The 232228-nt window shown below is 41.6% G+C and overlaps 19 protein-coding genes and 1 long non-coding RNA gene across 44 annotated transcripts; 9 read left to right on the top strand and 11 right to left on the bottom strand.

The window, feature by feature from the left end:
* Window positions 1–233: 233 nt before the first annotated feature.
* Window positions 234–44260, top strand: LOC6582203. Its single transcript, XM_002007871.4, has 5 exons — window positions 234–467; window positions 33330–34148; window positions 34219–34359; window positions 38533–38598; window positions 39178–44260. The coding sequence occupies exons 1-5, from the start codon at window positions 404–406 to the stop codon at window positions 43599–43601; spliced, it is 5514 nt and encodes a 1837-aa protein (XP_002007907.2). The 5' UTR covers window positions 234–403; the 3' UTR covers window positions 43602–44260.
* LOC116804408 lies at window positions 19068–20030 on the top strand. The gene is made up of 2 exons (XR_004364406.2): window positions 19068–19816; window positions 19877–20030. It is a non-coding gene; the product is annotated as an uncharacterized LOC116804408 (long non-coding RNA).
* LOC6582204 (dynein light chain Tctex-type 5) lies at window positions 30866–31680 on the bottom strand. The gene has a single exon (XM_002007872.4). It carries the CDS (start codon window positions 31522–31524, stop codon window positions 30985–30987), a length of 540 nt encoding a protein of 179 aa, XP_002007908.1. The 5' UTR covers window positions 31525–31680; the 3' UTR covers window positions 30866–30984.
* Window positions 44261–46912: 2652 nt separating the features above from the next.
* Window positions 46913–50360, bottom strand: LOC6582202 (nardilysin). Its single transcript, XM_002007870.4, has one exon. It carries the CDS (start codon window positions 50245–50247, stop codon window positions 46999–47001), a length of 3249 nt encoding a protein of 1082 aa, XP_002007906.2. The 5' UTR covers window positions 50248–50360; the 3' UTR covers window positions 46913–46998.
* A 4522-nt stretch (window positions 50361–54882) lies between these two features.
* LOC6582200 (regulating synaptic membrane exocytosis protein 2) lies at window positions 54883–108726 on the top strand. 5 transcript variants are annotated; one of them, XM_015162330.3, is made up of 17 exons: window positions 54883–55396; window positions 68228–68359; window positions 77136–77725; window positions 81287–81422; window positions 83388–83728; window positions 86197–86445; window positions 86507–86754; window positions 86813–87073; window positions 87147–87388; window positions 92827–92951; window positions 93276–93495; window positions 93724–93788; window positions 100521–100702; window positions 100838–101565; window positions 106273–107120; window positions 107388–107549; window positions 108082–108726. In XM_015162330.3, exons 3-17 carry the CDS (start codon window positions 77690–77692, stop codon window positions 108271–108273), a joined length of 4035 nt encoding a protein of 1344 aa, XP_015017816.2. In that variant the 5' UTR covers window positions 54883–55396; window positions 68228–68359; window positions 77136–77689; the 3' UTR covers window positions 108274–108726. The 5 variants fall into 5 exon arrangements, with proteins under 5 accessions (XP_015017816.2, XP_015017815.1, XP_015017817.1 ...); XM_015162329.3 differs by having other exon boundaries at window positions 86504–86754; XM_015162331.3 differs by lacking the exon at window positions 68228–68359 and having other exon boundaries at window positions 86504–86754.
* On the bottom strand, window positions 103568–105921 carry LOC6582198 (synaptic vesicle glycoprotein 2B). Of its 4 annotated transcripts, none has more exons than XM_015162333.3 (9): window positions 105780–105921; window positions 105385–105709; window positions 105203–105333; window positions 104859–105129; window positions 104683–104784; window positions 104455–104581; window positions 104122–104396; window positions 103929–104056; window positions 103568–103867 (listed from the first exon to the last, which is right to left on the bottom strand). In XM_015162333.3, exons 1-9 carry the CDS (start codon window positions 105817–105819, stop codon window positions 103803–103805), a joined length of 1464 nt encoding a protein of 487 aa, XP_015017819.2. In that variant the 5' UTR covers window positions 105820–105921; the 3' UTR covers window positions 103568–103802. The 4 variants fall into 4 exon arrangements, 3 of the variants coding, with proteins under 3 accessions (XP_015017819.2, XP_002007902.3, XP_015017818.2); XM_002007866.4 differs by having other exon boundaries at window positions 104859–105156; window positions 105212–105333; XM_015162332.3 differs by lacking the exons at window positions 105385–105709; window positions 105780–105921 and having other exon boundaries at window positions 104859–105089; window positions 105203–105293.
* A 1980-nt stretch (window positions 108727–110706) lies between the features above and the next one.
* LOC6582196 (putative transporter svop-1) lies at window positions 110707–112774 on the bottom strand. 2 transcript variants are annotated; one of them, XM_002007864.4, is made up of 7 exons: window positions 112606–112774; window positions 112231–112555; window positions 112046–112167; window positions 111579–111975; window positions 111124–111516; window positions 110934–111061; window positions 110707–110868 (listed from the first exon to the last, which is right to left on the bottom strand). In XM_002007864.4, the coding sequence occupies exons 1-7, from the start codon at window positions 112643–112645 to the stop codon at window positions 110831–110833; spliced, it is 1443 nt and encodes a 480-aa protein (XP_002007900.2). In that variant the 5' UTR covers window positions 112646–112774; the 3' UTR covers window positions 110707–110830. The 2 variants fall into 2 exon arrangements, with proteins under 2 accessions (XP_002007900.2, XP_043865365.1); XM_044009430.1 differs by having other exon boundaries at window positions 112231–112480.
* Window positions 112775–114616: 1842 nt separating this feature from the next.
* LOC6582195 (formin-binding protein 1-like) lies at window positions 114617–147273 on the bottom strand. 10 transcript variants are annotated; one of them, XM_002007863.4, is made up of 11 exons: window positions 147067–147273; window positions 121647–121762; window positions 119849–119899; window positions 118640–118784; window positions 118099–118568; window positions 117836–118031; window positions 116869–116904; window positions 115934–116283; window positions 115722–115859; window positions 115096–115262; window positions 114617–115027 (listed from the first exon to the last, which is right to left on the bottom strand). In XM_002007863.4, the coding sequence occupies exons 1-11, from the start codon at window positions 147088–147090 to the stop codon at window positions 114864–114866; spliced, it is 1857 nt and encodes a 618-aa protein (XP_002007899.2). In that variant the 5' UTR covers window positions 147091–147273; the 3' UTR covers window positions 114617–114863. The 10 variants fall into 10 exon arrangements, with proteins under 10 accessions (XP_002007899.2, XP_043865356.1, XP_043865359.1 ...); XM_044009421.1 differs by having other exon boundaries at window positions 115096–115259; window positions 147067–147169; XM_044009424.1 differs by having other exon boundaries at window positions 115782–115859; window positions 147067–147169.
* A 1202-nt stretch (window positions 147274–148475) lies between these two features.
* LOC6582194 (activated CDC42 kinase 1) lies at window positions 148476–155007 on the bottom strand. Of its 4 annotated transcripts, none has more exons than XM_015162316.3 (4): window positions 154613–155007; window positions 154004–154176; window positions 151110–152250; window positions 148476–151046 (listed from the first exon to the last, which is right to left on the bottom strand). In XM_015162316.3, exons 3-4 carry the CDS (start codon window positions 152237–152239, stop codon window positions 148898–148900), a joined length of 3279 nt encoding a protein of 1092 aa, XP_015017802.1. In that variant the 5' UTR covers window positions 152240–152250; window positions 154004–154176; window positions 154613–155007; the 3' UTR covers window positions 148476–148897. The 4 variants fall into 4 exon arrangements, with proteins under 4 accessions (XP_015017802.1, XP_032587826.1, XP_043865355.1 ...); XM_032731935.2 differs by having other exon boundaries at window positions 154004–154172; XM_044009420.1 differs by having other exon boundaries at window positions 154004–155007.
* A 116-nt stretch (window positions 155008–155123) lies between these two features.
* LOC6582193 (uncharacterized protein F23B12.7) lies at window positions 155124–159132 on the top strand. Its single transcript, XM_002007861.4, has 5 exons — window positions 155124–156010; window positions 156072–156186; window positions 156245–157804; window positions 157873–158718; window positions 158787–159132. The coding sequence occupies exons 1-5, from the start codon at window positions 155228–155230 to the stop codon at window positions 159026–159028; spliced, it is 3546 nt and encodes a 1181-aa protein (XP_002007897.2). The 5' UTR covers window positions 155124–155227; the 3' UTR covers window positions 159029–159132.
* A 1352-nt stretch (window positions 159133–160484) lies between these two features.
* LOC6582192 (chromosomal serine/threonine-protein kinase JIL-1) lies at window positions 160485–170853 on the bottom strand. Of its 2 annotated transcripts, none has more exons than XM_015162314.3 (8): window positions 170045–170853; window positions 168588–169584; window positions 165822–165890; window positions 165611–165744; window positions 164037–164121; window positions 163164–163975; window positions 162656–163110; window positions 160485–162589 (listed from the first exon to the last, which is right to left on the bottom strand). In XM_015162314.3, the coding sequence occupies exons 2-8, from the start codon at window positions 169519–169521 to the stop codon at window positions 161299–161301; spliced, it is 3780 nt and encodes a 1259-aa protein (XP_015017800.1). In that variant the 5' UTR covers window positions 169522–169584; window positions 170045–170853; the 3' UTR covers window positions 160485–161298. The 2 variants fall into 2 exon arrangements, with proteins under 2 accessions (XP_015017800.1, XP_002007896.1); XM_002007860.4 differs by having other exon boundaries at window positions 168588–169568.
* Window positions 170854–171266: 413 nt separating this feature from the next.
* LOC122757602 (iodotyrosine deiodinase 1) lies at window positions 171267–171956 on the bottom strand. The gene has a single exon (XM_044010253.1). The coding sequence runs from the start codon at window positions 171954–171956 to the stop codon at window positions 171267–171269; it is 690 nt and encodes a 229-aa protein (XP_043866188.1).
* LOC6582191 lies at window positions 171875–174038 on the bottom strand. Its single transcript, XM_044009418.1, has 2 exons — window positions 172028–174038; window positions 171875–171967 (listed from the first exon to the last, which is right to left on the bottom strand). The coding sequence occupies exon 1, from the start codon at window positions 173844–173846 to the stop codon at window positions 172290–172292; it is 1557 nt and encodes a 518-aa protein (XP_043865353.1). The 5' UTR covers window positions 173847–174038; the 3' UTR covers window positions 171875–171967; window positions 172028–172289.
* A 750-nt stretch (window positions 174039–174788) lies between these two features.
* LOC6582190 (cell death specification protein 2) lies at window positions 174789–175419 on the bottom strand. Its single transcript, XM_002007858.4, has 2 exons — window positions 175309–175419; window positions 174789–175197 (listed from the first exon to the last, which is right to left on the bottom strand). Exons 1-2 carry the CDS (start codon window positions 175417–175419, stop codon window positions 174943–174945), a joined length of 366 nt encoding a protein of 121 aa, XP_002007894.1. The 3' UTR covers window positions 174789–174942.
* LOC116804298 lies at window positions 174830–175883 on the top strand. Its single transcript, XM_032730908.2, has 2 exons — window positions 174830–174878; window positions 175401–175883. The coding sequence occupies exons 1-2, from the start codon at window positions 174830–174832 to the stop codon at window positions 175448–175450; spliced, it is 99 nt and encodes a 32-aa protein (XP_032586799.1). The 3' UTR covers window positions 175451–175883.
* Window positions 175884–176003: 120 nt separating this feature from the next.
* Window positions 176004–178221, top strand: LOC6582189 (nedd8-activating enzyme E1 regulatory subunit). 3 transcript variants are annotated; one of them, XM_002007857.4, is made up of 6 exons: window positions 176005–176113; window positions 176168–176332; window positions 176386–177031; window positions 177090–177423; window positions 177724–177972; window positions 178036–178221. In XM_002007857.4, exons 1-6 carry the CDS (start codon window positions 176043–176045, stop codon window positions 178146–178148), a joined length of 1578 nt encoding a protein of 525 aa, XP_002007893.1. In that variant the 5' UTR covers window positions 176005–176042; the 3' UTR covers window positions 178149–178221. The 3 variants fall into 3 exon arrangements, with proteins under 3 accessions (XP_043865352.1, XP_002007893.1, XP_043865351.1); XM_044009417.1 differs by lacking the exon at window positions 178036–178221 and having other exon boundaries at window positions 176004–176113; window positions 177701–177890; XM_044009416.1 differs by lacking the exon at window positions 176005–176113 and having other exon boundaries at window positions 176208–176332; window positions 176397–177031.
* Window positions 178222–178226: 5 nt separating this feature from the next.
* Window positions 178227–187827, bottom strand: LOC6582188 (mucin-19). Its single transcript, XM_002007856.4, has 8 exons — window positions 187526–187827; window positions 184752–185588; window positions 181532–182282; window positions 180437–180551; window positions 179559–179784; window positions 179318–179495; window positions 179120–179256; window positions 178227–179060 (listed from the first exon to the last, which is right to left on the bottom strand). Exons 2-8 carry the CDS (start codon window positions 185242–185244, stop codon window positions 178930–178932), a joined length of 2031 nt encoding a protein of 676 aa, XP_002007892.4. The 5' UTR covers window positions 185245–185588; window positions 187526–187827; the 3' UTR covers window positions 178227–178929.
* An 814-nt stretch (window positions 187828–188641) lies between these two features.
* On the top strand, window positions 188642–194992 carry LOC6582187. Of its 2 annotated transcripts, none has more exons than XM_032731198.2 (7): window positions 188642–188710; window positions 188980–189123; window positions 190712–191286; window positions 191349–191529; window positions 191736–192392; window positions 192639–192842; window positions 192938–194992. In XM_032731198.2, the coding sequence occupies exons 3-7, from the start codon at window positions 190791–190793 to the stop codon at window positions 193650–193652; spliced, it is 2253 nt and encodes a 750-aa protein (XP_032587089.1). In that variant the 5' UTR covers window positions 188642–188710; window positions 188980–189123; window positions 190712–190790; the 3' UTR covers window positions 193653–194992. The 2 variants fall into 2 exon arrangements, with proteins under 2 accessions (XP_032587089.1, XP_043865705.1); XM_044009770.1 differs by having other exon boundaries at window positions 188644–188710; window positions 192024–192392.
* Window positions 194993–195093: 101 nt separating this feature from the next.
* LOC6582186 (MICOS complex subunit MIC13 homolog QIL1) lies at window positions 195094–196132 on the top strand. The gene is made up of 2 exons (XM_002007854.4): window positions 195094–195380; window positions 195465–196132. Exons 1-2 carry the CDS (start codon window positions 195370–195372, stop codon window positions 195829–195831), a joined length of 378 nt encoding a protein of 125 aa, XP_002007890.1. The 5' UTR covers window positions 195094–195369; the 3' UTR covers window positions 195832–196132.
* A 5466-nt stretch (window positions 196133–201598) lies between these two features.
* Window positions 201599–206487, top strand: LOC6582185 (pH-sensitive chloride channel 2). The gene is made up of 7 exons (XM_002007853.4): window positions 201599–202425; window positions 204476–204603; window positions 204671–205078; window positions 205150–205308; window positions 205370–205525; window positions 205588–205967; window positions 206027–206487. Exons 1-7 carry the CDS (start codon window positions 202358–202360, stop codon window positions 206273–206275), a joined length of 1548 nt encoding a protein of 515 aa, XP_002007889.1. The 5' UTR covers window positions 201599–202357; the 3' UTR covers window positions 206276–206487.
* The last annotated feature ends 25741 nt before the right edge of the window (window positions 206488–232228 follow it).

The raw sequence follows: 232228 nt of genomic DNA, 5'->3' as shown, positions 1-232228 counted from the left end.
AATTCAAAATTGAGAATTTGCAACTGGCGTTTGCTGTGATCCGGCAGGTGGTTTCTAGATTACGTCTTCCCGCGCCGCCCCCTCCTTCTCCGAAAAGAAACTCCGAGCAAAGCCGTTGCAGGCGCGTGTCGCGTGTGCATCTCCCTCTCTCTCTCTCTCGCTCGCATCGCTCTCGGGCTGTGTGTGTGTTAGTGTGCCCTGTAAGTGCGTCCGTGCGAGTGTTGTGTGTTTATATATCAAATGTTGTGCCAGCTGACATTGTGTTGTTGGTGAGAGGTCGTCGAGTCCAACACACACACACACACATACACAGATACCGCGACGTGGACCGCTGCAAGCGCCTTAAAGTTGGCCAGAGTTGCAAATTGGAGCGCTGCGTGGACCGGCAACGGGACCGGGGACCATGCCGATCATTGCCAATGCCACCAACGATGAGCCACCAGCAAAATGTTGCAAATATTGTGAGGGTATGCCTAGAATTTATATCTAGTCTAGTCTTAATATAAGATATACCAGTTATATATGTACATGCATATGCCTCATATGCAGTTTGCCACAGGTCGCTGAGTTCACTTACCCAAGCCCAAATGCTTTCCGCTTCGGTAATTAACTGAGAAGCCGAATGCAAACACTAGACGAAGGCTTTTCGATTTGATTGCACGTTCGCTTCAATTGATAGATTTATGCGTAATTTGCTCGCTCTCCTTGCCACATGCTCTCTCTGTTTGTTACTCGCTATATAGCTAACTCATGCTAGTCCTAGTGCTCTCTTTCCCTCACTTAGTCGGCACTTGATTGTCTTGACTGGCATTAACTTTGTGGCCCCAAGTCTTGACTCTTAGTTTTGTTTGTTTTAATTTTCAAATTTTCAGTTCTTGTTGGATAAGGAACGGCCGCAATTGTTACATTGAGTGTGTGTGTGTGTGTGTGTCTGGGGTGGACGGAGGCACTTTGTTTTTCCTGCGCTGTTGCCACTAAAAAGCCGCTGACGTGTCTACTTAAAATTTTCAAATACATGACAGCCACGCAGCGCCACGCTAACCGGCCTTTGGGCCTAATAATTAGCCGTAAAATGAAAAAGAAAAAGTTTTCCTATTTTTTAAATTTATTTTTTATTTTTTTTTTATAAAAAATTCATACATTTTCTTCAGTTTTTAACATAAAAATAAAATGTTTTCCCATAGCCGGAAATGTCAAAACAATATGAGCAAAATTAATACTAATTTACCTTTGAGTCTAGGAATATAGTAAAAAAAAAAAACAAGCCAGAGAAATTGGCGCTGTGACTCAAGCATTTATCATTTAACTAAAATATAGCTAGATTAGCTTAATTTGCTCTTTAGCTCTTAGCTTTAGCTTCTTTCAATTGTTTGCATTAATTAGAAAAGTGTTGCCACAAATGAGGCAGGTTCTTACCTCTTGCTGCCTCTGCTACTCCCATTGCCTCTGCCTCTGCTTCTGCCTCTGCCTCAGCCTCTGTCTCGCTAGGGCTTCTGGTTGCCTCTGTGAGTCGCTCAATGTTGATGCTTTGGCTGCTTGGCCGCCCACCTAATAACAGCTGCCGCCCGGTTACGCCCACCCACTGTGCTCGCCCTCTGCCAGCTAACGAGCTGTCAGAAATGATTGCAACAATGTAAATTTTGTCGGCTAATGCATTTCATTAGCAATTTTCATATATAATATTTTTATCAAAGTGCAGCATAAATTGCAACTAAAAATATTTAATTATTAAAAATATATACATATATTATTAATGCTAGAGGACGAGCAATAGGCAGAGCCAAGGGCTAATCTTTATAAAAATTGAGTGCTTTTAGCTTAGGGAAGCAATTCAGTTAAGTTCTGAAAATGCTCTTTGCATATGTATATTAGAGTACTTAGCATTGTATGTAGTATATAGTGGGCATGTTCTTCAAGAGATTGCTCTTAGCATAGAGAATGAATTTAAAGCTAACTTTAATATGGCGTAGAGAATATGCAAGTCGTTAATCTATAGCAGAGAATTTGTGTATTAGAATAAGCTTCATTCAACACATACACATAGAGAAGAGCTTCTTCAAGAGCTATAATATTTGCATGAAATATGTTTCCCTTCTACAGATCCCTTTCGGTAGCAAGCTCTATAAAAGCAATCATCTATCAATACCAATCCAGGCTGATTTCTCTCTCTTATAGATATAAGTACGTGCAAAAGGCATGTCTCCTTCATAAGAGTTATCGCGCTTCTCAAAATTCTTATAAATAAAGGATGTCTATCACATATTCACTATATTATCTCGCTCATATATAAATATAAAAACTCTCTCCACTTCTAGCCCTATATAAGCATTTATCTATCAAAGCTAATCTATAGTAAGAATTGATGGGCAATAAGATCAATGTCTATAGCGCGCATAGAGCGTCCATAATCATTAAATGCCCTCTCTTTCTTCGCTCTTCTCGTCTTTGTTTTACTACTTTATGTATCTCATATCCAGCAAATTACTTTTACCTTTATCTAATTTTCTCACACTCTACTTTATTCGCTCTCATTCAAAAACTTTGGTAATTTGTTCATTCACAGTGCCCAAAATGTGAAATCAAGCGCATTTAAAAATAAATAAATTATTGTAATACCCAGAATTAATCAATTTAAAAAGGCGAGCAAAAAATAACAAGACGCACAACAACAACAACAACAACAACAACTACATGCTTTGAGGATCAACAGACATTAGGCCATATAAATGGCTTGTTTACAACAATGAGCAGTGTTTACAAATAGTCGGATAACCCACAAGAAAAACTCATTTAGTGTCGACCAGGCCAATATATAGATAGATGGATAGGATTGCTATCAAGCCTTGACACTCTTTCATATTTGCTGTTGTTGTTGTTGTTGTTGCTGTGATTTCTATAGAATTTGTTATAGTTTATATGGCTTAGCTATAACAATTTGATTAGCTTGGCGCTGCTACTGCTGCTGCTGTTGCTCTGTGTGGGCGTGGCATTTAACTGCAGTTTTGTGTCTCTTTTACATATGTATATGTGTGTGTATTTATATGTATGTTAAGCGGAAAATTTTCATTTCATTGCCTTCTTTTTTTATGGCTTATTTTCCTCATCTGTTTTTTTTTTGTTTTTGTTTTTATTTACATGCAAAGCGCGCGCAGTCTGCACTCAAAATTAGCTGCCGTGCGACAATCGACAGCAACAACAACAATAAAATCAAATTTAATGAAAGCCAAATGAGAAATATAAGCAAAAAAAAAGGGCCGCAGTCGCTGCGCGTTGTTTTTGTGGCATTTGCTGCCTTTTTTATGGCCATTTTCAATGTAATTTTTACAGTTGAGTGGGACATAAGGTGTTGGTTGTTGTTTTTTATTCGAGTGTGTGTGCGTGTGTGTGTGTATGTGTAAGGGTGCACGCGTGTGTGTTTGTTTGTGCTCTTAAACACTTTAGGTAAGTGTCGCTGGTGCTGCTATTTTTAGGATTGCCCCCAAACGCTCGCAACGCTCCCTGTCCAGCCGCACGTCGCTTGGCAGCTCGACAATTTTGATATGAGTGAAATGGGATAAAATGTTTTGTTGTTGTTTACGTTGTTGTTGTCTTTGTCGTTGTCGTTGTCGTTGTCGTTTTTGTTGTTACTGTTGTTCTTTTGCTTTACAGAATATACTGGAATTTGGTACATTAAGCAGTTAAGCAGTTTCGTTAATTCATATTATGCCTTAGGAGGCTTACAGAGTTTTGATACTCACTCTGAGACTTGAAGGTTTCCTTTTTATGTACCAGGCTTTGTATGCAGAATCTAATCAAAATTTTGGAATTTGCTGAATTAAATGGCTAACAATTTCTGATTTTTATCGTGTAACTACCTTGGATTGAGCTCTTATTTTTTTCAAGTGGAAAATATTACAATCTTAACTCCAATTTTCAAACTGTTCTAAGCATATAAATGTATTGAATAAGACTTCAAAATATTTATATTGTTTATTTATAGTTAATAGTTTTCTTTCTCTGTTCTGCATTAAAATTAATTTACAAATTAAATAGTTTCATTAATTTCAATTTTAAAATTTCGTTTAAATCCAAAAATATATCAATTATGTGTAACTCAAAGCAATTTTTGTTGCATTCAAATCGATTTGGAATTTTATTTATGTATTCATTAATATTATGAGGTAAATTAGTTTAAATTATCAATGTTTATAAAGCTGACATCAAAATGTGTTTACCTATGTTTATTAAGATTCAGTTACTTAGCTTATGCTCAAAAATATTTATATTCCGCTTAATAATTATAATTAACTATAAGATATGTATCTGATTTAAATGTCCTTAGTCAAGCTACTAGATTCTGAGCAGTTTCCTTTTTGTGTGGCAATTGCCAAAGTCAAATTCTTCATCTCTTAAATTTGTGGGCAAACCTAAACTTGAAAGCGATGCAAATCAATCGATGATCAGTCAACAAAACATATTTGAAATTGCTGCTGGACGCGCTTCAAAGTGGCAAATAAATTTGCACTTGCATCATCAACAGCAGCAGCAGCAGCAGCAGTAGCGGCAGTAGAAGTAGTAGTAACAACAACAAAAAGAACAACGACAACAACAGTTTGATATCCATGGCAGCCAGGCCGTCGTGTTCAATTGTTTTTTGCCTAGCTGCGCGCCAAAGTGTGAAAAACATGCCGCAAAATTGCCGAAAAAGCCACACGCTCACACACACACTCACACACGCACGCACATATATGTGGCGGTTGCTGCTGCTGCTGCTGCTGTTTCTGTTTTGTATTTTGCCCATTTTTGTAGTCAAATTTCGTTGCTGCCGCTGTCTGAATCAGCCGTCGCGCTGACGTCTTTCGCCGTGCGGCACAACGTGGCGTATGAATAATTTTGTTGTTTTCGGTTTTGCGCAATGTTTACACACACTCACAGGCACACACTCACAGGCACACACTCACACACGCACACATACTCACCCATGTGTGTATTGGCATCGCACGGCGCGCCAAAGTCAAAATTCATGTAAAACAATGTATACACTATGGGCATGGCCTTTTGGGACGGTCGGAGTAGTAGCTGGCCAGAGCAGGGGCTTGCTTTACGCTTGTTACGAGCGTTTTGCCATTGTCGGAGCTTGTGCATTACTTTTGCATATTGCAGACATATGTTCGACAGCGAGCAACAGGCTGCGCTTTTTTCGTTTAATTTTTCTTTACTTTTTCCAGATACCGCCACAATTATTATTGTGTTGTGTGTGTGTGTGTGTGTGTGTGTGGGGGGGGGTGTGTTGGTGTGGGTGGGTATAGCGTTCACATTTTGATTAGTGTTGAATACGGCCGCACGGAATTCGCCGGAAAAATGAAATGAAAGCTCACGCATTTGTGCAAATAAACAAATGGTATTAAAAAAAAATTTCAACAATGCTGTGAAATAGTGGAAGTTTAGCTGCTGCATTCCAGTTTTATTGGGATTAAACAGAGATTCGGACAGATAGAGAGAGTGTGAGGGAGAGAGAGAGGGAGCGAGCGAGTCAAGTGTTTAAAGTGTTCTTCGAGCTATCTCCAGGTGTGTTATTATTTGTTGCCCTCTCGCAACAATTGTTTTTATTTCTTTTGTTTTTATGTATTTTTAAATTCTTTTCATTTCGCTTTCTGTATCGTTGCTGCTGCTTATTGAAAAATATTTTTCTTGGCAATTACTGTTGAACTTCTCAGCCACGTTGCCGTGCAACATGTGTGTGCCCGCCCCCGCCCTCGCCCCCGCCCTCTTGCCACTCACCCTTAGCATTCAGACAGCAATCATATTCACTCTAAGGTCGTTCTCCATGTTGTTGTACATTGCTTTATATATTTAATAAGCTTTTACTGTTTTCTGCTCTCTTCCATTGCATTTGGCTGTAGCGACGTTTTATTGAAATGGAATGCCATGAATTTCTTTCTTGCTGCTCCTGCTGCTGCTGCTGCTGCTGTAGTATTTTCCTCTTTTTCCTTTCGCATATTATTGTGTAAAATGCAACAATTTGTATTCATGGCATCGCATGGGCTTCGCTCTCTGAGACATGGATGATGTAGCATGAATGTTGTTGTTTTTTTTTTTGCCCGACTCGCAGCCAAGCGGCCCACTGCCACTCCTGGGTGGCATGACCTTGATTTTGAACTCATTCAATGAGTATTGCAGCATTCAAATTGAGGCCAATGGCTGTATTTTCGTGAGTTCTGCAGGTGTGGCATTACTTGGGCCCAGGCCGACTGGGCTGGTTGGCTACGCAATATAATTTAATTGATGGTGGTTTAAGGGGCTTGCAGAAAAGCCAGCCCTGATGAATGGCTATTGTTTTTGTGGTTGCTGTTACTCTTAAAGGGCAAATGTAATATAATTGCTCCAATTGAATGTGAGTCGTTGACTTCAAATGGCTTGTTGAATGCTCTTTCTGTTCTCATACTAATTTCTAGCTTCTCTGCTCATTTTCTCACTTTGGCAGAACTTGTTTTTATCAGCTTCGTTTATTACGCATAGCTTATGCTTCATCACATTGGTCGCTCTTTGCATAAAGATCTCACTCATGCCGCAGTCATTCAAGCAGCCCACATCAGATTCACACCCACATCTGCTGTACAGTGAAGACTCCGGCGCACGCCTCATTAGAACACCTTTCAGTTTGCTATGTAATTTTCGCAGCATTTTTAATGGCGTGCGGGGACATTTTGGCACTCGAGTGACCGTGTGTCAGTCCACCTAGGCACAGTCTCCTGCCTCTTGCCTCTCGCCCCTTGGCTCTTGCCATGCTCTCGCATTGCGTCGCACGCAAAACTATTTAGAGAAGTGTCGAGAAATGTCTGCATTGGCGTCGCCGTTGCACAGTTTGCAACAATTTCTTTTTTCCTTTTTTTTTTTTTTTCGGTTTTGTTGTCGTTGTCGTTGTCGTCGTGCGTTTCGCCACAGCTGTAGCTGCAGTCACACGCCACACACTTGCCACGCCCCACATTGCGCTGCGACGTTATGCGGGCGGTCGTTGATAAATTACAAAACATTGCGCCGGCTATTTTAAATGTGGCATAAAATTTGCATTTTATATTCGTTTTATATTTTGATATTTCTGTGATATTTAGATATTTTGAACGCGGCAACATTCGCTGGCTAGCAACGCTGTCATCGAATCGAGGTTGAGTCGAAAAGTCTTTTCGACTAAAAAACAGCCTAATCTACCCAAACGTGGGCGTCCCGCTGCAGAACTGTGTCACATTGCTCATTAGCTCGATTGCATGAAGCATTTCTTTATTCTAAGCAGCAAAAACAACAAATATATAATACAAACAAACAAACAACAATAACAACAAAAATAACAAAAAGCAGTCAGAAAACAATTGCCAAAAAGCTTAAGAAAATTTGTCATTTCGCATTGCGTTTGTTTGTTTAGCTAGCGTCCTTTTTTTTTTTTTTTTTTGCTTTTGGTTTTGTCTGTTTTCTGATTTATTTCACTTTGACAAATGCACAAAAATTTGACCATGGCACGTCAAGAAGTGGTCATTGTATTTTTAATGCCATTTCGATATAGATAAATTGCCAACAGGCGCATCGCAGCAGCCCCCAAATAGCAAACAGCAGCAGCAGCAGCAGGAGCAACAACAACAAAGCCCAACTTGGCTAAAAATTAATGATTCCAGAGCAGAACTCGTGATATGACTGTCCAATTAGGAGACAATAGCAAATCTCACGTAATGCCAAAATATGATTTTGGCTTATGAGTGCGATCGATACCAAGATTTATGTGGATTTCATGTGCGGCAAGTAATTAGAATTCGTATTGGAAGAGCTTAAGTAAATGCCGCAATTGATGTGAGAAATATATCATAGTTAAATCAATTTGGCTTTAGGTGTGTTAGCCTGGCTTATAGGGCTTCTCCCATAAATGAAACAAGCTGATTGCATTACTTACTTGAATTACAATTAAGTTGAAGTGCATTTCAGATGCTTTTGAGAACTTATTTTCCTAGAAAACTTTATAATTTTGTCGAGCAGAGTATTTCGCAGTCAGTGCTACAGGCAAGTTGGCAATTAAAAGCAGCCTGATAACATTATTTCCAGTGAAGGCAGCAGAACAGCTGTCTACAGTTTCTAACTACAGTTTCTGGTCGCTGCCTTGGCTGCTCCGGCTGCTCCGGCAGCTCTGGCTGCCTTGGCTGCGTATACTTATTAATAACTAGAAAATTGTCAGGCACTTGATGTGGGTCAAACGTGACAACTAGGCAGCCGGCGCTGCACTCGTGTGTCTAAAAATAAAGCAGTTTCAGTTGAAGTTGAAACAGGTGCATGTCCCACAGCACTGTGGCAGCCGGAGAGGAGAGGTCGGCACGAGCTGCACGAGCTGTGGCAATAAAGTTGGCAGTTTTTCTGTTGTTTGTTGTTGATTTGCGTACATGTTTTGGCTGGCATTAACTTTCAAGTGGAATCTGTGGTAGCAATTTCCGAACTGGACTGAAGAACACTTGCCGCACTTGAAGTCTGAACTCGCCAACTTTTCCCATTGCAGTTGGTGATAGCTGCTTGCACTTTTTAGCATATGTCAGGTCACAAAATTGCATTTCTTTCCACATACACACACACACACACACACACGAGCTGGCTAAAGGACGCTCGAGTCAGGGTGAATGTGAAGGTACGTGGTATCAACTTTTCAATTTCTCCCACACAGAAATCCTATTTTACACACGCACACTGGCTGCCTGGCTGCCTGGCTGCCTGGCTGGGTGGATGACTCTCTGGCCCTTAGCTTGCCATACACATGCCAGTTACCCAGTTACGTGGCTCGACAATGCAATCAACATAAATACAAATCCCCAAACTATTTTAATGTTTGCTCAAACCAACGAGCAAACAAACAGCGCTGTTGTTGTCTTAATGGAAAAGCTGCAAAAATATGTGTTGGTGTGCAACAAAACAAAAAAAAAAAGCGCAAACCACCAGCATAAAAAGTCATTTTGGCTGCTGGCCAAAGGGCTAAACGGGCGTATGCGCAATTCTGTCATTCGTGTGCTCTGTGGCGCCATCTACAGCTCGAGCCCTTAAGCCCTCACATTGTGCGGCGAGCGCTGAGCTGCCGAGCTGCCTGTGGGACCTGTTAACTGGGCTTACACGCGCTTGAAGCCAAGCAGAGCTTGACGAGGGCGCATATCAAATCCGTGCAGTCAGTTTTTAGTTTTAAAACCCTGAAAAACAAAAATTGGTATATTAAAACTATTTATTGACAAAATTGTAACAAATCGCCAGATATATTACTTGTTAAATGAGTCAGGTTATCTATGAATAGGGCATTATAAAACGTGCTTATATTTTGTAAGCCTTAAGTATTCCAGTGGCTGGCTGCTTTTATGACTTATGCCTGGGAATTTATTTGTTGTGTTAATAAGCCACTGTATTTGAATGATTCAAGTGGCGGCTACGTGCCTAAATGCTTGTTGCATTATTATTATTGCTAATTTTCAATTTCAGTGTAATCGCTTTTTCCAATTAATATATTATTCTATTATTAAGAGTATTTTATATAGGTTTTTCTGTATATTTTTATTGGGAGAGGATTCTGTTTGGTTTATTGTGCAACTCAAAGAACTTTGAATAGCTTCTTCTGGTTGCCTGATTGAGCCATTGTTGTGACAACTGTCTCCACAAGCTGGCCAAAAAGCAAAGTTTAGCCAAAGGTAAACACACAAACAAACCTCGTTTGCCCTCAGCCACCCACTCATCAAGCCAAGAACTTGGACAAACACACGCGATAAGTTGATCACCAAAGTGGAACGCCCCCCAAAAATCTTGGACAGCCTATGCGCCATTGTTGTTGCTGTTGTTGTTGTTGTTGCTATCATTTGTTGATTTTGTCCGGGGCTGCAAGTATTTGGGCAAATCTCTTAGAAAATAAATATGCTGTGGCAGAATTGTTGCTGTTGTTGTTGGCAGGCGGAGAGGCGGGCAGGCGGCTAATTGAAAATCGTTTCCTGACAATCTACTTTATGCGAAAGCGTTGAACTTTGTGCTCGTTATTAACAGCCAGTCGCTCGGACACTTCCAAATGCCCCGCCCCCCGCTGGCCATATGCAGACACTTTGGTTCATTGACATTTTGGCAATTTGCTGCCATTAGCAGGCGTCGGCGGCTTGCCGTTTGTGTCCTCATTTCAAAGCAAACAAATAAATATGGAAATTATGGCACGCAGCATAATGAAAATGTAACTCAGCAGCAATAGCCGACCGTCCGTCCTCCTCCTCCTCCCCCTCGGTTCCACTGCCCCTGTTGAGGCGAGGCGCCACAGCAAATTTGGTTCATCATTTTTGTTTTGTATATAGAATTTTTAGCGACTTTGCATACATTTCGGTTACATTTGGGCCAAGCAACAGCTACAACAACAGCAACAGCAACAACAACGGGACTACAGCAGCCCAATTAAAACAATTTGTGGAAATTGAGATTCATATAATGCCCATTTGCGATCAATTTCGATTTTTGCCACCTTGTGGCTAATTGATGGCCCCAGGCCCCAGGCCTCAGGCCCCATTTGAGCCATGCTCACTTGGCCCTGTTATGTGGAAATCTTGTTGATTTTGCATAAATTGTTTGCTTCATTCGGTATTGCTCACAATTTGTTTAGATCATTTCAACGTGCGCAGCGCTACTTATTTTGTTTCGCTGTCTGTTTTGGTGTTTGACTTTTTTATTGGTTTTCAGTTGCGCATTTTCCATTTTCCATTTCCCATTTGTCTGATTTTCTCATTGTTTACGAACTCTCATTGTTAAATTAAACATTTCGTGATACATTTAGTCACGCACCAAATGCTCAACTACTTTAATCGCTTACAATTGATTTGAACACTTTCCAAGAGAAGCCAATTCATAAATTTCTTTGGGGGATTTATTTTTAAACCAATTACCGTCACGTCTTGGCCGCTATAGTTTTTATATCAACTTTATTTTATTATTCAAATTTGTTATGAATGTATGAGTGTGTGTGTGTGTGTGCGGTGCCATTATAATGTGTGTATTTGCTTGTCAGGCGTTTAGAATTTATGTTATGCTTTTTCACATAGATTCTTTTGGTTTGTCTGCTTCGCTTTTCATTATTATTTCATTTCAGTTTCGTTTTGTTGTTGCTGTTGTCGCCGCTGCCGGTATTCCTATTAAAAAAAAAGTCTTTTTTGGTTTAGGCAACGAATGTCGCCCAGTAGCAATTCCCATACCCATTGCCACAGCTCGGTGCTGCTCCCAGCCAATCCCAGGCAGTCCCAGTCGCAGCCGCAGGCCAGCATGGCGCAACAGATTTCTGTTGCCTCCATCACGCATTTGACTTTCAAATGAAGGACAAATATTGAATGGCCGAGCCAAGCAACAAACAAGCAACAGCAACAGCAGCAACACCAACAGGCAGCAAAGCTGTCGACGCACAGTGGGGCCTCTGCCGGCAGAGCGTGGCAAAAATCAAAAAAGGTACTTTAAGCGATTTTAAAAAAGTTGATGTCATATGAAAATAAATCGATCTACTGGTTTGTAGCCGAAAGATTTTTGAAAATCGGTCAATTTTTAGGGTAGTTATAGCCCTTCAAAATTTGGGAAAGTCGCAAAGTTGTGAAAAGCAGCGAGTTTTTGTGAAAAATATCCCACTTGTCAATTGAATTGTAGGAAAAATCTTGCACCAATTTTTGCAGTGTTGGTTGCGATTTAAAGAATGGATTATTACTAATAGAATACAAAAAAAATTATGTTAATACGCCTTTTCATTGCGGAGCTGGTTTAAATTTACTAAACCTCTAAATTTGACCATTTTTTTTACCTAAAGTAGTCTATATCTTTTGAGTTCCGCCGAGTTCCGAGCATCGATTTATACACACGTGATGCTGAATATGTCCTCTTTAATATAAATAAAACTTTTGCTGCCCCTAGATGCCCCCCTGAGTTTCTATAGCAAAAAACTAACCCAAAGTCGGCATAAAACCGCACAAAATGTACTAAAACAGGTCAAATTTGCATGCAGATGACTACTTTACAGAAAATTAAAAAAAAAAATTTTTTTTTTTAATTTTTTTTGTTATATTTTTTTATTTGTTTTCTTATATTTATTGCATATAATTTAAATAAAATCAATTTCAACAAAAAAAATTGTAGTTTTTCATACAAAAACATACATTTTAGGACAAAAATCACATTTTTCAGGTTTGAGGTAAAACTGTGAAGCACCCTATTAACGCATCACCCTGTATTTTGGCCTATTTATAGCTTAAAGAATTCTCTGTCGAATGCTTTTTAAATTTGAAATATCTTGCTTGGTTCAAAAGTTATGATTTTTGCAACGCAAAATAAGCAAAGGCCCCACTGTGCGACGTGGCAATTGCTAGCAGGCAGCGCTAGCATTATGTTGAGGGCGGACCATAAAAGTTTTGCAGTCGATTTTGGTTTTAGCTATGGAGATGTGTGCCATATAGTATGCGTATGCGTATGCGTATGAGTATGTGTGTGTCTGTCTCTCCGTTTGCTCTTGTCCGTTTGTCTCACGTTTTATTTCGCCTTTTGCTTTCGTTGAAGGCTTTGAATATAAATTATGTGCGTAATTTGATTTTAAACTGTCGCTTATTGCCAGCTTTTTATTTTCAATTCCCTACGGGCAGATGATTAGGAAATTAGTCATAGAATAAGCTAACAACAGTCCATAAACATTATTATGCAGCTTGCTTGTGCAATAAAACATAAACTTTTGAGTATTTGGCTTTCCAAAAATTTGTTTAAGAACTTCTCAGCTCGAATTTTCATAACTTTGCCAATATCGAAACCATTTTAATCGGCTCTATTGTATTTGTGAGCAGTTCAATGTATTAATTTGGCATTTAAATTGAATTTATGCTAATTACAATCAACAAATATTTCTCGAGAATTAGCTAGGAATTATTGAATTCCTGCCGCATGCTGTCTGCTTCCTGCTGCAGTTATACAAATTAATGCTTATTGTACAAAGCTAAAGCTATTTGGAACAGGTTTTCAAGTGACTTTTAATTGTGGAAAAGTTTTTGTATTTGCAAACTTTTAATTTCGTTCGTCTGTTTTTTATGGGTTTTTTGTTTGAAGGTTTTATGGATCCAAACAAATAGAATTGTTTAAGTTGCTTCATTTAGTTTTTTTTTATTTACGCTGCACACACACACACGCACACAGACGGAGAGACTCAGACAAAGATCAAGAACTGCTGCTGGCCCGGTCGCATCGGCCAGCATTATAAATAGATGGAGAGGCAACGTCGCCACTTGAGCCAGCTCGGGGCAGCAGCAAATTTTATCGACACGAGCCAACTGTCAGTCCCAAAAAAAGAGAAAGAGTGCGAGTGAAAGAGAGAGTCAGAGAGAGGTGGATGAAGGGGAGGTAATCGCAGAGGCAGTCAAACATCTTGCGTAGAATCCGCATGCAAATCCGCTGGCTCTAAGCATTGTGTCAGCCATGTTGAGCCCAGCGGCAATGTTTTTTAGCCCAAATAAGCGCAAAAATACGCATGCCACGCACTTGTATCCTATAGATACGCCAGGGCAGCAGCAACAACAACAACAACGGCAGCAATGGCAGCCGCATCAGCAGCTAGCAATGCAAATAACTTGGCACACAGTCGCAATATCGGACGAGCCGACTGAGGGACGGCCATAGGACGCTGTGGCCATGCATGAGCAAAGATTCTAATGCAATTTCACTTGTGCCTTGGCTGAAAGATAAGTTGAGTTGGGACAGGCAGAGCGAGAGGGAGAGGGAGTTGCGGGACTGTCGGGCTAGCCGAGTGTATGTTCTAGTCGACTTGGAGCTGCTATCTGTGCAGTTTTTGGTCTTGTTTATTTAGGACTCGACTGTATTCGGCTTCTGTTTTTGGACTGTATAAAAAATGCATAGCATTTTGTGGCTTTCCCTGTACCCTGTACGCTGCACAGGCAAGCTAAGGGGTATGCCCAAGGCAGATAGTTGATTTCCCTAGCAAATTGTCTTAGTTATAGTATCTGTTAGTCGAGCATACCCGACTGCACAGCATTCTTGCCTGTTATTATGTATTTTTGTGACTTTCTTTCTTGCTTTCTTAGTTTTACGAACTGCTCAGCTCGTCTGTGAGTTTTATTTGGTTGCCGTAATTAATTTGCTAGCCACAAAATGTGGCAAGCCAAACCAAACAAAACAAAGCGAAATCCTTCCCTTTTTGGCTGCATTGTTTAACTCGTTGTGGCTGCTTGTTTTGTTTATTTGTTGTACGCTGGTCAGCCGCTTCGATCTCCTTCTCGACGTTGTTACTGGCTGGTGGCTGTGGTGCTGCTCTGCTGCTCTGATCTAGACGTGATGCACATCAAACGACAAGGCGCATTTTTTGCGTACTTGAAAGCACTTTCGAAAATAGCGCCGTATTTAGGTTTTAGGTCGTTCTACCAAACGCATTCAATGCGCATCACTTTGACGTTTGCCAAGCTCTAGAAAGTCGCTGCAAAATGCTGCAGACAAACGGACGGACAGGTAGGCAGGCAGGCAGACAGACGGACAATCAGTCAGTCAGTTGGTCTCTTGTTCTTGCTGTTGTTGTTGTTGTTGTTGTTGTGTTGCACATTTGCACAGTAGCCACAAATAACGGCAAGACGCAGTGTCATCAGAACTATTTCATATCTGTCTCAGAAATACGCGCCGCTCTGCGGTGACAATCGTCATTGCGCCATCAGGCGCCATAAACGAAACCCAAAACGCGAACACGTTTATGTTGGAGCAACGACCACTAAAAGGCCCGCCCAGTCGGGCCGAACTATTTGTATTAGTCTGAGTGACGAACAAATGCAAACAAAGCACACGCAAGCTCGTAAAAACAAAATGGCGTTACAGCAAACTAAACGGTAAAAGAGCGTTAGTGCTGACACCTGACAACTTGGCTGACTGACTGCATGATATATGGCCAACAGGATAATCAACTGTTAGCTTGCAGAGACTTATAATCTGGAGTTAATTTAATTGCTTGCAATCCTCATATAGTTTCATCAATAAAATCCAAGCCAGACTGATGCTTTCATTTAATTTGCTTGGCCTTTTAGCTTTAAAAATCAATATGGCTTTAGTGGCATTAAAAAGAAAAACTTTCTCTGTGACTTATAGTAGTCCAAATACGTAAGGCAGCATTAAACTTTAATTGAGTTGAAATCTTTTATCAGCTCTCCGCACGCTCTTAATAGGCTTAAGATTACTTGAGGTACCTTTAAGCTTTAAAGAACTTTGCCAGCTTTTTAGCTAGTTGCTAGCTTGAAACCCGCTAGAGCAGTCAGCACTGTTTACAGCATAGAAATCATTGTGTTTGATATTTCTGCACAACGTCAGCGCAATCGAACACACCTGAGAAATCAATCAATCGATTTGTTCAACTGTAACAGACAACAAGCATAGGCATGGGCAGGGGCAGGGGCAGGGGTAGGGCAGAGGCGGCTGCAAGGGAAGAGAGCAGAAGGCAATGGCAATGTGTTTTACAAGCAGAGCCGCAACATGTTGTCAACAAATTTGAGCGCTTGATAAAAACGCTGACTAGCTGACTGCGCTAAATAACCGCTGGCAGTTTATACACATTTTATTTGGTTCGGCTTAAAAGCTAACGGTGTTTTGGGATGGGGCAGTGCGAGGGGGCAGAGCTGACAATTGCGCGGCGACTGCAGCACATGTAAATAACTTCAAAAAGCACAAAGAAGAAACAAAACAATGAAAATGAAAATATAAATAAAGCCGCCAAGCCTGCGGCTAAAAGTATTTCAATGTCTGAGTGTGTGTGTGTGTATCTGTGTGTGTGTGTTGAACTCGTGAATACATTGAAAAATTTAGCTCTGACTTTGTGTTCAGATTTAAGCAGAGTTGAAAGGTAGTCAAGAATGTAAAATAGGGTGCGAATGGCGCAGTTTCTTGAGTTGAGAGCAGGGGAAAACGGGAAACTGAAGACTAAACTCAAAATGCCAGCAATGGCCGAGCATAGCTGGAAAATCTTGTCAAATGCCTTTGACAGTTGCCCTCAAACGCCACGCACAAATGCAGCCGTGTTCTCTCTCCCATTTGATTTACGTCCGGCTAAAATGAAGCGTGGAAAATTTTCACGCACACAGGCAGCTACAGGGCGCATACCACGTAAATATTTGGAGCACAGGGTCGAGTCGAATGGTGGGGGGAGGAGGGGGGGAGGGACGCGTCGTTGAGTAGCAGCTGACAACTGTTGCCCATTTCCGTTTGGCCTTGTGCAATGGTCTGTGCCACCACGTCAAAGTTGAAAAGGCATCAGTTGAGGCGCCCGCTCGACTGTGGGCGCTGAGCTAGCTGCCGCTCCAGTTCTAGTTCCAGTTCCAGTTCCAGTTTCGAGCTTCTTTACGCTGCCATTCATATTCGAAATCAGCTTAAATACTTACTTACAATGCGTGAACAAGTTCTGGCAACAACTTTTGCCTGCCGCTGCCAACGAGCGAAGTCAACAAGCCGAAGCTGTCCCAATGCTCTCTCGTCGTCTATTTTTGGACAAGATTTGTAGTGTTCCATTTTCACGGCACACCCACTGCCCCATGGTCCGCCCTCTTTCCAAGAAGAAAACTTTTTTACCTTTGACGCCGCCTTAAGGTAGCGCTACATAATTAGAGATACACATAGAAAAAGTTGTGCATATATACAGATAAACGTATATATATATATATATGTATGTATATTCTGGGAGATTTTTACAGCAGCTTTGCGTGGGCGCCTGTGTGCTCCAATTTGTTGTCAGCAATATCTTTGGCATTTTAATACTCTTGGCTAGCAAAGTTTCCAAAAAGGGCTTACCACTAAAAATGCAGCAGACGCTTGTTGTTTTTGCACAAAATTCAGTGGAAAATTGATTGCAAAATTGTTGCTATTTATAATTGATGTCGAAAATATTCCACATGAATTGAATGCTAATAAATTTCAAATAAAATAGACAGTCTCTTCAAAGATGTACTCAGTGATTAATGGACATGCAGCTAACAAAGACAAAGGCAGAGCAAGAAGCAGAAAAAAGCGAAAAGCGAAATACGAAAAGCCAGAGCAATTGGACAAATGTCGCACACACATCCATCATAATCTATGGATCTAGTGAGTCAGTTTAGCCTGGCAGTGACAATTCTGACAACTTTATGGCGCAGTGCGAGCATTTTGTGCAGATTTACAGGTTTTTAATTAATTTCATTCAATTCGAATGTATCAAATGCCTCGCCGCGGAGCCGCAAACTGACAGACTGTCGCCATATTTTCCATTTGCATTTGCCACTTTCCTCCAGTCTGGCATTGGCTCGACTCGACGTGGGCCGCTTGACGTTGGCTATATATCCCATATGAATTGATTTGCCTCTCTTTTCGTATATAGACATATATTTTATATATATAATTATGCTCTTAATTTGCCTCATGTGTTAAATGGCGCTGCACTTTGGCTGCCGCCCGTCGCAGAACTGTCAAAGTTTCTAGCGTCATTTGCCATTTTTTCGGATATTTTTTTTTGGTCTTCTTTTGAATTTGTTGTATTTTGTTTATTTATTGCATTTTTGTGCTGCAGACATATATTGTTGTTCTTGTTATTGTTGTTCTCTGTGCATGTTTCGCATTTTGAGCGCCGCGTCGCATCTTAATTGAGTATTTTATGTGTTGTTTATAATTTATGTAGCTATAATGGCTGCTAAAGCGAACTTTTCTATCAGCTTAATGGAAAATTAACCGATTTAATATTTGCTAACAGCAGTCTGCAAAAGTGTGGCCGAGCATTAAATCGACAATATATATTTATAATAATTTAAAATAAATATTTAAATATGTTATTTGCCATATTATTAAAGAACTGCTTAGGCTGAGCATTTAGTTCACTGACCTCCATGAATTACTTAATCTATTATTAAATTCTATTTATCATGTCTTGTGTATATAAAAGAAGAAAAATAAACACAAAACATTTGTACATTGTGAAGAGAATTATTATTTTTTTTTAAATTAATAATTTGTTGTTTTATAGCTTGTGAGACACACTTGAAATGTCGCATTTGTTATTGTTCTCATTGTTTTTTTTTATTTATTTTTTTTATACTGTTTTATAGTTTTCTTTGAGTCTATTGTCAAAACATCAATTATAATACAGCTAAATACGTATAAATAGACAGACGGCAGATGTTATTTTTTTTTCTTTAAGTGCTTAAGATTTATTAATCATTATTAGCAGAAATGTTTTGCTGTGTATTAAGTATTTAGTTTCGTATTTTTATCTAGTTCACTTATGTGCACAGTGGAACGACACTTGCCGGCCGGTATTTGGCAAAAAATGTTGCGAGAAATTAGTTTATGAGGCCAGGCAAACTTTCCCGTGGGCGTCAAGAGACGAATCCCATTGAAACACTCACATTCAAGGTTAATCTATATGTATATATAAAGCATAGAGTAAAGAGCAAAGAATTCTCTAGATCTACAGATAAAAAGAAATGTTTATTATATGAATTGGTTCTTTCTTTTTTTTCCACCTGTAGGCCACAAATAACAATAGGAATTCGGTGCGTCTAAGCCAAAGTCTGACAATAAGTAAATTATAAAGCATAATATATAGGATGCATGTTTAAGACTTAAGACTATATACTATGTATATACTTATATGTGTATATTTTATGACCCTCATTTTTTCGAAAAAAAAAAAAAACCGAAGAAATCCACAGTCAACTTGGCAAGAAAAATAGCATAAAAATTGCCTGAAAATATTTCTAAATATTTGTATATAGCGCAAGTTAAATAATCAGACAGATTATGCATACGTTATAAAAATAACAAAAGCCAAAGCAGCGAAAAACGTTTTTCAAACCGACTCAAGCGAATAAAGAAAAGCGACAGCTACAACAACAACAACAGCAACCATAGTGTCGACAAAATGGTCAAAAATAAAAGCTGCAAAAAGCGTTGGGAAATATTTTAACGCCATCAATGCACTCTCTACCTCGCCCTGTCTCCCTCTCCCTACCGCTCTCACACACTTGCACTCGCTTTGCCTTTGTTCCTATGTAAATGATAAACACCTGTAGCCTGAGTATACGAGCCCAAACCACTATTAATTCGAACAGCATGTTTTTTTTGCAGTGCGCAATGTTTAACACACTATATTGTCAATACTACTAAAGATAACACATACCAATTCATTTCGTCTTAAAGAGAATTTTATTCTCTTCATGATGAAAAAAAAAATAATGCTCTCTTTCCAACAACAACAAAAATATGAGTAATTTACTAAAACGGTATACTTAAGAGATAAGAAAAAATTGACCACTATTAATTCGAACGCTGCGTAAGCTTACCTTAATCTCAAGAAGAGCAAAACAAAAGCAACTAATGTAACGGAATCACTATCTAGTTATGATCTGCAAATAATGTCACAATACAGCATGCAAAAAAATTTTAGAATTGCTGCAGGTCAGTGAAAGTTTAGCAACGATGGTGCGTTGTAAACCAATTTGTAAAGAAATCAGAGTATTGATTAGGGATTATTTTAAATCTGGAAAGACACTTACGGAGATAAGCAAGCAATTAAATTTGCCTAAGTCGTCTGTGCATGGGGTGATAAAAATTTTCAAAAAAAATGGGAATATTGAAAATAACATTGCGAATAGAGGCCGAACATCAGCAATAACACCGCGCGACAAAAGACAACTGGCCAAAATTGTTAAGGCTGATCGTCGCCAATCTTTAAGAAATTTTGGCTTCTGAATGGTCGTAGACAATTGGCAAAACTGTCCACCGAGAGTGGACTCGACTGCAATTAAAAAGTATTGGATATGGTTTTTATAAAGTATGTTTTGTTATTAGCGGTGCATCGTACCCAATAACTTACTCGTAATCTTACTCGTAGGCCAAGGAAAAACCCTTGCTTACGCTTCGTCACAAAAAGAAGCGTTTGCAATGGGCTCGGGAAAGGATGTCTTGGACTCAAAGGCAATGGGATACCATCATATTCAGCGATGAAGCTAAATTTGATGTTAGTGTCGGCGATACGAGAAAACGCGTCATCCGTAAAAAGTCAGAAACATATCATAAAGACTGCCTGAAAAGAACAACAAAGTTTCCTGCGAGCAGTATGGTATGGGGATGTATGTCTGCCAAGGGATTAGGAAGACTTCATTTCATTGAAGGGACACTCAATGCTGAAAAATATATTAATATTTTACAAGATAGTTTGTTGCCATCAATACCAAAACTATCAGATTGCGGTGAATTCACTTTTCAGCAGGACGGAGCATCATCGCACACAGCTAAGGGAACCAAAAATTGGCTGCAATATAATCAAATGGAGGTTTTAGATTGGCCAGCAAATAGTCCAGATCTAAGCCCAATTGAAAATATTTGGTGGCTAATGAAAAACCAGCTTCGAAATGAGCCACAACGGAATATTGCTGACTTGAAAATCAAGTTGCAAGAGATGTGGGACTCAATTTCTCAAGAGCATTGCAAAACTTTGTTAAAATCAATGCCAAAACGAGTTAAATGTGTAATTCAGGCCAAGGGCGACGTTACACAATTCTAATATTAATTAAATTATTGTTTTGAGTATGATAGTAAATCACATTACGCAGCGTTCGAATTAATAGTGGTCAATTTTTTCTTATCTCTTAAGTATACCGTTTTAGTAAATTACTCATATTTTTGTTGTTGTTGGAAAGAGAGCATTATTTTTTTTTTCATCATGAAGAGAATAAAATTCTCTTTAAGACGAAATGAATTGGTATGTGTTATCTTTAGTAGTATTGACAATATAGTGTGTTAAACATTGCGCACTGCAAAAAAAACATGCTGTTCGAATTAATAGTGGTTTGGGCTCGTACAATACGTAAGAATCGCAGCTTGCCGCCGTTTTCCAATCGTATCCATCGTTTCACAGCATACGCAAATGCAAATACAAATACCTGCGACACCCACATGCAACAAATTTGTGTGCGGCAACATTGTTGCATTTTCGAATCAAATGTAGCGTCAGCTGGCGCTTTTCGCTTGTTGGCCGGCGCGCTCAACTGTTACGCTGTGCGCGCCGTAATGGCTAAAACGACGCCATTTTGTTTTGTATTTTGTATTATGGTAATAATCAGCATTTCTATTACAGAGAACAGACTGTGGCACTTGCTTTGTTTCCTTGTTGACAAACAATTATTGTTTTATTTAAATTAGAATACGTATACTTAATATTATCGTAATCCTGACTCATTTATGGGTTTAACTTTGCTGACTAAAATCCCATCTAGTTTATATTGCATTCAGCATATAATTGTCATGGAAAACATGCGCTTTAGCTCTTCACCTGGGCCCCCTCCACCCCCGCGTCTGTGTTGCGGCCGAAATTGGCAAATGTTTGGCTGCATTCGCGGGGCCACTTAATTACTAGGAACCCCTGTCGCTAGTGAGATGAAATAGGTATTCGAATATAAGAAATATCTATATAGATATATATATATATAGAGAGAGAGAAAGAGATAGAGAGATTTTATATATATTCTATATTTTGGTTCAAGATGACACACAATTTGATGGCAGGCGCATCAGCAGGCATTTTGCTCCACTTGAGACTAATTGTTTGTCGTGCCACGCCCACAGCGGGAAGCCAGAGACTGTCAAATGCTGTGTGCTAATGAAAGCGAAATACAACATAGGTAGAGACTAAATTCATATTCAAATTCCAATTCTAAATCGAATCCAAATACTGTGCGTCTGCCGTGTGTTTCTGATTGGGCAGGACATTAGCTTTATAGCGGTGCTTGGCAACTGTCGTTAAGATATCAACGCGTAGATAAATCATTCAAATGCTATTTTATTATTATTATTCGCATTATTCATATTTTCGCTTTTCTTTGCTTGTTTCTCTTTCTTTCTTTCGCTCACAGATGATTTCGCCGTGAGTTGTGGGCGTTACATACGCCCCGTTGTACGGGTTGGCTCATGTTGTGTGCAATTAATAAATTTAATTAAGATATAACGTGCACTGCCCGCAATCGTCGCGCTTTCAAGTGTGAAAATTATGAAAATCTTTACGTTTTTGCACTAAGCGAAATTTAGCATGCAAATTTCAGGCAGCGGAATTAGCGCACAGAAATGATGTTCGCCCATCACAGAATACAGAAGCATAAATCAGTGGGGGCTTTTGTTGGCGTTCGGTTAGTTTTTAATTAAATCTGGCGTGGAATGCAGATGCGCTGCATTTAAGTCTGACTAACCCACAACTGGCCAGCCCCGCCCAGTGGAGCCCAACCTGCTCAAATTGTGTGTTGGGGCCAAATCAATTGGCGCCCGATTCAAGGTCGACGCCGCCTAACGAATCCTGAAACTCAACGAAATTGCTTGTTAAACCAATATAAATAATTTAAAATCGAATCTAACGTAATTCCATTTGTAGAAAATTCACGTCGGCCGTGAGCCGCATAAATTCAATCCAAATGACCCACACAGCACATAAGCAATGCTATCAGAGGGGGCCGCCAGTGCTGCCAGAGAGCTGAGTCTGGTGGTTGGGTGGTTTTGCATTGCTCTGCTGTTGGCTGCCAAGAAACAGGCAACCACAACTGCAGTTTTGTTGTACTTCGTTTGCTGTGTTTGCTTTGCTCATAAACTTTATGTGTGTGCGTGTGAGTGTGGGTGTGTCTGTGTGTGTGTGTGTGGTGGTGACGTGCGGTTGTGGCATAGACTGCGGCTGCTTTTGGCTTGCACGCAATTGAGGGGCGTGTGAGCAAAGCGGGCGGGTCAGCAAAATTACGCTTGACAAATGCTTGTTGCATAGCACAAGGAACAAAAAAAAAGAGATGAAAAAAATAGAAAACACATTCCAAAGCCAGCTGTGCACACACACCAACAACAACAACAACTACGGCAATTGCTTACCTGGCTGCTATCAAAGGACTTGTTTTCAATTGAACTGCAGGATCATTTAGAAGCTCCACAGCAAATAATATTAACAATGCCATTGTGCAAATAGTTGTTGCTGTCCAGGCCCTTGAGGACGTGTGTCCACAAGGAATAACAAATATGGAAGATATACGAGCATATGACATAAACAGAGTCTTGCTGAGAGAGTGTGCCAAATCTAGTTTAATAATAAATATTTAAAAAAATTTTAAAAATGTGTTTTAAGGGAATAGTAATTGTAGTAGAATGCAGTAAATTAATGTCTATTATGCTATATTGTTATAAAGAATTTAGATAGCAAGCTATTCCATATCGTTAAAAGTCTTCTCTCTCTCTCTCTCTCTCTTCACTCGCTTTTTCATCGCCTATAATTTCATATAGCTGAGCTATAAATTATAGCTTAAAATATTTTAATCCTATAATTTGTATAGAATATATACTTTTACAACGTTTCTTCTTCATGCTTATCTTTTACACTATACAACAAGCACAAGTGTAATATATTTTTTTTATGGTTCTAATTTTCAATTTGCAATTTTGAGTCATCGCAAAATTATTGCGAAACTATGCGCGGCGAAAAAGTTTTCGTTGGCTATTCTTGTTGTTATTATTGTGATTGTTATTGCCATTGTTGTTGTTGTTGTTGTTGTTGTAGTAGTTGTAGTTGTAGCTGTAGCTGGTGCTGCTGCCATTTGGCATGCGCTCTGAGTGCCCAATAATATTTGCAATTATTTATTTCAATTTGCGAGCGTCGTGCACAACGCCGGCATCGCAGTCGACGGCTCAGTTATTGCCAAACCATCAAAATATGCGCCATGAATAATATGCACTATCCTAACCGCACCTCCTGCTGTGAGCGTGTGTGCTCTGTGTATGTGTGTGTGTTGTGTGTGTATTGCCCATGAATCGATGCTTAAAACGTGCGAAAAACTTTTATGTTCTCAAGATTTTTGCAACTTTGAACTTTTGAGAGCTGCAATATGCCCTCGCCTGATGTGGACGAGGATAGGGGCGTAAGGAGATGATGCAGCGCGCGACATGACGACATCACACACATTAGTATCACTCGCAACACACACGCAGCACAACATTTGGCTGGCAATTAGTTGAATTTCGTTTGGTCTTTGGGCCGGCTGCGCCTTTGTAATGTTTATGAATGAAATTTGCGTTTCAATTGGTGTCCAATAAATTGCAATCACCCTCGGGCGCACCTTAATTAATTTGTAGATCACAAAATTATGATTAGCGACAAGCGTGCAGCTGCTTTCGCTGCCTCAGCCATAGCCAGCTGTCAGCCTTGAGAGTCCGTTGACCAACATGGCGCAGCACAACACGGCGTATACGCAATGTGGGCGCCTAATTAGTGTATATAGCATACACACATACGATGTTCAGTTATTATTTATGCTGCACGCCATATATATATGACTGATTTCTAACCATACATTTCTCCTTCTCTCTCTCTCCCTCTCTCTTTGCAGGTGAGTTACGCATTCATGTTCTTCCCGTGTTATTGATGCTTTTTGTGTATGGCAAACAAATGGCTAGCATTGAAGCCTACAAATGTGGCCAGTAAGTGTAAGTGTATGTGTCTGTAGAGATGTAAACATATGTGCGTGGCGAACAGAAGCACGAAGGCAGACGAGAGCTCAACAAGCTGACGCACAAATACCCTAACTTCTATGGCTCTAGCTGAGAAGTATATGAATTGAAAAGTGATACGGAAATACTTTTAGATACATTTAAAACATATATATTATTTATTTATATTTTTTTAAATTTATTTAGCCTATATTAAGTAGCTATTATACCCTGTATTTAGGGTATGCTAGGCCATAATTTCAATAGCACAGCAAACTTGACCGTTGCTGTCAAAATGTGCAAAGGAATATGTTGCCTGTTGCTGTTGTCGTTGTTGTTGTTGTTGCACAAATTGCAAACGAAATGTTGGCCAGACCAAAAAATAGATTTGTTGTTGTTGGCGTCTGGAAAGGCGCGTCAAACGTCGACGTCATTAGGCACACAAATTATTTGCTGCTAATGCTCAGCTCTTGGCTATTTGTAGTAGTATTTGTTGTTGTTGTTGCTGCATTTGCTGTTGCCGTTGTTGCTGCTGTTGTGTTTGATTGTTTTACAAACGCGCGCTATACAATCAAAACGCTGGCGCTCACACGCAGCGAGCGAAGGAGATAGACAGAGAGAGAGAGAGAGTGTGGGGTGATAGTTAGGTGTAAGAGGTAGAAAGAGGGAGTGGGAGAGTGTGGGAGTGGGAGTGACGCAGCGATCAACATACACCTCGACTGCTGTTTGCTAAATGAATTATTCAGTTATTTGCGTGTGAGTGAGTGCGTGTGTGAATGCGTATATGTGTGTCAGTGTGTGCAGGTGTGTGTGTGTGTGCATGGCAGTCTTTTCTTTTTCAATGTTTCATGCATAATTAAGCATTTTTGCAATTAGATGTATGTGTGCATGTGTGTGTGCGTGTGTGTGTCTGTGTGCGTGTGGGCAATTTTTAACCCCTGCCCCGAAAGGCAAACAAAATATAAACCCCAAACTCAAGTAACTTAATTTGATTTATTTGTTGGTTCTTCAAAATTAAATAATTACAGGTGAACTTTCAAACAAAGTTCAGTTAGCTGAAGGTAAAAATTGTTTACTAACAAATATTAAGCATTAAGTTAGCTAGGCTGAAGCTGCTGCCAATTCTTAATATTTAGTTGATGGATCAATCTTTATATCTCGTCCATTTATTGCGAATTATGCATTAGGATGACGTTGTTAAAACATTGTCTAATTAGAATTTAAACAGCTTTTTCAAACAAAACTCGTGCGAGCAACTTTGTGCATTAAGTAAATATTTATACGCACTCGGAGAGTTTATGGCCAGCTCTTATAATCTGCATATTTCTTTAATCAGGTGATGCCAACCGTCCGCCCACAACATTTCTTGATCAATGTTGCTGTTGTTGTTGTTGTTGGTTTCTTTTAGAAACTTTGAATGCTGCGCTCTGTTGCCGACGTGTGTGTGTGTGTGTGTGTGTGATAACACATAAACAAAATATTTAGCCCTGAATTGTTTGCCAAAAAATGTTCATGCTTCTTCTAGTCAGTGTGTGCTATTGTTGTTGTTGTTGTTGTTGCTGCTGTTGCTGTTATTGTTGCTTATTATGCTTTTTTATTGTTTAGCCGGCAAGAGCAACAACAATGCCAAATTAAATGTACAAAAACTAAACACAAGACGCTGCCTGCCCGGCTGGCTAGTCGCACAACGTCTGCTCTCTAGCATTTCCACTGTTTTCTTCATTTTTTTCTCGTTTTCTTTCGTTTTACGTTTTTCCTTTTTGCTTTTCTTTTCGCACAATAACTAAATGTGTAGAGCGGCAACAACAACAACAACAACAACAACTATAGTACTCATGTAGAAAAACTTGCGAAATATTTTCCACTTGGCACGCAACATGGCCGTTGCCATAGCAGAGGCAAGAAGAGGATCACAGAGCCAACAAGTTGAATTTTACACTTTTGATTTTTATTTGCTCTAGTCTTTGCTGTTGTTGTTGTTGTTGCTGTTGTTGTTTTACCCCCCAATTTATTTTTAATTTGTGCTTCTCGCCTGATCTGATAAAAACTAAATGCAGAACATATTCCGGCCAAGTGTTTATTGTTCTCTACTTGGATCCGCCCACTTGAGACACTTACACTTTGGAGCGAATAGCTTGTTAGAGCTTGCTTGCTGGTAAAGGGCGTCCAATTTTTGTTTGTTGGTCTGGGCCTGGTCACGCCCACACAGCATCCGGTCGATGCCAGCCCACAAAATGAATGTAGTATGCTGTGCGTGCGTGTGTGTGTGTGTTTTTGATTTGGTGCAGTTGCCAAAAGCAACCAACGTGTGCACTTGATTAAAAATAGTTTTGCCAAAATGCTCGTGCGGGTGGCTAGCAACAACAACGGAGACGACGGGATGACATCGTCATAGAGTGTGTTTGTTCTGCTCTATCATTGAAAATTCAATTTCAATTATTGGGCATGTATGGGTGTGCGTGTGTATGTGTGTGTGTGTGTGTGTGTTTACATAGCACTTAAATGTCAAATTTTGTCTATGCTTCTCATTTTCTTGACTCTTTATTTTTGTTGCAAATTAAATTTTTATTGAGCGTATCGTTTGGGCATAATTAATTTTAATTGAGGACACACACACACACACTTACACACACATGTCCTATTTATAAGCTGTTCGTGAGCCGGAACAGCAGTCGCCAGGCCATGAAACGGGCAGACAATTAACACAATGTCGCAATCCATAAGCCCTCTAGCCGCTGATCCGTAGCAACAGGCATCAGCAGGCGCTTTAGCACATTCCATGAAAAGCAAAGCAAATCAAATCAAATCAAATTTTGATTTGTTATTGGCAAAGCCAAAACTAATTGATAAATTTTTGATTTGTTTATGTATTTGCAAATGTTGTTTACAGACTGTCAAACAAATTTTCAGAACATAAAGGTATAAACTATATATCCGAGATATACACATATACACATATATACATACATATGTATGTCTCAATGTGCAGCTCGTTACGAGGAAGTCGAACAAAACATTTTCGCCTGAGCAAAGTTCAGTGCAGAAGCTTGCCAAAAAAGAATAACAAAGTAAAAACTGACAGAATATTTATTTACTAGTTGCTAGCGTAGTGAATGATAAATATGAGCTTAATTGATGGCATATTAAATTGTTTCAATATTTTCGTTCGATTTGCAAAGACTTTTGGTGCATTAAAGCAACAGTTTGTCTTGCATAAATAAACTTGAAGCGAACTTCGCCAGTGCTAATGCCACTGAAAACTTATCAGACAAGTGCTACGCAGACACACATATACACATACACGCACACTCACACATACACTCACGTGGTATACACAAAGAGCACACACAATACGCATTGTGCCCGAAGTGCTACAATAAGGCATCACATCCTGGACAGGCACTGGACTGGCAGCTGGCGTCATTACAGGCCCCCGCTTTGTATGCAAAACATGCTGCCAGACAGAGTAAGAGAGAGAGAGAGAGAGAGAGAGATAGATATAGAGGGAGAGTGAGCGAGCAAAAGTGAGCCAGTGCGGCTTCCTCAGTGAGTGTGTGAGTCCAAATGACTTTTGTTGTACTGCAATTGTTTGGTCAGGTAGCACGAAGCGACTGGCCAGCCGCAGGCGTTGACTGTTGCCCACAACTCATTTGCATGCAGTAAACGCAGCTGAAACAGCTTTAATTCAATTTCGGCTGCAACAGTGTGCAGTAGTGTGTGTGTGTGTGTGCAGTGCTCGCTTATTAACCGGCTATTGTGTTGTGGCATTTGTCAATTCTACAATTCGCAGATTCTTCAATACTCGGCGTACTGTTTGCTCAGCCGTGTGCCATCAATCAGTGCGAATATGTCAACAGCATAAAATGTTGTTTAAATTAAAAGAGAGCCACAGAGAGCTAGAGATAGTGAGAGTGAGAGAGAGAGAGAATGGAAAAGAGAAGCGCTCATAATGCCAGTTAAGTCGACTATCGATAGTCGACGCCCACCTCAAACATCTCCAGCACCTCGAGCAGCTCGAGCACCTTCAGTCAGTCACTCAGTCAGTTGGTCAGTTAAACACGTCATACCGTCAGCAGCTCTGGTTCCACAAACGTGTTGCTGTCTGACGCTCGATTCGACACTCGATTCGATTTAACTTAGTTTGCCGGTGCGCGCTCTCCACGTTGGACAACAAAACATATTCGCGCTCCGCGTTCCGTCGCGACTTGCCAATCAAAACTGATAAAACGCTGCGCCATGATTCACTTCGCAAAAGTCTTAACTTAATCGCTCACTTAAGAACCGAAATACAAAATAACAAAAAAATAAGAGTGTATTGATAAGATAAGCTGAGCTGCAGCGCTACAAAGAGAGTGCGAAAAAGCTCGAAAAGTAAACAAAAACAAGTAAATAATAATAATAATAAATAAATAACGAAATTTTGTGCATATGAATTATAGATATTCAAGTAAGAGCTGAAGTAAGTTTAACAAGATATAGCAAACAGATATAGATATATATGTATAATTTATTTGTATTTATTTGCTGTGACTCACAGTTCTCTGATAAGCTCTGCTCAAAATCAGAAAAACATTTTTCAATGCTGTTTTTTTTTTTTTTTTTTTTAGAGTTTATTTAGTTTGTTTATTTATTTATTTTTCGATTTTCTATTGCGCGTGTCCATAACTAACACGTTTTTTCAAATTGTTAGATTTTGCTGCTGCTCTTAATATTTTATAAAATATATGTATATATATATATTTTCTGCTGCCCGCGCTCCCTCCTTTTGGCGTATATCGCTGACACTTGTCATGTTGCGATAACATGCGAAATTTCTGAACGCACCAATAAGGCAATAACAACTCGCTGCATATTAAAACTATAAAAATTGAACAGCAAAAAATAGATTGTTATTAAATATCTATATACATTTTATAGTATTAAAGACAACTCGTTGCCGTTGTAGTTAAACAAGTTTCCAGCGCTATGACCAAAAATTAAACAAATATTGTAGGGAGAGCGAGAGAGACAGAGAGAGGGAGAGAGAAACAGTTGTTGTTGCTGTTGAACTGTGCGCTTCTTAGCTCTGTACTTTTTTTATTGTCTAATATTTATATATGTATATTTTAGTTGTTGTTTGTTTTTTCTTTTTCTTAAATGAGTTCTGTCTATGACGTCTGCATATTGTTTACAAATATACGTTTCAATATTGTAGTACATATTGTAGCTACAGATACAAACACAGCGACACATGGCGTTTAGCTGCTGCTGTTGTTGTCTTTGATATATTTGATTTTTGCTCTGTCGAATTCTATTCACGAGCTGTGGCGCTTGCATAATCCTCGCTTGTCGAACCTGTCAGCAATGTTGCCGCTGCTGCTGCTGCTGCCGTTGCTGTTGCTGCATCTGCATCTGCTATTGGCATTCAAATGAATATGTAAACGTCGCGTAAATTGTTTTACAATAAAAAATACAAATATAAGCAACAAACAAACACAGCCAAAGAGATAAAAATCAAATCAACAATTCGCCACGTCACGTTGCTATAAAGGTCAGCGTTTAGCACGTTTTGCATTTTTTAATCAATTTTGTTTCTGTTTCGCTTTTTATTTGTTGTTGGTGTCTTGAAATTTAATGTGCCATAAAGTTGGCCTAGCTGTTAAAGCTGCCACAGCTTGATTTATGCGCGCCACTAGCGGCGGGGTGGGGGCAGTGGCAACGTGCAGATAAACTGCAAATAAAACTTAATGTTTATGCAACCGACAAATTGCCAGGTTAAATGCGAGTCTCGTACGACAAGCATCGATTATGTCGAATTGTAACATTAACAGCATCCTGTTTCCTGTTGCCGAGAGGAAGTGCCAGCCGCAGACACAGAAAGAGACAAGGCACACACACACACACACTGAAACAACTAAACTGAAGTGTTGCCCCCAGCATAGCATACTTTGCGGGCGCGCCTTGGCTTCTTGTATAGCTGCTGGCATACACCAGAGCATACATAATTGATGTTTACAGCGCAGCAGCAGCAACAGCATAGGCAAGCACTACCACACATACTCACTCACTCACTCACACACACACACAGAGAGAGAGCAACAGAATGAGCGACGCTAACAGCTGCCACAATTTCCGCCGCAACTTCCGTTGCGTTTTGAATGATTAGTTTTGTGCATGGACAGTCGAAAGCTGCTGGCTGGCTGGCTGGCTAGCTGGCCAAAAGGACTGTTGCTTTTGGCCATAAAATTTACGACCTAACTGCCAATGGGCTAGCACTTTGGCCTGGCTTATGTGCGATAATAGTGCACCCAAATAAAATGGCAGCAAAGGTACGCAATTTATGAGCCATGTCGAACGTGGTTCAGTCTGCCCTAAATCAACACTAATAGACAACTTATGCTGACTAGTTGAGGCTGCAAGCCCTAATCTATAATTGAATGTGTGTGTGTGTGTTTCTGTTGTACTTTACAAAATATAAATTATGCAAGCGTCCTTTCGATTTCAATAATCCTTCTAGTCAAAGTATATATAGAACACAGTGCAGACAGCAAAATAATTGGGCGTTTCAATGGTATAGTTGACATAGCCATCCTTTTCGGCATCCCAGAGGAAGTTGGCCATCGAGTAGAGGCCCTGCATTAGATACTCGCCAACGGTGATCAGCACTATATAGCGATATCGATCGAAATTGAGTAGCTTGATGCGCGCCTTAATGTCCTCGGCTACCTGGGCGGCCATGTGCAGGGAGTACTTCGGATGGAATGTGTAGTCATCGGCATAGTTCTTATTCATTTCGGACTTAACAACAATCTCGAGGCGTTCCTGCTTCATTGGATTTTTCGGCTCCAGGCGGTAGGTGGGCGCATAGCGTGGGGCGGGCTTCGCTGCCGCTATTAATGCCGCACCCACCGATGGGCGGCCCTTTTCTTCATCTTTAGCCTTCTTTTCTTTGGGCTTTGGTTTCTCCTTGACTGCCTGTTCGGGTCCGGCTGCCTCCTTGCTGGCTGCTTCGGGTACGTTCTCCTTGCTGCCGCGCTCCGGTGATTCGGCCATGATCAAGCTGAATGAATCCCAACGATTTTATTTTTGAGGTGTGAAATAAAGTTATGTATAGATTTCTGGATTTATTCAAATTGACGTAAAGTTAACAGCACAGGAACTGACTTCTCTTTTCTAACATTTCTATACGAACTCGAACTTGAATACAAACTGACAACAATTATATAAATGTGAATTTCAATATGAATTGTATTGACATAAACGTTGCGCATACGCCTCATTGGCATAGCATATTGATGGACAAGGTGTTGTCAGGTATTGTTGGTGTCTCGTTCGCGTCTGTTGAATGCGACTTGGAGCGATTTGAGACCAAAACAAACCACTTGCAGTTTGGCTAGTGTCTGGCTGGCTGCACAAAAATAGAATTGGCAATGGCTTTGTGTTGGCTGCGTGTGGACAACATGTCGCGCCAATGAGCGAGCGAGCATCAAAGCTATGTTGCAGCAGCAGCAGCACGGGCAGCAGCAGCGGCAGCGGCAGCATCACTCGCATCTGGGCTGAGGCAGGACCACGCAGAGGGGCTGGGGCAGCTGATGGCGACGTTGATGCCTGCCAAGCGGAAACAGGCGTCGCGTGGTGCAGCGCTTGCGGCAAGTGTCTATTGTAGATTCTTGTATTCTATTGTTCTATTGTTGTTCGTATGCGTGCTCGTATGCGTGTTCGTGTTGTTGTTTGTTGGCCCGTCTTTGTTTTGCTCTGTTGCAGCTGCTTGCCGTGGCGCCCCACATTAATTAACAATAAATGTGGCAAGCGAATTATACAGAAATTTGGAATTAACTGCGCAACAAACAAGCTCGAGCAGCAGCTGCCGGCTGTCTAAATATAGCTCCATTCAATAGCAGAAGAGCAGAGTAAATAAAAACCTTTCACTATTAATAGAACTAACTGAAACGAGCAATTGCCAAAAATAACAGAAGCAAAGAAGAGGAGCTCAGCCAAAATGGTACGTTTGACAAGTGCATGTCAGTCCAATGCACAGCCCGTTGGCAAAGGGTAGATGAAAAAGGTATTTTTTCATCTGTTTGCGACGTTTCTATTTGCGGACAGAGCTAAAAATGTTGACAAACTGTTGCATAACTTGGGGCGCGTCTGGGAATGTCGCGCCCGCCTGATGCAATAACGGTCAGTGCCAAAAATTTCAGCGCACTTACAGCTATTACAATTACTTGACACACAGACGCACACACGCACACCCAAGCAGTTTATTAAATATGTTACGTTGAAGAACAAGTATTGACAAGTGCGTAAATAAACACAAGGCAAAGAAAGCATTAACAGAAGCTAAACGAGAAGAGAAATTGCAAAGAAAAGCAGAGAGAGAAAATAAAATAAAAAAAAATTGACAAGAAAATGAAAAAAAAAAAAAGGAACAACCAAGTACGCGCGTTGCTAAGTTTTCACTGCGAGGGGGCGGTGCTGGGTGCAGGGGTGGCTGGGCGTATTCGGCACTAAGTAGGTTACTTGGCAGCGCTTAGCACAAATAACTAGCACACGGGCAGCTGCGTCATTGGCTTTGCCGCCAAAGGGTGAACATTAAAATAAATAAGTGCGCAACAGTGCGGCTAAATAAATAAATAAATATATTTTAAATATATAACTAGATTTATCTGTCTGTATGGGATCCAAGTGAATTGACTTGTTCAATAGTTGCGTGGGTCAGTTGATAAATAACATTAAGATAGCTACAATTTAAAGTAACAATAATAATGCCAAGCTCGAAATTGAATATTAAGTATACGCAGCGTATGTTATGTAAACAAATAAATTAATATCTCTATCTTGTTCGTGTTTTTTTGCAGAGTCTACGCACAGCGTGGACGGCGGCCCTGCATCGTGGCGTTTAACGCTCGATCAGGATCTAATTGATACGCTCAAAGGCAACTTTCCCAGTTGGTTTCAAAGCCCATCAGGCGCCACAGCAGCAGTAGCAGCAGCAGCAGCCGCAGGAACAGCAAACAAGCCACAAATACCACAGAATCAACAGCAGCAGCAGAAGCTGGTGGCCAACAGCAACATACCCATAAGCATCGATACCAAATCAGCCAACGGCAGCAACAATACACTCCAACAGCAGCAGCAGCAGCAGCAGTCGCAGCAGCAACAGCAATCGACTATACTAAGCAGCTGTTCATCATCAGCCTCGCCCGCCTCATCCATAAGCTCAAACTGTTCCAAGAAATCCAACAGCAGCTGCAGCAGCATCAGTAGCGTGAGCAGCTGCAGCAGCAGCAGTTCCAACTGCAGCTCCAAGTCGGTTAGCGCAGCGACGGCTCAACGTTTGCTCAACAAGTCGACGTCGACGTCGCCCAATAAGAGCCTAACACGCACACTCAAGGCCACACAAAAGACGCACAATAGTAGCCCCAAGGTTGGCCAACTGGTCAAGTCCGCCTCGCTGCATAGTCTGAGCAGCGGCAGCGGCAGCAGCGCCAGTGGCAGTGGCAGCGGCGGCTCATCGCTGCTGGCCACCATCTCGTCATCACCGCTGGCCACCGTCGAGCTCATCTCGAGCGGCACCTGCAACGGCCTGCTGGCCACACGGCTCAGCGGCAAAGCCTTGGAGCATACCTTTCAGGATATAATATTCCTGCACGACGCCTACGACGATATGTCGGAAGGTATATATAAATATAAACCTATGATCTGATTAATTAGTATGGCTAACAATTGTTTATTCACTCACCACAGGTGAACAGCGTCTGGAGGCGACGTTTCTGGGCAGCAGCGATGATGGCAACAATTCCGATTGCTATGATGCACGACAATCACCGCCAAAGGCCATTGTCGACTCTAGTCCGTTACAGCCGGCCATGGATAAGAATAAAGAATGTGAGTAAAGCACTAGAGACACTAGAGACTAAAGCCGAACCCCCCACCTAACTTTACGCCCTTCAAAATTCAACTTAGTCTCTCTTTAGTCTTGGCCCTTAGATAGCTTGTTTCACTCTCGTTTCGTGTTTACATATTTGGTGCAAACGCCCACGTTTTGGCCAACTTGCGGCTGTTTGACATTTGTCAGCTTGTTTTGTTTTATTATAAATATTTCGCTGTGGCTTTTCTTAGTCATACATTGGCGACGCTGTCGACGCTGACCAACAGAGGCTGCCTCATCACTAACAGCCGCAGCAGCAGGAGCAGCATCATCTCTTGCTCATTATCGACTTGGAGGCGAAAGTCTTAATGAAGCTGTCAGTGCGCCGCAGGCACTTAAGGCGTGCACATGCTGTGCCACGCCCATCAGCCAATGCGCCCACTGCAACAGAACAGAAAGACTCATTCATGGCCCGAACCAGGCATACAGAAAATTGTCAACAGTTTTCCACATTTCTTTTTTCTTTTTTTTTTGCCTTTTGCTTTTATTTGGCCTACATATTTGCTTGGCATTTTGAGTGAAGAGAAATAATCTTATTCGTTTTGAATGGCCTGAATATGTGTATATGTATGTGTAAATCTATATTTGAGTGTATATCTCTCCCTCTCTGTGTGTGTAAGAGTCTCGCATAGCCGCTAATAGTTTTGACAGCTCTTGTCGCCTGCGCTTGGCTGGCATTTTGACATTTTTGTCGGTGTTTAGTGGCTGCCAAAATGGCAGCCCCAACCCCTAGTGAAAAGTTCACAACACCCTGACCCTGACAAAAGGCGCCAATTATTTGCATGCATTTCGCAATGCAATGTGCTTAGCACAATCTCGCTCTCTCTCTCTCTCCCTCTCTCTCTTGCTGTTTGCTTTTTATTTAGCTTTTTGGCAATATTAATAGTCATATAAACTGCCAAAACCAATGGCCAGCCCAAATTTCCGGCAGGCAGGCACACACACACACTCGCACACATACCCAAAAACCGTTATCTAACAAATAAACATGAACTGCATATTAGCGTTGAGCAAAAAAAAAATGCCAAACAGCAATGGCTGCTGCTGCTGCTGTTGCCCCACTGTAAACATTTTGCAATTTGCAACTAAAATTTATTATAAACAGATGGCGGCCAGGCGCAGGCGGCGAAGGCGCTGCAAAAATGTTTTGACAAATAAACACGCTGCACGCGACTTTCAAGCGCTTGGCCCAAGGGGGTGGGAAGCGGAAGCGGGAGCGGGAGCGGGGCGAGGCTGTGGACGAGATGAGGGCGCGAGGTAGCCATGTTAAGCGAGTGGCAGTGGCTGTAAATTCTGTAAATGCTGCAGGCAAACGCCAAGGCGGAAATAACAGTCGCCGCAACGGCAACGGCATGTAAAATGCCACAGCACAGTGGTTCAAGGTGCTGCGGCAAATATTTGTGCATATGAGCTGTTTATGAAATTTGGCAAGCGAAACATGATTTCCGTAACTAAATAGAAGAATACTCAGATTTAAATAAATTCTAGTAATAGTATATTCGCATATTCGGGTCTGCGGTTACGATAGGAAGGCGCCCTCGTCAAGCTTAATAGCTATTAAATAATATATATATTTTGTTTATATTTAGACAACGTATTTCGTATAGTCGGCCCACTGTGCTGGCTGTGCTGTTAACGTTTTGGTTTACTTGGCCGCCGCCTGCTCATTGATTTGGCCCACGCTGATGGCGTCTTGGCTAAGGCACTGCCGCTGATCACGTAATCGATTTTATAATACCAAATACATGTATTTATCGTACATATATATACATATATATTGTATATATGTTGTGCCCATATATATTTATGTATGTGCGGTCAGCCAGCTGTTGCCGCACTCATCGCGCTCTCGGGGAAATTTTTTGCTTTGTTTACCTGACCTTCGTCCGTGGAACTGGGCCTCCATGCAGAAGGGCAAGCCAAATCACCCACCCACCCCCACAACAACAGCAACAACAGCATCAATAATAACAAGAAGAAGAAGAAGCAGCAGCAACAGCAATAGCAACAACAATATTAAGAACGATTTGGCTACGTCTACACTTTTATTGCTAACGCATAAAAACTTTTATGTGTTTAATTTGGAATTTTGTTATTGTTTTTATCAATCGCGTGTGTAGGTGTAAAATCGACACGTAAACAGAGCAGCCGCAGCTGAGGCAGCGGCAGAGCAGCGCTCATTTAGAAATTGAGATGATGCTGAAAAAGAAGAAGAAGTAGGAGATGAAACGGCCATAACAAGAGGAAGATGAAAAACCCAAGAATAAATTGCTAGCGTAATTAATTTGGCAGACGGCGCAATCGTTGGCTTCGTCACCAAAATTGAATTTAGCCGTGTAACACGGCTCAAATATTTGCCACAATGAAAACAACAACAAAAAAATAACAGCAGCAGGAAGAAAGCAACGCAGTGCGAGCGAGATAGCAAGTGATTGCTTTCTCGCCATCTTTTTTTTTTTTTTTTTTTTTTGTACACTTCAATCATAAAAATCGGGCGACCGTTTGGCCAACAGCTGCCAGCGCCCTCCCGCGAGACAATTACGCGCCTTGGCAGCTCCTCGGTTTCGCAGCTCGCCAATATATGTTTGTTCTTCTTCTTCTTCTTCGTCTTGTGTTTTTTTCATTCTTTTAATTTTTATGATGATTTTCCAAGAGCCTAAATTACTATAATAACGTCATCGTCAGCATCTCACTTTGATGTCGTTGGCGTCGTCACTTATGCGACTTTGTTGTGGCGTCAAGTGTTGCCCCGGCTGGCTGCCGTGTTGCCCCGGCTGGCTGCCGTCTGCCCTCCGCCTCAGCCAGCAGCGACATCTTTTCATGTTTGCAAATAAATACGTGCATATGTCTAACCGCGTTAACCCGATGCCCCAAAAATCTGTAGTAAATGAAATAAAGTCTGCAGTGCATTTGGCATTTTATGCGGTTGGCCTTGACTGCAAGGCTGTAACCACAGCAGCAGGGGCGGCAATCACCAAACCACCCCAGCCAGCAGGCCACACGCAGTCCGGTGCCCCGCTGTAGCCATAAGATTTGTGTTTTCATTTCATTTGTGGTTTTTGGCTTTGTGCAGGCTCCAGTCCACAGACTTAATGTGAATGAATTCGTTTTAATTACAAGACTTTTGTGCATTTTTCCCGCTAATGTCAACATCGCAATTGATGTCAACAATTCGCATGCTCCGCATGCGTATTCCGAATGTATTTGAAAGTCATTTTCAATTCTGTTTACTCACCATATATTGAAATATTCGGTGGCTGGCGCTGTAAGCTAGGGTATCTGCCGTTTAGCATGAACTCAATCAAATCAATTTCAATGGATTTGTCCTTGTGTCTGTCGTCTTTTCTCTTTTGGGTGGCCCCCCCGTTGCGTGGCCATTGTGTGGCTGTGCTGTTATCGCAGCACAGATTTTGGCGACTGACTTTGTGTCAACTTAATTGACATCAATCTGTCATTTAGTAGCAGTTGCCACATAATCATATTATTACGCATACGCCCCATGGCGCCCGGTCTGAGCATGTGGGCTGGCAGCGTCGCTCTCGACGCCCGGCTTAAATATTTAATTTTTGAGACGCCAACTTTACACTCTCCTTGGTGTTAAGCAGAACAACAACAACAACAGCAAAAAAGGAAAAGTTTACACAACAACAAAAGCAGCAGCAACAAAGGCAAACCGCACATAAAGATATTAAAACTTTTCCTTCTCGTTTTTCTGGTATTTTTTCTTCGTTAGCTTTGCAGTAATAATTTGTTGTTGTTGCTGTCTTTTTTTTTATGCCTCGTTGTTTTCCACTTGCAGCTGCTTTTTTCTCTCTTCTCGGTTTCCGTGTGCTGCTGGGCTCGACATTTATTGCTTTGGGTTGTCAAGAAATACGAAAACCCGCTGAAAACTTTGGCGTTCGCATTTTGGCCAGCTGTTTAGAGCATTTTTTATGGGCTATGTTTTTGTTTTGATCTGTGCAGGCGGAATGCCGCCTCCCTCAGTTTTTGACTAGCCAAACTCTCTAATTTATGGGCATTGAAATTTTGTGGTGTTTGATTTGTAGCCGCAACTTGTTGAACTGTCATTGCCTTCGCTGTGTGCTAATGTATAATGATTGTATTATTTTATGATTTCTCTCTACTTGCAGCGCTCAAAGTGAAGCTGATGGTGCGACGGCCGCACTCGCAACTTGTCGAACAGGGCATTATACCATGTAAGTGCACCACGCTGCGTCTACTTGTCGCACGAATAAGAAAAATCTGACTTTGGCCTAGCCAAATCGATAAATAGTATTGAAGAGACGCCACAGAGAGTACACATTAGAGCCACTTATGTGCTTCAGCGCCGCAGCCTGCCAGATGTAAAAGCCCGGCAAAAGGATATGCAAATGTGTGCGCATATTCAATGGGCTCCTTATCAAATTTATGCGCGACGCCACAGAAACTTGAGCGAACGCAAACGGAAGAAAGTCGAAAAGAATCAACAAAATACGCGAATTTACAAACCAATTCAATGCGCCAAGCGCAGCGCTGAGCAGCGGAAAGTGAATTTGAATTTGAATTTAAATGACAAATTTTCGACATAGCCAACAAAATAAATAAGTAAAATAAAAGAGAAAAATAAATGAAATAATAATAATCTTAAGCTGCCTCCCAGGCGTCGCTTCAATAAACAATTTCAACTTTATTCTAGAGAGTTTTTGCTGAAACTAGAGCAAAATTTTGGATTTTTTAGTATTTTAACTGAAATCTCTCTTTCCCTCTCTCTCTCTCTATCTCATTTCCTCTCGCAGCGCTCAAAACCTCGCCCGCCATCCACGAACAATGCAAGCAACTGGAGCGCGCCAAGACCAGCGATTTGCTGAAGGCCAAAATTCAACAGCGGCCAAATCGCGAAGATCTCGAGAGACTGCATATACTGGAGGAGGACGAGTGCCACATCGATCCGAGTCTGGCTGAGAAGCAGCGCATGCTGAAGAAGGCCCGCCTGGCGGATCAGCTCAACTCGCAGATACAGCATCGGCCGGGTCCCTTGGAGCTCATCAAGAAGAACATACTGCATACCGAGAAGCCCATCGAGAAGATTGTCAAGGAGGGCTTGGTGCCGTTCAAGGCAACCAGTGAGGGTCTGCTGACGCGTCCACAGCATCCGCACAGCTATGTCACCTTCGAGGAGGACTCGCAGAGCTCCGAGAGCGACACGCGGCAAACGCCGCCGCGGCTCGACGAGCTTATGCCGGCGGCCACGGCGGCTAGCAGCAGTGGTGCAGTGGTGCCCGCCGAGCCGCTCACATCGGCGCCCAAGGATATGCTACAGGCTGCAGCCGCCTCAGCGGGCATTGTGACTGTGGCGCTGACCACGCCCACTTCGACGCCCAGCAGCAACGCCAGCCAGTTGGTGCTCAGCGTAATGCCCTCCATCCAGTTGCTCAATACGACAGATTGTCACATGGGCGGTGCGGGTACTGGTGGCGGCACCCATATCGTTAGTGCACCGCCGCCACCACCACCGCCCATGCCTGTTGGCGGTGCCATCAAGGTGAAGCAGGAGACGGCCAATCTGTTCGAGGAGCTGTGCCAGAGCGTGGTCGGGCCAACAGCCAGTCCGGCCAGCAGTCACATGCTGCCCATGCTCGCTTCACCCTGCTCCTTGGGCTCCAGCACGTCCACGCTGAGTCCGCTATCTTCCATTGCATCGCCGCCGCCACCGCCGACGCGACTGCAGCCGCAGCCGATGTTCATGAAGTCGTATGCGCCCGGCAAGGAGAAGAATCGCAAGAAGTCCAAGTCGAAGCCGGTGTCCAAGGCGCGCACCATCAAATTCCACGAGTATAAGGGACCACCCAGCGCCGCCGGCCAGGCCCAGGATCAAGAGCAGTCGGATCAGACGACTTCCTATCAGCTGCTCTTGGAGCAGCAGAACTATTTGCTCAAGTTTCTGGAGAGCCTCAATAAGAACCAATCCATACTGCCCGCAGCCAGCGCCGCCACAGCCACCGCCAACAGCTCCGTCAGCACCACAGCCAACAGCATCACAGTGACCACCAAGACAGTGCCTGCGCTGGCCACATCCATCACAACAGCTGCCGCACCGGCGCCCCTGACGTTGCCCAACACAATTTCCATCACCAGCACCACGGGCAATGCGCCGCTGAAATTCGGGGATGCTTCGATGCTAACGGCTCCGTCATCAGCTGCCCCAACGCCCGCACCACCAACTCTGTCGCTGATCGCCACACAGCAGCCAACGGCAGCAGCTGCGGCAGCAACGGTTGCCCCGGCCACCATGCAGCAGCAGCAGCAACATCCGCCGCCGTTGCCTTCGCCTGCGCTCTCCGTGAGCTCCTCCATACCGCCCAGTCCGGCCAATAGCTGTGCGGAGTCCAGCAGCTCCATCACAGACCTGACGCGCCTGGAGAAAATGAAGGTCTCCGACCTGAAGCAGCATCTGAAGCGACGCAATTTGCCCGTCTCGGGGCCCAAGCCGCAGCTGATTGAGCGCTTAAAGCCCTACCTGCCCCTGGAGCCCATCGAGTGCTGCACGCCAGCCAGCGCGCCAGCAGCTGCCACAGAGGTCATCACCATTAGCGATGCGATGGATACCAGCAATTGTGGTGTTGGCGACGTGCAGGCGCCGCCAGTGGCAATGCTGGTGGCCGAGTCGCCCGCCAGCGCCATGGAGCACGAACACATGGATGTCGTGCAGCAGCTGGACAGTAATCACGCGATGACGCTGCAAACGATTCTGCCACCCCAGCCCCAAACGGCCACCATCATTCAGAACGACGAGCTGCTACGTCGGCAGCAGCGCAAAATCGACGAGTTGCAGCGGCAGCTGCAGCGCTCCCAGCAGGAGCTGCAGCAAATACGGCGCATGCACCAGCATCAAACGGTCACCGCGCAGGTTGTGAACGCGCTGCCCTCGCAGCAGATTACGCTGATAGCCACCACGGGCAGTGGGCCGCAGCAGACGCTGACGGTGCTGCCGAAGCTGGAGAAGACGATACCGGCTAAGGTGACAGTGAAGCCGGCAGCAACGGTAACGCCACCTAGCAAGCTGAACGGGGTGCACGGCAGCAACAGCAGCGGTCAAGCCAAGAAACCCGCCAACATCAGCGGCATTCAGGCCAACAGCAATGGGCAGCAGCAGCAGCAGCAACCGGCGCCCATTAGTCAGAAAATGGTGGTCAAGCAGCAGCTGGAGGCGAAGATACAAAAGCAAAAGGCGGCCGCTGCTGCAGCAGCACTACAGCAACAGCAACAGCAACAACAACAGCAGCAGCAGCAGCAACAACAGCAGCAGCAGCAACAGATGCGTTTGCTTACGCCAAAGACACAAACTGTACTCATTCCATCCAACAACAATAACAACACCACAAATAGCGCATCCAAGCTGCCAGCCACGCCCACAAAGCAGTCGAACGCCGTTGCTGCTGCGTCTGCTGCCGCCAACACATCCACAATAATGCTCGCGAAGCCAGTTACGACAGCAACAGCTGCCGCAGCGCATCCCAACAACTTGGGTCTCGTTTGGAACGAAGGCAATCAGACCATATTCCTGCTGGGGCTCAACGATCAGCAGATGACGGCGCACACGCTGGGCAATATAAGTCTCACAGCGACAACAACAACAACAGCTGCACCGCAGCAACAACCAGCAGCAGGAGCAGCAGCAACAGCATCACCTGCCACAAAGAAGCTGCTCAATGGCCATCAGCGCACAAATTCGTTGCCCAGCATTGTGTTTCCCATTGATTCGAAGCAAATCATTTCGCCACAGCAGCTGCAACAACTACAACTGCAACAGCAGCAGCAGCAACAGCAACAGCAACATTTTCAGCCTGGCCAACAGCAGCTCATACAGCTGGACATAAAGCCAACCACAGCGCCGCCACCACAGTACGAGGAGGCTACAAAGCAACTGGCGGCCAGCAAAGCAGCCGCTGCCATGGGCAACAGCATGCCGCTAATGAAGATCAAAGAGGAGCCGGCTGCATCGCCTGCGCCTCCACCGGCAACAGCAACAGCAACAGCAGCAGCAGCAGCAACTGCAGCAATTGGCAAATGCCAAATGCAGCGCAAGCCATCGGGCATCAAATCTGAACAGGTCAGCGATGTGCTGGACATACTAATCAAGCAAGGTGAGCTGCCAGAGAGCGCCGCGCTGGAGCCCATAACGCCGCTGACGCCGTTGCCCGAGCTGGCCATGTTCAACGGCGTGACGCCGAGGACTGCGGCTGGCGGCGCCAGCATTGTGCCGCTGGTGCCCAAATTGGAGGCGCCACCCACGCCACAATCGCTGCCCAGCCTGGACATGGCCATGGACACCAACGACAATCACATCAGCTATGCGTCCAACAATCAGCAGGCGAACAACACTCATGGTTACATTGAAAACATTGATATGGCCTCGCCGCTGCAGCCCGATGCCTCGGCCATCGATGCGGAGAGCGTGGCCAAGACCCTGGACATATTCCTGGAGCAGCATCATGCCACGCCGCCGCCCAGCACGCCGCCCAAGTGCAACAGCAACAGCGGCAGTGGCTGCGCCAGCGAGAAGCCCAATAGTCCGGACGCCAAGCTCAATCACTTTGATGAGTACGAGCTGCTGGAGCTGATGTCGCAGCAGCTGGAAATGGACATTGGGGACGACTCGAACAACTATTGTGCCGGCAAGAGCGGCGGCGGCGGCAACAATATGCGACGCGATCTCAATCCCAGTCTGCAGCCTAGCATCAACGAGCTGCTCGATGCCAGCAGTCCGGACAGCGTGCTCTTGAATAACAATCACGGCGGCGATGTGGACTTCGATGCGGACAGCTTTGTGGCACAGCTCAGTCAGCATGTGGCCGCCAGTGCCGGCAGCAACAGCAACAGCCACAGCCACACCAACAGCAACAGCAACAACAATAGCAACACTTCGGCGGCCGTGGAGTGCGGCGGCCCCACAAATGGCCACTACAGCAGCACCCCGATGGACGTGTGCGACGACTTCGAGAACACACTGAACTCCATAATGCAGGCGGTGACCCAGCCCCAGGCAGCTGGCCACGTCGACTACGCTGCGGCGGCAACGGGCATGGCCAACGGCATGGGCAATGCCATGGACAGCGGTGGTGGTGCAGTGGATGCATTCAATGCCAGCGGCGACATTTTTGACTTGTTCAACATTGACGACTACAAAATGAGCTGGGCGGCGGGTGATTTTACCGTATAATAAAAGGCACACACACACATACACACTCACACACATACAACACATATAAAAATGGGCCCATAATTTGGACAATCCGGTTGCTTTGCCCATCAAAACGATCCTTATGCAATACACGCTATCAATACACGTGTGGCTCACTGTTCTCAACACAATTCCTGCAAATTCGTTTCGAAAAATACGCTAAAGTGAAAAACAACTCTAAAAAGAAATCCTATTTATTTTCTAAATGCATTTAAAACATTTGAAATTGCAAAACTTTACTATTTCCAATATATAAAAGAAAATGAAAATGAAAACAAAAACGAAAAAAAAAAAAAACACATACACAACTAAAGCCAAAATTGCCGGGAGAGTTAGTCCAAAAAACACTCCACTATATTTCTGAACCCTTTCCTATAAGCAGCAGCAACAAAAAAAAAAAAAAAAAAACTAAACTATATAATAAAGCAGCCAAAATGTGTTTGAAAACACATGAAACAAACTAAAAATATTTATACATAAAAAAAAAAACATAAGAAAAAATGTTGTAAAGCTCGATAAAAAAAAAATGTACATGTTTCTAATTAAGGTCATTCCAATTTGAAAATATCGCGAGTGAAATCTAACTAAAAGTCTACCAGAGAGAAAGAGAGTACGAGAGAGCGAGCGAGAGAAGTGAGTTAAGAGAGCATGAATGAGATGATTTACGGATGATTATGATAGTAATGATGATTGATGATTGACATTGTTCAGCAATGAGATTTGATTCAGTATAGCAGGTGAAACGCAAAAAAAAATATGCGACAAATATTTGTCATTGCTAAAGAAAAAAAAAAAACAAAACGGAAAACAATTAAAACACATTCAAGAATTTTGTTTTAAGTTCTATTTAAAATGAAATTAAACAAAAATATAATTATAAAAGAATCATAGAAACTAATTTAATTACATCAAATTAAAATTATTGTAAACAATTTGAAAAGTATTTCCTACAAGGAAAGAAAAAGCCTTTAAAGTAGTCGAAAAAAAAAATTAAACTAAATTAAATTAAATCAATTAAAATAATTCATTTAATGCCAATTATTTAAGCGCAATGAGCTAATTATTTTTCATGGAAAGAGCAAATTCCGTTACTTAAAATAAATTTTAATAAAAATTTCTTTAAAGCGGCACGTACTTTAAACCAGATTCTAACTTGTTAACTGAAAACTTAAATAAATGGAAAATCTAAATTTGTAACGTTTTACGAATAAGCAATTTTAGTTAAATACATTTTGTTTAAGTGTAAGTGAAAATTGAGAGCATGCTTAGCATTCGGACATATTTATAGTGTTTTACACACTCGCAAATAGAAATAAAGAACGCAAATGCAAATCAAATTGAAATTTGAATAAAACTGAACAATTGACATATTTCAACAATTGACAAAGAGGAAAACTAAACTAAAAATGCAAAATATAAAATATCAAAAAACAAAATACAACAATAATAATATTAAACTTAATATATACGCCTATACATACATACACATATAAATATATATATTTTTATATAAGTAAATTACTTGATATACTTTATTTAATTGTAGCCCTAAGTCCAGCGGCGATAAGCAAAATCAACATCAGCATCAGCAACGATTCAATTAACACTCGTTTACATTTGCAATAATCCATTTAGATATTCATGAAATTGCAACTGATTGACAGTGCGTCGATAATTCAATTTCGTGCTTAACATAAAAACACATTATCATCAATGCGCTTGAAAAAATGTTTCCATTATTATCAATTCATTAATTAATTTAATTTAAAACCACAAAAAGTAAAAAAAAAAAAAAAAAAAAAAAGAGTTTGCTAAAAGTTTACTTATTGTTAGGCGCCTGACAGGCGCACAGAATTTAATTATTATCAATAACTAAATTTATTGTTTTTTAATGCTTAATTCAATTACATAATATATATAAATTTATATACATATATATAAATATATCTACTTTAATGTTGGCTTAAACATTTTATGTGTTGCGTTTAAAATTTAATTTAAATACAATACAAAAACAAATCAATAAAATGCAGTGCATCAATTCTATGACTTCATAAAAGCTGTGTCTGTTCTTTTTTTTTTTTTCAACGGCAAGAAAAGAAACACAGAACTTATATTATTAAATATAACAAGTGATATACATATACTTATATATATATATACATACATACATATAACTGTGCAAGAAATTATTGCGTAAATAAAAACTTTATTCATTTTTCCAAAGTGCATTTCGTGAACTCAATGCGTTGTAAGCTTCCAGCTAACAGCTTCCAGGTGCTGTCGAGTAAGTTAAGAGCAGTCCGAACTAAGTTCTAAAGTTGCGCACCATTAAAGTCAACAGTGCGTGTAGAACATTAAAATCTGAATCAATGGCAGAATAATGCGCTCTCATAATGACTTGATGGCAAAGCCAGCCGCAAGCAGCGGCAATAATAATAATAATGGCTACAAAACAAGGCTTATCATTAGCCCAGACCGGAGCGGCCATTGCCTGATTGGTGGGCGGCACATTTTGGGTTGGGCGTAACTGGCAAACTGGCAAACTGGCAAGCCGACTAACTGGCATTCACAGATGTTGTATTTAGTTTATTTTCGGATGCGAAGCGAAATAAGCTAACAATATGACGCAAAATTGCAGCAGCAGAGCATCAACAATGGCGAACAATTTGGGCGGCTGCCAAGCAGCTCAAAGCCAACATAGAGCAAGACAGATGTATAAATACATAAATACATATATACATACAACTATATGTACAAATACATATATAGTATACACTTGAGTGCGGAGAGTGCCAGAGCACAATGTGCTTTTATAATGAGCCTCAGTGCTTAGCAACCCCAGGAGCAGTCGAATCCTTTTAAGCCAACGGCAATCAACTCTTGCAAGCGGGATTGAAGCATTTCAATTGCCGTGTTTGAAATTCAACTCGAAACTAATTAGTTGGCAACTTTAAAGCAGACTGAATGTCTGAGCATTTTAATTAATCTACCAAAAATTCTACTTGTATTCTTCTTTTATCAATGCTGCCAAATGCACAAAAGTTAGCTTTATATAATTTATATTTTATTATGAAAGCATTGACACGCCCCATAATTATTAACGCCGAGCTGTCGAGCATTGCTGTTGTTGTTGTTGAGACACAACAGCTGCCACAATATGTGCCAGCAACAGTTGCCACAGCAATGTGTCATGCCACAGCCAGAGGTGGCAGACCAAATAAATTTATGCAGCCGACTTTAATTGGCAATGGAAAGTACAAATTGGATCTCCCATTTAAAATGTTTCATTTTCATCTGTCCGTTTGTTTTATTAGCTACCTTCACCAGAACTAACAGTTACACAGGGACATTACATTTATAAATTTCCGTTACACTACAATTTGTCGTACTTTGGATTACTACTTACGAATGGATATACGTGCAAGTCTCTTTTAAAAGCACTTATATCCGTTATGTGGGCAGGATTATCGCAGTCGCCAATGAACTCCAGGCGAATACGATCGCCGATCTGTTCGAAGAGCAGCTGCTCCTCGGATATGTTTCTCTGTACCTCATCGAGCAGCATAGCCAGCGAGCCGGGCCTTCGTCCCAGGCCGGTATTCGAAACCTGTCTGGCTGCAACAGCATCGGCTATGGACTGAGTCGTCGACACCCTGGACACGGAGGATGCACCAATCACTTGTACAGAGAGCTTACGCAAATCGTACTTGTCATAGTTCACTAGAAAGTCGAGCACATCTTTCTTTGTCAGGCCATTTAAGGTTTGTATTTGCATGTCGGTGCGATTAAAGAAATAGTCCATGCTGACTATTTCGCTCCAGTTGCGCATGACCTCATCGTCCAGGCTATAATCAGCCAGCTTTTTGCCATTGATCAACGTTGTGCGAACCTCTTCGAACTCCTCGTCTGTCAGCTGATCGATCAGGCGAGGCATGCCTGCACGGAACGCCTCCAGGCGCTCCTCCACATGCTCAGCCTTGTGCTTGTTCTCTTGGGTGTTGATGTTCAGTATATAGGCCAGAATACCATAGCCAATGCGCTGGTACATGCCCAGGCTGTAGCCGAGCTGTTCCTTTGTGCGCAGTTGATTGAAGAAGGGCTCCTCGACGACCAGATCAACCAGATCCATCAGGCACTCCATTCGCAGGCTGCAGGGTCCAATTTGATAATAGTTACTAACGATCGTATTGGGATCGTCCTCGTTTAGAGTCTTCACGCGTAAAAAGTGCTGGCCTAGCGGCAACTGCACCAGTCGATTGTGCTGCTCCCCCAGATTCTCGATCTTTTCGCTTCGGAAGTTGGTGTGCACCTTCTTCATGATATCGCGCGCCTGCTGTTCGGTGAAGTTGCCTTGAATCAGGCCCTGCACGTACATTTTCTTGTAAAAGGTATCCTTGAAATTCTGCACGTGATCCACGCTGATGTTCTCCAGCGCGTGGTATTTTTGCATCAGGTTGAAGCGCATGTGCTCCAAGACTGTGAGGCGCAGATCTAGATTCAGCGAACGCCCCGTTATCAGGGCATTGAAAATCTGTCGCTTCTTCAGCTCCTTGAAGGACACCACTTGAGCGGGATCTATGGTCAGATTTTGCATGACATTCATTATGATCTCCAGCAGCAACGGCAGTTTCTGGTTGTAGCCACTGACCCGCAGCACCAGGCCCTTATCTGCCGTGTCCAGGCCATAGGTCAGGCCAGCGACCAGCGCCGGATACAACTGCTCGGCGATGCAGAACTCCACCAGGTAGGTGTACAGCACGCCCGACATGTAGTCCTGCGGGCTCCTACGCATCAGGGGTGTTATGAGGTACAGGTTTATAAAACCGTCGGGAAGTAAAAACGTATCATCCTGTCGAAACCAAAGTTCACACAGAGCGTCCTTGATGAGCGCCTTAGGTCGTCGGGGCACGCGCGGTTTGCCTGCCTGTATCCATTGGATCGTAAAATCAGTTGTTATAAACTTATTCTGTTCGGGTATTTTCAGTTCCGGATGCGGCTTAGGATTTGTCCACATTTGCTGCCATTTGGCGGGCATATCGATGGTCGTGAAATGGGTTCCGAACCAGGGCTCCATCTGGTCGTACGCCAGATTCTCGTACGGTATATGCGATGAGATCATAATGTTGAATCGAAACTCACTTAGATGCTGCTTTACCACTCCTATTGCCTGCTCATCGTATTCGAAAAATAGCTGCGTGCCGGTGAGCACATCTTTGGCTGGCAGAAATCTCAGCGCCTCCACTATACCCTGCACGTTGTCCATGGAGGGTATTTCGATTTGAAACCGGAAGTTTGTGTCCGAGATTTGCTTGATCTCGGAATAGCTGGTGGCTAACGTGTTGCAGTCGTTAAGCAGACGAATCCAGGCAAAGGTGGCAGCCATCACGTCATCCAGATGCTCGAATCCTTCGTCCGTCAAATAGATGGACACCGTGAACAGTGAATAAATCGAGTTCGTGTCGAAGCTTCCCCCACCGACGCCCGCTATGACGCTCATGCACCAGAGCCGGCGTCGCAGATAGGCACACAGACTGCCGACACCTTCGTAGCCCAGCAGCTGGGAGAGGAACGTGTCCGGCTTGCATCTGTAGTATTGTCGCATGGGGGGCAGCACCCAGGTGATATCCACCTTGCAGACATCCTCCACAGGCTGCACTAGCAGCACTTCCTTGAAAAACTTCTCCCGGAAAGCATTCCTGTAATTGAATTTGGAGAGATTCAGTGGCGGCTCTTCGCTCTGTGGTATGCCAGCACAATGCCGCACAAGGAGTGCCTCCAGATCCTCCAGTGACATCTGTGCCTGCAGGCACACGGTCATACGATTGGCGCCGTAATGCCTGCGTCGAAATTCATGAAGTGTCCGATGCAAATGGTCATCGTCGACGTTCTCCTGTAGCGACTTGAGGTTGCCCCAGCTGAAGGTGCCATGTGGATATCCGTCGGTGGCCATGGCCGCCAGAATCTGATCGCGCCGCACCTCGTCAATCATGTGGGTCTGCTCGAACTCCGACTGGAGTGCGGACCGCTCGCGTGCCATGGAATCGATGGACATGAGGGGCTCCTTCATCAGATGCATAAACATGTCCAAAGTCTTGTCCAAATGCTGATCCTCAACTTCAAAGTAATAGCACGTATCCTCATTCTCAGTGTGGGCATTGGTGAAGCCCCCACTCTTCGTCACAAACGAATCAAAGGCATTTTCGATCGGATACTTCTCCGATCCCATGAATATCATGTGCTCCAAGAAATGCGCCAATCCCTGGTACTGGCGTGGCTCGTAGAACGAGCCAGCGCTCATCAGCACCGCACAGGCAGCCAGTTTGCCCTGGTACTGCTCCAGCGATGAGTCGGAGCTGCCAGCTCTCGAGGCTCTCGAGTGGGCCATGGACGCCTGCGAAGCAGAAGCACTCATTTCGCCCGGACCGGGATCCGAAATGAGCATGGCACGCACACCATTCGATAGATTGACGGCACGATAGAGTTTGCGATCGCCCTCGGACTTGTCAGGAATATCCATAATAGAAACGTTTAGAGTTGCCACCTTGCGAGTTTTCCACTTTTGCCACTGTCTTAGTAAACGTCTAATGTCAAATCGATTCTTCAATGACATTCTTAGGCACATAGCACCCCTGTTAGGTATATGAATTTACCTTTGGCAGCCCACAAAGATGCAAACTGCCACATAGCCTAATAAATTATGAGCCACTTGACAGCAATTTCCATGCGAATTACTTTGACTTAATTATGATGTCAAATAAAGCATTAGAAGCTAGCATCTCAGCTTCTCAGCTTTCCAGCCTCCCAGCTCACCCAAATCCCCATCGAACGATCTGGCTCAATAGCCACAGGCTCAAGACGACGCCAAGGCCAGCCGCTTTTTGGCGTGAAAATTCAATTAACTTTGCTGTAAACACACAAAAAGTAAAGCAACAAAAAAAGAGAAACAGAAGCTGCCACAAACAGAGCGCGATTTTGGCTGTGTTGCTCAGCCGTTGCCAAACTATTTGCATTGAATAATTTGCGAGCGGCTCGAGTTGTCGCCAGTCTTAAGCGAGGTCTTGGTCTAAGGCCTCGGCTAAGGACACTTGTCCTGTCTCCCAAATTGTACTAATTAAGCTCTGTCTGCCTGGCGGCAGCTAAAATGCCAAATTAAAATTGTAATGAAGCGCTGTTTGTTTCTGCTTTGTCTATTACAAACAACACCTAGGCGACTGGGCTGGCAGGAGTGGTGAAGTGGGAGGTGCGAGGTGTGAGGGTGGGTATTACGCCATTTAGTTAACAAAGCACTTGAACATATTTCTGGCTGGAGCTTGCATCAAAAGGATTTAATTGGCACTTAACTGAATTAGCAGTTTCTCAAGCTGAATCCAGCTTAAACAAATTTATTCCATTTATCAAATTGATTTCCATTTCGTGTTATCTGCTAAAGCATTGACTAGCTGCAACATGTTTAGCACTGCATCTAGTATACTATATAAAATATTTGGTAGAGTATCCCCTGTTTATCCCCGCTGTATACTTGTCCCTTAATTTTTCCTTTTTGGGAATCATAGCCGCCTTTAGCTTCATTAGCACATCTTCTGTTTTGGCATATATTTAATGTAATTGTTGGTCTGCTATCAAGGAAGGCCAACGAGGCTGTGGGCAAGCCCTGGGCAGCTGCTCTTTTGGTTGAGTCTGCATTAATTGAATGTCATGGCAAATGCGAAACCAGCTTAAGCCTTCAGCTGGCCCAGGCAAATGGCTCTGGCAATTGGCAGCCTTTTTGACCATTTTATGCGCTGCACTCGACGACGGCTTCAATTGCATTTGCCTTGGCTGACAGTTTAATAGAATTTTAATCCAATTTGATTACAGGCAATTAGCAATGAATACCGAATGCCAATGCAATCGAAATTTAGATCAATTTCTCTGAGGAAAAAACGTATATATCGAGAGAGAAAGAGAGAGAGAGAGAGATGTATTTGCTGGGTAAATAAGCGTGCCAACTGAAGCCCTGGAAATGGAGAAGGTTGCGGATAGAAAGAGCGGTGACACTGGCAAAGGGATGAAGTGCAATTGAAATAAACGCTGCCCCATCATAAATAGGGCGAGTGGCTCACTCACTCAGCTTCCCACTAAGTCAATAAGCAGTTGAGCAGATATTTATGGCATCCATTAGATTTAAGCGCCTCTGGAGTTTTGTCAATACGGAATTGCGAACCACAATTTGTCAACATATCACGATTTATTGCAATCATATTCTCCATTAACTTAAATCAATAAAGAAGTAAATATTTTAGATAATATATTTGTGGTAGCAATTGAATACACGATGCTCAATCTCTCTATTTGTGAGCAAATCAGTTGCAGGCAGATCGATTGCAAATTCTCAATTTATTGCTGCATACTTTGGGGCGTGACTATTGAAAGTGTCGCATTGCGCTGAAATGACCGATTTGCTCGTTGCCTTTATGACTTTTCAAACTGACCAGATATTCACACAAACAAGCACACACACACATGCACACACAGTTGTTTGTATATGTATGTGTATACACACACATAGGTAAATATTTGTGTACTTTGTTGCGCTCGGTTTGATTTTGTTTGTTCTAAGCTGCGAGTAGTAAAAACTTTTGCCACAGGACTCTCACGCGTGCTTCTGTATGTGGGCAAGAGAAAAACAGGGGCAAAGGCAGAGCGAGAGGGAGAGCGAGAGGGAGAGCGAGTGAGGCAGAGGTAGAGAGCGAGAAAACGGGTGGCGTGTGTGTGTTGAATACTAAAAATATTTCGTGGTTAAACAAAAACATTTGCATGAAAATGTTTTACTTTTACTTTGAGTTTTTGGTTGGTTCGCCGTGAGGGGATCTGGTGGGCGTGGCAGCAGCTGGATTACTGTTTGTATGTTGGTTATGGTTTTTGCTGGAACTGCTTGCATTGCTAATTGAAGCAGAAGTTGGCTTGAAACAACGCTCAACTCAAGTGGACTAATATTTCATTAGGCCTGGCCCTGAAAAGTAGGCAATGGTTTTTTGTTAACAACAAACTTCTGGCTGTCATTGGGGCAGGGAGCTATCGCTCGCCACAAACAGTGAGCGGCACAAACTTAATCTGAAAAAATCAATCTGCAATAAAAATGAAATTAAGAAAGGCCTCGCCAAAATGGCAGACAGGCCCAGACATGGCCAAAGAAGCGAGCAAAGGAGATACATAAATGCGCCGAATGTACGAGAATGGCGGAAATGGTGAATGTGGAGAAGTGGCGTCTCGGAATATGGTTGAATGGACGCAGCGACCCTCAGGTATGCGCCTGGATTACGCGGCATTCGGTGCGAGTGGCGGGCATAAAGGCGCGAGCACTGCCGTAGCGGAGGCATCCAAAGGATATTCATAAATAAATATCTACAGGCATACAAATTGATAAGCTGACAGCCAGCGCTACAAAGCTTTGGGTCTTCACTGGGTCGGCGAGTACGGGCGAGGGTGCGGGTCCGGCTCCGGCTGTGGCTCTGGATCCGGCTCAGGCGTCTCGCTGTCTGTCACGACCCAAAGGCAATCCCAACAACAACAACAACAACAATGGCTCAGCATCTTAATCGACACACGCTGCGTACCTTTTGCCATGTCCTTCAAACGGGAGCAGAGACAAACACACCCTCGCTGGCTACCTGTAAACATTGCGAACGCTATGTGAATTCGCTTTTGCAGCTTTCTAATGGCCGCTCGTCCTTCAACAGGCGCTGCTCCTTTCACACGCAACATTTCTTTTCTTTCTTCTTCGTTTTTTTTTATACATTGGCACATTTTTCTGCTGCCTCCTCACTTTTTCCTTTTTTTTCCTTCTTTTTGTTTTTGTTGCTGCTTTCGTCCTTTCTTTGCGCCCATTCAATTTTATTGTGCGCTCTCAAATTGTTTTGGTATTGAGGCTTTAAGCACGCGACTGTTTGTAGGCCCAACTGCTAGCCTACGAGCCCCTCTGGCGCCCCGTCCACCCGCTGCGGCCCAGCCGGCCGAGCCAACCAGCCAACCAACCAACCAGTCAGCCAGTCAACTGGCTTTCCCCTCCATTTCGTCGCTGTTGTTGTTGCCATTGTGTTTGCCTTGTGTGCGATGTTTCTTGTGCTTGTCGATGTTTTTGCAGGCTTCCAGCATATCCTGTTGCTTGCAAAAACGCAACCAGTTGAACATTTCCAGTCTCGCTCTCCGGGCTTCGGCTCTGCTCGGCCCTCGTCTCAGTCTCTCTCGCTCTCGTTCGCTCTCACTCTCACCGTCTCTTTTGCTCTTTCGCTCACGAACCGTCTGTTGCTGTTGGTAGCGCTTGGCACATGTTTAACGCGCAATTATTTTGGTCCTGTTGCGCTTTTTTCTGAGCTTGTGTGTGGCCGTATGCGTGTGTGTGTGTGTGTGTGTGTGTTTTGGTCCCACTGTGTCCCTTAGTTTGTGTACGGAATGAACACAAAGCCAAGTGGAAGTTGTCAAACGCATTGCCCAGCCATTGAAATTGGCTAGTTAGAGAAATTAAAATGTAATTACAGCTTTTCAAAAGTTTGAGTAAATTGGAATGGAATACTTGAATCGTTTTTCGACTAACTTATTCAAGTAAGAAATGAATTCTTTTCGATTCTTAAGTTAGATATAATTTTAATAAAGTTTTCTTTTTATTGAATTGAATTACAATATATAGAACATAGAAATATATAGATTCAAATTGTATATAAAATACTAATTACATTTAAAATTAATATTAAATATTAATTTATATTTCTTTATTGTATTTTGGTTACGCTATTAGCCAAAGGCGCTGTTCACCTTGGCGTATACGCAACATATACAATATCCTCGCATGCAACAATTATGAAAAGAAAAAACTCTCCACACGGCGTGCTGCTCTGTGTAGACAAAGCGGAACGTGCAGAGCACGCGCACCTAACGCAAATGCGTGGGCAGCAGGAGGCGGGGCCCCAATGCATAGACATGGACGCGCTGCTGCATCCTGGGAAATCGCTTAGCTGTTGCTTTCGCGTTGCGACGCTGTTTGCAAGGTGGAAATTGATATTACTTTTTAATGCTGCGCCAGCTGGTTTTACGCCGAGACTGAGACGAGACGAGACGAGACGAGCCGAACGACACGCACACACACACATGCAAACACGGGGCAACTTTCCAATGGCACGAAGGTGCGTGGGAGAGCGCACGCCACTAAGAGAGGCCGAAGCGAAGCCGTCAGCAAAGCACTTGACTGGCTGTGGCCGCAGCAGCTGAGCGTCGTCACAGTTCGAGTTGAGCCGTTTCGTGAACAGGACACAAAACGCGGAAGCTGCCTCAGCACTCTGAAGCAGTCTGTCAAGCCAAGCAGCGTTTGAAGGCGCCGCGTTCTGCAATGCTTTCTAATACTCCAGCGTCAAGGTGTGTGGCGTGCCTGTGTGTGTGAGAGACGGTGAGCTAGCGTCGAAGTGTGCGTGCGACTGCGAACGCTCTATATATGCGTGTGTGTGTGCGTGTATGCGTGTGCGTGTGCGTGTGTGTGCGTGTGGGCCTTTGACCAAACAAAAACCCAGCTACTAATAACAACGCACACCCAATACGAACAGCAACTTTCAAGTGCCAAGCCAGAAGTGTTGAAAATAATACTCCATTCTAAAATTGCTATCAAAGAGCCGCGCGTACAAACCCTCAAGTGCAAAGAGTATAACAAAGAGCATATATATAGTATATGTACACAAATTGATACAAGAGATAACATGTTGGTAGACTCACTATAAGCCAGATCGAAAGTGGACTCAGAGCAGGTAAGACTCAGCTAGCCACAATTGTATTGATCATTTCTCTATGCTTCGCTCTCTGTTTGTGTTGCTTTTTTTTGCGTGTTATGATTTATTTCGGTCTTGTCAGCAATTGTTGAGAACATAATAAAGAGTGCCTGTGAGCCAGTGCCGTCAACAAATAGTTTAATTTCCGGCGTGGTCGTCATCGGGCGCACGTCCGGTTTCAGTTTTTATTTCCGCCTGTGTCGCATGCGCTCGCCTTGGCTCACACATAAATCTATTTAATGTTCTAACTACGCGCACTCAATTCCTTTTCAACTGACATAACTCATTTCGACGGCTCGACGGTTGGACGGTTGGACGGTTCGACAGTTTGACTGTTTCGCGATCGACATGAAATATTTCGCATTGGCTATCGATTTTCTGACCAAATTCGCAAGGCATATGTATTAGACAGGCTTAGTGTGGCTGCTGCTGCTTTTGCTGCTGTTCCCCATTGGGCACCTACGCGCAGGGATTAGCAGAACAAAAGCCCCAAGCTGCTGGCCCAAACGCCTTCAAGGGCCGAATAAAACCAGCTAATGAAGCAAGAAATTGAAAACATTACCGAGGCGATTAATTATTGATACTTTGATGTTTGGCACCGCCTCGTCTGGCATTCTATGCTTTGTTAGATAATTAATTTATAATTAAGTTAGTAATTTGGCAGGCAACAGGCAACAGCGCCAGTCGACAGTCCACAATCCATAGTCCTTAGTCCTTAGTCCTCAGTCCTCAGTCGACAGGCGCCAGCAGCTTAACTCAACTCGTCGATGGCACTTCAAAAATGTTGCCTTTGCCCCAAATTAATGGGCTTTAAGTTGTGTCCAACAGCTGTGCGGTCTTCGATTAAGACTTTCTGTACGTGACTAGCCTCGCACTTCGATGACAATCAGCGACGGGGTCTATGAGGCCTGGCAGCGGACAACATCAACGGCCAACGTCCCTAGTCCGTGGGTCCCCCAGAGTAACATTTAGTGTGGGCGTGAGAGGTGGGCGGTAGTGGCACTGAAACTGTCATTACTCTTGGCCAGCTAATCCCCCAGCGATTTGGTGCGCGTCTGCACCTGTCCGGGCCGAAAAGTCTGGGGCCAAAGTGTTTTTATGGATGCCATTTTAATTTAGATGCTTATCAATCCGTAATAAGCGTTTTGTGCTCACTCACATTCAGGTCAGCGACATTACAAAATATAATTATTAATGGTTATGAGCAAATTTAATTTGAGTGCCCGCTGCTCAGCCACAGCGTAAAGTTATATTGCGGGGGACACATATTTCGAAAGCAATTCATTTGTGGCTGTTGCGCTTTGACATGGCGCGGCATAAACAACTCTATATATGTATATTTTTATAAAATATATATTTATTAAATTTACTTAGCCTTTTTTTTTTTGGGAACGATTTGCATAAATTTCTGGCTCATTTTGTTGGCAATTTATATGCGGCAGCGAGTGACACATGCGATTTAATTGAATGCAAATAAAATACGCCATAATACATAATATGACAAGCCGTAAGCCTGACAGCAACAGTTATACATGATGACAGCTCGCCCCCTATACACAGTGAAAGAGAGAGAGAGGCAGAGTGAGAGGAAGAGCAAGCAGTGCCTGCCATAAGATATGTCACTAGCCTGACAGGCTGCCCATCTCCCAGCATTTAATGGCATTTTAAACTACTGTCCCTCACTCTCTCACTCTCACTCTCACTCTCTCACTCAGTCTGTCTCTCGTTGTGCCTTATCTGTCTATTTATATGCAGAAGTTTATTTCGCACATATATACATATATATTTTTATACATGTGTAGTATATACATTCATTAATGTCTGCCGAGTCAAAGTGTTTAAAATGTTGTACACGCTTGGGGCACATCCCTGAGCTCCTGTTGGATTAGGCCACAGCAAAACGTGCGTGCGGCGTGTAGTATATGTATGGCAGTGTATGTGTGTGCGTGTGTGTGCGTGTGCCTCCTCTGCTGCTTTGTCGTATTTTAGCTTTATATATTAAGCAACAGCAAAAATTAATTAATTTCCTCCAAGCATCAAGCCAATTGTGCTGTCCCACAGCGCTTCTTCAGCTTAAAGCTACACATGTGTATATATATATTCTATTCATATATGTATGTACATCCAAATCTCTCACTTTAGGGAACTTCTTGCGCAATTGCAAATTGACACTTCATTTGCACAAATTTTTAATAAACCAAACGAGACGCTTGGCTCTGTTTTATTGCACCAGTCTGGCTGCCATGGCTAACAAATTCCATTGGCCATGGGCAGCGCTTTTTCGACTTTGGCCGCAGACACAAACATTTATTTTAAATTTTTAAATAACTCACATATTTGTCGCTCACATATTTATTTTGTGAATATATAAATTTTCGCTTTTGTGCAGCATTTCACTTGATTTTTTCATCGTTTCGCCTCGTTTTTGCGAGAACTTACACAAATTGTTTGGCTGTCGAACACAGTCACTCACACACACACACGCACACAGGCGAGCGTGGTGAGGGAGCACACGCAGTAAGTGAGTGGAATTTAATTAATTTAATTTCGTTCGGCATGCCCACTCGTGGTGGGCGTGGTCAGGCCCAACAAAAAATTCTGCCTTTTGCAGTTTATTATTCATGCAAATGGGCAGCTCTGCGCAGGCTTATGCAAAAATCAAACGGCTTCAAATGAAAAGTACGCACACACACACACACACACCCAGGGGCACCCCTACATACACTCCCTACACTCCCTACACACACATAAGTCAGTCATGCAATCAGTTTTCCACTTGTCGTTCGCAGCTCTCACTTTCTACTATTTACCTTCAGCGCCTCCGCAATTTTCAATTAAAATGTTCGCTTGAAAAAAAAAAAAAATGTGAGTGAAGCATTTGCTAGCTGCATTTGCATATGTATGCAGCTGCAATCGAGGCCCTTTGGCAACAAATTGTGGCCTTAAATTATTAAGACATGTCCCTTTTCAGCGCTACAGATTTTCTTGTGCTTAGCATAATAACATAATTTCCATATAAATGCAAAACAAAATCCGCCCGAATGCAAACAAAATGTAACAAATTTTACAATTTTCATTTCGTGTTTGGGCGCCTCAGCTGGATTTGCTTGGCCGCCGGCTGTTGGCATTGCCATTACCGTTACGCGGACTAAACCTAATATCCGGCAAATACAAGCACACACACACACACACCAACACCACCACACAGACAGACGGGCAAAGGTGGGCTGTTTACATTTTTGTTGAACGCGTCCCTGACCCATGTCCACCTCAACGCACCCAGCCCAATTCCAGCTGTGTCTATAATCTCGCCAAAGCAGCTGATAATGGTTTATGTTGGCTAATGCAGAATACCTCCTCCTCACTCTCTCTTCCCGTCTCTCTCTCTCTCTCTCTCTCTCTCTGGGTAAACACAAGCTTGTCGCATTGTTTAACTACCCGCAGTGGCTCTGCAGCAAAATTGTAATTTTTTGACCTTTTCCATAGTTGAAGTGGATTTTGGGATTGGATTTGCGACTGCAGGTCTAATGAAATGTTTGAGATGAGGCGAACTGAGACTTTGGTCTCATGATATGATTAATGTAATTGGCGCCCGGGGGCACAATTTGGCATTTGTGATCCGGTGTACGCCCGCACTCTGCGCTGCCAATGATTAATGCATGCATCATGAGCTGAGCAGAACTTAAGCAGCATAAAACAAAAATATAAATAATAAATTGTGCAAAATTTTTTACTAAATGTAAAGTTAAGCATGCACAACAATAATATAATAAAGACGGAGATGGATGGCAGCGCAGCCAAGTTTTGACAGCGCCACGCCAAAGCAGAGCTCCTCCAGCTACTGTGCAGTTGTTACACCCCACTTGCCAGCGCGCATAGGCGGAGTAGGGAATGGCCAAGGCCAGTGCGGCCCCGGGCGACTTGTTTGCTTAAAGTTTTACGCAAATTTCTACAAATTTTTTCAGCAGTGCACGCTGCTGGTGTTTTCTTTTCTATCTGCTTCGTCGTCCTCTTTTCCGTCCTCCATTTACTTTCTCTTTTTTCTTGTGTTGGCTCGACCACGGCGCTGAGGTTCACTGATATCGCTTGGTTACATAGCACCGCAAGCTGAAACTGCGAATTGAGCTTAGCCGAGCAACAGTTTGGCGAAAAGTTGAGACGAGCATTTATCAAACGGGCAATGCACAAACTTTTCACCCACCAACACTGAGAGAAACCAAAACAAACTAAAAATGCCAAGCAAGCTCCCCATATCAGGGGGCCCTTCTAATGCCCCTGCCGAGAGCCAAACATAAGCAAAATGCAATTTAAACTGTTTACCTTAACTGTGAACTCAAGCCTAACTCTTGAAGCCACCTCAGCTGCTCATTAACTAAATCGTTAATGGACGCACAGATATTACAAAATATCCCTGCCAGTGAATGATGTTCTATGACCAATTCGAGCCACTTCGCTCCAAGTTTTTGTGGCTCTACCCAAACACGTGGCTTCAGGGGAAAAAAAGAAGAGAAATTTGTATTGTTATTTGTCGCTGTTGTTGTTGTGGTTGCTGCTCATATGCTGAACGCAATTTACGAGCGGTTTTGTCAGTTTGCCAACTGGCGGCGCGCCCAAAAAGCCAAAGGATTGACAGTTATTAAAAATGAAACGAGGCAATTACGAGAACATTTTGTTCTTGTTGCTGTTCGCGGTTAGCTGGGTGTGTTCTCAGCTGGCATGTTTAACGGCGCTTTGTTGCGAGCAGACACAGTTGACTGTTTACTTAACTCTGTGTAAGTGTGTGTGAGTGTATCTCTGTGTGTGTGTTTGACTGCGTGCATATGCTGATTGCCAAGGCCTTGCCTTATCGCTGGCTTAAAAAAAAAAAAAAAAAAAAAAGAAATCGGCATAACCCGAGAAGCGAGCATTATGCTTTTCCAGACTAAGCGCTGCTTCGTTGCTAGCCAGCCAGCCAGCCTGCCTTCCTGCCTGCCTGCCTCGCCCCCCGCCGCTATAAATCATATATTTTTCATATATTCGTAAGCTCGCTCGCTCATTTTTCATGGGCTGGCAAAACTGTTCGAGCGCTTTAAGCATCGTTTTTTCGTTCGCTTCGCTTTTTGTGCTTATGAAATTGAATTTTATATTTTATGCGAGTGCAAAATAAATGTTATACGCAGTCATTTTTATTCGCAAAACGGCCGAAATCAAAGTCCCCAATGTGTGCTTGCTAAATGAAATATTAAGCGCATTCCAACGCCTCATATATCATTTTAGAGGGTCGACTATTCCACTTACTGTTGGTCACAGTATGCCAATTATGCCATATGGAGACGCCAACCAAAGGGGCGTGGCAACTGGCTGTTGCTCTTTCGGGGCGGTGCGGACTTGAAGCTCTCGTTCAACTTCCGCACGGCCAGATAACGCCAAGAAGAAAAACTTTGCATAATAATGAGCAGTTTATTTAGCTACATGAGCGTGTGTATATGTGTGTATGTGTGTCTGGCTTCCACTTTCAAGACTGTGGCATGTGTGTGTGTGCGGCAACTGGCTGCTGCTTCCTTGGGCCCACAACAGCCACAACAAACGACGGCAACGGCCAAAAGTTTTTACAAATTTCGTGTTGTTCTTTCATTTGGCGCAAAATTGTTGCGTTGTTTTTCTAGCTGCCGCACTTTGATCAGATAAGCACGCCCACAATCGTGCGCTTACCAGCTGACTTGGCGAAACAACAGAAAAAAAATTCAAGCAAGCGAAAAGCAACAACTAAGTTATAAATAGAAAGGCTTAAAAATGTTATTTCTTTCTTAACAATGCATACAAAGAAAATAATAAAGTTGCGCCCAGATAAGCCACAAATATTTGAATTATTTCAAAAGGGTCTCGAAAATAATGGAAGAAACCAGCAAATTCAGCAAAGAGCTGCAAATCGAACTCCCTTTAAAAATCTGGAATAACATTTCTTGTATTAGGCGAGCATAAATTTAAAGCCAACATGAAAATTCAGCTTGTTTATCAACATCTGATGCATTTCGTTTGCTTTCACTAGTTTTTAAATGTTGTGTTTGCTTTGCACTTTGCTTGCTGTGCGGAAGCTTGCAACGAGCGGAAGGGGCGGAAGGGGGCGAATGGCCCGTTTGCATAGTGCTTGGCATGTGGTGTAGCCACCACGCACACACATACAGAGATACACACAGTCATGTGTGGCAACAAGACAGTGTGTGAATCATGCTCGGCAAACGCACATCAAATTTGCATAATTTTACGCAAAGTAACATTTTGCACAAGCAAATGGCCTCCTGCCAGGCGAACGCAACAGGCCGTCCAAATGCGGTCTGCTCGCAGTGGGGCGGGCGGATGTGAGTGCTGTCAGTGGTGCGCATTAGTTAGTAGATTTTATGAGCTGTTTTATTGCGCTCAACAATGAAATCTGTTCGCCAGCCAACGCCAGCGACAATGCCAATGCCAATGTGGCCAGTCGGAAGATACGAGCCACATTTGACAGTTAGCGGAAAGTTTTAAATGCTAATTAAAGATGGAGCGCAACTGGCAACGCAGCGTATACGCAATGAGGGTAATTTTTCAAATTGGTTAAGAATACGAGACGTGGCAGCAAGTGCGAGTGGCAGCAAAATCAACATGTGAAACATGAGCGAATTCCTCTCGAGCCAGAATGGAGCAAACAGTAGCACTAGGCAAATAAGCAGAGCAGGAGTCTTGGGTGGGTGCTGAGTGTGTGTGTGTGTGTGTGGGCGTGGGCATAAGCGTGGCACTGACTGACTGCTGCTGTCTGCTGTCAACTTATTAAGTCAACGTATATACACACTGGCAGCCAAGGGAGCTTCGTGCATTATAAGCATGCCTAAAAATAATTTACCATGCCCGAAGCGCAAGAAGATGGCCCCAAAAACAAACGAGCCAGCGCCGAATAGGGCCCGGCACTGCGCAGTAAATGTTTTCGAAAAGATTTCACAACCAAAGCGCCCAAGTGTTAATTTATCCATTTAGATAAAGTCTACGACTTGATTTTAATAACTTATGAACGCTGAATATCTCTGAGATTTCTTGTTAATATCGCTGTCTAGGTAAGTAAGCTGCACTCGCACTGGCACTGGCAGAGTCTAATGATCTCGTTGGCCATTCAAGCTGTGGTTGTCTAGCAGCCGAGTTGCGTTTGTCACGCTTCGCTCTGAGATTGCAACATTCTGCGTAATTGCTGCCACACGCACTACAGCCACAACTACAAATGTCTCTCTCTCTCTCTCTTTATATATATACGAGTGTAAGTAGCACCTCAGATAACTGGGCATATAGTTAGTTGGCTTGGTTGCCTTGGCATTGAGTGTGCGGCGAAATGTTAATGATGTGGCCTTAACTGCACTTGTTGAGCATAACTTTGTGGCGCCACATGACGTGCCGCAAGCGTCAATCTCAGTGAGGGGTGGGGTTCACCTTTCCATTGGCAGCGCAGGCAATGTAAGCTCCAGCAAATCTCTATTGATTATTGCGTTTATGTGTTTGGATTTGGTGGCATAAAGGCCAAGTGAGTGCCAGCAGGCTGCACTAGCGCACAGAGAGCTCTGTGCTCTGTGCCACATACGTGTCGCAGCTGTCTTTGATGGCAGGTAAATCAATATTTTCCAATATAAACGCATGAACAGCCAAATATATATTTATATATATATGCATGTACATATATATTTTTGTTGTTTTCGTTTTCAGCTTTTGTATTTCCACTTGCGCTGCTCAGCAAGCAAATCCTTTGGCAAACAAAGCAGCCAGAACTTTGCTGTCAGCATGCGTGCCAAATGCGCTTGAATTGATGCTGGGGCACAAAACGAAAAACACAAAAAAAGAAAATCGTTCGTCCTTTGTTTCGCTTACACTCCACTATGGGTCAAAAGCCCGTTTTTTTGGAATTAATTAATAACTTTTGAACTAGTCAAGATAATTAAATTTGTTTTTTTGCATTTGACTTTCGTTCGCAACACTCGTTTTTGGTGGAAAAAATGGGTGTGGCGCCGCCTCGCTTTCATATTATTAGATGTCATAACTTTTTTGCTTTTTAAGATATTTACACCAAATTCACATATTAGATGTGTTTTCATGTTCTAAAGATCCTGTAAAAAAATTATCAAAATCGGTTAACTATATCATATAGTTTTTGTATGTAGAAGTTGACAAAAAAATGTTTCAAGGAATAAAAGGTTATATTTTATGATTTTAAGCACAAATAACATTAAAATATATCTCTTTTATTGTTAATCATCGTATTCTTCATTATCTGAAGCTAGCATGCCATAAACCTCAAAATTTTAAAATTCCTGCTTTTCGGAAATGCCTTTTTCCTCTTCCTCGTCTGCGACGAGGTTAGTTGCTGAAAAATTAAATTGCACAAAAAGTGCGCAAAAGTGCATGTTGAACTTATAGGTGTTAGCTCAGAATTGAATACTCTATAAAATGAGCGTAATTTCATTGCTACAAAGTGCTACAAACGCAAGTTTTCTCTTATCAAAGACAAAAATTTTTTTTTTAATGATGTCAAAGACAGCATTTTGACTTACATAAAACTTCACATCACATACAGATTTTGGACAACACAAACACGTAAACATAAAGAACAAGCCCAATTCCGTGTTTTCCACCAAAAATTTTTAATTAATTGTCATTATTTTGATTTCAATTGGCGATTGAAATTCATAGAAAGTTTTTTACAACATGATAATGTGCGTGTCATGCATAACAGCTCTGTTTAACAGCAGTTTAGTTAGCAGATCGCGCCTCTGTTAAAATTCTGAGTATGTAACATTTACATATAGGGTATTCTTAATGGATTGGCATTAAAATTTTGTAAATTTTTTCAACTTGAAAATAAGACTTTTTTCCAAAAAATCGGGCTTTTGACCCATAGTGCACTCTCAACATGTGTCGTATTTACATTTATTTGGGCATCTAGAAAGCATTATGCTTTGTTGTATAACTAATGTCCTGCCAGGATCTGGCAGCAATGAGCAATGCATGTTACGTGTAGCTAATGCGACCGACTTAAAGCAAGATGAATGTGTGCGTGTGTGTGTGTGTGTGCTGTAAGCATTTTAAATTGCCTTGGCCAGGGTCAACAAAAGGATTGTCCGGAAACCGGAAGAGGAACTGGCCAAGGAAGCGCCCCATTGCATACCGGCATAGCTCATGGCAGGCCACTTAATCCGCTCATTAGGCAACAGCTGCAGCCTAGAACTGATATTTATATAAATAATATTCGAGATGTTGAATGCGACTTTCGGAGCAGCGCCATAAATTATGGTTTTTATAGCCATTGTCATGGCCAGCTGCGAGGGGCGGAAGCAGCGAAGCCTTTCAGTTGCCTTCAGCTGCTTGGTCCTGCGTTAAGTGTCACTTGGCATTGCATTGCCGGAGTGCATTTTATGGCAGCGGCTTGTTAAGCTGCTGCCATTTATTATACACAATATAGGCAGCTGTCATTTGGCATGCCTCGCTGCACCTAGCTTCAGGTTGCAAGCTCTTGTCTAGCCCTCATAAGTATGCTACACTTGCTCAGTGGCGTCTTTGTGCTACGCTCGATGGCTGTCGCTGTCGCTGCTGCTGCTGCCGCTGACTGGCGCTTTATTTATTTACTCACACACACACACACACACGCATAGACTAGGCTGCTGCGCCTTAAGTAAACATTATTAAAATTGCCAACGCCGTTGCCAGGCAATCCTAAAATAACCAAAGAATACACACAGCCATGAGGCGATACACTCTGAGAGAGAGAGAGAGAGAGAGGGAGAGACAGATAGCAGTGGCATGAGTGTGGGAGTCGCTCTTCTGACCCTCGCTCGTTCGCTCAGCCAGTGCCTTTGTAGTGGCAATGGAAATTGTCATTTTCATATATGAGAAAAGTCTCGTTTTTCCAAGCTCTTGAAAGGCCACATTGAAAAATACGAGGCGTCATGGCAGCCAAGGTTATTATTATTATTGCTAAGCCAAAGTGGACTCCACTCATACAAGACTAAACAGACCCACACACACACACACACATACACAGCCACGCACACACACATACACTCACTACTTGTTGCTTAAGCTTGGGCCTTAATGGCGTCATATCCTTCTTGTGGCGCTGATTATCCCTTTTATTAGAAAGCTGTCAACAACTCTCAGCGTGCCTCGTCGCACACTTGACATTTATTTATGCAAAAATGTGAAATCATTTGTGAAACTTGCCTTCAATGCACAGCAGCAGCAGCAGGAGCAGCAGCAACCGCCTTCGCACCCGCCGGGCAAAAGGACCAGCCCAAAAGACAAAAAAAAAAAAGGACTCACGCCTGGCCGCCTGCGAGATGCGTGCCACAAAAAACTACGCACTACTCGGGGTGCGCAAAAAAAGGGTTCGTGAATCAAGTTTTTGCAGGCAATCAAATCGTAGAGGCGTAAAGAATAAACTGGCTTCTGTGCAACACTTCGTGCCACACTCTGCGGCATATCGCAAGCTGCAGCTGTAGCTGCAACAGTCCAAGCTGCTATACGGTATGTGTGGACGCCTCTAACTCATCATTAGATTAAAAACTTTTGTGACGGAGAGCGTGAAGAATTTTCAAGCTTTTCATAACTTTGTCACGACGAAATTTTCAACTTTTTTATTGGACACATCAATTTGGCAACAGGAAGCATAAAATTGCGCACATTAAAATATTCTCTGTCATATTCATGAGAGAGAAGGCTCCGCTTTGAGCCAGAAAACTGGATCATTCGTGCTTAGCGAGTCATGACCTCGCTGCTTACTTACCCATTTTCTGGAGATTCCTTTGTTATTTCTATATTTATGATGAATTTCGGAGCGCACGTGTCTCCGGGCCTGCTTCCGCTGCCAGGAAACAGAGGCGTTCCGAGAGCTGGCTGCTCATTAGGCAGGATGCAAAACAGATGTACGTATTGTTCGGCTGATTCAAAAGGTTGTGCTTTGCTTATTACTCTATTAATGCAAAGTAATCGCCTAGTCTCTGCAGTGCTCTAATATAGTCGTAGTCAAGTGCTTAAGGCCGCAGATATCGCAGCGGAGGCTCAGCCCGCCTGGCTGTGACGCATATCGGCGCAAATATCTTTCATACACTTCGCTGAGCTTAGACAAACAACTAAGTGACAACAACAGCAACGGCAACAACAACAACAGCAATAGCATATCTATAGATACATGAATAGCTATAGCCATATAGCTTTATTGTTGATTGAACAAAAACAAGCTCGTGTCGACGGCAAAGTGGTTACGTGGCTCGCAACCGAGCCAACTTTAGCTCGTGGGCACGTACAGGAAGTCTCTGTTGGCTGGCCTGTCTGGCCAGGCCGACTGTCTGGCAGTACTTCATAATTTTGGTGCCCAGATATGCATACATTAAGACAGACATGTTGGCCAAAGTTCTCACTCATGTGCTTCAGCGAATTTGATGCTGTCGAAAATGGACTCGGACTGCGATTTGGTCTTCAACTTGGACTTGGACTTGGGTTTGGGCTTGGGCTTGAGTCATCAGCTTGATGAAACTTCAGACTTTCGCACACAAACTTTCCATTGGCTTTGTGTAATTTATGCCCTTGTTTTTGTGTGTGCAATTTGGCAAGGACGTAACGCTCAAGTTGCTGCTGTTGTTTATAATATTATTGTTGTTGATGTTGTTGTTGCTGCTGCTGCTATTGACATTGACAACTTCCGCTAACGTCAAGTTGGCTTACACTGCGGCTAGGGCCGCTCTGCGCAGCTGTTAGGCATTTTCTAATTTACTAATTTAAATCAACTTTTGCAGCGCAGCCGAAAAACTTTTGCCGCACAACTTGGCAAACGGCAGTTGGCACAATTATGAGCATGTCCTGGACTCAAAATTATGCCAACACTATCATTAGTTGCTGTTGCTTTTGCTGTTGCTGTTGCTGAATACAAACTGAGCGTCCTCGCTTAGTAATTGAAGTGCATACTCGAAGCCCGTTGTCCGTTGCAGGGTGAGGAGGGACGCTTCATTGTCATCGCTTATGCCCAATGGGGCTCGACCGCAGCCCCAATAGCCCCAGAGCCGCCCTCAGAGCAGCCCAGTTGTCCAACTTTGATAATTATGAGAGTAACGACAACAGCCGCAAATGCCAAGGCAGCGCTAAAACTTTTCCCAGTCAGCCAAGAAATTCACGAAGGAAATATATATTTTCCTTGTTGTATATGACTTAGTGCGAACTTTTCGGGAGGGCGGGCTTAGCAGACACTTAGACTGATATGCTGATAAGTTGTGCCAAGCAGAAAGCATATTCAAATTTCTTTTCACAATTTCTTAGTGCCTAGATACAATTAAAGACGTGTCAAGCACATTGAATATTTATAAAGCAAATGATATTTGGGCCATGCGCAATGCGAAAATATTTATTAAGCTGTGGAGTTAATTTTTATTTCATTTATATGAGTGAATGTCAAAAATGTTTATCGAATGCCCAACTGCTCAGCTTTCGAGCGAAAGTATTTCTGCAAATATTTCAATTTGCACAAAACTATTTCATTCAATAAACATTTAATGCATTCGGCTCAATTAAAGTAAAATTCTCTCTCTCTATTCCTCTCCCTCTCTCTGTCACCCTTTCTCTTGGTTTGCGGTTTACTGTGAAATGTGAAGTGCTTCAGAATTTTTCAGTCAAGTTGTAGATGTGCAGGCAGTGAATAATTCGTTTTTAAGTGATTTATGCTCTATCGCACCTTTATTATTTGATTTATATGCCACACTTTGTGCTCGACAGCTGTCGAATGCCGTGCTCAGCCCATGCTCAATCAGCTCTATTCACATCTTTCTTCCGCAGTGCCTCGACCGGTGGCCTCGATACAAATATAATTCCCGTAACCGAATCAGGCCAACAAATAAACGAAACAAATCGAGCAGCTTGATAATGGCCGCAGCTCCCACAAAAAGGAAATGAAATCAAATCGCACAGGTAATTTGTGCGCACAGTCTTTTTATATACCCATATAGAATATGACGTAAATCCCAGCCTCCACAAGTGATTATATACTAAACCTACTTATGTAATACCTGTCTGTATATGTGTGTGTGTTCGTGTGCGTGTGCGTGTGTTTTTTGCTGTGTATACTTGCATTATAAATGTTGGGATTAGTTTGGGTTGAGCTTGCGAAGCCTTGAAGAATATGCCCAGCGTGCCACGGTGCTGTTAGTAAGCCACAAGAGCCCAGCTCCAAAGACAGTCGGTAAGTTGCTTGGCGAGGCAAATGCGGTTGAGTAATGGCATCATCTATGCGGTTGCTGCCAAAGCAAACCGCAACAATTATTGCTTCTCCCAGTGCCAGTGCCAGTGCCTGCGGATCCATTCAAATGGCCGGATTCAATAACAGAATGACTACGATTCCGCTCAGTTTGTGGGTAGATGCTATCGAATGTATTTCCATCTGTCTATATGTGTTTATGTCTGAGTGTGTCTGTGTGTGTGTGTGATCTTGATTAATAACCATGTTAAATGCATTAACAAGAAAAATGATTTGCCAAAGTCACTTCAAGGCGTCACATGCGGCATATGCGCAACATGTGTGGAGCTGCGTGGCTGCCCATATTGCGTATACGCCCCGTTCGGGGGCAACAACATCAAAAGCAATCCATTTTGTGCACGCTCTCTTCTCAGCCCTCTGTGCCATATGTCTGTTAATAAAATTATGTATTATGATGATTGATGTTGATTTTAATGGCGTCGCAACATCAACACAATTAGCATAGCCCCGGAAAATATTAAATATCCTTCCGTTCGTTGCCTCACATCAAAATGAATGAATGAAAATGCAAAAGCAATGGCAACTCTGGCCGTAATTACATTACTTACACATTCAGTGCAATGCGTAATTAATATTAAACTATTCACTATTTATCTAATCCGGCAATCAGCTAGCTGAAACACATGCACAGCGCACAGAAATCAAATTAAATCACATAATTGCCGAGTTCTGTTTACATTTTTAATGCGGACTGCTATGGATTACATATTTTTTAATGATTTAATCAGACATAAGCCGACAGCTGGCAGTGAGAATGAAACAGGTATGTCTGTGTGTGTGTGTGTGTGTGTGTGTGTGTGTGTGTGTGTTAAATGTTAAAGGCAATGACTAGAGGGTTAATGCGTGCGCAAATAGCACAAGTCAAAATCTGTGGCCAACACAATAAAACCTATGAGTATTTAGTTGACTGACTGACTGAGTGAGTGACTGACTGACTGACTGAGTGACTGTCTGCTGACTTATGTGTCTGTCAAACTGTCAGCTGGCAGCTGCAGCTGCATTTGGCATTTGACCTTCAAACACACATACACACACACACACAGTCGTCGCTTACCCATTGCAAATAAATAGTGCAAACAATGCAAGCCCTTGTTAAATATTGCATGACTAACAATAAAAAAGATGTGACAAAGCCTTGATAATAAGTGCTTGACTAGGCCATGCCCTGGAAGGCGCGCTAGGCATGCTTTCATTATATATCCATGACTGTTACATGTCCATGGGCTAGTTGGTAAGAGCCCATCAGTGCTGGTTACAGGGTATGCACTGAAAGAAATGTAACACAAATAAAATGCAATTTATACGCTCGAGCATTTGCTGTGGCGAAAAAAATAAAAAAAAACTTGCACCAAGAGACAACGAGCAGAGCGAGAGAGAATGAGTGGAAGAGAGGGGCACAGTCAGACGACATGCCAGACATTACATATGTGGCGTTGCAAAGTGTACGATAAGTAAGCTGAGTAAAACAGTTTAAACAACAACAATGAAATTGTAATAACAATAATGACAACAACGACAGAGGCCAAAGCCGGAAGACAGTCAAGGATGCGACTTTGTCCGTCACCAGGGAGACAGAAAGTCACACCATGAGAATTGAAGGCAAGTGAAAGTATGTGCCAGCATGTGTATGCTGTGTGTGTGTGTGTGTGCATTTGAAAATAGACAGATGTCTAGATAGAGGGATACCACAGACATGTGAGTTGAGCAAGACACGCGATGCTTGATGTCGACCTCAACTATAAGAAATTATATAACTTAAACTATCTATTATGTAGTGAACTCATTGAGCGCCATTTGAATAATGTAAATTATATTATAGCTATAATAATGTGTGTAAAACTGACATCAATATTGTCAGGCAATCCCTTCATCAGGTCCACATTCAGGCAACCCAACTGCAGCGTCCTTAATTTGCATATAGAGCAGCCCAGCTGCATATTAATGCGAAATTTATTTAGTTGTCTCTCATCTTTTTAATTGACTTTGGCTTTGGCCCTAAGCGAGCGAGCTGGCATTTCAGAAGGTCGTCCTTTGACATTGAATTCGCATTAGTTGCGCTGCAAAAGTTCAGGCGGCCATTGAGCTAGCCAAATGCCAGGCTGGCTGACAACTTTGTTAGCTTGTTACGTTGGAAGACAGTTTGACATTGAGACTGACATTGACATTGGCACTGACATTGCCACTCACCGCCCGCCGCCCGCCGCCAGCCGTTCGCATATGAGAAACCACAATAAATATACAAATACGTGAATTTTTCATGCGCAATTCTATGAACTCGTAATTCGACCGTCCCCATTCACAATTTACCCATGTTATTTTATTTTAAACATTTATGCCAGCAAATTAATGCATTTTATTGCTGATAAGTGTTTGAGTCTTGCTGTATAGATGTTTTCTTCTTCTTCTTTTCGCGCCATTCTTTCTTAAAGCATTATCATTATTTTTATTGCCGACGCGGCAAAGTTTGCATCTCCTTGCGGCTAATTAATTGCGGTCACTTTGTTCTCGCCGCTGAAATTCCAGCGTTTGAGCCAGCACTTGGCCGCCATTAAACCCTTTTTCGCTGTACTTAGGGATTTGCGCGCCTTTGTCGTGGCTCTTTAGCAGTTTGATTTAATTTACTAGGTCAGACGTGATTTATTTATGCGGCTTCAGTTACATTTAATTAAATCAAATAAATCAAAATTTATGCACTTGGCCGCGCCTCTCGAACAGCGAGCGAGTGTCTGGCCAGCCGACAGCGCTTACCTCAGTGCGTGGAATTTCACGCACTTCTAATTGGAGCTCGCAGCGTAACATCACAAATGTCTGACTGCCACGCATACACTGCTGCCTTGCCACACGTCCGGGAACGGGGGCTGGGGCGGATGGTCTGCCCTTGAGGACAACAGCTGAGTTCCGTTGGTCTCGGTTTCGTTGCGTGCCGTCATGCAGGCAAATGGCCAACCGCACTGCACATGCTGGCCCCAGCCTAAATGAGCTACACGCCTTTTTATATTGCCCATATTCAGTTGATTTCGTTTTATGGTGTCGCGACGCGTGACTTCAAATGTTTTATGTGGCGCGCTGCGTATGCGTAATTGGTCCTTGGTGCTTTTCGGTGTACCTAGCCGTAAACGCTGCGTATACGTAATGTGCGCTAACTGAACTGACGCATAATGCTGCAGCTGTGCAGGACGTGTTAACCGCTCGCATTTACAGCTAGCTGCTGCACATCAAATTATAAGTACACAATAAAGCACTAAGGACCCGACGTAATCTGCTTGATCTAATAAGCACTCAGAGCGCAGTTGTAGGTGATTCCCCTGAGCATTCGACAGCCAATGCCATTTCGGAATAAATAATTCAAGTCTCAATATGGCAGCTGCCAAACAGCAGAGCTCCAGCAAATTTAGTGTAAAATTGGAAATATATAGACCGCAAGGAACAATAGGAAATCATTAGCAGAACGACAGACAATTCCGGCCAAAAAATGTGGGCCAATAAATTGCGAGCAACAGCAGGAGCAACAGCAACACTAGCAACAGCAGCAGCAGCTGAGATTGGCATGACAAGAGCAGAACAAAGGCACGCAGCATGCCACACAATTACATTCTGAGAGTGAAATCACTTTGATTTGATTTCAATTAAGATGAAAGCAACAACAAGTGACAACTGTTGGGCCCGACCGCAGCAAACAGTTGAGCTTGTGGCCCAGACTCATGTTTCTCAGTGGAGCACGTGGAGTCGATGGTTTTCGAGCAGCACGAGCCATGTTGATTAAATGGCAAATTGCGGATATCGGCACATGAGCCACGCCTACGCTGTTAGAGGCACTCGCATCAGCGGCATTTGAATAATTGAGTTTCAGTTTGAGATTGAGTTTGAGTTTAGGCAAATGACAAAGCCACATCCTAGTCCGCCGAGAAGAGTCGGCTCGAACGTCTGTTTACTACAGTCTTGGCTAAAAATGTCGTTGTCAACACAGCAGCCACAGCTCAGCCACGCCTCGTGCCGCATCATACCCTTTTGGGGGGCGTAGTTCCATTTCATTTGGATGGCAGCTACGTGACTCGCATGACCAATGCCTACAGCCAGCTGCTGCGACTCAAACATCAATCTGTAGGCCCAGCCTCTCGGCTGCTATCATGCTGCTATCGCATTGTTGTTTACTTTGTGCAATTAAATGTTTAATTTCAGTTCCTTAAAGTCGTGCGTTGATTTAAGCACCGTTGAGAGCCCTCTGCCCGCTGCCTTCTGCCTGCCGACTGCTCTGCCAGCTGCTGCCTGCATCACGCAGCCGACATGTAAGCCGCCCGCTGTCAATTAGACGAACGGCGCTGACAATGAATCGAGCTTACGCTTCACTAGCTAAAAGCAAATGCCAAACGCCTCTGCCCACCTTGCTCCACTTTCCACTCATTAAAAATCCTGTTAGACATTAATGGCAATGTCGCTTGTCAATGTGTGTGTGTGTGTGCTTTGGTTTAGTGCGAGTGCTTGGTAAAAGCTTCAACAATGCTTCTGGACTGCGCATATGTGCGGTTGTGCTTAATGCTATGAACTGCAAATTGATGGTTATTATCTATTCCTCCTCATCTGTTGGGCAATTGGCTTTAACCTATGCTTGTGCAAGTGATTATAGAACTGGTATTCATTAACGCTGATTGCAATTACACTAGTTGCTATGGCTCTTCAATCTTATATAAGCTACACATGCTCACATCAAGCTAACTAAAAACCTCACATAATCTAGCTTCTAGAGTGAAGGCTAATCAAATTCTGTTCGATTTTCCTCACATCAGATTATAGCTATTCCAACAAATTCGCATATCTACTATTAAAAGATTCACAAAAATTGTAAATCTTAATTTAGGCCCTGTTAAGAGTCGCCTGCGGGTCGATGTAACCCTTCGGTTTGGGTTGGGTTGTGAATCAAGTATTTCCCTTTTCGCATTTTCTATACCTTTTTTCGTTAAGCTCTAATGACATTAGCATAAAAGGCAATCTAAAAAGAATAACATTTCTATTATACTGATTTCTATTGTGGCCTATTTGGATGCCCTCTGAGCCATGAAGAGGCTATTGAAAGATGTGAAATGGCTCGACTTGTAACGCACTGCTTTCAATGAGTCAGTCGATACCCAAATCAATCTGACAAGTTGTCTAATTAATCGAATTAGAGACTGTTTTTCTAGCGAAGGTCAGCACTGCTCAATACGTTGTATCATTCTAATACTGTGAAATCCAATAAGCATTTCATGTTTGTTTAGTCACAGTCATAAAACGCCCTAATTGATTATTGTGGGAATTCGTATTGGCTTTTCAATCAAGATTTTATTTATCAGCTAATTTGAGTTGATCAGCTTACAATTGTCAGATTATTTGATTTACTGCAGCGCAGCAGCAGCTTCTGGCTCCCAGCTGAGCGTGGCCACTGCTCATAAAACTCGACCCGGATGTGGTGCAAATGTAACATTTATCTTATCCCGTTGCTGGCCAAAGTCCCAACCTCAACAGCGACCACGCAGCAGTGCAGGCAACTAGTTGCAGTTGCAATCCCCCCTCTGCCGCATCATGCTTCAGGGGGCAACTCAATTTTGTACGCAGTCCAGACTAGTTGCTTGCCATTGTTGACAGCGCTTCATTCATGGCATTCATGAAGCTGTGGTCCCCTCCCTCGCCCTGACTCGCCTGCGCCCTGCCGCCGTCCACTTTATTTATGAAGTGCACTGCGATTTTTCAACTGCAATTTGAGGAGCTACTGTTGCCGTTCGTCTCCAGTTGAGTTGAGCTGCTGGCTGCTGTGCTTCCCTGGTCCATTTGAGTTTCGCTTCATGCTTCATTTGGGGCGACACAGTTTCATCTGGACTTGACTTGCTGGCCATTTATTATGGCATGCTGCTTAACAGTTAATTTGTGTCCCATGCACGTTCCGGACTTCTGAATTACAATACAATCTCCACACTCCACTGACGTGTGGCACGCACAACAACAACAGCAGCAGCAACAGTGACGACAACAAAGAGAAAAAAAACCTGTTAGCTTGTATTTATTTATCGAACGTTTCAATTTCGATTTGGCTCGCCTGTGCGTGACAATTCGGGGCCTGCGTCCTTCCTCGCTTGGCGTGTGTGATAAATCTTGTTTGATTTTGCCTAATGCACGCATTATTGCCACATACATTTTGACCTTTAACATTATTGGCTATCCTGATCGGTTACCGATTAGCATGCAAAGGACGAACCCCGACGGCGCCGAGGATGACGATGACGCTGACTGTGTGTGGCTCGAGGCCGTCGGCCCGAACTGCCTCTGGCTCGGTTTGGCCAATTTCGCGCTAATTAACTATGTGCCAACCATACCATCTGGAACTTTGCCAGACATCCTCTATGTGTGTCTGTGTGTGGGTGTGTGTGTGTGCTCATGTGATTTCATGCTTGTTGCCTACAGCAAACAGCCAACAGTAAACCCAGCAGCAGCAGCAGCCAAAGTTACAATTTATGAGCACATCCTTGCGCGCTTAGCTTGTGTAAGCAGCACTGCGCTGCCAGACAAGGCGCCGCCTTCTTAAACATCCTCTTGGGATGGGCGTGGCGAACCAACACTTGCAGCTTGTAACAGTTTGCTTTGCATACACACAATCTGGGGGCGCAGCTCCCTACGAATATCGTCCGAGCCTCGCATATTGCAGCGTGCCCTGATTTGTATTTATCTTGGCCGTCCTCTTTGGCGCGGCAAGCAGCTCCATCCTGTTGCTGGCATGTTGACAGCTTCGAGCTCCAACTAATTTTCCTGACTCAGTTCTTTTTTTTTCTTTTTGCCCCTGCGAATGCCATTTATAAAGTTGAGCGAATTCAACTCATTTAGCAAGTCAAAAATTTCATTTAGTGCAAACATTTTCCATGTCATGCTCAAACCATTTGCTACGAATCTCCGAGTTTCGTCTCTGACTTTGGCTCTGCCCTCCAGTTGGCTGCAAACTTTCCGAACTGCGCTTCGATGGCTTTTTATGAACTTTTGTAATGTGCACACAAATGGCAAAAGCAACCCAAACGATAGAAATAACCCAACAATGAACAATGCATTCAAATGAAATTTCTTTTGCCAATTTCTTTTTACGCAAAGTTGCTAAAACTTTCGGACCATGCCAAATAGTTGAGCAGTGTCTTTAATTTTTGTAGCCAGCCACTCGATGTGGGAATTGCAAATGTTGCAAGCGCTCGCACAGATCGTATATTGACTGCAAATCGAGCGATTCAATTGCTATGTGGGTCATTTGATTTAATAATGCTGCAGCCAAGCCAAAGCCAAAGCCCGAGCACAGAACGAGAAGGAAATCCGCAAACGAATGTAGTTGGCCAGCAGATACTTTGTAGCTGGGTAGAAATACGAAAAGCAAATGGCTGAGATTGTAATCAATTCAGCAGAAATAGATCGAAGCTTGAGCGACTCAATGCATTCCACAGCATAGATTCATTTTCTTCAATTCTGCAGTGCAAGTCCAGTCGATTTAATCTCTACAGGGTATAGCAAGGGGGAGAAAACTGTCTGCTATCTGCAGCTAAGTGCGGCAACTATTTCTTAGTTAAGAGCCGGCAAGAGAAGAAAGAGCAAACAGCTTTGCTCTGAATGCTCCGTAAGCTGTACAAAGCGCCAAGGCTGTGAATGGCTCCGTGCAGCTTACGAGCACACGAAGGATTTGCTCCAGCTGACGACAATGACTGACATAAGCAAAACAATTGACAGAACTTAAAGTTGTCGGCTTGAGCACACAAATGCGTAGGAGGACTCTCAAAGTGCCAGGTGAAAAGTAAGTAAAACAAGAGAGAGAGGTCTAGCCGATGCTGAGTGCTATGCGACATATACTACATATTCAGGCATGATTTTTTCTGTAAGGCACTGGCACAAAATTCCCTAAGCTTTAAGCTAGCAAAAGAAAATATACAATTTCAATTTCTTTTTGCTCACGTTTTTGCTTTCGCTTTTGTTCGCAAGTTTATTTTTGCACGCAACTTCAAGCGAACTGCCTAACCTAGTTGTAAGCTATAGCCGCCGTCATTATAATGGTCAGTTTATCGCATCGCTGCCACGCCCACAGTCCACAGCCCACAATTCACAACTCACAAAGCCCTGAAGCACTTTGCATGCAGCGCGACACATTATTTTCCGCCTTATAAACTTTTGCCTATCGACTTTTCAGCGCCCCGTCAAGTGAATGAGGGTGTGTGCGTGAGTGTGAGAGAGAGTGTGTGCGTGTGTGTGTGAAGGATCAGCCCAAACGCTGTTGATGCTTATCGCTGGCAAAATTATGGCGGTCCAAAAAGTTAAGTACGGTGTAAGCCCGGCGGGGATTTGGCTATGATGTGCACTTATAGCAACTCCGGCAATTTTCCAGCCTAGACTCAGTGACTAATTATAACCCCTTTCCACTTCTTGTATTCATTGCAGGCGCTGTAAATTGCACCCGGTGTTAATTAAAGGCGAGCGAGCGGCAAGTTGGCCCCAAAAACCTTTTCTAGCCATCTGGCGGTAAGCGCTTCGCAGCCTACAAATCAATAACGCGAAGCTGATGTGCAACATGTAGTTCGTGGACCGTGTTGCATATGCTATAAGGACGATTTCGTTATACAATGTCAATGGCTATTTACATGCCGCATGACAAATGGCCATTTGTATTCAATCAAATTGAAGCGAACACACAATGGACAGCAGCAGCAACAGCAACAGCAACAGCAGCAACAACATCGGCATCAACAATGCAATCCAAACAAAAATGACTTAAAGCCGCTTAAGAGTGCAAAACAAACGAAAAAGGCAGCATAAACCGAAACGCACACAGACACAGACACAGACACAGACACGGACACGTAGACGGACACAGGCGAAGCGAAACAAAACAAAAGCCGCAACAGCATAAATTGGAGCAGCCACTACCACGAGCGACCAACGCGACGTATGCGTGATTAATTGCAATTTAAGTAGCAACGCGAAGCTCCGACAAAATGTTGCCCACAAATGTGATGACGTTCATGAAGAAGGTAAGTGCAAGCGCAAATTAAAGAGAACTTCCACTTGCAGTTGCTTTCCTTTCGGTTAATCCCATTTAACGATGATGCCAATTATAAAGAGATCCTCTGACAAAGAAACAATATTTTGAGAACAAACAGCCGCGCTCAAGCACTCGACCGTAAATCCCTCATTCACCTCCATAAGCCATCATTAAGACAGCTCTCCGTTGCGCAATTGGTCACGTTATCCGCATTGTTATTGTCATTGACAGTTGCTAACGTAATTTATGCCTTAATTTCTTTTTCATACTCGCAAGCCGTATTGATTTTTTAATTATATTTCCTTCTTTCCTTTTTTGTTCGCACTGAAAGTTTAATGAGCGTTTTCCGTTTGAAATGCAGCAAAAACAAATGAATTGCGAATGAAATTGAAATGACCCGCCCAGCTGCATACATTTAAAGGCACATCGGCGATATTAGCGCCAATGATTTTAAGCCTTTTTTCAAACAGCGATCGAGGATGGCAAACAGTGCTAAATCGTGACGCAGAAAGGGAAACGTGTCGAATCCAAATAAAAGCAATATACAAACAAAACTTTTTAATTAAAAAGTCCGGTAAATGTTTTGAGCGCTTGACTGCGTATTTCACTCCATTTTCCGCGTGCTACCTAGAGGACGAGTTGAAAAATATCAAAAATACATGAATAAAGTAAAAAAGGGGCTGCAATCAAAGCGATTCAATTCTGGCCAAACACCTGCCGTCGGGTGTGGCGTTTCCCATTTCTAAGGAATAAAATTAGACATAAGCTCGGCTAACAATAATACTACGCAAACACATACACACACACAGAAAGGTTATGCCAAAGCGAGGATGAAAGCAGGAGAGAGAAACGAGAGAAAGAGAAAAAATCCAAGAAACTGAACCAAAATAAAAGTGTAAATTCCATTCAAAATAATTTAGCCCCAAATTCCTGGGAAAACTTTTAAGAAAAGCAGCAAAGGAGCAAAAAGCAAAAACAAAAAAATTTTAAGTAAAAGTAAACTGAAACAAGCGAATGTCAAGCGAAGTTGCCTGGTTGCGCTTGGAAAAATGTTTCTTTAGGTGGCCGGCCATCTAAAACTTTGATTAGACCAAATGAAGCACAAAATCAAAGCCCAAAAACCACCCGACTCAAGAAAATATGATGTGCTGGTGACAGTTAAGCAATCTCACTGTCAGCACATCCTGTCAAAACATGCAGAGAGCCTGAGTGAAAGGATTGCCCCAACTTCAGCTATTTATTTGCCCATTTAAATGCCCAGCAAAATTCGCACACAATTTTTGTGCAAGACCAGGAAAGAAGCTTTAAAAAAAAAGAAAACAGCAAACACACTTCAAAGGCAATCAGCGGGGCGTAATTGTGGTGTAGAGAGAGACAGAGAGGGAGGGAGAGAAAAAGGAGCTGGAGCTGGGAAGAGATTAAAAGAGAAAAAGAAGCTTAAATACAAGCAAGCAAGCGTCTGTTGTAAATTATGTGCTGTAATTTTCTTAATAGTTTTCCGGAACTTTACACACACACACACAGCATGCCAGACCATAATGTAACTAGCTGCCTGCATCTTGCGGCTGACAGTTGTTTGTGGCCTTTCGCTGCAACAAGCACGCACACACACATACACACACACATATACATAGACATAAGCACATTAGTGAACCGCTCTGATGTTTACAATTTGGCTCTGTTATTTATTTTACCTTCATGCTGGCATGCCCCAAAAGCATGCCATGCATTAGCATATTCATCCATGGAAACATGCTTATTTATGTGAGCGTAATGCCAATCAGCCTGACAGCCTTCGCTGTTGTAAATCAGGCTCAATTTGTTAGCGTATGGCAGAGTCGTTGTGAATGGCTGCTATGGTTATGCTTTTTATTGATTTTCATGTTCAGTCAGCTGCAATTCGTGCGCTTTCAATCACAACGCGAAAAGCTGCTGATGCTGCGCCAGCCCCGTCTCTCGCGCTGCTCTTATTACATATTGACTTGCATTTTATGTAGCGTACTTTACGGCCATAAAGGACGCACATATGGCTTTGTGTGCCTTACGGCGGTCCTTGGCCACAGCAGCAGCAGCAGCAGCATCAGCATCAGCAGCTCTTAAATGTCTGTGTGACAGCCCATAATTTTTGGCACTAAATAAGAAACTAGCTCGAGACAGGGCACAAGAAAAAAAGAAGAGAGCTCATAATAAATGACGAAATTATCACGGCAATAATTACACGTGCTAAGCACCAGCTCAAGGCACCGCCACAGCTCACCCGCACATAAATTGAGAGGCGTGCCAGACCAAAGGCGTAGCGCCTGGCCAAAGATACTTACATATAGTTTGCAGCTAGCTGCTAGACGGCTGAAAACATATACATAAATCCGCAGCAACATGAATATTACCTTGAGGCCGGCTTCGAAATGACATCATCAAATATGTAGCGCAAGCTGAGCACAAAGCGACCATAATCTGACACTAGGCAGCGCTTAGTTTGCGCATGAGGACAGCGGCGAGTGCTGCCCCGCCGAAAGGTAGGCAACCAAAAACGTTGCAGCCAAAAGCACTTAGCGTAATTTGCGTCTAGTCTCAGTGAGCGAGACAGGGAGGGAGATAGTGTGAGTGTGAATGTCAGTATGAGTATGAGTATGTGTGTGTATGGGATGGTTTGTATATAGCCCAACATAGGCGGCTGTTTGTTCCGGTTTCGACGCCGCCATCGCTTTGGCAAATAGAAAATTTCCACTTCATAAAATGCTGACGACGCAGAGCACTTATGTTACAGCGGAGTGGAGTGGGGTGGAGGGGCAGCTCAGTTGGTCGCTTTACCAGCCATCATGCCAGCCAGTCAGCCATTGTTGTTGTTGTTGTCAATTTTAGTGTTACTCTGCCTTTGTCTCTCTGTCTCTGTCGCACTCTGTTTACTGTATGGCTGTAGGTGTGTATGTGTGTGTGTGTGTGTGTGCATTAAAAAGAATGACGGCAATTTTTGAAAGCCGCTCGCCTGGGCGCACTTTTCGTAGTTTAAACAAAAATTGCTTGCCGCATTTTACGATTTCTTGGCAATTTGTTGCGCCTGTGCCGCAGCCGGTCCAGCAGCAGGTAACAAAGAGAGAAACAAAGCCCTAAAAAAAAAAAAAAAACCCAAAATCAAATAAAACGCAACGCGTTCTTTTCACCTGCGTGCGTTTTCGGTGCTTCGCACAATGACGATGCTCGAAATGAGCATGAGCTGGCAAGACGTTATAAAAATATGCGTAGAGGCAGAGGAGCAGGAGGCAGCAGGCAGCAGCATGAAAAGTGAAAAGAAAATTCAAATAAAATTAACAAATACATTGCCAGAGCCGAGCAACAGCTGGCGTGCCGTTAAGAAAACGGCCATAAAGCCGTTCCGGAATTCAGTTTCAATTTAATTTCAACAAGCAGAAATCGCATTTGAAACTCTAAAGACTCAATGCCCGCCTATAAATGTTTTGTAGCTGCCGCAAATGAAACTTTAAGCTCAATATGCCATTAATATTTATAACTCTCATCCACATTCGATTCTTCTCTTTTCTCTCTCGCACAGATGGTGGCCACTGACGAGCAGGCGAACCAGGGGCATCCGCATGCAACAGATTCGGGCGGCGGCGCCTCGAACACGGGCGCCTTGAACAAAATGAAGGCAACGCTCTCCTCGTCGCTGCTAACCGTGACAGATAAAGGTGAGTTCAGCCAAGTTTGTGATTGAGGTTTGGGGCATTGGCATTCGGGTCCATAAGTGCATGCGAATTTATGGCATGAATTTTTATTCAAGTGCTCATAAAGCTGCTCGCTCAACTTTGCACAAAACTTTGCCATTGCAGGGCCAAGCGCCAGCTGACGGTTGCCTGCAAAAATACAACGTATACGCAGCGTGAGCGCAGACAAAAGGCCAAAGCTAAGTAAGCGCTCAGAGTGCACGCAACTTTTAACAATGAGCCGAAACAGGAGATGCGCTAAGCTAGCACAACCCCAAAACAACAACCACGCCCCCTGCCTACCTCCCTGCGCTGAGTTTTTCCTATTAGCTCACGGCGCTTAATCTGAACGAATCTTTATGCGCTCGCTGTGCAAATTGAATTATGCAAGGGTCGCCGTCGGCGTCGCAACAGTCAAGTGCATTTAGCAGTCATTGGCATTGGCATTGTCATTATCATAGTCATTGTTATGACAGACATAAACAACGAGAGTTGTACTGTATTATTTTTTTTACTAGTGTCCACAGCACAAATCCAATGTCAATAAACGTCTAGCAGCAGCAGCAGCAGCAGCAGCAGCAACAGCAACCGCACATGGCAACATGTTGACTTTTGTGTCAATATACCCTTGCTGCGCCGGATGCTCAGTCGATGTCACGAAATATGAGACGCTCTGAAGAGGCTGAGACCCATTCGATAATCGTATATAAACTCGTACAGCATATATATTTTCCCTCTCGCAATCACACGCCAATTGAGTGTGGCTAAGATGCGATTATCACATTTTCTGTTTGTTCTGCGGCAGAGTATTTGTGTTTCGTCAATACGAGTGGGGGAAAAAATGAAAATGAAAATAAAATGAAACAGTTTATTCTTGCTTTTATTGCATTTTAGTTGACTGTGCGATGGCTTCTGGCTTTTATTGCGGCCACAGCAGATTTATTAGATCGAAATGAAATGTTATTTTATGATGTTTATTTAACCAACTCTGCTCCACTGGGCAACGGCTCACCGAGTCTCCCCACGAGACAAGTCCACAGTGTCAAGTACTTGGGCTGCTGCTCCTCCTGCTATTTGTGTGCATAATTTGTGTAAATATTTTTGACCTCGAACCGCCACATAATTGAGCGTACTTAATGTGCACTTGTTAGCAACATTTTATTAGCGAGTTGACCAGCACTCCAGCTGCACTCAACAAACTATTTCAAATAGCTACATATGCTGGCAGCACTTCAGCCTGCCGATACGCAATTTAATAATTTAAAGTGTACTTGAAAATGTTCATTTTGCCTTACTGCCCAACATTGTTTCACTAGTTCCATTTCAATGTCGTGCCGCAGGTAAAAATGAAAAAAAAAATGGTACACGTGCAACAGTGCGTATACGCAATGTGCAAATAAAAAACCATCTTTGTGCTTACCTTTCGACTGTAACTAATGCAAGAGCAACCTTTTCCATCCCAACCTTTCGGACCCTTTAAAATCATTTATTTATTAAAAAAGAATTCTGCAAAGTAATATTTAATATTAATATGATAAATATATAATGTTTTCAGCTAAACTCACATTTCTGCTAGTATTAATCATTCCTTCAGTGGGTTCGCTTTGAGCTGCTTTCGCTTCCGACGTTCGACATTGTGTGGCCTGGCTAATTGACGATTCGGCGACACGCCCACTTGTCGCTGCGCAGTCGGCAATTTCCGTTTTGACTATCGCTAATCGCAGTCATTTATTTTATTTATCGCCGTCGTCGTCGTCGTCAGCGTCATTGTCGGCGGCGGCTGTCACGTTAGCAATTTGCAAATGAATTAATTATGAAATCAGGTCACATTTTGCCCAGCAACAAGTCAATTACTAGGGCGCTGACCACGCCCAGGGGAGGACGAGGGCGAGACTTGACTGCATTTGTGGTTCTTTCTGTCATTTGTTTTTTCTTTTTTTCCCGTTGCAGTTAATAAAATGTCGCCACGCCCGTCGCTGGTGCCAACGGATACGGACACCAGCGGCAGCTACGGCTCACCCAGCTATCAGCAGCAGCATCAGCAGCAGCAGCAGCAGCAACAGCAGCAGCAGCAGGAGGCCAGCAGCAATCTGAACAACAACAATAACAGCACGTGTGGCGGCGGTGGTGGCGCCGCGGCCAAACAGGAGCCCGGACGCCGAGCGGGCGCGTGTCGGGTGTGCCTCAAGTCCTTCAAGCCGGACGACTACCACAAGACGTGCTTCGAGTGCCAGCAGCGCGTGTGCGAGGATTGTGCCAGCTACAGCAAGCTGGATGAGCACGAGGATGCGGTAAGTGTTGATTGTTATTGTTGTTGTTGTAGTTGTTGTTGCCAGCCATGGAGGTGGAGCTGTGGACAACTGCAGCGCAAACATGAACAACACGTTTCCATGCCACTAGGCAATGTCCATTTGTGGGCGTGGCGAAAATAAACACATTATCCCGCGGCGCTTAATTAATAAGAAAAACAATAGCTCTTTGAGTTTGTGTATGTGTGTGTGTGTGTCTGTGTGAGTGCCTCGCCGGAGTTCCCGTTTGCCATAGCAAAAACTAAAGCGCTGCTGGCTGTGACAATGATTGCGAGGGCGTGCCAACAAAGGCGTGGCATTGGCATACATTAACCGCTGCCTGCACACAAATTAGATTACATTCAGGGTCGCTCCACCAACACCACCAGCACCACCATCAACAGTCCGAGCAACAGCAACAATAGCCCGTCGCTGCCTTCGCTCCGCCTCGTGGCATTTACAAGATAAAAGCCAGATTAACGAGATTAGCCGACAGCTGCCGGCACTGGCCGCACTTGCAACTGGCCTGTTGCCTGCCCAGTGGTGCGGCCACGCCCACAACTAACCAGCCCGCCGCCTGCCATGCTCGAACTGTTCAATCAGAGCCAGTTCACATATATCAATGCCACACATCATGTCCATTGACAGGCCAACAATAACAAGTTGACGAGACATCTAAAGAGAGTCGCATATCTGTTGAATCAGCAACGGAAAACGGCAACGGCAATGGCAACGGGACTGCAGCATTTATCTTGAGTTTCTGATAATTTGGCGGCTTTCAACATGCCGTCGACATATGTATATGTATATACATAGCTCTGAAGTGTCCGGCTACGCCCAGCGCATAAAATTTAACGTTTGTTCGTCAACTGGCCACTTTGGTTAATTGAAATTGATGTTTGTGGGCGGTTACTAACACACACACATACACACACACACACGAGCAGTTACTCAGCAACATTTACAAGCACACACACACACACACATGCTTGCATATGTAGTTATGACCACAGGAGCGTAATTATGGCCCACGTCTGCACAATGAACGCATGCGACGTTCCAGCCAGCTGTTGGCTTGACCACACTGCGGTCCCAGCCGCTGTCATCATGGCTGGCCATTTCAGGCAGGGGGCAGCACTGGATGATGATATGCTCACTGAATTCAGATAGCATTGCATACCCATAGGGGCGCCGCATGAAATGAATACTGCTCGATTCGTATCGAATGAAATGTGCCTATTGTGATATTTCACATAATTATAGATATATTATCATCATTATCCTCACAGTTCTGTGTGCTGTTTATCTGGATATTCAGAAGAGGCATTCCAGTCAAATAATTGCCAATATATGCAAATGCAAATTTGCGACAAACATGTCGCTTAATCTAAAAATCTTGTTTACCATTTTCCACTGTAAATAACCCAGCAAGGACCACTTGCTACTGCTCAGCATCCTTGACGCTCTAATCTCGTATTGAATAAGTCAATATTCAAGCTTTGTTGCTCTGTTCTCTGTGGCTCTTAAGCACATGCAGCCACTACAATCGATTTCCTGTTTATGCATATAAAATTAGTGCTTAACAAACTGCAATTGAAGTGCTTTGCTTCTGTATGTGTGTGTGTGTGCCTTAGAACAACAGTCGCAGTTGATTTCTCACTGGGATCATGAACAGTTGCCGCAGCAGCTGTAATTATAACGCACCCAACTGGGGGAAACAAAAGCAATAAAAGCGAAAGCGCAGCTTTGGCATTGGATGTGACTCTGTGGCTGGAGCTGGGTGCAGCCGGGGGACAATACAGCACCATCCATGATTATAGACGCACTTGATGCACACACACACACACACAAATGTATAGAGAGCGTACGCTCTGCTGCAACTTAATTAAAATGGCGCCAACTTCCGGTGCTGCATTCACACATACGACCCTTCCGCCGGGTAAAATGAATCAACGACCAGGTGGAAATGTAGCGGCCATTGTTCGGGCTTAGCGAGCGCTGTGTGTGGTGGACGAGGTGGGCGTGGTGGGCACTGATGTGCGCCCGCTCGTAATTGAGGACATGGCAACTGCTTCACACCATCCCCATCTACCACTCCCACTACCACTTTCACGCCCGCCCACGAGCACGAGCACAGAAATAGATGGTTTCTTTTTTCGCAAGGTAGAAACCGTTGCAACTTTTGTTCAGAAAGTAATTAATATTTATTTTCAACCAGGCTCTGAAACAACAGCAATAACAGCAGCAGCAACAGCAGCAGCAGCGGTAGCCACAGCAGCCATCGCAGAGGAACATAATGTGGTTTCTTCAACTTTAGCAAACTAATAAATATTATCCCGCTGTTTCGAGCAGCCACAAATAGAATTCAGCGCTTAGCCATGAAATTTAATTAGGTGCACGCGTGTCGCCCGCTTCCTTCCTTCCTTCCTTTCTTGCACTGATTTCTCTCACGTAATTGGCCCGTTTTGCAGAACATGTGGCGCTGCAGCGTTTGTCGGCGCAAGATGGCCTCGCGCGTCTGTATACCGCAGGACTCGACGGACTCCACGCTGGACGTGCCCGTGCTGGAGGCACTGCAGCGCCGGCACTCGGACGCCAAGCTGGGCAGCAGCACACAGACGCTGGCGCCCAGCAATGGAGCTGCCCTGGCACCGCCGCGCAGTCCAGAGCTGCGACGCCATTCAGACGTCTCACCTGCATCGCTGAAGGAGCTGGAGCGCGTAAGTTAATCCCAGCACTGTTAATCTCTTTGTCTCACAATAATTCATGTACTTCCAGCAGCTGAAAGGCGGTCGCAGCATGGCGCCCAGTCGCTCGAACAGCCCGCCGCGCGGTGGCGAACTGGAGCCCGCATTCGGTGCGCCGCTCTCGCGGATGCAGTCGCGGCGCGGCTCTCGGGTCTCGCGCCAGCACAGCTATGACGACGACATGAAGGCAGGCGGCGTGGGCGGCAGCATGGGCGGGGGCGGGCCCGCATTGGGCATGGGCGCCGACGGCGCTGGCCTGGGTCTGCCAGCCATGCCACGCAGGTAGATGCAAGGTATTCAATGAACAAAAGTTCCACGATTAACTCTCACTTGCCCACAGGAAATCGGCCTACGATGTGTTTGCGCCAGGTGTGATGCAGGGCGCGGCGGCAGGTGCCACGCAGCTGCAGCGCTCGCCGTGTGATGGCGGCGGTGGCATTATGCCGCCCGTGCAGCTGCCCGGCTCGCGGCGCCCCTCGTTCCGAATGCCGCACCCCTCCGAGGACCTGCAGAACGATGACTCGCCCAGCTCGCCGGACAAGGGCAGCCCCGTGCTGACGGTGGACGACGATCGACGCATGCGACGACGCGGCTCACAGCTGTAAGTTGACATCAGCCCCACGGCTCAGCTGGTACTAAAAGCATGATTCCGTTCTCCCGCTGTTCCGTTGCAGACCGGATATAGCGGCCCTGCAGAATCGCGGCGCATTGCCGGCGGGCTTGCAGGCGGCAATACCGCCACCGATGGCCTCTTTTACGGGACCCAATTTGGAGGATTTGGAGGCGCCACGGAGGCAAACGTCCATGGATGGCGAGGCCATACGCATTGTCATACACGATGTTGATTCCGGTCCGATATGCGCATCCAAGCGTCGCATTGTCCTGCGCCGAGACCCCACGGACAAAGCACATCGCAGTAAGTAAAGCTTTGTAAACAGTCCATAGCACACAACGTACAATCAGCTCAATGTGTGACCGTGTATGCGTGTGCATGTGGGTGTGGGTGTGTGTGTGTGGGCGTGGACTGTACTTCTGTGTGTGCTTAACAAATTTTCGATTTGACAAGAGAGCGCTGGGTCCAAGCCACACCGGAAATGGCCAAGTAAATAAGACTCATTACAACGTTTGGTTATGCTAATTCGACAGTGCAGCCAACCGACCAACAGACCAACCAGCCGACCGGGGACTAACCAAAGGGTCTCGACCGTACCGCCAACATTTCCTGTCCGCTCTCGGCTCCATGAAGAATAACGAGTGTGTGAGTCTGGAGTCTGCTGTGGACTCTAATGAAACCCAAAGCGGAAGCCAACGGGTAGCAGATTAAGCAAACCGAGAGCATTCTTTATCGACATGCAGGACTACTGGCACTGCTGCTGCCATAATCGACCCAGCCAAAAGATGGCTCTGGCTCAGCCAGAGCTGCAGAGCATCCGATAGTATACATATTTATAGACACCCGCCCACCCACTGACATATTGTATAACGAGAGTCAGCTCACATTGCCAATGGCATCATTTGTGCCGCGTGTCAGCCCCTGCCTGTCTCTGTGCCTGTGTGTGTGTGTGTGTGTGTGTGTGCCCCTTCCTCTGCCTCTGTATTTTAATTATATGCACATTTTTTGCTGCATTCCTCGGAGCGGACGGCAGCGACAAACGATGCGCATGAAATGACCGTGCAAATGAATTTTTAATTATCAGCTGAGTAAAAAATCAATAGCAAAAAAAACGTGCTCGCGCATTAGAACTCAAAGATATTGCATTCAACGGCGAACGGCTATAAAATAAAAACTATTAAAAGCTTAATGAGCAGTGAACAACTTTTAGAATGCAGCGAGTTTCATCTAAAACGTTTGCCTGATTAGCAGTTGCACAAGTTGGTTCAGCTTAAGCTCTACAAAAGTAAACTCTGCCTTTTAGTTGACGCCTTTAAAATGAGCTAATGGCTGGCAAAAATGCGATGGCAGCAAGAAAAGTTGCAGCAATTCCATTATAAATATAAAAACTTGCTGAGAAGAAGGCAGAAATATTAATAATAAAAAAAATTCAGGCAAAAGAAGCTGAGAAGTTTGAGTAGAAAGTTTGTGCGAATATGGCCGAAGGCAAATGGAAAATTGATTTGTCAGTTAGTCGCACATAATTGAAGCTCAACTCAACAGCATATATATAAGACTGTAAATATATATATATATAGTGTATATAAATACAGAAGCTAGCATGGCATATTTATTTAACTAGCCAAGCGATTGCCTTTCACTTTCAGGCACGCTGGCTGCCTGCGAGTGGAGCACGCTAAATTAGTCAAATGAAAAGTAAACCTAATTGGCTTAAAGTGTTTGACAGTCAGGCTTATGCTCACGAGCGCACATAATTTTAATCAAATAACTAGCCGCTACCTGTCTGCCAGCTGCCAGGCTACGCGCACCTGGCTTATTGTCAAATACATATAAATATATATACATACATATATGGGGTATATCTATAAGGTAAAATTTCAATTTACATATCGTAAAAAAATGTCAATATCCAACAAAAACGCATAAGCGCAGCCTGCAATGATAAAAATGTATTTGTGTGTGTAGGTGTGTGCATGCTCATATCAAGAGTTAGGCATGCTCTCCTGGCTGCTTGGCTGGTTGGCTGACTGCCTGCCTGGCTGCCTGGCTGCTTACCCGGCATATTTGATATGCAACGAAGCAAGTGGAATTTTAATGTGCTAAACCATTTTCTTGCCAGGCGCTGTCGCGCCACTGCTGGCATTTGTTGTGGCTGTCATGCTTACACACACACACACGTATATATAGGCTATATATATATATCCATATACCATATCCTTTAGATACTTGGCTTAACCGCAAGCACACGCACAGCGCACTCGATTCCTTTGGCTGTGTCGGATGCCTGTGGCAGGTGCTGCCGCCTTGTGCTGCAATTTGCCTTGAGAGAAAGAGAGAGAGAGAGAGAGAGAGAGAGAGAGAGAGAGAGATATGTATATATATTGACTGTGCTGCGATAGACGACTGTCATATCCGCTTTAAAGTAGCTCTGCACATTTGAGTGCGCTGTTGCGCAATTAGCTGCTAATGGATGGGCGACTAATTAATCTGAAGAGCACATCACATCACATCTCATCACATCACATCAAGTGCAGTGCTACAAACGCAATCGATGGCGAATGTAATGTAATGTAATTGTAAATGGCCAAATGCGATTTCAATTATGCAGCTCGTTAAAGTATTTTACTGCCACACACATAGATACACAAGCATACACATACACACACACACACACACACACACAAGCAATATGTGACGCCAGTGGGCGTTAGAATGGCGTCTTAACACGGCTAATGAAATTTTATGCAGCTTCATGAGCTACGCATTTATTACAGCGAATCACGTAAAACCTAAACACCCATACACATTCACACGCACACACACACAGAAAATTTTGTGAGTCGGCTTGAAGCTTTGCGTGCGATTGCCTCGTTTCGGTCTGTGTGTTTTTTGGGGGCAACAGGTAGCCAGAGTGGGGATTCGTCTCGGCCTGGCTTGCAGTCGAGGCTGTCATTCATAGTTTTAGTGCTCTTAAGCACTGGGCTTTTCCAGCCATGGCTTACTTAAGAGCGACCCCCGTAGCCGCTATTCGTCTTTCAACTGTTGACATAAACGAGCAATTGGCTGTCGTGTAGCTGTTTCAGGTGTTTCACCTGTTCCAGGTGCTCCAAAGCGGCACTTGGCTGCACACGTGCGCCGCACTTGTTTATTAGTTTTGTCTTCAAGTTATTAACCGGGCCAATGTTTGTCTTGCAGCGCCATCTCAGCGCTTGTGCTAGTTTAATTAAGAATCAATTTTTATGGCTGCTGATAGGAGCCACTAAAACGCTTAGTCATGCCCGGGCCACAGCTGCACCTATGGGTGTGTGCGTGCCAGTGTGTGTGTGGGTGTGCATCGATTAAGTCCTTTGCCCAGGCAACTAAAAGTTTGCACAGCTAATGACATTAAATGCAGGACTCAGGACGGCCAGGCAAGCAATTGCCAGGACACACGCTTCAAAGTTTCCAGCAACCAATTTCAAACAGGTTGAGTTGAAAGCAGCAACAACGACGACTGCCACCGCACATAGATCACTTTTTAAGCGTGTACGAAATTAGTTTGTGACCTCGACGAGCGAAAGGCAAAAGTAGACGGCTGCGGGGGCAGCGGGGACTGTTGCGGGCGACCCAACAATAAAAAGTTGGTGAATGCCGGGCATAAACAAGCCCATAGCTACCAGCAGCAATGCTCAATGTTTGGCTTATTAAAATCCTAATGCTACCCACATAAAAATACGAAAACAGAAAGGAAAATAAAAATAAAAGATCAACAAATTGTATCATAAAACGTAGATGAATGACACATACACACGAAGCAGGAGGAGCAGGAGCAGCAGCGGGACAAACAACGAGACAAAGGATATCAAAATAGCCGAAGCAAGCAGCGCGTCTGCGAGTAAGGCGCCTGCAACCCATCCTCAGCCCAGCTCAGCTCAGTTCAGCTCAGCTCAGCTCCTTGGCCATTCCGGGCTCGCCTCATGATTTTAATGCCACGCCGTTTATGGCCACGACTGATGCCAGGCTGTGCAAAATAGATCGAGAATTCACTCAGCACGCACATTTCGTGCATGTTAAGTGCGGCCCAGGGATAGCTTACAGCTGTCACAATGGCCGAGTATGTGCGACTAATAGATACCCTACTAGCAATTATGCTTCACGCTCGCCCATAAATCACTTGAAATGATTTCTAAATGGCAGCAACAAATCGCGTCTCTTAAAACTGCTCGGTCATGGAGTACATTTATATCAGCCCGGTCAGCTCATGAATAATCTGCGCAATTTGACATCCTTTTCGGTGTTCGCTTTTGTGCTGTCAGTGGGACAGAGCAGCGCTGACAGCAAAGGATTTGAGCTTTATTTATTTCGTTTTTATGACCGTGTTTAGTGACCTGACGAAGAGAGGAGACCGAGGAATGAGAAAATGTGGAATGCGAAAAGAACGAAAGTGAGGCAAAGAAAACTTTTGATTAAAACACTCAAAGAGAAAATGTCGCGTTATCCTAATTGGGTATCAATGTGCCCCAAATCAAGAGAGGCAGCAGCAGCAGCAACGAGGCGTATGCGCAACATTTTATTGCATACTTCTAAGGGTGCGCGACGGCACTTTGTTGGCATTTCCTGTACGAAAACTTTTCCAAAAGCGAGCCACCTGCTCTGAATAATTCTGCTGGAAATCCACAGACGCACACACACACACACAAGTGCAAGAGCAAAAATGTCACTAAAAACCTTGGACGAACAAAAATTCATTGTCAATGTCTCCGCTGCCCCACAAACCGCCTTCCGCCCCGTTCAGATTTCTTTGGCTCTCAGCAAGTCGCTAGTTAACTTTCTTGGCAATTGTCTGCAGCCAGCGTTCAACTGTCTGGCCACGGGCTGTGCGCTGCTTGGTTAGAGGGCAGCGCTGCGGGGCCTGGGCGGCGGAAATCCGCTTTCGTAAGTTTTCGTGCACAAATTGTTGAAATTAGTTTTCTGCGCCCAATGATAAGTACTTGAAACTGAGCTGCACACTTGCTGCGTGCCTGGCCAGCAGCAAACTGGAATTGCAATTAAATTAATTAAATCGTTTGGATTCGTGCTGTGAAATCTGAAGAGTGCAGCTGCTGACTAGAAAATGATTATTTTCTAGCTAAATTCGTACAGGTGGCGATGCCAGTGCTAGCTGCTGTTCCCGACGAGCTGTTTCGCCATGAAAGTGTGTGCTTAGGGCACACAAAGCAAAACTAAAAACAATTTTGGTTTCCAGCTTGTCAGACAGACATAAAACGCAGTCGAACCCAGCTCGCTATACGTTAGTCCAACATGCATCAGGCTCTGGATCGAGCATAGTATTGAGTCTAAGCATCTCTTTCAAATATAAGTCGACTAAGCACAAAACTTGTGCAGAGGCAGGCAGACACACAGACGCACCGACAGACAGACAGACAGACAGATAGACCGACAGTCAGCTAGAAAAGTAAATAGTCGAACTGTTTGCCGATTCGAGTGCTTTTGTCTATGGCATATACGCAATGTGCTCATGGGTGTCAGACAAACACGCAAACAGACGAGGCGTATACGCAATGTACTCATGGGTGTTGGATAAGCAGTGCAAACTGCAAACGAAATCAACACAAATTGCTTGCCACATGCCCCAAATTTGTTGCTACGTGCGATGTCTGTGTGGACTCTTAGATTTAATATTGATTTTCGTCTTTATTTTTGCTACCCATAATCAGTCAGCATATTTTCTTATTAAATTTTGCTGCTGTCTATCTTCACAGCTCGAGGCTTTGGGATGCGCGTGGTCGGTGGCAAGACCGGAGCTGATGGGCGGCTATTTGCCTACATTGTCTGGACGGTGCCGGGCGGGCCGGCCGAGAAGAATGGCCTACAGCAGGGCGACAAGGTGAGTTGGCTCCCGAAAATCGCATTCCAACAGAACTTCACATAATTAATGAATTTCGAGGACAAGGCAAAAGATGATGTCAAATTTTTTGAGCAAATGCCCAGAACATTTGGGAAAATTTGAGTAGATAGACAGCTGTCACGATGTTAAGCGACCGATAAGCAAATTTGACAAGAGGCCTTCGACCGAAAGGGCAACTGTGTGATGGAAATTCATAAATTTCCCAACTGCCAACTGTCAGCAGTTGCACTTAGGGCAAACTCATGCTGACAAACGATAGCTGAAAGGATGATTTATGTGTGTTTCTTTTTTGGCATGCAACAGATACTCGAGTGGAATGGCATGTCGCTAATTGATCGCAGCTTTGAGGAGGTCTGCTCCATCATGGATCGCACCGGGGACATTGTGGAGCTGCTGGTGGAGCATGCAACAGATTTTCGCATGTGCGACTTGTTCGACGAGAATCTGCCGCCCGGCAATAGTGGCGGCCAGAGCGGGCCTCGGCGCTCCGGCGACGGTCCTGTAGGACTTGGACTTATAGCGGGTAAGTGACAGGCCAATGCAATTCTTGTAGCTAGTCCCACTGTCCAACACTGTTGTAATTGGATTTGTATATAGCTATATATATATATATATATTATATATAATTATTATTGATGTACCCTGAAAGCAAAACATAATTACATAATTTTCATTTGTTGTTCTCGTTTCTTGTTACTTCTTTTCCAACAAACTAAAAAACCAAAATTGATTGTTCAATGAATAAAAACAGACCCCGAAACCAACACAGACAAATCACCAGCATCGCCAACTAGACGGAAATTACCAAAAACTCCGGTATAAAAACAATTTCGTAATATTTATTTCAATTTGCGATTTACGATTTGAGATAAACAACAAAACACGAAAAAAGAAACAGCAAAAAAAATGAATATTTATATACTAAACTTATATAATACACAATGGGCTATAATGCAATAATTAGCTATAAAAAAAAAAACCAAACCAAAAACAAACAAAAAAATGCAGCTTAAGCATACGCAGTTTTCCACACAAATTTTTCAGCTTTTCCTTCAAGTGCTCACAATTAATTCTATAAAATTATTTGGCATATTTCAGTGCAGCTTCAGTGCTAAAAAAAAAAAAAAAATAAATAAAACTCTCACCTTTATTTCAGTCCACTTTACCATAATGGCTCTCTTATCATTTTCGATATTATCATTATTGTGTTTTATAAATACAAGATTTGTATTTGTAGTAGCTGGATATTGAGTAAAAATCTATATATATATATATTATATTATATGTTCTAATTTGATTTCTATGTGTTTTACGTTTCGATATACGTTGAATAACATTTATTTGGACTCCTAATATTACTACTACCACTAACTAACCATAAACAAATGGCCATGGCTAAATGTATTCTTTGCTATTTTGTCATATAATCACAACAATTATATCATATTTATTTTTCGGTGTTGGTAGAAATTATTGTTAGAGAACTTTAAAAAAATATGAAAAAACCAGAGATACAAAAACAAAAGAAACCCAGATACAACTACGTATATGATATAGTATGTATGTCAAGAACTTAACTAGAAATAGCAGTGACTACGCTTATGGTTACTATAAACTAACTAAATGAATTAGCTTAGCTATGAATGCTCAAAACTAATACTAATACTACAAGTTTCGATATGCGCTAACTATATAGCACCTAATATCCGTTACTCGACAATTGTGTGTGTTTTTGTGTTAGTTGAAATTTCTCTTGGGCAATCGAATTGCCCGATTAAAACACAGTAAGAACAAAGCACCAACAATAGATTTATAAGCTGAACATAAACGTTTTACATAATTGTTAGTCGTGTCAACGTACTATGCGTAATTGTCTGCTGACCCCTGCGTAGGAGACGGTAACGAATTTTTAATAACAAACAAATGACATTGAAAACATTTTCCTATATACGCAGCTTGTGTAGTAGCATTAAACTAGGCTCCGCAAATCGATACAATAAATACAAGAAAATATATTCACTACTAAGGATTACGAAACAGCTGAGCTGAGTTTGGGCCAGGCTAAATGAGTGGCTGCAGCCGTGCGGTAACTTATTATAGAACTATTTATATAGACAAATAAAAACAAAAACAAATGCCAAAACAAAACAAAACAAACAAAAACTTTATAAATGTTACTAGCGAAAATTGTAGAAGAGTTTAACTATATATAGTATATACATAAATATATATGAGTGTGTTTTAAATGTTATTAACTTTATATAAGTAGCAAAGAAAATGTGCGAAAAGTTTGAAGAAAAACCAAAAACAAAAACAATTAATAAGTAGCTTGTTGTTGAAATGTTTAAATGTTTTTTAACCAAAAACGAAAACAAAATTAACCCAACCTCCTATATGTGGTGCATTATATGAACATATATATATACGAGAGATGTACACATTATTTGGACCCAATCATAACTTGTATGTATATTAATATATATATATACATATTTATGTATGTATATATATGCATATAGTACATACGCCTATATCTACACCTATACGCATTTGTATTTGTGTATGTCATTGTTAGTGCTGTGTTTGTAAATGTTTAACATAAATAATATTTTGGAGAAAGCACGATTATACATATATATAAATATGGACATATTTATATATATATATATATATGGGCATATTTATATATATATATTCTCATTCGATCGTGAAGCCCACCTACTTATACTTATATGATGAACACACAATAACAAAGTGCTAAATGAAACATAAATCATTTCATGATGGAAACAGAATGATAACTCTTACTTAAATACCGTTAACTAAAGCTGCTGCTTAGCTATGTAACTCCTGTCAGATGGGTGATAAAATTGATCTTTGATTTGATTGTAAACTACACTGTATAGCCTACACACTCACACTAACACCCACACTCTCACACGTATACTTAAATAAGCTATATATATATAACTGTACCTATGTATTTATAGTCCTTATACAACTCGTTGAGCTACACGCAAGCATATGTACATATGTACTTATATACAATATGTTACATTATTATGTACTACTTCCCCCCAGCTATTGACTTAAGTACAATCCAACAAAATGAAACTCTATGGAATTATTATATGAGAATTATGAAAACTGATGACTGTAATTGTATTTGTGGCGCAAGTTGTTGCATTGACATTTTTTTATGTATGTATATGTTAAAATTTTTAAATGTAAAAAGGGTGAAACATAGAGGACCTCCGGACGGAGTTACACAACAACAGCCGCTGGCAGGAAATCGAATCACATTTTAAGAAAGTCAGTCGCTTATCTTTACACCTACGAAATACTATATTATATATATACATGAATATATATATATATATACCCATGTATACATAACTTTACAATTCTATACGATATCTATATACACCCAGTTATTTTGAACATTTAACACGTACCAATGTGCTAAATATTTGAAAACTAAAAGAAACGTGAAAAATAAAGTCTCTCTATATTAACTGCAAGTCCAAAAAACCGAAAACTATTTGCCTGGAAATTCGATTTATAACTTTTGTATGCAGCAGTTTGTCAGCTTCCTGTCAGCCTCAAGTCAACACCGACGCACCCCACCAATACGATGCCCGCCAAATGGTAAATGAACAAAGCAACTCTATCAATACCTAATATGTAAATGAAGCATCCCATACAACAATATATATACCAACATACCTATTATATATATATATATACCCTGTACAGATCTAGCACGTCCAATAAACCGCTAGAAAAATCCTTTTGAAATACAAATATAATCAGTGTAATATAGCTAGGTTCTATAAGTTGTACTTACATATTGTAATGCCCACGAAAAAAAAAGCAAAAAAAACAAACAAACAAAATAATAATAATAATAATGAAACGTGCGCTTTTCTTTATGATTTTGCTTTTGAAGTTTCGTTTCGTTACGTTTCGTTTCGTCTGTTTTGGTTCATATATACATACAAAATTTTCTTTGTTATTGTTACGTATACGCCCTGTATTTTTTCTCTGCGCTGTGTCCTTGTAAACAATTTCCATTTCTCTGTCAATTTATGAGCTTTTGTTTGCGTTTCGCTTAGCAAATGTTTACCTATCCCTACCCGACGTTTCCTTTTCTTTCGGTTTATGCATAATTCTTGACTCTTTAATGACCCCTCATCTCTCACTCTGTCCTTGTCTTTCCGTCTCTCTTGCTCTTCAACTTGTACTCGTACATAGTGTTGCATAACGTCCAAACAAAGCGAAACCTTGTAATATACTATCCACACACCTTGCAGTAAATACAACTAGACTAATGCATTTCAATATCATTTATTCATTTATATAATTTGATTTCTTTGGTTGTATGTAAGGAAACGTAATTTATATAAAAATATATCCATATACATATATAAAAATACAAGGAACATTTTTTGTAATATACTCACTAGTTGGAGGAGGACAGCCTAAGATCTGTATTAGTATTAGCTGCTTATACTACAGAGGGTCGCTTGGCAGAAGATTCACAAAGAACAACAAACCACACACAAAACAAATTGAACTTGATCAACCTTGATTTTTGTTTTTGTAAATTTGTAAAGTTTGTTTAATTTTCTTTCCCTTCTTTCCAAGTATTTCTTTTACTTAATTGCATTTTGCTTATTTTGCATAAGATGTACCGCAAAGCCTACCAACAATTTGTTTGACTAGCATCTAGTGGATCTTTAATCTTAAACCGACTAGCATTTCTTTAAACAACTTGCAACTAATACAAATGCATTTAACTATAAAACTATATAAATAAATACGTATATATATTTGCATATATATATTTATTTGATAAACGAAATCCTACTACCAAATTGTATATGAGCTAAACATTTTCATTTCCACCTGTACAACAATTGTAACCCCAGCTGGCACGAGTTATGGCAATCGATATAAACTAATCTTAACTAAATCGAAACTGCAGCAAAATGCAGCAACTAAATGCTAAAAACTAAACATAAATCACCTGAGTTTTGCCACAATCAAAACACTAGCAGTACTTGTATCAAAAAATACCGATGACAAAAATAACATTTAAAGTGAAAAAAGAAAAACAGGGAAATCAAATACAAAACACATGTTTTATAACGACAGAAGCAGAAGAAGAAGAAGCAGAAGCAGAAGCAGAGCAGAAGCCGAAGCCGAAGCAGCAGATAAAATTAGTGTCATCAATTTGATTGATTGATTGATGAGCTGATGCTGTTTCTCGCCTGACTTTATGATTGATTGATTCATTTATTGAATGTAACGATTTCATTGACATATGCATATGGGGGACCCTTAAACAAACATAATGAATCGAGTGTTAATATTACATGTACCGGCTTAGCTATACACATATACATATACATATACATATACTTACATATGCATATGTGTATGTATTTATATGAGTGTAAATATCGAGGAGAGCGACTCTCTCCCCCTATCGCTCTCACTCTCTCTTAAATATTTATGTGACTTTTATTTATATAAATATATGTTTCAGTGCACGCTGGTAACTCACATAAAATCGCATTTGTTTCCCTAAATTCATGTATTTAATTGTGTGTCTGTTGAATGTGTTACGTTTTGCTTGTCTGCACTGCATATATTATTCATACGCAGCGTATACCCAGAAATTACTATCAATTTTAGTTACTTTGCGACACGCACAAGCAGCAGTTGGACCCACGATGGGAAGGAAAAGCAATGGTAGACGCAAGGGTAAAGAAAGCAACCACAGGCCTTCGCCTAGCTGCGGTTTAGACGCTACAACTTTGAGACACTGCCTATGTCTCTCTCGCTCTCTCTCTCTGTCTCTGCCTATGTGTTTGCCTCTGCCTATGTCTCTGTGCCAGTCTCAACGTCCGGGGCAGGTGTCAAGTTGGCGTGCGAGTTTTTCATTACACCCAACGACCGGGCAACAGTTGACTTTTGCCACACCGCGCTTGGTGCTGGAGCTGGCCGGGGAGCTGTCCGGAGACCTTGTTTTAGGCCCTGGCGCTGTCAGCAACAGGTGCTGTCGCCTTTAATTGACAGCTGGCAGGCATAAAATGTTTGAAATGTCGAAAATTAGAAAACTTTTAACAACAATTCAGGCAGCAGCGTCGTCATTATTATCGGTCTTGCCTTTGAAAGGCAACCGGCCCCACCTGCACTGCCCCTTTCAATCCACTGTCAGCCGTCTGCCTCAAAGTTTTTCAAGTGTTTAGGCACTTATCGCTGCCAACCAGCCAGCCTGCCATTTTGATCAACTTCAATAATCCTGGCCCTGTGCATGTGTGTGGGTGTGCTGCTTACCTGTAGATAAGTGCGCGCTGCTGCCTTATAAACGCCCCTTGTGAATTCGATTTCGTTTGCGCCAACAGATGAGAAATGTGTCTCGTAATGTAATAAAGTTTTTGGCGCTGCCATAAAGAGTTGCCACACACATACAGACATACGCACACAAGCTGAGCAACAGTTATGCATATACGTGGGTGTGTGTATGTGGTCTATTTCCGTTTTGACACACGTTATTGCAATATGGCGGCTTCCGTTGCAATTGCAGAGCTCTGTACGCCAGGCAGTTCGACATTCGTTTCAGCTGCCATCGTTGTTGTTGGTGCTGTTGTTGCTGTTGCTGTTGCTTTTGCTACGACTGTGCGCATGTACACGGTATGAATATTTTATGAGGCTGCGCTATATTCAACACAAGCAAAAGTACAATAAACACGCAATGGCAACGGCAACGGCAACAATGACTCTTATGCGCAACTGCGCAGCAATGACTTCCGTTTCAGAGAGCTTAACAGGATAGGGCAAAAAAATACAACACTAGACAGTGCCCGCAGCAGATTGCATTTGCGGTACTTCGTGTGGTCAATGTAAATACAAATAGATCTGTGTGCATGTGTGCGTGTGTGGGCCATAATGTGCGCTTATTTAAGCATCATTTACATGTAACTATGCATGCGTATATGCATCCGTGCATATGTATACATATATCTGTGTATGTGTGTAGTGCCTGTGGCTATGCAATGCATTTTCGTTTGCCATGTTTATTCGCATGCCTTGCATTTCGTTATACACTATCTCTTTCTATTTCTCTTCATCCTGCTCTGTTTTTAATATATGTATATTAACATATATGTTTCTCTCTCTGTGTCTCGCTTTATTTTCACTGGTTTAATTAGACTTATTTATGTTTATATTGCTTTCATTTGTTGTTCAGTTACGTACACACAAACCACCACCACCTCCACCAACACCACAACAACCACAGCCAACAACAAAGAACAGTCACAGCCACACAATCAAGCAACTGTAAATATGCGATTCGAACTATAAACTAAAGATAAAAGATTCAATGCGTTACATATGTAGGCATTAGGCTAATTTAATCAGCTAACTAACTAGCTATTAAGCTAAAACGATACTTGTACAGCGCAGCCACAACACATGCTTCGAGTTGTTAGCCCAGTCGTGAACGGCTTTCAGTACTAATCCTTCTCTCAACCGCAGGAGCAAATTGCCCGGGAGAAAATGGTCAGCGGCCGGGTGCAAATACAGGTTTGGTATCATGCGGAGCGCAGCGAGCTGGTCGTATCCCTAATGGCTGCCGATGATCTGGCGCTGCGCGATGAGGCATATGGGCATGGCAATCTGCCGGAGGCATACGCCAAAGTTCGCATTCTGCCCAAGTGGTGAGTGTGGAGCTGGACAGCTAGACAGCTGGACAGCTGGACAGCTGGACATAAACGATATATTGCCAACATCTGTCATCTATTATTCGTTCAGTTTAACTTAAACTCTCTTTCTATTTTCTCTTGCTGCTGCAGCGGCGATGGCAGCGTGCAGCAGACGGAGGTCAGCCGACCCACTCAGAATCCCATTTGGAATGCAACACTAACCTTTGCCCATGTGAAGGCCGACAGCTTGATGGATCGCTATATAGATATACAACTGTGGGATCTGGTGCCGCACACAGAGTCCATATTTCTGGGCGAGTGCAACATTGAGTTGCAGCAGGCGTTTCTCGATGACCAGGCCATCTGGTGCCGTCTGGAGGATCCCAAGGGGCTGCGCGGCATCAGCATCAGCAAGTCGCCCAGCGTGTCGCCACGTGGCTCCATTGCTGGCGCACATTGCGGCGATGTGTCACGTCTGATCCGTCGGGACTACAACACACAGCGCTCGATGTCGGATGATGTGGACTCGATTGGGGATGGTGCGTCTTTGCTTCATCCAGATCATGCTTGGATAGCGGGCTCGCGACGCGGCTCATCGCAGTCGGAAACGATGGAGGTGGAGGTGTATCAGCTGGGTAAGGACTTCTCGCGCTCATTGCCGGGCTCGCGTCGTTCCAGTTTTCAGGATGCCGAAAAGAATCGGCTGGAAGAGGATGCTATGGCCACGCTGCCCACATCCTATCTTGTGGGCCGGCGTCGCTCCTCAGTGGCACGACGCGATCCGGATGAGATCATGAAGTCCTTAAAGGCTGTACGCGGCGAGCTGGGACGCACCATGAGCCTGAACACCGAACAGCCCAAGCGCATGGGCTCAAGACGTGAGTATCGGCTCCCTGGTAGCCTAGTGTAACTCTCTACCTTTCAGCTGAGTATGGAAAGCAGCTATTGTGATTTCATATTTCAGAAGAAAACAAAGAACAAGTGTGCTCCTAGCCCAGCTAAACAAACTAAGAAAACTCTCTAGAGCTGTTATGATACCCCGTTGTCTCTTTAACACCCTCTGTGTCTCCTCCTCTTTTCACACTCTATGAAACTGCCTTGCTGTGTGTCTGGTCTTATTTTCTGGCTCACTCTCGCAACTATACATACATACTACTACTACTACTATATCTTTACATATATATATATCTCTCTCTCTTTTGCACACAAGTGTCTATCTAATTTCTTTGCTCTCCCATATCTTTCTCACTATTAGCCACAATATCGGTGTCGCATTATCAAAGCTTTGACACACCCTACACTAGCTGGACAAACACGAAAAGATAAACCATATCACACAATATTTAACTAACTAAGCAAATAAATAATAAATCCCACTAACTTCCAATGATTATATAAATAATGCAAGCAACTTTTTAAAGAATTTATCTCACTAAAGCTCCGTTGTCAAGCTTAAACTCAAATGCTCCCAACTAACTACACTAATATGCTCATAACTAAGATCACACTTTTTGCACGGCAAATAATTCAGTTAACGAACTTAAGCAGAAACCACAGCAACAGCAAGAAACCAAATAATAATCTCCAACATAATTTGTGCAACAATCTTTTTGTAAATTATACAAGACACATTGCAAAAACCACACAGCAAATTGAGCTTGCCAGCATAATTGTTTATGTTATTGCCAAACAAAGTATATATGTATGTATATACTCAATAGATATATATGTATATATTTATAAAACAATACAAACAACAACAGCAATGCAAAGCAAAAGTATTTAAACACACTAAAACCACCAACTCATCCACTGGTAAGAATGCAAAATGAACTTTCGTTCTGAGTTTCAGTTTTGAGTTGCAATTTTTTGTTGTTTTTTTTTCTATTTTGCTTGCCTGACTAGTGCCTGACTCTGGTTTATTTGGCAAAGGACTTTCAGGAATTTCTCCGCTGATATACTCTAGCTGCATGCCACTTAATTAACACACACTTACGACGCACACACACCATTTACCAATGCACGCTGCCTGAGCTTAAGAGCCACCTTCAACCCTTCCCCGCACATCTCTTGGCATATTATAAAGCCACACACACATAACAAACCCCCAAGCACACACACACACACCCACACTCAGATGGGTAATGCCTGTGTTGCGCGCGCATAAAAAACGAAGCGGATAAGTTAAGTCCCAGGACTCGTGAAAACTTTTGATGCCATCATTTGGTTGAGCTTAATTCAGCTTATTGCTGTTATTTGCGCCAGGCAACAAAGCAGCCTCAAACAAATTTTATTTAAAATGCAAAGCCACACACAGACACAGACACACACACACCCAGACACTTTCTCACACATACACACGCATACACTCACGTCCATGCGGCGAGTTGCCACGTTCCATTACCTGAGCACCAGAGACAACTCCTTGATGCCTGCCATAAACCCTTCAGCATGCCCCCGAAAAAATAGCTCAGCCTTGAAATTAAGTTTAAATAAAATAAAAATAAAAAAAGCAAAAAACCAACGACACGCAAAATATGAAAAGCCATATAAGGCCGAACTGAACAAAAATTAGAAATCAGAAGAAAACTGAAAGAAAAAGGGTAGACAACTCAGCGGGCGGACCGACTGCACCGAACCACAAACGGGCCGTTAAATATGGAAATCTACAATGGCTGCCGCAAGTTAAGACCCATGGAAAATATTTGTGAGTTGATGTCACGCAACAGAAGAAAGCAGAGCAGCTTAAAATTGGATGGAAATGAAGTGTGTTTATTTAAAAAATATATAAAAAGGTTTCGTTCCTTTCGATACACGATCAAATTTTGGATTTTCTTATGCGAATTGACTGAAATTTGTCTGTCAACACCTGTCAAAAAGTTTCTCTTGACATATGATTTTATTTATAATGAAAGTCATAAAAAACTCCAAACTTTATCCATAATCTCTTTTGTCACATTCACTGCGGCTGTGCACTCAATCGATTGAATGATTGATTGACTGATGAACAATGAATGCATGTATGAAAACGTTGCTAATGAGGTGTACCTCAATATAAATGTGTATACATATCAATTTGTATATATATATTCCGAATATTTTGAAAACAGTGACATTACAGCGCTGTGCGAGAGCCAGTCCTTCCGTCAAAGGGCAAAAAGCTAACGAGCAAAATCACTCCTAAATCGTAATTGAGAGACAGTCATATTAGACGTACCCACTAATTGCATTTCCAACTTACCTGTCATAAACACCACGAACATATTGAATGTGACAAAGCAGTTCCAGCTCAACGTATATCCCACATACATGCTGGCAACCAGGACTCCCACACGGCCAAACATCGTGGCCAGTGATACAGCCTTGCTTCTGCGTGTGGGGAAATGGATTTCGTGAGTTCGGAAGATCTAATTCTAGATCACTTTTCGGCTTACCTCAAGTGTGTTGGTATTGCATCAATGAGCACCGACAGAGCCAATCTTATGCTGGACAAAGCGGGGACCGTAAGGAACACACAGCCTACGATGACCAGCTCATGTATCTTGACAAAGTTGAGCATAAGGCCACCCGCAACGCTGAGCGACGCCATCAACAACAGAATGATCTTCCGATGAGTCCATACGAATAACACGGTAATTAGTACTGAGAAGAGTATGGCACAAGCGCCAAGGTAAATGGATGCATGCAAGGTTCTCATGCTCAAATGACACTGTAAATTAGCTATTAGTGAAGCTAAACAATCTCGTGATCGCAAATCGAAAACAAACTGGTGACTCGGTAAAGGTGATGTTCTTAGCATGCGCCTCGTCTATCATATCGCAGAGTATCAATTCTTTATGGATGTCATTTCCCCATTTGAGAGCGCGCGGTATCCAAACCGTTAGGCCAAAGCCCCTATGCAATGTAAAGGATACACATAAGAGATCACATATCAAATGGTCAACGCATAAGAGCTGTGTGATGTGATCGGATGGGATATACAACCAGTTACCCACGTGGCAAACAGCAGAAATAGAGTAACCGTAATGAGCATCATCGGTTTCAGAATGGGTGGCGTAAATATAGGTTTTGTTTCCTCCCAGACGCGTGCACATCCCCTGAAAAATAATATATAATATACGGAGATTAGCAAAGAGAGAAACAAGAGAAAAGCAATGGGAGTGCCACTCACGTCTTCGTGGTTTCCAGCGCATATGTCTCTGGTGGCCTTAACGAGTCGATACCCAGGCTCTTCAGCGTCACATCCTTGCCCTTGCTGGAGCGACAGCATTTCTCCAGAACGGCATACGCTTTGTCCGGCTTCCCGACCGACAGATAGTACTTGGGACTCTCTGGCGTACAGGTAAATATGATGCAGGAAACAATGCCGGGCACCAATTGGAGCCACATGAGGATGCGCCAGCTGGTAATTGCATAGTTCTTGTGAATTTTCACACGTATATCTAGCGGTAGCAGCAACACGGCCCAAGCTGAGTGTAGAAATCGACAGAGTGGACATCTATTGATGAAACTTACCTTGCTTACCTGCCATATACATTAAGCTGACACCGATGGCATAGTATAGAAAGTTGATGACCTTCGGGCGCAGCTTGAACTTGGTGAACTCACTCAAGTACGTTAGCACTGCCATGCCAGGACCTGGTACACTGTGGCGACAAAACAATTGAATTGATAATAACAGCAATAGCCAGACTTACAAGATACCCATTATGAAGCGCATCACCAAGAATGACCAAAATTCTGGCATCAGAGACGATATAAACGATGCCGTCATGCACGACATAGAGGCGATGAGCATCAGCTTTCGACGACCGATTTTATCCGCCTGGTAGCCCATAAAGTGACTGCTGCAGGCCTGGGCCGCAAACGTGGCGACCATTAGCCAGGACATGCGATGCTCATCCACATAATAATCACAGCTAGCCGCAACAATCACCAGCGAAATGCCAAACTGTTCGTTGCTTACAAACATCTGTTGTGTAAAACAGCCGAAAAATATAAGGTAATGCAAGCGTCCAAAGCCTGTTGTGCATGGATGGATGGCAAATTTGTTGGCATTGACAGTCGGACTGAGATACTTCAATGGGCTCACCAATAACGTTTAATGCATCGTCAATAGAGTATTCGACCATTTTGGTATTAATCACAAATAAAAAACATACCTACTTTAAAAATTTTATAAAATTTGCTGACAGTTTAGGCATAAAGCCGAAAAGGAAGTGTGTCAAACCGTTGACACATTACCTGAATATAATCAATGAGAGGCTCGGAGATGCACAAATTACCTCTCATTTAAAACAGAAATTCTCGTACACTCTGGATGCATAAATGTCTCTTCAAATAATATCACGCATACGCACTGTTTAACCGTTACCTGTTTATTTGCATGTTTGTTCTGTCTTAGCATAAAGCTTTTCTCTTCTTTTAGACCTTAGACCATAGAGCTTAGACTTAGTCGTAGACCATATACCCATCTTCATATTTCGTCCAGTAAGCCTTGAGTACCTTGAGTTGAAGTTTCATTCAGTTGAGCGACCTTCAGTGCATGTCACGGCCGAATCGTATTAATTGGATCACCTTCGCAGGTGCCAGCCGTGTCGGCCTGCCCAGTGGTCCCAATAGCCGCAAGAGCTCCATACTGGATCTGTCGCAGCAGCAACAGCAGCAGCTCCAACAGCTACAGCTGCAACAGTTGCAGCTGCAGCAGCAACATCTGCCAGTTGGCATTGGCACCACCGAGACCAGTCCACCGTCCGATGATGAAGATAAACGCTTCAGACCCCGCTGGAAGGGCTCGGGCACACATCTGCCACCGCAGAGCGCCAAGCAGGCATTGTCCAGGCTAAAGCAGGCCGCCTCCGCCTCGAATGTGGCGCAAGATAAGCAGGGCCAGTTGCTCGGCAGCGGCCTGGGCGATGCCAATCAGCAGCAGACGCTACGCAAGGGCAGCATGGTCAACTTGCGTGGACAGGACACGCTCAGCGCTGCACAGCTGCAGCAGCAGCAGCGTAAGGGCAGCATGTTTCAATTGGGGGAAGCGCACGCCGCACAGTCCCCATCGCAGTCGCTGCAGCGCAAGGGCAGCGTCTATGTGTCATCGTCCAGTGAAACGCCCCCAATGGGCACGCCCACGCGCAAGGGCAGCGTCTATCAGCGCCCCAGCACAGAGAGCGGCGACAGTCCCCAACGCAAGGGCAGCGTCTATCAACGCCCCAGCACAGACAGCGGCGACAGTCCGCAGAGGAAGCAGAGCGTGGTGAAAACCCTGAGCGGCAGCTATGTCAACGTCTCTGCCATCACTGGCAGCGAGTCGAGCTACGGACTGAAGCTCGGGCCCTCCCAGATACATCCCAAGGGCTATCGGCTGACCACGGCGCGCTATGGCGAGCTTAAAATGGGTTTTGTCAAAATCAAAGGCAATGTCGAGGTGGAGGTAAGTGCGGCAAAGGAATATAATTATCGATATAAAATATATATGAATATACAAAATGAAAAGCGAGGGCTTACTAGGAAATATGCGATCTTTCAGTGGAGATAAAAGAAGATATAAGATAAACCTACCAGACATAAAATTACTTTACAGTATTATTCATCGTTTGGTAGGCAAGTATTTTTCTTCAGACTACCCTCGTATATGAGTCTATCTTTATATATATATTGATATCAGTTCATCAATAGCTTCATTTTCTCCATTCAACAGCTAATTTGCGCACGGAATATTGTGAACGCCGACTGCGAGACGCCGCCGGATACCTATGTCAAGTGCTACATCAAGGATGGTGAGCGTTTGCGGCACAAGAAGAAGACGCGCGTAGTGCGGCACTCCGCAGAGCCATTCTACAAGCAGACCATCAAATACCAGGTGAGCAAACGGGCCCACGATGATGCCTCAAATGGCATTAAGCGCGTGAATGACCGACAACGTAATGTCGGCTTGCGGTAGCTGTTGCTCCCCGTTGAATTTTAATGCGAATAATAGCGGCCAATTTGCAGCAGATTCCGCAGTGAGTTGTTTGGCCTGTCGATGTGTGTGTGCATGGCTGAAAACAATGAACAGGTGGCAGCAGAGGCTGGAAGTATCGGCTGCAATGCAGTGCAAAATACCCTATTTATAATTCTGTCAATTTACGTATATAGCATACAGGACTATGATAGAGTTTTATTGGAAAAATCTAGAAATAATATAGTTACTCTATACCGAGTAATCAACCTAGTCAATATACCCTATTTGTTACAGTGTAAAACAAGTGTAGAAAATCATGTGAATAGCACTGCTGCATTTATATTTTTATTTAAATGTGTATTTTCCAGTAATTACGCTGAGTGGCATTAATGCAATTTATATGCAAATAAATTTTACTTTTACACACATTCACACACTCACACACATGTAGAGCGCTGATGTCTTTGGCCGGAACATAGTCATCATGGTTTGGCAGCGCTGCGTGGGCTTCGAGCACAATCAGGGCCTGGGCGGCACGGAGGTGAATCTGGACAAAGTGAACATCGGACAGCATATCACTGGCTGGTATCCGCTATTCCCGATGCACAGCTATGGCGGCTCCGATTCGGATAATTCTCCTTGACCGAACACGCGAATGCGAGCGACAACAGAAACAATAAAATTGAAATGCATAACACCAATATTTAATGATATGCTACTGCTTAAAGTAAAAGCTCAATTTGTTAGTATTTAAGCTGGCCAATCAACCATTTGTTGTTTAATCAAAGTTTTAATCCAAAGCAAGCACCAAAAGTCCCCAAATATATATAGCGATATTTATTGTATGCCCCTTCCCAAATAGTTATAGTAGTTAAATGAGCTTGACAGCGCTTATGGATGTTTTAGAGTTGTGTATATGGGGTGAGAGCTTTGTAAGTACAGTTAGGTACAGTAAGGCAGCACTATGGCAAACCGTTCGCAGCACAATAATTGAGAATCGAGAGTACCAGAACAGAAAATAGAATACAAAAAAAATATATACATATAAACATATATATATTTTTTTGCTTGTTGTTGTTGTGTTTGTGAATGTTATGTGCATAGAGAGAAAGAAAGAGAGAGGAGAATTCAACAAACTAATTGAAAATGAAAAACAATAAAATCGTTAAGGCAAGTCAACGAATTGGCAAGTAAATCGAAGGCGTATTCCACAGATTAACTATAGTACACATTATATATTAACGAATATATATATATATATATATATATTTATATAACATAATATATCTCAACTAAATGTTTGCTAAACGTTGCGCTAATTAACCACTTTTTGAGTCGCAGAGGCGAAACAGTTGAAATTCCTTGAGCCATAGTCTACTATGTAAACCCGCAAAGGTTTCAACAAATCAAATGCTATAACTTTCTCAGTGTACAGAAGAAGCAGAAAAAAATGCAAAAAACCAATGATATCAATTGATGAAAACAAACAACTAAATTAATATGACAATCTACTTGTGCATGTGTATGCGTGTGCGTGTGTGTGAGTGTGTACTAGTGCGACTAAAGCGTGATTAAGACGAATTTACTGTAGTCATTTTTTCGGTAGTCTGTGTGGTAGGCGCAACGCGATAGTTGAAGAGCTTTTTGCTTTGATCGAATCCCCCCACTTCCTCTTCTTCCTAAACTTCCATAACTTAAATTCGACTTTCGACAGGACAATCTCTTGTAATGAATAACTTGGCTAAAAAGCAAATAAACAAAAGTTGAAAAAATATTAAATTTAATTTCTTCTTTTTTTTTGTGAACTTGTAAGCAACATCAATGTTCAACTTGGAGTTTCAAACTTGGCAAATATACAAAAGAAAAAAAAAGAAAAAAAAAAAAAAACAACAAAAAAGAAAAGTAGAGAAAATTAAAGTGTTAAAATACATATATTTACTTTCTAGCATACACTGGTGTCATATTATAAATACTTAAACTAGAGTACACTTAAACTAAAACTTTTTACTATCTACCAACTAACTGTGAAGCCTCAGATGAATACCCTTTTACGGTAACTACAACTGCGACATATTTTTACCGTTAGTTAGTTAGCAAAAGGACTTCAAACAATTTCAAGTGGTGTGAAACAAAACAAAGTATATAAAGCGCTACTCCTAAGTATTTCTTAGATATTGTTATTTTCTGAAAACTTTCTTAAAGCTTAGATTAAGAAATATTCCATTTGTCAATGTGCAACGGCTTAAGAGAAAAGATGAAAGGCTATATATACACTTGTATAGGCATGTAATTTGTCCAGGTTAGTCAGGTAGAACCTTAATGGGGAAAAGAAAAGAAACACATTTCAGTTGAATTACTCTTCACACCTTTGGCTGTTGATCGAAGAATCTTTTCCAAAAATATAAACTCGAAAAAAAAAACAAAATGATTGTTGCTGAATGGCGTAAGAGCAACAAAACGAAATGATATGAAACGAAAACTAAAAATTGGTTGTGCTTTGAGAAATCTCTATTGTAATCATTGTTGAAACTCTATTTTCTATAATGGCTGTAAAAGCTTTAAGATATTTTCAGCTAAACTTAGGTATCTTAATACTAACTATTGCTGTAACTGAAACTTAAGTCTATTTGATCAACTTTGTACGGTCTGTACCTTAAATACTATTACTACTTTTACTCGTTGCAAATTGTAATTGTACTCTGAAAAAAAAAAAAAAAAAGACAGGAGAAATAAAGAAAACACTGTAAAAATAACACCATATCAACGTGAAGCGTTGAGGACAAGGATTAGCAAAGATTAAGGATAGCGCTTTAAAAGCGCAGAGTGTGTGTAGCATGGCTTACGAATATAAAAAAACTTTGTTAAAATTAGTAAATACTGGCATTAAACTATTTAATACAATATATATATATATACATACCTACCTATAGACCGATGTGAACAATATGAACGTACATATATATACATATATATATATACAAATATTATTATATATGTAGCATAACCAAAAACCAAAATGAAGAAAAACACCCACAACAATATGTATATCAAATTGAGTTTCAATAAACAAACAATATTTATTTGAGCGATGATGTATTCTTATTCCGACCAAAGAACATTTACAGTAATATACATATCAAATAATGCAATTTACACCTTCAGCACGAAAATTGAACTATAGATGGCGCCAGTAATCCAGTCTACGATTTGGGCAGAGTACATGATAATATCGCCACCACTGTAGGCAAAAGGGAAATTCTCTTCTTATGCAAAAATCAAGTATACAAACCGCTGACAACTTACCCAATGTAATCAGCACAAAAAGATTAAATGTTAGCAAGCAGTAGGGAACCATGCAAAAGCCCATTAAAATATTCGCCACAATGACCGAGAGGCGCGCAAACAAAAAGGCCATGCTGATGGCCATGCCTCTGTGAATATATAAATGCATATAGACTATAAACAGCATTGGCAACACTGGCATTTCAATCACCTGATATGCGTCGGCATTAGATCAAGTAAAACGGATGAGATCAGTGGAATGCAGCTGGTGCAGAGCGTAGTGAACAGCGCCGTGGCCACCAGGATGGGCACATTATCCACCAGCATATTGAGGCTTAGACCGCATATGGTTGCGAGAGTCGTAAACATGAATAGAATTTGAAAATGTCGCATGCATAGCAAAAATACGCTGACCGCAATGCTGCACCCAAGAAAAGTGGAACCCAAAACGACAGAGTCGATGTAGTTGGATGTCTTTGATGGACAAATCCGTTGGGCCTTCACGGTATTCGTTGCGTTACTCTGCAACATATCACAGATGGTCATCCGCCTGTTGCCCATCAACTGACGCAGCTCCATGAACCACATCGAAATAGCAGAGCCTCTAATGGGAAGAGAGTGGACAAATTACATTTGGCACAGACCTTTGTGAAGACACAAACTCACACAAATAAAAAACCACAGAGAATGGTGGTGCAGATCAGAAAATTGCCCACAAGGGGCTGCCGGAACAGTGGCGCCGTGCCCCTCCAGATTTTGACGCAACAATTGCGATTATCTCCCAAATTTGAGGGAGTGTCGGGATCAGTAACGCCTGTGATGCCGACGCTAGTCAAGTCCTGCTTTCGCTTCGATTTGTAGAGACGATTGATGGTCTGATAGGCACGTTCATCCTCCCCAATGGATAGTAAGAATTTGGCCGACTCCGGCAGAGTCGCAAAGAAGATAATGGCTAAAATGCCAGGAGTCATATTAATAAGCAAACTAAGACGCCAAGTCTGCCATTTAAATTTGTACATGGTAAACATTACACGATTCATTGGCGCCAGCATATAAGCTACAACTGAGGGGAGTCTCTGGCTTAGTAGAGTCAAGGAAGTCAAGGGATAGGAAGCAGAAGAGACGCGACTTACGTGGCAAGTAAATGGCACTGGCTGCAAAGGCGTAGCACATAAAGTTGATGATCGAAGCGCGATATTTGGCTTTGGTATACTCCGACATATACGTAATGTTATTGCAACTGGCACCGGAGACGCTGTGGAGCAGATAGTAGCCATTGCTAGATTATTAGCTAGGTGAAACGTTGGAGCGTACTCACAACAAACCGGTCAAGAATCTCAACAGTGCGAATAAATAGAAAGTAGGCATAAATATTGAAGTCATCGACGATGATACTGCCATGCATAAGGAATACATCATCACCTTGCGCCGTCCAATCTGATCCGTCTTGAAGCCCGAATAATGCGATCCCAAAATTAATCCAGCAAAGCCTGCACTGGATAGTATAGAAAGTTCCAAACTGCTCAGTGAGAACTCACAGGCTATGTCTACGGAGACCACATTGATGCCTATGATTTCGTTGACAATGAATATGCTGGCAAATGTGCAGCCCAAGAACATCAGCACTTGGATCCAACCGAATCCTATGGGCGAAATCGCTGACTGATCAAGTTGATATAGAAAATATATTTACCAATTAGATCCAATACTTCGTCTATCTGCGCAACAGCCATGTTTCAAATTATATATATGTATAAAAAAAAAAAAAAATAGTTTACAACAAATACTAAAAATCTTGACAGCTAAATCGAAATGTTGCAAAATATACAAAAACTTTAAGCTTCTGCAGCTGTACTACAGATGGCGCCAGTAGTTTCTATAGCATATCAGTTAGCTTTTGTTTGGCTTTAACGAAGGCTAGCACCACTTGCACCAAGGCCGGAAAATTATTAAACCACATTCGATAATTTTTTATATTTTTTATATTTATTTTATAATTACATATGTTCTGATGTTCACTCATAGATTGAACGACGACGCCTACATCACATCAATGATGCTCAGCTTTTCATGTATAAATTATATAAAGTTGAGAATTTCGGAATTTTATTTTCTGCTTAGTTTAGGCTTTGTTTTAGTTTAGTTTACTGAACAAGGTCATCCACACTCAATTGTTCATCAGTATAAATGCTAAATCTGCGAGAACTATAAAGCATTACTCAAGTGCGACAAAGAAACACTGGTTATGCAAGGATAGCTGTTTCGGCATATTTACAACCTGCTTGGGTATATCATTCGTAGAGCTAGACCGGACTCGGACTGCAAACGGACGAACCAGTTGCCAAGCAGATGGGCAAAATAAAATAAATTCAAGTACAGTAGAAACTAACTAACTAAGAATCTTATTCACTTGCCAGGCCTACAAAGCGTTCGCTATGCAGCAGACTTTCAACTTTTGATTACGGTTATTAATATATGCATGTTTTCGTTTTTCCATTATATATATGTATATATAGTATATATATTATTATTTATGTAAAGTATAAATAAATGTATTGCAAAGTGGCGTTCAACATAACAAAAGGTAGCGCCAAGCGGCTTTGCATTTGACTTAAGTCTTAAAAGTTGTCAACTTAACGAACTAAGGGGCCCTAAAACAAAATTTATTCTGAATTGTAATTAATTCTTGTGTTTAGCTCATCATCATCATCTCATTAAACATATACATATATGTGTGTGTGTATGTATGTAGGTGTATGTGTGTGTGTGAAAATGTACAAGGCAAAAGCAATACAAAAGTTATTTAGGTATAAAATTATAATTAAGTTTTTTTCCATCTTGTTTTTTTTTTTTGTTTTGTTTTTGTTTTTCTTTTTGTTTTATGCATAAAGTGTAAAGTAAAATGTACAATTGTTGCTATTCCATATTTAACAAGCTAACGCGTTCTTTGCTCTCCAATTCGCATATGCCTCATGCACAATGCAAAATTGTCATAACTTTTGCTATAATTAACACTTTAAGTCGATCTTCATTGAATATTACTGAATGTGGTCCAGGGAAGCGTTCTTTCTCTCTTCTCTAGTTTAATGCATTTCTTTCTCTCAATATATATAAGTATGTATATATATATATAATATATATATTTATCAATGATTTAAGGTGCATTTATTTAGTGTTTCTTCTTTGTATCTAATAGCCACAATAACTGTTGCTTTTCTTGGTCAGCTCGAAAAGTAGCAGGTGCCATTAAATATGAAATGTGATTATAAAAAATAAATCTAGTAAGCATATTGCAAGGTGCGCTTAGGCATTAGTATGCCTTCAATATGTTTACCAGCTTATTTTTTATGACGAATGTGAAATATGTAGTTTTCTTCTTCTTATTTTTCTTTCTTTCTTTTTTCTTTTTTTTTTTTTGAGTGCCATATAAATTACATTTTATATATGTTGTGTATAAATAGTTAATACATGATTGTTATACTTGTTCTGTTGTGAAAAAGGGACATATTTGAAATTTCTTTCGCTTACAATTAGGTGAGGTCTGCTCGTGGGTGCACATATGTATGTATGCATGTATATATACCCATGTATATATATACACATATGTAAATATGTAGCTATGCTTAGTGATCGCATTATATAATTTATGATATCTCTACTTCAATCAATGCCAAAGTAAATCAAAGTAAATATACAAATGAGCGTTCAGAAAATGAATTTTTAACTTATCTTAAGTCGAATGTACATGGTTGTGCGTAAGATGCGTGTGTGTGGGTATGTATTTGTGTGTGCGAGAGTGTGAATATTCGTGATAGTTGTGGTATTCAGTTTTTATGGCTGTCCAGAATAACGCAAAGTTATGACAAAAGTACACAATTGTATGGAACATATGCAAATGCTGTTAAGTAGTTAAAATTTGCTTAACTGCTCGCTCCTGCCGCCTAATCTAATCTAAGCAAAGAGTGTGCACTCGATGTAACTCGTGGGCACAAAGCCCTCGTCCCAGCCATTTGTGTTGTTCGCCCGCCGCACGCGCGTCCATCCATCGCCCTGATCATTCTCAATCACTTGAAGCTCCTCACCCTCGCTCATGGGTATACTGCCTTCGCTGGTAGCTGTCAAAGAAAAAAGAGAGATATTAATCACATCGAATATGTATATAGAGTAATATTTAAATACATACCTTCGAAGGGATATAGCGCACGACATGTGCCCAGTGGTTGCAGCATTTCTACTTCCGCTTCGTAGCTCGTCTCTTCACCAATCGGATTCTCATTGGCGCTGCCCTGTCCGGAGCCGGGCAGTGATGTGTGCGAGGTGCCTAGTCCGCTCTCGGGACTTGCCGAACTGCTGGATTTCACCATGGAAAGGCAAAATGAAACGAAATATTTGAAGAAGTTGCAATTTCGACATTATTACGTGTTATATGTATGGTGTAAGCAATTAAAAATGATTACGAACTAAAAGTAATTTAGTTAATTGAATACAAACAAGATCAAATTTTGTTTCTTTGGCATATTGTGGACTTTTCTTTAGTGGGCAGTTGTTCTTATTATTCAAATGACAAATCATGACATAAATAACTGAACAAATAGAACCGAAACCAACAACAAAATCAATGCCACCAAACAATGTACAATGGAAATCATACAGCATGAGTACGAAAACGATCCAAATCATAAGTATGATACGATTTACAATAATGTATGGAGGTGTGTGTATGTGTGTGTGTATGTGTATATGTGTTTGTATTAATGTGTAGCTGTATGTGCGTATATATAAACATTGAACGTAGACTTATGAGTGTACCCGTTATTGTTATTATTATGCCCATTTTGTATTTGCGCCACATTATCCTCAGAATCTGACCTGCTTAAGCTGCCAGCATCATCGGGCTGATCATCGGCATCATGATGATCATCAGCGCTAGCGCTGCCATTGGAATGTCTGTGAAAACAAAAAGTAATACATTTGATTTAGGCCATACTATGGGAGTATAATACAAATTGTCGGCCACTCACCTGGATGTTCGGTGTCCGTTTTGCAATTGATTACGATTCGATTGCGGACTATTGTTGGCCACCTGCAGCTGATTAGCCTTGTCCAAAAAGCCTTGATACTTTTTCAAACTCATTTTCAGTTTATCCAATTCGTGCTCGGATTCGTTCAGTTGACCCTCAACGGTCATCGGGTTGCCCAGCGAAGAGTTTGCCTCATAAACAATTTTCATCTTCATCAGACCATCGCGGGTATTCGTCTCCTGATCGACCTTATGCTGTAGCTCGGCAATTTTCGCCTGCAGCTTTTTGCGCTGCTGATTCGGTGGCAGATCGCTAAAGTCCTCCTTTTGGCCGTCCGCAGTAAGTGAATTCTAGATATGAATATATTAAATAATTAGTTATTGAACTCAGCTGCAAGAGACTTCTATATATGTATATATTTATAGGGTATGTTGAAGTGCAATGAACTATACAAGACAGAAATGATGGAACAACAATTTTATACAAAATACATTCACAACGTATAGCAGACGCCAGATGGGAGAAAAAACAAAACAAATGAAAACCTGAATTCAAGTAAAAACCAATAAATGAAATGATTAGTAAAAATTGCATTTTGCATTCCTTTCTTTTTGTAATTCCTTTTAAATACCAACAACAAATTAGAATTGAAATTAAATTATTTGTTCTGCAATGTGTGAGTGTTGTGCTTTGGCGTGTTGCGTTCACTAACTAACTAACTAGTTAACAAATGAGTTAATTTATCTTGAGTATTACATTTCATTGATTAGGTTTTAGTTCAAATGCTGTTCTTAAGGTTAGGTGTACAACGTGATTGTGAAACTCAATGAAGAGCTTGATTAAGTTGCTTGTGGCGATTATGTTTAGCAGTTGTGATTAGTAGTTAATGTGGTGTTAAGAGCAGTTAGTTAGTAGAGCTGGAATATACATCATACCTTCATCGTGATACAAGCTTCAATTATCTGCCGTTGCTATTGGCAGCGAATTGATTTAGAATTATTGTTATTTATTACATTGAAAACGTATCACAGTTTGTTTTTCCGCATGTGTGGGTGTTGTGTATGTATGTTTGTGTAAGTAAAAGCATGTTTTTGTTCGTGTTAGAAAATTGTATGACAGCAACAAATATGCGTAAAAGAAATTAAAGAGTTAATTATAATTAATATTTGTGAAAATTTTGAGTGGTTTGTGGCGAATTGTCGAAAATGGAAAAGCGAGTGGGGAAAAGCGTAGGCAGCCAATGTTGTTGCATAATATATAACATTTGTTTAGTAATGTGACAAACAACAGAGACGTAAAAATATATATATAAATTCGTATGCATTTGTTAATTGTATAGAGTAGATAAGTATTGGGTAGATAGATGAAAGACTGCGAGAATCTTGTTTAGGTTTAGTTGACATGTAAGACATGAGTTTGGAGGACACGAAACGAAACGGCGCTGAGCTGCCTGGGTGCGAGCTGCTGGCAGCTGGACACTTGGTACTTACAGCAACGTGGAACCAACGTCCATTAGTTTCGTAACATAAATTAAAGAAATGGCATAACGATTTTTCGATTGGTTTCGTTAAATGAAATAAGAACAGAAAAATAGAGACGGCATGAGTAAAACTATAAGTAGAAGACAAAAAGCCTACGACTTAATAATTAACTTAAAACTAATCAAGAAGCATCTGAAACACAAGAGGCGGTTGTGCTGACTGCTCGAATCTCTCGCAACAAACAGAAGTTTAAAGAGATAAATTAAGAGATAGAAAGAGACAGAGAGACAGTTTGTGCCAGGCAATGATAGAGATGGGATAGAGACACATGTACATAACAGAGGAGCACTCTTTGAAAGAAAAAAGGCAGCTAAGTGGTAAACCATAACCAGAAGCAGGCATCGCCAACGACTGCTCTCACCTTGTTGCTGCCAAAGATGCTGTTTAAGATGCCGCCGCGGGCCTTCTTCAGCTTGGCGGCGGTCAGCGTGCCGCCCTTAATGGTCAAGTGGTTGTAGGGGACACTGCTGTAGTTGGATTGAGGGGCGACGCCGGGGTCCATCTTTGACAGATCCTCAAATGGTATGTCCGTTGGTGGTGTGAAGCCCGATTGGTATCTAAAATGTTGACAGTGATTAGCTGTGACAGCGAACCAAAGAAAAAATATCCAGTTTCTAATCAAACCTTTCGATGACTTTTAACGAGTCTTCTTTCTCGTTTATGGATTCGCCCGCCTTGACAATGCCTTCCATGCAACGCGCGATAATGGGCGCCACAGAGGACTCCACGTCCGCGGCGCCAATAATGAACTCCCGTATGCCACGCGTACGCTTCTCGTCTAGCTCCTGCAGCCGATTGAAGACGGCGGGCAATAGTATACCATAGTGCTGCTGCTGTAGATTGTTTGTTTTCTGCAGTTGGTTGGCGTATTCGTTCTTTGCATCGTCCGACTGTTGTATTTTGGATGTCATAATGTTCTTGTAACGCTCCACCTCGGCGCGACTCAGATTGAGATCCATGTCAGCCTTCTTGTAGTTCTCCACAGCCTTCTCGGAGTCCCGATACGCCTTGTCATAGTTGCGCTTGGCGCGCTCCAATGCCGAGAGCTGTGCGCTGAGGGTCTGTTGCAGCATGGTGCCATCTGTAAGGCATTTCTACAAAGGGGAAGAGGAAGAGTAATGAACATCTAGCATACAGACTGATATTTGCTAAATATATAGTTTACCTTGCGGTCCTCTCGCAGTGTTTTCGATAGCACCGTCACGCCGTGGATTATCTGCGTCTGCAGGGTCTCCGACACAACCTCGCGCTGCCCCGCCAAATCGCCCACCTCCTTGAGCAGATTGCGGAAAGCTTGCCTCGATGTAAATCTGTAAATAGTAAGGCAGCCAGGCAATCAGTTAACCGGGTTTACAGTCAACCCACGCCTTTTCTCGCCTCTTCTCGCGGCTACACCAACTACCTCCAATGTCTGTCCCTAAAAAACCAACTTGCTAGCCCGCCAGCTTTGCCGATTTATGGCCCTCTTATTGGACACGCGCTTTGTGACGCGCACTGAACACCCACGCGACGCTGTCGTCGCCACTGCCTTTCTGTCTTACTATCTGTCTGTCTGCCCGTCTGTCTCACTGTCAATCCACATATGGAGCAGTTCCAGGCCGGGCAGAAACCATGAATAAATTTATGGATTTTTACAACTCTATATGGCGATACGTCGATCGAGCTTGAATGCTGCCTGGCATTTCATTGCCAACTCTTCAACTTGGACGCAATGGCTTCATTGTCATATTACAAATTCTAGCTAATAAAGAGAAAGAGAGAGAGAGAGAGAGAAAATCGCTTCGCGCTATTTGCGAGCTATGATGTCAGGCGGTCGCAAAACTGGAGAATGATTCGAGCATTGTGCGTATGTAACTAAAACTGAGTGGCAGGCCTTACAATATTCTCAGACCACACATGGAATATGGAGCCTAAAGTAGCCACAATCGTTCATCCACATGATGTGGCTGTGCCCCGCAAATGAAATGCCACAGGCACGCACAGACAGAGGCAACCAAATGGATTTACTCATAGACATTCATTGCTGGCGTTGGCCAAAATCCACTTAACACGTTGCTCTAACATATATGCCAAACAGCAGCAGCAGCAAATCGAACAAATTATGGATAATTTTCCAAAAGATTTAACAAAACTTTTGCGCAATCGTGTTAAAGAAACCCATCAACAATTTAGGCATACCCTGTATGAAGAGTAAGGCAAAGGCTATGCACGATTTAAAGAGCAGCATGTAACTAAATTATATAGAACTCCGTCTATGCTTCTCCAGGGTATATCTATGCTGAGCAACTGCACAGCTTAACAGCTCTCTTACTTTTCTTATTATATGATTGTTATTACGCTTATAACTATATTTGTTAGTTTAGTTTGTGCTTACTCATTGTCTTCCTCCTCCTTCTTTTTGGGCTGATAATTTTTCACTAAGCGCCTGTAAAAAAGAAAGAAAACCAAAAGAGCATGGCATTAGTGAAACTTTGTTTATGCATAGAAAGAAACAACAACTATCTATGTATAACTACTTTTGCAATAATAACAAGAGCAACAAGAGCAACAAAATCAGCAACAACAACAGCAAACAATTTACATTTGCATTAACACGAGACTTTTCATTTTGGCATTGCGAGACACGCAAAGCAATCTTCAAATTTCAGTCTGCCAGACTAGAGATTTCAGATTTCAGATTTCACTAACTACTATATATACCTATATACTTATATGTATATATATATTTAGTCTATTATACAGAGAGTTTTCCATTTCATGTGGCCGCATTTGTGGTCTAGTTCGAGCGCATGGGAAGCAACGCCGCCACCGTCGTCGTCGTCGTCGAAGCCGCCAACGCTGTCTTGCAATGATAATGTCATTATAAAGGGCTCAGGCCGTACGGTAGCTAGCTGCAGGCATATCAGCGGCCACAGTTCACTTGGTTCAGTCGAGTTCAGTCAGTCATCAAGCCAGCTCTCGACTCATTTTGCGGCATTCAAATGGTGGGAACAGATGCCACCACATTGAGAAATATTAAAGAAGATGACGAAGAAGAAGAAGCCAACGATAGCCACGATAACTGACAACAATCCCACCTTGGCCAGAGTAGCGCCGCAGAGGGGTGGAGCGTCGACTCTACGCTCCTCAAGCAATTTATACAATTATGACGCCCAGTCAGTCGGTTGGCTGGCTGGGCTCGTCGTTGCCCAAGCTCAATCCCATTAAACAGGCAGCATTATCAGCTACACCCAGCGCGAGGCGTCGCGTGTCATTTGCTTGTGGGGCAGGTCGCGGTCGTCTCGCGTCTCTTGTTTATTCAGTTGTCAGTCTATTGCGCAATAAATTGCGCTACAGCCGAACCCGTGTGGACATGTGGACATAGTCAGGGGTGTAAGCCACGCATACCCCAACGCCCAGCTTTCTATACACACGTTGAGGTGCGCCCCAACATTCTCTGCAGCATTGCGTCCATGTGTTGTTGCTTGCAAAGGGCATTAATTGAAGTGCATGTACATATACACTGTATGAGTAAAATGTCTTTATGGGCTCTCGGTCTCGGTCTCTCTCTCTCTCTCTTTCTCGCTTTTTATTTTATACAGCCAGCTGATGGCCAGGAATGGCCACAATGCACTTCGAGCACAATCTCTAGAACTGGCTGACCTTGTGCTTATTCCATTTTTCAATTCATATAAAAATAAAAAAAAAAAACAAAAAATAATATTTAAAAAAAAAAAATACTTTTACATTTACGAGAATTGCACTGCCGTTCAGTTTAATGTGTCTTGTTTCTTGTAAGGAATTGTTTGTTGCTTTTATTGTTGTTTATTTGCTTGTTTTTTGTTTTTGTCTTGACAGGCCGCAAGCCCGCGAAACGGGCGAGGCCTTTGGCATCCATTCGTATACAAAAAATATCATTTAATTGAACGTTCAAATATGGACATTAAGTGGCGCATTTGTAATTATTTCAATTAGTTTTCGATCATAAAAGCAAAAATGAGACGTTTAGGTCAAATAATATTCTGTTTATAGCACTTGAGAGTATAATAATATACGATTGTAAAATAATTGCTTAGCTAAATCTGAGTATTTCCGTCATAAATAATAAACTTTAAACATAATTTTTCATAAATACTTAACTATATATATTTAAATAATTTTTCTTTGCTTTAATATTTATTCATTGCACTCACCTTAATTTGCCAGCATATTCCGTTTCTATGGCCACTCGATCCCGTAAAAAATTGGCATATTTATCGAGCACTTCAATGCCTTTGTTTGTGTGTATTGAAAGATTATCGTACTGATCCTGTAAATGAAAATAAAACGACACATGAAATGGATTAAGTTTTTTTTGCGTCTCACATTTGTAGAAATTAATATAAATTGTATGTGTATTCATTTGTATTGACATTGAGCCAGCAACAAAGAGAAACTGAATTGCCTATCGCCAGCGGATCAACAAAATCTGCTTTGCAAAGAAAATTAATCGAGTTTTGTATTTTAATAGAGCACAGAGCAAAGCAACTGCGTCACAGCCAACGAGTGGCAGCTAACGCGGCGTATACGCAACACAGACACATTAATGAAATTAAATTGAATTATATATGTAAGATATAAGATAGCGGGTTTTTTTTCTTCCAATTGGCCCGTGGATAAAGATCTGCTGTATTGCTATTCAATTAGCTGGCATAATTCGCCAAATGCTGTATAACAAGTCGAATTGATCACTTATGAAAATCGCATAGAAAGACGTTGCTTTCAGAAACGTCTGCTTTTCCCCATTATGCACGTTCATGCAGAGCTTGTATAACCATTTTTAGATAGCATTAAAGAGACTGAATCCAATTAGCAGCTGCTACTAGCTACTGCTAAACTATTTAGATTTGATATTATGCTAAGCGCTTGCAAACAAAATAAGTCATTTATAGCAGTAGCTCTGGCTGGCATATATGGATATCGTCAAGCTGTGCAACTTCCTCAAAGCACCTAGTGACATAATGTGCGAGTTATGCTATGGCAATTTGCAATGCCATTCAATACAATTTGTCAATAGAGAGGCAAAACAACAAGCTGTGCTGCTCCACTTTTTATACTATTTCGCACGCAAGAGAAATAAAGAGAGAGCGAGAGACAAAGAGAGAGAGAGAGCAGGCAAGAGATAAAATAAACAAAATACGTAACATCAAGAGACGTTGCCAATCACGCCCACAAAGCCACAATAATAACAACAAACTCGTTGTCTCGCCAAACAAATGGAATTTAAAGCAGTCCCAATAGACTCTAAAACTTTGGCCTCAAACATGCGAATTTGCATAAGCTCCAAAACTTTTAAAGACAAAACAGAGCGAAAAAAAAACCAATTACATAATGAGGCACAGTTAGAGATTGCTATTATGATCATGATCAGCATCAAACCTCAATAAGCAATTATTTAGGCCACAATCGCTACGTTTTTGAGGTCTTCTTCGTTTCGGCATATTCAATGAAAGCGTGACAAAATAGAGAGAAAAGGGGTAGATTGACTTTGGAGTAAGTTTAACAGATTATACCGTAGATATAACTAAAGATTACAGGGTATGCATATTCAACAGGCAACTTTATGTGTATTTCCATTTTAATAGTAAACTTTAAGTTTTACAGGGTATCAGTCAGTCGATCGCTATTCAAATGCCATTTCGTTGTATTTTTGTATGCAGTCCCAGTCACACTTTTCAGCGTCTCTTTTATTGCTTTTATAATTAGCCACAGGGTATCAGGCAGTCTAGCATTATCTAACAGTTTCTTTGATGTGCGTTTCGTTATTTAATGTGTAGCGAATTTAAATTTGTTGCGTTTGCATTGATCAGTGAAATTTGGCAATGCCTGCGACATTTTCACTTAATTATTGAAGGCAACGTGCGTGAATTCCATTTAAAAACAAATAAGCATTAAAAAGAAAAAGAAAAAGAAAAAAAGCTATTTAAGTTGCATTTGTAGAATTTTGGGTGACACAACTTTCACTCGGTCAAAAATGTGGGTGTGCGCCCCTTAAGAGAAAACCTATTTATTTTGTTTGGTGGTTAAGCCAAAACTAATCAAGCAAATGGTCAAGAAAGTGCCACACACACTCACACACGAAGAGACAAATCTTAATTGATTGCCTATGTTGCAACGTTTGGGTAGCTGCCACAGTGTGGCATGCATAATGCATGCGGCGCTGTTCGCTTGCTGTGGGTGGGTGGCGGCCTGTCAAGTCGAGCGGCAGGCCTTGAGCACTTAAGTGCCAACTGCGATAATACCCGCGGGTCTAAACTCGGCCTGAACTGAACAAAACAGAAATTGCTTTTTAAAATTCATTTAGTTTACTTTTTATTATGTTTTTGTTTTTTAACTGTTGCAGCTGCTGTTGCAGCACTTGCGCAATATCCTTGGCCAGCGGGAAATTGATCCGCTCTGCGGATCAAGCGATTAAACGGTTTACGTCTGGGCAGGAAAGTTGCGATTAACGCCATTGATTTATATAAAGAGCTAATAACAGGTGAGCGGCACAATCAGTAATTAAATTGCTAATTTATGAATGTTTATGCACGACCAGAGAACAGTGATAATCACTTATGATGTCTGCTGTCTTCAAAGCAAATAAGCTGCTGCTGCTGCTAATTATAGGTAATGTTGCATGCAACATTGTCTGAATTAGTTCTGCAGCAGTCAGAAAGTTGACTTGAATCAACATCAACATTATAAATGTTTAACAATTTTATGCTATTATTAAATTTCAAATATTTATGATTTACAAAGTTAACCGCAATGCAATTTCGAATTTCAAAAGCATTTTTTTTTTTTCCATTTATTTAAACTACATTTTGTAGTTGCCAAACCTCAAGACTAATCAACATTTATGATTTCCGTTGACTGGGTTAGACTTGTGAACTGATCTGTAGATTAAAATGCTGCTCAGTTATGCTGTGAATCGAGCTCCAGCTCGCGCTCATCTCTATGCACGCAGCAAGTCCAATGAATGTTGACATTGACAGACGACTCTGGAGGTTATTTGCCAATCGGAACGCGGCACATTGGAGCGCATAGTTAACCTTGACCAGGCAGCCTGGCACCCAGCGTCGCGCAAATGTTTCGCGCGCCGGCTATAAAAGGCGGACAGCAAATGCATACATACAGACGACAGGCTTATAAGGAGCAACAGCATTGGGGCGCAAGGGTCTTCAAATTGGCATGCCAGCTGCTCCAAACTGGGGAGAGAGAAGCCTCCACGGCATAGCATGTGGCAGCACGCTATGCCAAATGAGGAGCTGGCACCACTGGCAGATGGCAGCGAAAATGAGCAACAAAGTTGCGTGGTTGTGGCAGCTACACAAGTTGCTTGGGTTAACAACCTTTGCGATACTGAAGATAAGCAACGAGATAAACATTTAAATATATAAAATAAAATAAACATAAAAATATTATATACATTTATATATATATATATATATATATATATAAGTTTTATAAGCGAGTCACAAGATTAATGTCGCACTGACCGAAAATGCTGGCCAATAAATCATGGCGAAAGTTGAAGCGCCAACATAAAAGCGGGAATCAGCGGGAATCAGAAAAAGCTAAATGTCATCAGGCACACTTCAACATCAAGCAGCAAATCCATCGAGTTATTAGTCCCAAGCACCAATCCCCCGAAAAACGCTAACCAAACGACGCTTTCACTGATATAACAACTCATATGTTGCCCCTCCCTCCCTAAACTCGTCCCCTTGTCCACTATGAAGACAATCAAGCAAATGCTTCAATAAGAAGAATCTAAAGACAATACAATACGTTTACACTTTCCACGGCACAATAACAAATGGGAAACACTTTGACAATAAAAACCAATAAAGAAATTAACAAATTGCTCAGAGACAAAAGCAACAAATAGCAACAAAACACGTAAGCAACAAACGAAAAGTGTTAAATTCGTTTGGAAGATTGTCGTCGATTGTGCTGGAAATGTACGCAATCAATGTGAAATGGACTCAATAACAATAACAACAACAACAATCATCATCATCATCACATAAGGGCGTTTCCAATGCCCAGACCTGCGGGAACTGACGGAAGGTCTTCGAGGCCTGACACATAGACAGCCACTGGGTCAAGATTGAAATTCGAGCGATTGATTAAGGCACTCACAATCGCACTCGCACAGACATTCACACTCACACTCGCACTCACACTCACAATCGACTCTGCATTGTTGAAGTTAATTAAATTAATCGTGTCTCTGCTTCGATTCGTGTTCTTCAGTTCGTTATTTATTTGTTCGTGACAATTGATCAGAACTCTGAGTGCAGTGGAAATGGGCACAAGAGCTGAGGAAACACTTGGCTAAGCCATGTTAGTGACTGTTTCAACAGCGAAAAGATCTTATCACTCAAGTTCTTGCTAAACATATAATTTTTGTATTCTGACTAATTATAACTTCTTTATAAATGCAATTAGTCGTAATCATTGCCGATATACTCCTTGGACACAGTCGTCAAATCAAGACCAAAGAAATCAAACCTTAGTCAGCTTAAAAACCAACAACAATCGCGTCGATTATTATTAATATTTGGTTTTGCTCTGGGGTTTTTTTCTTTAGTGGTCGGGCTGTGTCATAAATTCAATTCTATCGTCAGCTGTTGCAGTGCCTGGTTTATCTAATCGAAGCATAGACACTCACAGACACAGTCAGGTGTATTCGATGCCAAATCGAATATTGTGCAATAGTTATAGTGTGAGGGAGAGAGAGAGAGAGAGAGAGAGAGAGAAGAAACTCAAGCAGTAAAAGAGGCAGCGTCGTGATGGCCACCAAATGAGCTGCGCTGTCGATGTTTATCTTTATGCAACTGCAACTGCAACTGCAACTGCAACTGCAATTGCAACTGCAACTAGCTGAAGGGTGTCAATTGAAGCAGAAAGCGAGAGCATATTATTAGGTCCGTCTCGCTTGCACTGATCGCAATGCTCTGAGTGTGCGGTACAATATGGTTCCTGTTTTACATTACAATTGTCGAGGCGCTCACTCGAGCAGAAACATTGGCTTCCTTTTGGCTTTGTTGCTGTTTGTTGTTGTTGCTGCTGTTTGTTTTTGTGTGTGCGTTTTTTTTAGACCCAGTTTTGACGACCGACTAACCAAGCTAGAGCTCGGCTCGGTCCGGCCCCGCCAACAGGCTAACCAACAAAACTGGGTAACAGGTGCAGCGACAACAATTTTTGTTACCAATTGCGGCTGGAAGCCATAGACAGGCTAAGTAATGCTTGGGGTGGGGATTTGGCGGTGCAGTCGGGTGTTAACTTGGACATGCCAACTGCTTAAATCGCTGTGCCAATGGCATGCAGCATTAATTACACTGTACAACAGGATTGAGCTAAAAAAAAAACCCTTTAACTTTAACTCAATGAAACTCACTCAACTCTTGAAACCGCTTTATCTTTATCTCGATGCCTCGATTAAATAGACACTTTTTTATAATCATTATAAGTGCCTGACACACTGCATGATATATGACTGATTACAATAATAGCAGCAAAAAAAAAAAAAAAAAAAAAAATGGGACTTGCGACTGACTCTGAATGGAAGTTCCGCAGCACGCGTTTTATCTGCAACGGACGTGGCACGCAAAATAAAGCACAAGAATTCTGACAGCAGCAAGAGAAGCAGCCGCAACAGCAGCAACAACAACTACAGAAACAACAGCAACTGTTGCAGCTGATAAGCAACACAACTATCGACAATAGAGTTGCGCGCACCAGCGCGTGTTGCTAGTTGTTGTTGCAACTGCTGTTATTGTTGTTGTTGTTGTTGTTATTGTTGCTGCTGCACCCAGTTGACATTTAGATGACGCTGCTTGCTGGTCGTTGGTCGTTGGTCGCCCGTCGCTGGGGCCTTGGGCCTGGCAAATTGACATTGGCTGCATGTTTTAAGCGCGTATTCATGCTGCCGATACACACACAAACAAACACGCACACACATGCCCGCCCGCCCGCTCCCTAGCACCCCCTGGTGTGGGTCTGCTTGCATACACATTTTTTTTTTTTTTTTGTACAATTTAACAAACGGCGGCGCCTTTGTTTTGACTATAAACTGTCAAACTCATCATGATGTTTGCTCGCAGTGCATTATTTCTCTGTTTTTGTTGCTGTCATTCGAGGAGAGCGTAAATATATTTCTGAAAGGCGGTTCAATGTACCATGCAACAGCAACAGCAATGCAACACTGTGACTGCAACTGCAACAATTTAAGTAAATACTGAATGAAAAAAAAAAAAAAAAAGAAAAACCGTAACTACAACAACGACTGTCAACAATTTGGCCAGCTGTCTCATGTGATTTTCCACAAATTTGCGCTAATTTCGTTTGATTTGAGGCAAAACCTCAACTGGGCAAAAGAAAGAGAAAACAGCAAAAGCAAAAGCACAAACAACTCCTGACCCGTTTTGTTTGTCGCTTGTTGTTGTTGCTGTTGTTTTTTCTCAACTATTTATAAGCAGCTTTTGCTCGTTTTCAGTTAATTTGTTGCAACGATTTTCCGCATCAACAGCAACAACGATAACAACAACAACAACAACAACAACAAACAGCGAAGCCCTTGTGGGCAACCATTGTGTGAACATTTGCCTGCCACTTGTTAGCCCACTGTGCCGACTCTGCCCTCTGCCAGCCCTTGACTCCACCACCCACTCCGCCTCCTGCTGCACTTTAATTTGCAAATACTATTTATATGTACATGCGTTGCCTTTGTGCTCGCTCTCCCTCTTTCTCTCCCACCTGCCTGTCACTCTTCAATCTGTCTTCTTCTGGCTGACTTGCTTTCTGCGCTGTTTTTGCCAGGCAAGTTTTATGCAGCGTACCAAAAATTAGCACATTAACCCGTTGTCAGTTTGCTTAGTGTGTCACGCTGCTCGTTGTTGTCTATTTTGCTATTGATTAAATAACTTTTGCACACAGAAAATCAATACGAATATAAATATTAGGTTAAGCAACAGCAGCAGCAACTACAACTACAACTGTAACTACAATTACAACAACATCAAAGGGGCACAGCGCTTTTATCCAATTATGCATTGTACAATATAAAACCAGAAAGAAGCACACACACAAAAAAAATAGCATAAATAAAAGGTACAGTTGCGGTTTATCTCAGTTGCCGCCAAGCAACATGTGTAAAATGCTTGCAACAACAAATTGCCATCTTACAAGCTTTGATAATTACATATATGCATACATATACTCATATCTATATACATATATACTATATACATCAGCTGTATGAATAAATGAATAAATCAAGCGACGCCTTTTCACAGTTAACTCATGAGAGCAGCGCCAGAGGCCAGAGGCAACAGCTAAAGCTGCTGGCAAACAAAAACAAATCTTGAGAATCAACAGAGAGCAGAACAAGTCAAGTTAATCTTCAAGCGCTAGACAACAGCAGCAACAGCAGCAACAACAACAACAACAATATGTGGCATCTACATGATCTTGGCCAGCAGAAGCTCACGCTCGTAATGATGACGACTGATAATGCGCGTTAGCCAGACCAAACAGGAAGCATAAAGCATCAGCCAAAAAATCTAAAACACAAAGACACAGACACTGTATATTACGTGTGTGTTTGTGTGTGTGTAAAACCGTTAACAGCCAGCAGCAAACAAGTAGTATAATCATAAAATACTTGAACAACGCCGTTTATTTGAACTTTTAACTTTAGCCAAAAGCTAAAGCCAAGCAGCCAGCTAGTTGGTCAAAATCTGGTAGCCAATGGCTAAGTGTGCAGCTTGCAGAGATGCTCACGTGAGTGGCCCAAAAGAAAATCAAAAAGACACGACACCAACGAGTCACGCAACTCACCTTAGAGGCAATATCTGAGAGATGGCTAAGTCTACGACTCATAGAGTCTTAGTTTGCATCTATATTCAGAAATATAACGTCCACTGCACAATAACAATAACCACAATAATAATTATTCAATACTTTTTCCCATGAAAAGTTTTCAATGTATTTTTCTGCTTAATCGATAGCTCGACTTGCAGCTTTTAACGCGAATTTCGAATTGTTACACTTCTTATAAATATTATTAACCTTAGCCCATTTCTCGCCAGTTTCTTAATGTACGACTGTACTTTCTTAGCTGGCATTCCAGTTAAGCTGCTGTCAACTCTAACACACATTGGCTGCAGTTGGTTATGCAAAAATCAAAGCACATTTAAATGGCGACATTTAATTGCAAACTGGTCTTAGCCACGTTAATGCAGGCAGCCAACCAGCCAGCTAGTCAGCCAGCTAGCCACCTGCGGTGCAATTCTTGTGGCTGTTGTTGGTGCAGTTGTTGTTCCATTTGCACTCACCAAAATGTCCATATGCCAATCCTTGTGGCTGAAATGTGTAACAGCAGTCAAATAGCCAAACAGGCAGCTCATGTTGAAAGCCAGATGCAAACTAATTGGCCAAGTGCAGCAGAGTGTAGCCAGCTTAAGTGGCCCAAAACTCAGTTTTGGTGTCGCTGATAAGCCAAGAATTTCCATAAATATTCAGAATCATACGAGTCGTGAGTTGGCTAAAATCAGCACAGAAAGCAATCAGCCAAGCAGAAGTGCAAAACTGTTTTATTTTTTATTTTTTTCGCAATTTATTTTATTGTTATATTTATTAAATTTGTATGTAGCTCTTTTTTATGGCTGATTGCGCGCTGGTCAAGTGACCTCGAAACGTGCCCACAACTCGAGCAGAAAAAAACGTATAGCTGGCGCACGCTGTGTTGGCCCGGCCAAAACAGTGCTCTGGCTCGTTGACAATGGCCGCTCATTAGGCGTTCAACAGCAATAACAACAGCAGAAACAATTGACTGATATAGTACAAAGAGCCTGCTAAGTGCCTACCTACAACAACAACAACAGCAAGAACTGGCAACAGATTCAATTGGCAGCTGCCAACATGTTGGTCAAGCAAACAGTTGGCCAACAAACACTTCCGGCATTTTGTGTTCTGTACATGATCTATATGGAGTCCAAAAGGCATTTGGCACTGAAGTCCGCATCCTCCTCTGCCCACACTCCTCTCGCTCAAGCGCCATCCAAGTTAATTTGCTCCAATTATGAAAATGCCCATGTGCTCATTAAACTTAATTGAGAGAAGCTGCGCTGCGCTGAACCGAACTCAACTCAACTGGGCTGAAGAAGCGAAACAAACAGCGCAGAAGAAGACAACTTAAGACAAAACTCTAGCAGCGCAGAGCAGATGCTGTACTACGCTATAAATGAATGAATTTGATATTGTGGAATTGAGGGAATGACTACAACGGACATTGAAGCACAGCTCGCAGCGTAGTTAAGTTTCACTTCATATGCAAAGCAAGGCAAAACGACGAAGCTACTTATACACTGCAAAAAATGTGAGTAACAGAAATGCGTTTGAAAAGTCAATATAAAAACTATGTAAATCATAATAAACTTGAATGCTAATAGAAAGAGTTTTCATAAAAAATTATACATAAATTATATATGATTTATTTCTTATTAAATGTAAATATATTTTACAAAAAAGAACAGTAACAATATAAATCATTTAAAGCTTTAAAATTTACAGAAAAAGTTATTTCCAAATGACATACAAATTAAATTTAAAATATATATATAATATATATAATTATTTATAATTTATTTCAAATTTAGCTTCCGCGCAAAGCAAAGTTCATTTAAATACTAGAAAACTCGGTCCATTAGCACATATTTACAACGACTTTACACGCATTTTATGTGTCTGGCATTTATTGGCCCTGCTGCCCCCTGCTTACCCCAACGCTCAAGTTTTACTTTATGTGGCATGGCCATTCAGCGCAACATATTTGCGTAAATCTTGCGCTTAAATTGCTAGAAAACTTTAAAATTTACTTATTTTCTAGCTGCTATTGCCTCTGCTGCTGCTGCTGCTGCTGTTGAAAAGCTAGAAAAATGTATATTGAAGAAGTCTTCATCGCATCGCAGCCGGTCTTTGTAGTAAAGTTGAAAGCAAAAGAGCTATAAATTCGCAGCCACATTCTTTTGGCCGCGTCGCAAAGCAGCCGAACAGGTTGAACTACTTTGTTGGAGCCGTCGGCCGTCGGTCGTCGTGTGGCGCATGCGCATTGCGCATTGCCCAATGCAGGCCCGGACATTGTAGAATCCATAGATGTTGGATGAAAAGAGGATCATGGCCGGGCCGATAGCTACGACTAACTGGCTATAAATAGATGTTGGCCAGGACTTAAAGGCGAGCATGGCATTGCCATAGTTTCGCTTTTTTTCTCTCAGTTCGTTTTGTTGCCAAGAGCTTAGACAACAATTTGTTGCATTTCCGTTGCATGTACAACAAAAAATGCAATTTTTTTATAGATATATGTGTGTATATATATACTTTTTACTTTTAACTAGAGCAGGCGGCATCACAAATTACCACAGCAACAACAAACAACATTTTCCATGTAAGTAATTTCTCATGCACTCGTGTTATTCTTCTTCGTTGCCATTTCGCTAGAGAGGCAGCTCTTAACTCAACTCAAGTTATCATTAATCTGAAGCTACATAGATATACTTTTACATATATGTAAGTAATTAGCTGTTGTTATTGTTGTTGTTGTTGTTGTTGCGCCTGCCTTATAATTAAAATTCTCACATATGCATATGTATGTATTTACATACGCTTCAGATTGTGCTCGGATAGCGGCAAAAGATTCGTGGAAAACAAGGTGGCAATTATAAAAGCGAAACGCGTTGCGAGTGACTAGGCAAAAGCAAGAACTTACAGCAAATACTATTGCTAGAAGAAGGAGAGAGAGAGAGCGAGAGAGCAATACATACAAATACACAGAGATTGAGAGAGAGAGAGAGAGAAAGAGAGATCTTGTTCCCATACAGCATAAAATAAATAAACACAGGCAAGAGAAATATATTAGAGATTTTTATAGTTGCCCCGAGGAAATGCTCAGCAATAAAAATTATTGCATTTTTTACAGCAATTTTTAAGCAGTGCGCTAAATTTTTTATTATTTAGTATTTTAAGAAATATGCCAAATGAAGAGTTATTCAATTATATTATAAAACTAAAGAGCGGAGTACTTGAGTTAACGTACACATCGTATAAATTATGCATTTGCAGGGTATTTAGATCGCAAAGCACTCAAGTCAACATGGGCGAAGAGAACTCTTGAGCATGTGCTTGACGGACTGTGAGCCATAATGCAATATTTATGAGCCATGAAAATGCAATTCGAGTCTTCCTGGCAGACAGACGCCTCACACCTCGAACAATTGACTGCAATTTTCAGCTGCGACTTCCTTAAGCAGCAGCTTCCGCAGCTGCAGCAGCAGCAGCGGCAGCAGCAACTATGCCATGCCATGTGGGTGGTATAGTTCACTCTCTGTTCTCTTTCCTTTCTGTCTGCCTTTTCTGCCTGCCTGCTTCTTGCACTTTTTCTTTAACTTTTCATAGACAGCGGGGCGTATGCGCAATAAATTAAACGCTGCCATTTCGCCCAGTCGAGTCAACTCAAAAGTCAATTAATAACAGGCAGCAGCAGTAACAACAACAACAACAACAACAACAACAAACTGACGTCACAAGCTGCCTTCAGCTGAGCTCGCTCTCTGGTCAGTTCAAAAGGTTAAATTGTCTACGACTTTTGCCAGCTGCACGAACGTGAGAGAGTTTCAGCTGAAGCAGCAGCTCCAAAAAATATCTCAAATGCCAGCCACAGCAACAACAATGGGACAAAGAATTAAATGTTCACTGATAATTAAGTTGTTTGCGCATATGTATAAAAATAATTTAATTTAAAGCGAACGTGCGTAAGTGATTCAAATCGAATCTCATTCGCTTGGAATGCAATTTTAAATGCTGTACAAATCGAATTTTAAACTAAATTAAATTAATAAATCACATATTATATGTAATCATTATGTACAGATTTTTGCAGATTGCAGATTTTTCTACGTTTTATATAATACAGCCTCAAGCATTAACTCTCTCAACTATTATAATAGGACTAGCGCACAAAAACAACTAAAAACGCAAGCTAAATATTATCTACTCATTGATTAATTTTGAATGCTCTCTCTCTATCTCCCTCTCTCTCTCTCTCTCTGTTTTCACCAATTGCAAACCCAATTATAGCCAACAGCAGCAGCAGCAGCTTTGCATAAACTCAGCTTCAATCAGGTCCGCAACAATTCGAAATGCCAATCTGCAACAGCTGAGAGCAGCTGCCGCCTAATCATAGTGGACAATTGAGTGAGCACAGGCAGTGGTGAGTGCCCTGCGGACAGAAACGCTTTCAATTAAGCCGGTGAAAAGTAAGTAATGTGTGTGCCTTAGAACAAAGCGAAAATTGGCTAGGCGCAGCTGATGGGAACACGTGCCGCTGGCTGAGATCCAAGTGCAGGAGAAGGCAGGAGGTGGCCGGCCCCATTCACTGACTGACTGAATGACTGAATGATTGGCAGGCGCAAGGCGCGAGGAGCGAGAGGTTGGGTAATTGACCGACAGCCACAAAAGTGAAAATCTAAACCAAACGAAATTCTGGTTTCAATTGCTCGCGGTTGTTGTTTTTGTTGCTTTTTCTCGGTTTCCTATGGTTGAGTACAGCGAGCAGGCGGAAAACGGACTTTGCCATTGTTTAGCCGAGATTTTCTGTTTGTTCCAGCTGCTTGACGACGTTAAACACACACAGCTGTATGCCAGAGTGGGAGAAACAGAGAGAGAGAGAGAGAAAGAAAGAGAGTGAGACTGCGGAGGGGGTGACTGCAGAGACTTAGTTAGTTGCCTATGCAACTCCATCATCAAACGGTTAAACGAGTTTCAACGCCAAGTGCCACTCCGTCTGGGGACTATGCCATTGTTTTTTGGCCTGGTTCAATTTCGATGCTTGGCTTTCGGACAACGCCTTTGGAAAAAAAATAAACAAAATTGAACATGATCGCCTCACAATGAAATGTCTGCAAAACTCGCCTAACAAAACGAACCACTTACATAGATGCAAAGCGAGTAAGAGAGAAACAGTGAGAGAGAGAGAGTGAGGTGTAGTGATGGCTATTTCATAACAAGTATTGCTAAACGCCTCCCACCTAAAACACCCGAAAGCCAAACGATTTATGAACGAGGCAACGATCACCGCATTTAAGATCATTTTATGCATGTGTTTTTTTCCTGCTTTTTTCTTTCTTATATCTCAAGTGTTATTTTCTTAATTTTTTCGCCGGCTGCTGTGGATTTTTTTGGCGTGGGCTGTGCAGAAAAACGTTGGCCAAGTGCTTTTGCTTATTTTTGTATGAAAAACATTTTCCAAGTGGCCATTTGGGAATATATATATATATATATATATATCTATATATACAGATTTATAAATATTTTCGTTAGGAAAATTTTGTTTTCAATTTAGTCATCGAAAACAATTTGAATATATATATTTTTTTTGTTGGGTTCGGAATCATTTTGTAGGCTTCTACAAAACAATAGAGTAATCAAACTTTTCTATAAATAGTTTACTCAACCTCGAATGACTGTCATCGACATCATTTTTCGAAACCTTTAGCTTATGTAAACCTTTTCTCAAAAGAATTCTTTTGACGGCATTTCTCAGAAGTTTCGGTCACTGATTAACGGCAGCAACAACAGTTAGAATGCATTCGAGCTACCGTTAGCACAAATTCTCGTAGCACTCCACAAACAACATTTTCCATCATATGTTAATTTTTTCATCATATCTATTTTATTTTATGATCCAACAGTTGCTTTTATTTTTCATTCTTTCTTTCTATTTCATTGCTCAATTTGCATTTCATTTGTGTTAAACTGAATTGTTGTTTGTGTAGAGCTATAAAAAACTGTTTTCACTTTCGCAAATTAACAATAGAATTCAGTTAAGCACAGGTTCCCCACAGAAAGAAATGCACACACAAATATCAAATCACACATCGAATTTGAGTTCGAGAAAGACCCAAAAAAAAAAAAAAAAGTAAATCAAACAAATTATGCAGTCGGCTGAAACTGAAAGATAGACTAAGCTAAAACCGGTTTACACCTGTCCCAAAATTTAATGTGTGAATATATGTGTATATATATATATACATATATATATGAAAGAGCTGGCTATAGAATGCATAAATAATTTTCAAAACAAACTACAACAAACCAAATAACAAGACTTTGGATGAAAACAAATTTTGTGCTGTTGTTATTGTTGCTATTGTAAACAATAGAAATGCAAATTGACTGACGTTTTATGATTTGTAATGTTAATCATGCTGATGAATAATGCCAACGACAGAAAGAGAGAAAGAGAGAGAGAGAGAGAGAGAGAAGTAGCTATGTGGAAGGAGATGAGGGGCTTCCAGGGGAACCCTCGTACCAGCTTCATTAGTCAGCTCATCAAGTAGACAATAAAGCGAATGCATAAGCATTTATGAATATATTTGTACATACATATACATATATATATATATATATATATATTCAGAGATGATATATAATACGAGTGGGGAACGCATTATTGAAAACTGAAAGTGCCAAAATAAAATGCGGAAATACTTCCCCATATATGGCATATAAAGAGAATTATGAACGCATTGCGTTTCATATATGTATATATTATTTACAGATATCTATATATCAATATCGATTCGCTGCATGTATATACACAAAAAGTAAAAGTTAGCCATCTGCCTGGCCAGTGAAACGGGCCCAAGAGGCGTGGCCAGAAATGGAAGACGTGCTGTTTACTAAATAGAAAACTAAGGAGAAAGAAAAAAAGAGAGATTCTACGGAAATGCGTCAAGAAGTTTCTGTGGGTGGCTGACTCTTCCTCTTTTCATTCAGCCTAGCAGTCAATGTTAACATAAACACTGCAACAACAACAACAGCAACAACAACAACAATGTACGACTTATAAACATTGTACGCTCGAACGCTTGAAAATATATTTTGTTTATAATAAATGCGCTAAAGGCTTATAAAAATAAACGCATCAATTGCAATGCCGTCTAACAACGCAGCCTAAGGCCTTGCAATGCCGCTGTTGCTTCTCTTGTTTTTTGTTTTACTGCCCCTCTACTCGATTCTCAGCGCGCTTTGTTTATAAACTGAGAAATGGCAAATGTGTTTATCGAATGGCAGCTGGTAGATAAACTCACGTGGCTTGATTAATTGTGAAGAGTGAACTTACCTGGAAAGCAGACAGAGAACGAGAAAGAGATAAAGAAAGTTAGTGAATATGTGGAGAAAAGTTAGGTACACATATGCAAAATTTTAGTTATTCAGTAATTTTTGCTCTAAATACTCGGTTATATATGCTTGTATCGATTTGTTATCGATAACAGCGCCCCATTCAATTGTCATTCATTGAATATCACATTAAATTATCTTATCGCTATACAGATATCCCATAATTGTCAGCTCAATTACAGCAGGCAAAATTTATGATCTATATAAACCCCTAAACTGCACACGTCGCATTTGATTACATATTATCGATCGCATGATTAATCGATTAATCCATCTTTCCACATGGATTAGCATATTTTAATTAGAAATTCGCTCTGCATCACAACGCTTACGGCGCAGACAGCAGTAAATTGTCGACTCCCCATTGGGTGCGACTTCAAAGTCAATGTTCTGCTGTGTCTTCAACTTCTGCTTCTTCTTATAGCTCTACTCAGTGCAGTTGTTGTTGCAAGTCTGCTTCTGCTTCTACTTCTGCTTCTTCTTCTTTCTCGGTGGAATCAACGCTACCATCATAGCATAATGGCATTATCACAAGGCGACAACGATGACAACAACGTTGAAGGCGACGTGTGCAGCGAGTTGCATGACACGACCCAGCACACACACTGTTACACACACACTTATTAGTTTTTATGTATGTGTGTGTGTGATGCAAAATAGTTGGCTGCTGAGGCAGCTGCCGCAAAGACAGCGTCGTATGGAGTGCATTGCACCGGCAACAACTGTGCAACAACTTCTTGCGCCTGCCACATGCCCCAAGCCCCACTGCCCACTGCCAGCTGCCAGCTGCCTGCTTACTTCAGCTTCTGCTCCACTGGCAGCAAACAACGCGCAACTTTTATGCCCGTCGTCTGTGGTGCGCCCAGCAACGTTTTCTTTTCTGTCTCTTTATGAACCGAGTGAAGTTTTAATATTATTATACCACGTTGGGGCAAAGCAGCGAGACACGTCTCAGACTCTTGACTTATTTCGACCGCCGCGCAGCGCAGCTTTGCCACAAATTGCGGCGGCAAAAAGTGTGCCGCAAGCTGAGCCAAAGCCACCATTGCTGCTGCCGCGGCCGCTGGTCTGCCCGCTGGATGAGCAACTCGGACACTTGATTGTCGGTGATGATCCCCCTCATATTATGAGCAACTAAATCAAATGCAATTTCTCACGCGCTGACAAAACAAAGCCAATGCTATTTTTTTATGTGCGCCGTTGAATGATTGATGCATTTTATTTAAAGTAGTCATAAACAGCGACTGCAGGGGTAGACAATGGCGACCCCGCATTCCCTCGCCCATCGTTGCGTGTGGCACGCGTTTCCTTACACTTTATGGGAGCTGCGTTTTTATGGACGAGTGAATCAGTTTGGTGTGCAGAAACTGAAAGCGACCTCATTCGTGTTTATGCCACGTACAATATGGCTCGGGCCCTGGCCTGGCCAGGCCAGCCCGACCAAATGAGTCAAACACTAAAGAGCGATCGTGCCCAGTAGCCGGCTACGTGCTCGATCCCCGCTGCCTGATGTTGCCCCGATCGCTGTGCGGCCCTTCCGGTACCGAAAGAATCGATTTCTTTATGAACACAAAAGCGAACAAAAAACACAAACAGAAATGAGTTCGTTAACATCTTTGCAAAATATACATATATATAGTTGACAGCCTGGCAACATGTTGCCGCAACACGCCGCATGTTGCCTCATGGGACGGCTTATCTGCGCGCTGCCCTCAAAAGCATTTAACGATTTCCGTTAGCCGCGCAGGCAGCAACTCCTTCACACAGCTTGCCCACGCTGGCAGAGAAGAAAAATAAAAAAAAAATTCCAAAAAAAAGCTGAAGATAAATAAATAATTCGACTTGAGATTTTGCAAGCCGTGCCACAAACAGAAACAAAAGAGAAAAGCTAAGCTCGAGTTGTTGAAACTCAAATGCCCTAACATAGATATAGATGGCTATATAATTAGTTATCTAAGCTAAAATCACCTATAAGAATAGTAGAGTTATATATATAGATCTCTTTGTTGATCAAAGATAATAATACATATAATTTATCTTATTTAATATATACAAATTCTTAATATCATCGCCAAATTCTACATAGAAGAGTATTACCAAGTAGAGATGTTCCTCAACAATTTGCATGTGCCTTTAAAATATTTATGAATAACAACGACAAAAAAGCAGGCATTGAATTTTGGTAGGGTTAAAGCCTTGGGCATGTCATGCGACAGGAAATGAAGCTAATTTGCTGGCGGGGCGCGGCAGCTGTTTGGCCCAAAAGGAAGGAGCGCGCGTGTGCCGCGAAGACAAAGAACCAAAGCCAGAGCCAGGTTCAGGCAAGGAATTGGCCAGGCCACGTTCAGGCCAGGCCAGGCGACAGGCGCGGACTTTATATTTACATGCTTCGCCTTTATGGCAAATGGCGAATGGATAAAAACGCGTTCAAAAACGCATTCACATAACATTTTATGATGAGATGTCAACACACACAAACACACAAAGTATACATAACACAACAAAGGAAATTTCCTACAGCTATCTCGCTCGCTCTCCCGCTCGCTTTCTATGGCTTTTGTGCCTTTGCCTTTGAACTTGCCTGGGGCATAAATATACCAGCATACATGCATACAAATACATATATAAAAGCTTTTTTGAAGCTTACAACAGCTTCCCAAACACTGAGAGAAAAGTGTGTTAACGTTCTTGATATTAGTCGAGGCAACTCTTTATTTGGTTTTATTAATCATTCCTAAAATAAACTTTGCCAACAGCTAAAATTGAAGTATTCCAATTAGTGAGAGATTTTTAATTAGTTTACTTTGCTTGGTTTTTTTGTTAGTGTAGCACACAGTGGAATAATTTTCCACTTTTAGCACTGGGCAAACATCATGATCAAGCATTTTGCCACAATTTGAGTTGACAAGGGTGCAGGCATTGAAGGGGAGAAAGAGAGAGAGAGGGAGAGAGAATGAGTGGGTGGACTAAGTAAACATAGACACCCGCCCACGCGCCCTTACAATGTCAGCTGTGTCTGTGTGAGTCATACAACAGCCAACAGCTGTTGGCGAGGGTGGTGGCCCTTATCAAAACCATCCCTCGTCGTTCTGGGTGAGTCAGCAAAGCCTGATCTGAGGAAATGACTCAAAAGGGAAAAGCTTTTCGTCAACTGTCAAGCAGATAATGAAACGTGTTCCAAGCCGCTGAAATTGGAGCAGTCGCTGTGTTGCATGTGGCAGCAGCAACAACAAAGCATTGCTCGCCCTGACTCCCCATGAGCTGCAGGCGCTACTCCTGGCACTTGTCCACTTGATGTCAAGTGCAGCCAACAGTTGAAATGGAAATGAGACAGAATCTTAGCTCCACGAGGGTGGCTGCCAGCTGACTGTCTCTCTCTTTCCCTCTCTCTCTCTCTTTACCCACTCCTTCTCTCTACCTCATTGTTTCTCCAACGATTTGCAAAATAAAATGGCTTCACATTCGGCAAGGGCTCTTCTTTTGTTCTTTAGCTTTTCGGTTGGCCGTGTGGCAGCCACATGTCGGCATTAAAAGTCAGCAGGCGTGAATGAATTATGCGGTTAGCTCTTTGACTACATAAATCTCCAAAAGTAATTAATAATATTTTCATTTTTTTTTTTTAAGTTACAAAGCACAGGGTTAACAATAAACAATAAACAAGAGTGCAAAATGCAATCACAATAAGCCAGCCTTCAGCCACATCCTGAATGACTTTGCAGAGGTCTTATCAATGTGGTAACTTTAAACATTTAATTATAAAACTATTTATCAGCGAAAGCATAAACCAACACAAACAAACAATCGCATAGAACGCGCTTTTGCATAAATTCACAATTATGACAAACATTCTTTTTCTTTACTTCTTTGTTTGCCCCATTCATCATTTTGGTATTTTTAATTATTGAAAATAAATCTCGCCAGCGAAAAGGTATGCCTGACCATATTGAACACGCGCGCGTTGCCTCACTCGATTACAAAATGAAAGGGGTATATTGGTTTTCGAGCATAAAGTTAACATAGTGCTTTATACAATAGGGGTACTTTGACAGTTTGAAAGATAGGGAAGTGCAAAGATCAACATGTCCGAAAAATATAAAATTTTTCTTACTCTTTTGCTATTTCTTGCAGCTCAAGCAAGTATTATGCAGTCAGTTGCGCCCGATTGCAACAATCAATTTTTATATTCTGCAACCGCACCCCAAACATGGTCATGTTGAAGCCAACAACATTAATTTAGCTCTGTTTGCCGCCTATGGGCCAGATAAAATAAACAACACAGAAAACAGAGAGAGACAAGCCGAGAGAGAGAGAGACAGAGAAACCCACAAAAAAATAAATAAAATAATATTCTACAAGTTACCTGTCACGACGCTGTGTATCTAATATCCAAACAAATATTTGCTTATTAACCTTTGCTCGTATCGCAGCGTGTGTGTGTGTGTGTGTTTGTGGAAAGATAGTGAAGAGAATTAACAGACATATAGATATAGATATGTATGTATACGAACTACCTTTTGTTAGTTTTCAGTTACTTGATACCGCTTACTCCATTAAACTCTAGCAAATTATGAAATGTTATTAACTTTTAGCACAAGTGAGTGTTGTAAAAGCTCGCTGCATTTTCAATGCCTTTATGAGCACTGCAAATGCTCTTTGATCTATTCTATATTATCAGTGCGGCGATAAGGCGTATATTTCGATAAAAGCGTCAACAAATTTAATAAAATCACTCGCTGTCACCTTATGTATGAGCTTATATATACATCTATCTATACGTATATGTATAATTTTTATGAGCAGCAACAGGTTCATTTAATTTATTCACAGTCTACATATGCCTCAATAACTTAGCTGATAAGTTTCCTAGATTTCTCTGACGCATACATTACATTATTGCACCAGTTAAGCGGAAATAAATGCACATACATACATATATAGCATATATTATATATATGCACACATATTTATCTGAAAGTATGCCTTATGAATCATCCTTAGATGCTGACCAAAACAGTAAACTTCTAGGTAAAAATAAAGCCAAGAACTTCGCTATGCGCTGACGCATAATGTTTAAACAATTTAAATTCTTTGCCCTTGTGGGGTGTGGCGCCTAGGTGTTAATCATACAAAAGAAGAAGAAAAAACCACTCATAGGACAAATAAAACTAAATAAGGAGAGTGTAGGGTACTTTCTAAGATATAGACTTATAAATCTATCACAAAGCGATTGAAGAAGTCTAAGAGAAATAGCAATTGAGTTGTTTATACGACTCAGCGTTAAAGTCAATTTTTTAACTGTGAATGACGCATACAAACAGTCAGCCAAACATCGCGATTGTATATATACGTAAATACCTCGCCTTTTAGAGAAACAAATTCGTTGCGAATACATTCTCTGCATTTTAATTGATTCTTTATTGCTTGCAAATGATTAAGCGCCAAAAGCTGTACGTACACAATTATTTGTTTATGTTCATTCCATTCTAGCTTTTGGTTTTCTATTACTGTTTTTCAATTTGTTAAGCATTTATCGCTGCCTCCACTGGAGTGGAAAAATATGTTGGTCAAGCGATAAGTTGTAAAGGAAATGCGTACTACATAAAACAAAACCAATGTTTATATATATATATATATATATATATATACATTTATATTTACAAGAAAATGACTTCGCTTATCAACTCCAACGATTGCCGTACATGCCCTTATGGGAATGTGTTGCACATTTGATTTCTGAATAGCAAATCGCAGGCGCCGCGATTTTGAATGGCAACGGTCACAATTTGCATACGAAACGCATTGGCCAAAACGTATCTGATGGATACGCGACGCACGGACACAGAGCCAGCGGCAACTGCTTAATATGCATGCAGCACCAGTTGAAGGCTGAAGGCTACTGAAATCGATAGACAGCAGACACCACACGGCAACAACAACAACAGCAACAGCAATGGCTATTTTACAATGCACTTGGACAGTGTGAGTGGAATATGCAATTATCTTAGACTGCAAGATAGGCATCAAGCGAAGCTTCGAGAAGAGAACAAGAGAGAACATGGGAAAATGAGAGAACCATAGAGAGATTGGTTGAGCTATGGCTAGGGAGATAAACCGATAGTTAAACATATAGAGAGAGAGGGAAACACGCAGAAAAAGAGATAGTAACACAACCTCTCCGTAATTTGATTTACGGCTCTCATACATTTTTATTTTATATATCTTATATCTATAATATATATTTTATAAACTAAACATAAATCAATTTTATAATCGAATTTTCTTCTCGCAAAATCTAATAATAATTCTTGCTTTTCAAGATGGAAATATAGAAAATTGGCAAAAACTAAGCCGTACATTATAAATAAATGAATTTCGTCGTCCATGTTCATAGGGGTTTTTCCTAGATCTAATAATAATGCAACCCCTTGGACAACACAAAATGCGTCTTAAATCTGAATAGAGTAGAGTGCGGGAAATGTCAAGGAAAATTCACCGGATGCAATGAAATCAACAAGAGTTTTCGCAACCACCCGTCGCGTGGCTCGAATTGCCAACATCCTTGCCATAATCCCGAGGCGAACATGCGAGTTCTGGACTAATGCCACGTTCAAGCGCATTGCGAATGGCGCCAAGAAGTAGTAGCTGTCTCGCATCTTGGCAGCCCTCTGAAGGTCTCTGGCAATGGCAAAAATCGATGCTGGGATGCTGTGCAACAAAGAGAAAGATTTGCACTTAGGGTGCGACCCCAAGCGAATATATATATATATATGTATGTATGTATATACATAACTCTAATATACAATCAAAATGCGTTTCTTGACAACTTGGCCTTGAGCACATAAATCGCCGACGCCCCCAGGACCACGCCCGGTGCTTTAATTGGAAGCCGTTGTCGTCGCTGGGGACGCAATCTCTGCTGCCGCTGCCGCTGTTGCTGCATATGGAGGGGTGTGTGCCGCAATGTTAATCATGGCGCACACGTTAGCTAAATTAACGGCCCGACTGCAAACATTAATTGGAACTGCTAAAAGATATATGGGCCCAAGTTCTTGTCCATTTTTTAAGGCATTACATTCATGTCTGTCTTTCGTGAAACATAAAAACTCTTGTTTTGTGCTTGTCGACAATTTATTTTTAGCTATAAATGTTCATGTCATTAAAACTGAAATAGCTAGAAACGGCTAATAAAAAAGCTACCAAAACAAAAGACAAATAAGTTTAGAGTTGAGAGTTTGCTTTGGACTTTGGCTAAACACGGCGCGTTTCACATGCGAGTCAATGTCATGAAAACCTATTGAAAAACCGCCATAAAAAAAAAAAAAAAAAAAAGAGATTTGTTTACTTTAAATCGAGTTAAGTTGGAGGCATTGAACGATGAGTGGATTGGCAATTGGAGATTGGACAGTGTGAAGGAGTTAAAGGAGGAGAAACCTCGACCTAAAGACAATGAGATGGAGGGACAAGTGCCTGATGTGCGCTTAAGCAGCCGATCAACAACAATTTAAATATATATATAGATAGGAAGATATAAATAGGACAAGATGCACATACAATTATATAAGTAGAAGAAATACCAGATTTTAAAATGAAGGGAAGGAAAATTTAAGATTTATATAAATTACACAATAATTATAGTACAATATCTTAATTATACAAAGATAAAACTTTAATAGTAGCACATATTTTATAAATATATTATTATTATTTAGAATGTCTCTATTTAATTTTTATTTTTAATTAGTACCAAATTCCAATTACTATACAAATTATAAGACATTGCAATATTTGCTCATAACTTAAACATAGAAGAAATGTTTAAGCAGCTGAAATAACTGGCAAAAAATAAACAGCTGACAAACCAATCAAGAAACTTGAGATTTATGTGGAATAAATATCAATAAAAATATATGTAAAATAATTCTAAAAATCCAAAGGAAAATCAAGCTGCATTTCTATCATTTTGTAAACACTTTGACAGAAACTCGATAATAAATAATTCACATTGTCACAGCTGTGACCTACCCTAGGTCTAAATTTAGCCACAAAATTCTGCTGCCTACACCTGACTGCGGAACGTGTTTATCGAATCGAACATTCTTAGCACTAATCAATAAGTTTATTTAGATTATGGGCCAACGGGCACAGCAGCCCTATTTAATTACTAAACGCAAAGCCTGCCCTGGCCACCGCCCCCTCGCCCAAAACAGATTTTCAGTTGACAAGCGACTATTTTTAGCGTGTGCGAAAGAGATAGCAGAAGGTAGACGAGGGCGTCAACGAACCAAATGAAAGATAGAAAAAATAATAAAGAAAAAAGAAATTCACCTAAAATAACGACTGTTTTTATGACAATTTTATTTGATTTAATTTTTTTTCTGCTTTTTGCATATGCAAGGGGCCAAGTTGTAATGGACTTAAAGAGACGTCGGCGCATGCTTTAAATTTAATTAAAGTGAAAATTTTGTTCATAAGAAAAAAAAAAAAAAAAAAGAAAGAAAAGGAAAAAGAGTAGAAATGAAACAAAAATGCAAAGAAAGTTTTGTTGTTATTTCTTTCCTCGAGTGGCGCTTGGATTTGCTTTGGATTTTTTTTTTTTAGCTGCGGCTCGCGGTTTGGCTTTTATTTTGAATTTCTGATACTTATTTCTATTTTTATGCAGGCCTCGCAATTGACCCGCTTATTAGCCAGGCTTGAAGCTTGGAATTTGCATTAAATAAAAATAACAATATTTTCGTTTACGTGTTTAAATCAATTAAACGTATTTAAGACTCGCCTGCCTGCACACTTTCCTCTCTCTGTCTTTCCCTCTACCTCCCTCCCTCTCCCTCACTCCTCCCATGCTCTCCTTGCATGATATGCAAAATATTTTGTTTCCATGTCTCAAACAAAAGAAATGTTTCTGTTTTTTTTTTTTTTTTTATGGTGCAAATTGTTTATGCAAATTCTGAAATGTTTATGGCAAAAGAAATAACAATAATTGGCCACAGTAGCTACTGCTTTTTACTAATTTTTTTTGTGTTTGTTCTTAAACAATGAAACGCGATTGAGTTGTAAATTTCTGATTGACTGGGAGAAAACGCCTTGATGGATTCATCAATAGAATATTTGGACAATCAACTGTTGACGTCAAGGCAAAAAAGAAACCAATTGTATTCAACAACTATATATAAGTGAAAAGTTATGTGGTATTTAAATAATATTTAATATTAGTGGAAAGTATTTAAATACTAAAAATAAAGCCGAAAATCCGTATATGTATTTGTTATTGGGTAAATATAAATTTGCATATCTCTAGACTAGCGAGTGTTTGCATTAGCGAGCCTTTACTGTACTCTTGCAATTTTTCATATGTTATACTTTCATCCTAAATCCGAAATGCAAATAACTTCCTTTGCATTAGTCAGCTTTTAGTTTTGCAAACTATCAAAATCCGGAAATATTTCAATTGCAAAAAAGGTAAAGAGAAAGGGAAAGGGTTAAAAGCCAGTAGATAACGCTGACTGCGACTGTCTAGACATGCAATTTTATCCTGCCAGAGAGCAGAGCAGCGCAGAGCAGAGCTGCTGCGATGGCAATTTTACACACACACACACACACACAGACAGTCTGATAGTCTGACTGGCACACACCTACATAGAGATATACCGAGTTTGAGGGTGTGCTGCCGGCTGTCACGCAAAAACTACCCCCGAAATCGAAATCGAAATTGGAAATATAAAAAGAAATTGCATCGAACTGAATAGCAAGCAGTAGAAGGAAGCAGCCAAAGCGTGATAAGCACTAAAAACTACAAAGTCCAACCACCGCGCATAACAGCTGAAGCCGCAAATTTCAATGCAAAAGTGGGAGAAGGCGGGGGCGGCGCTCAGGTAAAACTCCAAAAAACGGGCGTGTCAGCAAACGAGTTAAGTAAAACTGGAAAAGCAAAAAAAAAAAAAAAAAAAACATCTGTGTGCCAAATGGCGGCAGGAGGCCGTGGAAAAACAGTTAAGAAAAAATCAGTTGACGGCTGCCTGGAACAGACCCAAAAATACAACAAAAAAATATAGAATTCAGCAGCAGCAACAAAAACCACAACGAGAAGAATTCCACGCTTGCGGCCCGCAATTTACATAAAACACGCAAAACCAGTTTTTTGTATCTTTTTTTTTTCTTCCGAAGTCATTCTGTTGGTCAAGAGAGAGAAAGAGAGAGAACAAAAACCAGAGCAAGAGAGCGAGCTCAACCTCGCGAGAACATTTCAAACATACGCTTGCACTTTAAGCTTGACGTACAACAAGCAAACAAGAAAAGAATAACACGAAACAAAAAATGAAATAAAATAAAATAACTACAACAACTTACCCATAGCTCAGTACCCCAACTCATTTTGTTGTTGGAGCTTGACGCTGCTGCTGCTGCGCTTTCTGACTCTGCCAGTTTCTGCTGCTGCGCTGCTTTAGCTTGATCCGTTTGCCACTGTTGTTATTGTGATTAGTGTTGTAAACAACGACGGAAGAGCGTGGGGCGAGAATAAAAAGAAGAGTAAAAACTGAGAATTTTTGTTTCGTTTTCGTTGCCTTTGCGTTTTTTCTAATTGTCTGTGAACGAACAACGATAATAACAACGACAGTAACAACAGCAAAAAGAAAAAAAAAGCGATTTCCAATTCTCAGAGTTTACACAACGACGCTTAATGCAGACGTGTCCACGGTCGCAGCAGCGACGCCGGCTGCGGCAGCGGCAGGTAGATCAAATGCTTAAGGAATTTGAATTGTGGAATGGGAAATGTTGAATGGTGAACAGGGAATGGGAACGGGCTCGAGTAGTTGATAGGACTCTCTAAAGTGCTGCCAATCGCCAACAAATAAAAAACAAATAAAACCGGCCACCGCCAAAGCCGACAGCGCTGCTGACGTCAAGAAATTTTTCGTGCACTGGCATTCACTGCAGCCTCACGAGACCGAAGAAAAAGAGAGAGAGACGGCGAGATTTTCAGAGCGTGGCTGCATTTCGTAATTGGGAGAGCGCGAGAGTCAATTGGAATCGAAAAGCAATCATTTATTTACGACTGTCGATACATTAATTTATTAAACACATTTCGCCGCGCACGCCTCTCTGTGATTGCATTTGCTATTAGTTTCAATATTAAATTTAAACGCTGGTAAACAATGAACCGCAATGGTTGCAACAACAACCATTCGATGCCAGACCAAACAATAAGCAAAAGTGCCTATTGTTGTTTTTTTTTTTACATAATTTTGCACACACACATACACTGGCGCGCACACAATTACACACACACATACAGCAACGAGCATAAACCGAGTGCACGCACTCTGCTTCTTTTATTCTGGGTTGCTGGTTTTTTTCGCGTATCGAACTGAAGTGCAGCGTTTGAGATTTTTGTTATTTTTGTCGTTGTTCAAGTGTTGCACAATATTTTATCATTTTGATATGCGCCTGCACTAAGTATGCGTCATAATTTAGGCGACACAAGCACACACACGAATTTAATTGTTGTTTTTTTTTTCTCGCGAAAACAACTGCACGCATATCCCGTAAACTCTTACCTTCGGCGATTCGATTGCAACTAAACCGAAGTTCAGCAGTGTGACCATATCGCGACTAGCTAAAAACACCAATACACAATCGATAAGCTGTGTTATCGATAGATATATGGCGAATTGTAAAGTAACGAGTGGTAACGAGTAAATGGAAAAATTTCTCCGTTATTTTCAAATAGTTTTCGTTGCATAAAAAAAACATTTACATTTTGTAACAATTACATATAATTTATTTATTTAATAACTAACTAAATAGCGGACATTCTTCATTAGTATTTTCGCAGTTTCCAGCTTGCGTCGTTAATTGTTGCATACATAAGTGCAATTCATAAATTTTGCATTAAATTATATACAGTTAGGATGCAATAACAATTACAAAAATTCATTTCAAATTGTTGCTTAAGCTAGAACAGAATATATATATATGCTTTTGTGTGTGTGTGTGTTTGCAGTCATTGGACATTTGATCCATTTGCTGAAAATGGTATTCATTCATTTTAGTTCGAGAGTATTTCGCAAAGATTCGAGACTTATTTGTTAATAAATATAAAATAGACAAGGTCAAATACTAATTTATATATCAAGCTAATATGTTGTGCCCGAACTGCTAGCTAATTGGCTCGTCCTCTTTAACTCTGCTGCAGCAGCACCTCCGCAGCCAGCTCCAAACTCCAGCCGGTCTGCTGCAGCGCCTGCTCGCATTGCGGCCTGCCGGCTACGCCCAGCCGAGTCAGCTGATCGATCTTATAGTGCCTCATTGCAAGTTGGACATCGCCGCTGGCGGCGCGCAACGCATTGCGCACATCCTGCTCAACGGCGGCGCTGCCCAGCTCAAGCATCAGCTGCTGTAGCTTCTCCTGCTCCCGCTGCGCCTCTGCCGGCACTGGCGCGTACAGCTGATGGGCGCCCTCGAGCTGCTGTTGCTGCTGCTGGCGCATCTTGTCCAGACGCCGCTGAATCTGCTGTGCCGAGAGTGGAGGCGGTGCCAACGGCGCCGGGCGATGGGGACGCAGATAATCATCCAGCGGCACCTCATCATAGATGGCTGCACCACCATTGGCACCATTGGGCACCTGGCCGTAATAGGCGGATCCGGCCATGCTAGCAGCCACGGGATCATAGCGCTCGCTGCCAGTGGCTGCTATGCTGCCATAGAGCGAGGCGCTAGAGGCATAGACGCTGCTGCTCTTGGGAGCCACCACCCGATTGGAGATGGCCACAAAGGAGTGATTCGTCTCAGGCTGCTGCAATTGCAGTGAGTGCAGATGATTTTGATACAGTTGCTCCGGCTGCTCGGGCGGCGGCTGGGCGTAATACTCGGAGGGCGTGGCTGCCACACGCTCATACCAGATGCGATTCACTAGACTCTGCGTGCTCGTGGTGGCGGCTGCTGCTGCTGCGGCTGCGGCAGTCTCCACATTGTTTTGTTTGGGTGTGGGCGAAGCCTGGCTGGCATTGGAGGTGGGACTGGAGTGATTCGAGTGATTCCCACTGCCAGCGGCATTCTTCAGAGGCGTGAGATTCTGCTTGTAGACGATCTCTTTGTTGGCATACATCTGCGCCGAGTTGCGCTGGTAATCCTCCTGCGCCTTGTTGCTGCTGCTGTACATGTCCTTCTCAAGCTCGGCTATAAAGGATTTGTCCAGCAACACGCTCTCCGATGAAGCAGGCGGCTGTTGCTGCTGTTGCTGCACCACCTCATGCCGCTCCAAGGAGAGATTGCTGAGATTATATTGCATGGCAGCGGACTCCAGGGCAGGAATGTTCTCCTTGTTCGCATGCCCATTGGACATGCCAAAGAGATTCTTGCGCGCGGCCGGACTGCCATAGATGGGAGCAACCACAGCCACTGGGTCAGGAGTTGGCGCATTCGAGTAGAGCATTAGAGCGCCAGCATTAGAAGCCTCCAGGCTGCTCGTATCGAACGGATCCCGTACGGGCGTCTGCTGCTCACGCTTCTGCTGCTGCGCAAACTCCATGGTGTTGGAGTAGGTGGGCGGCATTTGATAGGGCGGCGGCTGCAGTCGAGCGGGCGAGGCGCCGTTCGCCTCGAAGTCAAACTGCGGCTGTTCGTTGAAGTAGGTGGGCGTGTTGGGGCCCGAGGAATAGCTTGTGCCCGCACCACTCTCATTGAACGTCGGCACATCAATGGGCGCATCCAGCAGGCAGAAGCTACTGTCCAACTGCAGCGAGGAGCTGTCGCCCATACCCAAGCCAGCGGTCGGTCGCATCTCTGGCGAGATGTCGATCAGTATGCCCTCCTCCTGCTGGTGCGGCGGTGGCGGTCGCTGTGGACCCACCAAACTCTTCGTCTTGACCGCATTGCGCCGCTGCAGCCCAGCCGAATCGTTGACGAGTTTGTTGTAGGCGAACTGCTTGCTCGATATGGACTTGCGCTCCTTGGCATGTGCATCCTTGCCATGCGATGGCGGCGTTCCCTGCGGCTTCAGAGAGGCGCACTTGCGCTGTCGCTCTTCGCTGTTGGACAGCACCGCACCACCAGCACCTGCACCACCACCCCAACAAAGGCCAAAGGACGAGCCATGCGTTGAGCTGTTGCCGCGCATTTGAACCTCGTTCTGGCGACGCTGCTCCAGCAGGGCGCGCGGAAAGATGCCAATGTCGAAGGTGCGCTGATTTTGGCCCTTGATAAGCTTCAGCTCCGAGCGGCCATCGATGATGGCAATGGCATCGCCCGGCTCGATCTGCAGGCCCTTGGCATCATGATAGCTGCGCGAGGCGCGCATCACAGGCGGCGACATGCTGGCCAGGTATTCCCTGCAAGCGAGAGGATAAAGACAAAGATTAGCAATAGCTAAAGTGGATCTCAGCATAACCTACTTGAGTGCTGCGAACGTGGGCCGTTCCGCTGGCGTCTTGTCCCAGCACTGAAGCATCATGGCATAGACATCAGGAGGACAGGCATCCGGCTGATGCAGTCGCTCGCCCTCTCGGTCGATTTTGCGCAAGATCTGCGATCCGTTCAGCCCAACCCAGGGATCCTCTCCAAAGCTAAACATCTCCCACAGCGTCACACCAAACATCCAGGTGTCCGAAGCATGCGAGAATTGACGAAAGCGCAACGACTCGGGCGCACACCAGGGAAACGGCACCTTCTTGTGCTCGGACATTACATAGCAGTCGTCCTCCTGGGGCAGAGCACGCATGAGACCAAAGTCTCCAATCTTAATCTTATTGCCAGCGGCCAGCAGAACATTGCGGCAGGCGAGATCACGATGCAGAAAGCGCTTCTGCTCCAGATAGGCCATGCCAGTGACGATCTGCACGGACCAGTTCCAGATGTGGGTCAACGAGGTGTGGCGGCACTGCTTGCGTAGCGTGTCCAGCAGCGAGCCACGTTCCGCCAGCTCCGTTATCATCATCATGGGCTGAGAGAGCACCACGCCGTATAGACGCACCAGGTTCGAGTGATCGAGGGCGTGCATGGCCTGCACCTCGCGGAAGAAGTCATCGATAATGCCCGGCTGGGTCAGGTTGTCCGACTTGAGCACCTTGACGGCAACCTGGAGCACCTTGCCAGACGGCGAGGCACTCCACTCACCACGTCGCACCACACCAAAGGAGCCATCGCCCAGCTTCAAGCCCAGCGTGATGTCCTTCTCGTGGATCAGGCACGTCAACGCGCCCGGTTGCATGTGCTGCTGCTGCTGTTGCTGCTGCTTCTTGGACGAGGGTTGCTTGCCCCCACCGATCAGTTTCGAGAGTATATTCTTGCGCCACTGATGCGCCTTCTTCTTGCGCACCGCATCCATCAGCCGGCGAATGGCAGGCTTGCCCAGCCCGCAGCGCTCCAGATCGTCGCGCAGGACATAGTCAAAGTGCGCCAGCCTAGTCACCTGCAGATCATCACGTATGCGTTCCAGGAACTGCTCCAGCTGCACCTCGCGCAGCAGATCCTCCAGCCAAGCCGTCTCGCTTACGCCGCCGTCGCCACCCGCAGGCGAGCCCATTATTCGGTGTACTGCAAGAAGCATTGATCAAACGGGTAAAAGGAATTTGTAAATTTTAAAAGTTAACGGAACTAATATATGTATAAGCCAGTTTTAGGGCAGATCAGTTAAAAAAAAAAAAGGATGAATAAGTGTCTAGGCTGTAAGGAATAAAATTCCTATTTAAAACTTTTAAACAAGATTTTTGATAAGATTTGCCAATTTATATTTTTAGTATTTTTGTTGTTTTTGTATTGTTTTTCCTGTTTTAAATAAACTTTTTGTTTTTCAACAGAAAATGACAGAGTATTTAAAAATGACTTAAAATGGCTTTTTCAACATGGCAAATTCTAAAATTTACTTAAAATACCTTCTTTTGTTTTTGGTATTTTTCGCAACATTTTGACATAGTTTTCATATGTGACCATTCACTCTTGCAACAAGCTGCATACACTGAAATTTGTTTGTTTTTTTCTTTTTCTTCTTTCTACCTAATTGTGGTACTTCCCACGCTCACGAAATATGGGAAATTTCGATTTGCATGCCGCTCACGTATGCCCACTGTACGGAAACTCTTTGAATTGTTTCGAACATTTTTAATAGGGGTTGGAGGGGCGTGCCTTCATACTTGTTGCTTGCTTTGCTTCGCCTCGCCACGGTCTTCAAATGGCCGCAGCGAACTTGAACCCAGAGTGTCATAACATAAACATAAACATAAAGTACTTTGTTAGCGAAAGTGCTATATGACAGTAAATGGACAAACAGCAAATTAAAATTGCCGACGCATTGTCTCTGTCGGCGTCGGCGTCAGCGTCTGCGTCGCCGTTGTAGCTTTATTATCAATAGTAGCATTACGTCAGCTATAAACGGTGACAGCGCAAGTGACTGGCTCGACGCAGAATGCGACAGAGACAGCAACTGCGCTGCAGCAGCTGCATGCAAGTGGGCCATGCATGATGGAAGTGAGTGACAGAGAGAGAGGGAGAGGCGGAATGAGAGACCGAAACCGACACTAAGCAAATGAGAGAGCAGCCCCAACCACAGACAGAGCATTCGTGACGTCAAATTTGAGCTGCGACTGCGACTGCGACTGCGACTGCAACGAGTTTCAAAAGAATTCTCGGCGCGTGCTAAAGTTGCGGTTGCAAACGATAAGAGCCGGAGGTAAGTTGTTTGAGTAAGTATAGAATGAGTGCAGCCCGTATTTTTAGAGCCGCTGATAAAGATTGATTCCAGCGATAAGCTTTGCAAAAAAAACTTGAGGTTATAACGCCTAACAAACAAAGCCATTGAGCAATTACTAAGACGGAAACAATTAGTGTTGTAAAGCGGATACGGCGACACAGAAAAAACATACATTTTCAAACTGCTTGGAAAGTGGATATTCCACAAATTGGAATATTCAATTTTCACAAAGACTGCAATATTTCCATTTTAGTATAAAATAAAAATACTAATTTATATTTGTTTAAAATGTAAAATTTGTAAACGATGATTAATTTTTATTTTAAGCCAAATGACAGTTCAAAATTTCAAACTGTCGCTTCCAGAAATTGGAAAACTGTGCACTATAGCCTTTACTAATTTTACAAACATAATGTCAACGTTAATTAATTTCTATTCTCAGCCCCATGTCACTGTCCATTCTAATCCCAATTTGTGGTGGCGATCAACCACCACCGTAAAAAAAAGGAACAGTTGGCTTAACAAAGGGATACAAAAGATTGACAGTTGTGTGAATTCCCAATAGATTGGTAATAGGAACAGCAAAAATGGAACACTTACCAAAGCGAGCTTCTGTCGAGTGGTTTTGGATTTTTTTTTCTTTTTTTGGGAGCAGCTGCAGCCGCTGCTGGCCGAATAAAGTCACAGGCTGTGGCTCAGCGAAGCGTTGACGCTTCCGTTGTCGTTGTTATTGTTGTTGTCGGCTGCTGCACTTTGCGAAACTTCCTGTCTTGCTGGTAAACAGGTTGTGAAGATGAAACTGAAACTCAATATGTGTGCACAGCTTGGACAGACGTCGCAGTCACAGCCGCAGCAGCAGGCGCAAGGTGAAGGACGTCGACGTCGACGGCGCCGTCTGCGTTGTCTTTGTATGTATGTGTATGTGTGTGTGTGCCTCTTTGTTTACACTCGCACAAATAGCAGCTGGCTCGAGATGCGGCAACGTTGTACATGGAAATTGGCCATCATCGCCGTCATAATCGAGACGAATTGAGGGGCAGGAGGAGACCGCTTAATATTAATTTAGTTGGGCCCCCACACACGCACACACGCAAACACTAATGCACAATCCGCACTGCTGCCCCGCTAACTGCTCTTTTCCTATACTGCTGCTGCTGCTGCTGCTTTCGTCGTCACAGTTTTTTGCACAAATTTTTCTTGCGTTTTTACCCTTTCGTTGTCGCTTGTTGTTGTTGCCAGCGTTTATTTTGTTACATATTCCTCGCATTAGTTTTGTGTAATTTCGCATAAATTAAACAAAAATTAACGTTTTCCATGGAAATGCGCGCACGAAAGACAGCACAAAATAAAGACAGCGAACAAAAATATGCGAGGGGCAAATGCACGAAACGAAGCTTTAGCTATTGCTGTTGTTGCTGCGTTGACAAGCGCGACAGAGCTTTTATTCGAGTCACGTTTACGGCTTGTGTTTCAACAGCAGCGAACAACAAAAAACAAAGCGCGAGGCTTAATTATATTTTGAAAATAAAATCTGCTAGTAAAACTCGTGCGACGCAGACGCCTCCTGCGTATGTTGATATTGTACCAATACTGGACGGTTGTGTTACCGCGTATTGAAAGCGATAATATACTGACTTCCAGTGTATGCAACATACTAAAACAGTCATGCGACTCGTAATTGCGTCGTCAGTGCGGTCACACTACACATGTGTGTGTAGCCGCTTCGCGCTGAATGCCAGCTGTTTTTAAGCACACGTGCGGCGAGTTGAGATTCTTGGAGTCTGTGTTTGATTTAATGTTAAACTGCTTAAATAAGCTAAGAACATGCCGGCAGCTGTAGCTACAGGTGTGCAAATCAATGGTTCATTGAAAAACAAAAAGATTGTATTCAATGACGATGGCGAGGCTGTGACGAAGCCCAAGTGGGAGAAGCACAACAACAATAAAGGTGCGTCAAGTGGGCAGGCGAAAAAGCCGCAGAAAATCAAATTCGGCGAGAATGAACATGCGGCAGAGAAGGCTACAGTAGTAACAAGTATGAAAAATAAAAAGATTGTCTTCAATGACGATGGCGAGGCAGTGACAAAGCCCCAGTGGGAGAAGCATAACAGCAGTAAAAAAGCGTCTAATGGACAGGCAAAAAAGCCACAGAGAATTAAATTTGGCGCTAATGGCGATGCAGAAGAGAAGGCCGCTGTACAAACAGGCTTCAGAAACAAAAAGATTGTCTTCAATGATGACGGTGAAGCTGTGGCCAAGCCCAAGTGGGAGAAGAATAACAAAATCAAGCCACAAAATAATAAAAATGTGTCAAACGGACATGTTAAACAGCCGCAGAGAATTAAATTTGATGACGCAGAAGAGGAGGAAGTGCAGCCTGTAGAGCCTAAGCCGAAGCCAGCTAAAAAGGATAACCATTTAGTCTTTAATAATCAAGGGGAAGCAAAGAAACCGCAGCGCATAAAATTCGACGAAGATGGCGAAGAGAAGGAGCAAGGATCAGAGAGCGAAAGCGAAAATGAAACGGTTGAAGGTGCGCAGAAGAAGCGGAAGAAGCAACAGTTCCAAGTGGACGATTACGACTCACAGAAGAAATGGTATCAAGTGGCAAGTATTTCTAAAAAGTATTAAAAAATGTAATAAATATAATATAAGTTTGTTGATGCAGTACACGGAATATCCCAGCAGTGATGAGGTGCTGGACATGAAGGAGAACGATCAGCTGGAGCTGTTTAATCTGTGCAAAGCCGCCTTTGAGTCAGAGAAGTCAACATTCAATAAGCGTAGGAGTTTCTATAAATACATATATAAATGAATATTGAAATACCAAATATATTCCAGGTAATCCCACGGATGCTCGCTGGCTGCAAACGGCGTTACACAAGGGCACAGCCAAGGATCGCGCCAATGCAGGTGCTCTGCTTGTGACTAGCAATCCGCTGGGCAACCTGGAAGCGCTCTCCAATCTGATTGGCTTCTGCAAAATATCCAACAAGAGCAGCAACGATGTCATTGCCGTGCTCACGGATCTGTGGCAGGAGGTGCTGCTGCCGCCGCAGCGTAAACTGCTGGCTATACACACGCGCGGCGCCGATTGGAAGCTATTGAAGAAGCAGGATTTGGCCAAGGAGCAAACACGTCGCATCTACGCTTATTGGTACTTCGAGAACGAGCTGAAGGATCAGTACCATGAGTACTTAAAGAATCTAATGCAGGGCCTGCAAACGGGCCAGGAACACAACAAAACAGCTGCCATTGTGGCCGCGTCGAAGCTGCTCGCCTATGCACCAGAAAAGGAGCAAATGCTGCTCACGATGCTCATCAATAAGTTGGGCGATCCCATCGCCAAAATCGCCTCCAAGGCGCTGCATCATCTCACCGAGGTGGCCCAGAGGCATCCCAACATGTGCGGCGTCATTGTAGCCGAGGCCGAGAAGCTGCTCTTCCGCAACAACATTGCCGAGCGTGCGCAGCACTTTGCACTGTGCTTCCTCGCCAGCATTGCGCCATCCGGACGGCCGGAGGTGTGCACGAAGTTGGTCAATATATGCTTCGCTCTATTCAAGGTGCTCGTGCAGAAGGGCGCCGTCAACAATCGCACCATGCAAGCGATTCTGCGCTGCCTACAGAAGGCCATCGTCGAAGCGCAACCGGCCAAAGGCAGCACCGAGCTGCTGACCAAGGAGATGCAGGACACCATCTATAGGCTGGTGCACCTGGCCGACATACGCGTCTCGGTGCAAACGTTGGGCCTGCTGCTGCAACTGGTGACAGTGAAGACCGAGAAATCGGATCGCTTCTACAATGCGCTCTACGTCAAACTCCTGGATCTGAATCTGATCAATATCGGCAGCAAGACCGCAGCCCAGCTGCTGCACATTGTGCACCGCGCCGTCCACATAGACAAGCATGTGGCCAGAGCGCAGGCATTCATCAAGCGCCTGCTCCAGCTGGCGCTCTATGCCCCGCCCAACATGTCCGCTGGCTGCTTGATCGTGCTCCACAAGCTGCTGCGTATGCGCCGCGAGCTGGTGGGTGGCATTGGAGACATCGAAATGGCGGCGAATGCAAAGCAACTGTTGCCCGCTGCTGCAGCTGAGGATCTGGACAAGTTTGGCAGTGATGGTGAGGAGGTGTATAAGGATGCCGATGTAGAGCAAAATGAGGCGGAAGTGAAAGAGGAAAAGGAAAAGGAAAAGCAAACTGTAGCCAGCTCATGGCATCATGTAAATCTTGTGGCCACCGAGTCGAAGGTGCGCGAGATTGATGCCTGCAAATATGATCCCTATCATCGAGTGCCGGCCTTTGCAGGCGCTGGTTATGCGCTGCGGAACGAGTTGCTGCTCCTGCGCCAGCATTTTCATCCCACGGTGCAGGTGTTTGCTGAGAACATACTGCTAGGTAAGGAAGTAACACTGAGTTATCCTCCGAGCACCATTCCGTATATATTAATTCCCTTTCTCTTTTAGAGAAACGCATTGATTACTATGGCGACCCATTGCGTGACTTTGGATTGCCACATTTCCTGGAGCGTTTCGCCTTCAAGAATCCCAAGAAATTGGACCATCAGCAGGCAGTTGATGGTGCCGCCAGCGTTGCCCACAAACGATACACGTCGTTCGGCGCACGTGGCAAGCCCGTCAAGTCACTGACCAAGGCAACCTGTACAGAGGACGAGATGTTTATATTCAATTATCTCGAGCATAAACGCAAGCAAGTGGAGCTGATGGAGCAGACGAAGAAGCAGAAGAAAGTGGAGAAAGTGGAATCAACAGAAGCAGCTGATGATGAGCTGAAAGAGGGTGAAGTGGATGATGATGAGTTTGAATCATATTTGGATGACTTCTTTGGCAAGAAGCTGAAGAAGGGCGCGGATGGAGAACAGGACGAAGAAGAGCTCAATTTCCTGCAGGAACTGGGTGGGGAGCTGCAGACTGATAAGTCCAAAAAGAAGGATAAGAAGAAGAAACAAACAGAGGATGATGAAATGGAGGACGAATGGGATGATGGAGCGGAGGATGAAGATGAGGAAGAGGAGGCCGATGAGCTATCAGATGCAGGGGCTGATGATCAGTCAGATGATGAGACGGGCTCAATCGATTTGGAGCCGATTGACAACGATGAGGACGACGATGATGATGGCGATGATGATGATGAAGGTTTGATAATGGGTGACGATAGTGACGACAGCGAAGGTCCTGAAAGTCCTGATGATGATGATGATGATGAAGATTCGCCACCCAAGAAGAAGAAATCACGCAAAGATGGCGCCATGGATGAACGCAACTTTGCACAGAAGCTGAAGCACAGCGACGGTGCGTATGAGTTAATTATGATATATAATTCCTTTATATTAATATATGTATATTTAATCCTATTCTAGATATGAGCTCTCTGTTTGCTGCTGCGGACGATTTCTCAGCGCTACTCGAGGAGACTGGCAAAACCAAGGGACAGGGCACCAGCAATGCGGTCTTCAACAAGGACAAATCGTCTGATAAACAGCTGAAATGGGAGGAGAAGCGAAGATCGAATAGCAAAACCTACACAAGTAAAAAGTTTGGCGGAGGGAAAGCTAAGAAAGGAGGGGGAAAGCCAAAATTGGGCAAAAAGCGAAAACATTAGCATGGAATTGAGATGAAGAGCGGAAATTGCGACTGGTTTTATATACAAAAAATCTAATTGTGTTATGAATTATGTAAATAAACAATTAAATGATTTATGCTTAAGTTTTATATATCAAATTTCCATCTAAATTCAAATTTCTTTTTGAATAAGATATCGGCGTTGGCTTTACTTCCGATGCATGTTAATTTCTCGAAAGCTTTGCAGTCTGAAGAGCTAGTTCACTGTTGATCATATATCGATACTTTACAGCCTTTGTGCCTTATCGATTACTCGATAGCTGCTACAGTTGGCGGCTTTAAAATACTGCAGAAATAATATTTGAATTATTTTATTTTAACTTTATATACAAACTTTGGTGGCTTAAACGCTAGCAAGTTAAATTGTGGTTTATATGTTTTTTCTTCCATTTGTACACCTAAAAACAACGATCAATCGAGCGCTTTGTCTGTGTATATGTTTGTCATTCTTATAGATAATCTACACAATATGCTAAAATAAGATATTTGCGATTTGATTGTTTATCTTAACTGGTAACTAATTGTTGTTGTTGTCGTCCCCTCGACTGTTGCTTAAAATATGTTTTATCTATATGTATATGTATATGTATATACTATTGGAACCTTAGAAACTATTGCTTCGGTTGTAAAAATTCTCCTTTATAATAATCATAATAATGCTTGGGCTCTCAATTGATATCAAAAACCAGCATTTTGTATTTTGGCTTCCTCTTAGTGGTAATTCATATGTTTATATATTTTTGTTTTTGGTTTAACATTTTTCATTTGTTTTTTGTTGTTTGTTTTCTAAGGCAACTTGTTTAAAGGCAACTTTAATATATTATTAAATCTTATTCGCTTTACACTAAACTTTTTCGGGTCTCGAGCTCTTTGTCAAATGCGTTCCACAAAAATTCATATACATATTTAAAACATAATTTATGTAGATATGTGTTTATTTTTGTTCTTGTCAGAGTTAAAATCAAATTGAATTTAATCAAATAAAACAAATGAAAAGAAAATAATAAATTTATCTTTTTTTGTGATTTATGCATTTAAAATTTATTTCATTTTAATTCTTCATACAGTTGATAAACGCTCTTAAGTGTTTTATGTTGGGTATTTTTTTTTTTTTTTTTTTTTTTTTTTGGAAATTTCAATTATTTTCTTTTTGCTAACAAAACAAAATGTATAAAACAAATTAAAGAAAACATAAGTTAACAATAGATAAACTTAAATTAAGATTATTTTATGCTTGGAGAGTCATAATCTAATATAGGAGATTAGACATAATTAAATTATACAGAAAGATATTTCACACGTAGCAAATGGAAATTATTTGTTACATTTTTTTTTTCACTTTGCTGCAGTTGATTAAAAATATGAAAATGTTCACTTTTCAAAAAGAATTCATTTAATTTATGTTTTACTTGTTTTTCTTCCTCATTTTTGTTGTGGTTGTAGTTGTATTCGTTTAACAATTATTTATAAACTTAACATAGAGCACAACTTAAAGCGTAAATTAATATTATTATTATTATTATAGATATTCATACATATTTGTTTATGTATGTGTAAGACTAATTATATGTTGTGTTTAGTTTTCCTTTCGTTAATTAACTTAATTCACTATCTTTGCACTTAAATAATTTTCAAAATTGTATGCCAAAAAACTCAATATACAGTTGCTACGACTTGTTCTTACAGATTTTCTGAATTTTGTTTTTCTTTTGTTTTTCTTAAGACTCTGTACAATACACTAAAAAAAAAAAAAACAATTCACTAGTCCAACAATGCAATTTAAAATGTTTTGTGTGTGTATGTGTGTGTGCGGAGTTAGATATTTCAATAATGAATCAAAGTCAAATTCAACTTATGCTTATGATTTACAGAATAACAACTTTCAAATCTCTATCGACAGGATCTTTGGTGCCGCTCAATGCTCCACCCGTTCGACCCACATTCGGTATCCTCCATATATTCATGCACGCATATATGTTTTCTTTCTTTTTTGCTTCCCTCTTTTCACTAAATTGTTGCCATCAGGTTGCGCCGTCTCAATCGTCCTCCGTCCAGCGATTTTCTTTTCCTAGCTATAGTCAATATCTGCTGTCAGCTCCCCTGTTGCTGTCTTTGCCTCTGCCGCGGCCTCTGCCATTGCGTCGGCCATTCGCTGGCCGACGTAAGCATAGCCTGCAACAGCTGCTGCTCATCCTCGTCGATGACAGGCGCAGCTACTATCACCGGCTCATCTTTCGTGTCCAGCGAATGTCATTCAAAGACATAACGCTGGCGCAGTGCACGCGCCCTCTCTGGCTGCACACGTGTCGGTGGGCGCGGCACCTTGGGCGGTCGCTTAGCTCGGCGCAGCGCTGGCGGACGCGGACGAGGGAATATCAGTGGCTTCTCATACGCCTCGTCTGGGGTTTCCGCCTTGATGGTGAGCGAGCAATAGACGCGTCTCTCCTTCTTAAAGCGATGTTTGAGCACCTGCTGCACGCCATTGAGCAGCAGACAGAAGTGACGCCAGCTGGCGCGTGATTTGCGCCACGTGTACTTCGTCTTGCCAAAGCCATACAGATCGCTGAGGGGACGCGGCGACTGACGGTTTATTGCGGGCGATGGTAGTGGCTTTGTCACTGGCACCACCTCCGCCACTGGCGGTAGTTGCTGCATCAGCAGATACAGATCAGCCTTTGAGTCTTCCTCCGCTGGCGGGGAGCCAGTTGTTTCCAGCAACTCGGTGCGCCGCTGTTGGCGCGTGAGTGGACCTCTACTGGCCTCCACAGGCAGTTCCATTGGAGCTGGCGCAACAGGTGGCAGCATAGCGGCTGCGGTCTCTGGTTCGCTAGTAACGTTGCCATCTTGTGATTGTTGCAGCGGCAGCTCAGTGTAATACTCGGAGGGCAGGCGCAGTGGCGGCGCATGTTCGTCAAAGCCATGGAAGTCGATAAGCGCATCAAAGTCCGGATCATAGACGCACTGCGTAATATCCTCATTGGTCGTTGGCTCTTCTGCATAGTCGCCACTGCCCACCTCTGTGGTTGACTTTTGTTGCATTGCCACCAGCAATTGTTTTTGATTTTCCTGCTTGATCGACAGTTCGAATGGCTGCTCCATGGTGTCTTCACTTAAGTCGACCAGAATCTGTTCGGGCGCTGGTACGATGTCTATGTCATGATCCATATTCTCACGCAGCCATTCGCTCTCAAGTATGTCACTCAACTGGGGTCGATCAGCGGGATCTCTTTGCAGGCACCAGGTGACCAACTTCCTAAACTCTGTACTGGCGCTTAGCCAGCGCTTGGAGCTCTGATTGAAAGCTTCGCGCTGGATACGCTTGCGTACCTTGTGATGAGCCTCGGGAGTGTGATCGCAATCGCCCTCGTACTGGCGATACGGCGCATGACCCACAAGCATTGTGTAGAGCGTCGCTCCAAGGCCATAAATATCCACAGCTGGCGAATAGGTAACTACATTGAGATCCGTTAACAGCTCCGGCGGCGCATAGTCCAGCGTATAGCGTGGCTTATCGCGCCAGCTCTGGAATCGACTGTTGTAGCTGTAAGAAAAGGTAAACGTAAATATTTATATTTGTCGATTCGCAAAGTGGGAGTATTAAGCCTACCAGGCATTGCCAAAGTCCACCACCTTGACGTCGAGGCTGTCGCGGCTTACGAACATAATGTTCTCTGGCTTGAGGTCACCGTGTATGAAATGCTTGGAATGCACATGCTGAACAGCGTGCACCAGCTGTCGAAAGATCTTGCGACAGCTGTCCTCATTGAGTGTTCTGGTGTGCAGATAGCTGGCTAGCTCCTCGCCGCACAAGTACTCCTGAATGATCCACACCTCACACTTGTCACGGAACGTGCCGTGATAGTTGACAATGTTGCGGTGGCAATGAGTGTCCAAGGCACACGATGTGAGTGCATCCACTTCGGAGGCCCGAAATTTGGACAGCGGTATGACCTTTGCCATGAACACAATATCTGAAGCATCCACAACAAAGTAGCAGGTGCCATAGGCACCCTTCACTGTGCGTGTGCCCAACTCTAGGTCATCGGGTCGTGATGGTATATTCTGCAAGGAAATTCGATTAGAACTGAATGATTTGAGAATGCTATGCTGCTTACCTGTAGGTCCGGATTGCAGTACTCAATCTGGCAGAGATTTTCACGTCGCATTTCCTCCAAATGCTCGGGTGCCACATACGTGTAGCCACGAAACAGCCGAATACGTGAGGGTGGTGCATCACATTCGGGATCCTCTGGCAACTGGTCGGTAAACTCGTTGCTGAAGTTTTGCACATCGTCCTCGGCATTGAGCGTTGGCTTGTACGGCGCTTTGCGACGCTTGTTGCGCAGCTCTTGCCAGTTAATACCATTGAAGAATGGATGCTCCTTGATCTCAGTGGCATCCCTATGATTGCCGCCCAATCGCCGTTTCGGATTCTTCTCCAGCATCTTAAGCACGAAATCACGAGCATTGGCGCTGAACGTGGAAGGTATCAATGGCTGTTCCTTTTGTATGCGACGTGAGATCTCCTGTTGTTGACTCTGACCATCAGAGGTGGCAAATGGCGAAGCGCCCGTCAGCAGCTCAAAAGTGAGGACACCCACCGACCACCAATCGACGGCACTGTCATGACCCGGCGGCCCAGTTCGTATAATCTCCGGTGCCATATACTCCAGTGTGCCACAGAAGCTGTGCGCACGATATTCATTCTCGGCGGTGAGTATTTTGGACAGGCCGAAATCGGATAGCACAATGTGACCATCGCCATCCAATAGAATGTTCTCTAGCTTGATGTCACGGTATATAATGCCCAGCTGATGCAGCTGCTCCAGTGCCAGTACCACTTCAGCAATATATACACGCACACGCGCCTCCTCGAAATGCTCCGCATGGTAGAGATGTGTGAACAGTTCTCCGCCATTAGCAAAGTCTACAAATGCAAACATTGAATTAGAGCATATATAATATAGATATTCTTCGGAGAATCTTACCAAGCACTAGATAGAGTTTCGATGATGACTGGAACGCATAGTGTAGCCCAACCAGAAACGGACTGCGCTGCACTGCTTCGAGAACCTGAAAGTTTTGAAGAGGTTGTGTTATTAGTTATATGAAATAATCATCATATGTGAACTATATATTTATTATAGTTAGGATTATGAAATGAAAAAAGAAGTCGATAACAAAATGCACTCCGTGGCATATCGATTAATCTTGTTCGCTTTGCTTTGAAGCTTATTTGCCTTATCTTTACGCTACTGTTTCTGTGCTTTGTTTATTAATTTCGTGCAGCGCTGGGTAATTGCCGTTTTTGTTGTTGCTAGGCTGAGCCACTGAGGCGCTAACTGTACACAACAGCTGTTTGGAAATTTCCCCAACACGAATATCCCAAACATACAGAAAATGCCCCAAAGCGCCTCCAATGCACACATATATAGATAAGTATGTATGTATGCGTGTCTACTTTGTCTGCCTACGTGAAAGTGAAAATATATTTTTGTTTAATTTAATTTCGTACTGAAATTCATTTATCTCATCTTTCTCTTTTTCCTCTCATAGACAATTGTCAAGCGTTTTGTTGCATATACAACTTTCACCTTTCTCGAATTTATTCCTTTCCTTTTTTGGCACAAGCAACAACAACAATAGCGGGAACAGCACATAACACAAGGCGGAGAACAAGCAGGAAATTTATACACATACTACTACTGCCGGTAAATAGCCTCACTCTCTCCACTCATTTACCCTCCCACACCTACAGTTTAACTATGTCGCGATCTGGGTTAGTAGCACAAGCGTCATAGACATCGTTGTTGTTTGTGTACCTTGAAAATCAAGTACGCTAAGTGCGTGTGCGTGTACCTGTCTCAGTGTGTGTGTGTCAGTGTGCGTGTGCCTGAGCGTCTGCGTATCTGTGCGTACATCTGACAACGACAACAATCAAGGCATTGCACAATTGTAAATTGTTCGCGAAAAATCCCCTTTTTGGCTAGTGTATGCTCTCTCTCTCTGTCTCTCTCATATTCTCTTTAGCCACCTTCACCTGTTTGCAGTTATTCAACCAACATTTTCGTTATCTTTTCTATTTTCAATGCCGCTAACCGGTTGTGGATTGCATACACACACATACACACACAAAATAATAAGCATGCACACACACACACACAGTGGATCAGCTTGCTCTCTTTCAACTCTCTCGCGGTCAGCTCCACTATCTTTGACAGTCCGTTAGCTTTTTGCCGGTGCAACAAGTTGAGCGAGTGCTGAGCGCTGAGCAAGCTTATTCTTGTCAGTATGTATATGTATATGTACATATGTGTAATCAACCACGTTTGGATTCTTACTTCGTTTTCGGCCGCCGACACTTTTTATTCTCTTTTCTCTCTACCTTATTTCATGTACGTGCAACAACTGAAGGTTTTTTATTTCAATTAGCTGCGCTGATCATGCTGAAGAAAAAACTTTGATTTGGACACGTTTCGCAACTTTGTAAGGGTTTTCTCGTTTATTCTTTTTTATGCACTTGGCTTTTAATTTCTCTTTTCTGTATTTTCTTTTTACTTACCACTCGCTCCGTTTTTGTGTGCTCAGCCGTCTTGCGCTTCTGCACTACAGTTATCTTATTGAGAACCTTCATCGCATACAGCTTTCCTGCATCGTGTCTGGTCAACTTACGAACCAAGAAAACTCGTCCATATGCTAACGAGAAAATGAAAAGAAATCAATTGATAAGTCAAGATATCTGATGTCATTTCAGTAGGTTCTTTGATGCTTACCGCCCGTGCCAAGCACGCGAATGATTTTGAAATCGTTTAGGCTCACGCGCTCATCGCTATAAAGTTTGACTATAAAAGAAAAAAGAAAAATCGAAATTGATTAGCATACGAAATGAGAATATGTATAACTAAGAATTAGGCAGCAAATACAAAACCAGAATATTCGAACAAATACATACATATTCATAATTCATTCGCATTCACAAAGACAGGCATATGCAACTATTGTATCGCTGCTATATAAAACTACTTAATTATTTACCATATAGTTGAAGCACACGATTAGCATTATCTCAATTAAGTTGCTGAACAGCACGTGCGACACTTGAGAATGCAGCTTAATTCAAGCATAGCAAAATATTGTGGACAGAGTGGACTGTTATCGCAGTGTGTACACCCGTATGTTTACCATACATGCGCACCCACACACGTACACATGTACATATGTATGTACGATTGTACTTGCATGAAAATGTCATAAGGACGACAACAACGACAAAGAGCGACGGGCGTCGTTGCAGCAGGTGGCTGACCCACTGAGAACGTTAAACGTGTGTACAAGGAGAGCACAAGAATTAGCAGCAGCCAATCAAAGGCATTTTGCTAACCAACTCTTCTCTCAGTCTCTCTCGATACTCAACCTCTCGATGGAGATGACTATGGCCAAACGGTTCATTGGCCCTGTCTCGCATTTTGGCAATTTACAGTTACACTGTTGCGTCCAGACGATATTTTCACACTGACCAAGGAATATTTTAAGAAAATAAGAAAAGAAGCAAATTGCGTGCAAACAAACCTGAGCAATGCATACATACAAACATACGTTTGTAAGTACATTCAAATTTATATATTTAATAAAAATATCCCAAGTGACTAATTTGTGTTCACGTCCTCCAAGAAACCAACGTCTTTTACTCCACCGCTCTCTCTCTCGCCCCCTTTCTCTTGCACAATGAATGTTTGCCAAATGAACACAGCATTTGTCAAACAATTTGCCATAGAGAGCAGAAAAGAGAGCGCCAACAGTTGACAGATACAGAGCGAGTTGAATGCCATTGCTGGACATTTGTCCTTGAACCTGTAGCCTTTCTCTTCTATATATTTGGCCATGCGTGCCAATTTCATTGTTATTATTAGTCATTTCAGAAGAAAATATATTTTATTTTTTTTTGGCTTGAATCGAAATTTCAACTTGTGAAATATTCTCAGTGCATTGACATGAGTCGAAGAGGGTAATGAAACTACCTTGCTAATTTGTTATTATTTGTTGTTGCCTCAATAAACCAGTTACATATCAAATTTATATTATATATTATGCATCTAATACGTCTTGAAAAGTGACGTATTTCCATTTTCGCCGACAGGTGGGTGCAACGAACTGAACTTGGAGTGGTGGCCCATTAAAAAAACACTTCAATAAAAATGTTTTTGAATGGCTAGCAAAATTATTGATCCAACAAAAATCTAAAAATCTAAGCGAAAGTAAAGAAACAATTTGGCGGTACCTTGCTACAAATAACCCTTTTAATATTAATATGTATGTGTTCTGACATATCCACAACAATTAAATATGTATTTATTTAATGGCCATAGCAAAGACTATCATAAATTACACACTTAGCAATACTCGTGATTTTCATCAGTAAATTTAATAATTTGTTTTAATGAATATGCTTTATTTTTAAACCGCAAAACATTCAACAAGCGTTTTTTGGCCTTGAGTGATATCTGGGTACATACAAACATGAATGTGTTCATACATACATACATTTGCATGTATTTTCATAGCAGGCTTTTAAACTGTTTAACCTCCGTGCGGTTTCAGTTGCTTTGTTTTTTCTTCTCTTTATTTTCGACTAGCTAAAGTTTAATGAACGCAAAAAATGTGAAAATATATATTTTTTTAACATATGATAAACAGCTGCAAACTCATTAAAACGATTTAAGTATCTTAGACTTGAAATAATATTCTCATTAAATCCAAAAGTAGATTCATGTTATCTGACAGATTCATGTAAAAGCGCGTTCACTCTGTTAAAAAATGTGATGGAACTTTGTCAAAAACCGGGCGCGGTGCTGTACACAACAGTAAGCCTACAACAGCCGTCTTTTACTTCGTGTCACTCGCATACTCACACATAGGCTTAAGAACCGTTATGATGAGCATAATTGTTCTCTGTGCTGAGAGAACTGGCTCACGATCACGATTGCAATGAAAAAGGGATGTAAGAGAAAAATATTCTCTTTAACTAAACAAGTGCCAAGTTTATACTTACGATCGAAGATAAATAACAACTGCCAATTAGCCAAAAAGGTTAACACGTTTTTACATATGTAAATATGTGCATACATGCATAAATGTGCAGTTGTTATTGGGATACTTGCATTGTCAAGTTCAAGTTAATCAATTGCTTACATACTCTGGCCCATACACACACGCACACATAGAGCAGCCTACATACATACATTCATACATATGCAAACAGCCAACGTCACATTTGAGCGTCGAATACTATTCGTAGTGTGGTGAATTCAGGTGAATTTAGCTTTGGGGAGAACGCAACAAACACCCAAATAAAACCATTCAGATATAGTCTGTATCTATGTATGCACTTGTAGGCAACTGTGTCAAGGTTGAATGTATGTGCCCCACATTAAAAGGATTGTGAGCAGACGAGGTCGACGTCACTGCTGATGCATTGACCAGGCCAGCCTATCCATCCTAACGCCCCCAAACTATGTCTAGACAGAAAAGTATTTACTCACCATATGAGCGCAGGTCGGTCACGATCTCCAGGTCCCGCTGATGTGCCTCATTTTCCAGATCCAATGGCGTGCTGTTGCTCGTGGGCATTGTATATGTTGTGGGTGGTGTAGCGGCCGCTGCTGCTGCTGCCGCCGCCGCTGCTGCAGCCGCTGCCGCTGCATTGTTGTTGTGATTGGATTGCTGTTTGCTATTGCTAGTGGTGGGCGATTCTTCGATTTCCAAGTCGCTATCCTCCTCCGTTTCGTGGTCATAGTATTCGGTGCAATCATTCTCGTCGCTCTCCGCATCCGAAATACACACAACGTCCGATACTGTATTTTGGGGCGGTGGCGAGGCCGGTGAGGCTGGTGAGGGCGGCGTTGGTATGGTGGATATGTTATTACGGTAGCTGTATTCCATTGCTGTATTTGTTGTAGCTGTTGTTTTTGTATTGGTATTTACGGTCTGCTTCTTTTTCTTATTGTTGTTAAAAGTGTTGTATTGATTGCCGTTCGTGTTGCTCACATTGTTATTCTGTTTCTTATTGTTATTATTATTATTATTGTTGTTGTTATTATGATTAACAGCTTTCCCGTTGTTGTGCCGTTGCCCACTGGAGGACCCCGAGCTGCTGCTTGTTGTCTCCATGGCATTGTGTGATTGCTTCAATTTTACATTTTTGCTACTTGTTCCATTAGTCAACTGTTGCAAAGGCTCATCGTCGCTTTGACGTCGTCGTTTATTTGTCATCGTCGACGTCGACTTACTATTTCCATTCGTCGATATATGCCCATTGCTGAGCTGTGCTGGCCGCGCCATTTGAGCACTATCCTCAAGCGCTCTCAGCGGCGGCTGTTTACGTCTGTTCTTAGCGCCGCTTGTGCTGCTGCTAACTAATTCACACTGGTTGCGTTGTGGATGTTGTTGTGATTGTTGCTTTTGTAGGCGACTCATGTTGAGTAAAGTGAGCGCTCCGCTTTGCTCTCTCTAAGTTGTGGACGCTATTTGTGATAATAACTGTTTAGGGCAATTTATAGCAGCTGATTATCATGATGCTTAAGAAGTGAAAGAGAGGAGACTGCTGAGTGTACGCGAATATTATTACGCTCGCTCTATATCTTTCTCTCTCTCTCTTTCTGTCTTTCGTTCTCGTGCGAGCCAGTCAGTCAACAATATGGTACAGTTTGGACTAGAGATGGGCGCGTGTCAACACAAATTTGAAACACGAACAGAAATAACTTTTTTTTTTTTTTTTTTATTTATTGATTAGTGTATTAAATGAACTAAGCTCACTAGACTTTATTGTACGTTGTATACTACAATATGAAAATTAGATGCGTAAATTTTATTAAATTTAATTTTATTTATATAACTGAACTGCATTACGCTTCATACGTACACATTTATCACGCGCGCATCTCTAGTACAGTTTGAACACAAGTTCCGACTAAAAACTCTTTTTAAAAAATTTACTCACCTCAGAGTAATAAAAGGCGCAAATTTGTCGGCTACATCAACTAAGCACAATTGTACTTCCACTTGCTTATAGATTTTAGTTGCCAACAGTTTTTTCTTTTATTTTTAAATGTGCATACGTTGCCGTTTTATGTAGCTTTATTTTTTACACAGGAGTTTTAAAGCCCAGGCTTATATATTATTCAACCATTTGTTAATACAAATTTGTGATAATCACAAATTTCATCAATTGCGTTTTGCGCTTGCTCTTCGTATGCACTATTTTTCTTTTGCCTTTTTGCTGTGGGTCTTTCTTATTACGCTCGCACACACAATCATGCATACAAACAGGCAGGCGTTTTTTGGCTACGTTTCACGGTTGTTTTGTTTTGACTTGCAGATTCTGCTGTGCAATAGGCCTCACTTGTTCAAAAATTCTTTTAACGATGAAATCGTATTTCGTGGAGCTAATATTGAGATTAACTTTTGTATTTATATATATGTATGAGTGGGGTTTTACAAGTTTTTACCGCCGCTTTCTTCTTGACATACACACACGCACACAAAACCAACACCAATGCGGCGCGACGCTCTTTGCCATCTGCTTTGCGCTCTCATTCTTTGCCACTTATTTGCTGTTGCATCGACAATAAAGCACACGTTTCATTACAATTTATCAAATAAATTTCAACCTACATTTTTCACAATCGGCTGCAAATGTATAAGACTAAAAGTAAATAGATATATTTACTTATTAACTCATTGGAATCTTTGGTAATTTCGATAATTTCCCGACAGCGCGACCGAACACATTGAAGTTATTTATAAAATGAAATGGTATGCGATGCAATCGATATTCGTGTACGCTTCCTGTATATCGATAGTCTACTTTACCAATTGGGCTCGATCAAATTGTTAATAATTATTTTCTGGTCGATATGAAAAATAAATGAAATGCCTTTGTATTAATTAAATAAGTCAGAATTACTTACACAATTTAGAAAATATTTTAGATGATAAAATAAATTCATATCGAACAATAGGGTTTCCCTGTAACAATTCACAGTAACTCAGCTGAGAAATAACACTTACATATTAAACCGAGTTCAATAAATTTCTAACGTTTATCGACAGGCCACCACAAATTGGATGGAGTGTTTCTGTTAACACTAAAATTAATAATGTACTAAACTATATTTGAATTTGTTTACTGTAATTTTTAAAGATATTTTGTTATAATGTTATTAATATTTAATCATGATGTCTTGTAATCTTTTCCGTTCTAAATCTGGCACACTGCAATCGTCCGCCGCATAACCGACAGCAAGTAGAATTAATAATTTTTCGTTACTGGGCCGATTGAGTAAGCGCTTCAGGGCCGGACCACAATTAAGGGGCGTAGTGACCAGCGAACAAAGCCCAGCTGCCTGGAGAGCACATAATAGTATTCCGGTTGCAATGGACGTTGATATCTCATTGTAGTAATGCAACTTCTTACGTCCATCGACCGTTGTGCCGTACGTTTGCTTAAATATTAAAATCAGATAGGGCGCATCCGTCAAATATGGCTTAATTGCGTTTGTCTGCAAAGGCCGTAAATCCGTCACCCACTGTGCGTGCATTCGTGTGCTGTAGTTAATATGCTCCTCACGCTCGACAATATCCCGCACAGCTTGCTTCACTTTCATTTCTTCAATCACACAGAATGTCCAAGGCTCCGTGTGTGCTCCACTGGGTGACGTTCCAGCAGCACGAATGCAATATTCCAATACGTCTATAGGCGGTTTACAATTGGCTTTAAAGGCACGCACACTGCGACGATCATTCATCAGCTCATAGAAACGTCTGGCACCATTCGGATTGAGATTCCGCCCAGGAGCGTATGGCACATGTGGTTTCTCTTCCAAAGCTGGCTTGATGTCGGCATCGATCATCGCGAATTCGACTAGAATGTATAAATTAAATTGCGCGACCTTTTATATATGCATGTATGTATATCTCCTACCTGCAATATGCTCTTCCCCCGCCAACTTTTCCGCCTGTCGCCTTCGGTAAACATTGATGTATTTAATTACCATTGCGATGAGAAAACCTAAAAGAATGCTCGGCCAATGCTTGAATAACTTTGAGCTGCTTAAAAATGCTTCCATCTTGCCATACAGCTGTTGCAGAACTGAGAAGCGATAGAAACTCTCGCTTATCTAATTAAACTTGGTCATGGCCGAGTCGGGCTGCTCAGCGACTGATAAGATATTTAATTTGCGAATTTAGCGGTTGACTCCGTTCGCACAGTATGGACAACTGTTGCTCGAGTTTCGCAAGCTTTGGGAATTATGTGCACTGCTCATACTGGTATCACAAATATTGTAATAGGCTTCGATGTCAGTCTTACGATATTGGGTTTGCGATGGCTCGCCCTTTTTGTAGATCATTTGGCGTTTGTTTACCTCACGTAAGATCTCAATGATACGCCACTTGGCATCGAAGTAAATGCAATCTGGCGCTGAACTGAGCTCAGTTCTAATCATTTCGCATAGCGTTTCCAGCTGATGGCCATTATTCTTGGATGATCCACTACGCTGATCCTGACTGTTGCGTGGTCGGGGAAGTCCACTACCTGAACCTGGCCTGTTGAGGATGGCAATGCATTTCGGTTGCTGATTTCTGTTGCAGAGATTGCTACTTAACTGGCCACCTTGGCCAGCTCTTTGTAGGTCCGATTCGGATGTTTGTATTTGAACAGTTGCTTTCTGCTTCTCTGCAGAAGTCGGCTTCTGAAACACCGCGCTTGCACGCTCGGATTTTGTATTTTTGTTATTTAATACCGTGTCACTTCTTGATTTATCTATCTTCACTGATTCCGTTTCATTTTTAGATTTATCTATCATCAGTGGCTCCCCACCGGTTTTCGATTTGTCAACCTCTTGCGCTTCTGTATCATTTTTCGATTTGAAGCTCTTTTGTGATTCGGTATATTTCTGTCTTTTGTCTTCATCTGCATTCTCTTCGTTTTTCCACCTGCTTTCTTTTCTATTCTTGAGTTTCATTGATTTATTTTCGTTATTTGGTAATGACACATTTTGTATATTTTTGGATTTCATTCCACAAAATTGCGATCCTGGCACAGATGAAGCGCATTTATTTCGCAGACTCGCGATGCTGTACGGCGCCAGCTCTGAAGTCGAGAGTACTTGGCTACTTTGACTGGCAAGGGAGGATACATCCTTGCCCGTATGTTCGTCCTCAGCTCCCTCCCTGCTCGTACTGATAAAAGGCACTAGAAATAGAAACTCATTGTAGTATTTAATTGTGGGCATCAAAATGTCACCGTGGTTGAGACGCGCATCCTGAATCAAGGCATATTCACGTTCAAATGCCGTGCGCAGCTCCGTAATCGTAGCTTCAATCTGTGGCCCAGTTTGGTTTTTAAAGGACCGCGCTATGTCCGAATAATATATATTCTCGATTTGCTTGTTGCCATATTGTGAGTTGTGGCGATTATAGAGATTTTCGTATTTCGAATATAGACCAATCAGACGGCGTGTATCGTCGTCACTTAGAGGAGCATTGGGCTGATTAATTTGCTTTTTATTTGGCTGTCCTCCTTTTGATTTGCTGCTAGATCCGAATTTAAAAAAGCCGCGGAAACCTTTTGATTTATGACTTGATTGAACTACAGCGCCTTCTTTTATAGGGGCTTCCACTGCGTCATCGGTAGTGGCGTTAGGTACATCTTTACTGAACCTTGACATCGTTGGCAGTTCTTGTGTCTTCAATCCGGAATCTGAAGACTTGAAAGAGTTGGGTTTGTGTTTTTGTTCCATTCTCTGCAATCTGTCGTTTTAGCAGATAAATATTTGAGTTGGAGTGAAGATTTGGAACAAAATCGTTTAACGGTAGCAGCATTTTTTACTGTGACAAATTTGGTAGCATATTATAAAATAAAGTAAACAATTAAATTACAAAATTTGAATATTTTTAAATGAATTTTGACTGCGCACGTCTTACAATTTATCGACAATTCTTTCAATGCAACCCTAATCAGTGTTCTTACAGAATTTTTCAGCACTCAAAAAAAAAAAAAAAAATATCATATTATTAACAGATAAATATATTTATCTTTCACATTTATCTTTTAATCATTAAATTCTAAAAACTGATTAGAAACCACGAAATTTATGAATACTGTTAAGTCAACTGTTAAGTAACAGCTGTCTCTCATCCAAGTCTGTAAACAGGCCATGGGGCAACAACAAACTAACAAAAACAAGTTACGTGAAATATAAATGGACTAATAAGCAAAAAAAAGTAAATGACATGGCCAGCCGTGCGATTACAAAAGCACAGAATTCGTTCTAGTCGTACAGTCATCGTCAATTAAACTTGTTATTTAATTGAAATCCAGAGCTAGCTATGTATTTGGCACTGCGAGTTTAGCATGTGACGTTCCTCGTAGCATGTACTATTTGCTGTCAAATCGAGCCGGGAGATGTTAATTAAATGTTATAGTTCCACTTTAAATTCAAAATATCAATATCAAATTTATATATAAAACATATGTTTCGTCATTTCGTAAATTCGTGCATACTCAATCTAACGTAGACCAACATTTACATAAAAAGTGCAATAAATCAATGCCCACCAGTGAGAAGGCGGAAGTGACCAAAGCTGACACAACAACAACAACAAAGAGCAAAAGACTGAACAGCCAATTCTAACGGGATTTTGGCACAAGAAACAACAACAAACAGTAAAAGAACTTTTGCTTTACATTTAACGTTGGTTTATTAAAATTAACAACGGAAAAATGGATGAGGTTTTCTCACTGCACATGGAAAAGCTCGACGTCTACGACGGTTAGTAAAGCGAATAATCTAAAAATATGTAAATAATATTAGGTAAATTAAGATTAATTGTTCGTTAGTCATTTCGATTGGGTGATGTCGTCAAATCGTCGTCGTTGTCCTCATCAGAGGATCTTAAAATCTCCTCGATTATTGGATCCTTTTCTTCGCTCTTTATGCCTTGCATGATCAAGTTCCGCAGATAAATAATTTTGTCCTTTTCGGCCTGTACTCTTGCCGCCAGTTGTAAATTCTCCTCTTTTAAGGCATTGATGCGCCCTCTGCGTTCCTCGGCAGTTTTCTTAGTTTTTTCACGCGTGCGCTGCACAGCCTAAAGAAAAATAAATCACAGACACCAAACAGAGTGCAATAATTTTTAGATGCTATTTCGGGGTCGCATATCTAGGCTAGCAACATTGTTGTACATTGTATTTACATTTACCTCATTATTCTTTTTTCTTTTCAACTTGTACGCGGGATCCTGCATCTGTTCATTCGCTGTCGCATTGCCGGTGCTGGTTGACGCTTTTGCAGTGTTGCTCCTGGCTGGCATTCTCTCGGTGATAATATTAATTTGTATTTAGTTTTACTAGCTAAAAATGTAGCCAGCAAACAAACGCAAGTCGTTGTGAAATTACAACGCGAATGATGTACCAAAGCGTAATTGTAAAACATATGTGCCCTATTGGAGCAAGTGTTGGAAAGCGAGCTGCTGTCATTGTCTATCAAATAAAATAGAGATGCGGTATTCTACAATTAATTTATCGACTTGAGTAAGCTATAGAAAAATTACTACCTTCAAGAGGACTTTCAACAATAGAAAATTAAATTAATAATTACGTCCCCGAAACATATATTGTTTTGCTCACAACATGGTATTATTTTTGCCGATATGCGAAAACAACAGAACTATAATTAATACAATTTGTTTGTAAAGACTGATTTCTTGTATGTAGTTAATTAAGATAAATAATTGGAACGTAATAAATTTTAATGTGAAAACAAAAAAGATGTAAATTATGTGAAATGTATTAATTATGATTGAATAAATATTTTTTAAATTAAACTCGTGAGTTTTCCGAGTTTCTTGTTTGTTTCTTTTTATCGATAACTACGATTGCGAATCGTAGTGTTTTCAAACACTTGCAAATTTTTTTTTTGCTACCGGCTTGAAAAATGTCTTCGCCTGCACCTCCAAAGTCACCTGAATTGTCAGATAAAAGCAAAAAATATGATAGACAAATTAGGTAAGTCTGTTAAAGTTCCAAAACAAAGTGATTATTGTAAAATGGCATCAACAGGCTGTGGGGCGATCACGGGCAGGCATTACTAGAGGCAGCCACAATTTGCGTGGTAAACGTGACGGCTGTCGGCTGTGAGACAGCAAAGGGACTCGTCTTGCCGGGCATTGGAGGCTTCACTGTGGCTGATGGCAGCACTGTCAAGGAAGAGGACTTGGGCAATAAGTAAGGCAGTGATAGATTTTAATTCTTTGGAGTATTTTAAAACTGGAGAATAGCTTTTTTCTAGATAATAGCTTCCTTGGTAAATCGAAAGCATTTGCTTGCAAACAGCTGCTACAGGAGCTCAACCCAGATGTCATTGGCGATTATGTAGATGAAAGCGTTGACTATATCTTGGCAAACCGTCCAAATTTCTTTGATAGCTTTGATCTAGTGATTGCCTCGAATCTCAACGAACAGTCACTGTTACAGCTTGCAAACCGATTGTGGGAGTCCAATGTACCACTCGTCTATTGCCGCTCACTTGGCATGCTGGGCTCTATACGTCTGCAAATCAAAGAGCATTGCATTGTAGAAACTCATCCCGATAATCGTCAGTTTGATTTGCGCCTAGAGCAGCCATTTCAAGCATTGCGTGATCATTTGGAATCAACAGAGGTTACGAGTAAGGTGCCCTGGCTTCTTGTGCTGTACAAATATCTAAAAGCTTGGCAGAAAGAGCATGGAGCTGGGCGACTTGCGCCTGGCAGCTACAAGGAGAAGACTCAACTGCGCGATGCAATCAAAGCCGACATGCAGAAGGATGAGGAGAACTACGAAGAGGCTATAAAGGCAGTTAATACTGCATTTGGGGCTGGAATGGTGCCAAGCAACCTTAAGGCCATATTCGACGACGATGCCTGTGAGCAGTTACACAAAAAGGTAAACCATCCAATCTTCAGGGGCTCAGCAAATAATAATAATTTCGCTTTCTTAACAGAACGATGTCTTTTGGATAATGGCCAAGGCACTTAAGCATTTTGTAGTGGAGGAAAATAAGGGCTATTTACCCCTGCCAGGCGTCTTGCCCGATATGACGGCCAACACAGATTCATATATAGCATTGCAGCAAATCTATCACCAACAGGCGCTGCATGATGCCGATCAAGTGTACCACAAATGCCAGGAATATCTGAAGCAGCTGTCACTGCCAGCGGACAGCATAGACGATCGCACTGTGCGTTTGCTATGTCGTGAGGCTGCAGGACTGTCTGTGATTCGTGGCACCCGCATTGCCGATGAGTATGAGAAGAACTGTCGCCTGCTACCACTGGGTAGGTGTTTATATAGTAAAAAGCATAGCTCGCCAATAACTGTAGAGCGTTTCTCAATGCCTGCAACGAAGTCTCTGAGAAAAAACTCAAAGAGCAAACGATGGCATCGACGAGTTCCATGTCTTTCGTATATGTATTGTATGAGAGAGTTGTGCCAACTCGTAACCCTCCATAACCGATGATCATGTAAAGAGAGTCAAACACGAGCAGAACCGAAGTCTCTGAAACGCTCAACTGTTATTTGCAAACTATAGCACAAATTTATAAATTCCTTTAGTATTATATTTTATTGCTTTGCAGTGGAGGACAATGAGCTGCAGGGCACTTTGACCGCCTACAATTTCGCTCTGCGGGCATATGAGCGTTTCCTAAGCGAGTGCGGCAGCATACCCGGTGAGTGCTCCGTGGAACAGGATATTGTGCGACTAAAGAGCATCACCAGCAAAATGCTCAATGACTTGGGCTTGCATGTGACCATCAGCGATGACGTTTTGCACGAAATATGCCGCTACGGCGGCGCCGAGCTGCATGCTGTGTCCGCATTTATTGGTAAATCAAATGCTATAGTAGATAATCTGTTCAATTTATTAATTAACTCGATTTTGCTTGCAGGAGGTTGTGCTGCACAGGAGGTGATCAAAATAATTACGAAACAATATAAGCCAATCGATAATACATTTATCTATAATGCTATTAGCACTGAAAGTGTTACGTTGAAGTTGTAAAGCAATTCCTTAAAAATGGTTGAGATTTTAAATTAAATTGAATAACTTACCGCATTTGATATACAAAAAATAAGTAACTCGTTTCCCAATCATTGGGTAATTTTATATTTATTAATCATATGACGGCTTATGTCCTAGATATTGTAAGCATTAAATTACACATGTTTATGCTGTGGTATCCTTTGAATAGTACTATGTATGTGTGTGGGTATTGGGACATACAATATGCACGTACGCTATTTATAGTTGCCCCGACCGCATTCAATCCTTTTGCATTCATCATCATGTTATCTTACATTCCTGTATCTTATTTATTTATTTGATTTGTTTTTCTTTCTTGTATTTTAATTTATCATATGCGGCTTCGAAATTCGTTGGCATCATTTGCGCCACACGCAAATCGCTGACTTATGTAGTAACATTAAATTTATGTGCGCTTTTACATGTACAAATCGATGCTAACCAATATCAAACGAATAAATGAATACACTTCATCATTTTACTAGGCATTCACTTATGGTATACTTGCTTATAACAACAATTCAGTTTATTTATTTGAACTTATTTTGTTTTAATTTAAACTTAGTTTTTAGTTATTTCTAATAACTTCTCGCTATGTGTTTGTCTATCCAAAAATCTTTACAATTAATTAACAAAAATGTACATAAGAAGACTACCAGGTGAACAATTTATGCCTATATCATATTCATTCATTTATTTATATATAACACACATATATATACCATATATATGTATGTATAGTTAGGCGGCCTTGTTAACTTTACCTGGATGTAAACACGGTTGTGCTGGCGATCCAGCGCAACAGCAGTAGGAAATACAGTCCAATTATATACTGCCAGTTGGCATGTGCACCACCGGCACCACCATGATGCAGCTCAGCGAAACTTTCGCCTAAGTGGAGTAAGGGTATAACATATATTTATTTTATTTATATAGTCATCTATGCTTACCATTTAGTATGTGCACTACTATGGTAAAATTTTGATATTCGCTAATGGAACAGGTGTAATTGCCCGAGTCGGCCTTATGAATCTTAGCGATGGATAAGGTGGAATTCGCCCCATCTTCCATCAGTTCAGTTTTAACACTAGGAGTAGAGGAATTTCACATGATATATGGGCAATTTACGATGCTTATTCGACAGCTACCTAACTCCACCTCGTGTTACATCATAGTTGAGCACATTATCGCTATGTTTCCAATATACAACGGAGCTGGTCATGGCCACATTTCGCACCACGCAGGACAGCTGCAGTGTGGAATCTATTTCATAGTATTTCTCCTGCAATGGATCTCCGTATTCATCCACAATCATCACCTTCGGAGCTGCGGAACAAGTGTCAATATTGAAATCAAGTAAATTATCATTTGTTTCTTTGTATTTCTTACCATTTACATGCAAATTAATTTGGATAACGCGGGGCGGATGTGTTGAGATCTGGCATTCATATGTCGCCTCATCGTCTTTTTTGACATTGATGATTTTCAGACGCCAATTGTTGGGATATTGAAATTCCATTTTATAGCGCTTATCACCGGTGTAGGCGTTCAGGCCCACAGTTAGCAAGTCCAGAGCATTCTCCTCGTTCTGCGCACTGCGACGCACCCAGGAGACCTGTCAAGGGCAATTTCTTGTAATTTGTTGTCTATAATCGCATTCATTCTATTACATTGCTGGCTACTTAAGCTTACATTATTTATGAGAATTGCATTGAGGGGCGGTTATGTTGAGGCATTGAATTATTGTGTACATACATTGTGAGGATTATTGAGTAAGTTCACAATCATCGGTTCTCTCTGTCTCTCGCTCTATCCCCCTCTTTTTCCCACTTATTTTTTTCTGTCTTACTCTTTCTCTCTTTCTTTCTCGCTCTCTAACTCTCACTCAATCTCTCCCGCTCTCTCTCTTCCTCTCTGTTGACTCTTCTCTCACTTCTCTCTGTTTAAGTCTATGCCTTATTTTTCTCTTTTCTTGTTTATTTTTTCTCTTTTCTAAGTTCTCTCTGACTATTTCCCACTTACGTGCTTTTCTCATTTGGTCTCGCATTTCATATTTTATATCTACTGCCCTTCTATGTGAGTCTCATGGAATTTAAGCCTCTGCTATTTCTTACACAACTGGCTAAGCTTAAGTAACTGCAAGTTTTATAGTATATTCTCGCATGCTGTCATAAATTTATAAGCAGCACTGCTCCATTTGACATATCTCAGAGCCTTAAACTTGTTTCGTAAAGCTAGACGAGTTTATAGTAAGTGGCTATGCTTACAGTCTTATCTTGCAGCAATGAAATTCTGCAATTTAAATGAATGCTGCTACCCGCCTGAACAGTCATATTTGTTGGTTGTCCGACGCGTTGCACGTCCTCGAAATGGGGCCCATATCTGTAAGGAAACCGAGCATATGTGATGTAAGTAAAAGGTAAACACATGTATATATATGTATATATTTATGTATGTATATGTATATAGTGTGCATTTTTATTGGTCAGCAGGTGTATGTAAGTAAGCCTACACAGACACATGCTCCCGTTGGTCTGTGCGTTCTTATGCTTAATGTTTATTGCTTGTAGCGAGAGTCTTAAAAACTTAAGTTTTCAAAATGTTTTACACAGCAAACCAAACGACCTTCAGTTAACTGCTGCTCCTCAGTATGGGTGGGTGGAGCATCGATGGTGTGTGTGTTCCACAATTATATGGTTGAACTATTGCATAAAGTCTATTTACAGTTATTTACTATTAAGCAAATTATTGATTTGCGGTGTAATTAGAGTAAACTATAGAAACTATAACCTATAATTTAAAAGTTTGCCTAATAGAGCTGAACGGAAAAACACTCAGAATATACAGAGTTAAGTATAAATTTTCCTTGTAGACTACGGAAATCCATTTGGAGCATAAAAATAATATAAGGAACACTTTTAAAAATATGAATCGTTATATTCAGTTTTGTTTTAGAGGCAAATATTATAATTGTGCATGAAGATGAATGCTGGAAATTATTTTCTCCAGATGTTATATTAAATATTTATATATAAACCTACATTAATTTAAGATTTGGTTTTTGGTATAATTCAAACATGACTTCATAAAAAATAAAAAAATAAAACATACTAAAAGTATTATAACAAAAAATTTCAGTTCTAAAAATTATAATTAAAATGCCTATATATATGTATAATAATATATTACTCGGTAAATTTATATATCAATTTTACCAAGTTCTTGGGAATAAAACAAAAGCCCTAAGAAAACTTTCCAGACTTCAAAAACTCAAAGGAATTAAATCAAGTAATATAAATGACGTTCTTCTTTTTTTTCTGCCTCAGTTGCCTTAATGGTAATATACATTACGCATAACCCACCTCTGATCGTGATGATGATGTTTGTTGGATGCAGAGTGAGTATCAAAGATATAGTTGAGCATTGGTGCATCGGTTTTCTGCTGCTTGGGCAATATGTATTTGCTCTCGACCTTCTTGGCCGAGGTGCGCACATGGGTCTTGTTCGTTCCGGTCGCTGTGGCTAGGGTTGCCGCTACCAACGAGCCATTTGTAGCGACCTGTTGTCTCTCTGCATTAGTAGTTGCTGTGGGCGTGGCTGTTGCTGGAGCGTTTCCATTGACGCGCTGTGAGCCAATTTGTTGAAATGTGGCACCACCAGATGTGGCGCCACCCATGCTGATGGCATTCTTCTGGCTTGGTGCGTTCTTTTCGCGCTGCGCTGCAGCCCCAACGGCAGCTGGGGCTTTGGCTGTTGATGTTTGGTATGAACTAAGCTGCGATAAGGACAATAAATCTTGTGTTTTTGCATTCATTAGTTGTCTGCCAATGGATGCGGCGGCCAGCGTGGCTGCCGTTGCCGTTTTCGGTTCTGCTCCCTCATTTTGTTTCTGCTTTGTTGTATTGTGCCAGTGCCGCTGTTCCGCCTCCGTCTCCGTGTCCATCTCTGTCTCCGCCTGCGACTCCTGGCCCTGTTCCATGGCCATGACGTAATCCTCGGCCGACTTTTCAACGTCATCAGCATCGGCATCAAAGCCAATATCAGCCTCGACAGTGGCAGCAGCTGCTGCGGCTGCTCCCGCAGCGGCATAGGAATTATCGATTTCATTGGAATCTATGTCGCATAATGAAAGACAAGCAAAATTGAGTTTAAGGACGTTTGGCCAACTAGTTTGATGAACAAATTACACGCTCTCTTTTGGCCGCATTGTTGTGACAGCTTTAAGCCGTATGCCAATGTTGACTGTATTGAGTGGAATGATTTAGTTGGGCCTGTATGGTGTATTTATCTATATATGTATGTAGTACGATGGATCTTTTTAGTGAAGTGTAATTGTTTAGCAAATTATAGCTGATATTTATTCAAGTTTAACCATTTTTTTAATGAAGATATGATGTGTTTTCTTTTTTTGAGTAGTTATAGAAAATATCTTTTCATACACCTATTCTACCTTTTCTAATATATGAAGTTTTCCTTTTATTGTTATTTCTTTTTTTTTTTAATTTTCATTTGTATGTAAGCCTTACATATTTTCTAAACCTAAACTAGTCTTACTTGATATTTGCTTCATGTCTATTAAGAATGAGATCATATATGTCATATGAGATCTATACAATACTACAATATTCCATAAAAATTTTTACTTTACAAATTCAACTCCTCAAGTATTTTATCCCACATTTCTGTAATGTAAATTCCCTACTCTTGGCCTTCCTTTCCTTCTCTGGAGCACTTAACAAAAGCTTTCTAATTCTCAGCAATTTGTTTCTATTCAGGGTATTTAGTTTTCGTCACGCCCACTCATATCTTTGTTTCTGCTTCTAACTGAGACTTGATTAATATGTTGTAATAAAGTTTCAGTATTGACGGGAACGTTTTTTTCTTTTCTTTTCTTTTATTTTATTTTTTGTTTTCCTTGCTTTTTCGTGGGGGTCAACTGTGTTCGTGTTAGGTTAAAGCTGGCTACGATTTCGAGTATTTCGTAAGCTTTCAAAAAATTACTTTAGAGATTAATGACTCTATAAATAACAGGCTACACGTCAATGATCTTGCTTTAGTTCAGGTCAGGTTATTTCTTGCCTCCTTTATTTATGATGCGTGTTTAACACATAATAGCCGAGAAATATATAATAGAACCTGGTAACAATTGCTAACTGCTTGCAGCAGGTGTTTGTTTTTTTTAAGCGAGCCAAATTGGAGCTCTTAAAAGTATGCTACTTATTATACGCTTTTCGGATTCATTAAAGATTCATTATTGCAGCAAAACCTTTCGCAAAGTTTTGGTTTCGATAGACTAAAGTTTCAAGCATGCCTTAACTATGGCATAGTTAGTTGGGAGTTGAGTACCGGGGGCGTGGCAGCTTGTTAGCAATTAGCAAATGTTAAAGGATTTGAGTTTGTAGTTTAATTAGGCTGGAGTAAGTGCCCAGGTAAGTGTTAATAGTTGCAATGAAACGTTTATAAACCTGAATCAAACAGAATTGTTGGAAATTCATTTATATGCATATTTTCATTATTCTTAAGCCCTTAACTTATTGTTGAACCATGAAGAGTCTGAAACTGCCAACCATGATAAGTCTTAATTAAACAGAATTGATCGAACTTGTATAAATGCTTGCATATAATTATGTTTTTTATTTAGCACTCAGTCTATAAAAGAGTCTGAAATTTAATTAAAGCACAAGCTGAAGTCTAGACTGAAGTGCGTCTGTGGTAAATGAAGCATTCAGCTGTAACACTGATTAATGTCGATCTACTTTGCCTTTATATATTGTTAATAAAAGTTGTTTTATTTGATTGTTTGACTGAGGTGCTCTGACTCTTCAGAGCTAGATTGTATAGAACCGCAACTTGCGGATACCAGATCCCCCTTATCTGACGAAAAATAATAAAGCCACCGCCTGGGTGGGCCTCAAGCTGCAAATCGAAAATGATTTTATTGCAATATGCAAGTTGAGTGTGATGAGAGTGCTCCAACAATTTAATTCTTTTACTTCCCTTGCACATGAAGAAATTCAAATGCCTTAACAGCGATTATGGGGAATTGACTTGCTGTGGCAGTCATCCAAGGATTAAAAGGCTGACTTCCAATCTTGCATAAGACAGTCAAGTCAATTTACAGTTATGAGCTATCGAATAATATCTTTATGACTTCATATATTTTTAGCATTTAACATCTGCTTACTCAGGCAATTTAGGATATCCTGAACTTTAAAGAGTTTCCTGCTCATCACATCCTGTTCATCAATTACCAACTAAAGCTTAAATTTGAAAAAATGGAAAACTGTATTGATATGCTCCGAGCTTAAAAGCTTTCCCATTTTCTAGTTTAGTGATATTCTATGCACAGCAAGCAAATGAAGCTGGAGAGTGGAGAATATCCGATGGAAAATGACAAGGGTATTCCCAGCAGTTTAAAGTTTAGAAAGCTGGTGCTTCCGCCTAAATAAACCTGCTATCACATGGCTCTCGTTCCCATGAATATGTACACAACACAGGTAGCTTTGCAGGTGGTTGGTGGTGCAATTAGCAGTTGACAATCTATGGATGGCCACAGAAATAGAGTTGGTATATGTTGCTTACCGTAGCCAGCACGTAACGTGGTTGCCAGCTGCAGGGTGTGTGCGGGTGCGGGTGTGTGTGTACTTAATTGAAATCCAGCTGTTGTCATTGTTGCAGCTGCAGCTGCAGCAGCAGCAGCAGCAACTATTGCTGCCTCCGCACTGACAGCAGCCGCAGCCAGCATCGAGGAATCGTAGTCTGTGGGCAACTCCTCCAAACGAAGGCGAGCGGACTGGCCGTGGGTCAGGGCCATCGCCTGGGCCTGCAGTAAACCACTGCCCATGGCACTAGCGGTGCAAACGATGCTTGTTGTTAGTATAAATAATTGTATTAAATTGCAAATGAAACATTCAGTTTGGCGTGTTGTCGCACTAGTTGTTGTTGTCGCTATCGTCGTGCTTGTTGTTGTTGTTGTTGCTGTTGTGGTTGTCGCTTGAAGCGTTTGTTGTTTCGTTAGGGTTTTAATGCGTGTTGTTGTTGTTGTTGCTGCTGCTGTCGTTGCACTTAAACGCATTTTGTATTCGTGAATTCCTGCGTGGAATTTGCCTTAACTAAAACACATTTCACAAACTGCATTTGAGCTCGTTGTTTTTTATACCACTTCGCCCTTGCTGCGCCACTTAATGCAATTGTTATTGTTATTGTTTTTTGTAGTTTGTAGTTTTCAGTTTTCAGTTTTTAGTTGTTTAAATTGGTTTTGGTGTTTTGTTACATTTACATTTGTGGCTTGGATTGTGTTTTGGATTTTTAATAGCATTTACATAATTGAAAATTGTTAATTTATTAAGCATTTCTTTTGTAATTCAATTGAAATGTTTGATTTGTGGCTATTAGTTTTAGATAAATATTTGTTTATGCCTGGAATTAATTACAAAAAACATTAAAATTTCAAATGAAATTGATTTGCGTATAACTGTGATGTGTCTGTTATGTTTTGCGAGTGACCCAAATAGAAGTTTTCTACATCAGGCAGCCAGACTGACTGACAGACAGACGAACAGACATGTGTTCGACTTGCCATGACAGCAAAGCCTCTTTACCATAAACTATTTTCTTTTTTTTTTTTTTTTTTTTTTTTGGCCGCTGCTTTTATGCTGCATATATATATATATATATATGAGTGTGTTATGCTTTCATTCGACATATGTATTTACATTTAGCTCACATTACACAAGCAACATAAAAGCTAAACAAAAAACACAATTAAGAACGTTGTGGTTGGGCTCTTACGACTGCATAATACATAACCATAAAGCATACTCAAATATATATAAAGAATTGATGTTTGTCACGTGAATCTCTTGATAGTTTGCATAATGATCTGAAGATCTATCTATCCATCAAAGACTATGAGCAATGTTGATCTGTATCTGTATCTGTATCTGTATCTGTATCTGTATCTGTATCTGTATCTGTATCTGTATCTGTATCTGTATCTGTATCTGTATCTGTATCTGTATCTGTATCTGTATCTGTATCTGTATCTGTATCTGTATCTGTATCTGTATCTGTATCTGTATCTGTATCTGTATCTGTATCTGTATCTGTATCTGTATCTGTATCTGTATCTGTATCTGTATCTGTATCTGTATCTGTATCTGTATCTGTATCTGTATCTGTATCTGTATCTGTATCTGTATCTGTATCTGTATCTGTATCTGTATCTGTATCTGTATCTGTATCTGTACCTATCTAAGAATTCAATCTTCCTTTTTTGTAGCTCTATCTATCTGTATCTATCTGTAGTCATTCTATCTACAGATCGAAATATCTGAATATCAATATGTATGTATTGATCAGTTTATAAGAACTAAGCACACGGTATTCATTTTAGAAATTTCATATTCATATTCATATTCAGTACGTTCTAAGATACGCGTAAGCAAATATCTATTAAACATGTATCTGTGCGTTGATAGATATTTAAATCTTCAATTTTCTATATTAAACAAATTCTAAAAATTCCTATTTAAACAAACACAAGTTCCATTTTGTCTATCTAAAAAAGAAGATATCTTGATTTTCCATTTTCAGAGTATAACTATATATTCAACAATTCAAGAATCTACCTACACAAATAGACAAAAGGGCAAAGAGGCACTCACAAATACTAGATAGACCTTGCATAAAAGCCAATAAGCTCATCTACGAAACTCTTCTAAACAAACAATTGACAAGGCAGGCTGCATGTTGTTCCTGTTGAATTTGCATTCATTGCAAATGCTCGTAATATGCAAGCTATGCTGATTTATAAAAATCAACAGACATAAGGCAGCTGTCCACTCAGACGTAAACATAAAAGACCGCAAGCTATTTGACTCAATTTGCGATAAAAATAAAAAATTGAAAATATGTTCGAAGCAGTCAAGAGTATTAATGGCTTTCTAGACCGAAACGTGGATTTGTATGAGGTTTTTTGTAGCCATCTTCTTTTATTTTGATTTTATCTTTTTATATATATAGTTACATATATACACGTATATATATACATAAGAGATAGCCGAGTGTCTTAAAGAAACAATTTCAATTTCACAAACGGCGCCCACAACAAATTTCCTGGAGGGCATAAAAAAAAGAAGCGCGACAGCAAATCCCCTTTATGAGCAACGCCCAAATCGCGTTCCGTTTTTTGTTTCGATTGTGTTTAAGCGCTTTGAATTTAACGGTACGGAATATTTTTATTGTTTAACTTGGCACAAATCACTTGACAACTATAGAATATTTAATATGTGTATTATTATTTTTTGTTAGTTTTATTTATTTTGGTTTGTTTGTATTTATTTTGTTGTTATTACATTTTGATGGCATGCACAACGAAATTTGCATATCCTTTGCACGGCAAAACTTTCGTTAGAATATGAAATCTAAATAGTTTGCGCTTTCACATGGTATATTACACGCAAGTTGACTTGATTTTCTTTTTGGTTTTCTTTTTGTTGCCTGTTGGTATTGGGCTACATCTATAAACGCCTCTGCGATTCGACTTGCAGTACGACTTTAAGATGTTCGTGGTTCCGTTCTTGTTCAAGCGTTTTATTTCAGCCGGAGCGTGTTTTGGTTGGGAACGTCAAGACGCCGTTACACTTCGTTTATGACTGTCCATCTACAGGCAGCCAAATCAGTTGGATTGTTGAATTTGAATTGTTGTTGACTTGCCGAACTCATCAAAACTGCGAAATCTCTGCCAATGCCTCGTTTACACGCTCGGCTCTCGACTGGGGTAGGTTGGAGCAACTGAAAGCTTCATTCGTTGAGTTTGTCTTGTGTTGAGATTCGGTACTCCGAATTGGCTAGGGGTTGGGTGGTGAGTAATTTAGGTATAAAGTCGATAAAGCAGTGCATTAAAAGGGGCGGAAATGGGTTTTAAATATTTTATTTTGTCAAGTTTATTTAAATTAAATTTTTCGGTAGCATCAGTGCTTGGGTTTTCTATTATAAGTAAATATTGCTAATAATTCTGTATACTTTTCTTTGATCTCTTATATCTGTGAAATATTCTAGGTTGCAACAGAATTTTTCATATAATTAAAAACGCATATATTTCTGCTCTCGAGAATAATTAAATGTATATAAAAAATCTAAAATATTTCATAGAAATTCTATGAATAATATTTGAGTTCTTATTTATAATAAATTCCCTTAAATAGCTTTGCGGAGCAGTCTACGCAGCTTATACTGTTTATTTTATAAGTAAAATCAATCAACAACGTATAACAGCCTAAAACTGCCCACAGATGGCGCCACTGGCAGTACGCATAATTTTTATGCCTTTACGCACTGCTTACAGAGCGCACTCAGATATCTCTCTCGTTCTCTCTCTCTAATATGCGCTCTCGATTTAGGCCAAATCTCCACCTGGTGCTGTTGTGACTTTTGTGTTATCAGAAATGCTTGGATGCTGGTCGGTGGCAGACGTCCTTCGTCCTTGACAGAGTTTGACCGCAGGCGAACGCCAGTCAGTTTGCTGCAAATAGTTTAAAGTGCGAAAACGTCTCGGTTGAATGAAAAAATCTAAAGTTTCGCTCACAATATACATACACACGGTGGCTAAGGCACGAAACGTGAAAAGAATCAAACAAAAGCGAATATCGGCCAAGTCTTAGTTTGTTTTTTTTTTTATATATATTTTTTATAATTAAGACAAAGCAGCTAACAAAAGACAACTGAAGCATTCTAATAAATACCTAAGTATACACACACATACACATATACACACGCATACTTATCCACTTAAACGTGAAAAGAAAAGTTGTTTTAGGTCAAACAAAAGAACAAAAAATAAAAAGAAAACTTCCAAACGTTCGCAAAAAAAAAAACCTGACAAAATGAAAATCTGTTGGAAAAGCGTTTAAGGCCGCCCAGGAAAATTAAGAATCAATTAAAGCTGAGACGCGTAAGTAATTAATTATGCATTATATGTGCGTGTGTATGCATGTATATATGTGTGTGTGTATGTTGTGATTCCTTGCTGTTGACAGTTATGTAAAGGTACGAGTATCTTGAAAATGGTTGGCACTCTGGCTACACTTATATCTCGTTCAATTTGCAGGTGTCTACAGAGCTCAAAGTGTCAGTCAGTCCGTCAGTCAGTCAGTCAGCCAGCTGCATGAAAAGCTTGTTATCAGATCCTTCAGCTGGCATCAGGCGCTCGCCTCCAGTTGGGATTTGTACTAATTGTGCGGATGCCTTGCCTACTCTGTGTGCATGTGTGTGTGCGAGTGTGCGTATATGTGCATGTGTTTGTGTTTTCCTACAAGTGGCTGCTGTTGTTGTTCTATAAGATCTGTTTGCAGCTATTCCTGGCTTCTTGGCACTGACATTGTTGTTGTTATTGTTGACTCATGTCTTGTTGTGTGCACAATTAGTTCACTGTACACACACACAAACACACACATGCACTCACATGGCGCATACTTGAACTGCGCTCTCTCTAAACAGCCCCAAGTCACACATAGATGACCTCACTGTACATTACACAAACAACAGGTGGATGTGCAAGTCTTAACAATTCTTTACTATTGGAAACCCTCTAGTGTCTAGAATTGTGTTTTTTAGTGCTGCCGAGAGAATAAAATATTCTTATTCATAGGAAGCTATGAGAAAAGGGCGGACTATTCTGGTATACCAACTATTTGTATGACCTGTAACAATTAGAAGTGGTTTAAGTCATGAGAGCATAGGGAATTTTCGTGGAATAAAGCTGAGGTAACTACATAGAATAAGAGCTAAATACACAGAAGTGAATAGCTTATAATTTTAATTGAAGTATGAGGATGTATCTTGATAGAAGAGTTGGGAAATATGTAGGGAAGAGCTCAGGACACATATAAAGGGAAGTGAGTGGCAAAGATATAAAGAAGCATGTAAAGGAATATAGAAAATATATAAGAAGAGTTAGGTATGTAGAAAGTATATTTATGTATATAATCAGAAAATTATTCGAAATCTAGGGTAAGAAGTAAATTATGGATTATCTTTAGATCTAAAGTTGCTTATAGTAAGCTCAAGGTTTCTGGCTGGATTGAGATATGATTAGAACAGCTAAATTGTATATCCCAAATAGTTAAGCTCAAGGCAAAGTTCTTCTTGTTTTATGTTTACCTAATGTGGGGTGAACTCCTTTGTTGGTATATATAGGCTCCTATATCTCAGTAGAGATAACTTTTTAAAAACAATTAATTGGTAGTTTACTCAGATATTTTATTCTAAAGATTACAATTTAAATGCAAGTTATTTATTTATTTGATTAAATTTTAATATATTTTCCTCGTCATTTCCTCAATATTCTCATTCAATATAACAATTCGAATGTCATTTTATAGAGCTTAAATATTAATTTCAAATTTTTTATTACCTTCTTTGCCATTCGAGCTGACATGCTTCACCCTCTAAAATTGCTTGCCAAACAATCGACCTGATTTGATTGTCCCATTCAGAAATTCTTGACTAGCTAATGGCTGCTTTTGTTGTTTGTCCTGCAGCGTTGCATCCGTTGATGAGGAGCTGGTGGTGCTGTGCTATAAATACACCACAGGGCGAGACGTCAATGTGGCTGTAAGAATGCCATCGCGTCGCAGCGGTGGTGTTGGCACCACACGGCGCAAGCACTCGCTGGGCAACCTAAGACGAGCCCATCCGGCCTCGGGTGCCACATGGAATGTGCAGGTGGTGCGCGGCAAGATGTCCTCGAAGTGCTTGTGGCACGCTTGTCGGGCACTAATCCTCGGCCTGGCCTTGATGCTGGTGGGCGCCGGCATGGCCACGCTCGGCTACTATGCGGATCATCTGTCGATGGGCTCAGAGCTGCGCGGCAATGTGACGGTACGCGTGAAGAACGATCTGAAGGGCTTCCATTTGAACAATTTCGCCTATGTGGGACCCATAGTGATGGGCTTTGGCGGCTTCATTGTGGTGGCCTCCTGTGTGATGACCTTTGAGGCGCGCGACTCGGCGGCTAAGGTGGTGCCAGCAAGACTACGAGCCGGCGCCGGTAGCTGCAATAAAACGACCACACGCAGCAATCAGGGCAGCTCCGCCTCTCAGCGTCGAGGCATGGGTAAGTCCTGGACGTGGCTTTGAGGTTGCCACTACTGCTCATGGCATCATCATTTTATGCAGGTGCTCAGTATCAGTCAACGCGCTGGGATCAGCATTTCGGCGTTTTTCGTTCCTCGCCTGGCGACCCACATCAGCAGCTGCAGGCGGTGGCTGGTGCACCCAGCTCTGGTCAAACGCAGGCGCAGCCCTTCGATCGCGAAGCTCTCACCACCGAGCTCATCAACTTCTCCAAGTCACTCAGGTACTTAGCGCTAAATGTTACTGTAAATAGAATTCTTTAGCCATTTGACATTCATGGAAGCATCGCATTGTGTAAATTTTGTATATAAGAAATTTGTAAATACTCGCAATTGGCTGCCTCATTGCATATCTCTTTCTCTTTCACACTCACACACACACACACACACTCTCTCTCTGTTTCTGTCTGCTTTTGCATCCCATCATTAGCGCATCCGCACGCTTCTCGCCAAAGCTGCGTCGCCTCACGTTCACAGGTTCCGTGCCCGATTTGTCCACCATCCATGCAAACGCTCATCCAAACGCCTGCCTCGACACTAATCACTCCAATCTGTTCATGCCGCTGGAACAACAACTGCAACTGCAACAACTACAACAATTGCAACAACTGCACCTGCTACAACAACAACAATACTGCTGCAAACGGCATCATCATCATCATCGCCATCACCAACACAAACAACGCAAACAACAACAACAACAATCCTGCTCGAGCAGCAGCGTTCGTCGTGTGCGTCCAAGCCGCAGCTCGGCGGGCAGCGGTTCAGTTGGCTTGGCTGGGGGCATTGGCGGTGCCGGCGGCTCCAATGCACGCCTCATCAGCAACTCATCCAGTTTGATCCAGCGCGCTACTAGGGAGCACTCCACCTGTACTCTGCTGCAGCCGCCTGCAGCGAGTCGCGTCTACTGGCAGGCCTCGTCCTTTGACGCCGGCATTGCGGCCACCCACAGCTCGGCGGGCAGCGAGAAGCGTGCCGAGCGTAATAAACGCTCGGATACGGCCAAGCGGCATGTGCTGGCGCGCCAGCGACCCATCGAGCACGAGGAGGCGGCGCGGGATCGCTGCAGTCCGCTGGGACACAGGCGGTAAGTGCAGTTTACAACACTATATACACTATGCAAGAGCTGACCAACACTGTTAGTGGCTTTAAAGCATACATAGTAGCTTTAAAAGTACAACAAAATCTTGTAGCAGTCTTTAACAACACTGAAGTGGATTATATTATAGGCCTATGATTCCTGCTAGCTCTCTGTAGCCCATTATACTTTTATTTTATTTTATGAGCTTAAACCAAATTTTCCTTCAACCTTGCCTACAATCCCTTATTCCAGCAACTCTACCATGTCGGATTCTTCATACAGCGGCCGCTGGACGGCACGTTGTGCTTCGGTGGCGAGTCGCACCTCGAGCATTGATTCACGGCGCGTTCAGGTGGATCTGCATAGTCCGGAAGTGATGCCCAAGTCGATACTGCGCTCACCCAAGCGCTACAGTTCCGGTCCCTCGGCAACGCCATCCGTTGATAAGGAGTTCCGGTAAGTGTTGCATTCTAATCATCATCATCATCATCATCATCATCATCACAGACACAAAAGACTTGCCTAACTGTCTGCTCAACTATGCACAACAGCAGCCAATTGTCTGTGTGCTCAGAGCCGCCTCCCCCCGTGCGTCAACTGTCTGGACAATCGAGCATGGAGCCGGCAGTGCCGGAGGAAAGTGTGGAGATAATCGATGAGCGTATGCCCATGGAGTGCGTCAGCAACAGCAACAACAACAGCCTCTGCAATGTCTCCTACAACGAGATAACGGAGCTGGTGCATCACACACACAGCTTGCCGATGAAGAAACAACGGCCCGACTTTCTGCCATTGGACAGCAGTGCAGATCCGAAACCGCACCAAGAGCAACAACAGCAGCAGCAGCAGCAGCAGCAGCAGAAATCCAATCCATCGACGCTCTATAGAAGCAACAGCTCTCGGCAGTTCTATCGACCGAAGCCGGCCATTGCCAAGGATCGGGATGATTCGGTATTCTATATACGCTCGTTGGAGCGCGGCGGCAGCTCTGCGAGCAACGATGAGCACATGTACGACTCGTTGAAGGTCATCAATGAGCGCCGTTCCACGCTGCTGAAGGCGGATTCACAGAGCTCGCTGGGCTCCGCGGAGCGTAAGCTGAGCAGCTTCTCGCTCAAAATGCCAGACATAACGGAGCGCGAGAATTCTATAGATATAGAGGAGGGACCTCCACCGCCTCTTCCGCCACCTCCGATCACAACGCAGCCCAAGTTGGCTGAAGACTCACCAAGAGAAGAGCTTGAGCAAATCCAAAACGAAACCTAAACAAATCGAGATTATTGTAGATAATTATAAGTGTGTCTGCTGTATTGTTAAGGTGTATTGAATATGTAGTAACCGCTAGCCAACGACAGTTACTTTAGCACAGATCTATTATTATGTAATGTTCGACGATAGATGCGATTTTTGATAAAAATGCAATCCAAATTGGGACACCGAAAATTGAATTTAAGTTTAGCATAGAAACCGTCTAAATACGATCTCAACAAAACTACAAATTCTTCCCTTCGTTTTCTATGAAAAAACATCTAAAAAGAGTGTTAGCTGTGTTATATAAACATTTTTAACTAACTACGTATTGTTATCTGTGTTGCCATAGGCGCTAATCGATGTATTGAAGAACATAAAAAACAAGCAAATAATAACTATTTTATATGTCTATGTGTTAAATTGTTAATGAACTAAAGAGGAAGGTGGTGTCGATAAATATTATATTGTTATAATTTTGATGAGCTTGTAATAAGTAAGCTCTACAAATCTATATCCTGTTTCCCGTTTCCTGTTTCCTCTATGTAAACTATATAAAACAAATTTCATGGAATAGCTATTCGAAATTGTATATAAGATACTATGTAATAATGCAATCAGCTTACAAGCGAAGACTGATGTTTCGTAAATTTATGTTCTATACGAAGTTCTCAATGGAAAATGTCAATTTTTGTTCAAATACAATGAAAAGCAATAAGGAATTAGAAAAGTAATATATAAAGCACGGAGTGCATATGTGGGCAACGAAAAGCTGATCATAATTGCAAGGAAAATATGAGCATATTATGTTAAAAAAAAGTGTTCCACAAAACCCAAATATCACCAAAACTCTTGGTTTTCTACAGTTGCAAAGCCAAAATATTAAATAAATTAAACAGAAAAGAACTTTCATCCGAAGTAATTTCCACCAACGTAATTATTGATAATCATATATAAAAATTATGTGAAACATATATATATATATATAAGTATATATATATAATACTTATACACACATAAATATGTATTTTATATCTGAGTGTTAATTTATAAAACAAATTCGAACACAAAATATTTCTTAATCCATGTTTCTATGAATGTGTTGAGTAAAACAAAACTTATTTATGAAGGAATTTATACTTATGAAAATGAAAAAAAAAAAAAAAAAAAAAAAAAATAAAAAAAAAAAAAAAAAAAACAGTAAGCTAAAATTAAAAAAAAAAATGTTATATGTACTCATTATTGATGTGCAACAAGTTTTATATCAACTGTTTATTGCATGAGACATCCACATTCATTAGAGATGCAAACAAATATTTATATTAATAAAAGGAATTATATATGTGTGTTAAAACGGATTTCATCTGTATTGATTTATACATCAAAGTCTATAGTTTGATAAATTGATCTTCAATGCGTGTTTTTTATTACAAATTTTCATAACGGAATTTTTAATTCGTTAAGTGTGGAGTATATTTTTATATGATTGTTAGCGGTGGAGCATGCTGGGCTGCGGTTGGGTGTGGAGCGATTCTGTTATTTAACATAGCACTGCTAAACGCGATGTTAACTTGCACCACGAATTGTTGTTGTCTTTGCCATACACACAATTTCGCTGAACTCATAGTTAATAGCAATCGACGATCTACGACCAGGCTTGGCCAAGTCTGGAAATAAAGAAACAATCTGCCCAACACGCTTCCCCTTCCGTAGCATATAAGCAAATAGCGACAGAATGGTAATTGGGTAAGTTGCAGCACATTGGCTTAGCGAAAATTACGTAACCTTCAAGCTAATCATTTGATTATTGTTTTTATTTTTTCTGTAAAGACTCTTGGTACGCGGCAGCCTGGTCGCTGGCGCTGTCTACTACACCCGCCGAGCTGGCGTTTGGGGCAATACGGAGCAAACGGATAAACTCTACAACGATGTTAAGGATCAGCTGAGGCCATATGTACAGAAGGCCAAGAAGCAGCTGCCGTTCGAGGTGCCACAGCTGCCACGGGTGGGCGAAATGCGCTTCCTGGCCAAACACTATTACAACGAGGGCGTCAAGAACTCATTCCGATTTGTTCACATGCTGCCCTGCTATGCGGGCCGAGGCCTGAAGAAGGTGAAAGATACATTTGAAGATTTCGCCAAGTCACCAGCAATCGCGGCCAGCGAACACCAACAGCAACAGCCAGCGACAAAGTAGTCCAAGATGTGCTTTCCTTAGCCATTCGATAGAAGGCTGTTTTCATGTTAGTTCGTAGTTAGTCTATTGAATACACTATGTTTGTGTAACACTTTCCCACGAAACCAACTGTCGGAGCAGCTGCTGGCTCTGCTGGGAAAATCGAAGATGTCAAGTGCAAAAGTTTTGCTATAAAATACTACTTATTTACCTCTAATTGTGGAATACTTAAGCGTATGTCGTTCGATCTTTTATGCTAGTAATAAACGATATTATGTTATAAACGCCTAAACAAAGCGAATTAAACATGATTTAATTTAAACTTTACTGAAATACACTTTCCTAACAGTTTATATATATACATAGATATATTTACATTGATGCATATATATTTTCAACTTGTAAATCTGTACGTGTGCGCCACGTGATAAACTTGTATTATTTAAACTGTTTTATGATAGCATTTCACGTTCGCTTAAACAGCAGATTAAAAAGTGTCAGACATTGTTTTTGATTTACAACAAAGAAATGCACAGAAAATCATTTATTTGGCTTACACATATACGACTATCCATGATGACTATGTTAAAATAGTATCTCCCTGGAAACATAGTATCATGGCAGAGGAAGGTAAATCCCATGCGGTATCTAGAGGAAAATAATTACTCATAGCTCATTAAAGATATCGCCACAAAAAATTTAATTATTCATATATTTTAATAGAGAGATAATGCCGATGAATAATAAATTAAATTCCAACTAGACTAGAATAATTAGTTTTGATCTGATTAGCTGGCTTTTAATCAATCCGCTTAAAAATTCTAGTTGTTTCTTTTGTTTGTTGAAGCGTTTAAATATTAGTGCTGTAAACATTGTGATGCTACAAGATTACTAATCAGTATAAGACAATGTAGATTGTGGTTAAACAATAGTGGAAAAAGGGAAGAAGACATACGAAAAGTTCTAAATATATTTAAATAAAATTAAATACAATAACTTGGCACATAATATGTGCACACAGCTATTCTGTTAGAGAACGTAATCAACACATCCTAACAACCATCAAAAGTATCATACAGGTTAGTCTTTTCTCTAAGTGTTTGCTCTAAGTAGTTCCTCTAAGTGTTTTCTTTAAGTTTTCCTTCCAAGTCATTCATCACAGTCTTTCCTCATAGTCTTCCTCTAATGGTTAGCTGACCGATCGTTAAATATTCACAGAGACTTCACTTCACTGCACGAATGACCTTCACCAGGTCTGGGAGACTGAAGAAATGCTGCAGCTGCTGCCCTTTATATAGGGCCACTTTCACTCAGACAATTAGTCGCTCTCAAATGTTGGGCCCGACGTCAGGTAGAGATCGTTGAAGTCGAACTCAAATTAACCAATGAGAGCACTCTCTGCTGCTTCGTTTTACTCTACTATAAATACCAAATGAATACTGTTGCACACATACATATATTCAACTTAAACTGGGTTGAGGCTGAATTAAAGGTACGTTCAGATCCGAGGTAATAATATTGATATAATATAATATTTATATAATATAATATGCTAACATTCATATAAAAGCTGTTGGTACTATTTATTAATTATTTACAGAAGTTTATAGATTGATTTATGATTTTTAAGGTTTAGTAATTTGAATAATAATTTATATTTAAAATACATATATTATAGACTCTTCTCTTGACATGCAGACATGCCTATGAGCTTAAGCTTTACTCTTTCAACTAACAGTTCCTTCTTGCTGCCTCTTACAACATAATCATATATCACCGTTAAACGCACTTCGCACAGGTACAACAATCATAACATTGCGACAGGTTGAGCACGAAGCGTTGTTGCCGGCAAAACGTCATTCAACTGAGCGCATCTCAGTTGACCGACTGCCTGACTCATTGATTAAGCTGTGAGCTGTGAGTGTGTGAAGGTTGTCGTCGGTTTGGCATTTAAGAGATTATGAGCAATTACAGCTTTACAGCTTCCGTTTTGTTTTTCTTTCAGTTGGACCACTTGGTTCAGTGAGAAATAGATTACGCATACGCCGCATAGTCCAATTATCAGACACGACTTTCTATGGCTTGTCGAGTAAATAAACCAAAGCTAACAAATCGTATTATACAAAACAGACGTCACCTAGAAGCAAACGTGCGCCGCACACTGATAAGCGATAGCCATATAGCTATATAGCATATGTATTTGCACGGTAGCCGGATCCCTAATTGTGGCACACTTGAGTGCTGCCAAAAATAGCGATAAAAGCCCCGTTTAGGACAACAGTGGACAACGGTGTTTCCATGTAACGGTCACTGGTTTAATTTTAGCTAGCACTCGAGCCCAGTTCTGATTATCTGTGAACGAACGGGTGCAATATGTGAATTTTGATTTCAGTTAATTTGGTGTCTTTGTCACGTCTATTTATGGTATTTACCCATTCTATCTGGGCCGTTGGCTATTTTTATTATTACTATTTACCTGGCACACAAGTACTTTTTAATTAAGAAAATATTTATAACTTTTTGCCTTTGGCTTTGTTTTTATTTTTTATTTTTGTTCTCGTTCTTTCTGCTTTGCTTGCCCAGTTAAGCGGCATCAAATACAAGTAACTGTCGTTGTCATCCTCCTCATCGCTGACAGGCAGCAGATAAAAATTTACTACTAGCAAGCCACCCCGCCCCCCCGTCGGGCGCACCCAAGCAGTTAGTTGCGCTGTGAGTCATGCTATGGCAAAGATAATGTCTAGATCGTGGTACAGCATCTGCTCTGTGGTCATGGCTGAGGCGGAAAAGTACAAAGCGTCGCTACGAATCGAATTAAATCACGTGTTAAGACGTAACGCAACAATTCCATTAAATTAATTTGTAAATAATTAAATTTGTTTCGGTAAGCACAAATTGCCAATATTTGCCATATTCGGCGACCCATAAAAAATAAATCCAACAACAGCAACCACATTACGTATCGAGAAAAGCAAATAAATAAATGCTTAACCTCTAAATTGGAGAAAACACGCATACGCCATGTTGTGCCGCCCCCACCCAAAGCGCAGAGACAACAAGCAACACCTCAGAGACCCACAACGATCTTGAGGCCGTAAGGAGAGTAAATGTTGTATGAGAGTACACACACCTACACACCCACACCCACACATACGCGCACACACACTCCGGCAGTGATAAGAGAATTTCTTTTTGACATTGCGCATGACGACACAAGAAAGCGTCTGATATTTAAATGTATGTGTATATACATATATATGAGTGAAAAATATATAAATATATATTGTGTTTATTTACCTACGAGCGAACAATAATTAAAAATGCTTTCTTGTTTAGTTTAATTAAAGTTTTGATAAAGCAACAAAAATAAATAAATAATAAAAATATCCAGTTCACTTGGTCAATAAGCAAATTGACGTAGATTCAAAGTACAATATGCATACTAAATTGCTTAAAATAATTGAATATCTGTAGGAAATTGGAAGCAAAGCGGAACTCTTTGAAAAGTGTGATTGTGCTTTATAGCGACGCCTCTGCTGCAACTGACTAACTAAAATATTTGTTAAAAACGCGTCCCAAACACATTTTATCTAACAGCTTGTGTTAGATTGTGTCTGCCGTTCAGTTGGCTTAAGCGCTTAAGTTTACGGTGTGGCCTAAGATGCTTTTGCTTTTATTTTAATGAAAAAAATAAAAAGTTTTTTTTTTTCTGGCTATTTGGCCATATTTAAATTAATGTTATCTAATTGACGTGCGTCTTGTTGCGAAAAATTATGCAGGCACATTCATGGGAAGCGGTGCTATAAAAAAGTGTATGTAGTTGTCGGCTTAAGAGTGGACGGAATGAGCTGGAAGGCAAGCTCAAAGTGAAGAGAATAGATTAGAGGTCGTCACTTAAGCCAATTACTGGGCAATTACTTCGGCAGATCACCCTTGGCTTGATGTTCCGCATTACTGTTAGCTTCCGTAAAACTCTTTCTCTGCGCAACTGGATGAGTCGACGCTCTCAGGAAGAGTTAAATATAAAGAGTTGCTCTAAATCAAAACTAATGAAAAACCTCCTCCTCCTTATCACTTGAGTCATAAAACCTTAATCGAATAATAATAATATATTTGACACTCAACTTTTTTTTTTTAGTTTCTGGAAAGTTCTTTAAACTTTTTGTTTATCTAGCTTTTATACTAGATTATCGTGTTAAGTATAAATAGGAATTCTGCTTTCATCGAATATCTAGGCAGCGAGTAGATAAACCCCGCCAAATGCCACATCTTAGTATTATTTTTTGCCTATTGCCCAAGTCTGGCATGGCAATTGAATTCCAACTATAAATAAAATTTTAAATTAAGCTTGAAGCATCAGCTTAGCCATCGACTAGATAAACCAAGAAAACTGGCAATTATAATTTGGCTCTGCAGCCCTTTAGCGGCTGCATATCTAGCTACCTCATCAGAGCTTAAGTTTGTCTGCCATTTAATTAAAATTCAATTTATAATTCGTTCAAGATATTGCCATTTGAGTATTCAATGTCTAGGCAAAACTAAAACTAAAAAAAAAAAAAAAAAAAATCAATTAAACAAACAGCTCACAGCCACAAGACGCGATCATGATCCGGGCTTTCAGCTACTGTCGCATCCAAATGAAAAAGTTATTAACTCACTCTTGATTTTGTTATTGGCCATTTGTGATATTCAATTATTGTCACACATATTTCTATGTCACGTCGCGGATCGCAATTTCGTTGTTGTTGTTGTTATTGTAGCTTATTGATTTGACCATACAATAGCGTTTTGAGGGCGACCTTTAAGCATAAGCCGGCTGGCAGCATCGTAAACAAAAAAGTTTGTTCAACCAATCAAAAAAAATCGCATAATCGATGATTGTTCTTCAACAATTGGAAGCTGATAAGACTTAAACAGTCTACAAAAGTTTATTGAACTGCATCAACAAGTTATATAATTAATTTATATGCTACGCTCCATAATTAATGTGCTCAAATCATGTGCGATTCGTACAATTTGTTTAAGCAACAACAGCGTAGCGTGTGCCTTGGGCAAATATTACAAACTGAAGCAAGCTAATCGCTTAATTACAATTCGATGCGAAACACCTGAACACACAGATGCACACACGCACACACACACACACAGGCAGTCAGTCTCTGCTTCAGTTCTACGATGTGTGTATGCTAATGCTGCAACTGTCCAAATGCAGCTTCAGTTTGCAAATTTGCTAATTGTTGATGTGCATTAATTATAAAATATTTGTATTATTTATTTGCGTTGAGTAGAACGCATTTCCAAGATTTCGACCGGTTTTATACAATACATATCTATATACTATATATATATTCATATACTTATGTAATGCTTCCGATATCTGTTGCTGTAGATATTATTAAATGTGGTATTCTCGAGCAATACCCACTGAACAGATGATTAAGAAGCGTGCTAATGTCAAGCAAATGGAATGTGGGGCAGGCATTAACTTAAATTTACATATATATTACTTTCTTATACTCTTTGAAGAGAGCTGAGTTATAGCTGCTTCGGCAGATTGAGTCATTAAATGAGCTCTTAAAGCTGCAGTACCTAATGTGATTTGCATAAGAGTTGATCAGCTGTAAGTCGTACGCTCTTCAGGTCATATTACATATCTGGTTATATTGGCTGCACTCATATTATAGGGTAACTATGCGTCGTTTGTCTCTCTAGCTGTGGCTTTGGCCGCTGATGCTGCGGCCAGTTTATAAGTGAGACGATCTCTAGCGACCCTGCGTTGTTGCCTTTACGCTGTTCGACAGCTAGCAACGTAGCACACCGGGAATACCTTCAGACGCCGACAAAAGCGAGAGTCAAGCTATTGTTGTTGCTATCTCTGGCTGTTGTTTTTGTTGTTGCTGGTGGCTGGGTAGCTGACTGTGTTATCAGCAAACCGAACACACAATACTTTTGGGCAACTGCGGCAAGTTACAATCAAATTTCGCTAGCTTCCAGCTCAGCTGCTGCTCAACTGCTCACCTGCTCGGCTTCTCGGCTGCTCTGCCGCTCTATCGCTTTGCCGCTCAGTTGCTCACCTGTATCAGGCACTCAGCTGCTGAGCGCTCGGCTCAGTGCTTTGTGAGTGTTCGACGCCGACGCCGACAAAAAACGACGGCAGCAGAGGCAGCGCAACGCAGCGCAGCGCAATCAGGTATTTCTGCGAGGCGCAAACGCGACGTGAGATCAAAGCGCCAACGACTAGCAACAGGTCCACGTCCTCGCCAATAGAACATAAACCAAAGAAAAAGCAAATTATTTAAATCAATTAAATTTATGAAATAAATAACATTAAAAACAACAACACATTCGCAATTCGATTGATTGGAAGTGAATGGTGTAGCGAAGCGAGGATAAAAGATCGTGTGCCGAGGTGACAAAACAAATTGTTCAAGTGTTTCAAAAAATATCAAAACATGAGCATTATGCAAATCGAATAAATAAAACAGAAGTGCTGCAAAATCAACAAAAAAGCGAAAAATAAATTAAAAATATATAGAATTGCTAGAAAATGAAGCAACAGCTGATAAAATTATTGTTCATAGCATTTGTGTGCGGCAATGTACAAACGATTTTTGGGTAAGTAAATTTAATTGAATTCTCGCCAGATAGGAAATACCCGTTAAGTAATTTCTAGATATTTGGCATATATACATATATTTGTCATATTTCCGCTCTCTTTAGTCAGCCGAGACGCAATGCTGATAGTAATTTTAATTTCATACCGAATTTACAAATAGAGTCTGCAAATTGCTGCCAAAGAGCAAAACAATTGAGGCTGATAAAACTAAATAGCATTGATATGTTTCCAATTGTCAGATACAACCAATTTATACGGCGATTCGGCCAAAAATAGCTAAATGAAATTTGAGATTCTTTGTGCTCTTTGTTTCTACTTCGTTTTGTTTTATTTTGGGTTACTATCCTAGCTCTTTGTTTTGCTTTGTATATTTGGAATTTGTTTCTTGTTTTTATCTAAAGTGAAAATTTCTACATTTGCCTTAACTTTTCTATATAAAACATGTTGAAATTTTCAGTTACACAACTGATAAAACTGATAAGCAGTAAGAAATTGCTGCAGTTTTTCTTTTATTCTTCTTTTTGTAAAGAACATGTTTCCTTATGCTGTAAGTTGATAAAGGCAAAAAGATTGCCCGGGAATACCAGGCGGTTATCAAATTTAATATCAAAATTATTTACATAGAAGATGTTTCAACTGCTTGATAGCTAAAGTAAATAATATAATTATTTACATATGTATATATATAGTTTTTTTTAATAAATTAAGTAACATTGCGTTTGTGAAGTGCCCCATAAATATGCCGTTATTTATATATACCGCCGACGCCATTAAACAAATATTTGCATAATTTGAAGGTGCAAAAATATGGAGAGAGAAAATACAAAAAATGATTACGTTTCGCCACAGTTTTTTTTTTGTTTTTTGTTTTTCTAATTTATAATTAATTCAAGCCTTCTTTCGGTGCTCAGCTGTGGAAGGTTAGAGAACTAATGGAAAATTATTATCTCGCATTAAATGCAATGTCAATAGGTAAATATTTAAAAACAAACCAGAAATAAACGAGCTACCGTAGTTTATTTATGGATTTTCTGGCTAGGGATCAGCCCAACTGCAGTAATTGAATTGGTTTGCTTGTCTAATAACAACAGCAACAGCAACAGCAACGACAATAATAATACAATAAGCAGGTTAAACAATAAAATAAAAAATATTAGTTTTAATGGCAAGCAAGCACAGACTTGGCTCCAAATGAGCTTGAACAGCTGCTCAGTGGCTGCGCCCCTCATCCCCGGCCAACTAAATGGGCTAATTGCCAATAAGAACTCACACTTGGCAATATACAGAACTGTACTTAAATAACGCTTATATACTTATCGAATTGACTAAATTTAAATATTTTTCTCCATAATCTGCTTGCTTCAGAGTTAATTGCAAACAGTTGCAATTTAATATAAATTAACTGCCTGAACGGCAAAGCTGATAAAAACAAAAAATCAACATAAAAACACATCAAACTTAAAATAAATAAATCAAATTGATTTTGAAGACGCCTCGAATTTGAGCAAAAAAAATTGCATAAATCTAAACAGTTAAGTTTAAGATTTATGTGACTCAGAAGCCGCTTTGAACACGGCTACCAATATGCAAATGAAACATATGTATTTTAAATATTAAAACAACAACAGCAATATTTGTAATTGTTGTGATAGAATTCTTGTGGCTGTTTTGCGTAAATTACTCATACGCAGTGTTAGCATAAAAGGATTTATATTTGTTTTAATAACGGTTTTCTATTGAAATTTACTAACTTATTCAAGAAACACAGAGTCAGCAAGAGGTAGAAAAAATAAAAAGTTTATTTAGCTTACATTTCTTATACGCCTTGTTTGTCGTCAAGTATGCAAATCAAATCGATTTACTTATATTTATAAAAATAAAATATATTATATATAAAAAGAAGTATATACATATATATGAACATTTTTAAATATATATACAAATAAAGCACAGCTAATGACCAAGCCTTACGCTATTAGCTTAAATTACTCATACGCCGCATTAGCATCGACTCGGTTAGTTCATTTACCTTTTTGTTTATCTTTTTAGCGCCGCCAACGATAGCACAGTGGACGAGAACTGTCCCACGCTGGCCAACGCGGACAGCTTACAGTATACCGAGCTGATCCAGAGAATGACGCACGTCTGTCGCTACGATCGCTTGGAGCGGCCCATAGGCAAGTGTCATTAGCTCTGGCTCAAGTAAATTTCGATTTACAATTGTTTTTCATTTTCCCATTGCAGAATACGACAAGATAACGTCTAAGCGTCTGCCCATTGTGGTCAAGCTGCGCATCTATGTTTACTTGCTGCAGAATCTCAACTCGGATCTGCTGCAGTTCAAGATGCACGCACTGCTGCAGCTGAGTTTCCAGGACAAGCGTCTCGCCTACAAGGAGTTTGCGCCGGAGCGACGGGAAACGATCCTGGGCCAAAAGCATTTGAGCGAACGACTCTGGCTGCCGCACATATTCTTTGCCAACGAACGAGAGTCCAGCATATTGGGCACCGACGAGAAGGACGTGCTGACGTCCATATCCAGAGATGGCAATGTGATCATCTCGACACGCATTCAAGCCTCGCTTTACTGCTGGATGAACTTCAAGAAGTTTCCATTCGATCAGCAGTACTGTTCCACGGTGCTGGAGAGCTGTAAGTTGAAGAAGTTCTACTATTGAAAATCTTCTTATTGGATAAATATTAAATATTCTTATTTATGCTAGGGATGTACAACACTTCTGACTTAATTCTGGAGTGGGAGGATCGTGCGCCTATATCTTTCGATCCCGATATGCGACTCACTGAGTACAATCTGGGTCAGTATTGGCATAACACCTCCGTTGTGCTCTCCGATGAGGTCAATATGCGACATGGTGCCTTCCGTAAGTCCTGAGACACTGAACCACAAAGAGAATCGTTTAAATCCTTTCGTCTTTCTTATAGAGGGCAACTATAGCTCGCTTAGCTATACAGTTAACTTGCAGCGTGAGATTGGCTTCTATCTGCTGGACTACTATCTGCCGTCCATGATGATTGTGGCCATCTCATGGGTTTCCTTCTGGCTGCAAGCTGATGCGTCACCTCCACGTATTATGCTGGGTAAGTCAAGCACTTCAAATTTGAAACTATTCCAGTACTCACGTATGGCATTCGCTCTTCAGGCACCAGCACCATGTTGTCCTTCATCACGTTGTCCTCGTCGCAGAGCAAAACCTTGCCGAAGGTCAGCTATATTAAGGTATCGGAGGTGTGGTTCATTGGCTGCACCTTCTTCATCTTCGGCAGCCTGGTGGAGTTCGCTTTTGTGAATACGATATGGCGACGCAAGGAGAATATTGAGCTGAAGAAAGTGAATAGCAAATACATCATAAAATCCACATTAACGCCACGCCCATCACGGCGCCAAATGGGCGGCAGCTTAAGCAACGAGTCAAGAGCGCGCTCCTGCTCCAGCTTAGACAACATTGTATCCAGCACGGAGAGCGTGCGCAATGGCAATGGCACAGTGAATCCAGGCTTTAACAACTATCTAACAGTTCACGTAAGTCAATGCAGAGTGTGCCGAATAGTCGAGATATTTATATAAGCCTTTGATTACAGCCTAACCTGCCCATCATACGCACCGAATGCGCTGATACGCTATCCGTGTGCAGTGCGCGCTCCACCAATGATCACATTGTGGACATCGAAAAGGACAAGGACAAAGAGAAGGAGAAGGATTCGACCACATTTACAACCATGACGCCGCAAGAGATTGCCATGTGGATCGACAGACGATCGCGCCTGCTATTCCCTGGCATGTTTTTGGCTTTTAATGCGCTCTACTGGATTTTCGTGTATTGTTTTTAGGCACTCATACACATATACACAATAATATATATACATGTGACTTATAAGCACACGCACACATTCGTTGCCATACATGTGAATTCATATACGCTCATAATAATTATGTCTACTTTTAAATTAGTCGTAAGCTGGATCATCTCATAGTCATAGTTGTACAAATATCGCCCAAATCGTATAAAGACAATCAATAAACATACATATTTATAGTATAAGAAAAGAAGAAGAAGAAAATCCCGTTTCACTATTCAAATGCGGCGCTTCAGCGAAAAGTGTGACCGTATAAGCGTACTAGGGTAAGCTTTAAGTTTAAATGCCGTAAAGCTTGGAGCTGTAAGCTAACATGATTTCTATGACACAGCAGTAGATGGCGTAGCGGATGCTGCGCACGACAGCCGATAGGTGGCGCAATTCGCATGCTCATAATAAATCTAACGAACTACAATTAAAGTAATTACTACGAGTATTAGTAACTGTTTATGTCTAATTGAGCATAGTTATGTGGTTTAGTTAATTACTGTCATGTGTGGGGGAAAGTTAATCAGCCTCATTAATTCGCATATTCATTAATTAGGCGATGCTAATCGCTTGAAACAACTTCAACTACCCCGCTTGCCGCTCATATCCGTTGCACTCAAATTTCCTGCTCGAGTTTGCTTCACTGCATCCAATAAGCGACTCCCGCCTCCGCTTGCTCACATGAATTGGTATATCCTCAAGCTCAATGCATTTAGCACTTTCATTTCCCTAAATATAATCAAAATATGCAAATGCAATTAGGCGAACATTTAACATTTACAAAGGCGTATTAATGCTTAATATATATATGTATATATATACATGCATATATACATATCTTCATGGCTTGAAAAAGCATTAAAAGATTCTGTTTGCATTTTGGAAAAGTGAAAATTCCTTGTGCTTTGAGCAGACGGCAAATGGAGTTTAAGCACGGCAAACATTCGCATTTTGCTGCTAAGCGGCTTAAATTGCAATTTAAAATTTAATTATATTTCTTTCTTTTTCTATAAAATGTACTTCTCTTTCATGCCATAGTTTCATTTCAACCGTTTTTGATTGCAATTTCTCTCTATTATCGAAGAACATCTAGTGCTGGCTCGCAAATTGAAACATAATTTATTGAATTTGCGCGCTCATCGAGCGATTTGCAGCTGAAGGAAAAACGCATCGTGCAACAGTTGGCCGTTGATTTGTATCTGGGCCAAATTGCATCAGTTTATCAGCTTAGCATCACAATCAAATTCAGCACATGCGACTTTGTAGTCTAAACGGCAGATCCCAGCACTCAATTGACATGCAAATTCTGGGACCAGAAATTATGTGTCAACTATTTGTGTGAAATTTAAAAAATAAATGATTTTAAAGTAATTTATATAATTTTTGTTTTTAAATAATATTATAAATAATAGTACAAATATTAACAAAAATTTGTTGGGGCTTTACTTTTTGGAAATGAAGGAAAACTTGGCTTTAACATTTAAGTTTTGTATTTCTAACTAAACCTCAAATTTTGATTTTATTCTCTTCGATTTTTCACTAATTGCTGCCTTCTATTCTATTATACAATCTGCTGAACTCTGCCTTGCATTGTTTCTCTACTCTACTCTATTGCCCTCTCTTTCTACTTGTAGTGTTTTGCTCTTCTCATATGCGAGTCCGCCTCAAAAATGGATTTTGTTGTTCTACAGAAATTTATTTATAAACAATTTACAGCTATGCAGATTCCATAATGAAGTTATGTGATATTTTTACATTATTATGCAAACTGCAGTCGCTGGGGCTCTGCTGCCAAGTTGAGCCACATGTGGCATACAAATGACGCAGTTTGACTGCTGCGGCATTGTGTTGCATTGTTTTGTTTCGTAACTATTTTCTTCTTTGTTTGCAATTGTTGTTGTTGTTGCTGTTGTTTTTTTTTTTTTATTTTGTGGCAGCTCAGTGCATTGGTTCACACTTGGGAAATCAAAAGACATGATGTCAATCAATTGCTGTTGCTCTCAAGTGACAATCAATTGGGCTGCGGGTGCGGTCTGGCTAAAAGCGGCGCTTAGCTGCAGGCAACAAAGTAGCGGCAGCAGCTGGAGCTGGAACTGGAACTGGAGGCGGGTAGGATGTACACAGAATGAGGGCTATGGCCAACTACAATGCCAGCAAAAGGTAGTGTTTGATAAGGTTTGCTCGCCATTTACCTGGCTGCCAAGCTCTTCATTTGCTGGGCCATCAGCAAGTGCGAAATTTCCAATTTCCGAAATGTGACACAGCAGCTACAATACAGATATTGTCATAGATACGTGTCATAGCAGCCATACATATATATATATATATAACATATATATATATATGTATATGTCTGTTTGTGTGCGGAAAATGGTGGCACCGAAACGTTTATTTACATTTGCCGAGCTATTTTATTATTTGCTATTTTGCTGACCAGTTCAGGACAGAAGCTTTGCCCGGTATTCTGTTGCACCATATTTGGCAGCAACAGCAGCAGCAGCTACCTGCAGGCTGATATAAATGCTGTTTGATTAAGCCAGCCATTTGTAGCTGTATCTCTATCTGTCTCTGTCTCTGTCTCTGTCTATGTCTCTGTATCTGGCAGTTGAGCTGACGCTGTGTAAATTTGTTAGCTCTGTCTATTTGCTGCAACTATTTGCTGATGTGCTGTTGTTTACTTGTCTGCACTCGATATACGTACATCAATTGACAATGCTATTGAACAGTGCCGTTTTTCAATTTGACTCTTTAATTTTTTGCGATTCTTTACATAAGTTAATTATGCTTTGTGCAACTATTGCTGCCATTTAAAGCAACACATTGAGTTAGCATTCCTATTGGCGGCTCATTTCGCATTCCAGCTACGTTTCAGCTCAGCGCTCGCCGCGTCGCATATTCGATTGCAATTTGTGTTATTAAAAGCTGAAACATGGCCGCAGCATCGCTGTGCTGCTTCAAATGCGTTAATTTATCACCAGTTGCCGGGAGCGGCGAACGGTGGCAGCGCGACTCCATTTCAATATAAACTTTCGGCGCAAAAATGTGTTGCATACTTTCGAGCGTGTTCAGTTGAGCTTTGTCTATATGTGAGTCACGTCTGACGGAGAGTCTCAGCACATGTTAGGCTCGAGATTTATTAGCACACTTAAGCCAGACTCAATGCTACAAATGATACTCTGGGAAAATGGGAAAGTGTATTGGGAGTGTATTGAGTAGGTAGTAGCACATAATGAGATAATGACTATTGACTAGGTATTTGGATTCTTTGAGAGTTTCAACTGATTTGTAAATGGAGTTTCGAATTGAAATGAGTGGAACTCATCGCAGACTAAGTAAGATATATAAAGAACTTACACTGATTTCAGATGTGTAGAGCTTATAACAGACTAATCAGGTAAATATCTTTAAGATGATGATAAACAGGGTATATGCTTTCAGAGCTTAAGCTTCAGGTATTGTTCCAAAAATGTGTATATAAAAACATATCATAACATATATTAATTGTCAGAAACAATACAAGGTATATCAATGCTTCAATCCCTGTAACAAGTATATAAAGTTTTCACCTATATTTATATTTATACCACTCAAAAATGTATTGAAATGTCAAACATTTTCTATATTCCATTAGCTCTATATATAAAGTTTCATATCGGAAGGCATGCTAATGTGCTTTTAATGAGCACTTCACGCTAGTTAGCAACTAAAACAGCTGCTCATATAGGAAATCAAATTAAGTCAAATCATTCATCTATTTTGGTAGATAGTGGACTGTAGTAATGCAATTGTTACTCCAAGTAATTTGTATCTTCAATATGCGAATTATGTCTGCTTGATTAATTATGATAAATGATGAGCGAAAACATTTGAGTTTCAGTTTCCGTTTCGGTTTGCGTTGCTGTTTCTGACATTCTCGCTCATTTCATTTCACAAAGGGGTAGACAGATGAAATAAACTGCGATGAGTCAAAACGAGCCCATTGAGTGCAGGCTTCAACTGAATTATGATATTACAAAAGGCGATTGTGTGCGGCAAATCATTTCAAATAAACATTCAGCAATTGAGTGTTTTCGACAGGTGCGAAATGAAGGAAGGAAGGAGAGCATCAACTATAATATAGGCAAAGCCTTCCTGAAAGTGAAAAAGCAACTTTAAAAGTGAGCAAGCACTTGAAAGGAACTTTACCAGTTTTAGTTATCTCATCTGAAAAATAATCGTATTTAAAGCATATATTGTTTAATAGTTTGATGTAGCCAACCCATTTATCAATATCTACATATACTGTTATATACAGATGTTATCTATAGTACTTCAACCTTCACAGCCTTGGCCATCATATATTTATTATAAATACCACAAATACCACACAGCATTCATACACATTTCATTTCATTGTATATCACAAGAAATTCTTGTATTATTATTTTGTAGAAAATTGTTGTTCAATTGACTTGCAAAGTGTCCAACGAAAATATGTTGCACATACCATGGCTTGGCCTGAAGCTAAAATTTGAATTGTCAAAAATATAACGAGGTATTTCGCCTGCTGCCCCCAGCCCCTGCCCGCTGCCCGCTGCCCGAGCTGCTCCAATCGCTGAACTCGTCTCTCAGTTCGTTTACCCGTTGTCTCGTTGCGCTGACATAAACTGCATTGAAATGTCATAAAAATTGAAACACGTCTTTCTCTCTCTCTCTCGCTCTCTCTCGGTCTGTCGTCTCTGTCTGACAGTTGCCAGTTGCCATCTGCAGCCAGGATTCCTGCATACTGTGTCCTGCTGCTGGTTGACTTTGAATGGCAGTTCGCTTGCACTGTCGCATAATGCTATTGTTGTTGTTGCTGCTGCTGTTGTTGTTGTTGTTGTTACTATGGTTGCTGCTGTTGTTGTTGTCGGTTTTGGGCTGCTACTTTGCATACAAATAACGGTAATCTTTAGCTCGCCCCGTCAGTTCGCCCTAGTCGCTGGTCGCTGCGATTGCCCGCTTTCCTGCTGCACTCGGCATTTACCCCATTTCGCTGATGTTGCGCTTTTGCACTTTACACGTGGCCACTGGGCGTGGCACGAAAACATGTGCGTGGGCGCAACATGGCCATTTGAGCGAATATTATGAAAATTTATTGTTGTGCTTAATTTTTGCCTGGTAATTTTTGAATGGGCTCTCAGTGAGGTTTTTGGAATAGGCATAGAAGTTTGGTAATATCCATATTGTTTAATGTATTGGAAAGTTGACTTTCAATAAATTTGTTGGCAAGTATTTTAAATAGATCTGTTGATCGATTGATTCTTTACGCTCTGTTAGTGAAATCAAGCAAGAAATCATTTTCACTCACTTTCGCTCTGAGCAGGAGACTTCGTTTCTTTTCGTTCGTCTTTTCTGTTTAGCAACTTGAGTTGAACTATTCGTGTGAAGCTTGTGTAACGAACATCGTTTAGGGAGGGATACGACTGCGGTTCGCATAATGAGATCGGTAATTGAGCATATTCACATTCACATGTAAACACTCAATACACGTATTCAATAGATATGTTGAGCGAGCACAGCCATACATACTAATACATACACAAAAGACTTGCTAGCCGATCGTAAACGAAGTCGTTGATGGACCTATACAATCGGTTGCTCTCTGAGTTGTTTCGCTGAGTGTAAGTAATAGACACTTACTTGCAGCTAATAAATATATACAGTTAATTAAAAGCCGCATTAATTATTGAACTAGCCTTGAAGTATAATTCAGCCAAAATCGCATGCTAGACCAAGTTCGAATATCTATAACAAGAAAACATCATTAACTGCAGTTTGATTTGCATATTAAGGCACTCGATTATACACACAGAGTATGTTGGAGTGTGTGTGTGTGCGTGTGTGTGTGATATAGCCGAATTACAAGCAGAATCGATTTGCATTTAATTGCAGCTGCGGCTCTACAAATTTGTTGTTCGCAAATTATTGTTGTTCACCTTGTTGTAATGTTTGCGCATTTGTTTTGTTTGCTGGTTTAATTTGCTGCCAAGTTTCGTAGCACAGTGTGCGTGCGTGTGTGTGCCTGCTGAGATCTTGAGCAAATTATTGTGTCTTATGTGCATAATCGTATTTGAGGCTTGTGCTAAGTGTTTTGCAGCGTTTGTTTATCATGCAATTATCGGGCCGGCCAGGCGTATACTTAATTACCAAAATATTTGCTTAAAGATAGGATGAAATTTAAGACACTTATAATGTCTATATGAGAGTCTCACAGCTTTAGTTAACATCGACCTTGAGCTGCCAATCAGCGATTGATGAAACTGGCTTAAGTTTTCAGCTTGCTGTGTTAATCAGCTTAAGATTCTTTGTCTCCATGTTTCATTCGTCGATGACATAATCTGAGCTGCATTGCAGTCGGCCCTTTGCTCAGTTATTAGTGCCAGCGATAACTTAAATGTATCCGCTTGTAATCTGGCAGATCGTTAGCTTCTGCTTAGCTGTTCAGTGAAAAAAAAGGGTGGGGAGCTGCGATTGCAGATGCAATAAGCTATTGCTTACACCTCCACTTGTGATTCGCCTTCAGCTGCGTATCAATTTCCATTTTATGCCAAGCGACAACAACAAGGACATGGACATGAGCATGGGCAAAGGCACGACAAGGACGACAACAACAAGTTGCTGCTTGTTATGCATTCGTTTGTCGGCACTTTTTATGCGACTTTCGCCTGCTGACAACGTCGTTATCTATTCAAGTTTGTCAATTAAAAACATAATCCCCAATCAGAAGCCAATAATACCCCGCTAACACCTACCCAGCCGCACTGCCTGACGTCGAAAGACAGGCAGACAGAGCTGAGCGGAGAGGGGAGAGGAGCATAGGAGAGCAGCCAAACCAACTGCCTGGCAGGCACTTTTGTGTGCCGCCCCATGCCGCCCGATAATCTGAAATAGCTCGCACGCCATCAAAGTTACGGGGCGTGGCGGCAGCCGAACGCGGGTGTTGGGGTTTGGCATACGACATTGTCATGGCAAAAGTAAATATTATTTTTTTTTTCTCCATTCCTGTTCCGTTCGCCTGATTTTTGTTACATTTTGTGCTGGCAAAATGGAAGCAGCGACTGTCAAAGTATTTGTGTGTGTGTGTGTGAGAGAGGGAGATTGTTTGTGTGTGTGTGTGTGTGTTGGTTACTTGGAATATAGGGTGTGGGTGCGCTAGCAGATAATTGCTGCGATTTCCATAGCTATGAATTTTTCTTCCTATTTTTCTTCTTTTTTCCAGTTTTTTACGGTTTCTTTTTTTTTTTTTTTTTTTTGGGTACGCCACATCAAAAATGTCGCCAATTGACGGAGTTTTGATTGAATTTTAGCTCGCTTACAATAATGCGGAATTTGGCTTGTAAAATGCAGAATTAGCAAGATTTTTCCTATTGAAAATCGCATCAAACAATCGACTCAAGTGTTTTATGCTACGGAGCAGTTTCAAAAGGAGAAAAATTATAAAGGAAATCACAATAATTGATGAGCACTTGAAGCCAATTGAGAATAGGCAAATAAGCCAAAAGAGAGAGAGAGAGAGAGAGAGAATGCTGGGCAACGTCTCATCTGCTGAAAACTTTTGATGAGCTCTGTAAAAACTTGATTAACTACTATTCCAATGCCTCTACAGACATGAGCGTATGAGTCGCCTTCGTCTTCGTTGTATCATTTTGCTGTATATATTTATATAAAATTTACTTAGCATCAATGCAGAGCAGCGTTCACAATTTGCATGCCATTAAAGCGATTTTATAGTAAACAGTTTTCCAATTACACTTTAGACAACTGCCGAGAATAAAACAAGTAAGAAGGCTCCAGTCGAGACTGCTCGACTGGGAGATACCCTGAACCCTCCAAGCTGATATTCTAATCATTCTGGACTTCTTGTATGCACACATACATACACATGCACTTATAAGCACGCGCTCTGCTAAGTGCGCAGTTAGCAGCGGCTGCGCTTGGGCTGCACTGCAATGTGGGCAATATTATGAGAATTTATTTGTTGAATAATTTCTTTTGTAGAAATAAAATCTTAATGAAACTTTCAGAGCGTAATCATATTGTTAAAATGTGTGTACATTCCAAAGCACAAGTCTCTAGTACTTGAAATGCGTTTTTTACAAATTGGGGGCGAAGGGGGCGTGGTATCCAAAATCTGTAAATTACAAAATCTTTGTGTCCATTAACTCTATATACAACGCAATTTTGAAGTCTCCAGGTTTAAAAGTGTTCAAACTAGGCTGGAAAAACCAAGTCGATTTTTCGATTATTCCCGATAAAAAAGTTATCGGATGAGTTATCGAAAAAATAAAGCAAACTCGTACTGCCTATGGTAAACACGAATATGCATGCCAAATTTCAGCTCTCTAGCTCTTGTAACTTCTGAGATCCTTTTGCTCATACGGACGGACGGACGGACGGACGGACGGACGGACGGACGGAGGGACGGACGGACGGACGGACGGACAGACGGACAGGGCTATATCGACTCAGCTCGTCGTCCTGATCAAGAATATATATACTTTATGGGGTCTGCGATGATTCCTTCTGCCTGTTACATACTTTTCACAAAACCATTATACCCTGATTTCCCATTTTCAATGGGTTCAGGGTATAAAAAAGAAGGAAAAATCCAAATTGATATGTGGATTGGCATTCATTAATGTTTGAACACGTTGTTTGCTTTCAATTTACGCTCAAGTAAATTTATTTTGTTGCATGCGCATAGATTGGATGAGCAAATGGACTGCAATTGGCATTTAATAAAATATAAATATAAATATAAATATATATAGATATGCATAGCTTTATATTTAACTCCAAGTTTTGTACAAAATTCTTAAACAATTCTCCTCGGCACACTACATTAAAGTTGACCGCACATTTGTAATGTTTTTCATTTGGCTCGCACAAAGCTCTGGCCATCGTGCAGTGGCCCGACCGCATAGAGTATGGCAAATGCTTCTGCTAAGTTGGCAACGTCTGCGGTCGGGCTGTTTTGGCCGCAGTTTATGGTCCCAGCACTCATTACTCAAGCATGTCCTTTGCACTTTGTTGGATTGGCTTGAATTTGTTTTGGTGCTACCAACTGCTCGCCGGCCCATTAATAATTCCTGCCTAACACTCGTTGCTCTGTGTGATTGCAAAGCTAAGTTTTTCGGACAGGTTGCTTTAATTGCGTTTATCATAGGGCTTGCAGCGTGCAGCACTCCAGCGCTCCAAACAGCTGACAAAACAATTCTAATTTGTGCGCTCTGCCCGCGCGCTGAATGCCAAAATGCAAAACAAAGCATAAAATAATCAGATTTGGCATTGTGAAAAGTGAAAAGCTTTTAACTGTTGCACTTGCGCAAATTAAATGCCATTAAAATTATTTTCACAGCGCCACACGGAAAACTATAAAGCTTGAGTAGATGTAGGGGTTGGTCTAGGGGCTGGACCAGGGACTGGGACTCGACAGTGTTGCTTGACTATGGCTGCTTCATTAACATTTAAGCGGGTCGGGCTGCAGCATAACAATAACTTGGCATGACATTTAAATTGAAATGTCAAAAATAGCTGCGAGAAAAGCCGAAAATGAATATGATAAACTCAAACGATTCGAATGGCAGTGAAAGCCTGAGAGGTTAAAGGTTAGAGCACTTCCTAAAACTTGGACTACAGTTGAGTCTAAATATATAAATCGTTATTTATTTATTAAACATCTTTAGTTATGTATGCAGTGCTTGGCGGCATGAGCTGACTGAAAAGTTTATGCAAAGTCAGAGAGAGAGAGCTAGAGAGAGAGAGAGAGAGAGAGAGAGAGAGATAAGTTAGATTGTATTCACTGTAAATCCATCCCCTATTTTCTTTCATATTCAGGCATTCAAGCATTACATTCCATATCCCTATAGGTAGCCTACCTCAAACATATCCTTGCCACATTTACAGCTCGCTCCAACTTGACATTTTTCAGTATAACTTTAAATAAATTTCCGCTTGCCTTGCAGCATCTTCGTCGTGCATCAGCACTAAAACCAGATATATACTTATGCATCACATTGCTCAGTGTCAGCTGAAACTTTAGTAATTTGTAAACGATATTTTAATAGAGCTCAGCATGTGCAGACGGGCGACAATAATAATGGCAAGTAAAAGCATGAGAATCTCAAAAACAAAAACAAAAACTGCAAAAAAATTTAAGATTTGTTAGGCCAATAAATTTGTCTGCATGTCTAATTTGCGCATGTTGCACACACGCACACACGCACACAGTCGCAACTCATGTGGCATCACCATAAATTATTCTTATCTACTTCGTCATCGGGAGTGCAGTTTACCTTGTCGGTTCGGTCAGCTGTGGTCAGCTTGTAACCGCAAAGTTTTCGCATAGAGTGCAACATGAGTTCGTTTTGGGCCACTGTGGATCTCACTGTATGCATGTGTGTGTGTGCGTGTGTGTGTGTGTGTGGATATGTTTGGCCAATGTACCCATTGTCGAAGCGCAGACACATTTATCTGAAATGGCGGACAGCCTGCTCGGCTAGCTGTTGGAGCGCAGCGCAGCGCAGAGCAGAGCAGCCATAAATTAAATCAACACACACACATTGAAAGCGGGATTCCCAAGTCTGTGTGTGTCTGTGTGTGTGTTTGTGCGGGAATTGCTGTAAAATGACGCAATTGCAGCTGCTGCATCAATGTACTGTCTCACAACAAGCAGCACAATGAACTCACCCACCCACCCATAAAGACCCCAACTCTCTCACACTCTCTTATTCTCTCCCTCTCTCTCTCCAGTTAACACGAACTATCTTTATGCCTTTGTCTTTGGCTTTCAACTCGATTCGATTCGATTCGATTGGGGGCGATACCACAATAGCTAAATGCGAAATAATCCCATTGTGGTTGACCTTAGCTAGGTAAAGCTCTCAATTGGCAAAGCTAATTGTTGCTTAAACTATGCAGCCAAGTTGATATATCTAACAGACAGGCAAACAGACAGACAGACAGATAGAGAGACAGACATTTATTAATAATCTTTCAGCAATATTGGTAAAAACTTTTAATATAGTAAGCACTTCCTTGTCCATTATTAAAATGTCTTCACTCAGGCATCCATTTGACCTGTTCTTTTATTTTTGTTAGGCATAAAAACTTTTGGCACTTTGCATGACCAACTCAAACGATTTGCTCGGTTAGCCGTAAAACCAACAACAAACCCTAAAAGATACACAAACGCTTAGAGACCTAAAACGACCCCTCCACCCCCAGGCCGACACCAAAAACACAAAAAAAGAAATAGAAAGGAAAGAAAAAAACAGAGATGAGGGCTTTATAAAAACACGATACAGAAGCCGGGCCCTGAGGTTTTTGTGTTTGTTAGCACACAAATCCCAGCTTAATCCATGTGCAAACTTTAAGGACACTTTACAAGGGTTTCGCATTCTAGATGGCCTATTTGAATATTTAATATTATAAAAATCTTTCAACAGCTGTTAGCAATAAAGTAAGCAGCAGTTAAGTCTGCTTCAGTTTCGCTTTCTTTATTCAATTTGCTGCATGTCAATAACAAACATGGCCATAAACTCATTTTGAAACTTTTTCACTCAATTTATAAGTTTGTGAAATCAGATTTTGAATGCGTGCCGTAGATACCCTGTAAATAGCTTTATGTGTACGTAGCTCAACAATATATGATGTACTTTATAACCATTTATTATATTGTTTAGAGCTAACGAGTTAAGATGCTGTTGCTAGGAGAAGAGAAAGGACATGCTGCGTCTTTGCTTCAAATTCATAATTCATTTTCCGGGATGTTTTTCTGACGCACATCCTGTTTTGCATGCTTCTTAATGAATCGTTGTGCTCCGGCAGGTATGTGGAAAATATTTTGCTAGATGATACAAATGCGTTGCGTACATAATAGAGCCATGTTCCGGGCAACACATTGAATACAATAATAAAATTGCTCAAATTTCTGTGAGCTCAGCAATTTTCACAAAAGCACTTAAAATAAAATTGCTAAAAATTTATAAGGCAAAAAAAAAAAAAAAAAAAAAAAAAAAAAAAAAAAAAAAAAAAAAAAAACATTAAAATGGCAACAATTGTGAAAAGTGAAATTTTTGATTTAGATTTTTCACATTGTTGCCGACAAAGCAAAAGGATATAAGAGCATTAAATGCGAATGCGAACGCAGTGTGTATGGTGTATGGCTGAGCGAGCAGCTGCAGTCCGAGCACAATGGCAATATTATATTGTTGTGTGTTGGCTTTTGTTAGGGCATTGAGAATTCATAAGAATTCGAGCATTTAATTCATATCAAATGACAGGAAGTGCAGGCCTTAAATAATTGCAGCTTGCCGAACGGACTTTCCAAATTGAATTACATGCAACGACAGCTGTTCTGCTTGTGACCTAAAGAAGTTAGCCTTGAAGGCAGCTTTAAAGAAGGAGACGGCGGGAGAGTGAGTGTGAGGGCGAGAGAAGGAGGGCAGGCGCTAGATCACGATGATAAATTGTCACTTGAAGCGAGCTGCGAATTGAAAGCGCAAATATTAACATTCAAGACAGGCGCACACACTTGTGGCATTCAACAGCCACAGGCAGCTGCTGCTGCTGCTACTGCCACTGTTGCTGCTGCAGCTACTCTCCACATTGGCGCCAGCCAATGCATACTTCATCATGCCAGAAGGTGGCACAGTTGACAGCAGCAGCAGCAGCAGCAGCAGACGGCGCTCCAAAGTCTGACTGACTGGGCAAACAATATCCGCGTAGTCTTCGGCACGCGTTTGTCTTTAAATAATAATTAAAGCTAAGCTGTGCTCAGCTAAAACCTAGTTAAGTTGATATTTAGCCAGATAAAGCAAATATATTTGCTGAAATCACAGACGTTAGCTAAGCAGGCAGGATGCTTTGAATACTTGGAATGCTCGAGCACTGCTTAGCCCCAGAGAGATATACTAAAAGAGAATCATGCAGCAGGTCTTCTTATAGCTTGCTCTAGCAGCCTGCCTTTAATTATTACTCTTCATATTTATACGAATACAATCAAGCATAGCAAGTGAGAGTTGATGATTTTGATTCTTTATGCTCTGCTCATGAGATCACTGAAAAGCATCACATTCACTCACTGTTGCTCTGAGCAGGAGACTTCGGTTCTTTTCGTATTTGTTTTCGTGTGTCGCTCTTTTAACGAACACTGTTTAGGGAGAGTTACGATTGACGTTCGCACAATGAGTCATAGTAAGTGAGCAAGTGAGTAGCTCCAGAAGTGAGTGCCAAGGGTCTTCACAATTACATTCCCACTCAATCAACGAACACGATTCATATGTTAAGCGAGCACAGCCTTTGCATACGTACCAATACATACACAGCAGACTTTATGCATTCTTTAACTCACCCAATGCTCGGCATAGAGCGAGAGCAAAGAAATAAAGCCGATCGCCAACGAACTCGAAGCAATCGGTTGCTCAATGAGCTTTTTTTCTGAGTGTGAGCAATAAATATTGCTTCAGTCACTTGATCGAGAATCTCTTCACTTTACGATACTCCTCCCACAAACAGTCCCTCCAATAGGCCTTGCGCCATCTCCAAATAGGCTTTCGCTACTAAAACTTTGCCCATTAAGCTTAAACAGGAAATGTCTTAAATATTAATAATATTAAATGATATAAATACACACACCCCAGCAGTTATACACACACATGCACACATTCAGCTATTTGCCAACACACACACATGTACAGATAGCATAATTGTTTTGAAAGCCTCATTAAATGCCAGAACTTAAGCTCAAGTGTGCCAGCTAGAAATTCTAGATGCTCTCGCTGCTGCCTCTCTCTATCTCTCTCACTCTCTCTCTCTTTCTCTGTTACTCCCACCGTCTGTCTTCCTTCCCCTCTCTGCCACTCTCGTTCTCTGTTTCAGTCTTCTATGGAACAAGCACACACAGCAGGAGATTATGATGATTATTAACTTGGCCAAATGATTGTCAAGCATTTTTGGCTGGCTCTTTAAAGCCGCATCGAATGACGGCCTACTTCTGTTTGCAATGTGCCCCGGGGCTGGGTTCTATAATTGCTGCAACGCCGATCGGTGGGGCCAATCATTTGGAGGGCGTGGCGCTGTCATTATGTCAATCTGTGCGTACCCAAAAAAATCTTTTGGCGTGTGAAACGTGTAGTCATGTGTCCTTGCTGCCAAAGGCCTTCATACTGCGGGTGTGTGTGACTATGTGACTGTGTGTGAGTGTGTGGAATGATAATGAGTGTGTCGTTATCTTTTCTATGTTGTGCCCGTGTCTGTTTTTGGTAGTTCATTTAGCTGTCGTTAAGCACACGTTCCAAGTTAATTAGTATGGGGGGCTCACATACACACAGTGGGCGTGGCCGGATGGGTCTATATACAATGCGCACATTAGACTTGATTTGTCGCCGAACCCTGGCTGCAATCGCTTTAACAGGATTTGGCCATGTTCAAATTAAAACAGTTAATTGAATAAGCATTAAATAATTTCATTCCATTTCAATAGTTTAAGCATTTAAAATAAATTGTAATAAAAAAATATTTGTATTCGCGAGAATTGAATTATTTACTATTTGAAATGTTCATTATTCATGACAATTTTTTCCTCATATTTAATTAACACGTTTAACATGTCAATGCGTCGATAGAAAAATAAATAGAAAAAAATTAAAGCTCACTCAATTATTAATGCTGCAAATATGCTTTAAAAACTTTAGCAAACTCTTAAAGCTTGCATACGCGAGCAGATACTTTCTGTTTGTATCTGTGAGATACAAAATCGTTTACGCTGCAAACCATTGAACTGGCTGGCCACATTATCTATCAAGCAATAGAGTGCATTATGTGGAGGACGCCCTTTCATGCACATTGATGGAGTCGTCGTCTTTGTTGCTGTTGTTGCTGTTGTTATTGTTGTGGGTATGAAGTTGAGCAAACTTTATTTATTGCTTACTTTTTGGCTTACTTACTACTAATAATCGATGATGTGTAAGAGCTGTGGCTGAGCAGAGTGGAGGTTTCTTTTGGCAAAAAGGATTGGCCGTAACTTAAAGGCCAAACAGTAAAATGCTTTAAAATGTGAGAGCGTGTGTCGAGAGAGAGAGAGAGAGAGAAGCAAAGTTGCTGGCTGTTAGAGACTCGTAATAATAACTCAGGCCGACAAACGTAAGCCGCACAAATCGCGTGCATTAAATATTTACAGTTTAATCCACTCAATGGCAGGAGCAAAGCCGTCGCTGCCACAGACAGACGGCGCGGCACAGTCGAAATTGTGTGGCAATAAAAAATAGCAAAATATCTTACAAATCAGGCGCAGCGACAGGCAGGCGAACAGGCAGACACACAGGCAGACAGACGGAGAGACGGACAGACGGACAGACGTAGAGATACGCCCTGGCATTTCCCAGCAGACAAAGGCAGATTCAAATACTCGTTGTGAATGTTAAAAACGTGCTGTTCTTAAGCATTTGAGAGGTGCAAAAACCCCAGAGCCCTGTGGCTCAACTAAAGTGGCGCGAGTGGTGGGGCGGGGGTGGGGGCGGGTCAATGAAGGCTCAAGTGTTTGCCAGCCAAAGGCTTAGCACTGTATCAGCACTTCATTGGAAGCGCACATAGCTAGAAATAATTACGAAGGCAAACGCAATTTTGGCCTATTGCTGCGGGGCGTTCCCGCAGCTCAGCCCCCAAAAATCAACAAGCGACGCCCCCCAAACACAAGCATGCATACTTATGCTTACATATACATATTCGAGGGCACAATATTAAAAGCTAAACAGCACGAAAATAGCGCTGAAAATAAAATATGAAGCATTAATATTCACACCCACATGAAGGTGAGTGGATGGGCGGAGGGTGGACAGATGGAAGGGTGGGGTGACAACAGAATGGGCACGAGGCATGCCACATCAGACAGGCACTGACCTTTTGGCACGGCCGCACTTCCGGACGCCTCAAATTATGCCATAAAATGTTGCCCAAGGGATGAATTCATTTACGGCACACACAAGCAGGCCTTGCAAGCACACACACACACACATACAGAGAGGGAGAGAGAGAGCCATTAAATCACCAAAAACAATGAGCTGGGCTCATGCAGCCGCCCTCTCCTCTGCTGCTGCTGCTGCTGCGGCACGTCACAAAGTTTACCTGCTGAAATTAATTTCATTTGAATTAAGCACAGGCAATAATGCCAAAATTATTCACAGACACCACCAATACAATCAAGCCAACCCACCTGCCGGGCGCTGCCCAACCAGAACGTGGCCCCCAAACCGAATTGTTTGCGCTCCTCTGTTGTTTTGTTAACTTGGCTTACGGTTTGTGCTTTGGGGTTTTCGGGCTTTGACTTTTGGCAGCGGGCCCAGCGATTTCCAACAGCTAATTGAATACATTAGGTTCAGTTCGACTAGAGTTGAAGGATTTGCCTTTGCTTGGCAAACCTCGCATCTCTCTGCTGCGCCTCGCATTAATATTCATATTTGATTTGACCAGCCACTGCTATGCGGTTCAGAGCACACACACACACACACACATGCACACACGCACACACGCGGACAGCATTTGAGTAACATTTAAATGCACATTTCTCACTTTTTGCTTGCCACGCATTTTGGCCAGCTGTCCAAGCATTTGAACATGCGCCTGTCCATTTTGGCCACAACGAACTGTCAGCTGGCCAGTCGCTCGTGCAAAGCGCTGCTCTTGCATTTTTAATGCCACAAAACTGACAGGCGGACGGACGCGTTGGACCCGAGGGATAAATAATGTGAAATATTTACATGCCGCTCTGTCGCCCACATGCTAACAACAAAAAGTTACACGATCTCCATCATAATAGCAATTATGATATGGATTATTACGAATGTGCGCGCCTGACCGCACAATGAAAGGGAAATGGACTTTTGCACCTGTTCTACCAACTCTACTTTCCAACTCGATTATTATGATGTTGCTTGAATGAACTAGATATGTCTGTTACTTGTCAAGAACACTTTAAAACTGCAGGAATCTTATTTGTTTCATAGGATATATGTACTGTAGTTAAAGACTTGTATTTAGAATTTGTAAAATCTTGATGTGCTTATTTAAATTGACTGTTTTTATAGTAAATGAAAATCAATTAAAATTTGACAAGCGTATGAGGTAAATCTTGAGTCGAAAAATTATCTCTTATCCAATAAAAGTTTGTCAAACTTATGAAACAGTTGCCAAGACTACAGTTGAAGGTTAATGCCTTATTTAAGAGTACCTAAAATCATAATGATTCTCATTTGAGCTCAGCTGTTTATATATGAACTATTAAATTAGTGATATATACTGCGCTCTATGGTATGAGTAACAACATTTCAGAGCAATGCTTTGTTTCTGTAAGTATTGGTGGAGTTCTCAGATTGACTCGACGAACCAGTCGAATGTGTGAGTGCAGTCTATGAGAGCGGTCTTTGCCGAGCTCCGATGAGACAGCTTCCGCGATCTCGACAGAACTGATTGCCGATCCAAAGAGAACACCACCAAAATTTTTGTATACTATACTTGTACATATACCCATATTCGACCTCCCACCTGACTTTTGCCATGATCATATTTACATTGTTTATACCTGTATGCGACTTTAAAGAGTAATTTCCCACAAAACATTTTCTCTTTTTCATACAAAAGAGTCTTAAATATTCTCATTTGCATTTGCTTTAGAACATCTTTGTTATCAGCAAACGTTTCTACTTGACTATTTTTTATATTATGAAAATCGCTACACGGCTGTGGTTGGATAAGGTGTGTATCTTGTGTGTGTTTGCTTGTGTGTGTGTGTATTGTTCCGCTTGCCTTAGCAGTGCGCCATGTTGCAACACACTCATAGCCGTTTACACGTTTATTTTCTTCTTCTTTTTTTTTCTTACTTGCGTTGCGTTCGCCTCAAGTTGATTGCATTTTTCAGGCACTGAACTACAGACATATAAGAAAACAATCCGTTCACCGGCAGCTTTTGCATGCATCGCACGTTCGCTTTTGGTTGATTTCTTGCATTTCTCATAACCCCCTCATACACACACACACACACAGACACATCTACTAAGAGCTCTCGGAGTTGGTTGCCAGCAGACCAGGAGTCACTCACATGCATCAAGTGCACACATGCATTTATAGAGCCCGACATCGCGGGTCAATTTCATGGTACGGCAACTGCTTGCAAACCTGGACAACGGCACGTATACGCGTTATTCTTCTTCAGCTTCTCGCTTCTGGCTGCCCTGCTGCTACTTTTGCAGTTTGTCGTTGCGGACGCTAAGGTGTGCCTAGCTATGGGTGGCCAGTGATTGGTGTGGCATGGTACTGCTGGTGGTGGTGGGCGTGGCATGCCAGCACGTAATTGATTGTTCAATCTGTTCCAGATCAAACGTTTGACACCGTTGCCGAGCCAGTGCCGAGCCATTGCTATGCGTGGCGGTATTCAAAAAACGCCACCATCGAACTTGCTTAGCTCAAATGAACTGTGAGCTGTTCCCCGACACTCAGCTGATTGGGATTTGGACGCACGGAGGCGCTTTAAGATGTGCAAATGAGTGTTCGTGTTCTTAAAGCCAATGCCAATTGAATTTACAGCTCTACTAAGTACTATCAGCCTGGCTAATTTGTATGCCAGGCCGGCCTTGTTTCGAGGCCAATACAATACGAATGACAAATGCTGATTGCCCGGATTGGCAGGATACTTTTAAGAGTCATTCGGTCAATGCAGCTGTCACTGATTGCTGCCCCCTTCCTCTATATCTGTGCCCCTTCGAATGGTGTACTAAATTGGAAGTTTTATGCCAGCATTCTGTGTTTGCAAATTGAACTTTGAGCTGTTGCCAAATGTGCAGCGCATAAAAGTCACTTTGAATGTTGTGTGTTGGCTGAGTTTATCTGCAGCATATTGTCCAACCAGCTGGCAGTGGGCCAGTCCGTAGCATCTTGCATGTGTTCTGCCAAATCAAATGACAATCGTTTGGCCATTTGCGTCGATTGCCTCATAAATCGCAGCGAACGACCAAAGTGGCGTATACTTAATGCTGATTATAGTATTATTATAAGCTTAGCGAGCATTTCTAGTTCACAATGCTGGAAACAATCGAGGAAGCCAATTAAATGTGAAGTATTAAGTCAGTCGATAAGAGTCCTAGAACGACTTGTTCGCAGCGCCCTTCACTTTAATCATCTGTCCTCTCAAGGCATTTGCAACATGCAACGCAGCTATGTCTTCTTCTTCTCCTTCTTCTTCTTCTTCTTCTTCTTGCACTTCAAGCTGGATGACATTCCACTCAAGGTGAGCTTCAGCAGGATGGCGATATGGATTTCAATTTGATTCAATTACAACTCATAATTCATGATTGGCCTTTCAATGTGCATTCAGATTTCTGTTCATAATGAATATGCATGGGCTCTGAATACCCTCTCGCATGCTCTACTCATGTGTTACATTGTTTTTTCGTCATTTGGTCTGTTGCTTGTTAGTGACTGTCCATTGGGCATTCATTTGAATTCATTTCGGGTTTTTTGCAATTGCTTTTGTTGCTTTGCTATATGCCATGTCAAAAATTTGGACAGTTTGTCACTTTAATTGAATTTCCATTTGGCAAGGCCATAAAAAAAATGCACAATAAAACCAAGTGGGGCAAAACACTGCAATTTATGTGAGATAAAATAAAAGAGAGAGAGAGAGAGAGAGAGATAGAGAAAGGAGGGTAGGCAGGCGAAAAGGAATGGGCAAAAAAAAAGTTTGCATAAATTTGCGTACAACTGCTTAAATCTGCCATATGTACGAGCATATGGCCGAAAAGCAGCTGGAGTCCAAGAGAGCTCCCCGTCGTCCCCCTATCCATGTCTCTCTGTGAAATGCAAAACATGCCCCACATACCACATGCAGCATTTGCCGCCAGCTGCTGCCTGGCACATTGCCACAAGTGTACAACAGCGAATACCCAGAGACAGAGTGGGGGAGAGAGAGAGAGAGAGAGAGAGAGAGAGAACCAGCGGCAAATTCACGCTTCTAAGACATTCTGCTGTGGGTGTGTGAGCTGCTTGTTGTGTTGACGATTTCCGGCACAGAATGTTTTCCTCTGCCTGCCACCTCGCACGCTTCAGCTCACCTCAACACTCGAGCATCCACCTCAAAAGCCACCGTTGCGCAATTCGCGTTCCGATTGCCATTGTAAGGCGCTTGCTGCAAATCCTCCTCGACACCCTCGACACCGTCGATGCCTCCCCCATCCCCTGCCAGCAGCTGCTCTTTGTGCCTCAGTGGCGAAATAGCGCGAGTTGTTTATGCGCGTGTTATGTTTGCGGCATGCTATGTGAAGCATCTAACACCATCTAAGTAGCTGCTGCCATGACGACGCGTTTCGAGTGTATTCAAAGTTTTTGATTGGAAATATCTGCCTACATCTGCTGGCAACTGCAGCAGCATCCAATTAATTAGTCAATGCATCAAGTTTAGTTTTTCGAATTAATCATCAGTTGCAGTTGCTGTTCTTTGTCAAGCATCAATACTTGTTCGAGTTGCTAATGCTCTTCGAGCATTTCGACGGGCTATTTGTTATGCTAATTAAGCGGCATTTATTTTGATTTATCATAGAGCTCGGGCGTCTGGTTAGGAGTCATATTTCGGCAACTTGTCACAATGCTTCAGGCTAGCTATGCTTACTTCATTTTCATTCTGATTTTAGGCAAAGATTTCACAAAAGAGACCAACGATTTATTGACAAGGAAATGCTTTTGAGCAGGAAATAAAAGTCGGATATTGTCAATTGTTTACAGGCCATTGAAGTCGGGAATGATGAATGAAAAAATAAAATCAAGAAATTGAAAAGAAATATAATGCCACAATTGGGCTCATTAAGTTCTTTTTATCATGTTCCTTCTTCAAGAGTTAATCGTGTTATGAATAGCAGCAATATAATCCCCACTTTACTTTGGCAGCAATGTTAGAGAAATGCTTGGGAATAAAATATATGGAAGGGCTTAGCAGAAAAACTCATTACCTTTGCAGTGCGACGCTAAGCGTGCTGATGTGCCACAAATTGTCGCTTAACACCCTGTAAAATATGAGCCGGATGTGGGCAGTCAAGCAAAATGTGTGCCAGGTCATAAAAGCTGTCTGACAAACTTAGCCCACAAAATGCATTGCCGCATACATGTGGAGGGAGCAAGAGACAGACAGTAGGGGAGTAAAAGAGTGAGAGACAGTGGGAGACACATAGACGGACCGAACGACAAGTGGACTGACAAACACTCATAAACACTTTATGCGAGTGCAATAGGGGCTTTAGTCCGCTGCTCACACTTGGGAAATCAAACGACATGGCATCAATCAGGCGTCCCCTAACTGCTGGCAACAATGTGACAATGAAATCAAACTGAGAACTCTATCAATGTAACACCACCGACACCAGCACCACCACCAACACCACCACCTGCAGCGTCACCATAGCTGCAGGTTGAGGCCCCTTTATGCAAAAAGTGTGCAGAGCTGCGTTTTCGTTGGTCAAAGGCTGTAACCACAGATCTGTCGCTCCTTCTTCTGCCTTCCCTTCGCCTCTTCCCCTGCAGCGACACAAAACATGCGAAAGCGCCCGAAAGCCCGAAACACCAAAACACCAAAAACCCAAAATTCTTGTTTGATTTCAACCGTATCCCGCACACACGCAGCATTGATATTGGGCAGCTTGTTGGTGTGCCTCGCCTTGCCTTGCCCTGCGTTGCGTTGCCTTGCGCCTTGTCTTCATTGTGGGCCAATTTGTGGACCATCATCAAGTGCGAAATTTCCAATTTCCGAAATGTTCAATGGGCCAGCAAAACGGCCCGCAGCAACAACTGTCATGGATTCCCAGCAATTTGTGCAAATTTGTTGGCCAGCTAAGCTACAGGCAAGCAGCACAGTTAGAAAAGAGTGCTTTACTTTGAGATGTAGTAGGCTAGAGATACCCTGTAGATGATGGAGTGTGCTCAGATTAGAACGTGACTGAGCGAGTATGGCGAAATGGTATAAGGTAGCACTCAGGTTAATCATGCCAGAAGGCAGATACCCTGTAGCTAATGATGCATTATTGATTGATTATGGTGTAGATTATAACTAAGTTGTTGATTAAGGCAATTGAAATAAGCTAATAGGTATAGAGCTTGGTCATGTTTTTCCTATACTGCCAAGAGAAAATGAATATCAACTAGATTTGTGTATATATCAGATTACAATAATAATATGGAATACTATGATACAATATTTAGCCCTACTTAGATACATATAATTTGATTATAATAAAGTGAGTGTTCGATAGACACATTTAGGTATTGAAAACAGTTCATAAATCTCATATAATATCTACATAATCAGCTGCTTATAATTTTCTATCAGTAGAACTTATCTACGGCACAACTAATATACACAATAATATATCAAATCTATTTACAGAGTATCGAAAACAGTTGAACGACAAATGTTTGGTTGGCCTTGTTCTCTGCTTCTTCTTCTTTCCTTGAACTGTCTCGAGTTTCTGTAGTTTCTCATTGTTATTTACATTGGGAGAAGCATTTTATTATTTGCCTTTGGCTGCAATTGGGGCTGGCACAGGTGCATGGTATTTGTCAATAGCCACGGGATGCAAACCTTGATAGATACAGTAACAACAACAACAACAACAGCAGCAACAGAAACAACAACAACAAATTGTAAATTGTAGGTGTATTTATATCCATGCAATTGTTTGAGTTGTCCCAGTAGTTTAATTATTTGCCGACTACTTTTTTGTCCGACTTTTAATTGTTTAGCCCTTTGGCGTGCAAGTCATTGGCCCCAGGGCTAATTGTGTTATTTAAGTTGAACTTTTGTGGCTTGATTTAAATTGAGCTTTCGGCCATTGGCTTAACTTTTCAACTTGACAGAATCTGCAGGGGGCAGTTCCTTCTGGAATTTCTGGAGCAACAGGCTCGGCGGCTTTTCACAGGAAATTCCATCAGTTTCCATTTGCAGCTTATCTTTAATGCTAATTGGATTTTAATGATGTGCATTATATGGAGGAGGCTCGCAATCTGAAATATCTCTTATATTAAATATCTTGTATTAATAGCTTTGTCAAATTTAATCACCGGTAAAAGCTGTTTTGTATACCCTAAGTGCCAGTTCCTATTCACAGTTCGCGCACTTTGTATTTTGATCTGGCTGCGATTGACAGCTCTCAGGTGTCATGTCCCAGGTCGCAGGTCCCCGGTCCCCGGGCGCCGGTCGCCGGTCGCTGAAGTTTTCCATCCAGCATTTGGGAAATAATTCAAACAGAGTTCGAGCATAGCTCGGCTCACCTTTTGGTATGCTCATTTCCCTGCCTGCCGTCGCCTGCTGCAATAAACTTTTACGTATTCATTATGGCCACCCGGAAAATGGCATTTTCTTTGTGCATGGCGCGCTTTTCCGTTCCGTCGTCTTTACGGCTGAGGGTGAGGTGAGGTGGAAATGGTTGGGCATTAATAGCCGCCGCGGTCTCCTCACGTAAATCGTTCGACTTGGTTGGACATTTTTTCTTCTCCTGCTGTTGCTGGTTAGCGGTTTTTTGCTGCTCGTTTGCCTCTGAGGTGGTGGGAGTGGAGCTGGAGCTGGGGCAATAAATGTCAATAAAAATAAATGCGATTGTCGGTTGATGCAGCGCATTTATTTTTCACCCCAAACTGTAGCTTTACAAAATACTTGACTTTCCCGCTGCGCAAAGATTCCCTTTCACATTGAATAAGATACATGTATAGGCATGTGGCGGGTGTGTGTGTGCGTGTTGGTGTGTATCCGGTCATCAAGCGCCACACAATCGTTGGTAATTGCCATCAAGTCAAAGCGAGCGTTGATGAAATTGTAATTAAGCGTGCATAAAGTGCATTGTTCACAATTCTCATTGATCTCACACTTAATTAAAGGAAATTCTCTATCTGTCTGCTGGCAGGGAGCATAGCAACAGACTGTTGCCGGCATACCCTTTTTGCTTGGCCATAAAACATAATCCAACAACTTGAGGATACCCATAAAAAGGGAACTCTTTCGATTCCGATGGACCAAAAAAAAAAAAAAAAAAAGGAGCGCGAAGCGAGAACCTAGACCAATTTTATTTCTTGCTGGTTTGGTTTTTATTGTTGTTTGATTTTAGCATAAAGGGCGGATTTGGCAACAAACGGCATCCGTTCGGTTTTTGGGTATTAGTGGGATTTGCTCTTTTCTTGTGGTCCCCCAACAGGCACCCAGAGTCCCCTATGGCCCCGAACAGCGCTCCCGCCTGTGGTTGTTGGGCGTGTCCTAGAGGCGTTTATCGTTTTCTCGCATTTCGTTCTTATTTTTTTTTCTTGTAACTTCTTTTTTTTTGTATTCGATTTGCATGTATTTCGGTGCTTGTCGCAAAACAAAAAAAAAAGAGGAAATTTTTTTGCACTTTGTGCGTGCATGTGTTAGCCTCTGTGCGAGTGTGTGTGTGTATGTATGTGTTTATGGTTGTATTGTGAGCAGAGTGTTGCAAGATTACGCATACGTAATGTGTGCCTGGCCATGTTATACACTCGCAGCACTTTGTATTACGTTGTGTATTATGTTTCGTTTTGACAAATTATGCAAATGAGATGCAGGCAGATGCTACGGGATTTATACAACTGCTCTGAAAAGAAATTGCTGCCCATTGTCCGGATTGTCGTTTTGGTTTCATTAAATGCCGCCACCACGCCATACTCAATCAAGGATTTTCATGACTTAATTTGCGTTGCGTGTCCTCATTGTGCCATAAACAGCTTCACACAATAAAAGCTGTTGACGTTTTCCTTTGCTTGCGTTCATTTTTTCCCTATTTTTTGTTTTTTTTTTGTTGGTTATGTAGGGGTGCTTGGTGTAGTCAAACAAACACTTCATTAGCACTCGTATTTGTTTATAACTTAATCTAGCCGAAATGTCAACACGAAGCATGCCTGTGAAATTTGTATGAGTCCAGGACACGCACATTTACCGCGAACGGACTTCTAAATGCGATTTAATTTGTGGGCGGCTGAGCACCGAAATAAGGCAGCTCATGAATCTTGATGCCTTTGATTATACGACATTACAATATTTAAGCAGATTAGGACTACCCTTAGACTTGTTTGTTTTCCCCACATTCTGTTCTCTCTCGCCTCGGCTTGCCTAAAAGTAAGGCTAGGTTAAGTTTTCCTCTAAAGTGAAGTTTGTCATGCTAGTTTCACTGCGGCACTCTGTTGAAATTAGTAGTTTAGTAGATTTCTAAGTTGGCTAAGAGCTTACTTTGTGCCGCTCTCTCTGAGCCCTCTGCTAGCCGGCGTTTATTGCAGGTACGTGCCGTGAATTATTGTCAACGCTCGGTGCCAAGATTAACAAATGTTCGCGTCTGACGTTTGACTGCCAGTTGGACTGTCTTATTCATAATATGCTCTCGCTCTCGCTCTCTCTCTATCTCGCTCTTTCGCTGTCTCTCTCTGTGGCTGTGTTTCACAAGTGGCTGGCTTACGCGCCAAATTGATGAGCATGTAAACATGTGTCTGTGCGCTCTTATTTATGGATTTCCATAAAAATTCAGCGTTACATATGCGTCGGAGCTCTTGATTGAAGAGCGTCTAGCCAAAGCTAGCTACAACTGTAGAGCAAACAAAGGTTTGATTAAAGGTATTCCGTTTTTTCTCTACTTTTTTTTTGTGCGCAGCAAGAAAATGATGTAAAATGAGAAATATGAAAAGAAAAAAGTATGCAGACAAGCATTAAAAATTCTTTTGCTTAAAATATCTATATGTATATAGAGCTTGGCAAAGGTAAGAAAAGGCAATATTAAATTTGGAGCTAAAGTTTTGTAAAAGTCAAAAGCGGAAAGTTGCAGTTGGCGAGCGAGCGGAGAGTCTGGCGGGAGGCAAACAAAAGTAGGAAGCAAGAGTCATAAGATATTA

Source organism: Drosophila mojavensis, unplaced genomic scaffold (genome assembly GCF_018153725.1).
Source record: "Drosophila mojavensis isolate 15081-1352.22 unplaced genomic scaffold, ASM1815372v1 contig_74, whole genome shotgun sequence".
Taxonomy (NCBI): domain Eukaryota; kingdom Metazoa; phylum Arthropoda; class Insecta; order Diptera; family Drosophilidae; genus Drosophila; species Drosophila mojavensis.
Note: the sequence above shows the minus strand (reverse complement) of the source record. Positions and strands in the feature narration are given on the sequence as shown.

What these genes read in the sequence shown, in the direction of transcription:
- LOC6582198 (XM_002007866.4), bottom strand. Translation starts at nt 105,819, where the DNA reads ATGGTCGAATACTCTATTGACGATGCATTAAACGTTATTG. An exon ending in GCGCTGGAAACCACGAAGAC is followed by an intron (nt 104,785 to 104,858) that starts GTGAGTGGCACT and finishes ATTATTTTTCAG; the next exon opens with GGGATGTGCACGCGTCTGGG. An exon ending in TCACCTTTACCGAGTCACCA is followed by an intron (nt 104,397 to 104,454) that starts GTTTGTTTTCGA and finishes GCTAATTTACAG; the next exon opens with TGTCATTTGAGCATGAGAAC.
- LOC6582192 (XM_015162314.3), bottom strand. Translation starts at nt 169,521, where the DNA reads ATGAGTCGCCTACAAAAGCAACAATCACAACAACATCCACAACGCAAC. An exon ending in ACACAAAAACGGAGCGAGTG is followed by an intron (nt 164,122 to 165,610) that starts GTAAGTAAAAAG and finishes CAAAACTTTCAG; the next exon opens with GTTCTCGAAGCAGTGCAGCG. An exon ending in ACTGCAATCCGGACCTACAG is followed by an intron (nt 163,111 to 163,163) that starts GTAAGCAGCATA and finishes ATTTCCTTGCAG; the next exon opens with AATATACCATCACGACCCGA.
- LOC6582202 (XM_002007870.4), bottom strand. Translation starts at nt 50,247, where the DNA reads ATGTGCCTAAGAATGTCATTGAAGAATCGATTTGACATTAGACGTTTA.
- LOC6582190 (XM_002007858.4), bottom strand. Translation starts at nt 175,419, where the DNA reads ATGCCAGCCAGGAGCAACACTGCAAAAGCGTCAACCAGCACCGGCAAT. An exon ending in AAAGAAAAAAGAATAATGAG is followed by an intron (nt 175,198 to 175,308) that starts GTAAATGTAAAT and finishes ATTTTTCTTTAG; the next exon opens with GCTGTGCAGCGCACGCGTGA.
- LOC122757602 (XM_044010253.1), bottom strand. Translation starts at nt 171,956, where the DNA reads ATGATCGATGCCGACATCAAGCCAGCTTTGGAAGAGAAACCACATGTG.
- LOC6582191 (XM_044009418.1), bottom strand. Translation starts at nt 173,846, where the DNA reads ATGGAACAAAAACACAAACCCAACTCTTTCAAGTCTTCAGATTCCGGA.
- LOC116804298 (XM_032730908.2), top strand. Translation starts at nt 174,830, where the DNA reads ATGGATGAGGTTTTCTCACTGCACATGGAAAAGCTCGACGTCTACGAC. An exon ending in AAAGCTCGACGTCTACGACG is followed by an intron (nt 174,879 to 175,400) that starts GTTAGTAAAGCG and finishes ACGCTTTTGCAG; the next exon opens with TGTTGCTCCTGGCTGGCATT.
- LOC6582195 (XM_002007863.4), bottom strand. Translation starts at nt 147,090, where the DNA reads ATGAGTTGGGGTACTGAGCTATGG. An exon ending in GTTGGGGTACTGAGCTATGG is followed by an intron (nt 121,763 to 147,066) that starts GTAAGTTGTTGT and finishes TTTCATTTACAG; the next exon opens with GATCAGTACGATAATCTTTC. An exon ending in TCGTTAAAAGTCATCGAAAG is followed by an intron (nt 118,032 to 118,098) that starts GTTTGATTAGAA and finishes TCAACATTTTAG; the next exon opens with ATACCAATCGGGCTTCACAC.
- LOC6582203 (XM_002007871.4), top strand. Translation starts at nt 404, where the DNA reads ATGCCGATCATTGCCAATGCCACCAACGATGAGCCACCAGCAAAATGT. An exon ending in CTACGACGATATGTCGGAAG is followed by an intron (nt 34,149 to 34,218) that starts GTATATATAAAT and finishes CACTCACCACAG; the next exon opens with GTGAACAGCGTCTGGAGGCG. An exon ending in CATGGATAAGAATAAAGAAT is followed by an intron (nt 34,360 to 38,532) that starts GTGAGTAAAGCA and finishes CTCTACTTGCAG; the next exon opens with CGCTCAAAGTGAAGCTGATG.
- LOC6582194 (XM_002007862.4), bottom strand. Translation starts at nt 152,619, where the DNA reads ATGTTGCGAAAAATACCAAAAACAAAAGAAG. An exon ending in AATACCAAAAACAAAAGAAG is followed by an intron (nt 152,251 to 152,588) that starts GTATTTTAAGTA and finishes TGCTTCTTGCAG; the next exon opens with TACACCGAATAATGGGCTCG. An exon ending in CCCACGTTCGCAGCACTCAA is followed by an intron (nt 151,047 to 151,109) that starts GTAGGTTATGCT and finishes TCTCGCTTGCAG; the next exon opens with GGAATACCTGGCCAGCATGT.
- LOC6582185 (XM_002007853.4), top strand. Translation starts at nt 202,358, where the DNA reads ATGAAGCAACAGCTGATAAAATTATTGTTCATAGCATTTGTGTGCGGC. An exon ending in TTCCACGGTGCTGGAGAGCT is followed by an intron (nt 205,079 to 205,149) that starts GTAAGTTGAAGA and finishes TATTTATGCTAG; the next exon opens with GGATGTACAACACTTCTGAC. An exon ending in TATGCGACATGGTGCCTTCC is followed by an intron (nt 205,309 to 205,369) that starts GTAAGTCCTGAG and finishes TCTTTCTTATAG; the next exon opens with AGGGCAACTATAGCTCGCTT.
- LOC6582189 (XM_002007857.4), top strand. Translation starts at nt 176,043, where the DNA reads ATGTCTTCGCCTGCACCTCCAAAGTCACCTGAATTGTCAGATAAAAGC. An exon ending in GTGAGCAGTTACACAAAAAG is followed by an intron (nt 177,032 to 177,089) that starts GTAAACCATCCA and finishes CTTTCTTAACAG; the next exon opens with AACGATGTCTTTTGGATAAT. An exon ending in TGCTGTGTCCGCATTTATTG is followed by an intron (nt 177,973 to 178,035) that starts GTAAATCAAATG and finishes TTTTGCTTGCAG; the next exon opens with GAGGTTGTGCTGCACAGGAG.
- LOC6582200 (XM_015162331.3), top strand. Translation starts at nt 77,690, where the DNA reads ATGTTGCCCACAAATGTGATGACGTTCATGAAGAAG. An exon ending in CGCTGAAGGAGCTGGAGCGC is followed by an intron (nt 86,446 to 86,503) that starts GTAAGTTAATCC and finishes ATGTACTTCCAG; the next exon opens with CAGCTGAAAGGCGGTCGCAG. An exon ending in AAGGCAATGTCGAGGTGGAG is followed by an intron (nt 107,121 to 107,387) that starts GTAAGTGCGGCA and finishes TCCATTCAACAG; the next exon opens with CTAATTTGCGCACGGAATAT.
- LOC6582204 (XM_002007872.4), bottom strand. Translation starts at nt 31,524, where the DNA reads ATGGCCGAATCACCGGAGCGCGGCAGCAAGGAGAACGTACCCGAAGCA.
- LOC6582196 (XM_002007864.4), bottom strand. Translation starts at nt 112,645, where the DNA reads ATGGCTGTTGCGCAGATAGACGAAGTATTGGATCTAATTG. An exon ending in AGATTCTTGACCGGTTTGTT is followed by an intron (nt 112,168 to 112,230) that starts GTGAGTACGCTC and finishes TCTGCTCCACAG; the next exon opens with CGTCTCCGGTGCCAGTTGCA. An exon ending in CTCTGTGGTTTTTTATTTGT is followed by an intron (nt 111,517 to 111,578) that starts GTGAGTTTGTGT and finishes TCTTCCCATTAG; the next exon opens with AGGCTCTGCTATTTCGATGT.
- LOC6582193 (XM_002007861.4), top strand. Translation starts at nt 155,228, where the DNA reads ATGCCGGCAGCTGTAGCTACAGGTGTGCAAATCAATGGTTCATTGAAA. An exon ending in TGCTGAGAACATACTGCTAG is followed by an intron (nt 157,805 to 157,872) that starts GTAAGGAAGTAA and finishes TTTCTCTTTTAG; the next exon opens with AGAAACGCATTGATTACTAT. An exon ending in GAAGCTGAAGCACAGCGACG is followed by an intron (nt 158,719 to 158,786) that starts GTGCGTATGAGT and finishes ATCCTATTCTAG; the next exon opens with ATATGAGCTCTCTGTTTGCT.
- LOC6582188 (XM_002007856.4), bottom strand. Translation starts at nt 185,244, where the DNA reads ATGCGTTTAAGTGCAACGACAGCAGCAGCAACAACAACAACAACACGC. An exon ending in CACGTTACGTGCTGGCTACG is followed by an intron (nt 182,283 to 184,751) that starts GTAAGCAACATA and finishes TATGCGACATAG; the next exon opens with ATTCCAATGAAATCGATAAT. An exon ending in GTAACACGAGGTGGAGTTAG is followed by an intron (nt 179,257 to 179,317) that starts GTAGCTGTCGAA and finishes CTCTACTCCTAG; the next exon opens with TGTTAAAACTGAACTGATGG.
- LOC6582187 (XM_032731198.2), top strand. Translation starts at nt 190,791, where the DNA reads ATGCCATCGCGTCGCAGCGGTGGTGTTGGCACCACACGGCGCAAGCAC. An exon ending in AGTCCGCTGGGACACAGGCG is followed by an intron (nt 192,393 to 192,638) that starts GTAAGTGCAGTT and finishes CCCTTATTCCAG; the next exon opens with CAACTCTACCATGTCGGATT. An exon ending in TCCGTTGATAAGGAGTTCCG is followed by an intron (nt 192,843 to 192,937) that starts GTAAGTGTTGCA and finishes TATGCACAACAG; the next exon opens with CAGCCAATTGTCTGTGTGCT.